Source organism: Dermacentor andersoni, chromosome 4 (assembly GCF_023375885.2).
Source record: "Dermacentor andersoni chromosome 4, qqDerAnde1_hic_scaffold, whole genome shotgun sequence".
NCBI lineage: Eukaryota > Metazoa > Arthropoda > Arachnida > Ixodida > Ixodidae > Dermacentor > Dermacentor andersoni.
The window spans coordinates 11183743-11472100 of record NC_092817.1 but is presented as its reverse complement, the minus strand read 5'-3'; the positions used below and the strand labels follow the sequence as shown (position 1 = coordinate 11472100).

The window sequence follows — 288358 nt, the reverse complement described above, 5'->3', positions numbered from 1 at the left end:
TAATAAGTGACACATCCATTGTACTATACGCTGACGATACGAGCCTGTTTGTCTCTGACAATGATCTTGATAATCTGTTACAAAGATCTCGCAGTATCCTTTCTAAACTGTCGAGTTGGTCTCGTGATAACGCTCTAACAACTAATAGCTCCAAATCAAAGGCCATATTGTTCAAGGCAAGAGGCAGGCGGTCTTATTTAAATGAAGAATTATTGTTGGATGGCGCGCCCATTGAGATTGTAACCAAATACAAAGTATTGGGCGTGACGCTGTCAGAAGATATGAACTGGACATATCACATTGAACAAATTATGAAATCATTGTCATCTGCCGCAGGTGCATTGTCCCGTTGCCGTCATTTTTTCCCAGAGAAAGTAAAGTTGTACATATATTATGCCTTGTTTCAATCGCATCTGAATTATTGTGCGCTTGTATGGGCTACCACCACGAAACGTAATCTTCATGCGCTTCTTCAACTTCAAAAACGAGCACTTCGACATGTAGCGAATGTACCTTATTGCCATTCTACTGCGCAACTTTTTGAAAGTTATAACATAATACAAGTAACAAACATTTACGAATACAGGCTACTGTATTCTTTCTGCTTTGGCTCCGAAAAGTTTCAAATATTTTTAAAAAATACGTCACGACTTGAATATGACAGAAGTGACGCGCGTACCCGCAGCAAAGACAGGTGGTTAGTACCGTACAGGCGTACAAATTACCTCATGCAGTCGCTAAGACACACGCTACCTTCTCTGTTCAATAAATTTGGGAAAGAAATTGTTATGACAAATACCTTGACTCGAAAACAGCTTAGAGCATATTTTTGTAAAGAAATTTTTGAAATGTGATCTTTGTAATTATTGTAAATGTAACCCATTGCATTGTATACTGTATTTGTATTTGTACTGCTGCCATGTGAGGGCCTTCAGGCACATTCAAGCTGTATGTCGCAGCTTTTCGCCTGGAGGACCCTCAACAGGTTTGTTGGAAATAAAACATTTTTGATTTTTGAGTTGCATTGGTGCCTTGCCTTCCACTTCAATTGCTGCCTGTGACGCCAGCTTAGGTCGCTATAACCTAAAACTATTCCAACTTTTCTAGTCCAGTTCTGCAATCAGCCCACCGCGATTGGTGAAAAGCTTTTTTGGACCACCCCCACTTCACCTGCCTGTCACGCGAGGTCACGAAAACCGCGATAGCTCCCCATCTGATATGACATGTACACACTGATTATGCATAATTTGACCGAACAAAACAAAAATTTATTTCTGATTCGACATCTTTTTGCCATTAGCCCTCGGCTATTGGTCAAAAGCTTTCGGGCTGCATCCTCTTGACCTGCCTCTCACTCGACGTCACAAAACCACAAAAACTTACCACGTCAAAGTGACGCGTGCGCGTTAGAGATTCATTAATATGCCGAAGAAAACTGAATTTTCTTCTGAATAGCCGCAGGCTGCCCTGTTCCGAAAGGAATAAAAGATGGCTGCCGCCGATCGCTCCGGCACTGGTTACTCGCACCTGCCGGAGAGCCCGGGTTTATTTGCGTGTAATAAAACTTTTTGCGTGGCCGTGTAACGTTTTCGAGAACTTTCGGCACGTTCACGACCTCGTTCTGCCAACTCTTCTTTGCTGAGGATCCGGTTTAGTGTCATTCTTAAGCTTCCGTTGCATGCCGCCGCGATTGTCGACGAGCCACTGCAAGCTAAGTAAGAGAAAGCGGACCAATCGCAGACGCCGGCACCACCCTCTTCATCCGGTTATCAATATTCAGTGCTCGGCCCCATCGAGTCCCTCTCCACTTCAGCATGCTCCTCGCCTCTTGTGAGCCAATTAGATAAGACAAGCCGCTCAGTGCAGGCAATGTTATTCGTTTTTCAAGCAAACGAAAGTGCACCTCCTATGAACGAGGGGAGCTTTTGATTGGTTTGTTCTGAAAACGCTGCGGGTGACCGCCCGATGTTTGTGTCGGCGGTTACGCAAATTTGACGGTAGGAGATTGGTATAAAAACATATATTGGAATAGTTTTACGTTATACGGCCCCTAATTATGGTTTCATTCATGACCTATATGTCATATTCATCTCTCTGTTCTTAAGCTGCATATTTGTTTGCAAGTACCAGGCTGAATTTGTCTGCTTTTACCATTACTGCATATAGGTTGACCTGTTTCTTCTTGACCAATTTTACTCTTTCTCTCTTCAAATTGAGGTGAATCCTAGCCCTCACTAACCTGATCACTGCACTTTACCCTACCTAACACTTCTACATTCTGCACTATACTGGTATCGGCAGAAAATATGAAATCAATTTCATTTCTTGTTTCACCATTAGGGCTTTTCCAGGTCCACTTTCTGTTGCTACGCTTACTGAAGAAGGTGTTCATTATTCGCAGCTTATTTGTTTTTGCGAATTCTGAGCTCTTCAGCAGGCGTTATTTTTGCGACCTTTCTGTGGCATTTTCTTGCTCCTAACATTGTTCGTTTAATTTCGAAAGCCTTCTCAAAAAAATAAAAAGATCGCCCTCTCTGCGATGTACAGTGCCTTTATATTCCCAGTTTTACCGTTACATAAGATCCGAGAATAATCTTCAAACATTTGCTAGTCAGCATCCTCCCGTCCTCGGTGTTTTCTTTTTCTTAATAAAATTATTCATTCTTATCTCCACCCGCCGCCGCGGCTTAGCGGCTATGGTGCTGCGTTGCTAAGAACGAAGTTGTGGGATGAAATCCCAGCTGCGGCGGCCGTATCCCGATGGGGGTGAAATGCAAGAACGCCCGTGTGCCGTGCATAGGGGGTGCATTGAAGATCCCCTTGTGGTCAAAATTAATCCAGAGTCCCCCTCTAAGGCGTGCCTCGTGTTTTGGCACGTAAAATCCCACATTTATATTTGACTCAATTCTTATTATCTCCCTAAAGTGCGAACTCGAGCGGTATACTTGGTCGATCACTTCCTGGGATATGATTGAGAGACCCCAACTGAGTTAAGTCGACCAGCCGGCCGAATGCCCGTCGCTTTAGTGAGGCGTCGCGCCAGAGGACACGTCAAGCCAAATTTAAGTACCGCTTAAGGTGATCGAGCGAGAATACGGCCTCTAAATTCCGAGTACTTGACCCGCCGTGGTGGCGTAATGGCTTTGGTGTTGCGCTTCTAAGCCACAGGAGGCTGTGGGATCGAATCCCAGCCGGGGCGTCCGCAGTCCCTGGCGTCCGTTCTAGCGCACCTTGACAATAGACCATTGTCAGTTGCTACTATTTTCGCATATCGCCGACAGAAGACATCGCAGCTGAAGGCGACGAAGGGACTCCTTCCGTTTATGAAGGAGACGGGCTTGGACAAGCGGCTATGACAGGGATGTCACGTACCGCGCAAGAGTGACTGACTGTAACTAACGATGTGTGTGCCGTGTTATGTGCTCTCTCTATCTCTTCTCCCCATCTTTCATCCCCCCATCCCGCTCCCATGTGTAATGTAGCAAACTGGTTAAGCTAAACTGGTTAACCTCCCTGCCTTTCCTTCTCCACTTTTTCCTTCGATCCTTCCTTCCTTCCTTTGGTGCTGCGCTTCTAAGCCACAGGAGGCGGCGGGATCGAATCCCAGCCGGGGCGCTGGCATTTAGAATGGGGGCTGTTACAGTTCACTTTTCGTGGTAATAAATGGAACGGATGCCAAACGTGCCTAATCGTCACGCTCGTCAACATGGAAAGACTTGTCCGTAGGGTGTGTGCAACTGGATTATGCACCAGTGCAAATCATACTCTGCCTTGTCCAACGTTCAACTTTTCTACGCCAAAGAGTCGTTTTCTACGCTAAAGAGTGGTTTCTCTTCGTGTTAGTTTGTGTGGGTTGACCCGACATGAGCTACGTTCAACATTTCTACGCCAAAGAGTGGTTTTCTACGCGAAAGAGTGGTTTCTCTCCTTTTCCCTATGTGTGGGTTGACCCGGCGTTACCTTCGTTCAACCTTTTTACGCCAAAGAGCTGGTTCTGTCCATGTTCATCTTTGTGGGTTGACGGGACATGTCCCGTACATGTACTCGTCCTCTCCCTGACAAGGCCCGCTACCAGGGAGCAAGAGAGAATGAGGTTGCCCGGATGGTGGAAGGTATAAGGCTAGCGAGACGCAACGTGGAGACTTCTTTGCCCTTGCGCGCAGGAACACCCACGCCGAACGTTTCTGTATTCTCTTGCTTTGGAGCGCAATGTTCACCTGCAATGATGTATTAAACTTCTGTTTTTGTTTTTACATCACCTCGTCTGCCCTGCCGAAGCCTTTACGGTGGTCAACCTGGTTCGAGCTCCAAGCAGACGCTGCTGAAGGTCACCGAAACCCCTTCCCCGCAACAACTGGTGGCAGGCTTAACAGGGCGAAATACAAGAACGCCCGTGTACCGTGCATGGGCTGCACATTAAAGAAACCCAGGTCGTCAAAATTAACCCGGAGTCCCCAAATATAGCGTGCTTGATAATGATATCGTGGTTTTGGCACATAACACCCCCATAGATAGATATACATCATTTCGAATACTTGAACTAGACGACGCGATATTTCACCTTCTGTTTCTCTGCTAACGCCAGAGAAACGAGAATAACTTTTGCCTGCGTCGTAGAGTACAGCGATCGCTTGTTCCACCTCCAATTTTCGAGCAAAAGTTGCCGCAATACTCGGGAAATTTCAAACCAGCGCTCCCACAGCGACCACTTACAATCTTACTTGCGCTGTAGACGCCTCCTGAGGCGTGCTGGAAACACATGTAACCTTCCCAGGTTGAAGTGCAATGTACCTTAGACTCATGCTTCATGTGTTCAAACGTACTATAGCACTGCCATGTAGTTCGCAAGAGGCACAGGCAGAGAAAGCCTGCTGCATTCCTGACGTTCAGTGTAAGATTGTTTTTCCTGGCTGCTGCGTCCCTCATATGGTTGCCTTCCGGGCGCCCACAAAAATATAATAACAGGCGTGCACATCTTACCTCCACCCTCGCAAATAAGTTCTGGTCGTTCTCCGTTTCCACGTAGAAAGGGGCGTCACACATTTCAAAGGCCTGCCTGTCCTTTCACGTCCTCTCCCTATGCCCATCAAAACAACTGCGCAGAAAGCTTACTTGTTATCCTACACTGCCATTGCAGTGCAGCGGTGGCGTACAGGTAGAACACCCGCCTCGCTTGCAAGAGGTCCGTGGTTCGAATCGCGGTGCCGCGCAATTTTCCACCGGATTAAAAAAAAAGAAACAAAATCCGCGTGTTGATAAAATTGCATAAACAGGCCTGGAGTGTGGGCTGATCCCGGTGACCAGAACCGGCAACGCATTCCCTCACCAGAGCAGGATTGGCCACCCTGGTGCAGTACTTGGCCACAACCTCCTATATGAACACAACAATCAAACCCCGCCCTCAGTCCCCAGCAGCTGCAAAGCAACTGACCACGGCGGCGGTGAGACCTGCGAGGCAGCAGAGGGTGCTAAGAATCCCTGGCTCCGGACAGGACGCCATTGGAATATGAACCTGGCAACGTTTAACGCTAGAACGTTATCTAGTGAGGCGAGTCTAGCAGTGCTATTGGAGGAATTAGAGGGCAGTAAATGGGATATAATAGGGTTCAGTGAAGTTAGGAGGCCAAAAGAAGCATATGCAGTGGTAAAAAGCGGGCACGTCCTGTGCTACCGGGGCTTAGCGGAGAGACGAGAACTAGGAGTCGGAATTCTGATGAAGACGTGGAATCGGCGATGGGTAGAGTGAACACAAAATACACTATACTGATGGCCGACTTCAATGCCAAGGTAGGCAAGAAGTAGGCTGGAGACAAGGCAGTGGGGGAATATGGCATAGGCACTAGGAATAACAGCGGAGAGTTATTAGTAGGGTTTGCGGAACAGAATAATATGCGGATAATGAATACCTTCTTCCGCAAGCGGGATAGCCTAAAGTGGACGTGGAGGAGCCCGAACGGCGAGACTAGAAATGAAATAGACTTCATACTCTGCGCTAACCCTGGCATCATACAAGATGTGGACGTGCTCAGCCAGGTGCGCTGCAGTGACCATAGGATGGTAAGAACTTGAATTAGCCTTGACCTGAGGAGGGAACGGAAGAAACTGGTACATAAGAAGCCAATCAATGAGAGGGAAAATAGAGGAATTCCAGATCAAGCTACAGAACAGGTATTCGGCTTTAACTCAGGAAGAGGACCTTAGTGTTGAAGCAATGAACGACAATCTTGTGGGCATCATTAAGGAGTGTGCAATAGAAGTTGGTAGTAACTCCGGGAGACAGGATACCAGTCAGCTATCGCAGGAGACGAAAGATCTGATCAAGAAATGCTAATGTATGAAAGCCTCTAACCCTGCAGCTAGAATAGAACTGGCAGAACTTACGAAGTTAATCAACAAGCGTAAGACAGCTGACATAAGGAAGTATAATATAGATAGAATTGAACATGCTCTCACGAACGAAGGAAGCCTAAAAGCAGTGAAGAAGAAGCTAGGAAATGGCAAGAATCAGATGTATGCGTTAAGAGACTAAGCCGGCAATATCATTACTAATATGGATGAGATAGTTCAAGTGGCTGAGTGGTTCTATAGAGATTTATACAGTACCAGTGGCACCTACGGCGATAATGGAAGAGAGAATAGTTTAGAGGAATTCGAAATCCCACAGGTAACGCCGGAAGAAGTAAAGAAAGCCTTGGGAGCTATGCAAAGGCGGAAGGCTGCTGGGGAGGATCAGGTAACAGCAGATTTGTTGAAGGATGGTGGGAAGATTGTTCTAGAGAAAGTGGCCACCCTGTATACGGAATGCCTCATGACCTCGAACGTACCGGAATCGTAGAAGAACACTTACATAATCCTAATCCATAAGAAAGGGGACACCAAAGACTTGAAAAATTATAGACCGATCAGCTTACTGTCAGTTGCCTACAAACTATTTACTAAGGTAATCGCAAATAGAATCAGGAACACCTTAGACACTGTCAAGCAAAGGACCACGCAGGATTCCGTAAGGGCTACTCAACAATAGACCATATTCACACTATCAATCAGGTGATAGAGAAATGTGTGGAATATAACCAACCCTTATATATAGCTTTCGTTGATTACGAGAAAGCGTTTGATTCTGTCTAAACCTCAGCAGTCATGGAGGCATTACGGAATCAGGGTGTAGACGAGCCGTATGCAAAATTACTGAACGATATCGATAGCGGCTCCACAGCCACCGTAGTCCTCCACAAAGCAAGCAACAAAATTCCAATAAAGCAAGGTGTCAGGCAGGGAGATACGATCTCTCCAATGCTATTCACAGCGTGTTTACAGGAGGTATTCAGAGACCTGGATTGGGGAGAAATGGGCATAAGAGTTAATGGAGAATACCTTAGTAACTTGCGATTCACTGATGATATTGCTTTGCCTAGTAACTCAGGGGACCAATTGCAATGCATCCTCACTGACCTGGAGAAGCAAAGCAGAAGAGTGGGTCTAAAAATTAATCTACAGAAAACTAAAGTAATATTTAACAGTCTCGGAAGAGAACAGCAATTTACAATAGGTAGCGAGGCACTGGAAGTGGTAAGGGGATACATCTACTTGGGGCAGGTAGTCACGGCGGATCCGGATCATGAGACGGAAGTAATCAGAAGAATGAGAATGGGCTGGGGTGCGCTTGGCAGGCATTCTCAGATCATGAACAGCAGGTTGCCATTATCCGTCAAGAGAAAAGTGTATAATAGCTGTGTCTTACCAGTACTCACCTACGGGGCAGAAACCTGGAGGCTTACGAAAAGGGTTCTGCTGAAATTGAGGACGATGCAACGAGCTATGGAAAGAAGAATGATGGGTGTAACGTTAAGGGATAAGAAAAGAGCAGATTGGGTGAGGGAACAAACGCGAGAGAATGACATCTTAGTTGAAATCAAGAAAAAGAAATGGGCATGGGCAGGACATGTAATGAGGAGGGAAGATAACCGATGGTCATTAAGGGTTACGGACTGGATTCCAAGGGAAGGGAAGCGTAGCAGGGGGTGGTAGAAAGTTAGGTGGGCGGGTGAGATTAAGAAGTTTGCAGGGACGACATGGCCACAATTAGTACATGACCGGGGTTTGGAGGAGTATGGGAGAGGCCTTTGCCTTGCAGTGGGCGTAACCAGGCTGATGATGATGCTGATGATGCTGACTGCCATTGCAACAATTGGCTTTGTGTAAAAGGGTGAAGATGCACTTTTCGCAAAAAAAAAACAACAGAAACAAGAAAATACTGCGCTAGCTAAGCTCGTGCAGGTAGTGTATAGGTAAAAAAAAACGTTTCGTCAGCGTATTTAAGATGCCTTAATAACTGTGATAAGTTCAACCCTGGTATAATTGATAGAAAACAATATCCTCTAAGAACGTAAACCAATCGCATCTAAGAAAAGTCCCGTTAACTGTAGCATAAGCATAGCCGCCCGGCCGTGAAGATTAAAATTCGTAAGAATTCCGCGGCGATGACAGGGGAGGGAGGCACCCATTTTCTAACAGTTTACCCTGACTGCATATATTTGGTGAGATACTTACACGCTTTATTTAGCGGCAAGCTAGGAACAGCAAAGACTGAAAAGCAACGCATTTTATATATATAACATACATTTTTTTCAGCGACATTGGTGTCGCCGATGTCAACACCTTTAGGAAATGCCTGAAGAACTTTGCAGGAAGCGTAAGGTCGGCACAGGTGTCATCGAAATTTGCATTTTGTATGCACATTTTGCAATTTTGCAATTTTGCCCGACCCCCTCCTTCAACATCTTTGTTATTTTTTTGTGCGAAGAAAATACATTTTTCGCAAAGATTGACGAAACCGTAAAATCGTAGAACGAGCCTAAACTCATACACTTCACGAGAAATTCGGGAGAGTTGGCAGCTATGCATAAGTGAGGCGTTTGCGTATCTTCCATGACATGCTTGCTGCTCTCTGCTCGACAACAACAGGCGCTGAGATTGTACCCTGAGGGTTGAGGAAGAGGAAGGGTGGAGAACGGGAGCACAGAGGAAACTGACGCTGCCCCCTGGTGACGGAAGGCGCCAAAGACTGCTTCTGAACTAGTGGACGCTGTTCATTCTAATAGGTTACATGCGATGCGAGAGAGCAGAGGGAGAAATGCAGAAAGAAGAAGAAGAAGAAGAAGCAAGGAGGGCGATAGAGACAGCATGACAGGTTACGGGGCCCAGCAGGGAAACGAATGCGGTCCGAGAACAGCAATCGTGTCAAAACGAAAACGCAGAGACGGGAGCAGACCGCTGCTCCTGCGTACGTGCCTCGCCTGCTTAACTCGCAATTAACGCAAAGCGGTGGCCCATTGCGCTCTGCACTCCGCGTGGCCGTGCCACTTGTCGGAGGAAAAAAGCCTACAAGACGAGCGGCAGCTTTTGCAATGGGTACACTTGCTCGTCCTTCATTGCGGGCTGGTTGTTTGGCGAGGCATTGTCATGCAAGATGCGAGTGGCTCGACACGCGAGGTCACTTAGAAGGCGTGGGTGAAACAAGCCATCAGTGCGGCTGGACGGGCGCACCGTGACGCGGTGCTGTTCGTCCCGCGGCATTTGTAGCAGAGGTCAGCTCGGACTGTCGGGAGCTGCTAAAGACAAAACCGGAAGGAGGGCTGGTGATCCGGGCCACTCTTTTAATGAGAAATCAGTATCTATTGCCTAATAACTTGTTATTTATTGACGTGTCTCTCAAACATGCGAGCTGTGCACTACGTATCCTCAACATGTTACACAAATATCAACCGTAATCTAAAATGAATTAAGTGTAATCAGCTATTCGAGTTCGGAGTTATCCAGCAGGCGAGTCACTGCAGCCGAGAAAGAACACAGTGGAAGTGAAGAATTGAATTGTTCTTTTTAGAGAACGAATTTTATTACTTCCGTCCTTTTTTTTTTTTGGGGGGGGGGATAAAACTAACAAACTACATATCATTTTGTAGTTCTCCTTGAAGTGTAGAGCAGTCTCAGTGAAAGCCAGAGTAATATGTATTTCACAGATGCATGGTTGAAGAGTAACATGTAAGAGGCGAAGGAGTTCGCGCGCTGTAGCAAATACAGTAAATATTTGCCTCAGCAAGGACAATTTTCGGCATAAACAGCACGATATCAAACAACTTGTATTGGTTAGCAACGGCCGTCATCCCCGTTAACTGCATCTATATATTGTATGCGAAAACTTGAGCACCCCAACTGCTATGATTAAGCCAATAGCTCTTTGAAGCGCCTGTTCTTCAGCGCGATTTCAGCGTGAGCACAACTGTGATTCCAGTCATGTAGGCCTATACGCGATAAACGCGCCCCACTGCTGTAGCCAGCACTTTACCACTCGCCTTTGCTGAAGAAAACTGTCATATTGAGCAACACTAGTCAGTTCGTAAGAAAGATATGTTGACCAGCATGTTGAAAAACAATTTGTGAACCGCGTGATCAGTTGGAAAACTATTTCGCTGTGTGGATTGGCCTTAATGTGCGGTATAAAAACCTATGCTCTACAGCGTCTGCCCATATTTTTCATTCACTAGCGAACCTTTCTTCGCCTCTTCCTGCAACATATCCGCGGCTGCTGCTTTGCACGCCGTATCAGGGGGAAAGGGGGAGAGGAGTCCCAAGAACATGTAGAACCTACATGGAAGGAGCATGTAAGAAGAGAAAGCCGACGTCAGAAGGCATTCCTCGCTTGGGGTCTCTTCAATAAAAGATCTCCTCCGGAGGCAGCATTCAAACCAGCGTCGTCCAACGCAGTAGCCAGATGGTCGATCTACCCGGTAGGCCATCGAGTTTTTATTTCTATCATGGTATTTATTTCAGTGAGTAAGATTATGTATGTACAGAAACTGTTTACACTATTGTGAGCACTAGATAGTCATAACCAATGACAAGACAGCGAGAAGTACATAAAAAAAATTAATCTTTCAAAGCAACATCTTGCGTCGCACAAAAAATAAAAAGAACAAATTAAGCACATTATCAAAACTGGATACCTATGTGGCTGGCAGTCATCTTGATCATAAATGTCCTACATGTGCATGCTCGTCTGATTCAAACATACTTTTGAGTAAAGTACCCTGCATTTCTGTCTTGAATACGTATTTTCCATACGCTATGCACCCCTAGCAGTAAAAACATATCAAATGGTGCGTCGTCACACGGTACAACAAGATATCAGATACTGCGAGAATTTAGATGAAACGCGTCTAAGCAAGACAACGTGACGCTTAGCAAAACGTTTTATAAGCCGTGTTTACTTGAATGCGACAGATGCGTAATGTACGAACTTTGGTTACTATACAGGACATGAAAAAAGTTACGGACAAACTGGGAACATGCTAATTCAAGGTGCGGTGCTTTCCCGCTATCTCTGCAAAATACAGCGTGCCAGTTTGTCCACGCTGACAACAGGCGCACGGCATGGAGACGGAAAGCCGCAATTATTAAAGAACATGGGTATCAGCTGGCAGTGCATTCGGTGCATCTCGCAAGCCGATGCCGTTAACACTGTCGCTGGAAAGCTATTGAGTGCTAGCTTTCTGATGTGACAGTGGGCCACGCTGTAGCTTGCGGGATACCCGGGTAGGTGCGCGTTCATACAAACGTCGCGCATTACTCGTTCATGGCTGCGCTCGCGTGGTGGCACCGTAATCGGCCGCGTTCGTGGGATCTCCACCACAGAGGCTGCCGAAGCGCGCACTGAGTGCAGCGCTGTAGTAGTGCTCCAAAAGCTGACCGTCGACATTCGACATCAATATCAACGCCATTTAACGTCCGTCAGCGCAAACATTAAAGAAGAAACACTTAACTCGATTCCCACAGTGCGTGGGATACGTATAAACGTTTTATTACGAGATACAGAAATCCAATGATTTTCCCAAGCAGGAGGTGCTACAACAGCAAGAAATAATAAATAAGGCTAATGAGCGAATAACAGGAATGCGCATAAAAACCAGAAGTAAACATATCGGTGCAGGAATCGCAAACAAAACCTTGTTTTGAAAGCAAACGTATTTGTGATTTTCTGCAGCATAAAATTCTCGACAGGACAACAGGGACCGGAAATAAATTCTCGTCTTCAGTGGTCCATAGAAAGAAACTAAATATAAAGCTGTTCGTCTTCGGAAATCTAGGAGAGGACGTTTGTTCGCAGGTTTGACGATATCGTCGTTCCGTAAAACACAATTACGCAGGTTGAAAATTTTTCCGGAGAAGCAGTTGTAAAGAAACAACAGTCGACTGATTCGCCTTCAACTTCCCAAATATTTTGTAGCGTTTCATTTCATCAGAAGTGAGGCTAAAGCTTCTTTTTTATGCTAGCCACGTAAGAATCTCACTCCTTTGAGGTTAACGTGATACAGTTGCATAACGCCGTGTTTAAGGGGGGGTACCTAACTATCACAGCACATTCCGTCCATTATGCATGAACCGGCCTCTTCTGAAGTTTTTGGCTTGGAAACCATAGTTTATGTAAAGCCGACACGCAGATATTTGAGATGTGCGGTGACAAACTCGGCTTACTGGTGACAGTGCTGCCACGATTCAGGTAGCTTTCAACTTCCATAACTCCAGCGTTGCGAAGTCAATTGGATAAAATGCTGGATATAGGTTTTCTTTTTTACACGCATAGGTACAGTTTCTTTCTTCATTTAATAGTATGCCTTGAAATTCACACTAAGACAAAATAACTAAAATTACGTCATGTATATCTTTATGCTCTTCCAGAGCCGAAATTTGCTCATACAGCACGCAATCCCCGCAAGGAACCTTATTGCGCCCTGATCGTGAACTAAACTTGTGAAATCGCGAACGTACAAAGGAAGCAGGATAGGCGACAGAACGCTCCCCTGTGGGAACCCGAAGGTTACTCGAATACATTTGTGTGTATACCTGTTAGTTAAATTGTAGTAGTTTGTGTTAATGAGATCTTTTAATTCATGGAATACCATCAATTAAAGTCTATAAAATAAGTTAACGTGAGGAAATTTGTCGAATGCATTACAAAAGTGTAAAAATAATACATCGATTTGTTCAGAGCAGTCTATAACACGCAGTGAAAAAGATGGACATGAGATGAGTAACGGCTGACATGCCTTTCTAAATTCATGTTAGCATTGTCACAGCATGTTCCGTTGGCACAAGTATTTGTGTAGGAAAGATGCAGAATTGACAGCCACTTTGGCATACGCTAAAGAGGATGAAGGCGAAAGCCTCTGCGTTAACGAGACATTCACTAAGTTACTCTGACATTTTCATTCGAATGCGTTGTTACTTCCTAATGATTGCTTTATCTTTACTTGCGCTCTTTTTTGGTCGCTTGGACATTGTCATTGGTTATGCGTGGTAAGTGGCACTTTAGAACGGTCGTGACAAGTCTATGATGACCATTAAGTCATATACGCAGGTTCACTGAATGATGCTTTTTAACACTGGAATCGACGAGGGTAGCTACACGTGGACTTGTATATATGGTGCCTTCTACTTTCTTGTAGCACCAGCAGAATGAGAGGGACGATGAAAGGCAAACTAGCAAACACGCAGCGCTAACATTAAATTACGGGGTTTTACGGGCCAAAACCACTTTCTGATTATGAGGCACGCCCTTGTGGAGGGCTCCGAAAATTTCGACCACCTGGTGTTCTTTAACGTGTACCTAAATCTAAGTACACGCGTGTTTTCGCATTTCGCCCACATTGAAATGCGGCCGCCGCGGCCGGGATTCGATCCCGCAACCTCGTGCTAAGCAGCCCAACACCACAGCCTCTGAGCAACCACGGCGGGTCCAGCGCCAACTTTCAACAACAGATTTATTTCCATTTTACGCAGGTATACTTATATTCCTCGAAACGTCGTAAGATACGTGTACATTACTCCGCAAATATTAACAAAACCGGGGAAGCACACGCAGACACTTTTGTGGCTACACTGATTATATAGAAGGGTGTCCGTTCAATACAAACTGAGATAATCGAGCTCTTTCATTGATAAGGAAACGGGTGGCTTACTGGTGCATCGCTTGAATCTTGGTGCCATAACGACGAGCAGTCGTCGGATTTTTCGACCCATGAACAATCTAAAGATTTCGCCTTAATAACGTCGGCTTCGAAAGTTGGGAACAACTACTCATGTCGAAGACAGTGCAATAACTAGATATCGACAAACGATCAGCTTGTTTACGCACCTGCACTGTACACGTATTTGAGCAGTTTTCCCTCTTGCTTTCTCCCTCTCTCTTCTCTCACTAGTCATCATGTAGCTAATGATAAGTTGCAGATTGCAGTCACAAAATCAGATCTGTTCCGCCTAACGCCACAAGAACACATTAAGAATATCGTCGGTCCTGCTTTTTTTTTAATTTCAAGACTTAATAGCATTGATACGACGCCTTCTCTAGTTACCCAATGCTTTCATTATGAGTTTACGTTACTGAGGTCCATATTGTACCGTTTGAGTAAAAATGCTCTCAAAATAATTGTTCAGCGCCCGTGTGATTATACTTTTATCTGTCACGTTTCCATTGTGCATTATATCGGTGATACCGCACTTTGCCTGATTTATTTAAAGTTTGGTCTGCTTGAGTTGGCGGCTGAATTTTCAGTTCTGTAAGGTACTACGTTTTCACTGTACGCTTTTTGAGCCTGTTTACTCTTTGTGAATATTATCTCTGACGATCGAAGTGTTCTCACGTCTTATTTAGGAATTTCAGCTATTCACAAAGTATTTAATTCATGGTATTTAGGAACATTTTGCCATGAAGCTGCTACGTTACAATTGCTACTTGTTGCTTAAAACGTTAGCACACCACATAGTGAAAAGGAAGCAGCCTGACGAACGCATGTTCCGTGAGAAGTTTTCGCGCAACGTCCAGTGACGCAAGTAAATGTACCTTCCGGAAGAAACGCACGACAGCCTCGATAAGGCTTCCTTGTGGTGAACCCCTGATAACAGTAGCTGTGCGGGTCAGCCATGTTCGCCGCAGTATTTATGCATAACTGTCTAGCATCCTCGCAAATTAGGATCCTAGGCATGGTCATCGAAAAGCACGGAAGAAACGGCGAAACCATCACCCGTCTCAAGGCAAAAGCAGCCAACGCGATTCGACTCCTCAAACGAGTCACTCTCCGGAAGGCTCGCATGAGAGAGGACAGCCGAATTAGGCTCGTCCTATCCTTCGTCATCGGCCACGTCGCGGACGTTGCAGCCTACCACAGATGGCTGCAACATGAACGTAACAAAATCAACGTGCTCATCAGAAGAGCATACAAGACGGCGCTGGGACTGTTCGAGTCCACGAGCACGACCCGCTTGTTACAACTCGGCATACACAATACGTTCGAAGAAATAGCCGAAGCGCAACGGACCTCTGAACTGCAGCGGCTGTTCATGATCAAAGCCGGGAGGAAGATACTGGACGATCTGGGAATTGGATGCTCGAACGAGGTGGAAATGAAGCTCCCCGTCCCCGAAGAGTTCCGACGCCAGACCAGAATCGACCTCATCCCGAAGAACATGAATCCAGAGTTCAATAAGGGAAGAAGAGCGGCAAGGGCCAAGGCTCTCATCGACGAGCATGCCAACGACGCATGCCAACGACGCATGCCAAGCGCCAGAGCGGAACAAGCGGAGGAGGTAGCCATCGCCCTGGCCATTGCCGACGCAGAATGCCACACGGTGCTGAGTGACTCGAGACAGGCGGTGCGAAACTTCGCCAAAGGCCAAATCTGCAGGGAGGCTCAGCGCGTAGTGCGAGCGGTCAAACTACAAGAACGAAAAGTGCGACTCAAGTGGTTCCTGGCGCACGCGGGCGACGCGTCGGAACGCAATGAGAACCACAATGAGACGGCACACGCAGCGGCGTGAGCGCTAACCAACCGCGCCCCGGCGACAGACCCTCCTACGTGGTTCGGAACCAAGGACAGCATGACGGATTACAATGAAATCACGAAGGCTTGCCGCCTGGCTCGCAGGACTCTCCCACCCCCGCACCCGAGGCTGAGTCGAGCGGAGGCGGTAGTACTCAGACAGCTCCAGACCGGATTGCTACCGAGCCCGAGATTGATGAATCGCATGTACCCCGAGACATATACGACCGATAAGTGCAGAGTCTGCCGGAGGGAGACAGCAGACTACACGCACATCTTGTGGGACTGCTTTAAATATCCAGAAGAAGCAAAATCAAGAACGCTCCCACCGCGGCTCGAGGCAGCCGCGAAGAGCTACGACCGAGACGATTCGCTCTGGGCCGTCCAGCAGGTCCTCGAGGCGCTCGAAAGGCACGGACCCAGTGAGCCGGCAACGGCGAGCGGAGACCCGCGCCGAGTAACGGCGACTTCGTAGATGACGTAGGTCCTCGTCGGAGCACGCGAGCGCCCAACTGCACGCATAAATAGAGTTGGCTCCAATCCAATCCAATCCAACATTTACAATGTGCAGGATTAATTTTAACAATATTTAACTCGGCCGTATGTATAATCAAACTTGTCAGTAGCGAGTTACGTGTACAGGAGGAACACTAATCTATGTAAATTCTGTGCCAGTCCATACATTGGACGTTCTAACTAAGGAGGAGAGGACGATGAAGTTGCATTCGCGAAATGGGAACATGGTGACACTGAATCGGCAGCTTGCCCGCGCACAAAAAGTGAATGGCCGATCGTCTTGTATGCATTCGTATTGTTCTGACACGGGCTTGAAACAATTCAACTTCACCACAGCATAGCGCAAGCCGCAGCTGTATCAGCACACTGAGGTGCAGGTATGATTCAGCTACCGCATCCAGAAGGGAATAATTTTCGATCGGCTGCCTTCGCCTAATCTTCTGGGACCAGGGCTTGCGTATAAAAAGAGGAACAACGGAATAAAAATAAACTCGTGCGCTACATCACCTCGGGCTAATTTCTTGTTCATCTGCATTTGAAATAGACGCGCGGACGGAAGCTTTCTTTTCGAGTCGCTGCGGGACGTTTCTTGCGAAGCTTAACGAGAAAGTGACAACAGATGAAAAGGCAAGAAGGAACAAAATTCAGAAATACACCACTGCAGTAGCAAAAAAAGATAGAGAAATCAACAACAAACGGCATGCCTAGAAGGCAGCTCTTCCAAAGGGATTTGCAGAATCTTGTGGAGGATCGATTCTTTCCGTCCCTTTGAGGAGGGACGTTTTCTCGCCTTTCACGGTTTAGTTATTCCAGGCCACCCTGCGCGGCACCCCGTTCCAGTGCGCCCGGGGCGTTGTAACAGAAGCGGCAGCTAAGCAGCGTAAGGTCGCCCGCCCAAGGCCCAGCTCGCTATTTCTCCTTCCTTTGCCCGCTCGAGCCGCTCGTTCTTCATCGCACCCACGTCGTCCTTCTCATCTGAGAGCTTCTCCGCAGCCTGGCATTTTCGTGTGCGCCCCAAGGGCGAAAAGGAATGATCGCGGAAACTTACAAAAAAACCGTCAAGGAAGCTACCTGGAAACGCGTTACATACGCTTAAAGTGTTCAAGACGTCGGCCGAAAGCCATAAAATGCTGAAAGCAGTTGTTCTCGCGACAGTGGACGACGCGCACCTGTAGTCGAAACAAACGCAAGGCACTTCCAAGCGTTGCGCGAGCCCCGTCGCTACGAGCGCCACACCTGTGCGCCAAACTAAAAAAAGAAAAAAAAAGTAAGGAAAAAAAATAAGAAAAAGAGAGCCTAGAACGCAAGCAGAAGCGCAAAAATGGACGCGGTCAAACGCTCAGCAAAACTCATTGACTCCATGTGGCCAAAGGACTTGCTGGACAAGAGACCACCCACCTGCATCGAGATTGAATTCGCTCCGCCTACACACCGACATGGTTATTTAGAACATGAGGATTGAATTCTTTGCTTTGTGCCTCATTGTGAGATGGGTGATGTAGACCACTTCGTCTGGTTAATTGAGTGCGCAGTTCGAAGAATAAGGAAAAGTCTATAGAAGAGAAACGTTCCATACACGGGCTTTAGAGATGTAGTTTTCCCCAAAGGGCCTGGGGCGTAATAAGGTAACGACATCTATGCCTGTTGATCGTTTCCTCCGAGACACTGAATTGATGAACGTTTGGTAAAACGCCCGTACTATTAACATAAAAAAGGCTTAGGTGGAACAATTGCCGGCCAACCACGCTAGGCGAACTCCGTCTGTTGCAACACTACCATTGTTGACAAACGGGCAACGTTTTGTCAGCTATAGAACTGTAAGCAAAAATGTGCGTACAAAAACATGTATCCAAGAATCGTAATTGTCTGGCAATCTCGCAATCTCTTAGCTGGATGCAACAATTGGTGAGTACCTATCACGAGCCATATTATAGTACAAACTTTTTATGTAGATAGGAATTCGCTCACGCTTTGTTTTAAAAGAGGACTTCAGGAGTAAAATAGTTTCATGGGGAATTTTTTCGCTCTCTGTACGTTCCAAAAACATCACAATAGAAATGCAAAATTACAGGGCTTGCCGAAGTGGCGTTGCCATAGCAGCTCTACACGACCGATCGATCAATCAATCAATCAATCAATCAATCAATCAATCAATCAATCAATCAATCAATCAATCGTCGGTCGGGTCCGGTCAGTCGGTCAGTCAGTCAGTCAGTCAGTCAGTCAGTCAGTCAGTCAGTCAGTCAGTCAGTCAGTCAGTCAGTCAGTCAGTCAGTCAGTCAGTCAATCAATCAATCAATCAATCAATCAATCAATCAATCAATCAATCAGTCAGTCTGTCTGTCTGTCTGTCTGTCTGTCTGTCTGTCTGTCTGTCTGTCTGTCTGTCTGTCTGTCTGTCTGTAACCGTTTTCGCACCTACCTGGGTGACTGGGTAGCCCCTGGTCGAATGGGCGGTGCATCGGGATTCTGTGCTTAGGTAACTGGGTTCGAAACCAACCTCAGCACCAAATTGGGTATGTGTACGGATCTGTTGCTCTTCAACGAACCTCTTTCACGCCGACATGGATCTCTGTAGACGCGGGAGGGGGTAGGCACCGCTGTTCCGAAGAGACTCTTTGACGTGGACTTGGAGTGCTGGGCGGGTGCCAGTAGGTGTATGCGCCGCCCTACAATGACGAGAAAGATACGTTTAATTTCGCCGACGCTCCGCGGAGTAATAATAATAATAATAATAATAATAATAATAATAATAATAATAATAATAATAATAATAATAATAGGAACGCAACAACACGTCTTTCAATTGCAGATAAGGGAAAGGTACAGTGGAAGAAGAGTTACGAAGACTAACAAGGGCTGCGCCTTGCGACATGCAACAAAGAAAGAGTGAGCACTTTCTTCTTATGGCGCACAAGATGCGTAATACATGAAGGTTGGATACATTTTAACTGCATACTATAAAAGAAAGTGAACAAAATGTGAACATGTTCATAAACTCGCGCTGAAACTGGAAATAATATTCCCATAACGGAAAAAGAAACATTATGGAACGATTATATCACACAGTGAACAAACTACGAAGTTTCCTATATGTCACAATTTCTATTTGTATATTTCAATAATCGAAGCTATTTCATAGCCTAAGCAATCTATTCTGCAGTATTTGTAAACCATAATTTGTTCTATACGTTGTAACTCTCTATGGTTCTGTGCTCCGTGTCTGATAATTTCTAACATTTATTTGTAACTTGTCTAAGCGTTGTAAGTAGGAGCATGTTTGCAAGTTCGTAGTTTCCGTCTAACCTGCTTTACAATGATTATAGTCAAATAAATGTGTCACAGCTAATACGTAATATTTCATAAATAGCCTGTTCATGTGATGATATATAGGCATATTTTCAACAGTCCTGAGGAATCTCTTTTTGTTGTTGCGATTTATGAATCCTATGTAAGCTTTATGGGTCGTGGTTGTCAAAACTAAACAGCACTTATTAATGAGGTAATAAACAAGGTGTTGTAGTTTAATATCATAATCAGATTAGTATGTGGCGATTACGGTGAATAACACTAATAATTTGTGCGAGCTTGGTCAGGGTGAGATAGATGTGGACATTCCTGACATGTTTTCTTGAAGTACATCGCCAGTGGTATTAAAGTAGGGCACAATTGCAACGTGCTTCGATGTAATGAAATAGATTTATTAGTGTATATGCTCTTGTTTTTGGATCAAAATACCTCCGCTTTGGTTGCACTAATTTTGATCTGAACGTTATTGCGGTGTATTCATTCATGCAAGTTTAGTAAGTGGAAAGGCTGCTGCATCAATTAAATCGTCAACTTATTTGCTCATTCAGAATATACCGGTATCGTCTGTGTTCATGATGAATTTGCTTGCATCGACTTTGACAATATCGTTAATGAACATAATCAATAAAAACAGGCCGAAAATACTCCTGAGGATGCAGGAGGGTAGTGAAAAAGCGAATAATTAATTGAGACTGTTTGCATGCAGTGTTTCAGGCAGTAACTTATCAGAGATGCAGGTTTACCACGTATGCCATATTAGTCAAGTTTTCTTACCAAATGGTCGCGATTACTGTTGTCAAAAGCTTTTGACACCATGTACAAATATTTCGAGTACAATATTTCCGTCGCCTAATTGGGAAAGTCTGTATTTTCTTAGGGAGCAATGCATGCTGATTACTGAGGTCTTTAGGGAATCTATATTCGGTTTGACAAAAGATTTTCCTTAGGCTCGTACTCAGTGAAACATTTTTAAATAACTTTTTAGAATATAAAAATGGGTTTTAGACGGATTGACCGATAGTTTGGCTTGTCCTTTTTATTGCATTTCTTGTACAAACCTGTTATACGTGCGCTCTGCGTACTTTAATAGGGGAAAATAGCTTTACCCAAACAAAGAATAATAATATGCGTATTGAACGATTCCATGAGATCAGTTGCATACCTTACGGGCTTTATTTGAAGGCCATAAATACCTCTGGCACTGCTATTCGTTATATTGTAAGTGACATTATTTACTTACCTCACTTTTATCTATTGATATGGATATTAGGTCATTCGTAGGTGCAGTTTTAGAAGCTGCATTAACAAAGTGTTTCTAAAAAGCATCTGCTAGTGCGTTTTCGTTCAGTTCAGTGCAATATGTTTTTAAACTACACATTTTCCCCACAGGTAATTTACTATTTAACAAGGAGGTTAACTAGTGCACTAAACATCCAGCAGCCGAAGTGAATAAATTACCGAAGTACATAGCTTTTTTTTCATATCTATATCTAGGCCTAATTGCGCAGTTTTTTATGTGACTCAAATATTACTTTGTCCTTGGTTGTTAGAATTCGTTGCACAATGCATCTTTATTGCGTATTTCTGCGGCTAGTCCAGCTGTAACCGAGCGATTACGAATCTTTCTCCGTTTTATTGAACGTCCAAATGAAAAAGCAGCATCATATATTGCCTCGAATACGCAAAAAAATTATCATAAGCTCCCTCCGTGTGATCACTCACGAGGACAGTGTCCCAAGAGGACTGCACAATTTGGTCACGAAGTTCAGTAAGATTTTCCTCTGTGGTCGATTGTGCAACATACCCTCTTTATGGCCCTTTGTTCTTGAAGTGCTCGTTAATGGGCATAGAAATATTGGTAAATGATCGCTTACGTCTGGTGTGAGGACACTTGATTTCGTGGCTTCTAAGCTTATGTTGGCAATGAATAAGTCAATAAGCGGGCATGCTGTGAATTGCGCTTGTAGGGCGATTAATTAAATTCAGACAGGCGTTTACATTTATTATAATGTCTAACTGTAGTTTAGGCGCATCATTGTTCATAATATTGATATGAATGTCACAACCACACACAATTTTAAAGCGAAGCTATTAGCCTCTGGTTGGTCGGAATTTTTCGTGGCGTGCTCACGCAATAACAACAGCTGAAAAGGGGGTTTGTGTTTGAGTTTCCGCGTAACAGAGTTATATTTTCTTGTATATTCAAATTACAATCCGGTTCTATCATGTCTATAGGTCGCGTGTAAGTCGTACTTTACAAATTTTCGGACACATATTATTTTGAGAAATTCAATTCGTTCAACAATGCACTTGCGCCAGGTGGAGTGCCTACAAGAATGAGGATGAGTGAGGCTGTACTTGAAATGGCAGCTGGGAAAGGGCTTCGTCTTTCAGATTCCGAGGATGTTTTCCTCGCATATTCACAGTACAATCCGAAGCTATCATGTCTGCGGCGTGTGTGTAAGTCGTACTTTACGCATTTTCTGTCGCAATTTACTTTCAATCATTTATTTAGTTCAATATGGCATATTCGCTCGGCGGACGACCTAGAGGAATGGGCACGTACGTGCTGCACTTCCGCACATCTGCGTGCGCGTGTGACGTACGTCGCTTGTGGTGCTTGCGCAACGTCGTCTACCGTTAGTTGAGGTGGTGGTACTTGTCTAACGTTCGCACCAGCCTCGCTGTACATTCACTTTTTTGAGGTGAAATGGCGGCGGATTTTTAATTTTTAAGCTAAAAAATATATCCAGGTATTGTAGAAAAACCGTTGGTTAGGTGGTCCGCAAACAACACACAGTACAGTGTTTTTTTAGTTGAATTGTTAAAATTATTGATTCTGCGTGATTGTAAATATTAGTCAAATATTACACAAGCGTAAGTTTCTCGTACTATAGTGCACATGCCACCGCCACGACCAGCTGAGCGATTGAGATCAAACGTTTTGTAGAATGGCAAGCGAAATACATTGTCGTCGGTGGACTATTCCTCCGTTAGCTTGACAGTATCAAATGAACGTTTAGTTTTCTTTGATGAGGAAAGTAAAGTCAATTTTTTTTATTCTTACTAGATAATATGGTATACGTGAATATACGTGGTAGACATGAATGATTGAACAAATGAACTTCCTAAAAGGTCGCGAAAAGTTTGTCCGGTAGCACATACTGTTCATCACTTGAGCAAGCCATCGCAAACGGTCACCAGCGGCGCGATCGGAGCGAAACGCGCGTTCAGTTCGCGCTCAGTTTCGCCTCACGTGCTCGGCCTCGCGCCGACGCCGCCAGCCGCGTCCGTAGGCGCGGCCTAGGCCAATCGCGTGAGGCGAAACTGAACGCCAACTGAACGCGCGCTACAAACAGCGATCTTCGATCGCGCCCCAGACCTCATTCACAAAGCCGTCGAATGTTCCGTCGCATCACCGTCACGTGAAAAAAACTGTTACAGCAGGCGCGACGGAGCGGTGTACGAATAGGCGACGGCGGTGGTGACGTTGGCAGGAGCAGCGCCGACTGGAGAAACGAAACGACGCGACACCGGCTGCCTCATGACGACGCCCCGCGCAATGCCTGGCTTGAGCGCATCGAAGCTGTTTAAACGAGTTAAACTAGAGTAACCTTGTAATGAATACATGTTTTCCTCACTCGTGTAACCCTCCATCTTTGCATGCCGACCTCCTGGAAAGCGTAGTACGCCGCCTCGAAGACACCCGGTTTCATACATATGCTGGGGAAATATGGGTGCCGTGCGATGCAGTCATCATTTCCTTTGGCAACGACTTTCCTAGAGCAAAAGTTCTCTTCGGCATCTGTACTCGCCACGCATAAACCGCACGCGCACATGCATTGATGATGTCATTAGCGCGGAACGGGCCCACAGCCAGTGGGCGAAGACAGCAAGTCGTACCAACCCATATCGTCACCACGATGTGGGGAAGGCGGCGACGGCGGCTGTTCATCTGCAGCGGAGGTGCTTCGGCACAGCGTGTCGACGTACGGATCCATTACAATGGCGAGCCTTTCTAGATGTGCGCGCCACACAGGGTTCATAGAGCGGCACGCTTCGCAGGAGCACAGCGGGTAGCCGAGAAGTGCGTGCTCGCGGTTACCGGAAACGGGCAGTGTTCTGAAAAGCGCGTTGGCGATGACGCGTGTCACGTGACATTTGGAGGAGCACTCGGCGAGGAGCAGACCAGCCGACGAACGGAGAGTAGCGAAGGAAACAGCGAAACGAGCGAGGGCAGCGCTTCGATCATCAAACGCGTATAACTCCACTATCACGGCACCATTTCGAAAAATTCCCGCGGCTACGTGTTCGTTCCAGACTCGTGCACAACTGCGACACCACAACTAAATTTCGATCTCTGGGTGATGTAGGGGCCCTTCAAAGATGGCTTTCGTCCGGCTAGTTCCACAATTTTGCCGAAAGCTTGCAACTACATCCTTTATACCCCACTTCTCTGGTGATATTTTCTCGCGGATGGCTGGATGTTATACTATGTATGATACCAGAAATTCTGCAGGCATCTTGTGAAGGAGCAATCGTTTTATAACTAAACCTGCTTTCAGGCAGCCAGACGTCTGCGGCGTAACTGCCGTGAAAATAAATTTGTGCTTGTGAAAGCGCGCGGCACTAGCACACGCAAAAGAGCAGACGAATGCGGTATGCCTGCCACTGCAGCAGCTGGAAATATCGCGATCGAACGAAAGCGACACTCGTAGGCAGTGACCATCGAAGCAAGCGAAACTGCCTTCGGAAACCGAGAATGCAAGGAGGCCTCGCAAGCAGGCAACTCGGGTCGAAAGGAGAGAAGGCGGAGAGAAAAGGAAATCGAAACGAACCAACGGACCGGCAACGAACAGGAAATAATGCGCGCTTCAAGGCGGTCGAGAGGCAGACTCGTATAGGGCCAAGAAGGCGAGATGGAGCTTCGTAACCGCCAAAAATTCGATGGCCCGCTACTCCAAGCTACCACGGCTGCCCTCTTCGCAGCGGCAACAGCGGGAGAGCGGCAGCCTGCAGCGTGGGCTCCCGGGCCGAACGCTCGTGCTGCGCTGAGAAGGCTACAGGAGGGCGGAGCATCCCGTCCCTCGGTTACAAAGTAGCCCCGTCCTGCGGCCAGCACGCACGCTGAGCGTCTTTCACTGTCGAACACTCGCGAGCTTCCGCCGAGGTATAAAATGGAAAAACCACTGCGCGCTCCACGGGAGGAGGCGAGCCGAGCATCTGGAGCCTATAAAACAGCGTGTCATCTGTGCTCAGACATTTCATGGCAAGGAAACGATCTACTGGCATTTGCGGGCAACCACCGCTGCAGTGTCTCGGCAAATCGGCGATGACAGAACAGCGAAACCGAGCAGTGAAAAATTCCGATGGTTGCTAAAATTACGAGTGATATTTTCGGCTAGGGAAGCACGCCTCCACTTCATTCTGCTCCGTTAATTAAATTACAAATTTAAATGCTATTCCAGTGCTTCCTTCAACCTAAACACTCCAGGCTGCAAGTGTTGACAGGTGTCGACTGATTTTGTTTTTACTTGGTTAGCTTCGCAAGACCTTCCTTTTTTATTGTACCTTGAAAATATAGATAGCTTTAAATGCTAAAGGCGACCATGAGCTTTTTCTAATATGAATAGTAAGTATCGAATATCGAGTCAAATAGTCAAACGCAGCGGCCCATATTTACAGCAGGAACATTTATTTAAATATCAATAGGTACGCAACATCTGCTGACTATATCGAAAAAAAAGAAAACTGCCAACTATCAGGGACAAAAGAATGGTTTTATACGTAGGAGATCAATAATTGTCTTTAAGGAAATGCACAAATAGTTTTTGAACACCATTAGAGCCTGGCTGCAAACAAGCTCTTCAAGAAAGAATGGCTGATCTATGACTAGCTGTCCAAAAATACTAAGTAAATGCTTGCCGAAAAAGAAAATTCGAACATTGTGCAAAAAAAAAAAAAGGAGGAAATCTTCCAAAGTACTTGCGCGCTTCGTAGACACATACAAATGAGCCCGTTACAAGGAAGACATCACACTCTGTAGCATAAAAAATAAAACTGCCACCACTTGCCTAGACTACGAAAAACACTGAATGACACATTAGAAGCCAATAGTTACAGGTTGCGACGTAGGCTTTCGCTGCCCCACCGAAAGCAAAGTTTGAAGAACACATTTTATTTTTGCATTGCTTCCAATAATGTAGTCGTTGTCACACTTCTAAGAATTTGCGATACTTTGCTTAGCAGACGGAGAACAGTAACCAGTCTTCTGACAGTCGGTTGTTGCGAAATACTTGGTTAGTTTCGAGTATTCGAAAATACCGAACAATTTATTTTGGAATGCGAGTACGACTCCGAATCAGTTACTGTAAACTATTAAATTCATATCGAAACTTCGAGTATTTGCCCAACCCTAGCTACAACCAATTTTTTTATTATTGCCTAATTACGGAACACGATCAGGACAAGCAGTAGAAAATTATTAAGAGATATCTATCTTTACACAAATGACAATTACATACAAAATAAAATGTTTAAATTTTTTTGCCATTAACGACGTTGCAGCAGCTGTAAAAAATTACTATCTACACGTATAAAATATGTACGTAACGCTAACACTTGGCATGAGACATCACTGCAAAATGAAAAATCCACAAGGGACGTCACCTGAAATTACCAGTAATAACTGCTGCTATATTGAAGCAGGTACACCCGAGGCATCTTTTGGCACTCTAGAACATTCATAAGTCTACGTTGTTATTGATACGCTTACTTCACTCTAGCTGCCTCAATTTAAATTAAATTTTAGGGTTTAGCGTCCCGGAAGTGGGCGCAGTGGTTTATAAGAAGCGTCGCTTAGTGGAACGCGTTGATTTAGCTTGACCACCTGGGTTCCTCTACCTAGCATCGAACATTTTTGCACTTCGTCCTGATGGGAATTCAGCAAGCTGAACCTGCGAGCTTGGGCCAGCAGCTGAATGGTGTAGCCACTGAGCCACTGAGAGAGAAACTTTTATTAAAAACGATTTACATGCAGTGGTCGGAGACCCTTTAGTCCGAGGCCCCGCTGGCCTCGGTCGCCAGCTGGACCTGTCTTATGAAGGACTGTTGTCCCGCCAGGTCTGAGCTGGTTAGCTGTGCCTCCCATTGCTGCATTGTGCGGTGTGTTTTATCAAACGGGTGTGATTCACAATCCCAAGTAATGTGTTGTAGTGTTGGTATGCCTCCGCACCACGGGCAGTCGGGCCTGTAGCGAGTGGGGAACATGGCATTCTGTAATTTAAGGTGGGGGAATACCCCAGTCTGAATTTTGCGCCAGCTGGCGGCTTCCTTTCCACTGAGTTCTGGGTGAGGGGGAGGGTACTTTTTTCTGGTTGCACGCTGATGAGCGAGAATCTCCCGGGCATTCGTTGGATTGGGGTCATTACAGTGGCTACCTGGAACCGTCCCAGTCGAGTCGGCTCGGTTAATAATACCTCGGGCTAGCGAATCGGCCAGTTCGTTACCCTGAAGGCCTGTATGCCCTGGACACCATAGGATCCGGTGATGATGGGCGAATTTCGTCAGTATTTTTGAGTGACATGTTTTGGTCACGCGGCTCCTGAGAAAAAGGCGACATGCTTCTTGTGAGTCTGTTATGATGGTGACGCTCTTTTGCGTGCGTTCCGCGTGAGCGAGGGCCATTGCCACGGCGAAAGTTTCGGCAGCCGCCGGAGTACCTGCCTTGACGGATGCCGTAATATGTTGCTGTGCTTTCGTGTCGACGATTGCCACTGCGTACCTCCTGATGTTCTTTTGGGCATCACTGCCGTTCGAGTGTACGTTCGAATACGCGGCTGCGTCCGCGTATATTGTGTTGTACGTGGGATTATTTTCATACATTGGTCTAATATGTTGTGCGCATGCTTTTCGCCTTGCTTTATTGTATTCAGGGTGCATGTTTTTGGGTATGGGGGCCACTGTTATTCGAGCTCGTGTTGAGGCTGGTAGTGGTAATACGTGTTCGCTGATAAATTGTGGGTGTGGGGAAATACGTGCCCTTGTCAGTAGGGCCCGTCCTGCGTGAGTGTAGCTCAAGCGTTCCCTCTGGGAGATTAGTGTGGCTTGTTTTAATTCTTCGAATGTGTTGTGTACTCCTAAAGCTAGCAGGCGATCTGTGGACGTCCCCTTGGGTAGTCCGAGGGCCGCTTTGTATGCTGATCTTATTATGATGTCGACCTGCCTTTCCTCCTCGCGACTAAGGAAGTGGTAGGGCAGGCCGTACATGACTCGGCTTATCACTAGTGCTTGGACGAGCCTCAGCGTGTCGTGTTCTTGCATGCCCACTTTCCTATAAGTTACACGACGGATCATTTGCGCAATCGTATTTGCGGTGGTTTTCAATGTTTTGATGGTGTGGGATTCGTTTCCGCTACTTTGGAGCCAGAAACCCATGATCCGCATCGCCTTAACTTCTTGGACCGTGTGTCCTTCCACAACGATGTTGACAAGTCCGTTGGATATGTAGCCCCTCGAGTGTACCCGAATGACCTGCGATTTTTCGGGGGCACATTTGAGGCCACTGCTCCTCGATAATTTGTCGACTTCCTCGGCTGCTTGTTGTAGTTTTTGTTCTTTGTGTCCCAGAGAGCCCCTTGCTGCCCATAGCGCTATGTCGTCCGCGTACAGTGTGAAACCCAAATCGGGGATTTGGTCCAGCTGTCGCGCCAGGCGACACATCGCTATATTGAACAGCAAAGGTGAGATTACTGCCCCTTGGGGTGTTCCTCTACTGGGCATATTGAACTTTTGGGAAGCGATCTGACCGACTCCTATTGTGGCGGTGCGGTTGACGAGAAAAGCCCGCACGTAGTTGTACGTTCGTTCTCCGCATCCCGTCAATTCGAGTTCCTCCAATATTGTTTTGTGCGAAACGTTATCAAATGCTCCCTTGAGGTCTAGTGCGAGCACTAGTCTTTCTTCTCCGCGGGCGATGTTAGCTATAACTTCTTCTCTGATCAGTAAGAATGCGTCTTGACAGGATAGCCGCGTACGGAACCCTATCATGGTCATCGAAGATTTCGGTGGTGCCGGTATAGAGGCAACTTTGTAAAGCGAAACATTCTGTGTCTCGCAGTTCTCGCTATCGACGTTATTGCAAGCCATCGACTGCAGACGATATCGAAGTAGTTGAGTCGAGCTTTTGCCTACTTGTATAGCTAACCAAACGTTACTTGTTGATGGGCTAGTTTGCTAGACTGAGCAATGAACGTCAACGAACGTGAATTTGAAGAGAAAGACCGAGGTATAAATGGGTAAGCGTGACAAACCCTTACTTCCAACTGCTTTATTACGAAATCCTGACATCTGGTTTATACGTGTGTTAACCAATTCAAGGACCATTGAGATGCATAAGGCGAATGAAACATTCTGCTTCATTGCTGTATCGCGAAGCCTGCCACGGTTCTTCACGGTGCATTCCTGCTTCGAGCTGATTTTCTGCGTCGTCTGCTCGGTTGGGGCGGATGGCGCGGATACTGCACCACTATGCGGCAACGAGAGCGTCCGGCACTCCGCAGTAGCGGCACAAGCAGCTGAAGTAGGCGGGATGCAACCTATGCATTACGATGCCGTGCATCTATGTATATGTGCTCGTCTGGAGGCGCTTCAAGGTGACCGTTTCGTCCTTGCTAATTTGCGGTGAAGTAGTGGGAATATGCTCTTCTTTCTAGCTGGTAATGTAAGATGCCACAATATTTTCTCGCGATGTCCTCGGGTCTTGTCGCTTTGCAAGTCCCCTCTGGCCCGAAGGCCCGGCTTGTGGAATCTCAGGGGGTGGCGTGCGGCGTTTCATTTCCCGCGAAGAGGGCCGCGACAGCCACATTTCGACGGGGGCAAAATGCAAATAACCGCCATGTACCGTGCGTTAGGTGGGCGTTAAAGAACCCCAGGTGGTCAAAAATAATCCTAAGCCCGCCTCTACGGGTTGCCTCATAATCAGATCGTGGTTTTGAACCGCAAAATACCCAGAGTTTAATTATTTTTCCGCGAATTGTTTGTCACCCGGGGTCCAGACGATGTACGTCTCGAGTAGTTATTTCTGGAATGAGATGCTTTCCAGGACTCTGAGCGCGACTGTGGATCTGAGACTCTTCTGGTAGTTGTGGCGTGCCAAATGACAATGGCTTAGTATGATGGCGCTGTTGGCACACGTTGGCATGGGGGTTGTCATATGTCACCGTATCTACAACCTAAGTTTATCCAGTTTTCCGAAACCACTGTCGTGTCTATAGTAGTAGCGTTTTCTTGCCTTCGGACGTCACTTTACCGTCCCCCCCCTCACCCCCTTACATGGAAACTGCGAGTGAAAAGTGGCACGGCTGTTACTCCCTCGTTTCGCGACTGCGTCGGTCCTACCCATTCTCTGCCTCTTCTCCCCCCTCCTGTCTACCATTCTACCTAGCGTCCTTCTGGACTTGGGTATAGTAGAAAGATCATCATCATCATCATCATCATCATCATCTCTTATGTCCACTGCAGGACCAAGGCCTCTCCCTGCGATCTCCAATTACCTCTGCCTTGTATCAGCCGATTCCAACTAGCGCCTGCGAATTTCTTAATTTCATCACTCCACCTAGTCTTCTGCCGTCCTCGACTGCGCTTCCCTTCTCTTGGCACCGATTCTGCAACCCCAATTACAGTCCACCAGTTATCTAACCTACGCATTATATGGCTCTGCCCAGCTCTATTTTTTTCTCTTAATGTCAGTTAGAATACCGGCTATCCCCGTTTGCTCTCCGATTCACACCGCTCTCTTCCTGTCGCTTAACGTTACGCCTAACATTTTGCGTTCCATCGCTCTTTGCGCGGTCCTTAACTTGCTTTCGAGCTTCTTTGTAAGTCTCCAAGTTTCTGCCCCATATGTTAGCGCCGGTAGAATGCATTGATTGTGCACCTTTCTTTTCAATGATATTTGTAAGGTTCCAGTCAGGGCCTGACAATGTCTACCTTATCTGCTCCAACCAATTGAATACTCTGAATTGAATTGAACCAACAACTTGAATACTCCTTCCAAGCAGGCAGTGACAGCATTGGAGAGATTGTGTCTCCTTCTGTGACCCCTTTCTTTATAGGTATCTTCCTATTTTTCTTTTGGAGAATTAATGTAGCTGTGGAATCTCTGTAGATATTTTCCAAGATATTTAGGTAAGCGTCCTGTACTCCTTGATTACGTAATGCCTCTATGACTGCTGGTATCTCTACTGAATCAAATGCCTTTTCGTAAGCTATGAAAGCCATATAGAGAGGTTGATTGCATTTTGTGGATTTCTGGATTACCTGATTGATGACATGGATGTGATGCATTGCAGAGTATCTCTTCCTGAAGCCAGTCTTCTCTTGGTTGATTGAAGTCCAGTGTTGCCCTTATTTCATTGGAGATTATCTTGGTTAATATTTTATTATTGCTGGAAGTAAGCTAATGGGCCTATAACATTTTCAATTTTTTTACATCTCTATTTTTGTAGATTAGTATAAAATCAGTATTCTTCCAGTCCTCTGGAGCCATTGAAGTCGATAGACAGTTCGTATTAAGGACCGCCAGTTTTTCAGGCATTATCGCTCCTTCTTCTTTGATTAAATCGATTGTTATTCCAACTTCTTCTGCCGATCTTCCCTGTTTTATATCTTGCAAGGCCCTTCTAACTTCATCGCTAGTTGTAGAAGGAGCCTCTGCAGTGGTCTGGCGGGGGGGTCACGGATATTTACAGCTGTCAAGAGGGTAACGTGGCGATCGACGCCCAGGGACCTTCAGAGAGCATTGTGCACATTCGACACGGTGCTGAGGTCCAAACAAATTTCTCGCGTTTTCTTTTCTTTCTGCCACGCTCCTTCCATGTATATACACGCTCTAAACCACCCCCGACGTGGGCAAACATTCGAAAAAGAAAGTAAAAAAAAAACACTGATTTGGGCACGCCAAAATATATCAAGGGCGGGGGTGCTGGGCCGGGGAAGCTAAGAAACCACCACAACGAACAGATGGGAGGGCACGTAAGTGAATGGCTTGGAAGTCAATGCAGAACCAGAAATATATGAATGTTAGCGACCCCCGCGCCGTTCAACAAACCGATGAATGCTGAAGATTGTGACAGTGACCAGACAGAAAACAATGTTAAGAAGTGGAGTGGAGTGATGGATACGAGGAAGGGGGAGGGAGAGTGCATAAGAGGCGTCAAGAACGAAGTTGGCGGAAAATTATGAACGTAGAGAAGGCATCTCGTTGCTGCCCAATCGCGCAACGGCGGACAGCTGTGGCGAGTCGCCTAGCTGAGGCTAACCTACCACGTCGTAACATGTGCTGCTTGCTGCAGGGAGCCCGTCCATACTAAACATCTCGGCAATTTTCAGAATAGACAGGTGTCAGGAGACACGACGCTTTCAAATGGCTCAGAGCTACTGGCCCTTATCTTACTGAGAACAACGGATGTTGTAATTTTCACAAAGGATTCGAAGCAGGAAGCAGCCTTGCTTCGGACTGTCTGCCTCATCAGTTTCCGAGTGTCCTCAAAAAACAATATGCGTCGCGAGATGACTACAATGCCATGATCGCAGTTTACTTTCAAACAACTCTTCAAACAACTCGGGCAGCAGGTCAACAAACCTGAGTGAACTTGCATAATGGGATACTATCGAAGTTCTAGCGCAAAGCTTTGTTTCTTTATTTTTAAATCTAGAATAATCTAGCATGCTCACAACGTCAAAAGCGCGATGGACTAATAGGAAACTTGCATAATAGTGGCCGCCCTCTCTCGTACGTAGCCGTGGCCATTCCCCTCACTGGAAGGTCTCGCTGGAAAGCAACGGTGATCTCCACTGTTACTTAGGCTGCAACAAGTCTGGCCTGCAAACGAGAAGTCACACAATAGTGGCCCCGTTTTTAGTGCTGTTCGTTCTTGCAAGTCATGTGCCTGTTAGGTCATCGACATAGATTATATGAAGCCATCAATTCGTAAACGAAATTTTAGTTTTTTTAATATCGTCGTTTTAAAAGTAGCACAACGATGATAGCATAATTCGATATGAAGTGATGCAGTTCTTGGAGGGCAGTGCTAGGAGCTATATATATATATATATATTGCCGCGTCTCTTCTATGTCGACGACAAAGACAACGATGAGAGCTTTAGTGAGCGTTGTCTCGTGCATCGGCCTAGCGGAGATCAGAAGACGAAGAAGTAACCTCTAGACTCGACTACTAAAGCAAGCTGTTCTTGTTATACGTATCCTCGCCTCCTATCTTCGTTACACCCCGACACTGGTGGAGGTGTGGGGTACAACAACCCAACGCTCCAGACCACTCCTGGGAGCTGTTCTTCCAGCCCGGACACTCTGTCGCACATTGGAACGCTTGTGCATCGTTTCAGTCGTCCGCTGCAAGACCTTGCTCCAGAGCTCAGTCCCCTGCCGGAACCTTCGTCCAGACGCTGCCCATCGCCGTCCATGGCCGACGCCAGCCCACCACAGGATCCCGAAAGCGTCCGTCCGTCCAGTCCGCCACAGGTAACCCTTCTTCAACCACGGATTCCGGATGGCTTTCACGGTGGTGTCTTTGATGACGTCGAAGTCTGGCTTGACCAATTTGAGCACGTCGCCAAAATCAATGAGTGGAGTTTTACACAAAAGCTCACCAATGTCTATTTGCTCTTGGCGATAGCGCTCGGACGCGGTATGAAAACCGAGAAGGCAATCTATCGACATTGAGTGACTTCTGCTAGCAGCTCCTTGACACTATGCGGGTGTCAACCAATGGGACCGTGCCCAGCAGCTAATTTAGTTACGGGTTCAGAAGCCCAACGAAACTGTCGCAACGCTCGTCGAGGACATGGCCCGTCTGTGTCGTAGAGCCGACCCAAACATGACAGATGATAAGAAGATACGCTACCTTATGCGCGGCGTGAAAGAGTAGTTGTTCGCCGGTCTGGTGCACAATCCACCAAGTACTGTGGCTGATTTTATCAAGGTAGCTGCTGCTATTGGGCGAGCACTTCATCAACGATGCAGGCAGTATGATCGCTTACCCAGCAGCAACGAGGCGAACGCCGCCGCCATAACTGTTGACACTCAAAGCTCTCTGCGCGATCTGATTAGGGAGATTGTTCGCGAATAAATTCAAAAGCTCGCACCTCTGACAGCGAAACCGCCAGTGGCGTCTGTCACCGAAGTCATACGTGATGAAATCAGGCAAGCGTTTTCGTCTCTGAACCTTAGTCCTAACCGCATTCCATGAACTACGCCGCCGCGGTACGACGTTCACCACCTGTTATGTTGATACCCCCGTACCGCCAGCCGTCAACTGCTGCACCTTGCTCATCCCAGGAAGAGCTCCCGAGACGTCCGAAGTTTCGGAAAACGGATGTATGTGGGACTGAAGGTCGGCGCCCACTCTATTTCAACTGTGGTGGTGTAGGCCACATTTCCCACTATTGCTGGCATCACGATGTACCGTTTCGCCCTCTCCGCCCATGATTTGATGGTCGACGTGCCAACGACGACTACTTGCTACACTGCCAATCTCCTTTTCAAGGGCCTCCAGTCAGCCGCTCTCACTTTGACGATCGCCGAGCCAACGACGAGGAGTCGCTGCCGAATCACCAGGCCGACATGGGCATCAGTCGCGATCTCCGCCTTTTACAGATTCGTCTGCAGCAATACGCCGCACTTTCACTGACCTCAGGGACAGAGGTCACCTAGCCCACGCCGGGGAAACCAAAGGAAGCGACCTCCGGGGGTAAGGTTGCAAGCTGTCACGACGATAAAAAGCCCCCGTTGCTTCCTCCGCAGGACGCTATGAAGCCGACGAGCCGTAACAGCAACGAAGTTGTAAGCGCAGACCTTATTGTTTTGTTGGCGGGCAGCAAGTGACAGATTTGGTCGACACTGGTGCTGGCTTCTCCATAAGTGAGCCTCCTAAGTGAGCCTCGCAGTTCGTCTGAAGAAAGTGAAGACGCCGTGGAGAGGGCCCCATATAAGGACTGCAGGAGGGCAGTTACTGATGCTTGCCGGACAATGTACGGCGAGAGTCTTCATAGGAGATGCATCTTGCGTCGCCACTTTCGTCATTCTCGTCGCGTGCTGTAAAGACTTGATTATCGGAATGGACTTTCTGAGGAAGTATGCCGCCGTCATCAACATCCCAGACCGTTCGGTAACATTTTATCATAACTTTGATCCAGTTGATTGATTAGAACCACCACGCAACTCTTTACGCCTCAGTGATGACGACGTTGTCATCCCACCTCGATCTTGCACGCTTGTTTCTGTGGCATGCGACCAGTCGTTCGACTAGGAAGGAGTTGCAGACCAAATAACCCCACTCTTATTTACTCAAGGTATTTCAGTGGCACGAGGTATTGTCAACGTCGTTAATGGCCACACAGATTTGCTGCGGACAAATTTCAGCACGCAGCGTCGGCACCTTGCAAGGGGAACGGCTGTGGCCTATTTCGACGGTGTTGCAGATGTTCAGGCCTGATTTTCAATGCTTGAAGAAGCATCTGCACAAGGTCCGGCTCCTGTTCTTGATGTCAGCACAACCTGGCCGCAAGTAGAACGACAAAAACTCCTCTCATTACTAGCCGAGTTCTAGGACTGCTTTGCGTCGACATCAGGAGTCGGTTGCACGCCCTTAACCAAGCACCAAATAAGCACTGAAGACACGGCCAGACCAATACGTCAGAACCCTTATCGTGTGGCTCTAAAAGAACGTGAAGCGGTACAGGAGCAAGTAACTAGAATGCTAGAAGACGACGTAATTCAACCGTCCAAGAGCCCCTGGGCTTCGCCTGTTGTTTTAGTCAAGAACGACGGTAGCCTGCGTTTATATATCGAATGATCATCATCAGCATCACAATCATCATCAGCAGCAGCCTATTTTATGTCCACTGCAGGACGAAGGCTACTCCCTGCGATCTCCAATTACCCCTGTCATGCGCCAACCGATTCCAACCAGCGCGCGCGAATTTCCTAACTACATCGCCCCACCTAGCCCTCTGCCGTCCTCGATTGCGCTTCCCTTCTCTTGGTACTCATTCTGTAACCCTAATAGTCCAACAGTAACCTAAGCTGCGCATTACGTGACCTGCCCTGATCCGTTCAATGTCAATTAGGATATTGGCAATACCCATTTGCTTTCTGATCCAAACTGCTCTCTTTCTGTCTCTTAACATTATGCCTAGCATTCTTCGTTCCATTGCTCTTTGCGTGGTCCTTGGCGTGTTCTCAATGTTCTTTGTCAGTCTCCAAGTCTCTGCCCTATATGTCATCACCGGTAAAATGCACTGATTGTACACCTTTTCAGTGATAATGGGAAGCTTCCAGTCAGCAGTTGACAATGTCTGCCGTATGAATCCAACCCATCTTTATTCTTCTATGAACTTCCTTCTCATGATCAGGGTTCCCTGTGATTAAGTGACCTAGGTAAACGTACTCCTTCACAGACTCTAGAGGTTGACTGGCAATCCTGAACTCTTGTTCCCTTGCCTGGCTATTCATCATTATCTTTGTCTTCTGCATATTAATCTTCAACCCCACTCTTACGCTCTCTCTGTTAAGGTCCTCAATCATTTGTTGTAACTCGTCTGCAGTATTACTGAATAGAACAATGTCATCTGCCAACCGAAGGTTGCTGAGATACTCGCCGTCGATGCTTACTCCTAAGCCTTCCCAATTTAATACTTTTTTTCAATAACGCAGTGAATAGCATTGGAGAAATTGTGCCTCCTTGATTGACCCCTCTCTTTATAGGTATCTTCCTACATTTCTTGTGCAGCATTAAGGTAGCTGTAGAATTTCCGTAGATATTTTCCAGGATATTTACGTAAGCCGTCTTTACTCCTTGATTACTTAATGCCTCTATGACTGCTGGCATGAAAGCCATATAGAGAGATTAATTGAACTGTCGGATTTCTCGATTACCTGATTAGTGAGATGGATGTGATCCATTGCAGAGTATCCGTTCCTGAAGCCTGCCTGTTCTCTTGGTTGGCCAAAGTCCAGTGTCACGCTTATTCTATTGCAAATTACCTTGGTCAATATTTTATATAATACTGGGAGTAAGCTAACAGGCCTATAATTTTTCAATTCTTTACCGTCTCCCTTTTTCTTGATTACTATAATGTTTGTAGTCTTCCAGTTTTCTGGCACCCTTGTAGTCAATAGTCACTTCATATAGAGAGCCGCCAGCTTTCCAAGCTTTATGTCTCCTCCATCTTTGATTAAATTGAGTGTTATTCCATCTTCTCCTGCCGCTCTTCCCCGTTTCATGTCTTGCAAGGCCCTTCTGACCTCATGGTTGCTTATAGGAGTTTCTGTATCTTTTTCGTTACTGTTTCGAATGGAGGTATCCTGACTCTACTGGGTACTGTACAGGTCCCTATGGAATTCTTCCGCTGCTTTACCATACCTTCGAGATTGCTGATGACATTACCCTGCTTATCTTTCAGTGTATACAGCTTGGTTTGTCCTATGTCAAGCTTCGTTTTCGCTGATTTCAGGCTGCGTCCATTTTTCACGGCTTCTTTAGTCTTTCTCACGTTATAGTTTTGAATATCACTTATTTTCGCCTTGTTGATCAGTTTTTACAGTTCCACAAATTCTATCTTATCTCTTGAGTTGGACAGTTTCATTCTCTGTCGTTTCTTTATTAGGTCCTTTGTTACTTGGGAGAGTTTGCCTACTGGTTGTCTTGGTGCCTTGCCTCCCACTTCAACTGCTGCCTCTGAAGTCAGCCTAGTTATGGTTTCATTCATTACCTCTATGTCATCTTCATCTCTCTGTTCTAAGACTGCATATTTGTTTGCAAGTACTGGCCTGAATATTTCTCCTTTTTCCCTTACTGCCTCTAGGTTGACCTGTTGCTTCTTCGCCAATTTTACTCTATCTCTTTTTGAATTGAGGTGAATCCTCTACCGCAGTTCAACTGCCATAAGCTATATCAGGTTACAAAGAAAAATGTCTACCCACTCCCCCGTATAGATGACTCCCTCGACCGACTTCGACACTCTGGTTACTTTTCCTCACTGGACTTGAAAAGTGGATATCAGCAAATCGAGGTGCACCCGAGAGACCTTGAGAAAACCTCTTTTGTGATGCCAGACGGGGTGTAAGAATTTAAAGTTTCGCCATTCGGTTTGTGCTCTGCGCCCGAAACTTTCCGAAGGCTCATGGATACTGTGCCATCGGGGATGAAGTGGACAACGTGCGTGATCTATCTCGACGATGTCATTATGTTTTCTGCTACATTTGACGAGCACCTGCAACGATCGAAAGTAGCTCTGCAAGCCATCCGGTCGGCGAGCCTCACGCTGAAGCCAGGGAAATGCCACTTTTGCTTTGCTTTTGCTTTTCGTGACCCAGAAACTGCAGTTTCTTGGTCCCGTTGTAAGTCATGCTGGTGTTCGTCCCGATCCTGAGAAAATTGCCGCCATCGAACAGTTCCCGATACTATCCTATGAGAAAGTTGTCAGACGCTTTCTGGGTCTCTGCACGTATTATCGTCGGTTTAGTGCAGATTTTGCACGCATTGCATCGCCATTAACTCACCTCATGAGAGACGACGTTGCATTTGTGTGGGGCCTTTAGGGTAAGAAAACGGCCACCACATCACATTTCAGTGGATTCCCAGTCACTGTGGTATACACGGCAACGAACTGGCCGATGCTGAAGCGAAGAAAGCACTCGAAGAACCAGAGTCACTGCTTGCAATTACTTTTTCAAGAGCGGACGCCAACTGCCTCCTCTCCAGTGTCATCCGAAAATCGACAGAAAAACACTAGAACAATCCGGATAATCGCCACAGACGACTCCAGAAATTGGACCCTACTATGAAATTTAGGCTTCCACCGAAAATTCAACGCAGCTGTGCCAGTCTTCTGCACAGACTAAGACTGGGGATAGCGTTTACGCGCGGATACGTGCACCTCATGCGACACATTGAGTCTCCAGGCTGTGAGTTGTGCAATTTTATTGAGACTATAGGTCATGTGCTTTGTGAGTGCCCTATGTACGTGGAAGAGCGTCAAAAGTTGAACAATGACCTTACAATGACCTTACGCGGCAAGGTATGCTTTGCCGTGGTATGGGCGGTTATGAAATTTAGCCCGTATTTGTACGGCCGCACTTTCAAAGTTATCAGTGACCAGCATTAACTATGAGGGTCAACTTCAAGCCGGGGAAAAGACACCGACGCTGATTGCCTGTTGCAGTCACCGGTAGAGGCGACTGCTTCATTCCATGAAGACGAAAGGCCGTTCCTCGCTGTTGTTGATACAGCCGCCGTTGCACACCAACAGCGTGATGACCCTGAGTTGCTTGCCCTTATTAATTTTTTAAACGGACGAACCCCAAGGCTCCTAGAATTTTTTCGAGAGGACTGTCGTCGTTCTATTTACGCAGCGATGTTCTCTATAAAGGGAACTTTTCACCCATAGGACGCAACTGTTTACTAGTTTCCCTACACCCCTTTGGGCTGAAGTACTCCAAGCATGTCACAACGACGTAACTTCTGGCTCCTTAGGCTACACGCGGGCACTGAACAGACTAAAGACAAAGGTACTACTGGCCAAGACTCGTCATGGCCGTGAAACATCATGTACGGACTTGCCTCGATTGCCAGAGGCGCAAGTCCCCCCAACAAAACCAGCCGGCCTGCTACAACCCGTTCAGGCTCCACGCACACCATTTGGCCAGATCGGAATGGACCTTTTGGGCCCACTTCCTGCGTCTTGTGCAGGAAACCGCTGGGCTATTGTCGCGACTGACTATCTGAATCGCTACGCCGAAACAAAGGCTCTCCCGCGAGGCACAGTAGCAGAGGTGGCGCGATTTTTCATAGTGAATGTTGTGTTGGGACATGGTGCACCAACAACAGTAATCACAGACAGGGGAACCACATTCACGGCAGCGATTTTAGATAATGTCCTGATGCTCAGTAGGACGACTCACCGCAAAACAACAGCCTACCAGTCACAAACCAACGGACTCACAGAGCGCCTAAACAAATCTTTTGAAGACATGCTTTCCATGTATGTGGATGTCGAAAACAAAAATTGGAATGAGATTTTGCCGTATATAAGTTTTGCGTACAACACTGCTAAGCAAGAAAGAACACGGATGACTCCGTTCAGCCTTGTTCACGGACGAGAAGTACAGACGATGTTGGATGCAATACTCCCACACGAATGCGATGGCGCTGACATGGATGCAGATGCGTTTACACAACGCGCCTAAGAAGCTAGACAGCTCGCACACGTATGCGCCTGTCAGCAGCTGGACTACGACGCAGGCCGCTACAATGCTCGCCATGACCAGTAACCTACAAAACCGGCGACAGAGTGTGGGTTTGGACACCCATACGAAGACGGGTACTATGCGAGAAGCTATTAAGGCGATACTTTGGACCGTATTCAGTACTACGACGCCTAAGCGACGTCACTTACGAGGTAGTCCCAGATAGCCCCTATTGCACGAGGCGCCGCCAACACCGGCCTGAAGTTGTGCACGTAGCACGCATGAAACCGTACGTCAGCGAGTGGCTGTTGCGAGGAACTTCACACCAGGGCCCTCCTCAAGCATCGGGGCGATGCTCCTTTTTAGAGGGAGGCAAATGCGCGTCACGAAGAGGTAACCTCTAGGCTCGACTACTCAAACAAGCTGCATTTTGTTATATGTGTCCTCGTAGATATATATATATATATATATATATATATATATATATATATATATATATATATATATATATATAGAGAGAGAGAGAGAGGGAGATAAGGAGAGAGAGAGAGGTGATGGAGTCGAAGTAGTGGTAGTTGTCGGCGGAACCTCCCCACCCCCCTACGAAATAACTTTCTAGCTAGGCCACTGTAATGTGGCTACCATGATCGAGTCTGTGTTATGTGACTTGGAATATCAGCGCAAGTTGGTGAACCAGGCATGGGAAGCAGTGATCGCCAACGGCTTTCTGTACTAAGGAAGGCGCCCACTGTGAGCGAAGAAAGAACTCTTTCGGGCTGATTCTCGAAATAAATGTTTACTCTCTCTCTGTCTAATTGATGTGCAAACACACTGTCGTCTGTTTCAAACGGTGCTGTCATTTTTCCTTTGCCGATACTGAAGGAGTTCATCCTTTCACGTGCTGTTTTCACTCTGTTTCTGCTTGTGCAGTTGCACTTGAGAGACATCCTGCTTACTCGTTTTACCTTTGTCTTCGTCGCCACGTTCACGCTAATTTGTCTTCATTCTATTTGTATAGCACTTTTTATTTATTCTCCATGAATTCAGTGCAGTATTTAAGATGATAATTATATGCATTTCACTAATTGTACCAACTTTCTTATCTCTTTGTTACGACCAGCGTTGAGTCTGGATGCTGCTGGGTTACGTTCAGAAGTCACGGTGTCGAGCTGCTCGGTATTGCTTCGGGCAGATAATAAGACTTAAGATCTGAACCATGACTCGAAGCATAACACGCAAGAAGCTTAGCGACTAAAGAAGCTTAGAAGCAAAGCGAATAAAAAGAAATGTGCTACGTCATACAGTGAATACAAAGAAATACTGCTAGACCTCGACCATCGTCAGTTAAAACCACTCCTACTCCATGCGGTAACGTGTCTGCGTCTTAAAGCTCAAGATGTCCCTGTCCATTTGCTCGGGCATTTTCATCCCCGCACACACAGTCAGCCCCCAGCTCTCTTCATACGCTGTCATTCATCACAGTTTCCACACACCGTGTCAACCTTTGAAGAGCTGCAGCTGTAGGGTTCGCGAGGCAGGTCAGACATGCGTGCTGCGAGGTAGGTGGCAATAACACTAAAAACGGAAGGGACCGAAGAAAAAACCTTCTTTTCAGCGAGCGTACTCGACGCTTCAGGGATAAGACAGGTATCCGTCTTCGTTTTACGACGGCGGACGCCCTCAGTAGACACCGTTGTGGGTTCAAGAAAGTGAACAGCAGGTGCAAATGAAACCAAAGCATACCTGAGCCAAAGTAACAACTAAGTTCAGAAGGTGACCGATCAGAAACTAGTTGCTTCTGCTTTTTTGATGTCCTAGGTGACACGGTTGTATTTATATTTATGGAAAGAAAAGTTAGAGCAAGGATGCAGTTCTTCGCGATCGCTATTTATCGCCCAGTGTCGCCGCTGTCGCGACGGACACAGTATTTATTTGCTTGACGACACACACTGATTCACGTATGGAGAACGGAGAGAACTCCTAGAGGTAAAGACAAGGTATGTACAGACTATGAGACTGCATTTTAACCACGGCGACAGCTATATGTCATAGTGGAAAGGGAAGTGCCACTTTCTTAATGCCATAGTTACATCGTAGAAAGAAGACAGACGATCGGCTCTGATAGCGGATGCCTTTCTACATCAGTGTACGTAATGTAGAGTTAGAATGTGGTACGAGACTCCGCGTACCTATTTGGTATCATGCAAGAGACACGAGGCTTGCACTCCTGCTCGCTATCTCATTCACTCACATCTATCTCATTACTTGCCCCTGTTATTTCGTATTTCGTAGCCTGTTGCACACCGATTAATTAAACCTGGTACCCATGTGCAACCGCTACAAGGCCCCTTGCAGATGAAGGGTTTGGCATCATTGCCACTGATTTATACAGCTAAATAATTCAGGAGAAATGCCTGTTCACTTACATTACGAAGGCGGCTCCTTTCATTCAACTTTAATTCTTACATCCTGCGACCCTTGCAGGCATGCTGCATGGCATACGGGCATTTCGAAGACTTTTCTGTTTACCGTGTTTAGCTCGACCCCTATATAGTGAGCTCGCCGAGGCATAACAGCATATATATATATATATATATATATATATATATTTTTTTTTCTCTTAATGTCAATTAGAATATCGGCTATACCCGTTTGCTCTCTGATCCAAACCGCTCCCTTTCTATCTCTCAACGCTATGCCTAGCATTCTTCGTTCCATCGCTCTTTGTACGGTGCTTAACTTGTTCTCAAGCTTCTTTGTCAGTCTCCAAGTCTCTGTCCGATATGTCAGCACCGGTAAAATGCACCGATTATATACCTTCCTTTTCAATGATAATGGTACGCTTCCAGTCAGGAGCTCACAATGTCTACCGTAAACGTACTCCTTCACAGACTCTAGAGACTGACTGGCGATCCTGAACTCTTGTTCCCTTGCCTGGATATTCATCATTATCTCTGTCTTCTGCATAATAATCTTCAACCCCACTCTTACACTCTCTCTGTTAAGGTCCTCAACCATTTGTTGTAACTCGTCCCTTGTGTTCCTGAATAGAACAATGTCGTCGGCAAAGTGAAGGTTGCCGAGGTATTCGCCGTCGATCCTTACTGCTAAGCCTTCCCAGTTTAATAGCTTCAATATTTCTTCGAAGCACGCAGTGAATAGCATTGGAGAGATTGTGTCTCCTTGTCTGACCTCTTTCTTTATGGGTATCTTCCTACTTTTCTCGTGGTAAATTAAGGTAGCTGTGGAATCTGTAGAAATTTTCCAGGATATTTACGTAAACGGTCTGTACTCTTTGATTACGTAAGGGCTCTATGACTGCCTCTCTCTCTCTCTCTCTACATATATATATATATATATAATTCGAATATGGGTCAACCCATATCTGCTTAAAATAATGACAAACTTATAACATGACTCACGTTTTTTTACCGTATAGTCGGCTTTATAGGTCCTTTGACGCCCGAAACCCAATCCTCGTCAGAACTGCCAGAGAAGCAGTCCACGTCAGTTGTTTCGCCGGCATTCTCTGAATCCCGAACGACGTCGTACCCGCTGCCGTCGTGTGCGTTGGATAAGCAGCATTTCCTAAAGACAGCCGGGATAATCTCCAGACTGGCCTTACGGAAGGTGCAATGGTGAAACTCCATTATGTCGCTACTTTTGCTAGCTTTTGTCAAGAATATAGGTCGATAGCTCATTTTCGGAAACATTTCCGAAAAAAGAAACAAAAAGAACGAGGTCGACCTATGTCGGAATATATACGGTAAGTGGGCTCCTATCTGCGACGCACAGACAGATGAAATTCACATTTGAATATCTCAGTCCCACCTCGTAGACGCCTCAAGACACGCCGTCCTTTAAGGCTGTCTGCGTACGAAGGCTCTAATAGCTGGGAATATTCCAAGGTTGTACGGTTCCAATTAGTACCTCGGCTTCTCCCTCACCTGGCGGACGAGCCAGCAACTCGCCGTGTGCGCAGGAGCAGGGGACTTATTTCCCTGTCTCCTGGCGCCTGGGCAATCAAAGCGTTGGCATTCATCCGGTAATGCCAATGTGGATGCACACCAGATGATCCGCCGTCCTTATTAAATGCGCGCTGTGCAGTAAGTCCGGCGGTATCAGAGCCAGGCCGGGTCAGTTAGTAAGCTCACGAAATCGCTTCTGTAGGGAACATGACGCAAGGTAAACAATTCGCATGAATAAAAAGAAATAAATGAAAGAACAAGAGACAAAGTAAACAAGTCAAAGATGACCAAAGTTCATTCAGTAAAACGCTTAAAGCCATAGTTATAGAACGGAGAAACGGGTTAATTGTGACAGTTGACGCGTAAAAATTTAGGTTTTTTTGCAGGTCTCTGAAAGGAAACAAACACAGAGACGGAGCCTGTTCGGCAACTTTGGATTGTATGTTTATTTTTCTTTAGTGTCTAACACGTGCCTTGAATTGTAACTGTCTCTTACAACTTGTGAAAGAAAAGGATAGCAAGGATTGTTACCAGAACAGCGTGGTTTTGACAATCCTGTGTTGTGAGCGTCGAATAGAGGAATGAAACCAACAGACAATAAAACCAATGCAATCGCAAAGGAAATCACCTTTACCTTCCTAATCAAATATGTAAGAATGGCAAGGAAAAGTGAGATAAACGTGGAGGAAAAGATCAACTTCCGCGGCTGGGAGCCGAGTCCACATGTTCAGCCGTCCGCATGGCATGAATCTACAGTGGCACCCACGCCCCGAGCGACTTTGCTTTGCTATTTGTACTATAGCTAGACCGTTGGAGTGTTAGCCAGAATCACTCACGGCATTGGCGGTGATGACCAGTTGGCCAGTTGACTGATCCCATAAGTTGAGGTGCACTAAGTGACGCCTGCGGTTCAAAGGATGGTTCACATACGGCGCCGGGGCCGTGAGCGGCAGTGTCTTGATCTACTACCCACGAAAATGGGTGGGGGCCACCGCCACTGTAGCCATTATGGAGCATCGCACGCGTAATGTGTAAGATGTGCATCGGCTCCCATCGACGGCAAGTGCGTCATTTCTTACATTTTCACTTCCCCGTTTTAACGCGACAGCGTCAAGGAGCCCGTGTCGCGGAAAATCCTGTAGGGATCGGCGTCCCGCGGCCGGCGTCGGACGTCATTTCGAGAAGAGGATTTTCGTATCACACATACAGTGGCGTAGCCAGGACGGGGGGGGGGGGGGGGGGGCGCTCACGTTGCAGCTCGGCCTCCTCCTCATATAATTTGTCGAGGGATGAAATACATGAATAATAAGTGCATTGCCATTGCCAAAGATGCTGCAAACGAATTTTTGAAATCTACGCACTGTCAAGACAAGTAAAATATGTATCGTTTCATAAAAGAATATACTCGTATGTCCTAAAAATTGTGCCTGAAATAACCGATATCAATGCTTCTTTATTTTGTCTATTTAATACGTAAAGAAAATATAACACGAACTTTAGAACTATATCAGTTCGAAACAGCAAAGCAATGCATACCGCTTATATCAAAACTGTAAAAGCCGTGAAATGGGGCAACAAGTTTGTCGTCATTCAAGAATCTTGTTTACATTTTCGTACATATGCAATGGCCAAGAAAAAATCTCAATGACGCTGTTCTTTGTTCCAGTTCTTGCGCAGGAGCAGCTGTCGCCGGTCGTGTATTGTGAGAAATTGCACCGAAATATAGTCACAACAAAGCGTACATATAAAAAGCACGAGTTCTGCAAGATATACGAGCGCGAGTCATGAAAGTGAGCCAATGCGAATATATGACAAACGGGGGACCTTATTTAAAAGTAGTCTCCATGAGCATTTCGACATTTGTCCCGCTGACTAAAGAGTCGCGTGATTCCCGTCTCATAAAGATCCTTGGTTTACTGCTTCGAAATGCCATTAACTAGCTAAACAGTTGGCTAAACAGTCCTGTCTTTGTTCCTTCCTAGTGTGCTGTTACTGTTGGCGCTTCATCTATTCAAAACTCTTTCACGTCATCGTCCGACACCAGTTTAGTACCTTTGAACTGTTTTTTCAATTGCCCCAAAATCTGGAAGTCGCAAGGCGACAGGTCTGGGATGTATGGCGGATGTTGCAGCGTTTCCCACTTGAACTTCGCCAGTTTTGTGTTAACCACATCAACGACGTGGGGATGGGCATTGTCGTTGAGCATGATGACCCCATTCCTGAATTTTCCACGTCGTTTGTTCTTGATTGCGACAGGCAGCCGATCCGGCGTTTGACGATATCAGAAACGATTGATAGTCTCTCCAAGTTTAGCGAATTCGATCAGTAATGGCCCCTGACGAGCGAAAAAAAACAGTGAACAACACCTTTCCTGCGGAAATGACGGCCTTTGCTTTCTTTGGAGGTGGTGAATTCGAATGTATCCACTGTAAGCATTGTGTCGTGTTTCAGGCTCGTAACAGTGGCATCATATTCGTCCACGGTGGCAACTGCAGACAAGAAGTCGTTACCCTGACTGTGATACCGTTTCAGACGAGTCAAGGCAGCGCCAAACCTCTCCGTCTTCTGGCGGTGGTTAAAAATTATGCGGAGCCATTGTGCGCACACAAGAGCCGATAACCGAGCTGTCCATGAATTAAAGTGTGAACCGAACCATGTCTGATGTTCTCATGCTCTGCCAGTTCATCGATGCGTATCCTCCGTTCTTGTCTAATCAGCTCATCAACCTTTGCAATTGTGTTGGGGGTGGTTGCACGGTATCTTTGACCCGGTCTTGGATCGTCTTTGCAACTTTCATGTCTTTCTTTAAACCGTTTCTCCAACGCTTCACAGTGGCCAATGAAATGCATTGTTCAACGTACACGGCAGCCGTACAGCGACTAATTTCTTTTTGGGACACACCTTCAACTGTAAAAAACTTCGCGACACCACGCTGATGAACTTTTGGAGCGTCCATTATGTCACGTAACCATGTTCAACCCAGTGTATAAGAGCAATAAACAACATTTATCCTCATACCTGCGTGTCACTTTTGTAAATGAGATGTATGTATGCTACGCGCATGCCTCGCAGATAATGAACCAAACCATTATTGCGCAGGGCGGATTGGCTCACTTTCATTTGACTCGCCCTCGTGCATTAGGAATGCGAAGATAGAGCTTTATAAAGGGCAAAAGAGTGTCACTGGAAACAAAGTTCTACCACTTACGCACAAAACCTCGCGACAAGATATTTAAATATACGTATAAGTCTCCAATAAATCTACATATCTAAGAAAAAGTCACTGTATATATAATGCGTCAAACAAGGCAAATAAACATGGTGGGCAATCACAGATCCACAGATCACAGAATCCTAAGGACAGCCCCCCCTCCCTCCACTCCCCCCGATGTATTGCGCGTGACGGAAGGCGCCGCGCTTCTTCCCCGCTTTTCTCCCTTGCGCTCACAAGACTGAGCCACCATCGTCGGCTCGCCCATGGAGCATGCGGCGGGTGGTCACCATGTTATCGTCCTTGGACTTCATACGGAACATGAGGGTGACGGCGACGGCAGGAATGCGCCTGGAGTGTCTATATAATTGGTATCGCAATAATATAATAAGAGTATCCGGCAACTGAAGCGTCCCGTGGCCCATTACATTCCGCAAAAAAAGTAGTAGCGAAATTGAACTTTCTCCATGCGGCAATTCGCTGCGCCGCAACAATGTCTATTTTTTTTCTTTTGTGGGGCTGGAGCACAGAAATAAAAAAAAAAACGCAAAGGAAAGCACTTTGGCCGCAATCAGGTGCCTACTTTATGCAGCTAATGTGGCTACCGAAGGAATATCGAAGAAAACGTGAGACGCTTGGTACATAGAGAACCATACGCATACTGCTAGGTATTCTACACCGGCGAGACAAGACTTTCCGGAGAGGTTGCGCTCGAGCGAGCGCGTTGTAATTTGTCGAGTCCCCACAGTGATGGCGGCGAATAACGATTGTTTCTTTTTCTCTCCTGATAGCCGGAAAGCGTCCAAAACTCAGCCAGGCGAAAATCCACTCGGCCAAACAAGACCGAACGCGCACCGAAGGGCGCCGCGTGGTGGTCGGGGCAACATGAGAAAAACGCATGTGCTCTGCTGTATCGTGCGATGCACGCAAGCGGGGTCGCTAGCGCATCCCGTGCTCTTGCACAAGATGTTCCCAGAGCATGACACTCCATGCTCGTTTTGCAGACGATCAAAAGGCACTCTAGCACACATCCTTGCAGAGTGCACTAAGCTCAAGAACCCCCAACCCTCCCCAGCCCCAACACCCCGGAGCGATGGGAGACCTTGTTGTCCAGCCCCGACCTACCGACCCAGCTCGCGCTGGCGGCTAGGGGCCAGGAACTGCTGGACGCATATGGGACCTGAAAAGAAGGTTCCACCCCACCTGATCCAGCGCGCACCAACGTTTACTAAGGGCTCAGTATAAAAGTTGATTCTCTCTTGCTGGTTCTGGCAGCGCACGAGTAGCGAGAACAAGAAAACTTAAGAGGCTCAATGCGCCCTCCCGAATAAAAGTCAAAGTATAAAAATAAATAAGAACGTAGTTACCTTTGCTGACTTTAGTGATTTCACATGGATACTTTGGTGCAGGTGAAAAAAGAAGTTAATAGTCTTTTCTGTGACATGACTGCACAAATTAGCCACCACAACGCTTCGTCTCATCGGACCTCACTGCGTGCTTTGTCAACTCGTCTGACAGTGGGTTGATTTAGCTTGTGCCGTTGTATGGTTCGATGTACGACGTTGGAAAAGTTGATGCACCTTTGGCGTCAAATGCTTATAATAGCATTAAACCCACAAAGTTGCGGAATTGAAAATCTAAAGCATCACTTTGGAAATGGCAAGGTACCTTTCGACTCAAAGGTTTATGAGAACTTTATACCCATAATGTTGTGAAATTGAAATCCATGCGCTCCGTAGATTCCGCGGTCTCCGCGAGATACCGCGACGAGCCCGCTTGTCATGAAAATGCCCTTGAAACTTTGTGCTCGGATGGGGCTGCTTTTGCTATGTCACCCCCGGTGCATGGGCGTTACCACGACATTCAGCACGAGTTTTCAATGTTTGCGCTGAAATGTCTTTTCGAGCGTGAAAAAGACATTCTAGACAAAACCCAGAATGATTTCCGGCGCCGGGGGTTGTTTTGGTAGGCGGTTCATGACAGCACGAAAAAATTTAGGGGGTGGCTGAAGCCCTATAAGCACGCCCCCCCCACACACACACACTCCGGCTACGCCCCTGCACACATACCCAGGTCTTCTATGACGGAAACAATTCACTGAACTAATTGAATTTCTCAAGCTAAAATACGTAGAAGAACCGTAAACTACGACTTGCACAGAACCTGCGGACATAACAGCTCTCGGATCGTAATTTGAATATACGCGAAAACATAATTCTGTTGCGCGAAAATTCAAACAAACGCGTTTTCTGGCGTTTCTACAATACATAGACCGGAAAGGGCCTCCGCCATTGGCGCACGCCGGCGCGTAGATATCTCCGAGTCCACGAAGAGGCGCGCCCGCTTCCTTGAAACGCTTCCAGATGGCGTTCGCCTCCGCCGCATCGGGGCCTATGCAAGAGGCCGCATTTCTACCAGAAAGCCCATCTTCATGCATAGTGTTCGCCGCGAGCGTTTGCCGGGTAAAGATTACGGTTACATACGCAGCAGTTGCCGGAAAGTGTGAGAAGCAGTCAGGGATCTTTGAATGCTCGCGCCTTCCACTCTTAAAGGCGAAGCTTAAGCATCCTCCAATTTTTTTATGATTTCTACGATATGAACTAGAAAACATTTTAGTTTCCCCATTTTTTCCTTCGCCTCATTGTCGGTTGACTTCAGGTGCTTGTAAATTAAAAAAAAAATCGCAGTTTCGCCATACGGGCGACGCAATGAATGCGACAGCGCCGTGTCACTTACACGAGGTGTAAGACTTGTAACTGTAATGGCGGTATGAATTAAAGTAAACGCAAGCTATAAGTAAAAATGAGCTGTTCTGCTAAGGGTCCTCTGTTTGAATCATGCCGCCGCACAACTTCATTTATGTTTGTTAATAAAAGCCAACGCCTTTCTTAGAGAATGTACCACCACTGTACGCTATTGTGTATGTCTCAAACTTTTTCGTGGGCCGATCCCGTAGGTAGTGCACAGTCGCACCAGTGGAATTACATCATTTTAAGGTTCGAGCTCAGTTATTGTTTCGCACTTTTAATAGTAAAGTCTGAGAAGATATGAGATGAAATGCATGCGCTCTCGGTTTTTTGTTTCATGACATTTGTTCGTGGGCTGCCATCCCCAAAATTCTAAGGAATTGTCAATGGTGTAAGACCTGGTATGGGCAACTTTCGTGATAGAATGGTGCGGCAGTATAAGCCGCATATACTGCATGTAATATACCAGGGTGTGGCATACAGCATACTTATGCAAAAGGATAGAAAGTCGGTGGCGGGTTGGTATACGGCGAATTGGCGAGTTACCGCTCGTCCTGTCTTCTTGTATTCTTTGTGTGTGTCTCACTACGCGCTACAAACTGTAGTGTTGGCCAGCAGTGCGATCAGCAGAAGAACGACACAGATGTTAAGCCATACCAGACAAGACGCAAGACCCTTTATTCCCGCGAGAACTGATATATATACGGCCAACAGTGGTGCCATCTCTTTATGGCTTTGTTAATTACGCAACTAAGGGCACCTAGTGTCGCCCTACCATACTACATCTACCCCTTCCCTAAATACAAACATATTCACAAAGCCAGTCAATGTTTATGTCCAAGCACATAGTGCTGAAACCTTGAGGGTGGTCTTCTGTCTCTTGTGGACCGACGAAACGCTGGCGGCCGACCAGCAGTTTCAATGGCAACGGAAGTACTGTCACCATCTTTTGAAGCAAGGCTTGCGTGTACTGGACCCCGTGGCTGTGAAAGATATGAAGATACTGACGGAGATAGCTCCAAATGCCCAGAGGTTCTGCCAGGTGTTCGTGGACTTGGCAGCGAAGAGGCTTGTGCTCCGTGTAGAGGCGCAGTTTGGTAGTCGTCATCCCACCGTACCGCATGTTGTGGTGATGCTCCCGTTGGGACTGCAGTCAGCTGTGAGGCATTCCAAGTTCGACCGTCTTTCAGGCAGAAGGACAAAACGTCCTATGCGCTTGAGGATCTCCATTGGAGGTCCAAAGCTGGGAGTGCCTTTCGGACCAAGAATTGGTTTCTTAACGCGCACATACTTCCCAACTTGGAACTGCGGTACTCAGGCTGCTCTTCGTAGGTCAGCATACACTTTGTTTTTGCGCTGGTACTCTTTCACCCCCTTCCGAAGTGATAACATCTCCGGAGCGGGGTCCGTGAAAACGTTGGAGGTGGGATGTCCGATGACGTCCAAGGATGTCCTGATGTGCCGGCCATGCAGAAGCACTGCAGGAGAAAGGTCAGTGCTACTGTGAGGAGTACCTCTGAAGATCCCCAAGTACTCTGTAACAGTGTTCTTCACTGGTCGCTGCTCTAGCAAGGCCAACTGAATATAAGATTTGAGCACACGGTTGAACCTTTCAACCTGTCCATTTGCCTGGGGGTGATACACAGCCGAGAAGCTGTGCTTGGTGCCCCTGTCTTGACGAAAGGACTCGAATTCTCGGGATGTAAATTGTGGTCCATGATCCGAGACCAGTTCGTCGGGGTAGCCTTCCCGTGCAAATATTGACAGGAGGAAGTCCACCACTTTAATCGAAGACACATCCCTGCAGAAAGCAACTTCTGGCCATTTGGAAAAATAATCAATAACCATTATAACGAAACGGCAGTCTGCTGGTGCACGCTCAAATGGGCCAACAATATCAACAGCTATCTTGCTCCAAGGTTTATCTGGAAGGGCAACTGGCTGTAGTGGAGTGGGATAGCTCTTAGCGCTTTTGTCTGCTGACTGACAGACCGTGCAGCTTCGGATGACAGTCTCTACTTGTTTGTCCAGACCTGGCCACCAGTACTTTTCACGAAGACGTTGCTTGGTCTTCACAATTCCCGTTTGCGATTCATGGGCAAGCTGAATAAACGTAGCAGTGAGCTTGGCTGGAACCACAATACGCTCCGAGCGCATAAGCAGACCGTCTGCTACTGACAATTGCTCCCGGCCCTCATAGTAAGGAGTCAGTTCAGCAGTCAAACATTTCTTCGCTGGCCATGATGTCTGAACAAAATGAGCAACCTGCTGGAGTTTGCAATCCTCGGCCGTAGCAAGTCGAAGGTCATTGACATGAACTAAAGATGTGACCAGAGACACAAGTTCCTCTTCAATCTGAAGGCCATCTTCTGTGCCTGTAACAGGTAGCCGCGACAAAACATCTGCTACCTTGTTGTATTCTCCACGTCTGTACTGAACTGTGAAATTGTAACGAAGCAAACGAGCGGTCCACCTTGTGATGCGAAGGGGTCGCTGTCCTGTGCTTTGTGTCGAAAGTAGAGATACTAGGGCTTGATGGTCCGTTACCAGCGTGAATGGTCGTCCCCAGAGATAAATGTGCCATTTCTCGCACGCCCACAGACACGCCAGGGCCTCCCGCTCTCCCGCTGAGTACTTGCGCTCCGTTTCTGTCAGAGTTCGGGATGCGAATGCAACAGTCCGAATGTGTGGGCCGTCAGCTTGTTGTAGTACTGCTCCCAGGCCATAAGCAGACGCATCTGTGGCCACAATAACAGGGAGCGTCGGGTCGAACATTTGCAGTATCTTGTGCGATACTAGGAGCTTCTTTACCCTTGCAAAGCTCTTTTCGGCAGCGTCATCCCATTCAAAATGTACATCCTTACGAAGCAACCTACGCATAGGTTCTACCTCTTCAGCCAGGTGCGGGTTAAACTTAGCATAGTACTCAACCAAGCCCAAAAATGAACGCAGCATGCTTGTGTCCGTGGTGGTGGCAGCGTGAACAATGGCATCAACCTTGGCTTGAAGGGGAGCTATTCCTTGCGATCAGCAGAAGAACGAGCAGCAGTGCGATCAGCAAAGAACGACACAGATGTTAACCCATACCACACAAGACGCAAGACCCTTTATTCCCGGGAGCACTACTATATATACGGGCAACAGTGGTGCCATCTCTTTATGGCTTTGTTAATTACGCAACTAAGGGCATCTAGTGTCGCCCTACGACAATACATAAAACCAAGAATATTGTAAGGTGGCGAAGAGGAGTAGATAGAAGAAAAGGAGGACGACGAGCTGAGTAGGAGACAAGGCAACATTTCGGTGGCGACATCGTGGCGACCTCTCATCCATCCCGGTCTTCATCTGTAAATAAACATCGATCATCCGTAACAGTTTTTGGTGGGAGGCGTTGGGTACCCCCGACCACTACGCAACACGGACGACACGGTTCTCCAACCACCTGATCTGCGTCGAAGCCGCCGGGTCGCTGAATTGCCCCCATTACTTCTTGGTGTTTGAGATGTCCCACACCGAAGGCAACACGCACCGAACCAGCGGCATCTTTGACCCAAACGATGGCTAGTCCGTGGCAGCGCAAACACCTGGTAGAGCCTCGCACATTTGGAGGGAAGCCCGGCGAGGACGTCGAAGAATGGCTTAGCCATTACGAGCGGTTGAGCAAGCACTATTGTTGGCATAAGGTAACGCGACTCTCAAGCGTAGTCTTTTTTGTGATGGACACGGCGCTCGTGTGGTTCGATAACCACGAGGAAACTCTGACAACATGGGATCGTTTCACGTCCGAAATCAAGGAGCGTTCCGGTGATTCTGTCGCAAAGAAGAAGCAGGCAGAGCAAACGGTCCTTCAAAGAGCTCAAGTTCCGGGCGAGACTTGCACGACTCACATCGAAAACGTACTCCAGCTATGCAGAATAGCCAATCCTCGTATGTCAGAGGAGGACTAAGTTGGTCATTTGTTGAAGGGAATCGCGGAGGACGTTTACAACTTCCTCATTGGTAAAAAGCCCCTTAGCTCAGTCGCCGACGTAATACGTCATTGCCGTACCTTTGAAGCTCTCAAACTGCGCCGCATAACCCCGAAGTTTGGCCGGCTAGCAAGCGTAACTGTTGCAAGCATTAAAGACAACATTCCATGAGTCGACCTCGCCACGACCATCAGACGGATTATTACAGCGGAGCTATGTCGTTGCACGTAACACTGAGTCCCGTCATGGTGAACATCCGTACAATCTTCCACCAGCTCCCCTTTCCATCGCTGCAACGACTGTGGAAGAGTACCGCTCGAGAAGACCAATGAGAAGGCAACAGAACTACCACCGGCAAACCGGCAACGAGCGTGCTGAGAGATATGCCCCTTGTTCAACAACGGCCTACTCAGAGCCACGGACATACCCATCCTACCCGAACGTTAGCCGTGAGCCTCCCATGTATTATAGCTGTGTCGTCACAGGACACATTTCTCGATTCTGTCGGCAACGTCGTTGGGCACTCATGTGGTACGAGTCACAGTCAATGTCCTATGGCACCGAACGTCATAACTTCGACCATTCCTGGCTTCCACGCTCCTTTCCTTCATCGACGACCTTCCCCATCAACAGTCCAAGACGGAATCACCGCAGTGACTCACCCGTTTCACTCATCGAATAGCGGAAAACCTCGAGTTTATGCCTGTCCGGATCCCTTAATATCAGAACTCGCGGATCAACGACTCGCTGGACAAAACGCATTTGCCGTGAATGAGGGAGTGACGCTGCCTCAGTGGTCGTTTGCTCCGGTATCCGTATCGCATCTTGTACAGACGCTTCATTTGACGCCATTGTGCAACCCTTTGGCGATTCTTGTAGGAAGAAAAACCTACAAGTCCCAAATAGTATCGTGTCTGTGAACTATGGCAGCATGTTATTGTGGGCGGTAAATTGTTCTGTCGTTCCGGTGCGTGTTCCCGAACACATAAAGATTGCTGTCTTTGACGGTGTCACGTGCAGTTTATCGATGGTCGTCAGAGACGAGGATTCCACTGAATGACGAGCCGCCTGCCCTTACGAGCAGAAAATTCAACGCATGATCAGCAAGCCTTTGTCTTCACGTGAACGGGACACCTTAGTGCAACTGCTATCCCAGTAGGCTTCTGTGTTCGATTTCTTTCAAGATGAGCACCGTACAACTATTCCATCCTCACGTGCTCGTCATCGCATTGACACAGGATCGGCCCATCCTCTTCGGCAGAAGCCTTACCGAGTGTCTTCATCAGAGCGCGACATTATTGCAGACCAGCTACAAGAGATGCTGATGAAAAATTTCATTTAAGAATCATCAAGCCCGCGGGTCTCACTTGTCATCCTGGTGAAGAAAAAAGATCGCTCGTGGAGATTTTGTGTTGATTATAGGCGACTAAACGCGATTACCAAGAAGGATGTGTACCCGATCCCGCGAATTGACGACGTAATGGACTGCCTACATTCTGCCTCCTACGTTTGGTCATTCGAACTACGTTCAGGCTATTAGCAGATGCCTGTGGATCCCTTCGATAAAGAGAAGACCGCCGTTGTTACACCACACGGTTTATTCGATTTGAACGTTATGCCGTTTGGACTCTGTAATGCGCCCGCCACGATCGAGATTCACGGACGCAATTCTCCGTGGACTAAAGTGGGAAATACGTCTTTGCTGCCTGAATGATGTTATTTTCGGCCGCACTTTTGAAGAGCATAACGAGCGCCTTAGCCTGGTTCTGAAATGCATGGAGAAAGCAAATTTGATTCTCAACTCTGGAATGTGTAGGTTTGGGGAGCGACAGACATTGGTGCTCGGTCATCTAGTCGACAGAGTTATTTATTTATTAATTAATTTATTTATTTATTTATTTATTTATTTATTTATTTATTGTCATACTCTTAAGGCCAGGGGGCATTACAGAGAGGAGTGGTGATTATTACAAATAAATTCGTTAACAATATTCTTGAAGTTTGTGGCGTCAGAAATGGCAGTGATGGAGGCAGGGAGGCGGTTCCAGTCATTCGTCGTTCTTGGTAAAAAGGAGTGAAAATAAACGTTGGTGCGACAAGTTAGAACTTCAACCTTAAAACGATGATCCGTGCGTGACGATATGTACGATGGCGGGGAGATTAGTTCAACCTTAAGTGTTTCGTTAGAGTAATAAATCTTGTGAAAAAGGCATAGGCGAAAGTATTTATGACGTAACTCTAGGTTAGGCAAGTCAAGGGTTAGTTTCATTGATGAGGCACTTGCGTGACGAGAATAATTCGAGAGAATAAAACGAGCAGCTCAGTTTTGAATGGATTCGATGGTGTTTTTTAGCTTTAGAGTAGAAGGGTCGAAAATGGAGCATGCATATTCAAGTTTAGGCCTCACTAAGGATTTGTACAGAAAGAACTTGACAACTGCAATTGCCGATGAAAAATTACGCCGTAAAAACCTAAGCATGCGATTAGCGTTACCGTAAATGTAATTTATATGAATGTTCCATGTAAGATTGTGTGTAATGTAGATACCAAGATATTTGTATGATGATACATTTTCTACAGGTATGTTGTTAATATTGTACGTAGGAAGGGTGGTATTTCTTACAACACGGGACACACGCATCGCCTTACATTTATTAGAATTGAGCTTCATTTGGGATCTAGTACACCATGATACTATGCCAATGTCTGATTGAAGAGTATCGCAGTCGCCAGAGTTAGAAATGACACGATAGAGAACACAGTCATCGGCGAATAACTTAATTGATGATTTAGTTTGGTCTGCGAGGTCATTAATATAAATTAAAAATAATAATGGTCCTAGAACCGAGCCTTGCGGTACGCCGGAGGTTACTCGACCAGTGGAAGAGAAGTATTCGTTAGCCTAAACAAATTGGAAACGGTTAGACAAAAAACACTTGATCCAAGCAAGCACGTTAGGATCAATGTTGAGGTTACTTAATTTAGTTAAAATTAATTCATGTGAAACAGTATCGAATGCTTTGGCGAAGTCTAAAAAAATGCAGTCAATAATAACGTTAGCATCCATAGCCTGCAATAAATCATTAGTGAATGACAAAAGCTGTGTTTCGCAGGAATAGTGTTTTCTAAATCCGTGTTGGTAGGGGGTGAAAAATAAGTTTGACTCGAGAAATGAAACCAGGTGTGAGTAAATTATGTGCTCCATTAATTTGCAGGGAACGCTGGTTAGGGATATAGGTCTGTAATTAAGTGGGGAGTACTGACTGCCAGACTTATGTACGGGAATCACCATCCCTGCCTTCCAATCATTCGGAAGGATGGTGGTTTGAAGTGACTGAGCAAAGATTTCGCTCAGAATTATAGATGAATAAGTAATTGTTCCTTTAAGAAATTTCGTGTTGATACCATCTATTCCACTGCATGCAGAAATTTTTGAGGTCTGTATCAACTTTACAACGCCATCAAGGTCAATGGTAATAGGAAGCATTGGAAAATAATGCACATCAGAAAAAACAGCGCTTGCGCACAGCACAGAATCCGAAAATACAGAGATGAACGCGTCATTGAATACTTCACAACAGACACTGCGATCGACAGGTTCGTTGTTAAGATCACACAGTTCAATGGCACTAGATTTTTTACCGTTGACCACACTCCAAAATTTCTGTGGGTTGTCTTTCAAGAAAGAAGGCAACGTGTGCTCATAAAATGTTGTTTTGGACTCTGCTACAGCATTCTTGTAGTCACTCAGTGCTATTGTGTAAGCATTCCAACGCTCATGATTGCCAGTTAATTTTGCTCGTCGGAAAAGCCTTTTCTTTTTGTTCAGTAAACGTTTAAGACGCGAGTTGAACCAGGGTGCGCGAGAATTAGAATAAATACGTTTTTGCGGGATGTACCGGTTAATTAAGGAGTTGGCTTTTTCTTTGAATATTGACCAGTTTTCTTCAACCGATCGAGTGCGGAAACTTGGAATGTAGTCAGTGATGAAAGTTTCTAGTTCGTTATTAATTGCGGCAAAATCAGCATTTCTGTAATCACGTATAACTTTCGACGAGGTAACAGATGGGATGGTTAACTGCAAATTACACTGGATTATACAATGGTCGCTAATACCCGGTAGGTAAGTTAGGGGCGAAACAAATTCCGGGGATGTAGTAAGGAATAAATCTAGGATATTAGCCGAGTGTGCAGAACATCGAGTAGGCTTCAGAACAAGCTGGTGCAGGTTAAAGTTGAGGCAAAGGCTGATGAATTCGGAATATTCAGAACAGCACTCTTGGGTTAAAGGGGGATCAGTATGCCAGTTAATGCTAGGAAAGTTAAAGTCCCCAAGGAGTATTAGTGGCGTGAAAGGGAACCGTAAAATTAGACTATTTAAGGCATCGTGAAGGTCTGAACAAAATGTGTTAGGTGAGGAAGGGGGCCTGTAAACGACGCAAATGATAAAACTTTTGCGTTCGAAGCCTACGCGCGTGCACACTAGCTCTAATGGTGACGCAAGCTCAATTGCAGCAGCGGTAATCGTATCACGAACACCGATAAGTACACCGCCACCACACCGCACATCACGGTCATGTCGATAGAAGCGGTAAACACCCTCGCATTCCAAAATTTCACGGTCTTCAATTTTGCTAGAAAGCCATGTCTCTGTCAGGATAACAATATCGGCACTGCACGTGTCGACGACAGAAGATAAAGCATCCCGCTTGTTGCATACGCTGCGAATATTTGAATACAAAAGAGAAATATTTTTTGCCACCGGACCATGACTCCGCTATGTTTGTGAATTGCTAGGGCCATCAGAAGGTGCATTTGGGACAGAATTTGTTGAACGAAGCTCGTTTGTGTGGATTTCGCAGACTCGATCAGTTACCGGACAGTAAACGTAAGTTTTTTTGTCGATTTGTAGACGGTTGATCCGTAGCACATATTTCTGTCCGCTAGCCTTTCCGCATTCAATGAATTTTTTCTGTGACGTATGGCGCGGCAGAAGTCTTCGCTAACAGAAATGCCAGAACCTTTGAATTTTTTTCGCTCAGTGAAAACCTTTTGCTTGAGTTTTGAGGACGAGAACTTTACGATTATGGGCCGGTGTTGATTTACTGCATAGGAACCCAGCCTGTGGGCGCGGGAAACGGCTTCGTCTATTAAAGTTATCTGTAGTAAACTGATAAGGCAGTTTCGAATTTTAGTTTCAGATTCGGACCAGTTCTCAGCTGGGATGTCAGGAATCCCGTAGAATATAAGGTTGTCACGGCGAGAGTGGTCTTCCAGCTCGTCCAACCGAGAAGTTATTGCTGCAGTTTGGTCTCGCACAGCTTCATCAACTACTCTCGGTAGATCAATACCATTCTGATTTGCTTCATATGATTCCACCAGGGATTCGACTGTTGCGAGCCTACTGGCTAAGCTGGAAACTGTTTCCTCAAGTTTTTGCTGATTAGCTCGGACTTCTGATAGCATCCCTATTACCTCGGTATAGCGTGCGTCACTTTTAGCCGACAAGGCGGCAATGGCATCTAGAATCTCCTTTTGAGGACCAGGGTTCTGTTCCACATCCCCAGCTAACATAAGCAATTTAACAACAGATATACACTAAAAAAAATCACAAAGAATCACCAGTGGGCCTGGGAAGAGCAGCAGACAGATATCACTGGATCGCTTAGCGTGCAACAGACGGAGTCAGACTTACCCCCGCAAGATTGAAGCGGTCAGTTCCTTTAAGCATCCGCAATCAGCGCGGCAACTGCGCAGTTTCCTGGGACCCTGTTCTTACTTCCGCCGTTTTGTCCCGAAATTCGCCCACGTTGTGCACCCGTTGACGCGTCTGTTGCAAAATGATGTATCGTTCGACTGGACACCAGAATGTGAGTCATGGTTCCATCAACCCATTCCATCCTGCGTCACTTTGATCCGTGTTCCCCTACCGGAATTCATACTGACGCCAGCATAGTAGGCATTGGAGCAGTGCTTCCTCAATGGCGAAACAATGCCAAACACGTTGTTGCCTATGCCAGTCGTTGCATAAGCAATGCTGAGTGAAACTACGCAGTCACGGAGCATGAATGCCTTGCAGCTATTTTTACTGTTCAGAAATTTCGCTATTACATCTATGGTCGTCCATTCAGCGTAGTAACTGATCACCGTTCATTATGCTGGCTGGTCAGCCTTCGGGATCCTTCTGTCGTCTAGCGCGGTGGGCCTTACGACTGCAAGAGTATAACTTTGTAATGAAATACAGAAGCGGCCACCGTCATGCTGACGCTGATTGCCTTTCCCGCTCACCTCTGTCAACGGAAAATTCTGAAGACACTTTCGATGGCTGTCTGGCCGCTACTGCACCTGGCTTTCCGGATGCGACCGTCTTCCAGGAGGATCAACGCAACGACGTGAGTCTGGAACGTCTTTTCGTAATGGCCCTGAATCCGAAAGTCAGTGATGGTTCTTCTATACGTGACAACTTGTTGCATAAAACCAACCACTCTGCCAGTGGCGCCCATTTTCTTGTCATTCCTAAGAGTCTCCTTAGCGCTGTGCTACATGCCATGCGTGATGATCCAACACCAGGTCATCTTGGATTCGCCCGTAAGCTACAACGTGTGCAAGATAGCTTTTACTGGCCTCACATGCGTCAAACAAAGCAATATGTGGCTAGTTGTGACAAATGCCAACGGCGGAAACGACCTGCAACTACCTAACCAGGTCTTTTGCAGCCGCTGATTCCTTCTCACGCACCTTTTGATCAAGTCGGCGTCGACCTCCTGGGCCCATTCTCACGGTCATCGAATAACAATCGATGGATCATCGTTTGTGTAGACAATCTTACTTGCTACACAGAGACCGCGGCAGTAAAGTCATCTACCGCTGTTTGCATCACAGCTTACTTGTTGCGTTATGTCGTCCTACGCCATGGCCCACCTCGCGTGACATAAGTGATCGTGGTCGTTAATTCAAGGCCGACGCTGTTGAAGAGCTACTTCAGCTATGTAGAACACAATTTCGTCACTCAACGCCGTACCGTCCGCAAACTAATGGTCTTGTTGAACGCACGAATCGAACGTTGACTAACATGCTATCCATGTATGTGTCCTCTAACCACAAGAGCTGGAATGATGTGTTGCCATTCATAACATACGCCTACAGCACTGCGAAGCATGAGACAAAGAATTATAGCCATTTCTGTCTTCTTTATGCTCGATCGCCGCGGAGTTTCGTCGACACAATTCTGCCGTTTTCTCTGGACGCTGAGGATTCCGTCGCCAAGACACTTTGTCTCGTCGAGGAAGCCAGCCGACTAGCACGCGTCCGCACATTGGCATCGCAAAACCGCTCGAAGGATCAGTACGATAGTTCCCATCAAGCCATTTATTTTCAAAAAGTTGACCTAGTGCTGCTATGGGCCTCACAACGCAAACGTGGCTTGTGCAGCAAGCTCTTGTCACATTATGTGGGCGCGTTTGTTGTTTTAGATTGCCTGAACGACCTAACTTACGTGATAGCACGGGTTTTGTCTACAGATAGGTGTTCCAAGAACACCCTGCTTGCTCATATTGCACGCTTTAAGCGATACTACCCCGCCACAACACAGTGACTCTCCCAGTGGAGTTCGTCTGCGAGAGGGGAATTGTAACGTGGCGAAGAGGAGTAGATAGAAGAAGAGGTCGACGACGAGCTGAGTAGGAGACAAGGCAACATTTCGGTGCCGACATCGTGGCAACCTCTCATCCATCCCGGTATTCATCTGTAAATAAACATCGATCATCTGTAACAATATGTTAGCATACATATACTTGAATGTATGCAGAACCATATGGCGTCGATGATGGCAAAAATTCGCCTGGAGTGTCCATATAATTACTATTTCAGTAAAGAGAAAGTAGGCTCTCTCGCCCTAAAGGCGAAGCATTGAAGATGATAACGATGACGCTCCTCAGACTGTGTTCCAACAGCGGCCACGCGTTGGCTCGAGGCAGACGACCGGTGCGGCTGCACAGCCGAAGCATAGTCACGGCTGTGGCTACTAATGAAGAGCGCCGTTGCAGGCGTCGTACCTCGATGGTGCATGAGATGAGCCCGAGCACGTTGCGTCCCTGGTGTAAATCGTTCCTCGGTTGTCTTGCGACAGCTATGAGCCTTGGCCGCACTCGATAACTGGCGCTCACCCCTCATCCTCCTCTATCATCTAGGGGAAATTCTTCATTGTTTTTGGCTTTAAGTATACTGTTTGAGCACTTCGCTGAGGAGTACTCCAGTCCGGGCCTGTTGGTGCGACATACTGCAAGTTTAACCAGTGCAAGTAAATGAGGACGAGGATTGAGATCAAGCGACGGCTTCTTGCAAGTGATAGGACATTGTGTGCTATGGTATACGTCCGCTCTGGACTGTGCCATGCAACGATTTCTTGTGCGCAGGAGCACAAGGAGTATCATGTCAGTTGTGACAGGACGACAATTTAAAACCGTCTTGGTTGCTGGTACAGCACTGGTCCTGTGCATATGTGTTCGTGTGTCCTCATTGAAGGTAGAAGCAAAACATGAGGCAGAATCCATTTCACGATGACTGTCGACGGCAATATGCTTATCATTGAAACAATATAGCGCCATAACTTAATGCCAGCGTCGAAACTCTTTATGCATGAGGTATGTGCTGCCCTTGGTACTCCGCTATCAGCGTTACATATGAACACCCTGCGCCACCTAGCGGCACTTCCGCGAAACTTGCGCCTGACCTCCGAAATCCATGGCGCTCCGGTGCTTGCACTGAGAGATGCCGCAGCTGGGCTTCTCTCTGGTGCTTATATCTGGACACACTTGGCCATCTAGTAGTGCTGCCGAGAAGTCTGCGCGTTGACTCCAAGATGAGACGTATGACGCGCTAGTGTGTGCGAACGCTGAGAATTATGCCCTCTCTGGCCGCACACCCAGCGGAACATACTCAGTGACTCAAGTTGGTGAGAGGTTCATTGAAGAGCGGCACATAACCAGTGCGTTTGTTGCGCAGCTTGCTAAAGCTGCTGTTCTTGAAGAAGCAGTGGGAAGTGGGTTCGATTCTACCCTGCACTGAAGGAATTTTCGTCTAGTGGTACATTCTTCTGATTGAAAGCGCGCATCGCAATATGGGCTGGTCAAAATACAGCAGGGCTCCTCTTTCGTTGCACCCGCTGGACCGTCCATCGGCGCCGCCGTAAAGTCTGCGCCCGGCACGGGTTCGATTTCGCGGAGCATCGGAGAAATTAAGGAAGACGAATAAGAAGAAAACACACTCTAATGAAAAGAATTATCCTGCAGTTCTGGTTGTGGAGGTCTCAGGTGGCTGCTCAAGGGCCTTGGTCTCGGGCGGCACCTCTGGCTTGCCGGACGACCCAGAGCTGCTTTTCCAGCTCCAAACTTTTAGCACCACCTCCCCGCGGCAGCCACGTCGACGGAGATGATCCCCGGCGGCCCCCGAAGTGGGGGCAGCATCGGGATGGAGCGAGCTCGAAGCTTCCTGTAATCTGGTAACGTCCGCCGTTATGGACGCGTCGCGAACAGCGGTGGTTTCGGTACCGTTGTTGACGGTATATTACCAGGGCAGGCGTGGCAACGTTGCTCTCTGTCCGCACGAGTTACACGCATCAGTCGAGTGTAAGCCTGGGTAACAGTGGTGTAAGACGGCCGGGCTGGGGTAAGTATGTGTTTGCAGTAAGCATAAGGTTATGGCCTCGTTCCTTAATTGCTCGTTCCTTAATTACGTTGTTTAGCTCAAAACAACAGACACACGAAAGACGACCCCCCCCCCCCCCACAGGACAAGGCGCTACTCTCAACTGACATTTTATTGCGTCTCTGCTTTATAGAGAGCAGAATTTAGAATAACTTGCGTAGTGAGCACCATGTGAAGGAACCACCAACATCCCATCACCAGAGCGCACTCATGTGACAGAATCCAAAAAAACTATGTTCAGCGCTGTACAAGGCTAAAGAAGGCACACTAATGCACTGCGAACCCAATGACTGTATGAAAAAAGCTTCCGCCAATTCTCGGGCGGTGGTATCACGGCTCTTTTTGAGAATTGTGGTATCATGAAATATAGCTTTGCACTTGCATATTTTACAATGTTGAGCTAAATGGGAACCTGGGTCTGTCGGTATGGATCGCTCATGTTATCTAAGGCGCTAGTTATACATAGCGGCCTGACTGCCATACATACACTTTGCCACATGACAATGGAATCTTATGTACCACACCGATGCTGCAATCTACAGCCTTCGCGTGGTCCATTTCACAATTTGGCTTTTTACTTGTTTTTTTAAATACGGCTGCACAACATTGACAGTTTCGGAGGAGCAGAAAACACTACTGGGGATTGGTATCTAGTGGCGACGAAGCTGCTGCTAGCCTGTGTGAGTAGCTCTGCCTACATTTATCGTTATTTTCTCGTAATATTACTGGTCAGAACGGTTCAAGACGTCTGTCGACTCGAAAAGGTACCTTCCGTATCGGAGACCGACGGGTGCTGCGCCACCCGCCGCCTCACAAGGTGCTAGAAGGAACCAAGCTGGCACCGACGAGCACCCCGCCATTACCTCCCAAGGGCTGACACCGGGTCAGAAACGCCAGCTGGTTTGTACAAGCCAGCCTGACTGCAAGCGACAAGACACTGGTGAGTCTGAAGACGAGTCAACTATCATCGCGGACGACAACGTGGCGAACCCTTCGGACCTAGACATGGACGAGGGTGGTTTCCGAATTGTGCGCCACCGTAAAGACAGGGCGGAGGGCATTCCAGTGTTAATCACTGCAGCATCCGAAAGAGATGATTTAAGGCAAGTAAACCCTATTGTCCTGTATTCTGAGCTTGAAACGATTCTCGGTGGAGCTCCAGTGAAGAGGCACTTCACAGCACAGGGAGCATTGCTCTTAGATGTAGAGACAGAAGGACAAGCCAACGTCCTTCTAGAGACCAAGAATATCGGCGGCATAGTCATATCTGCCCGTGTCCCACACAGTTAAATGAAAAACACGTCCATTGTTAGAGGAGTCCCTAAATGGTACTCGGATGAAGAGCTGCTCACCTACCTGAGACCTCAGGGAGTATGCCATGCAAGAAGAATCCTCCGTCGGGTCCAAACCTCGTTATCTGAATGGGAGTCAAGGCGCACTAACTCGGTGGATCTCACATTTGCTCCAAATTCTGAACGCCCGGAGAAGATCAACCTTGGTTTCACCAGACACGAGCTTGTCGACTACGTGGAGACACCACCACGCTGATTTAAGTGTCAGCGCTTCGGACATATCGCTAAGTACTGTCGTGGGGAACAGAGGTGCAAGCGCTGTGGGGGACCTCATGACTTTAAGACGTGTGCAAGTAAAGACAACTTTGTGTGTGCAAATTGCGGCGGTGACCATCCTGTCGGTTGGGTGACGGTCGATGTCCTGCGCGGACAGCTGCTCAGCGAAGAAATAAGTTGTTTGTTCTGGGTCCAAAGAGTGCAAGCGCACCATCGAACACGAAGAAGACGTCCAGGGCGCCACAACTAACTGGTTTGGAAACAGAGTACGCATCTCATTTCCCGCGTCTCACACCGGTAAACGAAGTTATTGAGCCAACGCAAACGGTCACAGCCGCTGAGAAACCTGTTCGAAAAGAGTCCGAAAAACGCACCTATGCGGCCGCAGTAAACCGACCTCAAGTACCATTTGGCAACAGTCAGCAGGAAAACTGCCAGCATGTGATATGCGCTTTGCTCACGGCACTACGTTCCCACGTCGCGAAGATGCCTGCTAGCTCAACGAAGGATATGCTGGAAGCAGTGCTGGCTCTTGAGTCAGTAATACTCTGCTCTGCTTCCCCATACTCTCAGTAGCACAGTGGCAATTTCTCGCCCACTTGGTCCCTTCCGTCGTCCGAAAGTGCCCTTAATAATGCAATGGAACTGCGCTGGTATTCCACAGCGTCTTTCTGAACTCAGCCTTTTCCTACGAGACATACCTATACCAATTCTAGCCCTCTCGGCGGCCGGTCTTCCAAATGGAAGGACGATCCCAGGGTACATCAGACATGGAAATCCGAGTATACCATCATTTGCAAATGGAAGTGCGATGATACACATCAGGCGAGAAATACCTCACGTCACCTTACCAGTGCAAGACCTTTGTTCGACCTTCTTGGAAGTCGCCGCTGTGCAAGTGTGCCTAGGAAAACGAAAAGTCAGTGTGGTGTCGGTGTATATAAGTCCGCGCAGGAAGGTCTCCATGGAGGCGTTCATAAAGGACCTTTGCATTCGTTGCCCCTCTCCTATAATAATCTGTACGCACATCATTCGCGTTGGGGAGATAAGACTGTAGATTCCCGAGGCAAGGAACTGGTCGCAGCCGCGGATGCTGCTGACTTATGTATCGCGAACGATGGCTGTTAAGAATGGCCAGCTGCAGTGCAGGATTGCCACCCACTTACCGACTATGAAGGCAACATCCCGGCGCTGTTAAGAATGGCCAGCTGCCGTGCAGGATTGCCACCCGCTTACGACTCTGAGGGCAACATACCGGGAGCTTCGCCGCCAACTTCTATCTACAGCGTGACTAAATCGACTTTGTGACGGAATGAGCTCGGCGGGCCAACTATTGTTCCCAAACTCCCCAACGCGCTACTCGGAACGGCTCCGAGTGCTACGGGGCCCCGCTGACGTCGGCTCCAGACTTCGCACCTGTGTGTTTGGGTGTGTGTGTGTGTAAACCGTGCCGCGGAGAGGCGGCTAGTTTGCGATGACTAAACGAACGTTCGCATCTCCTTGTATCGCCGGAGGACCGAGTGTTTAAAAAACTGCTGTTGTGCGGATGCTCGAGACACTTCTCTTGAGCAGTCATGTTGGACTGACACTCTCTCTCAAGCAGTCATGTTAGACTGATGTACTTTCTCCAACAGTCATGTTAGACTGATATAAATATTGTAAATAAACCCATATTCCTCGTTCTCGATGAGAAGCAGTCCTTCCCTTCATCAACGTCCTCAGCGTGGATAAGTTGGACGACGGCATGGGCCAGCTACCTTCTAATTCATGCCGGAATCCAATCTTGACAACGGATCACGAGCGACGAGATTGAGCCCCCAATCCTGACAACTGGCTGACAGCGGTGAGATGGACTTTGCGACGTGGTGCTGTGACTGCGGTGAGTGCTTGGTTCTTGCTTTGACTCTCTAGGCTTCATTTTGTGGTTGTTCTGTTTAGAACAGTAGGGAAGCTAGATTGTTGAGTGTTAGCTAGGTTGTGTTTTCCTAGCTAGATTTAGAGAGAAGGATCAAGGCAGTAAAGCAGCAATCATGGAGTTAAGGACACTGCTGAGAGACGAGTTGTTGATTGTTGGTGAGGAAATGGGCCTAGATGTACGCAAGGAAATGCTAAAATCGGAATTATTGCATATAATTTCCGAACAGGCCAGTGAGGAAGAAATTGAAATGGGGTTCGAACTTCTGAAAAAGAGAGAAGAACGAGAGAGAAAAGAAAGAGAGGAACGCGACTAAGATCGCGAGTTAAGAAAAATGCAACTTGAACTTGAAAGCAAACGCTTGGAGTTGTCTCAAGGAAGTGAAGGCGCTCTGGGACGATCAAGTGAGGCAGAATTGTACCGCATGGACAGGCTATTAAAGCCATTTGAGGTCGGGATCGACATAGGCTTGTTCCTATGCAATTTTGAAAGGACTTGCGAGAAGATGAACTTCGGTCGGAGTACGTGGCCACAGCGGTTGCTGTCTATGTTGCCGTGTGAGGCGGCGGAAGTAATCGCCAGACTGAGTGCTCAGGATGCATATAATTATGCAAAAGTTAAGGCTAGTCTCTTGAAGAAGTACCGCCTTTCAGCCGAAGCTTTTCGGCAAAGGTTTAGGAGCACAGGCAAGAAAGATAGCGAGGGATATCCGGAGTTTGCATATAGCTTAAAGGCCAACCTAGTCGAGTGGCTTAAAAGCGCGGAAGCGTACGACAGCAGAGACATGATCATTGAATGCATGTGTCTAGAGCAGTTTTACAAAACCATCCCCCAAGCTGTGAAACTGTGGGTGCAAGACAGAGGGAATGTAAACACTGTGGAAAGGGCGGCCGAATTAGCCGAAGATTACGCAACCCGTAGAAAGTTGAATGCCGAGGACGGAAACTTAGACGGTCGAAATGGACCGTGGAAACCATTTCCGTTCAAAAGGGGTGCGCAGACTAGACGATCGTAACCTGTAGACATGGCGGAAAAGCCCGCAGAAAAGAGCGAGGAGAAACTTAACGGAGAAACCGCACGAAAAGAACAGAAAAGAAAATTCGAATCTTTTAGACCAATTCGCTGTTACAAATGCCACAAACTGGGACATATAGCGGTAAACTGCGGGAAGCCTAGCGTAGTTTTCTCCTACGTGGAGGAAAAAGATGACAATATGGAACTTTTAAGTCCATATCTTCACGACCTGCAAGTTAATGGAAAACTATGCCGAGTGCTAAGAGACAGTGCCGCCACGATGGACATTGTCCATCCATCTTACGTTACGGTAGATGACTTCACCGGAGAAGTAGCATGAATAAAACAGGTTGTAGAAGAACACAGCGTGTGTCTGCCTATGGCCAAAGTCAAAATCAATGGACCATTCGGGGAGCTAGAGACTGAGGCTGCAGTTTCCAAATTTTTGTCACTACAGTATCCTTACATCTTTTCGAATCGTTCGAATCAGTTACTGCGTGACAAAGGGCTCAAACTGGGAGAGGGCATAGTACAAGGATTGACCCGAGGCCAAGCTCGTAAGAACGCGGCGCTTTCGGCTGAAAATGCTCAAGCTCCTCCAGCGGAAGCAGAAAAGGGGATAACTTCAATACCCGAATCCGAGCTAGGCCCGAGGGACAAAAGAACAGTTGAGGAGAGCCTGCCAGCTGACCAGCTCATTGAGAGCGTAGCACTAGAGTGTCAAAGTTCTAGCCTGCAGGAAGAGCAAGCTGACGCACTCACAAGCGAGACAGGGTCGTTATTATCACCGGCCTCAAAGAACTTTGATCAGCTCTTACGTGTGGATAGAGAGTCACTGGCAGCCGAGCAAAAGAATGATGAGAGCTTAGCTAAATTACATGACACAGCTAAAGAAGGCATTGCGAGGCGCAACGTGACGATACATGAGAGAGGAGGATTGTTGTATCGGAACTACAGAGATCGAAAGGGTAGGATTTTAGATCAGTTAGTCGTACCTACTAAGTACAGAGAGGACCTTTTGAGTCTCAGTCATGGAAATGGGTGGTCCGGCCACCTAGGCATAAACAAATCAAAGGAAAGATTGCTTATGGAATACTACTGGCCTGGCTGTTTCAAAGACGTAGAAAACTTTGTAAGATCATGCGACGCCTGCCAGCGTTCTGGTAAACCAGGAGAGACATGGAAAGCTCCACTGAAGGTAGTGCCCTTAATAACAGAGCCTTTCAGACGACTTGTTATAGACACGGTAGGGCCCCTTCCAAAAACAAAATCGGGCTACAGGTACTTGTTTACCATGCTGTGTCCGGCTACCAAGTTTCCAGAAGCAATCCCTTTGAAAGAGCTCAGTTGCACCGAAGCAGTAGACGCGCTTTTGACAGTGTTTGCACGAGTTGGGTTTCCAGCCGAAATTCAGGCAGATCAAGGGTCAGTATTCACGAGCGCACTGACTTCCACATTCTTGCAAAAGTGCGGGGTAAAGTTAATACACAGTTCTGTCTATCACCCTCAGTCAAACAGTGTAGAGAGGTGGCATTCGGTGCTTAAGCGAGTTTTGCGTGCACTCTGTTACGAGCACAAGGAGGACTGGGAGAACTGTCTGCCGGCAACTTTGTTCGCTTTGCGAACGGTTCCACATGAAGCGACAGGGTTCTCGCCAGCAGAACTAGTGTATGGGAGGACACTCCGTTCTCCACTAAGAATGTTAAGAGAGATGTGGGAGGAAAGAGGGGAGAGTCCAACAGTGGTTGAATACGTGCTAAAATTGCTGGAACGGCTAAGCGCAACCCAAGAACTAGTCGGAAAGAACATGGGAGTAGCTCAAAAGAACGCCAAATTCTATTACGACAAGAATGCGAGGCTTCGTACGTTTAACGCCGGAGACCAGGTAATGATCCTCAAACCTTCAAGAAAGAACAAACTTGAAGTTCACTGGGACGGGCCCGTTAAAGTGTTGCACAAACTTTCAGATACTAACTATGCTCTGAAAATGCCCGGTCGCAGGAAGGAGGTGAGGATATATCACTGCAATTTGATGAAGCCGTATATAGAGCGGAGCGGAGTCGCTAACTATACCATCAAAGAGCAGGATGGCACTAGTACTAAGTTTAAGGAGTATAGGGCGACCTCCAACTCTGAAATCGGCCTAGAAGAAGTAGTAGAACACTCGGTAAGCTCGCACGCTCTAAGACCCGAGCAGCTAGATGAGCTACAAGAGGTGTTAGGGGAATATCTCGACAGATTCAGCGATCGGCCGGGTAGAACCGAACTAATAACGCATGAAATTGAGCTGACATCAACCGAACCAGTAAGATCAAAGCCTTTCAGGGTGTCTCCAAGACAGAGAGAGATTATGGAGGCAGAGATACAGCGCATGCTAGAGTTGGGAGTTATTGAGCCCGCTGAGAGTGACTACACGTCACCGCTAATACTCGTAGAAACCCCTAACAAGGACCCTCGTTCGTGTGTTGACTACAGGAAGTTAAATGCCATCACTAGGGATCAGCTGTACCCGATACCCAACATTGAGGAACGAATTGAAAGAGTTAGCGCTGCTAAATACATTTCAACTATAGATCTCGTGCGGGGGTACTGGCAAGTTCCCCTTTCAGAAAGTGCCAGCCGCTATGCCGCCTTCATCTCACCTGTAGGCACTTTTCGCCCTCTCGCACTCAGCTTCGGGCTGAAGAACGCGCCGTTTAGCTTCTCTAAGTTAATGGATATTGTCCTAAAAGACTTGCAGGAGTTCGCCTTGCCCTATCTTGATGATGTAGCCATTTTTTCGGACAGCTGGGAACAACACGTATCGCACCTCAAACAGGTGTTCTCACGGTTGAGGGAAGCCGGCTTAACGATGAAAGCGGGAAAAAGTGTAGGTTTGGTTGTTCACAGGTTACTTATCTGGGCCGTGTTGTCGGCCAAGGCATGAGACGGCCGGCCGAGCTGAAAATAGCTACGATTGGAGAATTTTCTCAGCCGCACACGAAAACAGACCGTTCATTTTTGGGACTTGTGGGGTACGATCAACGGTACATTCCGAATTACTCGCAAATGGCAAGTCCATTAACGGACACCCTCTGAAAGGGAGCACCGAGTGACGTACACTGGGATAAGGACAAAGAGAACGCTTTCCAGAGTTTGAAAACGCTATTGGTTTCTCGTCCTGTGCTTCGCGCGCCAGACTACACAAAGGAATTCATAGTTCAATGCGACGCAAGCGACAGAGGTATGGGCGTGGTACTTAGTCAGGTCGGCGACGATAACGAGGAGCATCCTATCCTCTATGCCAGCCGTAAACTAAATGTAAGGGAGGAAGCCTACAGCGCTTCAGAGAAGGAATGCGCTTGTTTAGTTTGGGCCGCCCAGAAGTTGTCGTGTTACTTGTACGGAGCGAAGTTCATCTTCGAGAGCGACCACTGTCCTCTGACGTGGCTCAATCAAATGTCACACAAAAAAGGCCGCTTGCTCCGATGGAGCCTCACTCTCCAAGAGTACAACTTCTCCGTTAGATATAAGAAGGGAAAGTTGCATAGCAATGCGGATGGTTTGAGCAGGCTAATTTGAATTCTGCGTTTGAGGGTCCCGCCTAAATTTTAGGGTTACAAGTGTTAATTTCTTTTTAAGCCAAGCAGATCTCCTCTCATTTAGCAGGATTCCCTTTATGATTGCTGAATTTGTCAGCACGAAATTGCTTCAGAAATTGGCATAGCGAAATGCAGCATTTATTTTTGTTTCAGCACTTATGTTTTTTTTTTTTTATTTAGTTATTTATTTATTTATTAGTACCTCAAAGGCCCCATTGAAGGGGTATTACATGAGGGGGTGGAATTTCAGCAGTACATTTCTTCTATGGATGATCTGAATGACGATGAGTCGATCTGATCAACGATGGCGTTTGGCAGGTCATTCCAGTCCCTTGCTGTATGGACGAAAAATGATGACAGATGCGCAGAAGTGCGAGCAGGGGGCGGGTAGACGGCCTTCCCGTGGTTTGTGCGACTTGAAATGCGATGGGCGAGGCTGATAATGGAGTTCAGAGATGGATGATAAAAGAATTTATGAAACAGACACAATCTGGAAATTTTCCGGCGGTTAGCTAAACTTGTGAGATGAGCATTACGTTTTAGTTCAGTTACACTTACGTGGTAGGAATAGGCGGAGAAAATGAAACGAGCTGAGCGATTTTGTACAGATTCAAGAGTAATGGAAAGGTTATTTTGATGAGGGTCCCAGATCGCGCATGCATACTCTAATTTGGGGCGGATAAGTGTTAAGTAAGCAAGGGATTTCACTGATGGGGGTGCTAGTCGCAGGGTTCGTCGAAAGTAACCAAGGACGCGATTTGCCTTGTTAGTAATCTGTGAAATATGAAAAGACCAATTTAGATCAGATGTCAAATGGATGCCTAAATACTTATAAGTTGATACTGAAGCGATTTCTGCATTCCCAATTAGGTATTTTGAAGATGGTTGTGAGTGACGTCGGTGGAATGATAGCAGAGATGTTTTTTTCACATTTAAGGACATTAGCCATGAATTACACCAGGTTAGTACGTGCTGAATGTCAGACTGAAGAAACAAAATGTCATCGGTGTTAGTAATAGGCCGGTAGATAACGCAGTCATCAGCGAATATGCGGATGTTAGAACATATGTTAGCAGGCAAATCATTAATATATATGAGAAAGAGAAGGGGGCCCAAGACGGTGCCCTGAGGTACCCCAGATATAACAGAGGAATAAGAAGATGAACATTTATTAGCAAAGACAAACTGCTGCCGATTAGTGAGAAAGCTGCATATCCAATTAAAAACACGTTCGTTAAGATTGAGACGAGAAAGTTTTAGGAATAGTCGTTTGTGAGGAACTTTGTCAAAAGCTTTTTCAAAATCGAGGAAGAGGGCGTCAATAGGAATGTTAAGGTCAATGCTAGAGCTAAGGTCGTTAATAAAGAGGGCTAACTGTGTTTCGCAAGACAAACCTTTTAAAAATCCATGCTGGTTAGGGTGGAAGAAGTTGACGGATACTAGAAATTTTATAATTTGAGAGAAAATTATATGTTCCATTAGTTTAGAAGTGATACATGTGATAGATATCGGTCGATAATTATGGCGAGAAGATGAAGGCCCTTTTTTGGGGACTGGGATGACCTTGCCTATTTTCCAGTCATGAGGTATAATGGCTGATGAAAGCGATTGCTGAAATATATGAGACAGTATGGTGCTAGTTGCATGTTTTGTATTTTTCAACACTTTAGTATTAATTTTGTCGACACCAGCTGAGGCGGTTAATTTCAAAGAGTCGATTATTTTGACAATGCCATCAGGTTCGAAGCTGAAGCCCGGCATAGGTGGAAAGTTAAAGGAAGGGAAATCAGGTAATTCGTTATCCGGTTCGTGGGTGAAAACTGAGCTGAATGATAAATTCAAAACTTCCGCAACGTCATGATCTTCAATTGGATTATTATCATCGTCACACAGTGTTATGTTTCTGATGGGATTAGGATTGATGCATTTCCAGAATTGACGTGGGTTTAGCTGGTCTAGCTGGTCTAAAGTGAGAGCCAATGTACGTCATCTCGGCGCAGAGCCGTGTTATGAGGTTCATTTTGCAGTTGCCTGTCCTTGTTGGATGTTTTGGGGCGGTGACATCAATACACAAGTGGTCGCTGGAAGCCAAGGCATCAATCACCCCCTGACCACCAGCCATTCTCTTCCTGCCCAGACGAGATTTTTCGGGCCATGGAGGCGCTGTTAAGAATGGCCAGCTGCCGTGCAGGATTGCCACCCGCTTACGACTCTGAGGGCAACATACCGGGAGCTTCGCCGCCAACTTCTAGCCACAGCGTGACTAAATCGACTTTGTGACGGAATGAGCTCGGCGAGCCAACTATTGTTCCCAAACTCCCCAACGCGCTACTCGGAACGGCTCCGAGTGCTACGGGGCCCCTCTGACGTCGGCTCCGGACCTTCGCACCTGTGTGTTTGGGTGTGTGTGTGTAAACCGTGCCGCGGAGAAGCGGCTAATTTGCGATGACTAAACGAACGTTCGCATTTCCTTGTATCGCCGGAGGACCGAGTGTTTAAAAACTGCTGTTGTGCGGATGCTCGAGACACTTCTCTTGAGCAGTCATGTTGGACTGACACTCTCTCTCAAGGAGTCATGTTAGACTGATGTACTTTCTCAAACAGTCATGTTAGACTGATATAAATATTGTAAATAAACCCATATTCCTCGTTCTCGATGAGAAGCAGTCCTTCCCTTCATCAACGTCCTCAGCGTGGATAAGTTGAACGACGGCATGGGCCGGCTACCTTCTAATTCATGCCGGAATCCAATCTTGACAACGGATCACGAGCGACGGGATTGAGCCCCCAATCCTGACATGGCAAACCGACTTTCTTCAGACCACCAGATTCATGGAGTGCCATAGACCTCGTGATTCATTCTACAGACCTTGTCGTATCGTCAACAACGGCCCTAGACAGGATGGGCAGTGACCACTTTCCGATCTTCACCAACATCACCGGATTTCACACTGCTGGGCGACAATTCTGTGCTGTGACCCGCTGGGACACATACAGGGAAGCGTTGGATGAATCCCCTGGTGAGCTGTTCGCAGATATGTTGCGGAGCAAAAGAGTGGCTACCTCAATGTTGAAAGTGCCAGATCATTTCCCTACTCCTGATTTGGAACTAAAGAATCTCTGCGCAGCGCGCAGGAGAGCGGAGCGAAAACTGATGAGAAAAACGGGAAATCCATCTGCGAAAACTGAATACAACAGCATAAACGCTGTCATCCGTCGTCACACAAAAATGTTAAGACGAGTTCAATGGGCTGCTTTCTGTGAGAGTTTATCGGCGTTTACTCCCATGACAAGGATACGGGGAGTAATGAATAGCATATCCGGAAAGATTCGCCTACACAGGCCATTCGAAGCACTTGCTTTAAAGCAAGGAAAAGATTTGCAAACCCTTGCGGAAGATTTTGCAGACATATACACATCTGGCAGATCAGCAGGAGTATCGAACCCTCTGTTGTCTGAAGCATTCCATACCAAGGATACGCAGTTCACCTTTCGTGAGTTGGATTTGGCGCTTAGCAAATTAAGAAGACGCTGTGCTGTGGGTCTCGATTCGATCAGCAATCAGATGCTGACAAATCTGCCATATGAACGAAAACGAGCCCTTCTGGAGATATTTAATCACGTCTGGAGCACAGGAGAGATCCCAGAAGCGTGGAAGACAGCATGGGTGGTGCCAGTGCTCAAGTCCGGAAAGGATCCTGCAAACCTCACCTTATATCGGCCAGTATCGCTAACATCATGCGTATCAAAGTTGATGGAAAGACTAATATGTACGAGGTTAACATGGCATCTTGAGCAAGGAAATAGACTGCCATCATGTATGACCGGATTTCGTCCACGGTTGAGTGCCCAGGACAGTGTCTTGGATCTACTAAGCCATATCGAGCACCATCGCGTAGACGGCCTTTCCACACTCGCCATCTTTATGGACGTTGCCAAGGCATACGACTGTGTGCTTCATACAGACATTATCAACGGACTCCGAGCCATGGGCGTCTCAGGAAATGCTCTTCGATTCGTTCATGAATTTCTCAGTGATCGATGTGTCCAAGTTAACCGCGGAAGTATAATGAGTGACAAGCGACGAGTTTCCCTCGGCGTCCCACAAGGAAGTGTCCTATCTCCCTTGCTTTTTAACGTTGCCATGGCCAGCCTTCCAGATGCCCTGAAAGTAGGTCGGACGGCAGTTAAAATGTCCATCTACGCAGATGACATCTGCATTTGGATCTCGGGGTACCAACACAAACGTTTGGCCTGGATAGCCCAGGCCGCAATCTCGACTATCGATCGCCACTTATCGATGCTTGGCCTATCTTTATCAGCAGAAAAATCTGCCTTCATGCTTTTCCCGGGAGTGAGACGCAGGTCAACACGTCTGGCGCTGAATGTCAGAGGGCACTCAATTCTTCATGCAACTCATGTGCGACTCCTGGGCGTCACCATTGACAAGCTACTATGGCGTGGTGCGGTCGATAGCGTTGTGGCTGCATCAGTGCAAAGAGTCAACGCACTTCGTCGATTGGCAGGTGTATGTTGGTGAAACAATCCTATGCCCATGCTTAAACTGAACGCTGCACTGATAACAAGCCGCATTCTCTATCAGCTCCCTCTGATATCACCGTCATCGAGTCAATTCGAGAGCTTGGAAACACTGCACAGAAAGGGACTTCGCTTGGCGATGGGAGTTCCAACGGCGGCTTCAAACAAGAAAGTCACTAATGAGGCAGAGTCTCTTCCACTCCGCCTCTTGGCATCTCAGGCATTGCTGACGCAGCTATTAAGGCTGGGCGAGGCGCTTCTCCGGCGGCTAAGAGCAAGAACTCGCTCACATTTCCATGCGGCGCTGAACACCTTCCGATTTTTAGGATCGGAATGGCCTAAACGAAGTCGCCTTGACCCGCCATGGTCTTTTCCGGATGTTACCTGCAGCCTCAATGTACCCCACCTACCGACGAAACGCACCATTTCAATTGCCGAAGCAAAGTTTATTGTGCTGGACCACTTGAACACTGTGTTTCAAAGCCATCTACAAGTGTACACAGACGGTTCGGTGTGTGCACAAAGAGATAGCTGTGCAGCGGCATTCTGCATACCATCCCTTGATGTGTCATGGTCTGGCCGACTGGATTGCGTAGTTTCCTCTACAACAGTAGAAAGCGCCGCAATCACCGCGGCTTTGCGGAAACTACGGGCCTTTTCTGTACGAGATGTCGTGGTGCTGACGGATTCCAAGTCAGCATTACAGAGATTACATCGGGGCCTACCTCTAGAGAAATTTACAAGGCAGTCTCTGGCACTGATTGACGACCTAACGAGCAAAGGATTTAACATACGGTTTCAGTGGATTCCATCACACGTAGGAATTGATGGAAACGAGGAAGCTGACACCCTTGCACGCCTAGCGCTGACATGTGTCCCAAAAGTGAAAGCTCCAAAAGCTTTTCAAAACCCTAAGGGTGCAATCCGCTTTCACTTTAGAGAGATGCACAAGAATCCACACGAATCCTGTGTGACTCATGGATTTACACGCGAACAAGCGACGCTTTTATACCGCATCAGGACCGACTCCGCGTACACCCCAGCTTGGTTATTCAAGACTGGGCTTCGCGCTTCCCCACTCTGTGTTTTCTCTGGGGACATTGGCGACATCGAACATTTCATTTGGCTATGCCCGCAGTTTGACCCAGAAAGAAAAGCGATGGTCGACCAACCTACAAAAGAGCGGTCTTACGCACAGGACCTTTGAAGACGTTGTTTTCCCCGGAGGGCCCGCGGCATTCAGGAAGAGAGCGCAACGACTGCTGATAGCCTTCCTGCGACACACGGGGCTCATCGACACCTGATGACACACCCCTGATCTCAACTTGAAGGATGATCAGGCGGAACCATTGCCGGCTATGTATGCCAGGCTAACCCCGCCTGCTTCAACATCACCACCACCACCACCACCACCACCACCACCTTAAGATTGTTAGCCACTTTATGGCAATACGGCACAACTTCAGGCCTCTTCTTTTGTGTAACACAGTTACTTTTGTGACGTTTCCCTTTCAGTTTCTGAAGCAATACCTCAGAGACTGACGTCACCACCACACTTGGGTAACCCGCAGCCTGCAGCCTATTTAACTGTGCAATGAAAGTCTGGTTCGCAGTGTGATGACAGGATTTCATCAACGAAGATTCTAGACACATCAAAGCAATGGCGCGGAGCGTTTCACAGTCTTTGAGTGCACAGACGCATAAGGTAAAAGTTCCTTACGTGCACGTGGCGAGTACATCCAACAGGCGTGACCTGTTGGTAAGGATGGCTGCATATCTAAAAACTGGATCTTACCGTCCATAGATAGCTCATGTGTGAAAGTTAAACCTTTGCCATTGTCACTGAACAGAGTTAAAATATCAGCTACCGTAACGAAGCAATCGTTGTTAGTCTGTTTTATCACAACAAGAAAATCGTCAACATATTTAAAAGTTTGAACCAAGTCATTGTTTAAAGCACTCTGTCGAGCGCGGTCGATGAACAATAAAAAAATATTACAGAGAGCAGGCGCCACACATGAACCAATACAAACACCATTTTTCTGAATCAATAGCTTATACTCGAACCAGATAAAAGTTGCACTTAGATAAATTTCGAGAAGGGACATGAACTTTTCCGAGGACAACCCGGTTGCATTGTGAAAATCTACCTTGCCACTTTCTTCGATGCACGTCATCACACTACGAAATAGCTCATCGTGCGGTATTGAGTAATAAAAATCTTCGACGTTCACAGAAAAAATGTCGGCTAATGAATGGTTGTCTTCAAGAAAGGAAACAACATCGAAAGAATTCTTTATGCCATAAGGATCATCAATAGTTAAATGCTTCAACTGTTTTTGTAAAAAGCGGCTAACCAAAACTTGCCACTGACTATTGTGCAGAAAGGCACATCCGGTGTGTGTGTTTTTGCAGTGAAAAGAAAAAACCTATAGCGCAAGCACCTTACATTGTTTGACATCTTTTACAATCTTGGTGAGGCCTATAATTTCCAACGAAGAAATGGCTTTGCGTTTTACCTTCTGAGCTTTCTCGTTTGCCAGAATGAAGTTCTTGTCGACAGCCTGAATTGCTTTTTTTTGTTGAAGACCGCAGCCGGAGCTATCACGAAACCAACAATAAAATGACGCCAGTTGAGTGTAGCGCCTTGTCCTGGGGGTCGTCTCTATTGTGTCCGTTGTTTCGCGCTAAGCAAAGTAATTATGGATTCGCACCAACTAGCCCGCCAACGCATAGCGCCTCGTTCCTGCTTCATTTATCGTGCGGTGGCGGAAATGTGCGTTTTTCGAGTCTGTAGTGTTGGCTGAGGTCTCTTAACGTGGTCAGGCGATCGGCCCACGACCACAATGATTCTTGTTGCTGCTACGTTTCTATCGTAGAGTCCCGATCCGGCAGATCCGGCGCCCCGGTCTCGAGTGCGGCGGCCGCATATCTGCCGCGCCTCGTCAAGTGACACCTCATGCCGCGGCGTGGGCCGCCTCGTTGCCCGCGAGCGAGATATCGGTGCGTGCCGGGATCCAGAGGAGCAAGAGCGTAGAATTTCAGGGTCCCGAGGGCGATGTCCAGTCACCGTCGTCACAAGTTTGGAGTATGCAGGCCGCTTCCCGCGAGACGCGGCCCGCAGTCGGTGCCAAAGACGTTCATTTAAGAGCGGCATACACGTATACTGACACACATCCGGGGACTCAAGAAGGCATGAGAGAGGTTCGTCGAAGAAACCGAGTGGCACGTAACCAGTGCTCCTAGTCAGCGGGAAAGAGATCCACTGCAGAGTGGTGCGTACCCAAAGAGCAAATTGAGGACCTTGAGACTTCCATATATCTGCAGTTCCAGGTCGAGCATCAAACCTTGAATTTATCCGGCGATATGGATTCTAGCAAAATGTCTGTTCTCCGCAGCCAATCATACTGATTTCTCATTTCGCTTATTTCTTCTTTTCTCGTGCAGCACAGGGGAGGCAGAGACTACAAATACGGCGCCTTCCAGTGCACCCTGCCCTCCCGACTGGCACTTATCTTAGAGAAATGGGGAGCTCAGCCTGTGCAATCCGGTTACAAAATAGCTAACGGTTTGTTTCAAAGCAGAATCAGTTACGAAATCACTCTGGTCTTCTGCCGGCATCCACACTTTGCTTACAAACGTGAGAGCGGGTTTCTCTGCCGAGACGTCGCCGCAGGCAGCAGCAGCAGCGAAGCAACGAGGCGCATCCGACAGTACAACAGTGGCTCAAGGCGTCCCTTTCCGAGGGACGGCGACAAGCGAGGCGAGAGATGTGGAGAGGCCCAAATATTTCCGCCGAGCGAACGCGAAGACATCAAAGGACAAAGCCTCGCCGAAGAAGGACGAGACGAGCTTATTAGCTTAACAACAGTCGCTTCAAGAGACGCGGGCACCACCGGTGATCCAAACGCGAGCAGCTCGCTGAGAGAAGCGCAGGCACGCGAGACTAAGCACAAAAATTTCTGCCGCCTCTTCTCTCAGCCTCCCGGCCCCCATTTTCCCGTCCTGTTCTCAAGAGTCGACATGCTGAAATCGTACAAAGGCCTCCCTCTTACGGGTGCCAAGAGCAACGGCGAAGTGGTGTGCTTGGCGAACTCTTATGTCGTTTTTGCGATGCTTCTATTCGCCATTGATAGTGGACGATGAGGTACGATACAGTAAGAAAAGAAGGAGCGCCGAATAAGGACAAAGCTCGAGATGCGTTCCGAAAACAAAGGAGAACGCAAAGTTGAATTCGATGCAGTATGAGGGCGCGATGCCGTAAAATATGACAGTCTGAATACAATAAGGGATGATAGAAATGCGCAGCGTGGTGTTTAGGAAATTCTAGTTGCTGGCAAAGTTAGAATATACTGCGGATGAAGCACTCGTCTTCAAGCAGAAGGAGCGCGACCCGCGGAGGCTGTGCAGTTTTTCCCTCTTTGCTCGAGTAAACACGAGAAACCCCAGTAAAGAGTAACACGCGAATCAAATAATACTCCGCTGGCCGCGATCATCTGTGCGTGCAACTGATGTCGTGCTACGTCGGTTCTTTCAGCGAGTGCATCGAATCCCGAGCAGAGAAGCCCGCGCGCGCTCCTGTACGCTAGGGAGTCGCATGTGTTCTTCACGGCGGATCCACGAGAAACAAGAAGAAACGCCGAGGACATGTGTGGGCGCGTCAGTAAACAACAAGCACACGCCACGGCGGCCGCCTTCTCGGCAGCAGCACTTCACATTCGATGCACGCTTTGTGCGGGATGGCTGCCTTTGAAGGGCGGCCGGCCAGACGCAGACGCAGCAGAAGAGTCCGTGTGACGACACGAAATTCGTAGAAACGGACGATGAGGTGTTTCCCTGTTCTCCTCGCTCGTTTTACAGGCGTTGACGCACGAACTGAACAAGCTGGACGAGCATGAAGAGGGCTTGACGGCGACTGTATCCACCGCAGTCACCAGGCTAGCGTCGGAGATGAGGGACACATAAAAGAGGATGGCAGTCCTCTTCCAGGTCGGCGGTCGCACCACTGCACCAACAACACACACATGGCGAATCGGCTTGTATGCGTGCAGTCACCTTTACTACCGCTATAGACGGGCTGGTTAACAACTGCGTTCCCTACTGAATGAGGCGATGAAACAATAAACGCTACCTAAATATACTCACGGCAAACGACATGCGCCTTCAAGCGCACCATTCCTTCATTAACGTGAAAGTTTTCCGAAGTGTTCGCCTATTTGTTTACGATGATAATAATTATTGACGGTTTGGGCGCCATTTTACGACCCTTTCTTACGAAATTCGCCGGCACGCGTATGAAGGCCGCCTTCTGATTCGAACTGCCCACGTCTATTGTCGGGCACAATTTAAAAAAAGGGGCGATTACTCCTCCCAGGCGGATGCACATGAGCCTCCACCAATGAGGGCGCAGTCTAGACTGACGTCACGAGCCGGACGGCCGCTAACCCCGCCGATTGAGAAGATGGCCCCCCGCACTTCGAACTGGGCCGAATCGCGTCAGTCGCGTGCGTCTGCACCTCGTCAGAATGAATTCCCAAACTGTTTGTGGTGGTCTATCATGCCGGAAATATTATTGCGAGTTGTGCGGCGTGCGTTTATTTTGAGCTGTGATCCGCCGACAAAAGATTGCAGCGAGCATCTCTGACATTACGCTACGCGAGCTGGCGAGACTTAAGGCTTGCAAAAAAAAGTGAGAAGGAACGAAAAAAAATTGGAGGACGCTTAAGCTTCGTCTTTAAGAGTGGAACACGATAGCGTTCCCGTCGACCCGCCAAGGGGTGTAAGACAATGCGCTACAGCGCAGCGAACACTTATGAGGCGCCCCTCATCGGACTTTGCACCCACCAATCACGCGGTGAGCGCCGAGCAACGCAGCGTTTGGCGCGGCAACAAAACGTGCGCCTGAGCAAGCGGAACGAACCGAAGAACTCGGTGTCTCGGAGGGAGAAACGATCTACGCGAGCCAAACGTCGTGATCGGCACGGACAGCCGGGCCGCGACGCGCCATGAAGGCCGACGCGATCATGGGGCTGACGCCTCGATGGGATCGTCCTCTATCTCGCTTGGGAGCACCACGCAGACGCATGACTCCTCGGAAGCAGCTCCGCACACATCACAGGGAACGCTTTCCCATCAGACGCGCTACGGCGCAGCGATCACGCCAAAGGCGTCCCGCATCGGACGCTGAACCTAGGAATCGTGCTGTGAGTGGAAAGAGGAGCCGCGTCGCCTAAACACGAGGGTTCGAGTGACGCACGCTGGAAGTTGGAAGGAGAGAGGGCGAGAAAAACTATTAAACGCTACGGTAGTGGGGCATCCTCGCACCGGTCCCCGCACGGCCCGAAGGGGAGAAGCGGGCGAGTGGCACGCCACGTGTCGGGGCAGCGCCGCACATTGCGAGGAGGGGGTCTTCTGTGTTTGCCGCAAGATGGCTCTGCGTGTGCGCGGAGCGGAGAAGAAATGTAGCGGAAACGTACTTCGCTTCTCGTGTAACTGCGGCTTCTGTGAGCTACATGCTCATAATTACCGATATACACCGCAGAATAACTTTCTACGGCTCGTTTCTAAGCCAACACCGCATTCACTAGAGGCGCTTTTGTACCGATTTGAACCATCGAACTCGTGGCTGAGTGGTAGCGTCTCCGTCTCACAGTTCGGAAACCCTTGTTCGATTCCCACCAACTCTTGCAAGTTGTTTTTTGTTTATGAAAGGCCTCCCGGGAGTTATCGCTCACGGCCAACGCCGCCGACGCCGACACCATCGACACCGGCTTTGCTGCGACACGAGCTCCTTAACGCTGTCGCATTAAAAAAACCCATCAGATTCTCGAAAATAAGTTTGCGAAAACACAAAAATATATAATCTTATGCTCTTTAAAACAAAAAAATACCTATTTAAAACGAAGACTGAAGCATTTTTGTATCTTTCCTGCCTCTATCGTTTTCTCGCCTCAGGTTTGTAATGGTTTCGATAAATCCATTGTTTTTTAAAGTACTTGTTAAGTAGCAACTGACTCATTTTAAGCTAGGAAAATGAATAGTAAATGTTCCGTGTACATGTAAAACAGCGCAAAAGCCATGCAGAGCTGCTCTTTCTTCTTTTGTCCCTTGCAATGAAGCTAAAAAGCAGAAAACGCGCAGCGTTCTAGAAGGCACGGGGTTATTTATCTCTCGCGATCCGGCATGCGCTGTAGCATTCCAATCTCGAGCGCCAGTCATCAAACCAGTCATCAAAATACAAAAGTCTTTATTTACAGCGAGAATTACACGTTTTAAAGGGCCCCTCACCAGGTCTGGCCAATTTGATGAGCTGACAAGCGCAGTGCATACAATGCGCGTTAACGATCGTGTTTGCAAAGTATTACATCGCTACTCGCTGCGGAAAGGTCCGAAATTTCAATCTGAACTCCGTTTTCCCTTTCCGACGCATCGACTGCGCTCCAAGCCGGACGGTGACGTACGCGTGTACCTGCGCCTACGTACTCGTGTTCGCATTGTGACGCCAATCATCGCGACACGTGACTTCGAGAATTATTCAAGGCAACATCTGTTATTTGTGAGCTGTTGCTTGAATAGACGAATTTAAGTTTAGAGAAATAATAAAACACGCAAATGCAATGTCTGCGTGTTTCTTTTCTTTTTTTACTTCGCATCGAAGTATCGTCTGCATGGTTCCTACGTCGTGCAGTCGCGTGCGCTGGTACCGAAACTATGCCATTTTCTACCGTGTTCCAGCACGTGATCAAGCCGTGCGATCCGTTCATCCTGCCTCAGTATTCGTGTAGCACTGAATTATACCGATAGTCATGTGTCCTTGTGCACAGCGCGCAAACTCATGCGCTGCGCGAAACTAGACAATCACAACAACGCCGTCAGCGAAAGTGCGCAGCGCCGAAAAAAAGAGCGAGGAGAAAAAAAAATGAAGGCGGGGCCCGCGACGAAAGGTTGTGGTGGTCTTGAGGTCACGCGATCCTTGAGGTCCGGTATGGGAGAACGCAGGGAAAGAATTTCGCTTGCGGAGGCTAGACGGGGCGTGTGGAGAGAGTGTCTCGCTTGGCAGTGGAGCTCGTCTGCTGAAGTCATGGGTTTGCGGCACTCAATTATTTCTATCTCGGCTATTAACGAGCCGATTTGAACAATGTTTGCGGCAGAACGCCCTCTAGAGGACACGTAACAACTTCCAGCGTATAAACCAAATTTGCTATGGGGCCTGGTGGGGGGCCCTTTACAGCACGGTTTTTTGAGCGGGGCTATTTTAGTCGCGGAGGCAATCGGCTGTCGTGCTTCGGTCATCTGGGCGAGGTGTCCCCTTTTTTCTAAAGTTTTATTCCACTATAGTTCATGTAGAGAGACCTAAAGTGTTCTACACCAAGTCACACAGCCGGGGGCGTAGTGTCTTGGGATGCGACACCTTTAGCGCCGTCTACAGGCTGCATGTGGAAAACTTGGCGCCACACGTGACCGTACCACAATTTCCGATTTGTGCAGTGCTCTCAGGAAAAGTGGCACAGACAGTTGTGGGACAGTATAGGCTTCGACAGAAAGGATGTTGCGAAGGACGTATCTACAAACTCGTTATACGTGATCTTAGCCTGGATTTCATTCTTCGCCAAGAAGGTCACAACCACAAGAAAATTCTCGCATTGCTTCCGTCGATACATTATGATCCGTCGGCGAAAATTCACGAGGTTAGTTACACTGCCGAGCATTTCCGCCAACTACGCGAAGCAGGCTAACTGTTCCAGCGCCTTGGTTTTACAAATAACCCACTGCGACAGAGTATATATTGGAAATTACTAAGCTTATAGGATAGCGCCTACGCAGGCCCACGTGAAACTGCCGTCAGCTATTTCTAATCTCCACTCGTCCCATTTGTGAAAAGGAAAACAGCTGGGCCTGCAAGACGATAAAAAATGTTTTATAAGTGTTCCACTTTTCTCTGAAACTGTCACATGTACTTACGGTGCAGAGCTGATATGCTTTAAGCGCATTCAAAGCAACGAAGAATGAGATGGAGTGTGAAATAAACTCAAGTGGGGCTTCTAAAATTAAGACAAAAGTACGCAGCACTCCCTTCAGGCTTTACCGCGAGCTGACCCCGCAAATTTCTCTCCGGCCCACTCGACGGACATCCGGGGATGATTCAAAGGCAACTCGCTAGTGCTTCGCCCACAAGGAGTGTCAAAAGGAGGGAAGAAGAGCGCAAAAAGGAGAGTGGCGGTTTGCTCACCGACCCAGCTGCCGCGGCAAGAGCACGCTCAGCCAGTGGGCACAGTTTGCGGCCGTCGCCGCGTCATCAGCGCCAAGCGGCAGACTCGTTGCCCGCGCTCGCCGGTGCTCCGGGTCGCGCCTGCAAAGCGAGCGTTAAGTCTGACGAATCGCGCCGTTAGTCGCGCAATTAAGGCGGCGGCGAGCGAGTGCGCATCGTGGCAGCCCGAAAGCGAACGCAGCATTACGGCCGAGTGATTCTTCGGCATCTGTCTTCGATGCGCAGCCGACTCGCTGTGCGGCTGCTCGCCTTCCCACGAGCACACTCCGGCGAAGATCTGCGCTGCCCGACAAAAAAAAGCATCGTTGTTATGAGCGCGCACCCTGCAGAGCCTCATTTCCTGCTATCCCCGTCATCGGTTTTCCAAGATTGCAAGAAAGAGTCTGGATAGCGAAATAACGGAGGACTATCGTGGCACATACGCGCCGCCGCCGTCGTAACGCCTAAATAACGCAGCACACCGTTGCTATTTTATTTCTTTTTATTTATTTATTTATTTATTTTCACATACTGTCAATCCCTCATGGGATTATAACAGGAAGGGCAAGTACATATGGTAGTATTTGCGAACAAAGAATATAAATAGATTATATAATCATAAGTGTGTTATTGCAAAGGTTTTGGTTTCACTAAACAAGAGAATTAAGTAGTTCATCACAAATGCACTATTTGGGTACAATATACTATAACAAGGAAGAATCCGAGAAAACAAGAAACCAAACAAGAAAGAAGAAAAAAAAAACACCTGAAAGCACATTTGATATACAATACCTAATGAACATGACAAACAGGATGCAGTCATGCGTATGATGCATCATACAAAAGGAACACTCATAGATTAAAGTGTTAGGCTATGAAGATCGGTAACAAACCTGATTATGTAAGTCAGAGCTGTAAGGCAAGGGGGTGTTCTTCCACTGAATTAGCAAATGTATCTAATGAGGAGCTGTTACTAATGGATTCACTCAGTTTATTCCACTCTCTTATCGCTAAAGGAAAGAATGAATTCTTAAAGCAATCGGTATGAAAAGAATGCTCATTGAGTGTTTGTGTGTTTTTATGCCGCGTTGGCCGTGTCTCATTTCTGGAGATGTATCTAGAAGTATCAATATTAAGCTTGTTGTGTAAGAGCTGATACATAAGTTTAGAACGGGCTAGTACAGCTCGGTTATGTACTGTTAGGATTCCGGCTTTGTTAAGTAGTTCGGTGGGCGAGTCTGTTAATTTATGTTTGTTGTATATATACCGTAGAGCTTTCCTTTGTACACCTTCTAGTTTTTAATTAGTTGTTTAGTGTGTGGAAACCAGATAACATTTGCGTACTCAAGGACTGACCTGATGAAAGTTTTGTAAGCCAGAAGTTTTGTATCGGGTGGTGCTAGTCGGAGGTGTCTTCCAAGAAAGAAAAGGCGTTTCATTGCAGTTGCTGTAACATTATTTATATTGGGAGTTCCATCTGAAGTCATGTGTTAACGTTAATCCGAGGTACTTGTGTTCATGAACTCGTATTAGTGGCACGTCGTTAACGATATACATAAAGCTCGAGTTATTTTTTTTTTCTGGTGATTGAAAGAACAGCAGATTTCTTAGTATTGATGGTCATCTGCCAGTGGGCACACCAGTTAGACACAGCTTTCAAGTCGTCGTTTAATGTTATATGGTCATCATACGAGTTAATATTTCGATAAAGGATGCAGTCGTCTGCAAATAGCCTAATGTTTCCTGTGATTTTTGCGGGTAGGTCATTAATAAAAATTAGAAATAAAAGGGGAGGCAGAACGCTTCCTTGGGGGAATTCCGATGTTACCCGGGCTGTCTGGGAAATCTGTCCATTCACTTCCACAAACTGGGTACGGTTAGTAAAATAGTCGCAAATCCAGTCAATTATGGGGCCTGTACCTAACGTAGCCTCAAGTTTCCTTATGAGCTTTTTGTGTGATACCCGATCAAATGCCTTCGAGAAATCGAGTAGGATGAGGTCTGTTTGTCTGTGTTGGTCGATATTAAATCATATGTCATGGGTTATAGTTCCAGTAGTTGAGTGATTGTAGAAAGGCCTTTGCGAAAGCCATGTTGATATGGTGATATGATACTCTCCTTGTCTAAGAAAACGGTTATATGTTTTAGTATGGTGTGTTCTAGAAGTTTGCACACGGTACTCGTAAGCGAAATCGGCCGAAAGTTGGACGGGTCGTCTTTGCAGCCTGACTTATGTATTGGGACAACTTTTGCGGATTTCCAATCCTGTGGAAGTACAGATGATGATAATGATTTGTTAAATATTATACAAAGGTATTTCGTCATCCATTCTGCGTATCGTTTCAAGAAAGCGTTGGGTATTTTATCCGGGCCTGGCCCTTTTTTTGTGTCCAGGTTTAGGAGAAGGTTCAGTACTCCGGCCTCCGTGACGGTGAGGGGGCTTAGTGTGCTGTTAACGGTGATGTCAATTTGGGGTAGTTTCCCATCGTCAGATGTGAAGATAGAAGAAAAGTAGTTATTTAGTGAATTAGCGCTTTGTTTGCTAGTTTCGGGCGATACTTGGGGATCACTTGATGCCTTAGGATTAAGGTAGTTCCAGAATTTGCTCGGTGAATTTCTTAGAAATCCTTGAAGTGTGTTTGTGTAAAAGTTTGACTTCGCTGTCTTTATTTTAGATTTCATGTCTTGGATAGCCAGAGTAAGATTACTTCGAGATGAAGGTTTAGGTGCTATTTTCATTGATTTTTTCAGACGTTTGACTTTACGTTTGGCATGAATGATGTCACGTGAGATCCAGGGATTGTGCTTTCTCGTTTTTTTAACTTTAGAAGGTACATACTTAGAAATACAATGAAACATAATTTTTTTGAAACCATGCCACAATGTTTCGATGTTTGTAGTGGAACGTATTGAAAGTTCTTCAAAGGCGGTAAATTCGTTAGATAAGTAGTCAATAATACTCGTATCGTCTGCTCTACTGAAGTCCGGGTAAGTGATGCGTAGTTGGGAAGAAAATGTATTCTGAGCAGGTACAACACATAAAGTAATCTTATGATCAGACATGCCATTAACGAGTTCAAGGTGCGTTTGCTCTAACGGAAAATGATGGCTCAAAAAAACTAAATCAAGTGTGTTGGAAGTAGTTCCTTGAACACGGGTGGGCTCTGTTACGATTTGGCTAAGATTCAATGAAAGCATGAGTTCGAAAAGCATATCAGCACTTGGTGAGTGGTGTTCAAATGTTTGCCAGTTCACATCAGGCAAGTTAAAATCCCCTAGAAGTATTAGTCTGGCCCCCAAAACGTTATTTTGCGCATACAAACACAGTCTTTCCATCACTTCAACCTCACATGAGGGACTACGATAAATACAGCCGACGACAATATTGCACGTAGAAAATGTTAGTTTACAAAAAATTCCTTCCACTCCTGTGACATCAGGTAATACGATATAAAGGATGTCCTTTTTAATCAATAAGGCGACGCCGCCACCACGTGTTAATCGGTCTTTCCGTACGATTACGTAGTTTGGTGGTGTGATTTCAGCATCCCTGATATCGATTGTTAGCCAAGTCTCAGTTAGAGCAACAAAATCTGGTTCGATACCAAGAAGTAATGCCTCAAGGAAGTCAGTTTTCTTTAGTATGCTACGCGCATTAATATTGCAGAAAGTTATTTCTGACGTGGCGCGTCGCGCCGAGTGCGCGTTGTTTGCCTTTCTGCTTCCTGGTTTTTTTTGCTCGAGGTAGCTGAATGCGTTTGGATTAGGGCCACATCATTTGTTTCGTTATCCCATCGGTAGAGGTCATCATTGATACGCAGTTTGTCGTAGGACAGCGATACCTTGTCCCCAGATTCTCTTCTAGCTTTCGCGTAGTTTCACAGTTTCTTCCGAATGTTTCTTACACGCCATGAAAAATCTTCGCCGATTGAAAAACTGCTCCCCTTCAGCTTATAACAGTTGCTTAGGATTTGTGTTTTGTCGCGGTAGTCCAGGAGCTTCAAGATAACCGGTCTGGTTTTTTTAGCTGCTGGCCTGCCCAATCTGTGAATCCTTTCAATCGTTACATCTTCGACTTCGAGGACACTTAAAAGAATTTTTTCGTGCACTTTGTGTTCAAGTGAGCCTTCGTTTTCCTTAGCTTCCTCGGGAAGACCGTAAACAATTAGATTTGATCTTCTTGAGCAATTTTCAAGATCGTCCACTTTTAGTTCAAGCGATATTAGTGCTTTCTGGAGGCTATTAATTTGTTCCATGCATGTAGAAACCTTGGTATCGAGATTGCTTAGGCTGGCAAGTTTTAAGTCGATGGATGTTAGACGTTCTTCCTTAATAACATGAAGGTCGTCTGCAATTTGTTTTAGCTGCTTGGGAAATTGATCATAATCAGGCCCAGGGTTACTTTCCACATCCCCTGCTATAAGCAGCAATTTAGAAACATGCACGCAAATGTAACATAACAAACTAGAAAGCAGCCTTGGGCATGGCAGCACAATTAGGCACAATTCATTGGATTTTAGGCATTTCTCAAAACGTTTGCTCACCTGTATGGCAAAAACAAACGGGTTTGAGCCCATCGTGCCAGCAGAGCTACCATGCCCAGTGGTCCGTCGCAGTCTGTCGCCTCCATTTATGGCCGGTGGTGCCCATAGCCTCGCTGTGGTGGCGCTGAAGTCCGTGACGTCATCCAGCGTTGTTGTTGCACTGTAATGGTGCTGTAGATATATATATATATATATATATATATATATATATATATAGGCTGGTACGCTGGCACCACAACACCTGCATTCGCCAGTGCGAGCAATTGCAGCACGCATGCTGTTGCCTATGAAACACTGCGATTCCCGTTATGAGTTTTCGATACGGTCGCACGAGTTGCACTCTAAAACAAGGATAGCCAAACGAGAAAGTAAAATGTGATACAGAAGATATATTGCTTAGAAATCATACAGAAAGTTCAAAACTCGCACAATTCAGCTGCCATTGCAAGCGGGTCGCGTGCCGATATCGAATGAACATTTTACAAAAGGCTAAACTTTTCACTGCTCACTCTTCACATGCAAATGTTTCTCTGCATGGTCGAAAAGCGCACTTTTTCCCAACATATAGCTGGTTATATCTGCCGAGAATGCGCATTATTTCTGAATATTTCTCTGCACAGTCGAAAAGCGCACTATTTCCCAACATAGCTGGTTACATCTGCCGAGAATGCGCATTATTTCAGAACAGATTAAATTACGAGGAACACCGTTGGACCTCAATCTACCGCTTACCACCTGACCGACCCAATCGACCCAACTACAAAATTTTATTGCTGACCAGTCAGCATCCTGCCCTTTTATTTTACCTACAGTTTTAGTCATTTCCTGGATGAGGATTCGCGCCTGTCGACTAGATTAGTTCAGTATTTGAAGGTGGAGCAATCCGAATGCATTATGTTCCGATTTCGCTGTCAGTTGTCTACAAACTCTTCAAAGCTATCTTATTCCTGAATACTATAAGTAATTTCTTAATAGCAACATCCTGCTTACACACACACACACACACACACACACACACACACACACACACACACGCACACGCACACGCACACGCACACGCACACACACACACACACACACACACACACACACACACACACACACACAAATATATATATATATATATATATATATATATATATATATATATATATATATACAGGGTGTCCCAGCTAACTTTAGCCAGAGTTTAAAAATACGCGAATGCCACGTAGCTGGCCAGAAACAAGGTAAATGTTGTTTGCCGTCGCTTGGAGATACTCAAATTATGTTTTCTTCATTCCGCCCAATTAGATAATTAGTCAAATAATTTTTCACTGCTCAAATATTATAGTTAGATGAAAAGTGTCAGTGAGAAGATTGTAGAGCAATATGAAAAACTCCGGATACAGTTTTGTGTTGTTCAATACGTGCTACATAAAAGTGCTTTTCCGAGCTTGGAAAAAGCACGCAAATGCGCGCAAGATTGCCGCGCGACTGGCCGCTCCAGGCACTTATTTCAGCGATAAATTCAAGAAGGTCAGCGCGAGTGGACTCGATTCGAGAGATAATCTCTCTAACTGGAAAACGAGGCCCAAATTCATACATCTTTATCTGTCTGTCTGTCAGCCTGTCTTTATCATAAATTTTATAGTGCCTCAATTGATTACACAGCCGTTTCGACCACTCACCGCCACTATTCCAGCATCTGTCACCAAATTATGCATCGTCAGCTACGCCCTCAGACCTTTTCCTTCTTAAAGCGAGCATTATGTGGCTCATGAGGTGGAAAATCCGGTGTTGTCGGCGTTGGCGCGAACAAACGATGGTCCAAATGGGCTACGAGCTCTGGACCTTTGGTGGAAATCGAGTCCACGACCTTTGGTGTTAATTAAGGCGAGCTTAATTAAGGCACAGCCAACTGATATATAGTTAATTCAGGCACTCGCACCTTGGAACCTTGGTGGGAGTAGAGCCCACGACAGTTGGTGGGAGTCGAATTCATGACCTTTGGTGTTAAGGCTACGAACCTTCTACCTTTGGTGGGAGTAGAGCCCTCGACGATTGGTGAGAGTCGAACCCCTGACCTTTGGTTTTAAGCGTACGAACCCTCTACCTTTGGTGGGAGTAGAGCCCACGGCTACTGGTGTGAGTCGAACCCGTCACCTTTCGTGTTCAGGCTACGAGCCAGTGGCGTAGTAACGGGGGGGGGGGGGGGAGGCGGAGGGCCGTGGGCCGTGGGCCCCGGGTGCCAGTTCGGGAGGGGGCGCCATATATGTCTGAAGAACGCCCTCTTTTCGCCGGTTTGACAGGGCGTAAATCGTAAAGAATGCACCAGTAAACAGCAGCCCCAGCTCATGTACCCGATGTACCAGATGCGTAGTGCCGCAGAATTGGCGGCTGCAGCTTTATCAACATCCTACATAATAATGCACGATTCCGCTGGCTAAAAATTTATATCGCTAAATGGTTTACGTGTCGTCAGGTCTCTATGTATAGCGTTCCATTTATCATTTTATCACCTATTGCATCCCCTTGCCCCTCCTCCAGTACAGGGTAGCCAACCGGAGATAATCTCTCGTTAACCTCCCTGGCATTCCTTTGCCTCTCTCTCTCTCTTATCATTTTTGCACCATTTTTATTATTTTTTATCAGTTTTTATCAGTTTCGCGGGGTTGAATAGAAACAATGTCTCCTAGTCCTAGCTAACCGTCGCTTTATCATTTTGTTGTTGTGTGACTTCATGTCACACATAAAGTGTGTTGTTTCAGCTGCACGGAATGTTATAAAAATGTGAATTTTGTGAGGTTATTTTCCAATATTCTATCAGGTCATGTGCTTTTTGACCACTAGCAACTGAGTATCATGCGAAATATCGCAGATAATTAATGCCGATATCTTAAATAACTGCTTAATTAGGAATTATAAAGGAAACATGGGCCATAAAGGGCATCTTCATGCTGTCTATTACGAGTGCATATACCCAGAGTTTGAGCAAGGTTCCGCTAGCACGGGCTTCATCGCGGTCTTCTCATTTTTTTGGATCGTGACGCCAGTAACCGACGCGACGCGTACTCTATTCCGTTCCCAATCTTGTGGCGGTTCCGCAGCTCGGACTATCACGTTTGCCAAAAGCAGCAAATAAAAACAAGGCTTTATGGATCAGAATGAAGAGAACTCGTAATTGTCATAGCGTTGTCTCCCGCGCAGAGGGGAATCGGGTGGCGTTTTCTAATAGGGTATGCAGATCGGAGTCACTGACACGCTACTTAATTTTCGTTTGGGTTCAGGGCTGCTCACAGCAAAACACTGCATGCCGTAGTACCTACGACAATTTTTGTGAAGTTGTTGTTGGGCAACATATGACTGTTGGGCTTCCATTTCGCACATGCAATACTGCCTCTAAAATCACTAATAAAAACTTTATTAAAATATTTTTATTACTTGTGAACCATATTTTCCACAATGTTGCATCTGTATCGGCTGCCAAGCCTTACGGTCTGACAGCAGATGCGCAAATGCGTTTATCACAAGTTATCAGTGCAGCACCCTGTGTTATTTGGTGCAGAAAATGAAACAGCGTGTATACCTGCTACATTCGCAATATCTGGGAACGAAAGCGAAAAGGGGGCCCCGGGGGCATGCGCGGTATCCAAGGCGGCTGTGCTGTGCTGAAACATCACCCTCCCTCTCTGGAAACGTTCAATATCCTCGCCTTCATGACTACACACGGTGGGGAGGGGGGGGGGGGCTGACAAAAAACCCATAGGCCCCGGATGCCAGACCACCTAGCCACACCACTGCTACGAGACCTCTACATTTGGTGCGAGTCAGCCCACGACCATTGGTGGGAGTCGAACCCATGACCTTTGGTATTAAGGTTACGAAGCCTCTGGCGTTGGTGGGAGTCGAGCCCATGACCTTGGGTGTTAAGGCTACGAACCCTCTAACTCTAGTGGGAGCCCAGCCCAAGACCTTTGGTGTTAAGGCTACGAAGCTTCTACCTTTGGTGGGAGTCTAGCCCATGACCTTTGGTGTTGAGGCTACGAAGCCTCTACCTTTGATGAGAGTCGAGCCCATGGCCTTTGGTGTTAAGGCTACGAAGCATCTATTTTTGGTGGGAGTCGAACCCATCACCTTTGCTGTTAAGGCTACGAAGCCTATATTTTTGGTGGGAGTCGAGCCCACAACCACTGGTGGCAGTCGAACCCATGACCTTTGGTGTTAAGGCTACGAGCCCTCTAGCTTAGGTGGGAGTTGAGCCCATGACCTTTGGTGTTAAGGATATGAAGCCTCTAACTTTGGTGGGAGTCGAACCCACTACCACTGCTGGGAGTCCAGCCCATGACTTTTGGTGTTAAGACCTCACCAACGCTGCTTACTTCAAGTCTTCCCATGAGCAAATAATTTTCCATTGAAATCACCTGCTGAAAACATGATGCCCTTTCTCAGGGGCATTTAATGAATGAAAATATAACTAGCATTGATTAGAGGACACAGTAGTTAATATCTGCCACCTTGGATACCTTGACACGCACTACTACCATACCACAGAACTTACCCGTTAGATTGACATAGTTGCAGCCGTAGATGTCAAACTAAGGGCCTTTCGTGGATTATATATCCTAAATAGACATGGAAGGTCCTTGGTACTCCAGTTGTAACTTTTTAGAGATTAGGGGGATAAAAATTGTGTGTTGAAGATAACCGGAGCGCAATTATGTTTTTGATGTCTGGCAGCCCAAAGTTCGGGATTTTTCCGGTAGCTTTCACACACAATGAACACAATGACGTCCTTTTGGGCACAAACGCTTTATTTAATCAGCCAATATCACTGACGAACATATGATGACAAAGATAGCTGCTTGTAAGTATGGGAGAAATTCCCGCTGCAACGGATTACTTACAGTTCTTAAAGAAGTCGCATAAAAATATATATTAAAGATAGATGCGTTCTTTGCGTTCCTTTATTTACTTTGTTCAATGAATTTTTTTAACAAAGTAAAAATAAAAGCCACATATAGTAATGCACAGGTCATGCTTTTCAATATGCGGGATGCTTCTTTTTCCCATTTGACGAGCCGTTCTTCACGTTGGTGACCGTGCGCTTTTTCGACCATTTGAACCTCAGGCTTGGACTTATCTAATAAAACAGCTCTTAATTGCAAACTTGAAATTTTTATGCTTCGGGAGTTGTTTCTAAAGGGGGTCGATAGCGCTTGGATAAGTAAATCTACCGGCTGCGTAAAAAGCGACGAACAATCAAAAACGGCGACAATACTCATCTTACATCGACATACGACACACGCCGATGTGAATTCTGAAGCTGAGAATTGCAAAAGGCTTAGGTAATTGTGGACATGAAAGGTCCACCGACAATAAGCTCTTCACGGATAGCCTTGGCCAATTCCTTGTCCATTGTGACTGCACATGTGACGAAAAACTCTCCTTCGTTATTTCGTCAGCAGGACGCTCTCCGCAGCAAGGATGCCGTCATAGGAATGACTTAATGTAACACCAAGATTAAGCCATAAACCTTGTTTATGAAGCATTACCATCACTCACGCACCTTTCCGAAACGCGAGAGCTAAGGAAAACCGAATTTATTCGCCGGCCTGGGGGTGAAAAGTGGTGAGCAGTAGTCCTACGCACAAGGTGCAAACATTCCTGTCGAGGATTCACACTGGGGAGGTTCACTTCACTCGCGCTTACAGTGTTTCTTGCACTTCCATAACCGTCGCCATACATACAGCCTCACAAAATTGTCCCTGTCTGCCCAAATTCACATGCATGATCGGTGCTTTGCCATACCACGCGTTAAAAAAAGAAGAAAAAAAAGAATAGAATTTGCAGCACAAGTTGGAATTCTTGATCAAGTCTGGCTGGAATGTCGAGAAGCTCTAATCTTAAAATCAAGGAAGCGGGTGCATAGGCAAGGACGCAGAGATGCACAGGTGCATGCGCACGGATGCATAAGTACTGACGCTCGCAGAATCTTTAGCTTGAGGCCCACACAGGCAGCACGCAGCTCAGTGACAAAAAAGGGGAAAGGAGTGCTGTGCTCATTGCCACGGGAGCTGCTGGCGACGCCAAGGCCCGAGGCCTTCAGCCAAACGGAGGCGCTCACACGAACCGGCCGAGCGTGAATCCGATGTCGGCGCGGCCCCGTTTTTTACTCGGCGTTTGGACGCCGAAACAAAAGAGTCTGTATGAAAGGGCGAGGGTGACGCCTGCGCGGAGAAGGGAGGACGCGAGTGAAGCGAGACTGTCGGTGAGCGCGCGCGCGCGTCACAGGTGATCGGTTTGTGCGGCCGGCAGCGACGAACGGAAGCGCAGCTTCCGCCTCTGCGGCTGACACGCCGCCGCCGTTGCACCTCGGCCTGGTGTGTGCACACTTCCCGGATCGCGTGTGCTTTACGCACGCTGGAACGCGGAACGCTTCCCGTGGGCGTGGAAGAATGCCGCGAGCGCTGCGAAATATGGTTCATTCCGTTTGCGGTTCGGCGCCTGTCTTGCAGCTGGCTTGTCCGCAAGCCACCGCAGCAAGCAGGAGAAGGCGACGCTTCTGTCCCGAATCTTTTGTCTGGTACGTCTTGGTCTGCTCGCAGGAAGATATGGATGGCGACTGTGCAACACAGACCTAAGCGCTTATAAGACGTTGCTCTCGGTAGCACTCTTATTGTCTAGAAACCATCTTAATCAGAAGCGCTGAAGTGAAACAATACAGAGCGTCAGGTGCATAAATAAATAATATCCTCTGCCTCGTCAACCTGCCAGTTCCGTCTGTTGATGTGACAACGAAATATTCCACTCAGAGGCCAGCGGATAGTGGCCTAGCAAATACGAGAGTTCTCTGCGGCACGGTTTTAAGGTGGGTTTGCTTCCCCTAAATGAACTCCATCTAGGTGTTCTCGATCCTTCTCTGGCACCAGGAAGCGCCAGGCTCTGTTAATTTCTGTCTGCAGTTTTAGCACTGAGATCCGCACAAATCCCTAAAATAAGAGCGGACCATCTGCTTGTACAGCCATTGTACGATCGCTTGTAAACGTAACTGATCTACCTTGGACGTAAGTTTGGTGCGGTGGATGGATAACATTTGCAGAAATGCTTCTGTTTCGCGCGTCCGGTGTTGGCAGCGTCGCTTACTGCCAGAAAATGCGCCGCCGGCACAATGAAAGGCTGGGCACCTGTGTTTGGGTATTCCCGCGTACCACATCTTCTTTGACAGCTTGGACACGTCAAGACCAGAATCAAAACAGCAAGGGCATGCGTGCGTCCACATGTATCCCTTCTTTTTAGTTGGCGCTAAATGTCGCAGATGTACAGGTAAACGGAACTCGGAGTGGAATATTCATTGTTCGAAAAGATCAATTCGCATTTTTAAAAGAGAACTACTGCTTCTAGGTCCCCGTTGTATTTCATTCCTGTAAAAGGTGCTCACCTTCTCCTACTCCTTCGCTCGAGCCCAGCCAGTGATGCAAAAAGGGGGGGGGGGGGGGGGGGGAAAGCTCAGTTTTCATGAAGGCGCGAACAGTGACCCAAATAGCTAGTGCAACTAGCTGTGGAGTGCCATTGCCTATGCTTTTCTTTTCTGCTCTAGTTATTTAATTTCTTGCCCCGAGCGGCCATACGGAGCAATGTGCCCACGTGCCAGTGTTTCGTTGTGTTCTCATGTACGGGTTTTCCATCATTGTGCTGTCGTTTATTTTTCGTTCTCATTAAGCAATAATATTTGCGAATAAGTCTATGACAACTCAATTAGTTGTTTTTATTTATTTATTTATTTATTTACTTGCTTGCTTATTTATTATCTAATAAATCCTTAGAGAACGAAATCGTTAAGCTTGAAAAGACGCTGATACCATTTTCTTTATCATTGCATGTCTCAACGCACAGAGCTAGCGTTTCCGACGGAAGTCGCTTCGGCGCCACGGCCTAGTGTGTAGAAAACTTTGCTGTTTTCCCCTGAATGACTTGGGGATGAATACCGTGGTCGCAATTACAATTTCTGTTTTGTGATATAGTAAAGCAGATCGCATAACAAATTTCAGAATATGCGTTCGGCATGACTAACACCACAGCCCTGCAACCACTGTGTGCCGTAAAGCGCGCACGCACACACATACACTACGATGATAAAATAAAGAAAAAAACACAAATTAATAGGCGGCAGGGACAACATTCTGCAATTCATACTGGGTGTCATGCTAATATGTACGGTGAGTGGCATTTCGCATGATGCTCACAGTTCCTCTTTCCTGCTCAATATCTTACCTTCCCCAGAAAGAAGTTATCATTAAACACCCTCATATGATTTTATTAGGGCCATGTTTTAATCTCGCAACCGGTTATCAGTGCCTCCAAAGTCTACCAGTGCAGGCAAAATTGGTGGTTAAAAATAAAGGAAAGATGACAAGAATGACTATAACGATCGTAAATGACGAATTTTCTCCTTGCATCGAACATTTTTCGGGACTCGGCGAATCTCATGCATATTCATGCAACGATACGCCATGAGGGACGCCGTAGGCACACGACTGCTTAATATTTACGTGACAAAATGGGTGGTCTCTCTCGCGCGGTGTGCCCAGGCCGAACCTTATATCCCTTTCGCTCAGGTGTGCCCGCGTGTGCTTCCGACCGCGAAGGTGTTGCCAATGGGGGATACCTGCAACGGTGGCGTTGATCTCGGAACGACTTCTTCATCGCCTAGACCGTGCAGCGAAGCCGCAGGTCGCATCAGCCAATCTCAGAGGCGGCGGCACGCATGCACCGTTCTCGCGCTGATCCGGTCAGAGGCGGCCCGGCCGGACGCGGGAGAGGAGGAGGCGCAGACGGGGGCCACAGCAAGCACGCGAGAACCACGCCACGTCTCGTACGATGCAGTAGGCGCTTGCGCTTAAAGCGCGTGCAAAAAGATGACAACCTTGTTAAATTCTAAGAAATGGTCAATAACCTCGCTCAGTCATTGTATTTTTGCTACGCCAGTTGCTAAGCGGTTGATTTGATTTCGTCTCGTCTTGTCTGTGATTTGCTTTAGCTAAACGGCATCAGAGTATCGTTTTTTTTTTCGGAAACAGGATATGTTTAACGTACTCCACTATAACAATACACGTGCAGCACAAACCATGTCGAGATCAACCGACCGATTTTCTGCGCGTTCTTCGTCACGCAGGCCTCTTTGATTGCGCCGCACGGGCTCCAGAGAGACGGAGCACAATTGCAATCCGCCGCGCAGCAAAGGTGTCACCCACACAAGCCCCAAGAGGGCTCCCCTCCCCCCTTGTGTGGCGACGCAACCTGCGCAGCGCGCGCACCATCTGTCACGCGCAGCCGCGCCGCATTCGACGAACAAGAACCGCTCTCGGCGCATTTGCCTTCGGGGCTTGTTATGGGCGGCCTTCTTTCGAGGCGCATTGTTATAGATCGCTACTTTAGCTGCGACGCCGAATTGGAACCATCGCGATGCTGCCCCAGACAAAGCACGTTGGCTCTGCGCATTATGAACCGATGTCGACCCGCCCCCGGACTACATGCGTGCAAGTGGCGCTTCGGACGCTGCTTGCATAACGCGAGCGAAGTGCTGGAATGCGTGGCGGGGACGAAAGTTGCGAGCATTTATCTTCTGGTTATGGAAACATGACTATCTATTCTTAATACAGCGTTCGTTTTGTCGACGTTAAACGGCGGCATGTCGTGAAATAGCTCTGTTCGGCGTAGGGATGCTCGAACTTTGAAAAGTTCGCCCGCCGCGGCAGCCCAGTGGCCATGTGGTATTGCGCTACTGAGCTCCAGGTCGCGGGATTGATGCCGGCCCCGGTGGCAGCATTTCGGTGCAGCCAAATGCAAGCACGCTCGTGTACTTAGATTTAGGTGCACGTTAAAAAAACGCCAGGCGGGCAGAGTTGACCCGCAGTCCCCCACTACGGAGTGCGTCATAATCAGATCGTGGTTCAGGCACGTAAAACCTCAGAATTTCAGGATAGTGAAATTTGCCAATCGAATCGAATACAAATGTTCGAGAAAAGCCACTTCCGAATATTAAATACATTACTTCTAAACGCAGTGAAATATAAGTTTACGCGCAGTACTCTTGGTAGTAAAGAAAGAGGCTTCTTGTTGACATTACTTAAACGGCTTATATGAAGACAGTCAGAGTGTTTCACTTAACTTGAGCCAAACTTTAAAAAGATGCAAATTCTGCGTAGCTGGGCAGAACCAAGATAATTTTGTTGGCCGTCGCTTGGAGATACTGAAATTATTTCTTGCACTCTACCTAATTACATAATTAGTCTTAATTATTCAGCTTCTCAAATATTATAAGTGGGTGAAATGTGTCAAGGAGAAAATTGGAGAGCAACACAGAAACTCCCGATACAGCTTTTTGTTGCTCAATACGCGCTACATAAAAGTGTTTTTCCGAACGTGAAAGAAGCCCGCGAATACACGCAAAGTGTCTCGAGCAGTTGGTCGGGCGACAATTTTGCGCGTTATCGCGGGCGGCTTTCACGTTCGGAAAAACACCTTTACGGAGCACGTATTGAGCAACGTACAGAAAGCTGTATCGGGACTTTTTTCATATTGCTTTATAGTTTCCTCATTGACACTTTTATTCTAATTGTAATAATTGAGAAGTTGTTTAAATAAATCAAACTAATTATCTAATTAGGCGGATGAAAAAACAATTATCTTAGTATCTTCAATCGACTGCGAATAATATTACCTGGATTCTGCCCAGCTGCGTAGCATTTGCATATTTTTAAGGTTCGGCTCAAGTTCAGTAAAACACTCTGTATTTAATTGCGTGTAATGTTAGTAATATCACGCCCGGTCACCTGACAAGCTTGTAGACGAGGTACAACTACTTTCAGTCAGCCTGGTGCACCATGAGAATGGCACTAATAGAAAAAATAAATAAACGCACATCAGGTCACAAGATGCACGCAGCGTATTAACGCGATAGTGTTAAGGGCCCAATGTGGCATAAAATCCAGCGTCGGCGCCTTGCGTCAGACGACGCTTAGCGAAAGATCATCCCGGACCACAACCACGCAGGTACGCCGCGTGGCGCAGAGGCGGTACTGAACTAATTGAATTCCTCGAAGTAGGATGAGTCAGAAAAATCATAAAGTACAACCTAAACCTAAGCTACAGGCATGATAGCGCCGGATTGTAATTTAAGTATACCAGAAAATATAATTATGTTACGCGGAAACACAAACATAAACTTCTTTTCCAGCGTTTCTACCATTCGTAGAGCGGCGCGCTACCCTCGGTTCCTTGCAACAACGCGATCCAGATGGCGCTCGCCTCCGCGCGTCCGCGGCCCACGCAAGAGGCCGCGTTTCTACCAGAAAGCTCGCCTTGGTGCATAGCGTTCACCGCGAGGGTTTCCCGGTAAGCAATACGGTTACATAAGCTGCAGTTGCGGGGATGCGCGAGAAGCGGTCAGGGATCTTTGAATGCTATCGCGTTCCACTCTTAAAGGCGAAGCTTAAGCGTCCTCCAAATTTTCAGTTCGTTCGGAGGGAGAAGTGTTACAACATGTTACCGAATACTCTTTTAAAAGCGTGGAAACTCAGGGCAAATGGCCAAATAATAACTTAATTTGCCTTACTCAAGCCAAAAAGCTCGCATATAGCCTGCCTACGTAAGTGAGTCCTTCATGATGAATTAATGAAGATTATTGAGCAGAAGTTACCTGCTAACGCTGACGACCAGAAAAGTGGTGCCTCTACACGGCCATGCGCTGCAGCTCCCCTGCAGCAGGCTCGTGCATGCGGGCATCGCCTCAGCGGCGTCGGTCTGTGTCCCTGGATATTCGAAAAGAAACACTACCAGACAATTTATGATAGGGACTTCTGATTTTCGATACGAATTTATTACTACAAGATATTCGAAATTGCGAGTATTGGGACACTCATATTATTAATCCGCGAAGAATGCTTGCCAACACCGAAACAACGAGACTACACGATTACCTCCGTTTATAGGCGAGAGCGTCTTTTGTGGATCTCGAACAAATAGTTTTTCTGCTTAAGAGCATAGTTTGATTCAAGCTATGCGCAGAAAAAGGAATTTCGCCCCGTTAACGTTAACTAAATATCGCCAATAATTGCAGACGACGCAGGCACATACCTGTGTCACTGATAAACGGGAGTGAAATTTAAACGAATGTGTGCCTTCGGCCATTCTACCTCCATGACTGGAAACCGCATGGACATAAAGTGAGCATAAATTTGGCTTATTTAGTCATTACCGCGCAACACTCCTCCGACGTCCTAGAGTACTTTAGTAAAGAAATGACTTGCTAGTGGAGCGCTACAATATCCCTATGCACATCCGTAAAAGAAGAAAAATAACAACAACCCGCAAGAACAACTCAATGAAACGCCGCATGCACCCCTCTTCTGCGTCGAGTGTGACCATATCGCTGATGCGTCCGCTCACGGAATCCAGCCAGCACGGGGAGCAACGGCTCATTCGGCCGCCGTAGGCGTGATGCTGCGGCTATCGCTGTCGGTGGAATTGTCTTAATGCCTTGCCGCTGAGTCTTTCTTTAGAAAAAGATTTGTGCACTGTTTTTTTGCATCGCGGAGCCGTTTTCTACAACACTCTGCGCTGGCCCTTGTCCGTCGCCGTCGCGTCCCCAAAGACATAGTGGCGGCAGACTTTTCCCACTAGCACTCGCCCACCGAAGCCGCAACAGCGCAAATGAAACGGAAACGGGCGGAAAGAAACAAAGCTCGCTCGGCGGGGCGGGCCGCCGCCCCCTTCCACCCACCCACCCATACACCGCGCGCAGCTATAAGATGCGCGCGCGACCGCGGTGCGCGCAAGACAAACGAATCAGAAAAAAAAAAAAAAAGCGACACCACCGAAGCGCGCGCATTCCGCCCGTTCCTCCTTTTCTCTCCGTCGCGTCCCCATCTTCTTTTAGGGATGAAGATGGAAGAGGCGGCGGCCGAGCTAAAGACGGGAAAGGAGTTAGGAAGAAGGGAAGAGATGACGCGTCTCTCCTTTCTTTCTCTCCTCCCTCCCTTCCTGCGCCCCGCTCTTTCCTCCCGCCTTTATCTCGCCCTCCCCGGCGGCTTCGTCGCCGTCGCTCTCGCTGGATACCTGCGCTCAGGTACACGGTTCACCTGCGGGCCTTCCCTCCTCTTTCCTGGCTCGCCTCCTCTCTCCGGCGGTACGAGGCCGGCCAATGGGAAAGCTCGATACTGCAGCGCCTCTAACGCCGCCCGGCCGGGTTCTCGCACACTCTCCAACCAGGCGGTCCCTCGCAGGCGCTCAGGCTGTCTGCCCGGGTTCTGTAGCGCGTACGCCCGGCGCCGTAGCCGCCGCTGCGCCCACGATACTTCAGTGCGCGCGGCATACAACTTCTCCACCTGCCGCATTTTCATCAACGAAGACGTCTAGATGCAACCACGAACTGGCTTTTACCCTCCGGCACGCCTGTCAGGTCTCTCGACAAACGACCAGGGCAATTCTGGAAAGACGACCGGAACACCCGGTCAGCTGTTCGTTGTCGTAGAAACCTGATGGGAGTGCTCTGGATGTTTCGTCGTGGCGCGGGAAAGAGGGAGGACAGCGTCGAGTGCCCCGTTATGGTCGTTGCTGGCACGGTGACGTACCACTCCAACTAAAGATGCCTTCGACAGACGTTCGAAAGGTGATGGGGCACCCACGGCCCATCACCGGTCTCTGTTGGTGAGTTGCGTTGAACTATCTTGCTTCTTTCTCTTCCTGAATGCCTCGTTTGGTGTGTCGAGCCGAGAATACATGTGTCTTGGCCAAAAGAGGCATGTTTTAATCACGATTTTTTTCAATTTTCTTTATGGTTATGTTCGTTGAGCACTTGCACACACATGACAAATCCAAGAGTAGCAACAACCCCAGATTGATGAATCACCGTTGCTCCCCACACACTGTGATGGAAATTTGTAGAGCAAAGTTGTTACTTAGCAACAACTAGATACCTTCAGATAGTTATAACGGCAACTTTCAAACTTTGCTTAATTGTCACCACGTGACGTGGCGCAATATTGGACGTCATTCAGTGACCATAGCGTGCGGCAAGAAGCAGTTCGAGGCCACGGGCTTGTTAGCGAGGAATGTCCTTTAGAATTCTACGCACTCCGCCGGCCTTTGACTTGGGTACGTACAACGAGAGACCTTGCCACCTCCACTGTAGTTTATGTCATAAAACCACCACGCATAGAAGTGAATATAACGCAGTAGGATCTGGCGGGAGGTTGTTCGAACGGTTGCTTAAATTGTTTTATCTCCGCGGCCAAGATTTTTTCGAAGAGTTTCACCAAAAAGCTGTCATAAATGATACATAGTATCATGCTCTTGGAGCTTGCGTAACTTAACCTTTCGTCAGTGCTTCTAACAAATTACTGTAGGCTTTGCTTTAGTACAGCGGAAGTGTTGAAAGTAATGCGATATGTACGAACGAAAGTTAATTATTGATTTAGGTGTGCTGTTTGACAACGGCAGATGGAGCAGATGTTCTGTAAGAACTCCAGTTTTCATTTTACACGTCGGTGAAACGGCATCCATGTCCCTCATGTCCCTCTCACTCCACCTTTTCTTTAACGTGAAGACCGCGTGGTCGCCGCTTATAGGTTCGCTCCTTAGCATCAAAAAAAGCTAGGTTTCTTGTTACGTACGCTTGACATTTAATATGCAGTGACAGGCATCATGTTAACGTGGAACGTGAATGAGTTAAGTGGCCTACTATTAAAGTAAAGCAGTTCACTAAATTATAACGCCGTGTTCAAGTCTACGTAGTCCTTGCTTATCCAGACGACACATTTCACTGAGAGCAATGCAGTGTAACAGCAATCTAATGTCTTCTAAACACTGAGATATCGACACAATGTCCATCCACGTACAAGTTAGAGGTGAATTACGTTTGTAAAACATAATAAAAAGTGCAGATATTTTCGTAAAGTATGCCGACTGAACAAGAAATTTCAAACTAGCGTGAGCTCCCGAGACGCATACATCACTCCGCATATTCATCTTCATTGAAATCACGATACTTGTTACGGAGCAGAGGGGTTTATGCTAGGATGAAACAGGAAAAGCGCGCCGTCTCATACCACACTAGTTTTACTAGAACGCAAAAGAGATGGAACAAGGAAAGCGTAGAAGGAATATTACGGAAGGTATTAATAAAAGAAAAAGTGCCAGAAAATGGACGAGCAGAAACCAGATTACTGTTAAGAAGAGGTTAGATGAGACAGGAAACTAGAGGTGGTAGGGGGCAATGTGGAATAATAATAAAAATAATGATAACGTTTACTGCTATTAGATGCTGCAACGTGCCCTTAAGTTTTTTGAAGTGTGTAGAAAGGTGAAGGGGACAAAGGGGTCTGGGAGACCGCATGAGGAGTAAGAACACCGTCAGAGGACCATTTTTTTTAGGCCTCTGCTTCGAAGCAAGAAAACATCGGCTCACTGTGCAACCTGTCCGTGATGTTTCAGGAAACATTTCAAAACCTTTTAAACGTTAGAAATATGGGACAATAGTAGAACGGAGCTCAGTAGCCAGCAACGTGCACTGAAAAAATGAAAAGAAAAGCATAAGTTCAGAACGCCCACGAGAAATATGGTCGCCTATGGCTCACTTGATCTCAGCGAAGGTTAGGAGGATCACAGGGCAATTCTGAGAACGAGGTGACTCGCCGGCATCAGGACCCAAAGCGCGAGCCTCAGCAGCTACAAGCAAGCGGCCGACCTTTACGCAGCGTGAGGACTTCTTAGCGGAAACGCACTTCTATAAAGTCAACTTTGTGCGCGCAGCAAGACGAAGCTCCGCATGAACAGTGAGCGACAAATACGGACACCGTCTGTCGGCTCATCCGCTTCTCGGTCGCCGAAATGTTGCGGTCTTCCTCAGGTCGATTCACTTGCGAAATTCTCCCACGTTACGACGAGTTATAGAATCTTCTGCCCTCACACATAACGTCTGAACGCGAACCTAAGCAGCAACTGAGGACACATACAAGAAGCAGTACCCACTTACGTGTCATATGCCTTTCAGATAGTAGGGTGTTCAGTAGAATGCTGCACAAGTAAGAAAAGACAGTGTATAAAGTTCGGCTGTATATAGGCAACCCTGAACCACACATACAGACTTTAGACATTTTTTTTCAATTAAATTAAATAGAAAGAAACGTTTTACTTCAGAAGCAAAAACATTATTTGCTTATTTTAAAAATAATACATTTCCTAGACCTTTATGTCGTCGCTGCGAGGAAGGGAAAAGCTAAACAGTTTAGTCGATGATTCATATAAAAAGATTAACAGATCACTTTTCTGTGTGCGATGTGAATGCAGCTGACATATGCAGCAGTTTCTGTGGCACGTGAGCGAAACACAACATCCTGGCAATATCACGAGCATATCTTTACGAGCGGCGGCGCTGAAGGGAATGATTTGCTGATGGGCGTAGTGAGAAAGAAGTGGTGCGCTAATTACCTCGAACTCTTTGTGTCATCTCAACGAAAGAACATCCCTTGTCTGTGTCTTGCAAATACGCAATGTAAATACACCTAATATTGCTCCTGTGCAACATCTGAAGTGTTATTACAGATGAGGAAAGTATTGGCCTTCAACAACTTTCCTTTTTGCGTCGCACGATGCATTGCTTGAGAAACGCCCGTTCACCCCAGTGCATTTTAGTAGACGACGATAGCACCTGCATATAAGGAACCGCCGCATACTAAGTGCAGTGAGTCGTGGGGTGGCGTTGCACTGGTGGCGTGTCGAAGTGGTAGAATGTTCTACAACAATGAGGTTTAGTTTGTACTTCGTTTGGGGCCGCTATTTCCAGCGTGAATATTTTGCAATGGAGGTCACACGTTCGCTACCGGCCAAGGGGCCTTATCTTTTTCATCTTTCGTAAGCGGTCACTTTTGACGACGCAACGGCTGTCATTATCTGAAAGTTAACAGGTGGCTACTACAACAGCCTGTGAGGAGCATTCAGCTAAAATGAGCCTTATATCGTCTTTCACTGTCAAGCTGAAGTGATCATTTGTCGGGCTAAAAATGTCGAATACAAGCTGTCACCATTCCTATTTACTTATACCCGGTCAGCCACCTACAAAAAACAAGAGTAAACTTTTCTATACCACTATTTCAACAGCGCTCGGCAGACGTAAATTTGTCGGTTCCTACGTGGTTCTTAATGAACTGGCTCAAATAAACAAGCATGTACTCGTAAATGAAGCATGCGTTGCAAAAGTAAGCTTCATACACGCCACAAGAAGGAAGTGTGAGGACGCGAAGGATTTCTCACTCTATATGGAGAAACGAAAAGGCAAGAAGAAAAGGCAAGAAGACGAAGAATAATTAGAGTTATGGAGTTTAACGAAAACAACGCAGGAGCTGTATACAAAAAGTAGGGATATGCGGTAATGTTCGAGAAAAGATAGCAACAAAAGTGCATTGGATCGTAAGGAGAAGCTGTTTTTGTTGTGCCTCTGCACAAGTGGCACATACCTAACATGGGGGATTGGCAAGGAACTAGCGGTGCGCACAAAATGGGTGAATGAAGCTTAGAAGTAAAAAATACTGTGGAAAAGACGTAGTCTGCTCGGTGTTCAAAGTGGAACAGTCTTTAGGCTACAGTAAATCGAAAAAATACAAAAATTCGGGTGGCCGCAACATTGATACGGGGACGGATTATTAGCGAAGCTCTTTAAGCTGCATACATGGGCTGCATACATTATGAAATCATACATTTCTCATACAAAGTTCTCCGAGGTTGCAACACTTTGCACAAAGGAACCTCCAGCTACCACTCACAAACCATTGGCCTGACAGAGCGATGTCATCGCACACTCAGTGATATGCTGTCCACGTATATCCAACTTGACCATCGTAACTTTGATGCCATTCTCCCCTTTCTAACATTTGCCTACAACACCACTGTCCAGCGAACCACAGGCTACTCTCCGTTCTTCCCGGTCGGCGGCCGACATCCAACCTCTGCCCTCGACGTTTCGTCCTTTTCTGGCCCTGTACACACGCCATTCATTTGCGACCACTTGTGTCTCGTCTTGTCCAATCACCCCACCGTGCTCGCATAAACACCGAGGCGAGCGAAGAGTCGTTATGATGCCACTCGCCGTGTGATTTTCTACTGTCCTGGCGACAACGTGCAGCTTTCGACCACGGTTCGAATGCCTCGTTTAGTTGAAAACATTGAATCCCGGTACATTGATCTGTATAAAGTCATAGAACAGACCTCCCCAGTGAACTACCGCGTTTACACCGGTTGATACACTGACTGACCGACGCTGCCGGAGGACAGAAATCGTATGTATGTTTCCCGCCTAAAGACATTCCATCGGCACGCCACGCCAGCTTAATTTGCGGGAAGGCTGGCGGCTTCACACAATTGTGTGAGCACAAAATGGAGCTCACACAATTAGTGTGAGCATCTATATTATGGACGTAATATTCCTCATCTGTACATAACCGCCACAATCGCTTCGCTTCTTCACCTTCGGCGCGCTACCTCGCGCTTCAGGGAATAAAAGCATCGGTTAAATCGTTTCTTCTCGAGAAGAAACAGAAGAAACGTTATTAAAGAGAATGGTCCGGCACTTTTTCGACCACTGTTCGAATGCCTCGTTTAGTTGAAAACATTCAATCCCGGTACATTGGTCTGTACGCTGCCGGAGGACAGAAATCGTATGTATGTTTCCCGCCTAAAGACATTCCATCGGCACGCCACGCCAGCTTAATTTGCGGGATGGCTGGCCGCGGTGAGCGCCAGCAGTGGTTCGAGGCTGCAGGAGCCGCGGCTGAAAGCGTTTCGTGGTCTCGTGGGCTGCAGCGCTCCTGGTTCCCTGGTTCATGCTGGCCTCGACAGAACGACCGTTTCGTTGGCCTGCAGTGGTGTTTTGGCTGAGTATCGGGTGGTTTCAGGTGTCTTGATAACCTTATTTTAGTTCTTGGTTGATTGGCATTCCTTGCGCCAGCCGTCTTGAGCTGATGTCGACCAGTTCTCCTGGCCAGGCGCGATCCGCCTGGTCAGCATCGCTGCCACCTAATGAATTGCCCTTAGATTTATTTTTTCGCAGTGGCGTCAGCACCATTCCTGTGGCGCTTGTGCCTACCAATGGAGGTTCCATCAGGATCACGAATCCACAGGCTGTCCAGAAGGCACTTAAGGCCTCGTCCAACCACTTCCAGACCATCACTGATGTGGGAACGTTCGGACGGGGAGGTATAGTGTGTCGTTCACCCGACCAGACCTGTGTTGAAGACCTCTTGAAATGCACTTCATTCGCTTCCACCCTGGTGAGTGCTTTCATTCCACCTCACCTTGCGTGCACCAAGGGTCTTGTACGGGGCGTAGACTCTCGATTAAGTCCTACGGAAACCCTGGACAAGCTATCCGCAGCAGGCGTCATTGCTATCTACCGTTTCAATCGACTGGCAAATAACGAGAGGGTTCCAACAGAATCTGTAATTGCAACGTTTGTGGGCACATCATGTTCATCTGAAATAAAGGTGTGGCCTCTTGTATTCCGTGTAGAGCCGCTTGCGTCACGTCCAATCCAGTGTAAGAATTGTTGGAGATTCGGGCACAGCGCAGGAGGATGTAAGTCTAGCTTGCGTTGCCGCATCTGTGGGGATGGTCATTCTTCAAGTGAATACTCTACTCAATCTCAAAAGTGCTGCCTCTGTGGGGGAGAACACCCAGCAGACTATTCGAACTGCTCAGCTCGCGCTCAAGAAACACAAATTCTTGAAATAATCGACCGCGGTCGCTGCTCCCGAAGAGATGCGATTTCAGTTATCAAAGACAGGGCCTTCGGATACTTTGGTGTTACAGCGCGCAACACTCCAAGCATGGATCTTAATCTCTCAGAAGCAATTGACTCTGTTGCGGAAAAAGCAATGGCTAAAGCTATGGATAAATTGATATACAGTCTTTGATTGCTTAGCGCAAATCATTTCGAGTCACATGATGCAAATAATGCAGACCACTAAGACACCAGTGCAGTCCCCAGTATCTAACGCCACACCTCGAATGCCTAGCAACGAGGTAGAGACACCTTCCACAGTTGCAGAACATTCCACAGACACTACTTCGCTAGTCCAACCACGTGAGTGTCACTGATATAGAACTTGACACTCGAGCTCCCAAACGTATGGGGTCCCCAATTTCAAAAACTATGAAACCAAAATCAGAAAAGAGTCAACCATCTCCTGTGCTTACAGAAAGTATCCTAAAGGCGGCAGTTGCCGCTGCTGTGAGTTCAACACCGTTGGACAGTTGAAAGTGCTGCAGTAGAACTGTCATTCTATATTTCCAGCTTTAACAGATTTATCTTGCCTATCTATTCAATTCAATCCAGATATTTTACTTCTTCAAGAAACGTGGCTTTCACCAGAGAAAAACTTTCATTATAAGGTTTTCGGCCTTCCCGATCAGATCGAGACTCGCGAGGTGGAGGATTAATGATACTTGTTTTCAGTAAAATTTGTCACAAGGAAAAAATTTCTTTTGAAATCATGGACTACGACTGCGAAATTTTGGCCATAGGTTTATGGCTCCCAGGATACCATCCATTTTAAATTATAAATGCTTATTTCCCACCGGTGTGCGAAGTACACGTCAACTTGATAGGGCTGTAGCTGCCTGTAGAAAAGAAATTTTATTTTTAGGGGATTTTAATTCGCATCACGTGTCGTGGCGGCTAAAAACAGATTTGTGTGGTAAGCGACTTTGGGAGTGGACTATTGATAGTCACCTTTCATGTGAGAACACAGAACAAGTAACGTTTGCTAGAGGACCCTTTCGTTCAGTGTTAGATTTAACATATTGTAGCGCTGGCATCAATGTTTTGTCGGGGGTAGCGGTTGACTCAGCAACCAACAGTGATCATCTTCCTGTGTCATCTGAAATCAATTGTCCAATAACATCTTTAGAATACCAGGCATGCACATTTGTGGACCATACGAAATTTAAGACTCTCTTGCGTTCTGCCGTTTCGAAACTTGCCAATGCCAATGATAAGGAAATCGCTTCAACCATTTGCTCAATTCTAGAGGATTCCCGGAAGCAAGCTGGATTTCTCATCCCTTCGGCTAAAGGCACCGCTTGTCGTTGGTGGAATAATGAGTGTACGCGGGACTATAGAAAAAGAAAGGCCTCTTGGAAAATGCTTCTGCATAATCAGTGCCCGACAAATTGGAATAATTATCAGTTTCACGCTGGTGCATACATTAGACGTTACGATTATCTATCTAATTGAAAAAAACAAGCGTGCTTTATTTGCATTGCTTCGTGCTAGGAAGGTGCTACCAACACCCTTAACATTAGACTCAATAGTTTTGACCCCGCAGGAACTGAGCGCCTCCCTAGAAGAGACTGCCGAAGGCTTAGAAAATCGATTTACGGCCAGGCTTCCGGTTATTCATTGTACATTAGATCCTTGGGATGGCTTTACTCCAATTTCCTTAGCTAAACTAAATGAGACTGCACTATGTTTACCGAATTCAGCCCCTGGCCCTGATGGTGTCACAAATGCAATGTTAAAAATATTGTTACAGGAATCGCCTAACTTTCTCTTAGACCTGGTGAATTATTCAATTAAATATGCTTGGATTCTGTTGCACTGGAATCTCGCCAAAGTAATATTGATGCTTAAGAAAGAAGAAGGAAGGTATGTATTGGAGAACATTAAGCCCATTGCGCTTACATCAAACGTAGTAAAATTCATTGAGAGGCTTCTTCACCGTCGTATCATGAAATATATTAATGACAATTCCATTCTTAGCCCCTGTCAGATTGGTTTCAGGGCCGGCTGCTCCATCTGGCATGCCCACGTCGACTTAGAAAGCCGAATACAACTCGCTCGACGTCATAAGCAATACGCTGCCTTAGTGACGCTCGATATCGCTAAAGCATACGACACTGTGGAACACACTGTATTGATAAATCGGTTAACTTCCTGTGGTGTTCCTGGGTATATAGTAGCGTGGATTTAGTCATTCTTAGGTGAAAGAGTATTCTATTGCTACCAAAGCGGCGTTTCTTCTTCTAAACACAAACAAACGAGAGGCGTACCGCAAGGCTCACTCCTTTCCCCCGTGCTTTTTAATATTCTGATGAGCACACTACCTTGCCATCAAGAAATAACTACTTATGTTTATGCAGACGATTAGCCTCTATGACGATTAGCCTCTTTGGCGCTTCACTGTCTTCCTTTCTTCTGTCCCTTTTCAAGAAATGTATTTTGCGCCACAAAGTATACCTTGGAAATTATGCAGACGATATTGCGTTTTTTGCATCTGCAAACGACATCCACACGCTATGCCAACGACTGCAAACTTACCTTTATGCTCTGGAGAGGTGGTTAGATGTTAGTCACTTCACACTCAATGCCAGCAACTGTGCTGTTCTCGTTTTTCCGATACGTGACATAGTGCACATTTCATTGTCTTACCACCTTCAAGACATACGACAGGTGGAATCTGTTAAATACCTCGGAATTATTTATAACGCCTCGCTCAACTGGCGCTCACACATGATCATGTGACTGGAAAAGGTACCCGTGCAATTGGCATATAGCGTAGGCTGAGCAGTCGTCGAATAGGATTGAGAAGAGATACACTCTTAATGATATATCGTATGTACGTTCGCCCTGTGTTAGAATTTGGTTGCGTGCTTTTCTCTGGAGCTCCAGCCTATATGTCCCGCCCTCTAATCCTCTAAGATAGAGAAGCATTACGTCTGTGTTTAGGTCTTCCTAAATTTGTTGCAAATTCTATTATTTATCTAGAATCCCATGTTCCTCCACTTTCGTGCAGGTTCCGGCTTTTGACGGTGCAGACATTCTTAAGGATTTATGAATCACCGCTGCGTTATCCCCAAACAATCTTTATTTCACAACCTGCATTGTTCTTGGGTGTCATCTGGCCGCGACTACATACTCCGCAAATCACATTCGTGCAAAAATTGTTTGACTCCTTGGGCGTGCGCATATGCGATGTACTTCCTATTCCCGACAGAGCTGTTGCAACGGATATTCAATTCGATGACATTTTTCCTAATAATGCAAAATTACTTCCACACCGTAATCTAGACGGTATATTACAAGATCATCTGAAAAACCTTCAAACAAACGTTGTAATTGCTACAGATGCTTCACAATGTGAAGAAAAGTGAGGTGTAGGAATATATTCCCCGATTCTCGATTGGAAATTTTCTCTTCGGCTGCCAGATTTCATACCGATCTATTTAGCCAAATTCATGGCCGCGGTGCTGGTATTACGCAAATTAGGACCATCAATTTCGTCAGCCGTGATAATCACTGATTCGTTATCATTGTGCTCATCCCTTACTGCTTCTAGCGATTCTCGCGTGATGAGGACATTTCATTCATTGGTACCTGGTTACTTAGGAAGCGTGCGTTTGATTTGGGTGCCTGTCCATAAAGGACTAATCATAAATGAAATTGCAGACTCTCTAGCCAAGGCATCGATAAGTGGCCCGATTCTCCCTTGCTTACAAATATTTGTTCCAAGCTTCGCGAGCATATTGTCTCTAAACCTCTTTTGGCACATCAAGATGTTCGCAACATAATATACCCTCAGCAACATGGATTTCGAAAAGGCCTATCCACGATTACTCAGCTCGTTGAGCTCGTTCATGATCTCGCCTCTGAAATAACCTACCGGGGTCAGGTTGATATAATATTTTTGGATTTCGCGAAAGCGTTCAATAAGGTGTCCCATGCTAAACTGTTGTTAAAAATAAATGCTATCTTTAAAAACCCGAACATAACCCAATAGTATTCCTCCTATTTCTCGAATCGCAAGCAGTACGTTCAAGTCAACACCAAAACATCTACATTTACTAACCTTAGGTCTGGAGTTACCCAAGTTAGTGTCTTGGGCGCACTGCTGTTTTTAATTTTTATCAACGATTTACCTAAAGACATTAAGGTTCCTATAAGGATTTTTACAGATGATTTCGTAATTTATAATCCAGTTAAATCTCCTTCTCATCAATCAGAACAAAATCTAAACCTCCAGAAAATAAATAACTGGTGCATTATTTGGCAGATGCATCTAAAAGCGGCAAAATCCGGTGCAATGTACGTTTCCAGGGAAAAAGCATCCTAGAATGGACGCACTCCATAGGTCATCACGAGCTTGCCAGAGTCGAACAACACAAATACTTGGGTTTATGGATAACTTCAGATCTGCGACGGAATTTACATATCGACTCCGTTTGTGCTAAGGCCAACAAAGCGCTGTGGAGACTTCAGAGAAATCTGCACAATGCCAGCCTAGAAATCAAATGTTTGGCTTACAAGGCTCTCGTACGGCCAATCATGGAGTACGCAAAGGTGATGTGGCATCCGTATACAAAAAAGCAATCGCAGTCAGCTAGATAGAATACAAAGACTGGCTTCACGTTTCATATTTAACAAATACCAGCGTTTGCACTCACCAACTCAGCTTTGTAAACTAGCTCACCTTCACCCACTAGAACAAAGGACAGAGTATGAAAGTTTTAAATTACTCTTTCTAATAATGAAAGATCAAGTAAACATTGACAAATCAAAGTACATAGAAATAAAAACTGGGAAAACATCAAGGCACCGGAGTAACATGTACATACCTCCTCCGAGACACCACTACGATTGTTTTGAGTACAGTTTCTTTCCGCGTACGATCAATGGGTGGAACAGGCTGCCGAATTCCACTGTTTCATCTGAATGTGTACCTTCTTTTGTAAAAAAACGAAATGACTTAGTGTTTACGGCTGTATAGCATATTTTACGGATTGTTTGCTGTGCTTCAGAGTAAAAAGCTTTGGCTATCCTTTGTCAATCATTGTTATATGTTTATAGTTGTTTGTATTAGGAGTGCTTATTTTTAAGTATATATGTTCCTGCCCACCCCTATTATAGCCCAAATGAGGCTGACAGTATAATAAAATGAAATGAATTAAAATGAAATTGAAATAAGCAGGGAGGTTCGCGACGTCTGTTGCGGGGTTGACATGTGCGACGTGCTCAACAATCCGTGGCTTTTCAGCGCTGTCCTCGTCGACCTGGAAGTGCGTCGCGGCGGCCCCTGACGTTGCATAATTTCCGCGATAATTGCAATTGAAGACAGTTACCTGGGGCGGCTTGCACGAACATTTATTAATGGAAATAATAACTAATTTAAAAACACGTTCTTAAATATTCTATAGACAACGCCTAGTCCGCACAATAACGCGTTCCTAAATTCGTTATTATTTTCGTTATTAAATTTTCGTGCAAGCCGCCCCTGGTGCAGAAGAGTCAACGTGCCAAAGTTAGATACCCGCCGCGCTGGCGCAGCAGATATGGTGCTGCTTCACTTCACTTCACGTTATTACTTTAAAGACCCTTTGATAGGGCCATTACATAAGGGGTGGGAACACATCATGTCATAATTTCCGCAAAGCATAATTGATCACGGAAACAACAGAAAGAAAAGGAAAAGGATAAAGACTACATGAGCTAAAGAGGTAAATTCGTCAGTACAAATACATAGACCCAAATATTACAAAGTAATATTGCACGAGCAGCTAACTGCGTTAACCTGTCAGGTTCATTGTATGCAGTGACACAGTCGATAAACGTACAAGGGCAAATGATGGCGGTGATTTGGTGGGGCAGGTTGTTCCAATTTGTAGCGGCATGGCAAAAGAACGACGCGGAAAAGGTAACAGTGCGCATTCAAGGGCGGCCCACTTGAAAGGTGCTGCTGAGCAAGAGGTCGTAAGATCAAATCCCGGCCGCGGTGGCTGCGTAAGGGCGAAATGCAAAAGACGCCTGCAGCCGCAGTCCCCCACTGTATGGCCATAATCAAATAGGGATCTTGGCACTCAAAAGGCCAGAATTCAATTTAATTTCGAAGCATCTCCAACCACGTTCTATACTGCATAGACAAACGCAACCAAACACATAGAATGCGCGGAGACGCCCAGTTTCAGTGTGCGCTCGTGCGCGGATATTTCTTGGCGATTGCTCATAGTGCGACCTTCAAGGACAGAAAAAGAGCTGAAGGAAGGGCATTTTCTTTCATCTGCCCAGTTTGAACACGTTAGGATATCGGTACGCAAACAGCGTGAGTGATGCTACATTCAGTTAATTAAGACTGCGCTGTAATAGCTTGTTTCCGACATAACACAGCATCCAAAATCTGACGGTGTAGTCCACCTGCTATGGGTCTACTATATCATTTTACAGATGGTAAAGTTCAGCGTGCCCTGGAGGCTCACTATTTTCACATGTTACTATAGCGCTTCAGTACCAAGGCCGAGGAAAGCAAACGTCCGACTGGACGTGATTGCCTTTTGTACAGTGCTCTGTAAACGAATTCTTTCACCGCTAGTGAGAGAGTCTGCAGAAATAATACTTCCCCTGTAATGACGGCGTCGCGCCATAGAGAATCCATAAAGAACTCCACAGATCTTTGCTTATATTTTTTTTTTTTTTGGTGTGGCAACGCAAACCAGCGACCGTGCAATTTTGAGTGTCGTGGCCGAGAGCAGCTGCGTACGTGGGAATAATTGAGGCGGACACACAGCAGATGGAATTGGACCGGCATCAGTAATGCATGAGCACAAGCCCCCCTTTTGAGTCCGCTCACTCGGCGTGTGCATCGCGCGCTGCCGCCATTGCACAATTTAACGTCACGTCTTGCACCGAGATTCCCGCCACGACACTCAGCCTCGCACGCTGTGTGACTCCCACGTGTGAGGCTATAGCGGCGTCGAAGCTAAATACGAACTGTGCACGGCGTCTGCCAATCATCATTGCAGGCGGACTTAGTGTACGAGGACGCTCGCTCTAATGTGACATTCGATATGGCGAACTGACATGACTGCTGCTTACCTCGTCAAAGCTGCCCGACCCTCGTTGACCCTCATCTCGGAGCGGGTGAATAGGGAAGCAAGGGGGATTGGGAAAGAGTTGGCGTTGTTCACCTTGGTACGTCGTCAACTTAGGAATAACAAAAATGAAAGCATGGTAGGTCGTTTTCTTGCTGAGCTCATGCATGGCTTCCCAACTGCCCCTTCCTAAGATGAAGCTCCCCCAGCTGTTGGACCGTTTGGGGTGAAGAACGACAGGCACAGCATCTGCAGGGCGCGGGTAAGAGTGTGAGTAGCTTGAACCATTTGTGTTAGACGTGTGAACGTGGCATGGCACACCATATAAGCCGCGTGATATTCTTCCGCTAGCACCAATGTTTGAAGATAGTGACTCCTGTTACGAAGCCAGAACAAGACCTGCATTGTTTTCCAGGTTGGAATTCGCGCAGACAGCTTCCTGAATTACTTCAGGAAGCTGTCTGCGCGAAGCGACGAGAAAGAAACGAGGAGGAGAAATAGGAATAGACGGAAAAACAAGGAGGTTAGCAAGTTCTCAGACCGGCTAAAAGATAATAGAAAAGAGATATTAAAAAGAAAGGAATAAAGAGAAAAAGAAAACAGGCGGTTGGGGTAATTTGGCACTGCTTAAAGTCTGCCTCTAATACGAACTCTCCGCAAGAAGCCCAACAACGCTTTCAAAGCCTTCTGTGCTCAGGACGGCCTCGGCCGGCGTCCCAGGGCCATTTCCTCCGACAAAGAGTCTTTGTCAAGACCATCTCTTGAAAGTCCTTTCCTGGGTGCACTGAAGCGGGGACACTCACAGAGAAGGTGGGGGGCTGTATCGTCGCAGCTACAGTTATCGCATGTAGGGCTGTTGGCCATCCCGATCCGAAATGGGCAAGCATGCGTGAAGGCCACGCTAAGCCACAAGCGGCACAGAAGCGTATCTTCAGCTCTAGATAGTCCTGACAGAAGAAATAGCCATAGATTCGGATCCAAGCTGTGGAGACAGACGTTGTTAAATTCCGTCGAGTTTCAATGTGCAAGTGCAAGGGCAAGTTCACGTGTGAACGAACGAAGTCCTGTAGCTGCGTCTGTTCTGAATAATGATATAGCTACACATTGGAGGCCATCATGTGCAAATTGGGCGGCAACGAGAAAGAAAGGGGCACCAATGGACAAAGAGTAGTTTCTTTCAGTCCACCCCATAGAGGTTCCGCGGCGCCGACCATCTGGCCAGCATTGGTATTTAAGAATCCTTCCCGCGCACGAATGGTTATTACAATCCAGACAAATAGAACTTTGGTGTTTACGTAGTTAAAGAAACCTTTTATAACGGAAAGGAAAGAAAGTGCCGAATAGCCTCCATTTTGTTCTTGGCTCCGTCTGCTGGCACATATGCTAGAGAGAAAAGAGAAACGCTCTCGCTGGACAGGAAACTTCTCGCGTGCGCCAAAGGAGGCGCGACAGCCTTCAGTGGGATTGAGGCGGCGGCAGGCGTTCGATAGCGAAAGCTCGTGACATGATGGGTGATGCGGGAGAGCTGCTCACAGATCTGCCTTTTCTTTTGCCAGAGCCGTCGCGGGGAGTGGTTCGGCGAGTGAGCCGTGTACACGTCGCACGCCGACAGACAGATCGCTCGCGGGATTTCGAAAAGAGCCATCGGGACGGGCCGTGGCGCGCGCCCGCCGCGACATCCAATTAGGGAAGACGAGCGACGGGAAAATTGGGCCTCCAGAACGAGCCGCACACTCCTCCGCCGGCGACCGCACTAACGGGAACGCACTAACGTTTGTGTCCTCATCCTTGGGTGCGCATGACTTCAGAGGGTGCAAGTATTTGAAGACCATACATTCTTCGACACGTAGCAAAATAAGCAACAATGAGATTTGATAAGTGCAGTTTACTCGGAAATTTACAAAAGTGCCAAATCACTTTCCCCCAAAGGTATTCACGATCGTTCAATGGGCGGTCGCATAAAGTAAAAGTAGTCTAGAGGGAGCCGTAGCAGTTGTGGCGAACTTTGACGCCGTCGTTTCGTGCTCTTTTGCGCGAGGAGATAAGCCGCGCAAAAACTCCATGCAAGCCGCAAGTCTCATGGAAATTCGGATAGGTCGCACTCGAATAAGATTAGATGCACCAACCTGCACTGCTTCTAACCAGTCAAGAAAGAAGACAAGTTTCGTCCCAAAGTATAGTAAATTTTCATAGCTTAGCGGATCCAAATTTCATTGCTGTCTGCTAAATTTTACTGCATTGAAGAAGGGGATGCATATGAAAAAAAATGTGTGCACCGAAGCCCAAGAATGAATTAAGTCTTGCCTTTTATCGCAGCATGAGGATGAAGTGAAAACATCAGACATTAAAGCAAAAAGCGAGCAAGATACTTTTGAGTTAGGCTTTCTTAGTGCCACATCTTTTTCTGTAGGTGCTACAAGCAATAACATGTTGAGAAAATTGCACTAGCATCGGTGGAATGGCTGGTACACTGAGACTCTATAGAAGTTCTGTGACCGCAGGCGGTTTGTCAAACTGAATGTCGTTCGTGATTAGTCGGTGCTCTGTGGGTAAAGCTGCAGTCTCGGCTGCGGGAGGTGTGTAGTTCGATCTCTACCTCCGGACACCCACTGCTTTATAAAACGGACACAAGCAGACCCCGGGCTGGCGTCTAGCTTTACAAGTGTTCGCTGCTTGGGAGAGGGTCAAACAGACCAATACGCATGCTGTACAGGAACCAAAACACACAAAACACCATTCAACCCTCAAAAGGATACCGTCCTCGCTGGCTATTTCCCAATAAGTGGGTTTCCTGGCAAAGCGTTGAGGTCCCATATTGTTATAGCACGAAGCAGGGAGCATGCTTGTACCTTTTTTACGGGTAGGTATCCAGCGACATCTGTGTCTTAGAGTGCCTCCCACATCCGCATTGGCTGCTCAATCCAAGGCTGTACGTGGTTGGACAGGGAAGCCCACAGCCTAAGCGCACCGAGTAGTGTTTGACTTAGAGACAGAGCCATTAGAGGTCCCCATCCAGATGAAACTTCCTGTTTTATAGCCGAACACCAGACTGGAGGACATCGCATTACTCATTAGCGACGATTATTCGCTCGGCCGTAGCCTTACATACGCCACGCCAAGTTCTCAATTCCAAGCTTAATTGTGGGTACAGGCAGGTCGAGGACCACATGAGTCGTTGTTCCCGAGCGTTGAGGCAGTGGTGCTCTGCCTCCCACGGCCATGACGGATTGTCTGCAGTGAAGTCACCCACGGTTGGGAAAAAATGGGCTACTAGAAACCTGGGTGCCCATTCTCAACTTCCACCATACCATATGAGCACTGCCTCCACACAGCCGATCACGAGGCTGTGTCACACCTTTACCCATTAGAAGAAGCAGTGGATTTCCGGCGGAACCAGGATTCGAGGTGGATGCTACACCTCTAGGCCACCACTGTATCTCATAATGCCTCCCCCGCCAACAGCTAACGCTTTACCTTAAGCTTGCAGGTGGTTAGAGTACTTTCGAGTGATATACCCAACCCTTGCCCGTGGCCGCCACGACGTGAGGGACGAATAACTGGAGTACGTCCCCATAGCATTGCACCAAGCAAGATAAATGAGCGGCAGGGGGCGGCGTTCTTAAATTATATCGTGAAGGACTGTAGACCGCAGGAACCTTGGTAACGCGAATATGGCGTTCAGCGCGGATGTTCTTTGGGAGTTCTGTCCTAGAGCTTATAGTTCTGGTAGTGGACGATTGCCCAATTGGTTCAGCACTCTGCACATCAGTTATCTCTCGGCACAATAGAGTGGGCAGACAAAAACCATGTTTGCGAGCGTTTTATCACAGCTTCATGTATCACACGTGGGGCTGTTGGCCATCCCAATAAGAAAGGTATATGATTTTGTAAATGCTATGCCTAACCACTGACGGTACAGCATGGTCGTTCACGTCATGGTAACACAGGCGTTAGGTGTGTCCGTATCTCGGGAGACAACGAACGCAAACGACACAGGGTGAAAACGTACGAGTCCCACAGGGGCAAAGTACATTCACGGGACATCAATCTCAGCCCAGCTGCAGCGCCTGTTCGCGAAAGCGGAATCAAGACACATTGACTACTTTCATGTGAGGATCGGGCGGCTTCGTAGGCGGGGTCATTCACGCTGATGTTGCAATGTCCTGGAAGCCATTGAAAAATTATATTGTGTCCCTTGCCGTGGCAGCAATGATATATCTGTCGAATTTCTGAGGCCAGTTGTTCATTGGCTCCGTGGCGCATAGGGCTTTGTACGCACGGAAGGGTTTCCTTAGGATCCCTAAAAACTGTAACAAGTGTACCTGCACTCCCATATTTGAAAAAAAAAGGATTCATAGGGAAAGGAAAAGGTAAGGGGAAAGGGAAATAATAGAGGCTTATTACATTAAAAAGGAAGGAGATAAATGTGTAAGCGCTCCCTTTCTTGCCTTGTCGGAAAAAGAAATAGCTTTTTTGCATGAAAGATTATGATGTAGCTGATTTTGCGGATGTGTTTGCGACTGGTGTACGCATGCCTATGCTGGAAAAGGTATAAAATGGCTGGAGAACTTCAAGTAAACTTCCAGTTGGCAGTCAGCACTTGTCTGTGGTATTTGTGTCCTCGTGTCCTTGTTTTATTCGTGTTGTTCAACATCAGTTCTAAATCAAGTACATCACAGAGGGCAGCAAGTTCTACACCCGTCTTTGTAGTAACACATGAAGTTTTTAAGCATGAAATGCTTTTAGCTCCCATTCTCGGCGGCCTTCAAGTGACCTTGAGCCAAAAGCCAGAGCTATTATCTGGCCACTCAAAAGAGAACATCCAGGCAAGTGTCTACCGCATCATGTACTACTCAGGAAGCAGTCAGCACGCCAGCAACTAACCGCTCCGTGGAATGTCCGCCATCGCCAAAGTTGGGATTCATTCCGGCCTGCTGCTGGCAAATAGGAATATCAAGACGACATGCCGGCACTATCAGCACGGGATACGCAGCTTATAAGCAATCATTCGGCGCCACCCGGCTGGGGCACGACATCGTTTTAGACATGGAGCATTCACCGATGCTTCTGTTCCAGGTGCACCTACTTCTGCTGGCCCTGCCGTTGGCTACCGCATCATGGACTACTCAGGAAGCAGTCAGCACGCCAGCAACTAACCGCTCCGTGGAATGCCCGCCATCGCCAAAGTTGGGATTTATTCCGGCCTGCTGCTGGCAACCAGGACTATCAAGACGACATGCCGGCACTATCAGCACGGGATACGCAGCTTATAAGCAATCATTCGGCGCCGCCCGGCTGGGGCACGACATCGTTTTAGACATGGAGCATTCACCGATGCTTCTGTTCCAGGTTAGTTACCTGAATGGTTGTTCTTGCCTGAGGAGCAGCAATCGCTGTCTTTTTGTGGTGTCGTGCCCCAGCGAGCTGCCACTTGCTATCAAACGCTGTAAGAACTTGTTGTGCTTGTTCATATGTCGGGTACGCTTACTTCTTTCTGGAGACGTCGAATCAAATCCTGGTCCCGTTGACCTAGCTACCATTTTGGAATCGTTGCGACGTATCGAAACCGGTCAAGATGAAATTCGAGATGACCTGCGAGCCCTTAAAAGTTGGCAGGCATCTGTCGACGGCCAACTGAAACAGATATCCGTTAGGCTTCAGACTGTTGAGGGTGATCTCGAATCGATTAAAAGTTTTGGCAATAGGTCATCACCCGAGTCTCCTGAAGAATGCCATGCTATCTCGAGGCAGCTTAAAACAATAGAGATGCGTTGCGAGGATGCCGAAAACAGACTTCGGCGGTGTAATTTACTCTTCTTTGGCATCCCTGGTGATCGAAACGAATCATGGCCATCATCTGAATCTAAAGTTATCAACTTGTGCAGTGAACACCTTGGCATCACCATCGAACCCACCAAAATAGAACGCGCACACCGCCTTGGCCAGTTCAACAGAGAGAAGAACAGGCCAATAATTGCTAAATTTACGTTTTCTAAAGATAAACAAAACATAATAGAAAATGGCTATAAATTCAAAGGCACGGAATTCGCTGTTCGCGAAGATTTTTCCCTTCAAACGCGCATCGCTCGCCGCAAGCTCATTGTCTTCGCGAAAACCAAGGGCGTACCGTTGAAGTTAACCCTCGACAAACTGCGAGTCGATAACACTACTTACAGGTATGACTCGCTGTCCGATACCGTGGTACCAATTTCGCGATAGCTAGAAGTTAACCCGATAACATGCGCGTCTGACAACCCCTCTGCTGCGCAACATACACACATCGAGCCTTCGTACCTAGCTTTATCATTTACTAACATTCGTAGTATAATTTCTAAACGCACCGAAATCGTATCGTACTTGGAAAATAGTAACTGTGATATTATGGCACTAACGGAAACTTGGCTCTGTGACGGCGTGAAAGACAGCGAAGTTTTTCCTGATACGGAGGACTATGTCATTTATCGCCGAGACAGACATAATCGAAGGGGAGGTGGTGTCTTGCTGGCAATAAAGAAGCACATCACTTCGTTTATAGTACCGATACCCTCCGCTATTGAGATAGTGTGGGTTTGTATAACATCGACACTATCAAAGTCACTTTACGGAGTGTGTTACAGGCCTCCTGACAGCACTGATAACTTCGTTTCTAACTTGCGTGAGAACCTTACTGCTGTTCGTTCTAAATTCCCTAAAGCTGATATATTCATTCTTGGCGATTTTAATTTCCCGGACATAGATTGGCCTAACTTAAGAGGCAATTCGCGTGCATCTAATGACTTTGTCCAGCTCATCCTTGATTTTTCTTTTGAGCAACTAGTCCTCCAACCAACGCGCATTACTAACGTCTCAGACCTTGTTCTAACAACACCACCTAATAGAGTTAGCACCTTTTCAATCACTGATGGGTTCAGTGACCACTCGTTATTAGAATTTACAGTTCGCACACCTTCATGTACACGTAATCTAACAACAAAACGAATATTTGACTATAAAAGAGCAGACTATAATGCCATTAACCGAGATTTACAAAGCTTTTCATCTAGATTTATCGCAACATTTTCTCAACGATCAGTCAACAAAAATTGGTGCCTGTTTAAAGAACAACTACTAGGTTTAGCAAATAAATACATACATCAGATCTCATTTCGCACCAACTGCTCCAAACCATGGTTTAATAAAACTTTGAATGCGTTAAAAAACAAAAAGAAGCGTTTATACAGGGTAGCCAAAAGTGTCAACACGTTAGGTTCGTGGAATAAACATAAAGCCTGCGAAAAAGCCTACTGCAGTTCCCTTCGTCATGCAAAGCATAAATTCCTTTCCGATGACCTTCAGTCACTGATAAAAAATAATCCTAAGAAATTCTGGAAAACGATATCTCCTTCAAACAGCACTGACACTCCCACACTCGTGGATAGCACTGGTCTTCCCATACCACGAGAGCACTGCGCATCTGTATTTAACAACTACTTTCTTTCCACGTTCACAAAGGAAGACCATTCCAATATACCAAAGATGGCAGACTCTGATTACCAATATATGACTCCTATTACCGTAACAGCCGCTGCAATCGCTACTTTGATTAACAATCTCAAATTATCGAGTAGTTCCGGATTTGATAGCATCAACACGAAAATCCTAAAGAATACAGTAGTCCCTTCCAGTACAATCCTTAGTCATATATTTCAGCAGTCCCTGTCGACAGGGGAGCTGCCGAATGATTGGAAAGTTGGCAAACTCATACCCATTTTCAAGTCAGGTGACAAGAGCGATGTGAGTAATTACCGTCCTATATCACTAACCAGCGTTCCCTGCAAGTTACTCGAACACATCATTTTTACTAATGTCGTTCATCACTTAGAATGTAATAACTTCTTTTTTAAACATCAGCATGGATTCAGAAAAGGCCTTTCATGTGAGACACAACTAATTGAATTCACTACGGATCTTTTTCAAAATATGGACGACAATGCTCAGACTGACTCAATATTCATCGACTTCTCTAAAGCATTTGATCGCGTGGCTTACTGTCGCCTCATTTCTAAACTCTCATGCTTAAACCTTGACGAACTAACAATTTCTTGGATAAGAAACTTTTTGTCTTTTCGAAAGCAGTCCACTGTCATTGACCAGTACTCTTCCCCTTTCAGTAACGTAATATCAGGCGTACCTCAGGGAAGTGTCCTTGGACCCTTACTCTTCCTGATTTTCATCAATGACTTGCCATTTAACATTATATCCAGTGTTCGACTATTCGCAGATGACTGCGTTATGTACCGTCAAATCCGCTCCCCCGCTGATCATATTGCTCTTCAACGTGACCTTCAATTTGTCGCTAACTGGTGTTTGGATTGGCAAATGACCCTAAACACTAACAAATGCAAACTGATGACATTTACTCGCAAAAAGTCCTACTCCATTTTCAGTTACTCACTTGACAATAGTATCGTCGAAAGCACATCTTCATACAAGTACCTTGGAATTATTCTAACACCTAGCCTTTCATGGTCATCCCACATTGAGAAAATAACGGCTAAAGCATCGCGCACTCTCGGATATTTAAAACGTAACCTTCGCAGCGCTCCTTCCCTCACAAGAAAGATAGCCTACCAAACATTAGTGCAACCGCAGCTCGAATTCGCAGCTTCTATATGGTTACCTCATCAGGCATATCTAATCCATCTTTTCGAGTCGATCCAAAACCGTGCTACACGTTTCATTGCCAGAGATTATAGCCCATTTTCGAGCGTAACTAACATCAAGCTGTCGTTGTCGCTGTCATCTTTGGAATCGCGCAGGAATATAGCATTACTTTGTCTTCTGCACAAAATCATGCATAATGTACGCCCATCTACTTTACCACTCGCTCGTCCCTCCCGCACATCTAGACGCCTGCATAATCATCTCAGTTTCCAACGCATCTTCGGTCACACCAATGCATTCAACTGCTCAGCTTTGCCACGTGCGATTGCACTGTGGAATGGCCTTCCTGATAACCTCGCTGACATTAATGACCCATTAACCTTCAGACAAAAAATCACTGCATATTTGGCTAGTACATAGCTAAAAACAAGTATCTGTTCAGTTTTGTTACATTTAACTTCATTGTTATTTATTTATGTAAGCATTTGCTCTAAGGTTGTTTGCTTTACTGTATACTGAAAGCTAACACCTTTTCGTTTACCTTCCTTGCTTTTTATCTTTGTTTACTTCGCGTTTTTTGTTTATTATTTGATTCTCGTTTTGTTCATATTTATGTAACAAAAACTATGTTTTTGCTCCGCATTTGTTATCTGTACCGCCCCCCTCACGCAATACTCCTTCTGGAGCCTGTGAGGTATATGAAATAATAATAAAGTTGCTAGAACAAAACGAGATCCCTCCTTCCCCCCCCCCCCCCCCTTTCTTTTCGTACAAGACCACATTACATACTCTAGTTACTCCCAAACGAGTTACAAGAAATATTGCTTCTTAGTTTTTGCTAACGTTTGTTCACAATATCAATCAAGCTGTAGCTTGTAGTGTGCTGAAGTTTTATTTGTAATTTCCAACAGCGACTTTCAAAAGACAGATACAGGGCACCATACACGTTATTGTCATCGTTTGGCGCTGAGACAGGGTTACCTTTGCTCTTTTGAACGCCAGCAGTCCGTGAGTTCTGCGGGGCGGGTTTTTCGTACCAGTCGGGTTAAAAACTTACCTGCTGACCGCGTTCTAGCATGTAAAAACGGGAGTATTTTGTTAGTTTTTTCATCCGAGTGGAGGTTGTTGGGGAGGATAGCTGGACAGTTTTTTTACCCCCTTCACGAAGTTACCCCTTTCACGGCAGCAAAGCTCCAGTCCTACGCGGATGAATGTGTTTTGTACAATAATATAATTTACATAAATGACCAACTAATACTAAATATTGCGTTTTTGTTGTATGTCAAAGGAAGCAAGATGTAGCAAATGAAAACAACTTCGTTAAACAGTAACGAAGAGATTTACTAATAAAAAGCAACGGTTCACTTTCACTTATGGAAGCTCTGAACACAGCTTGCACCGTGTAAGTTAGATGAAATACCATGGCGTAATATTTTCCTGCCTGGAAGTGGCACAAACATGTGCACTGAAAATATTCAAAGCCATTTAGAATTTCACCTTATCTTAAAAGAACTTTAGAAAGCGCCACTAAGGAATGCATATTGGAAGTTTTAATGACATCTCGTGAGGCTTCTTGAATATGCGTCAGTTGTTTGGTCACCAGATTGTGCATCCGAGGTGTCTAAGCTTCAATCTGTTAAAATGAAAGCAGTGTGGTGTGTTAATTGCTATGATCATAACCTCTCACCTTCTTTTCATGCCGCCATTCTATGACTTGAAACATTGGCTCACAAACGCAGCTGTGAAAGGGTTATCGCGCTGCACAAAATTACACACTGTTCAATTTGCAATAATGTCTCTCTTACCTTTGTGAGCCCTTTACACGCCCGAATCGCAGAATAGACGCGCCTAAGTTTTTCCTTTTAGGTGGCGCCCAAATGGTCTCATTTTCCCCATTAACAACTGCAACGTTAAACTGCCATAAATACTGCTATAAAACTGCCATAAATATTTATTTGATAAATAAATAAATTAATTAATTAATTCATAAACATGGAACAACCTAGACGCTTTACCGCTGAATCTATCACCTCCTGATGATGATGATGATGATGAAGATGATGATGATGATGATGATGATGATGTGTGCGTGTGTGTGTGGTCTTTTATGGCGCAAGGACTATCACCTCCTGAATTCGCGAAGGAAGTGCCTCACCTCGTTATTGGATGATGTCAAATGTATTTTTCGTTTTCTGCACCCACTCCTACGATGTCTCAATTATGACACAGCAGCATTTGTAAATGAACATAAATAAAGATGATGTAGATACACATAGTGTGTACACATGCTACCTTTTGCAAGAATTATACTGACGATCGTCACTGTCTGCAAAAAAAGTCAATAGTATTCATACGTAGGGTATAGCGTTCTCAGTGTCTAATTGTTTCAAAGTTAGGGCATATTTTAATTATTATTCACACTCGAAAAGTTATATACTTTCGGTGAATATACTCTATGACATCGTATTGATCCTGCTTTCCAACGCTCTTGGTTGGCCGAAAAACTTTATTGAGGTCACGCAAGGCGCGCGACTCCCACGCCGGGACCGTCAGGCCAAGCCTGTCGGCTGCTCCCAACACTGTGGTCGCATCCGATACACGGAGTGAAGAGCTTTTCAAGAAACAATCTACAGTGGCACAGCACCATGCGGCGCCAGACTGTGCATGGTTTACGAGTGAGCACACTTTATATACGCACAGGTAACGTAAGTGAGACGTTGTGCGCAAATTTAAGCGTACTAGTGAAATTCGTAATGGCCAGTTAGCGTCCTAGAAAGGACAGCTTCCAGCGCAGTGAACAACTTCTTTCTAAGTATACGTATGTGCGCAAAATAGTAAGAATGATCTTACGTGGTGGCTCGCGTTATGTAGGGCAGCAGCTCACGTCATCTTATTCGCTACACTACCTTGAGCTTCCTATACCATATCCCTGTCGTTCCTCCAAACCCCTTCACCAGCAGCGTGGAGTAGCAGATTAGAGCCACATCACTCAGGACGATTTCTCTCTCTCTCTCTCTCTCTCTCTCTCTCTCTAGCGTTCGTTCTTGATGTTTCGTCTTCCACTACCCCCCCCCCTCCCACTCCTCTCTCGTATGTGTTAGCGTTTCCATCTGTTAAAGTACCTTTTTCATTATCATTGCTGTTTCTGTTTAATGTACTTCCACTTCCTACTAATTTATTTTTCTCACATAAGTGAAATAGAAAAGCCGGAGGCATACTTCATCCAATGTCTTTTTTTTCTTTCGTGTTATTATTTGAAATACAAACGAGTCTTGCCGTAAACAAACAGGCGGGATAGTTACGGTGGTAGTTTATTGACTACGTGCATGTTTTTCCTCATAGGAATGTATAGCCCTAAACCTATAATTGGCAGGCTCTTCTACCTTTCTATTTCATCTTGTTTAAATTATGGGGTTTTACATGCCAAAACCACGATCTGATTATGAGGCACGCGGTATTGGGGGTCTCCGGAAATTGCCACCATCTGGGGTTCTTTGACGTGCACCTAAATCTAAGCGCACGGGTGTCTTCGCATTTCGCCCCCATCGAAATGCGGCCGGTGTGGCCGGGATCCTCTTGTTTACCATCAGTGTAAAATTGCAAAGCTGATGATTCCCACTAGTCGAGGCTCTCACTTTTCCGTCTCCTTTCACCTACAAATAAATGGATAATGAGAACCCAAGTATCTCAACCAACGTGTGCACATATTGAAAGCGCCTGCCATACCCCAAGCGCACATGTATGGCGCGCACAGGAGCTTTCCTATAAATTGCCAGCTCTCACATAAATTATGTTTTTCTGTATATTCAAGAAACAGCTTTGATGAATAGTGAGTCGACCGAGGCAAGCGAATACAAAGTAAAACCGCAAGAAGCAACTTCTGGACGATCGGAGAGGTATAGATTTTTTTTTTTTTTTTTTTTTTTTGCGGTCATACAAGCGAGCAAGAGATATGCACTCTCGCCTCAAACAGTGCGCTGCTGAAGGGACACCGTAGAAGAAAGAAACGAGTAAAGCCCACGCGGTACGGAAGCGCGAGAGTGTCCATTGAGTGTTCGTTGAGAAAGCGCGTGTCTGGATTATCCGATCCGCTCGCGCGGGGCGTGCGCGATTGGACTATCGCGACGGGGTCCGTACGCGGCGCTTCCGCCTCACTAAACGCGTCAATCAATAGGCGACCGCCAGGCACGGCCTGTGGCGCGAGAGCGGCGCGAGAGCGGCACGCTAGCAGCAAACTGCTGGTGCCCTCCCTGCCTCGCTCGTGGCCTCTTGTTTTTTTTTTTTTTTCGGCACGGTATCGTTTGGGGCCTAGAACTACGTGCGCTGGCCCTTTTGAAATCTGTACAGTTTCGCCTGAATCGAAAACTTGGCGTCGTTTATCCCTACTTTCTTGCAGTGTAATGCTAACAAATCGAGTTGCCCGGTCGGTGGTTTCCCAGGTACACTTTTCAATGCCCAGATAGCCCACTCGCTCACTGATTTGCTCAACTATTGGTCAATTCATTAGAAACCAGTCAGCAGCCTTTTCCTTTGTTCGTTCAATGAGTCATGTATGTAGTCACCGTAATTAACCCAGTCGACCGCTCTATCTGCGGCAATCTTTGCAACAAGCTTGTGATACATGGATTTGTGTAAACTATATACCACGAATTAAGCACGTGCCAATCTTGCAAGGTATCTCCACGTTCTCTCACTGAAAAAAAAAAAAGACATTTATGAAAAGCCCGCGAAGTATGAAATAAAACCACGTGACAGCGCTCATGCGTTATCGTATTGTAGCGCGATTACACGAATGCCTTGAAATTGCAACATATTTATTTGCTGATATCAGACGTGCACACTGGTGTTTTACATTGTCTGTACAGGTGCGGCGAACAAAGATAAAGGAAAAAAAAGATCGGGTAGACTGGATAAGGGACGCAGCCGCAATGGAGTACGCGAAACGCATTGTGTGTGCTGCTGTGGGGGGCTACAGAAAGGATGTTAACGAACACTCAAGTGGAATTTCTTCACGCATTACAAAGCTGGCATGCTTAACTTGCGATACAGCTAGTGGGGGTCCTACGGTCTAACCTTGCAGTCGTGCTCGTTCCCTATTCGTAGTACGCCCGCAGGGGTGAAAGGCGGTGAGTGCGCATTGGCGTCCCTCCGTCTATAGGTTCCCGAGTATCTTCACGGCATTTTTGGACCCTACCAAAAAACCGCAGGTGGGCGAAACCAACGACATATGTCTTGCCGTCATGTGGCGCGCCTCAACGTATTTTTTTTTTATATTCAGCTTAATTATTTAATTATTTGCTACCAATTATTCACAATTCTTATATTCATTGTACGGTTGACTGCGTTTCGTTACGTTGTAGAAGGGGTTTAGAAACAACCAATCCAATTTTGTGCGGTAACGTTCATACTGCGTGGTGATTATTTTCGGTGTTTCGAAAAAGCCCGCGAAGTATGAAATAAAACCACGTGACTGCGCTCATGCGTTATCGTACTGTAGCGCGCTCAACCATGCTTTGAGCATCTCCCTCACCTGGGATGTCGGCGCTTCCTTGCGGTGTGCCGCCGTCAAAGCTGCAGGCGCGCTGTGACGCCGGCGCATAGAGCGGCGGCTGCTCCGTTCGGAACGGTCCGCGCGCGCGGTTCTTTCACTCGAAGCACGGTTTAGAGGGCTGCGATACGATAGCGTATGAGCGCAGTCACGTGGTTTTATTTAATACTTCGCGGGTTTTCTTTAAATGACAAAATGGCACCACGCATCATGTACGTTGCCACAAAAAATTCGATCGGTCGTTTTTGAACCCCTTCTGCAACCCAACGAAGCGCACTTGTCCCTAAACTGAGTATTGTTGTAAACGTACCGCTGGCACGAGTTGTTGGGGTCTCGGTGCTGACGCCCGTTATTGCCAATGGGTCGCAAGCCCCAAGGGTAGCGTTGGCCTGGCGGCCTGGGGCACTGGAAGCATCCGAAGGTCCCGGCAAAGCATGAGAAGACTGGTAACAGAACAACTTGTTTATTCTAACATAGCAAAAGAGCGGCCGGTCAGGTCGACCGAAGTGGAGAGACGGGAGAGCACGTAACTCAACAGTACAAATCGGAGCCTCTCTCCTGGCGTCCGGGGGCAGCTGCTCTTATACCCTCGGCGTCGCGGTCCAAAAGAGAAGGTCACGGGATGAAGGTCACGGGATGAAGGTCACGGGACGGCGCAGCAGGAGCCCACGACGGCGCGAGCGGTTGAGCCGAGAGACCTGCTGAACCGAGTGTAGTGACGCATCGCCAACCGCCCACACGACGGCGCGAACGGTTGAGCCGAGAGACCTCCAGGCTCCTCATTCGGGGAACTCCGCTCCCCGGCTGCCGCGCTTTGACAAGCGAGGGCACACACACACACACGCACACACGAAGACACGTGGCACTGAAACACGCCTGGACACGCTTGGCGGGTAGGCGTCGCGGCGGCGTCGGACGGGCCAAAATGTCCGCCGCTTTGAACAAAGCCCCGGCGTCCGTTGCATCCGCGCCGGCATTACCGCGCGTTGTAGGCGAAACGTAACAGTATCAAACATTTTGCATAATTGATCTTAGCTAATTCACTAATTAAGTGTAATATAACAATACTCTAAAGAGTGCCGCATGACGGCAAACTATATGTCGTGCTTTCATCCAGCTGCGCTTAACCACTTTTTTGAAATCCTTGGTTCAAGTTACGTGAAACATCCTGTGCAAGTGATGATAGTGTGGCATGCGTTCGCTGCATGCTGTTTTAGCAAGCGACTCCCTGTGCTAACCTAACTCGAAAACGTTTCACGTAAAACAATAAACACAAATATACACAAAGGAGATGTGTGCTATTTCGCTGTACCAGGCGTATCTTTCCACGTCTTTCTGGATAATGTTTGCACGTTGATGTCTTTTCTGTATAGATCGCCGGTCATTAAACCTTCTGGCCAGAGGGCCATATTGGTGACCAGTGGCGGCAAGAGTAGCCGGCGCTGCTCAAGAATCATACACGTCGCCTGCTGCGCATTAAAGCCAGGTCATTTGCTTTTATTGCGACAGCAACTATATGGACACTCAGGCGCATTTCTGCCGTCGTCGTCGCCGTGATGATCCCTATGAAGTCCATGAGCGAGTGAAAGCAGGCAGGAAGCGCACTGTCTTCCGTCCCGCCCAAGGCACCGGGGCGAGGGGCCTACGGCGTCAGCTGCGTGTGGTGCGGCTACGCGTGCCCTATCTTGAAAACGATCTGCGATGGCGACAGAGTGCACCTAGTGCTGATAGCTTCGTGTGCGCTGTGTTATCTGTGCTTAATTCCTGTTGAAGCGAGAGGCAGCACGAAGGTCAGTCTTCTCGCTGCTGCTGCAGCCGCGCTTCCTCACTCCAGCGTTTTGACAGCAAGATTCCGCGGTCATCGAGTGAGATGCGTTCCTGTTTTCTTGTCCGCGCGTGACACCATGCTTGTTAATTTAGTTAGTAAATGAATGTTTGCAAGATTATACGGTCGATAAAACTACTATTCTTACTTCGTATAGCTGTCTACTAATTTGCTATCGGAATTGATGCTTCGCCTTTCGGGCGAAACTGCAGTCGCCCTCGACAAAATCCCGTGATCACCTCAAGATGTATTTTTCCGGTGTAGAGCACTGTGGCTTTAAAAGCGCCATCAGTAGCTCCAATGAGAGAAAAACAAACAAAAGTCGTCAACGATTGCGTGCTCGTGACTTACTCGGTTACACCACTGGGAAATTGGGAGGACAGTTTAGCGCCAACAAGCACAACAAGCAGATAGACGGATGGTGCAGCACAAACAGAAGAGGATTAGAACAGCTGAAGGCGAAGGAGATTTCTAGCCATCTGACGTGCGAGATGCCGAAGAAGGAAAACGGCGTGCCCCATTTCTGCGTTCACGAAAAATGTAACGACAAAACAAGAAATAGAAAGCAACTTGAAAAAGAGGAAATACGTCGCGGTGAGTGGGGTGTGCCGGCGAGATCGAGACGTTCTGCGGCAGCCGCTCATAGCCGCTCGGTCTTTCTGAACGTTTATCCCGAAGCAAGCAGCTATCGCGCTCCACTTTGCTCGCCGAACAGCGTCCTTTATATGGCCCCTTTGCCTGCGAGCTTCCACCATTCCATACGAGTTCCATTTATGCTTTAAAAATAATCTTTTTTTTTTCTTTTTCCGTACCCCTTACGCAGCATCTCTCATAGCAAGGGTCCATCTCTTCCTCCTCCTCGTGCCAATCTTCATATTCGTTTCTCGTCGCGAAGTTGTTTCCTCATCCACCCTATGGTGGCAGGGCTCCCCTTCTTATTCCACATCTGTCTTGTTGTGAAGCCTTTGCTCCGAGGCTGCGCTCCGTTCTCGTTCTTGTTGGTGAGAGTGTAAGTACAACCAGACCCCATTGATATTTCTTTTCTTTTTGCGCTACTTTTTATTTCCGCAGCCGCCTCTCTCATTTTCTATCAGCCGTGCGTTCCGAACCGGCCTGTTCCGCCGCAGCTGCCCATTTCCCGGAAGCTTATTGCGTCCCATATTGGCTGCTGAGCGAAATCGTTCTCCCCCGGCTGCCCCATTCCAAGGAATCTGTGGCATGGCCTATCCCGACCAGATTTCCGATAATTGGTAAAGAATATTCCCCATCTTCAAGCTTCGTGCGTTTTTAGTTTGCTCTGTCCTCTCCACACTTGGAAGACGCCTCCAGTTCCGGGCCAATGCGATTATCTTCGTCACACTGCGGTCCAAGAGCTTTCTTCCTCACCATCTCCCACAGCTCGTTTCTTATTGAGCGCGGGGATTTTAGCATCCTCAGGTGGCAGACTAGTTCCAGAGGCCTTCGCTAAGTGAACTTCTTGCATTAGGTGGCATTGAGCTCCAATGCTCTACTATCTCCAGCTGAGGGACAGCAGAGTGCTCAGAGTAATGCGTATTCGTTATAATTGCCTCAGTACATGTTCATAATGCACGTATACAAGGCCTCGTTGACAACTTAACCGATGAACAAACAAATGTGTGACATTCCTAAACCGTTCTATGTTTAATTAGTGCCTTCATGCTATTGTCCAGAATTACTTTGGCTCACCATGCGTTTTAGATTACTCTGAAACATTCTTTTCATACAGCTTAACTGTTTTTTTTTTATTTCACTGAATATGTCCTGGCGGTATCGCTGCAATTGGTTGACTTGAGTGACCTCTGAAAGCTCCTTGGCACGCCAGCTAGCCCACTATTTACATATAACTCCTGTGCGTCTTTCCCTGCGCTTATGCTCCGTTACTCTGACGTTGTATTTTTTTATACGTAGGTATGAAACCACATATCCGTTACCGCTCTTCCTGCAACGTTAAACCCTCACGGCGCTCTTAGAAAAGAAAATATTAGGCCGCTTCACCCGCACCTCGATAACTCCGTCTTGTTCACACCTGCCCTGCGGCCTTGCCCACAGCGAGAAAGTTGCGCTAAGAAGGATCAGCATTGGTGCGGCCTTGACACCAGCTGTAGTCTATTTATGGGCTACGGGCCATCTGCCAATTCTCAGTGCGACTTATCCCTTCTTTGTCGTCCAGCTGTATTCGCAGACCTTGCGAACCTTTTACAGCGAAGCTGTTATATGGCTAGTCGATTCATCCATCCTTTTCCGTCCGTCCGTCTGTCGGTTGCTCGTACGCCGAAAACACCTGTGGCGCAAGCCCATGCGCATGCGCGAAAAAGAAAATAACGGGGAGAAAGAGAGGTGCGCGATTAGCCAACACCGCCTAAATAGAACAAGGCCTGTTTACTTGGATCTATGAAGGCCAACTACGTGACCCGAAATTTCCATTGATAAGGCTGGCATGATGAAAGCGGTGACGTCAAAATCACTGTTGCCTGCTCGGGAGCATCCCCATTAGATTCTATGGCAGTCGGGCCAGGTAACATGACGTCATGGATCGGAAAAAGGCTTGTGCTATATAGGTGGTATTAGATTAGCTGCGCCAGTAGTGACGTCGTTGCTCTCCGTCGCAGGCGATCGCACGCACCTCAGTTTCTTTCCGCCTCCGAAATGGGTAGGCCACGCGTCATATGCACTCCTTGGGAGCAGGCAGCTTTCAATCAGCAACGGCGCGACCAGAACCGGGAACGAGCTCGTCTACGTCGTGCCGATGCTGCAGCCCGGGTACAGAACAGGCTCGTGCAGCCACTGCGCAGGATATGGCAGCCTACCAAGCCGTCGTGTAGCCCAGTGATAAGCACCTGGGCCACGCGTTTCAGCTTCGCTGGTTAACTATCTGTACGGATTGCTTGGGCGGTGATTTTATTTTATCTGCAGGAATACGGATTTATCGATATTTAGACTGATACACCATTCGTCGTATCACCCAGCAATACGGCAGAGATTAGCCTGTAAACATATTTGATCATTACAATTCGTAATAGCCTTGGAAAGGATGCTGTCATCAGTAAATAATCTTATGTGAAAAGCATAAGTATCTAAAGCCGCGATAATATCATTAATGTCGATTTTGCGATGCTGTCCCGCTGCGCTCACCAAGCCTCCTCTATCTGTCGAAAGTGCGGCTACATGGAAACCGCCCAGCGAACTGAATTCGGTAAGTTTATGTTCGACACTACATAGATCGTGGCTGGACATTATTAAAGATAACTGCATCTACAAATGGTTCACATGCATTTAAGATACATCTTCTGTTTGTGTCACAGGGGAAAGCTGTAGAATAAAAACAACAACTTGTAAAGAAAGCATAGTTTACTCGTTGCCGTATGTGTAAGCATGCCATAAATAGCCAGTGAAGCTACAAGCTAGAGACAGGAACATTATTTGCCCAGTGATATTAGTAAATCGCGAAATAGTTATCTTCTTCTGACATGACCGTTGTGTGGAGGGCTGTGTCGTTACTCTTCATCAGCAATACTCTTTTCCAAGCGAACTATCCGCCGACATTGGAAACTTCTCACGAACACTACGTTTCCCCCTGTATTTCAGGAACGGGTTGAGTTGCTTTTGTTTGAGAAAGAGGGTTGTGGCAGAAACTCTATCTTTCTTTTTTGTTTTATCCTTCAGGAAATGCGACTGAAATGTGGACGAGAAGCGCTGGCAAGGGTGGGTGAGAAAGAGAGAGAGAGAGAAAAGAGGCGAGGTATCAAATTGCATGTATCTCTAAATTTCTTTATCTACAGGCATTGCACTGGTGTTGTTATAGCTCACTGTGTCGATGAGGGGTGAGATCAAGCTTCGATAATATTAGATATGGCAAAGAGAGGGCAATTTTTTGTTCATTTATTTGCATTTTTGCGCAATAGCAAAAGTGCAGGAGAGAAAGAGAGAGAGAGAGAGGGGAGGCATAGAAAGGCACGGATGTTAACCAGAGGCTGTTCCGGTTGGCTGCCCTAAATGGGGAGGGGGGGTGCGGGGGTGCGTAGGAGGAGTAGGAGGTAAAAAGAGCAAAACGTGGAATACAGAAATAAAGAGAGACGAGCACAAACAAAGTAACCACGTACACTATAGAGCGGTAGCAGGCACCGCGTTTGAAGTCTACCATGAAGGCTCGTAGACCGCAGGAACCAGAGTAGTGCGAATAAAGCGTTCTGCAGGGAGCTTCTTTGGAAACACGGGCCCACAACCTTTCATTTTGATAGTGGACGATTGTCTAATAGGATTGTCCGATCGGGCGAATGATTGTCCAGTTGGACGATTATCCAATCGTCCGATTGTCCAAGCTCTCTGCACGTCACTTGCCTCTCGGCATGATAGCGCGGGCAGGCACAGATTATGTGTTCGAGAGTCTCGTTCCAGCTGCATGTGTCACAGGTGGGGTGGTTGGTCATTCCATTAAGGAAGGCATAAGCGTTTGTAAATGCGTCACCTAAGCAAAATTGCAAAAGGAGAAAATGCTGATGATATGTCAACTTGACGGGATCCGTGATTTTCTTTAATTCGAAGCATTCTTTGACTAATTATTGACACTTCGCGTTACGTAGGTAGGTAGGTAAGATAAGCTGAACTCCTGTCTCGCCTCGCTTTAATAAAGAACTAGAAGAAAGAAACAATGTGTGACCCATGGTGGAATCAAATCTCTGCCGTTGAGCACAGCAGCCAGCAGCTCTAACCATTAGTGCACGAACGCTTTTTCTTATTGCTTTATGTGCCTTTTGGGCTAAGATCATAGTTTAGACCATGAGCGCACGCGTACTTTTCTCGTCAAAACGCACAGCGCGTGCACCTCGTGCCGCTTCCTCGTCTGCTTTCCTTGTGACAGCGCACGTGCTCTGAGGCGACGTGTTAGACTGGACTACCTCTGGGACCGGCCCACCTTGCCCAGTATTTTCCTCGTAGCAGGCTACGTAGAAATTATGCGACGCTGTACTTACTGCATGCGCGCACAGGTTAATCGTGCTTGATCATTTCTACGCCGGAGAACACATGTCATCGTCGTCTTCCATACACCACAGCGCCTTGTCCTGTCGTCTGTCTTGTGCCCGTCGTTTTGCGCTAAACAAATTATGGATACACCCCATGACATAGCCATAGATACGTACGATTGCATAAAACGTAGTTGCTGTTGTGGAGGCAACGTAGTCCATTTCGTTGCAGCGCCATAGCGCAGCCCGTTTTGGGCATAGGAGCCGCATCGCAGCGAGGTCGCTTTCGAACTTCGCGCGCGCGGTCCATTGCTTTCCCTCTCTCTCGTTCCTCCGAGGGCAACGAACAGCAGCGGGACCGTAAAACACTAGCTGCTGTCCGCCCCCGAACGGTCCAGGGGCTCAGCCGATTGGTCTGTTTGGGTGGGAACCCTCTCTCCTGGCGGCTCAAGCCGACCGAGGAGCGGCAACGCGGGGAGAAGCTCTCGGACAGCGAAACGGTGCGTACTGACTTCCGATTCTCCCGATCACCCCTTTGGTTGGCCGGTCTTGCCGAAGGTCCTCGACCCGAGGCGGTTGCGTACCCATTCAATGCTCCTGTTCTGAAGGCTACGCCAAAGAGACGCGGCTCACTTGACGTGCGCGGTCGTACTGCGCCGAGTCGGCCTCGGAGGCTACTCCGAGCTGAAGGAACGTTGCCCTGGTAGCATGGTCGTTGGGAGCCATCCTTCCGTATAGCGGCATGTTACCGCGTTTTCAGATACTGATTGTCACCCTTGACTTGCGGAAGCTTCAGCTCACGGGCCCCGCGTCGATACAGGTGTAACTGCTATCGTGAACGCTAAGGTGGTCGTTTAATAAACGCCTTCCTCGTACTCTGGGCGTTCCCCTTGCGGCGCTCTGTTTCACTCCCAGAGGAGACCGAACGAGCGTCCGCTTCGGGCACACGCGGCTGACCTGATCGTCCCCCTGAGGGGCTCGGATCCTCGGACCCGCGCGGTGGTCTAGGTGACTCCCGGCGGAGCACCGCTATAGACGGGAACCACACTGTTGACGTCAGAATCTGTGTTCCTCTCGTTTACGCTCGTGCACCACCTATGTAAAAAGTAAATATTTGCTATGTAAGGTTGCATCGAAAGGCCGGTGTAAAAAGCATACCATTGCCGTCATATCATCGTCTTCAACATGCTCGTCGTCGTGCTGCTGCCATCATTGGCACGTATGTTGACGACTCACAGGCATAACTTCACAAACACATCGGTTCACCTTGCTGTCGTGTAGCGGTACCCCAAACAATGCTCGATAGCCAGCTACCTCCAAAATGCTTCGCATAACTTATAGTTCCACAGTGCGTGGGATCTACACAATTACTTACGATTTGTCAGGATTGCTACAGTGTATTAAAAGTGTTGTAAAATGCGGTATCAAACCGCTGCGTCATGTACGTGCTGTCAATGCTCATGCGCCAAGTTCTTTTCTATGTTCATTCTCCAGATCCCCCTTTCCCGTTTACTTTATATATGCGTGCATTAAATTGGTCATATATGCGTGCATTAAACACTTGTGCGTTGTTCTCGGCTAACCACTGGGTCGTCAATGTCTCCCTTCTTGCATGACGGCAGCTAGGCTGCCGCTGCTATGTTACAAAAAGCAAATCAGGCGAACAAAGAAATAAAAAAATGCAGCAAATCCAACAAGTTGGAATCTATATACAGTGAAGCTTTGTGTGAGTGCATAAGGAGTCGAAACACGAATTTGTGTTTATTAAATGTCCGCACAAAGTGACATGGAAGGCTTCACTCAGGTAGTGTAGAGAGGATAATGTAATACCGCCGCCCAGGGCCCCGCATGCGCAAAAGCGAGCTTTCTGGTTCTTTTTTGTTCTTTATGCCGCACGACCGGCGCAGCCGCTGACTCCGGTGGATGCATGGGTGGATGCTATGAGCGTCCCCTTTGAAACGGACCGGTGGCTTGCGCCATCAAGCTTTTGTTATTACTTTACCCATAGTTCTACTTAGCTTATAAAAATAAAGCACTAAGACTTTACGGCATCAAACTTTCTGAACCACTATTGGGAACTTCGTTTTCGTACGCCTCCGTTGTTTGTGGTCTCCCGACTTGACTGCCACTAAACTTCCAATCGCCTCTTACTAATCTCAGTTGCGGACATCTTTTCATTCTCTCTGCTGTCACAGAACCCAAGGGCTTCAAAGAGGCCAGAGGAGCATAAACCAACAGCTGGGGAGATATAATCACATTCTTATAGATTGTAGTGTTTCCCTAGCTTTACCACAGCAAGCACATGCTTCTAACTTCATTGGTGCAACTCGCTTTATAAGTAGGCGTCTAAGGCATCGTGATCTCCCTTCGAAAATCAAAGAGCCTCCCTTTGAGTTATCATGAGTTTCTTTTCCTGATTTTGTTTTTTCCTTTTATATAGTTACTCACAGCAGGATTTTCTCTCCATTGCGGCCAGCCATGAGATTGTCTCAGCCTCTCTGACTTTGCGTTTGACGTTCTTTGTTGCCATGCGTTGACTACCTAGTATACAGATCGCATACTTGCTGGTAAGCTTCCTAGTTCTTTTCCTCCACTGTGAGTCAATGTTCTTCTTGTACAAATATCTGAACACTCGCGAAACCGATTTACTTTCTTTTATATTTCTCCATCGTTCTTGAAAATCAGTTTTACTTCGAGTTTCCCTCCCTTCAGAACTTCTCAAGCCCATATCACCCTGTTCAGCTTCACCTGTAGTCTCCCCGTGGGCGCCCAACGCGAGGCGTCCCACTGACCTTCGGCGGTCATCGAGTCCTGATTGTACCCCTGGGTTCAAGCAGATCACCGCATTTCCAGATATAAGTCCTCGAACAATTACACCTTTCCACATACCCTGGACCACCTCATACCTATTGTATCCCCATAACGCTCTGTGTTTCATTATGGCAGCATCGCTCTTCCCCGTTGCTGTTATTGTTTTTTCTGCGTTTCCATATATATGTTTCCTCCGTTTATTGATATACCAAGGTATTTGTATTCTTCTACCCGAGGTATTTCCAGGCCCTGTATTGACACTGTCTGTTAACCGTTTTCATTTAATACATAAGACCTTATTTTTAATGCTTAATGTTAGTCCTAAATTCTCACATTCCTGTCCACAGATATTAGCCAGACGATGCATATTAACTTGCTTGTTAGCAAGCAACCCAATATCGCCGCATAAAATAAACCTGGAAGCTGCTGCTCTAGGATTGTGCCCGCATGTATGTATAATGAGAGATTAAACCCGAAATTGATTCCTTCTTAGCGCCCTTTCCATCCTCACCATGTACGTACATCATAAACATCAACGGGGATAAAGGGTACCCATATCTCCGTCCCTTGTTGATATCAACTTTCTCCTCGCTCCTCATCCCTCCCCATTCAACGCAAACGGTATTTTCTAGGTAAATCTTTCTCAAAAGCTCTATAAAGCCACTGCCTAAGGCTTTCTCTTCCTGAATATCCCACAACGTGTGGAGGCCTACGTTGTCATACGCTCCAGCAATGTCTAGAAAAGCCACATATAACAGCCTCCTTTCTTCTCTGGATATTTCAAAACACTGAGTAAGAACAAGTAAGTTATCATCCACACGCCTACCGATTCTAAAGCCATTCTGAAGTTCTCCTAATATGCCATTACTCTCTGCCCATGTTTGCAGTTTTAATTCAATCGTCTGCATTGCTAAGGTGCATTGCATATTACGGATGTAATGGTTGATGGTCTGTATGAGTAAACTCTCTTTCCCTTTTACCTTTATAAATTGAATTCATTCTACTTTGTCGCCAGATGGTTGGTATTCGCCTATCTTGTAAGCTTTTTCCTACCGCATTCAACAGAGCCTTCTTACTTTTTGGACATAGTTCATTAATCAGTCTAATGAGAACCTCGTCTACCCCTGTGGCTGTGAGCTTTGGAATTTTCGCTTGAGCTTTCTTCTAGTTAAAATTTGTCAGCACCAGATCCTTTTCCGTCTGGTTCTCTTTCATGCTTTTTTTTTTACTAAAATACAACCTCGTCATTGCTTTGATGTGGTTCGGCTGTAAATTTTCGGATCTAATTTAATGCCACGTCCCTTTCCAGTTTCTTTACATCTTCATCTAGGATATGTTGGTGTATTGTTCCGGACTTCCTTGTAATATTATTATGTGGTTCTAAAATATCGTACGTGAGACCTTCTTTTCTCACGTATTTGTGACAACCAACATTCATTTTCACCTTTTATCTTTGCTTGAAACAGTATTTCAAACATGTATTTTTTCTCCTTCTATATTTCACATTTTCTGTCTACTTCAGCCTGCGGTAATTGCGTTTTTCTTGTCTGCCTCTGCTCTCATGATGCTTTCTGTTCATTTCTTCGATCGCTTCCTGTATATCTCTGTTCCACCAACTTTTTGGTTTCCTTTTTTCCTTTCCAACAAGTATGTTGCATCTATTTCCCTATTTCTCTCGCCATTATACTTAGAGACTCACTATATTCCCACTCTTTGCTTGGCCATTTGCCAAGTTCTTTTCCGACTCTTGTGACTTACGACATTTTCCGACTTTTCAATTGAACTTGAGCCCCGTATTCATTATAAAGAGCTTATGTTGCTCGCAGAGATCTAGCATTAACTACCCGTTGTTGTCGGTATAACCATCAATAGATCCTCTATGTGGGCAGTCATGTCACCCAACAGGATAATTTTGGCATCATTCCCGAAGCTCTTAATATCAGAACTTAGGCATTCCATTAAATCTTGATTCTTCACTTTGCAATTATTTCCTGTCCGAAAATACGTTATGCCCAGCTAAGTTTTCTTTCCACTCACTGCACCTGATAACGAAAGATGGTCTTGACGCTTTGAATTTACTCTTTCCCATTTGGCTACCTGATGTATTAGCATCCCGACTCCCCCTCCCTTTCTTTCCAATTTAGTTTTGTTGCACCATTCCCTGATTCTAAATCATTGGTGGCTCTTCTAAGTCTCTAAGGTGCCTTTCTGTAACCGCACACACACGTATTTGTTCTCTATTTAACTTCTCAAGTTCTAACCAGTGTTCCTTTCTTCTGCTGCCCTGCATGTTTGTGTAGCCCATTGCACGGCGAGCTCTCGTCTCTCTTCTTTTCCTCCTTGTTCTGTTATTGACGGTGATGCTAGTCTGAGTTTCCTCTAGAGGAGCTTCTTCATTACTACTTTCCGTGGCCTCCTGAGCGCCCGTGGGTACCCAAAAAGCAACTGCGTGACCAACCAGTAGCCAGCCCTTCTCGTCCCAGCCTGTGATTGAAGTGGATCCCGTCTCCTTGAAAACCACCATACTTTCTCACTTCCCTGTTTACATCCACAACATCGAAATATTTCTCTTGGTTCACTCTTCATATAGACTCATTAGCGGCCTAAACCGCTATTTGTACGTTACTGTCAAGCAAAACAAAAACAAAAAAAACATAAATTTTAGCATATAACCGCCAGACTTTTCAATAAATATCCCCGAACTGATTCACCAACCGAATTATGTAAATTAGCAAACCTTAAAAGTTTAGAATACTGCACTAAGGTAGATAGGCTGAAGTTTCTTTACCTTTTAATTCATGGCCACTTGAATATCAACACATCACCATATTTTACAATACACCCTAATGAGACAGCAAGACATCGCCATTCCATGTACATTCCTGTGCCGCGTTCTTATAACGATTGTTTTAAGTACAGTTCTTTTCCTCGTGTTATTAAAGAATGGAACGTGCTGCCTGATTCCATTGTAAATATTAACTCCCTCGATGCCTTTCTAGAATGCCTGAAATCTTACCTGGACCGTAGTACACCAATGTAATAGTTGTGCCTCAGCACTTGCATGCGTTTTCTTATCTACTGTTTGATTTTTCCTTTGTCTTTTGTGTCGATATCGTAGTTGTGAAATGTACCTTGTTTAGAATGTGAATTTATTAGATTTTCCACTCCTGTAATAGCCTGAGAAAGGCTGACAGTATCAATAAATGAATGAATGAATAACACTTTGGTGCGATCTAAACTTGAATATGCAGCGGTTGTATGGGATCCTCATACCAAAAAAGACATCATGAATTTGGAACGTTACAAAGGAAGACCGTTAGATTTATCTTTGGAAAATATAAAAGAGAGGATCCTCCGTCCTTACTGATGCTTAGAATTAAAATCACTTCACTAGAACTCAGGCGTAAAGTTAGTCGTCTCCAGTTTTTACGAAACATTATAAATGGAAAAATCCGGCTTCAAATGCCTCATTATGTAACGCCTCTTAATGCACGAAAAACAGGACATAGACACAACTTTTCCCTTACGCCATTATTTGCTAAAACAAAATCTCACATAAATAGTTTTTATCCGCGCACTATAAACGAATGGAATTCTCTCCCTGTTGATGTACTTGAATCGGCGAACTTCACAAATGCGTTGGAAAACTATTTGTCACATAAAATAACACAACAATAAACAGTATTTTTCACTATTTCTCTCGTTTTCTTATGTGAAATTTCCTGTATTTTGTTATGTTTAGTGCCCGGGTGTTGTTTGGCACAGCGTCTTTCTCCACATATAAATTAAAATGTGTGATTCTTTTTGTTGTAGTTACTGTGCTAAGGGAAGCATTGTGATTTTTGTAACGTCGCTATGGGCAGCATAATTTTCATGCACTGTTTATATATACATTTTTTATTATGTTTGTTGCATTGTTATTACCTTGTCAACTGTATTACCCTTCCTGCATCGGCGAGTATGTTGGCCTGCAGTATGAATAAATAAATAAAATAAATAAAAATATGTACCTCCGAGGCCGTGCACACCACAATCTGTACCCGAGGAGACACCTTGCATAAGGTGTCTCCCCTTCGCCAAACGCTGGGCTAGCTCTGCCCCTTTTCTTTTTAACACGTCATTCAGCCCACCGACTACAACTACAAGGTTGCGTCCCTGTGCACAATCCGCGAGCTTTTCTCTTTCAAAATGGGAACAGCGCGAACAAGACGACGATGGAGTGAAAGAACACAGGACTAGCGCTGCCTGTGTTCGACGACGGACTCCTTTCACTCCGTCGTCGTCCTGTTCGCGCTGTTCCCATTATGAATGTATACCAACTCGTCCAACTTTCCACTTTAATACAGTTTTTCTCTAGCTCGCTTCATGACAAAGCCCAATGTCTTCCCTGTAAACGTCCCTACTGCCACTCTTTTGTCGCTTTTCACCCTCTCCACAATCACCTCTGAGTACCTAATCAAACTTGAGTCAGCAGCGATTCTCCCCTTTTCATTCTCTCCTACTGCCGAGGCCTCTTACTGCCTCTCTATGTCATCCTTTTCCGCGTGACCCGGATTGGACACGGGGGACTGACCCCTTCGTTCGCCCATGCTCTATGTGGCCGCTGCAAAGTAGGTGAGCCTCTTCCCAGTTGCCCAAACCACACGTTCCACGCGCTCCACGCATTCCACTCACTCTGTTGGTAGTCCCGGCCCTGTCACAGCCGGGAGGCTGCGTTCCGTCGTCACTATCATTTTCATTCATGATGGCGGCCTTGTTCAGTTTGTCCTCGGCTGTTCGAAGTGTTTCTTCTACTGCCTTCTATGTATCTCGATGCGTATTTCGAGCTCATTTTCGAGCTCCTTGAACCGTTTCACAAGCCCCCCCTGGACATCCTCCATTTTCTTTCATCTAGCATCGATATCACAGTGTCTGCTGATCTACTCCATTCGCTCTCACTTCTCATCCTTCCCCTCGTCCACCTTGAGGGAACCCCCGCACGCTGCATGTTTTGCCACCTTTCTTGTCATATGTTGCACTTAGCTTTCTCTAATGTTAACACCGTACCTTTCAAAGCACGTATCTACAAGCAAAGACTGATACGCACAGAGCCTGAATCCTTAAAATGCCACAAATTGTTTATCTTTATCTTTTATTAAATGCAATCAATGCCGAAGTAACTTAAGGTATAACACACGGTCGCACATGTTCAAACACGTGGCCATTCTCTGACTGTCCTTCAGAAGCAATATACCCGATAGAAATACATACACAAAAAAGCACTAATAGCTAATGCCTTGGCCACTTCCAACCTAACACTTAAAGGCTAAACAGACTTAACGTCTTTAAAGTCTCAACATCACGATTGCACGTGTTGAAACACGTGGCATGAAAGGACAGTCTGACTATCCTACAAATTGAAATCTACCCGTTACACAGACGCACACACGAAAAAAGGATGAACTAATAGCGGATTGCCTTACCACTTCCAAATTTTTATTTATAGGCTCAAAAGCAGCGAATCTAAAAACTGAAGCATGCTGAAAGCATTAAAAAAAAGAAAACTTCTGTTTTCATCGCCGCCATGGAGCCCTGGAAACACACGTCCGTCCGCCACAAACATGACGTAAAAAATTACAAGGAGGCGCGGAGGCGAACGACATCTGGTTGTGGTTCAAGGAATCCGGCGGCGCACGTCCTCCGCTGCGATTGGTTGGCTTATTCGGCCAGAGAATAGCTCCGCCGCAGCACCCGCGGTCACGAAACCCGGCGAAGTTGGGAAAGAAAAGCATCGCTTTTAAACAACTATGGGGGGCATAATCAAAAGTGGTAAATGTATGTAAAGTTCATTGGCTTTAGAGGTCTACTCGGGAGGTTACGAACACTAGAGTGAGCCTGCATTTTTGCACCGAAGCGGAAACCGTGGTTGAGGAAGCGCACTGAAATCTGCACTGGCGCTACGCGGGCAGTAGCCCTGTCCAGTGAAGTAATCTGCTACAAAAGACAACTCCTAGCTACAGCAGACACAACAGTGTTGCAGCGGCATCATGCACGCATCTGAATGTGCCGAATGGCAACATATAAACCCCCCCAAAATAGGACGTTGCTTATGGTGCGACGCATTATTGCTTGCACCAACGCTCTCAATGGCATTTCTCGACCAACTGAGGGATTCTAGCTCCTGAAAATGACCGAACACTCCACGTGTGAAGGTATACAAGCGCAAATTATTATGTCAACACACGAGGAAATGCTATAGGGCCACTAAGCCTGTAGTCATCGCTGTGCGTGTACTGCGGACTGCGAAACTACTCGTCGTTTGGTTTTTCCTTTCCTGTTTTTAAGAAAGGGCGGTCTACCAGCGGGGATTTCTTTTTTTCATTCCAGAAATCAGTTACGCTTGCATGCTCCTTAAGCGAAGGCGCTATGGAGAGGAACTAGAATGGAGCCCTCTCTGAGACACCGTGTTCCGTGAAGCGTCAGCCTGCAGCAGCGGAGAACGTTACTGTCTAGCGCAAACTCGACTACGTGCTGACTAGGTGAGGAAAGATGACTCGGTCCCTTCCTTGTGGCGCAGCAAATGCGGAATTGAAAACGTAGTTTTGGGTAGGGATGATAGATCCACGAGAAGATGGCGGAGAGCTGTGAGGCGGGGGAGACTTCGAGAGTGGATAGCGAATGAGCGGCACGGGCGAGAACTAATCAAAGTGTCCACCGCTTCATTTAAGCCACGACGAGAGGCCTATGGACGACCAACGGCTTCTACCCGAGGGAGAACGCGCCGCCACCACGCCAGATGGATCAGTTTTTGTAATGAGATGCAAATTAAACGCGTCAATATTCTCCCTCCGCGTGTGGTCGAAGGTTCGTCTAGCCGCAGCGAAGTCCGAAGAGATTTCGCGCGGGGCCTCAAGCGCCAGCATGCATGCCGTTCTCACTGTATAGCTTGCAGTGCCCCTCGCCCTGTCCCTTTCTTTTTTTCAAGCTGAGGGCAGAATTAAAGTAAAAATAACGATGATATAGAAGGACGGGGAAAGAGAGTGAACCCACGCTGAATCAATAGCCAACCTCATTAGTTGCCGTAGTTGCAGCAGAAGCCGCATAGCTTTCTTCGCTGCCTTCTACATGCTTGCTCTGGGAGGAGAAAAAAAACGGGGCGAAGGAAGTGAGCTAATAGCGAATTCTAATAAGGCGAAAATGGGTTTTTACACTTGTAGCAGCCAGCCTGAACGGCCTAAGTAATAATTGATTGCAAATGACTCAGACATTACCATTGTGCTTTGTTTAACCTATACTCTCCCGAGTCCGTACCAGACTATTGACTGGTTAACATCCCTGCCTTCCTGTATTCTTATCTCTCTCTCTCTCCCGAGTCCGTTAACATGGCGATGAAACTTTCCTGCGCAGCCGTTATGATTGTAGCTGCGGGAGACGCGAAGAAATTTTGATGCGAAGAGCAGTGCCCTCTGACAGTACAGATATAATACCCCTGTCAAGCGGGCAAGTTAAGTGCACTTACGGGAAGTGCACTTCGGGACCTTGAGTCACACTTTAGGCAACGCGCTTCTTAACGGGAAAACAGAGTGCACTCGCAGTAAAAAAAATAAAAATGGCGACAGACTAAGAGCGCGTTTTTAAAGATGTAAATTAACAAGAGAAAGCTGCTAAAAAGCGGTTGTTTTAAGTAGAATTATTTATAAAGACAAACTTCATCTATTTGTCTCAACGAAAAGCGAAGATGTCTTTATTATAAGTGTGTTGCAAGTCAATGCTGGGCAAGACGAATGCCTAGCCAATCCAAAAAAACATGGCGGCGTGCGGCGAGGCGGCAGTTGATCCTGCTCATGATCCTGCTAGAACAGAATATGAGCGAGTATATATGAGCGAGTATATATGAGCAAAGACGGCGAGTTCGATATTTAGCTACAGTGCAAAATGCCACGCACACAGCTCAAAGCACGACCGGCGGGGTCAGCACGCTTTCCCACCAAAATAAACACGAACTGAATGAACATGGCGGCGCCGCAGTGCCGCATCATTCTGGCGCCGTTAGCTCCGTACATGATAAATTCGTTTCTTTACTGTGCCGTTTCGCTTCTCGCTAAACACATATTATATTGTTAAAAGCTGCTCAATAACTGAAATGAACTTTTGTGTCCTTTTTCTATGCATTACATTTTGCGTCGTTGAAAGCGTTGGTGGTGAGGCTAGGCACTCCTTCAAACCGTTGGCGGCGAGGCTACGCACTCGGCCAGCAAAGTGCGTTCCGTGAACGTACTCCGACTTGAGTGCACTCATCTGAGAGTACACTCCGCTGCGACGTTAAGATTTGGGAAAGTGCACTTAAAAACCGAGTGCACTCGCCGTAAGTGCACTTAACTTGCCCGCTTGACAGGGGTATAAGCCACTGAGAAGCACTGTGCTCTTTACCCATTACAGTATAGTGTGTAGCTTGCGTTGGTTTAAAGGCCCCAAAGCAACACAAAACTCATCAGGCGCTGTAGTGAAGGGCTCTAGATGTACATTGGCCATCTGACCTTTTTTTATTGGGACCCAAAGCATGGTACACGAGCATGCTTGCATTTAGCCCAATCAAAACACGGTCGCCATGGCAGCAGAACGCTATAGCCATTGGCCCGCCAAAGTGATTGTTGCGAAAACGTCAACTTCCTCGAAGTGTTTAAGTATACGTCGGACGTAGGCGCGAACATTTAATTAAGGTAAATCGAACCGATCCCTTGATATTTCTTTCCAGTAACATCAGGCTCACCCAAGTGATCTTAAGGACAGCACGGCTCGAGAAGTAGAAAGCTCTTCCGCAAAGCCGCATCCCGCTAAGCTTCACACTACCTTCACTGTGGTTAGAATACGTACAGAACCCTGCATCATACATGCATACTGAAAAGATCTTGCGCCAAAAAGCAACACACACAAGAAAGACGACGACACCACGGGCGCTTGTTTTTTGGCGCAAAACCTTTCAGTATGCAAGATCACCAACTAGCCCAGCAGTTAACTCTTTTAAAGCATACATGCATACCTTGCTCTTATCACATGTGGGTTCTGCGCAAACACGAGCGAGAATCTATGTGCAGCATCTCACTTTGATGGCAGTCAGTGTCAGCGCTCCTGCAGGGCGGCTCGTTTGTCTAGCGAAAGAGGCTCTTATAAGTGGCTGTAGGCGTTAAATATCTCATAGATGAACAATTGCAGTAAAATGTGCGCAAAGTGCGCAAGAATTGGCCTTACAAAACGCCGAAATCCAAAGTCATGCAGGAGAAACCTACCAAGTTTGCAGTCAATGGCTAATATTGCAAGTACGAAAGCACCTGCGTGTAGCTTGCAGTTGGGGTTGTGGTAGAATCTCATGGTTGCTACGCTGGGGTTGTACCACGTCATATTGTTCCTTCCTTTGTTAACTTGTTTTCTTGCTCTGCGGCAGCACGTCAATTTAAGTTCATGTACGTTTAGTGCGTTGTCCTTATAGTGAGCTTTATTGCGCAGTTTTTACATATGGTAGACACCACGTAAAGGTAGTGTAATCAGTGCTCTATCAGTGCAGCGCAGAAAACGTACTTAAATGTATGACCCGATGGTCCGATGGATGTGACTCTCACGCAGTGTTGAGGACGCACTGCTTGCCGTCATCTTATGCTTGTCAGATGCAAGAGGCGAAAATGGGTTTTGCTACGTCGGGCAAACTTCCTCAGAGAAAAAATAAACGAACTGAATGTAATATAACACAAATAAAATAGAATAATAAAATAATAATTAAATAAGAAATGAAATCTGCATATTTCTCTGGTATCGAATCTAAGTAGCAACCCTTCATTCTACCATAATAGTAACAACGAGCAACTTTTGATCACTTCTCTACTCTTAATATAACCCCTGGCTCCAAATTGCTGAGGAGCCACGTGATTTTTTGATACAAACCATTCTTCTCCGAGTCCAGCCACTTTTTGGCGCGCGAGCCTGTTTCGCCGTTTTCGTTTGTCGATTCCGGTTATAGTGCAGTCTAGGAGAATGTGCCACAGGGCCGACTGGGCATGTGCACTGTCATCGATTTTCAGCGGCAATGTGAACAAGGCCCCGACTGGGTATGCGCCACCGGGTTACAAACATGCTTTCTTGCTTATTTTAAATGTAAACAATGCGGCATATAATCTATACATAACCATTCACTATGCAAGAGTTACATTAGTCACACAAGCGTTCTCTACAAATCATCAACGCTTCGCATTACGTAGACGTCAGCTACAGTTGAGTTGGTGAATTTTCTTTTCTCTTTTTTCGAAGGCCAGTTCTTGTGCACTGTACGTGTATTCTATCCTTAAAATAAAAAATATACACTGACCAAATAAAATAAAATAATATAAAATGATGTCGATTATCGCGATGTTCCAAGGCAGGACATCGAGTCTACTGGGAGCCCGCAATTGTCATCAAAAATGCCTTTGGACGCGTCTGCTAATACGGTCACCTAAAATTTGATGAGCAAGTTTTATCGTTAATAAAGAAGGCAGCATATGGAAGTAGAATATTATTTAAAGCTAGCAGTTTATTTAATGTGAATACACTCATATCCCTCTACTATACGCCTTTATTCACACGCATATTAATTATTGCATATCATCATGGGGGAACACGTATCCCACACATTTATTCCAACTACAGCGTACCCAAAATCAAGCAATTAATATTAATGAGTGCTTTGTGTCATTAAATATTTTACAGCATTAGCTAGTGACTAACCTAATATGGTGTATTGTGTGTTTGCATATAGCTGCTTTGTACTTACATATCCTAGTCATTTGTAATGGGAGGTCCCCTGTACATTCTGTTGACTATGGGACCTCCCTCTGTGTGTATGTATAATCCCCATTTGTAACCTTATTATTATGCACAATAAAGAACTCTCAAACAAACAAACAAACAAACAAACAAACAAAAAACAGCGCTCACGCTGCAAACCGGATAGGAGGCAATCGGCCAGATTTTGCGCACGCTCACTGTGCCATCTACACTGCATGCATTTTGCTGCACCCTCTCATTTAAAGCGTCTTGAAAGCCGAACACACGCATGCGCACACACGCACGCACGCACGCACGTACACAGGGAGGAATCATATAGATTATATAGCGGAAATATGGAATTAAAAGAAGTAGTGAGAACGTATGCCCGTGTTCTTGTTCAGGAAGACTAGGATAGCAATGCTGTGCACGACAGATGCTATTGATGCGGCTGTTCCTTGTTAGTTAGCTCTATTCATGCTGCAGAAGAAAATGAAAGGGGACAGGCACCTCCAGTACCAGGTATAGCACAACGTAAACTGCGAGGAAGACGAAGAGCAATGCAGCCAGCGGGATCGCGCGTCTCAAAAGAGAAGCGCTCACATTCAGAGTGCCGGCATCTTTTAGGCATTAGACCTGTTAGCTGCAATAAACCAGTTTATAAAAGTAACGAGCTTTGCTTTCATTGACGCTCTTACCAGCTTCGCACGTAAAGTAATAGAAGAAATAAAACTCGACAGGACACCCATTGATTGGTATTGACGCTCACCACTGCAGCCACGCTGGCCGAAATTTGAGACTCGCGAGCGATGTTGTTCACCACGTACACGTTCCGCGCGACCACGCATTCAAAACAGATTCCTTCGCGAGCAGCAGCACGCTCTGTCGCTGACGGGTCACGGAGAGAGAAAAAAAGAGAGGCACAAATAAGAGCACATCACTGTTCCACCGGGATGTGCCCAGGAAAGCGAGGCACAGTCATGGGAGGTCGCGGCAGATGTTCACCAATGCGTGACGACCCAACGAAACCGTCAGCAAAAAGAAGAACATTCATGTCCTGCGCGGAGAGAAAGCAAACAGTGAGGACTGATTTCGCGTGTAGCAGGGCTGTTTTGAGGATCTATGTACCTTGCGACCCACTTCTAAAACGCATCGACAGCAGATGGCGGCAGACTTGTTTGCGAATCGAAATCCAGGAGAACGTGTTGCTAAAATGCAAAATCCCTAAAGAAAAAAAAAAGAGGGTCGGGGAGTCTTTGACCCTGATGAAAAGCAGGAGCTGCGTAAAGAATGAGGGCGAGAAGCAATCTAAGATGGAGAACTAATAAGACAAGTATGATAAAGACCTAATCCAGAGAAAAAGAAATGGCAAACGAATATATTAATGGCAAAAAGATAAAGATATTAAATATTCATTCCGAGACAAGTGGCGCTAATACGGTCCCGGAGTTGAAGTTATCTTAAACATTAAAAAAAATCAAGCCAGTAAAGCTAAAGTAATGCTGTACTGTCGATCGCGATGTAAAAAATAAGAAAAAAATAAAAGAAAAGAAAAAGAACTATGAAAGTTCGGAGAAGAGGAGAAAGAGTTAAAGCTGTTGTTTGAAATGCGCGCGTAAATATGTCGCAAGATAAAGCAGCGATGGATGATCTAGTGCAAATGGAAAAGAGGGAAGCGAGTTAAACAGGACAGCAAGAGCGAAAATACGGTTAAGAGATTGAGAGTGTTGGGCGTCAGCAGAGGCCGGTGCTGTCAGGTCACCGAGGCGTCAAATTCTACCTAATATCGTCCTCGGCCCCGGCGCGCGCGCGCGCTCGGTGACGGGCGCACGCGGCCGCTTGTCGTCTTTCCTCTATTTTGTCCGCCCGGGGTTGTTCTTATCTGTCCTTCTGCCGTCTCCGTCCTTTTGAGAGGAGCTTCCCCTCTTGGGCAGCGCCTTGCCCTCTGTCGGTGCGCAGGAGACGGCGACATCAGCCTCGCCACTTGCCACCACCCTTACTCGCATGGCCGCCCCCCCTTTCCGCTGAGGTCGCGCAAAGCGGCGCCACTTGCTCGGCTCTTCGCAGCGTGTCGCGGTCAACCGTTTACGGCCGTCACACACACACGACGTCGAGAGCCGTTCAGTGGCGCTCCCTCCTCGCGCTGCTGTATACTTGCCAGAGTTGGACCGAGTGCCCCTGCTTGCCGGCGGGGCTTCGGTTCTTCGCTCGTTCTCCCGTTCTCTTTTCCGAATTACAACGCGCGCAATATTCACGACGGGAGCGGTTGATGGACAACATTGCGCGGATTGGCACTGCGCCTGTTAGGTTTCGACAAACTATCGGGAGAGCAGAACTAAACAAGTTTAAAAATAGGGGACAGCACCGACGCTACTTGTCGGTGAAAATTTAAGATCGACGTCATCAGTCGCGTCACTCTACGTGCGATATTTCTAAACTTGCCACGTGTTGGTAATAGCCGTCTCGAGTTGCGCCGGCATGTTTCTATTTCTATTTATGGAATAACTACTCCAGTCATCGAACTCACACGAATAAGATACATTAGTGTCACAGTGTCAATTTCACCTGCATTCATTATTGCCTCCATCGAGTGGGGTTGCAAAGAGGCCTCGAAAATATGTAATATCTCTTGCTTTGACTTTACAGTCATCTGACGGTTATCAACAGCCCGTCTCCAACGCTACAGAGCCACGTCTGTCATTGAAGTATTTCGCGCACAAACGAAGCGGTGACTGAGTCTCTAGGCACGAGCGCACGGGGCTTAGATTCTCGGCCTTGGCGCCTGCATTCTGGTGGGGCCACGAATAGCGCACGAATAGCGCACGAAACACGAATAGCGCATTTAGCCTGCTGTGTTGATCGATCTACTTATCGCTATCATTAAGTACCGCGAAGACACAACCTCACTGGTGTAGATCGCGCAGTGGACGCCTGTACCGCTGCTCTGTCACTTCTTAAGCGGCAGCATGCGCTGTTCTTTCATACGTGACACGTTTGTAGAGCACTGCAATCGCGGTCGGGACGCGGGGATATCACAAGCTTTTTTTTTGTATTGAGCGGGCTTTATTTAATAACGCAGACGAAATTATTACGTGATAAGTAGAACGTAAGACGCTGCAGGATTTGATGTTTCTAGAACACTCTACAACTGTCTCATCGGAAATATTGCCTTAAACTTAATATTTGCTTAGTTGGTGTATAATCATGCGTATTTATGCAATTAAGCAATACAAGAAGTAGTCTGACCTGCTACGTGCAATAGTCAACAGTAGGCATTTGGTGACGTTGTTATAGAATGGTCCGGCATATTTTGAAACCTTGCCTAAATTTAGCTGGGACATCCTCTATAACCCTTGTATGCTGACTTACAAAATAGTACCAGTAAGCGCACCCTTGATTGGTGTAATAAAAATAAATTCATACATACAATGTTAACATACAATGTTTTCAGCAATGTCGACAGCTAGGCAAATTTGTGACTTATCATCTTAACGTGTGAAGCAGCGCATAAAAACGGACACCTTTTGCGACCATCTGTCGTGCTAAACGAGCGCGAATTCTCATTCTTGGAAGAGCAGCCAAAAACGTGATAAGAACGTTTTCAATTATGATTGTTTAGTTCCCGTTTCTTTTGATAAATAGTGCCATTCATTGTCGCACGGCGGCGCGCCGTTGTGTGCATATACTAACTTTTCTGAAATAAAACGCCCGTGCGTGTGCAGCGATTGTTTTGTGCACTTATTCTCCTTCCTGATGACGTGTTTCTATATGCGCTGGTTTGCACGTCAAGATGCAATGTCTGTTCAAGGCAGCTCTGAAGCACGCCAACCTTTAAAAAAATCGCGCCTTATATTCACCGAATTCCTCGTCTTACTTTGTTTTTATTGGGTTAGCCCTTTCACATTTGCCACTGGGTGTGCCCCCCATGCTTAGCCAGTCCTCTGTAGCGAGCACGTGCCGCAATGACATAAGATGTACAGAACCAGTAACTATGTCTAAATGTGCGTCGTAATTCTCTTTGTCATACACAGCAATCCTCTTTGCTGTGTATGTATCACAGTTCTACAATTCTTCGCAGTACGACACATACATATGCAAGGATTCTGTAGCTGGCTAGAGGAATGGGCCTCAGGCCAACCTCTCTGCATTTTGTATCATTAAACTTTCTCTCTCTCTCTTTCTCTCTAAGGATTCTCTAGATTTGGTGTCACTGTGGCACAAGAGGTGTAGGATCCTTAAATATATCTTGAAATGTGTCGCACTTATCTTTACACACATACCTGTCATTCTTTCCTCGACAGGCATCATACAGCACCTTCGTCACATCGCAGCGTAGACGTCCCCCTTATCTGGTGCTTGCATTTGGGCGTAGCTTGTGGGCCATGCTGTGCTGGTAAACATTATATGAGATTACACGCGGCACTGGATGAAAGTAAATAGAATTGTACGCATCGTCGCTAGTTGTATAGCACGTAAATAAGTCTCACATAGATTCCAACATCTGCGTTGGATCTTCATATCTTTAAGCATGAAATGATTTTAGCTCCAGTTGTCCGCGAGCTTCAAGTGACCTTGAACCAAAAGCCGCAGCCGTTATCCGGGCACTCAAACGAGAACATCCGGGCAACCAGTCAAACCTTTAAAACATTCGGCCTCTGGCCCCCAACCCTCTGTGCAGGACCGCATTAGATACGCTAGTTACTGCCCAAACAAGTTACAAAAAATATTGCTTCCGAGTTCTTCCTAATGTTTGTTCACAATATCACTCGAGTTGTGACTTCTAGTACGCTGAATTCTTATTTGCCATTTCCATAAGCGGCGTTCTAAAGGCAGATACAGGGCGCCATACACTTCATTGTCATCTCTTAGCGCTGAGACAGAGTTGCCTGTGCTCTTTTGAACGCCAGCGGTCTGTGAGTTCCGCGGCGCGGGTTCTGCGCCGCCTCGAGAGATGGCGCCACGCTGCGTGGCGCCCCCTGCAACCGGTTTTCTTCTAGCTGGGCAGCCTCCACAAGGGGCATTGCAGAGTATGGTGCGGTGTGATGTGGTGGGCACTGCACTGCAGCCATTTTAAGATTATTGCTAGTACCGTCTCCAACCAATCTGCTCTGTTAGTTGCCGTTTCATGCTTTCATCTAGTCTTGATTACGCGAGAGCCAGCAATTTTTTTGTCTGTTCGCGTCTCAGCTAAGCAACATACAATACAGCAGGCTCTAGCATATTTCAGTCAATTTTCTTTCTTGGGGCGTAGGCAGTCTTTTTCTGCTAGGTTATCTATATATTTTTCTAGGCTTAGGCAAAAGTTCATCATGTTTCTATTTCATTCTTACTAGACATGTTATCTGCTTTCGGCAATTCTTGGGCATTTCTTGGCCGCCCATTACGTAAAATAAGAATTTTAAACACATGCTCCATTTTCATGCAGTTTGCGCTGAATGGCATCAACCGTAAAGTATTTATTGCACTTTCTTTATATTTATGATAGTTTCAATAGTTACGGCCACACAATAAGGAGAAGTATGTGGTACAAGCATTTAACGAACTGTTATACAGGGTATTTCAGCGAACACTTTCAAAAATCTTTAAAAGTTGCCTGCGGCAGATATCACAATTCTAGTTCATGAGCTGGTCTACTCTAAACGGCGGATGATACTTTCACAAAAAATTTAAATGCGAAATAGACTAATCAATAATAAAATTCACTAATTAGGTTAAGTAATTACATTATAGTCCATATTGCAATTTACAAATTCTAGCCGTGGAGTTGGCAAGGCGGATCCACTTGGAACAAATTTTCAATATGACACCAGTTGCGAGACAAATTCCCGAACTTTGTGGGGAAACGCATTGGCGTTCCAGTTAACTTGTTAACAAAACGCCGTTTCATGCACTGAAGCACACAAGTAACTGGAACGCCAATGCATTTCTCCGCAAAGTTCCGGAATTTATGTCTCGAAACTGCTGGCGTCCTGAGAAATCTGTTCCAAGTGGATCTGCCTTGCGAAGTACACTGCTAGAATTTGTAAATTGCAATATGAGTCATAAGATCATTAGTTAAACAGTTAAGTAGTGCGTTCTTGTTAATTAGCCGATTTTGCATTTCAATTTTTTGTGCAAGTAGTGTCCGGCGCTTCGAGTAGACCGGCTCATCAACTAGAATTGAGCTATCTGTCATAGGCAACCTTTAAAAAATTTGAAAGTGCTCGCTGAAACACCCTGTATAGTATTACCAGCTAATAATCATCAAAGTACCACACTCAAATACTCACACTTCCGTGCAGTATAATTCAATGGACCAAGTAATTACGGTTATAGCTGCCATGGGAAAACATTAGCTAAGATTCGCCAAAAAGAAAGTGAAAAGGCAAATGGGCACTTCTGTTGTTGTTCTACTGCTTAACGAGAGAAAATTACAATCAGAGGAAGTGGAAAAGCAATTAGAGCCAAATTTTTCCCAGGTCATTAACCACGGAAACGACATATATTCGGGCGCCAAAGAAAGCAAAAATTAGTTTAGTTTAACAAAAGAAGAATGAAAACGACGCATTTATTTAGTGTGTTTGCCTTCATTATACGCATCGACGAGACCAAGTAGCGACACGTTTGACTAAAGTCCCCAGCGGCTCATTTTCCGCTTTGGTTTTAAGAATATAGTGCTGTTGTAGAAATATTAAAATTGGCATCAGTACTCGTGGAATTCTAGCCTGTTGCCTTGTAACGGCAAGCCATGTTCCTCAAGCAATGCTACTTTGAAAGCTGAAAAAAAAAAAAAAAAAACGTGCGTACACATTGATCTTTGTACATGAACGCTAGGACCCCAAATTAAATTTGCTGAAGAATCTGTAATTCCGAATCATGGGGTACTGTTCATAGAATAAGGCGCTCGTAAAATGAAACCAAACGGCAAGTGTAGGAAATCGTTACTTAGCTCCGGAAAGGAATAGTGCAATGTACTGCTTATGTTTCACGAACATTGTGAAAATAACGATCTGAAAATACGATCCGATCACTCACGGAGTCTACTGAGAGAAAACGAAAAAAGAAAAAAGGAAAAGCGATCCTTCTCACTTGCGGCATGAAATGTCTCCTCTTAATATATGAGGACATTTTTCAAGTTAAGCGAGCCGACACTGCTTGTCGCCCTGGCAGAGCACACTTGGCGCCGTCTGCAGCTGCTTCTCTGGCGATTCGCGAAGCGCGCTTGTTCATGGAGGAGGTTGCTTTTCCGCAGAAATGGTCACTAAGCCGTGAAGCACGCTTTCCGTGAACGTTGACGCAAGATCGGAGTTTTTCGCGGAGGGTACCGTGAGATTCCCGATAAAGAAATAATGCGAAGAGAGAAACAGGCTGCTGCGGTAAAATGTAATGCTCTTGATAAACTGTATATGTGCTGCCTCGTTCAAATTATATAAATGTAACCTGCATATTTGCAAACTTATCCCCACAAAGCCCACACCAAAGAAAGCTAAAGCAGCTTGTTTACTTTTTTTTATGCCCATCAATTGTAGACTCATGCAAAAAAGAAAAACATAAATGAAATATATTGAGTGAAATAATAATTAGTACAGTAAACAACTAATTAAAATTGATTTGCTGGGCTGCTCACGACTGGGAAACTTCGAGTCAGTACGTTCGGTTTTCTGTTGAGTTTCGCCCGAGCAAATAAGCATATTAAGGTATCAAATTCAGCGCATAAAACATTACACGCCAGGCATTGAATAATTTTGTTGATTTGCCTTACCTTTCGATCTTTTAAAGCTGTGCAAGTTGCCATGCACTGCCGCGCAGGCCGATGCTCCGCCCTCAGTCAGCGTTACTGTATGCGGTCAGTCAGAAAACTCGCTCGGAGACCTGGCCCCAACCTGTCACCCATACGAGGGCGTCGGTCGCGTCGACTTGCAACTAGGTCACGCGGGACCATCGCGCAGCAGACGACGCGGCTTGTATAGCGTACGCCTTCGGACGAGCTGTTTCCATTGCACAGAAAAAAAGGACGCCCGCTCTTCGCTGATGAACAGAGATGCGACTCAATGTTGCTGAATGCATTTAGCCTTTTTCACACTCGAAGGAGTCAGAGCAGACAACTGTGCTGCACGGTTGTCGGGCTCGTAAGCACGAGGTCGCGGGATCGAATCCCGGCCACGGCGGTCGCATTTAGATGGGGGCGAAATGCGAAAATAGCCGTGTACTTAGATTTAGATGAACGTTAAAGAAATTCAGGCGGTCCAAATTATTCCGGTGTCCCCCACTACGGCATGCCTCATAATCACATCATGGTTTTCGCACGTAAAACCCCGTACTTTTCTTTTGTTGCGTGGTTCTGATCTCTTTATACGACGCAGACCATAAGCAAATGCGAGTGGATATCGCTGCTTATGATTCACTTGAATGATGGGCTATCACGTCCAGGCGAACATGGCGAGGTTTTTGCATCATCAGAAAAAGTAATTTTCCTGGAACGGCACTTCGCACGCCGAACGTGGTACTATCCACATAATGCTACGCACATCTTGGACAGCTGCCGTTCAGGGATATTCCGCTTAATTTATTCTTGCACACGTGTTTTCGTTCTACCACATTTTTCTTGGTTTTATTATGTTAGAAAACAATAAGTATTTCCTTTTGTGGGCACGGAACGAATTACAATCCGCTTCGTAAGAAGAAGCCTTTCTTTCTTTTATTGGGGGGGATCTAGCACATAATTTAGCACGTATAAACCTCAACGCTCCAAGTGTAGTCGCGTTGTGAAGAGCACCCGAAATCGCTCTCTGCCCGTGCTGCCCGTGTCTCGCTTTCTTTTGCAGAGCTTCTACGGTAGCGCCGGGCCCATGTTGTGAGATTCGCACCGAGCAAAAGTTAAACCTCGGAGGCGTGGCATCGCACAATTTGCGGCCGTGGGTCCGAAATGGAGACGGTGCCTTCGGAGTTGAAGAAGAAAGAAAGCGAGCGAGACCGCATCAACTGTGGCTCGTTCACTTGTGCGTCACACGCACTTACGTAAAGCGGGACACACGCCGAAAACAAGCGAAGGAAATCTTCCGGCAAAGGCGTACTAATAATAAAAAGAGAACCCACATCGCTCGACTAGCCGAAACGACCAACGCCCAGCCGACCAGTAGCTGGAAGTGAGGGCCATACAACACCGCGTGCGACCGGCTGACGACGCGGCCGTGGCCAGCAGCGCCGAGCAAAAAGGAAGCTTTGTCGAGTGACGCGGCGGAGTTAACTAACCGGACGGGGGAGTCATCCGTCGGCTGGCTGCAAGCCGCGAGGAGCGCGCGCCGGCAGGGAATCTCTCTCTCTATCACGCGCGTAAATAAAACACCCCGAGCGCCAAGCGCTGCGCCGCGTGACTCGCAGCGAGCAACGCTTGCTCTCGCTGCGCCGCGCAAGCAGGCGCTGGAGCCGTGAATATTTCAGGGCCCAGTCAGACGAACGACCAACTGCGCAACGCTGGCCGCCGCTGCTACCGGCGCGCCCCCTTCTGGCTCGACAGCACTTGCTCCGCCCATTGCTCCCCGCACCTCCTTGGCCGCCCGAGCATTGAGCCTCGCGCCGGTGCGGCAGGCGTCCAGTTTTATAATTTACACCACCGCGGCCCCGTTTCTTCTTCTCTCGAGTGTTGTTCCGATTCCGCGTGAGGCGCCTTCTCAGAGGCCGCCTCTCTCTCTCTCCTTTTTTTTTCTCGCATCTCTCTTTCTCAAGGCGTATCGTGCAATTGTAGTTTGGGGGTTCATACTCCATTTGGCCAACTCCTCTTACACTTTCCCAATTCTTCATCCCATTCCCTGTCCGCGCGATTTTCGATCGTGCGCTTTTTACTGTTTATTGGCGTGAATCTTTCATCAATGCTATTTTGGTGCTTCATTAAATTCAACCATTATTTTCTTTTAATGAGACAACCGTTCAAAGCTAGAAGCTTTATTTGCCGCATCGGTCCGTCCTTTCCGCCACGCAATCGTCGTCGTCGTCTGCACATATCATAGTCGGGGCTATGATAAAGAAAGTGATAAATAGTCATAGTCAGTTTCACCGTGACCGTATGTCGCGACGGGAAACGATGCTTTGCCCGCCAACGGGAAACGGAGTCAGGACCTTGCGACTACTATTGCCGTTCATGTGCAACGCTTCTTCTGGTTAGTTTATTTCTAGTATACTTTACATTGGGGGGGGGGGGGGGGAGATTTTTTAAAATTATGTGGTACTTGGGAAATGTTGTCGCCTTTAGTTGGCGCCGGCTACTTCTTTTCACATAGAGATTAAAAAAAGATTAACTTAACGCATTAAAGCTAAAGGTCAATTTCAAATCATAATAACACAAAGTCCAGTCCCACAAGTACACTAATGTCACACTGAAACTGAAAGTCAACTCAGAAACACCGCAACACAAAGTCCAGTCACACAGGTGGACAAAAGTAAACACAAAGTCCGGTCACATAACTTGACTAAAGTCAGGGCACATGAGAAAGAACGGATTAGATTCAAATGAAGGTACTTTAGAAGTTGCCAGAGTCAGGTATAAAAAGAATATTCCATGGCATGGGCTTATCACATTAAAACACTCTATTCAATAGTTTCCGACAATACTTCTCGGTTCTAGAAATATGGGAAGGCCAGTAACGCTCGTCCTTGCAATGAGTATGTTGGTCATGAACGTAAGCTCTTCCCGATACTGAAGGGCCTGCGGTCTAAAGTCATTAAATCACGTGCCAAGCGCTGTCCGTGTGCGTCGTGTCGCGGACGTTCTACCAGAAGATGCTGTACATCCTCATTCGCGGGGCCACAATGTTGTTGTTTTTTTTTCCTGTACAGTTAGGATACCTATATGTTTGTTGCGTATGTGTTATATGAGGAAAGAGGTTGCCTAAGTTTGTTGACTGTATCATGGCATGGCCGGCTCTAATTAGCATAACCTCCCATCTGTGAATAAACAAAAAAACAAACAGACAAGCCCCTGCGGTAATGTGCAGCTAGAAGCGCCTACGACTGCGCGGTCCCCAAGCCACGGGAGCTCGGTGATCTGCGCGGGGCGTGGTGCGTGCCGCGCAGAGTGGCGGCCTCCGTGCGCGTGTGCTCCGCCGGAGGCCACGACACGTTGTGCTGTATAGCGGACGTAATTTAAAAACACAATAAGGTGAATTGCGGTGTTTTATGCGCCATATTTGTTTATGGGGTATTACGAGCCAAACGTTTTTGTCACGAAGGCGTGATGAGCACAGGAGACCAGTGCTTTTTGTCCCGATACGTGAATGACCTGCCAGAGGTACTATTTAGTCTCTCTGCCATAACGTACGCAGATGACACTGTTAGTCACAGTGCGCATGAGTCTGCAGCTAAAGCAGCGTGTATAGCCAATAATGAGCTTGCTGATATAAACCAGTGGCGCTTACCAAATAAGTGTCCTCTCAACGCAAGAAAAGACACAATGTACAGTTTTTATTTAATTAAATTATGGAGTTGTACGGGCCGAAACCAGGATCTAATTATGAGGCACTGCGTAGTGGAGAACTCCGGAAACTTGGACCACGTGGGGTTCTTTAACGTGCACCTAAATGTAAGTACACGGGTGTCTTCGCATTTGCCCCAATCGAAATGGGGCCGCCGTGGCCAGGATTTATCGTTCGCACATTGAGAGTCGTACATTGAGGTTCATACATTGAGATTTATCGTTCATTCATTGAGCCAGCTAATTAAACTTCAGAAGAGGGCTGTGCGCTTTATGCCTTCTTTACATTACAATGCTAACACAACGCCGCTCTTTTTAATAAATAAATATTTTACCGTTTCTCGGATTACTAAATTTTAGAACACTTACAATGGGTAATAATGGCATCCTTACCAAGTACCCACTGTGTGCGGCCAGCTTCGCCGAATAGGATGGTATGCACGCAGCGCGCGAAAGAGAATTTTGCTGCTTCCAAAGGTCCGCAAAGTGCACGGTGAACGGAAAATTTCAAGCGTTGGCGCAGTCGAGTGGAGCGTTCTCCTCACGGAGGTCAAGCATGCAGCTAGTTTCCTGATATCTTTAAAACTGCTTTCTTATAACCTTCTGTACTATGTGTAATATTGCCTTCACAGCTTTCTTTTATTTTCTGGTGCATTTTTCTTTACTTGTAAATGTTCAATTATATCATAGGCATTTCTGAATATTCTCCACTTTGTCCAGTGTAAATTGTTGCCTCTGCAGAGTTTTGCTGTGGCTCCCAACTAGCCTCGCGCTAGAAATTCAAATGCATTTGTTCACATACATTACTCTGCACTGTATGTAAAAAATAAACTTCAATTCAATCAGCGAAACAGGTGACAATTCACACAAGAAGTGTGAACACTTTATTCGATAATGATAGTGACAATACTGGCAACACGATCGTCGATCATCGAACCAAGTGACGCTGCCAGCGTGCGACAACAAAAAAAAAAAAAGTGAAACGTAAAAAATAAAGTGCATGCGGCGCTATATCTAACAGCCGCCGTGGTTGCTTTGTGGTGTTCACATTCCGCTGCCAAACCTGAGGTCACGGGATCGAATTCCGGTCGCACCGGCCGCATTTACATGGGGGCGAAATGCAAGAACGCTCTTATACCGTACCTTCGGTGCCCGTTAAAGAAGCCCAGGCGGTCAAAATTAATCTGAAGTGTCCCACCACGGCCAGCCTCATAATTATATCGTGGTTTTGCCATGTGAAACCTCATAATTTAATTTAGCTTTAACTATATCCAGCTGTAGACCTATATAAATAGAACCTGTTGTATCTTGCAAAGCAAATGGGCAACACGTTCCACTGTTGCCGAAGCCAGCAGTATAAGGCTTCAATGATGTTGCCACGGAAAATGAATGAAGTTGGAATGAGTATTGAACCATATAAAGCAATTCGCCCTAAAAAATGTTATGAGTTCTACGAACATTGGTCCTTCCTCTCATCGCGGGTAATGGGCGGAAACTAAGCCCCGCACTAAACGCGCCGCCTTCAAGCTCTCCGAACAGCCTCGACTGTGGTATGCGATGCGAAAATAAAAAGACGGTGGTCGTAAAATAGTGACTGTATGACGCGCATCTCGCCGCTGGCTTCTCCGAACCTCACGGCCGATTACCGAGTTGTGTAAATGCTTCTTGTTTCGCTTACCTTCCCCCGCGGCTACCTGCTGACGACGCCAGTGATGGTGCTTGTCCCTTTTGTCGTCGCCGGTAATTGGCGGTGCGGTTGGCGTTGAATGAAAGCAAAGAGCTTTGACGCTGTAATAAGACTACATCGAACAAGCGTCAGGTACGAACCAGCGCGACAGAAAAATACGCTTTCGGCGAAATTGCCCGGGAACGTACGAGATGGCGACGACGGCGACGTGGTAATCCCCGGCGCCGTTTTCTCCACGTATTTTTTCTTTCTTTCTTTCCCCAGACAATTTTCGGCTGGCTCATCGCAATCCTTTTTCAACGTGCGAATCGAAGGAACGGAAGCGATCACTAGAGGAGCGATACAGAGGCAGTGCTTAAAGCCACCGGGAACTGCGCCGGTGGTTGAAAAAAAAAAAATGGAGACGGGTAGGGAGGGAAGTCGTGCAGCTATAAATCGAAACGATCGAGAGAAAGAACACGAAAGCCTGATCTCTTCATCGTCGCTTCCGTTGTCATCAGAAACAAGAAGAGATTGCCTTTACCTGCGGAACGCGTAAGGGACGACGCGGAAGATCACTGCGCGAATTGTCCGAGTAGTCTTCTTTTTTTTCTGCACGCTGTTGGTGGGCACAAAGGTAGTAAAACGATGTGCCGCGAGCGCAAACAGAGCGAAATGGTGAGAGACGTGTGCGATTCAGATTGCATTTGGAAGGTAGCTGAAATAAACGAAAATATGATAAAGGTGCCAGTCATGCGACATTAGCTCCTCTGTTCGAGTCTCGAAACGAGGAGAGCATGAAAGGCGAGGAAGCGATGACAGAGAGCGTGTGCTTAACGCGGTATTAAAAAAAGAGGAAAACAGGGGCGCAACGTCAAGAGCCTGCGAGCTCTCGAGATGCATGATGAAATAAAGTGAAACGGAAAACCTTACCAAGGTAGCCCGAATTCAGACGACCGAACCTCAGTGGCCGTGGACGACGAGAAGAAACAAGGAAGAAAGGAAACGGAGAAAGCGACGAGGAGAAAGCCTGACGAAAAGGGGAAAAAAACATCGTCTGGCATCGCCGACCACGATATCGCCGACACAAATTGAGACAGACTCCGGGAGGGGAAAGTGAAATATTACAAACGATAAAAGTAGAAAAGATAACAGCAAATAGGGAAGCGCGAGCACTAGAAAGCGAACAAAATGCGATAGAGACAGCCGACGCGACGGCAGGACAGGAGGTTCCAGGGGAAATGAAAGATAAAGATCTGGGGGAGAGAAGGGAAGACGGAGGAATGAACAAAAAAGCCGGAGTGCACAAGAAAATCCCGAGCGTAAACAATCACCAAGTGTCGGGAGCTTTTGGAAGACGGGAGAGGTGCAGGCCCACAGATCCGACTCGTGATGCCAGTCTACGACCACTGGGATCCTCCCGGGAACACGGAGGTTGCGGCCGCTGCGCCGTCGGCACGGAACGAGCGGGGCTCGCGACAGCTCGCGGTGTCGAAAATAAAGGAGGCGCGGCTCGCGTTAATTGGCGCTGGCAGCCGGGGCACACATCGTCATCGAGGGCGGCTGACGCGCACTGCGCGCGGTCGGCCGAGGGGGAACAGCGGCGGAACGGTGAAAGCAAGCGGCAGCCGGCCGAGCAGCTGCGGCCCGTCGTAGATGCCGCGCCGAAGGACAGGTGCGCACGTCGGCTCACGGCGGCGGCGGCGGTAGCCTTGCGTGTCGCGGAATAGGTTTGCCGGGCCAGGTGAGCCAGGCATAAAGGCCTCGGCCGAGGATCCTCGGCGACGCTTGTCGCTTTCTTTTTTTCGCCGCAAACGTGCTCGACGCTACGAACATCAGTTAAGACTCGACGCGTCGCTGAACAACATTGAAGCCAAATAAAGAATATTTTGCCGTCTCGGCAATCACTCAAGTCTAAGTAAAGCTACGCGCTAGCATACGTCAAATATGGATTCCCACGACGTGATTTCAGCGTGGCACTCCGACACAACCGAAAACCGCTCCTTGAAGCCACTTCCGGTGAGGATGTGAATTCAAGAGCCTGTGTCGATAAGAGGTGCCAAATATTGTCTCTCGACAGTGCTGCAAACCATTTTCTCCTATTAGTTTCTTCCTTTCGCAAAAATTATGTCGTACGTCGCAAATGATTTCATACGAATGTTTACCAGATACGATCTGATGTGTACTTAGGTACATACAAGCTAATACGTGTCTTCCAAATTTCCTTGTCAGTTTTCTTAATCGTTACCGAAAAGTGCTACTGCGTAAAAAAATAAATTTCAAATGCACTTCGACGGCAAGCATGTTCAGATAAATATATGATTTAAGCTAGGCAAATAAAGAAAAAATGGGCAGAGACACTTAAGACTGCTTAAGTGTGGGAATGCGAAAGAATTGTACCGTTTTAGAGCTCGGAACGCCATGAACGCGGTCACGTTATGCATTCATGACGTGACGCCACCTCCTCCCCATTGGTTGCGCCGTCAGATGCCCAATGATGCACGCCCTAGGCCACCCCTCTACTCAGCCAGATTGCTGAATAAAGGGGTGTCGGCGGGACGTTCTTAACGCACTATGAAGCTGAGGCAAATATTTTACCCTTTTCTTTATTGGCAATCTAGATTAACGGTCGAATATGCTATGTCCGGGCGCATACACTTTACCATGACAGGCCACAAGTGGGCAAAAAAAGAAATTATAGGCGTTCCGACGTTGGACAAGTTCGTACTGACGTTCCAGCGGGATCACAAAAAGTCAATAGCCCCACCTTACAGGGTTCTTAAAACAAATTTCGGCAACTAATACTGCGACCTCCTTAATAACAACTTGAAAGCTGCTATGAGGTCGAAATACGGAGGTGTGCATAGTTCGCGTCTGTCTACAGCAGCGCTCCCAGAGGGCACTACAACGATGGAAAAGCGAAGGGCCTTCATTCTGAGTGTATTCCGTACTTTCCACACTCAGCGGACTGCAGCCCAGGGTATGTTCGCATCCTGGGGCTCCTTTAACCATATTTCGGTGGAATGAAATTTCGCGCCGATGATGGGTCCGAAAGAGAACTGCATCTCTGGCGTTCTAACAACCACAATATATACTTATCGCCTTCGACGTCTATGCGTTGCTGAAACCTTACCGTGCATGGGCTGAGTTCGCTCGAGGCTATTTGTAATGGTACGGAATGTCTGTAATTTTGTCTCTGTTATGAAAGACACAAAAAATAAGTTTAGTTTCTCGCAAAACTCTTTAGCCGTATGTGCCTACACAGTTCAAAAAGTTACGGACGACAATTTCAGTTTGTTTTCTTGATGTGACGGCTCCTTTTCCGCACGTCTGCCACGGTTTCGAGACCAGAAGGCGAGCGCGAGAGGCTTCGAGGCGGCAAACCGGGAGACCAAGCGCGAGAGCGGCCGATCGATGGCAGAAACGCGCGTCGCGTGACAGCGCTAATCGATGACACGGCCCGTCCACCGCCGGCAAGGGAGACGCGTCGCTCACCTCCGCCGACAGCTCCCGAGTCTGCCATTTATTCGCGCTCCCGTATTCACGCTTTACGGCCACTGCAACGGCAGCCGCCGCGCGACCATGCTCTTTTACACCACGCCGATTAGACCGTTGTTGCGATCCTATAGGGCTCAACCACGAAACAGTAGGTGAGAGTTTTCACCCCTTCATGTACTGACACTCCTTTCATGCAGTAAGTTCACTATGGTATAAAAAGCAATAAGATACATAGTAAACAGATTCCATACAATCTTGAAAAGTACTAAAAGCATTTAAAAAGCCAATTTGAAGCCTTATAAAATATTTCCCCGTTATTTAACTGGAATATTTTCTTGGACTGTGGATGTGGATGTGGACAGATCTGTGCGCTTTATTGCACTCAAGTGCAGTTGTTGTTTCTTCATTTTTTATATATGTCAGCTCGCGTATCCTTCAGCTATATTTAAGCATATTTTCCCCTTCCCACAGCACAAAGCAGACAGCCGATCCATGCACGGGCAAACCTGTCGTTCTATCTCCTTATCTTCCTGAAAAATAAAAAAATGGCATACTTCAGTTTCATTCTTTTCAGCAATCTCAACTGGACTAGAGCGTCGTTAGGTATTCCCCATCAATTTACCGCGCTTGTTAAATGCAAACAAGCGTGCGGTAGAGCAATAAGAGGTGCTGCAACTAGCGAAACATATGCTGTTTTTCAACTCCGAAAAATACGCAATGTATGTTTGGGGGCGGCTAGGAGATACGTCTGTCACAAGAATTTCTAACAAACAGTGAAATTTATGTCGCTAAAACATAACCACATTTCAATGAGACCGAAATATTTGAATCTGCCAAAGGTAGAACGCAAACAAAAGAAATGACCAACATTGGGGAGCACCTCAGCACATACCCAATGTCTGCTCGGCTGAGCCAGAAGAAAAATGGCTGAGCAGGAATCGGTGAAAGACCAGGTTGACACATGTTTGTCAGCACAAGCAGGACACCGATACGTCGTCTTTGAATTTACGCAATCACCATTCATTTCCAATTCTTTCTTTCTTTTTTAAAACTCTAGCTCCCTTTCCTTCACAAATTTCTGGGCGCAGGCCTCGATGGATTTCAAACCTGGCTGATCAAAATAGAGGGTCAGATTTCTCGTTTAATGGATTTTTTGCCTTCCGTTCTTCATTGTGTAACCTGATGCAAGATTGCTTTTTCAGAGAGCGGAAAACCACACATGAGTCAGAATGTAAAAAAATTGGTTCTGCGCCTTCGACCCCGACCTATTCATTGCAATGTTGACTCCTCAAGGTTTTTAATCGAAATGTAACTCAAGTTAAGCAGGTGACTTCGCTGTCCTCAAATTCTGGAACGCTTCATTGCGCTTAGGTAGTTATAACACCAATTTCAACTTCTTCTGAGTTAAAAATGTGAACTTTTACGTAATATTTCTTTTTCATCCCGGATAGGCACTCGTCATCAATAGCGAAATAATGTGGACTCTGTCATTGTAGCGGATGTGCGAGGAAAAGGCGCAAAAAGAAAGAACAAAAAAAAAGAGCATTTCGTAGATTGAAGAGGCAGCTTTACTTGTGAGCTGCTTCTAAGTGCATGGAAGGAAGGAAATGGTTTTGTTCGGTGTCCCGCAAAGCAATCCTTATGAGGCTCGTCGCGTTGAGACGCAAGTGTTAGAACCTACTGGCAGCCGGGGCCAGATTACTTATTTAGTTAGACAATCTTTTATTGCGATGGCGATTATGCGGACACTCGAGGCATCGCCGCCGCCGTCGTGCTGTCAGAGTAGTGACAATGCACGAGTGGTCCGTTCGGTTCGACGGTGTCCAGAGAAGCGACAGATGCGCATTTGCCTAGAAAAAAGACGAAGCCAGGTGGCCTCCGCAACACTTAATCCGCAGCGGAGCGCGGCCTTGAAGGGAACCAGGTAGCTATGCATTTCACAAACTCTAGGTCATCGCTAGCATGTCGCATACTTACATCATCGCTATAGCATTAAATGCAAAAAGCGAGCCATGGGCTGTTTTTCTGCCTGCTACTGGTTTCTAGGTGCCGGACAGCAGAGCCTAATTGTCCGCAGTAGTCTCTTTCTCACTGCTCAACTTTCGTCCAAGCAGACTAACCAACCAGAACTTTACGTATAGTTTAGAACAACACTTGCGACCTCTCAATAGGTCCTACTTAAATTTATGTAAACTGGGAAAGTGTATTACTAGTTATCTATATCAACGATTATCTTAACGGTTCATCTGAGTACTGAGCCCCGACCAATACTATATTGCGCCCAAAAGCTGCTGAATTTTCACTATAGCGGACTTGCGCATATAGCACGTTTTGCACGAGCAGTGCTTTAATAACTTGGGCCTTTCACTTAACCTTTATTTGGCATCTGAAGCGCTGATGAGAGGTTCGGATTAGCAACGTCCTTGTAAAGCAAATAGCTCTTTTCTAACAAACCACACATGATTACTTTACTTAAGGAAGAGATTAAGTGCCTTAACAGTTATCTCTCACGAAGACCAGCACATGTACCCGATTGACACGTGGACCATTCCAGAGGTTGCGGAGATGAGTTTTGTGTCTTTTTTCTTTTTTTCGCCTCAGTGCTCCCTTCAGTTGATAATCGGCGTTCGTGTTGTCCACTTCTATTCTCTTGTGTCCTGTCTGCACGCCTCACCTTTCCTTTCTTTTTATGGCGATAGCAATAATGTGGTCACCCCAAGTGAATTTTCGCCGCCATCGTCACCGTCGGCGGTGCCGTGAGGCTCTGCATATATTTAGGTTTATGTATGTTATATGCCATGACATGCCGTACATGCGGGTTAAATTCTTACGCTATTCTAGCACCAAAGTTGCTCATACCAAGTCTTACATACCCGACTAAAATTTTCATCAGAACTTTGAGAATCGCAGCTCACAAAGAAATGTCGTGGAACCTAACACTGACAGCGCGTGCCTTTTATTTTAAATGTTCTCAGACTATTAAATAATGAAATTGCAAAACCAATATTAGAGCTCTAACCTGGAAACGACCTAATTTTACTGGCGCGGCACTTTACGGGCACCGAGCGTAGCGGAGCTTTGTGCGATGTCATTACGGGCCCTGCACGACGCTGCAGAGCTCTTAAGGGTGCCAGCAATTTCGGTGCACCGGCGTACATGCCATCCATGTTAGTCGGATCCGCCTACAGCTAGAACAACGTCCGAGAAATTCGAGCGCAACGCTAAGCCTTCCTATCGCTGCCAGTGCTTCGGGCGAAACTGCTTTTTTCCCTTTCGTTTTTTTTCTCGTCTTTGTGGTGGTCGGCCTTTCACGGGTGCGAGGGGCACGTGCTCTCGCTGAATAAGCTGTAGCTGCGGGACGTCATCCAACGCCAACTATTGTAGCTCTCAGGTGCACGTGCTGCTCTCGCGCGAGAGGGCTTTGGGGTGTTGTAATCGCAGCGCTGACGCCCGTTGTTGCAATCGGACCGCTGGCACGAGTTGTTGCAACTGGGTCGCAAGCCCCAAGGGTAGCGTTGGCCTGGCGGCCTGGGGCACAACTGGAAGCATCCGAAGGTCCCGGCAAAGCATGAGTCGACTGGTAACAGAACAACTTGTTTATTCTAGCATCGCAAAAGAGCGGGCGGTCAGGTCGACCGAAGTGGAGAGACGGGAGAGCACGTAACTCAACGGATGAAATCGGAGCCTCTCTCTTGGCGTCCGGGGGCAGCTGCTCTTATACTCTCGGAGTCGAGGGCAAGAGGAAGGCTTCGTGACGAGACCACGCGACGGCGGGGCACGGACAGGCTGAGAGACACGTTGAGACGAGTGTAGTGACGCATCCGCCAAGCCGGCGCCGGTCAGACCTCCTCGCTTCACACTTGGGGAGCTCCTCTCCCCGGCTGCCGCGCTTTGACAAGCGTGGGCACACACACACACACACGCACACATGAAGACACGTGGCACTGAAACACGCCTGGACGCGCTTGGCGGGGAGGCTTTGCGGCAGCTCCGAACGGGCCAAAATGTCCGCCGCTTTGAACGAAGCCCCGGCGTCCGTTGCATCCGCGCCGGCTATACCGCGCGTCGTAGGCGAAACGTAACAGACCGCCCCGCCGGGGGAAGGAGATCCCGATGGTCAGGGGACTGCATCCGCTGTCCGGAGGGATGTCGCTCGATGATGCTCATAACCGAAGTCGGGCGTCCGTCGGCGTTTCTTGAGCGCAGCGCACAGAGAAGGCCTCGTTCTCTCGTTCAGGTTCACACAGGACACTGCAAAGTGACTTCGGGAGAGTTGCCATTTTTGTTCTCGTTCCCAGCAAGCGTTAGAACTGCGCCGAAACTCAGCCGCTCAGTCAGCAAGCACGGCACAACCCTCACTAAGCCATGCCAGGCTCTTTCCCCTTTTATACTACTGCCTAGTGCCTTACAGTAGTCTAGCAGCACTCAGAACGCGTCCACAAATTGGAAAATTGCACTAGAAAGCACGTCATCACTTTGAAACACTAAACAAAAGCAATATGTTAAAAATCCTGCCTCAGGAAGAAAAACATCAGTATCAAACAACTCTGAGGCTGATTCCTACGTTAGGGGCTTCGACTTAAGCCATCGGCGTTACCGTTGAGACTCCCCTTTTTGTAACGCACCTCAAAGGAATATTGTTGCAAAGCGAGGCTCCAGCGCAGGAGGCGGCCATTTTTGGGAGAGATGGTCTGCAGCCATTGGAGAGGGCAGTGATCCGTCTCAATGATAAACCTCGAGCCGGCTAGGTAGCATGACAATTTTTGAACAGCCCACATGAGACACGCACACTCTTTCTCGGTGGCGCTGTACGCCTGCTCACGACTGGTCAGCTTACGACTAGCATACAGGACGGGGTGTTCCACTTCATTTTCCCGTTGGCACAGTACAACGCCCATGCCTCGCTCACTAGCATCGCACTGAACAACGAACCCTTTTGTGTAGTCTGGCGATCGTAGCACAGGCTGGCTTGTTAGGGCGCTCTTTAGGGGGCTAAAAGCTCTTTCCTTTGTCTCGTCCCATACGACTGTTTGGGGCTCTGTTTTTCTTAGAGCATCCGTCAGGGGAGCCGCGATATCAGAGTACCTGGGGATGTACCTCTGATAGTAGCCGGCGACACCTAAGAACGACCGAATATCGGTCTTCGTGCGCGGTTGCAGGAAGTCTCGCACAGCGGCCACCTTTATTTCAGAGGGGCGGCGACGACCCCGTCCAATCACGTGACCGAGGTAGACAACCTCGGCTTGTGCTAACTGACCGCTGCCACCAGTTGTTGGAATCCCACCGCTGCCACCAGTTGTTGTAATCGCAGCGCTGACGCCCGTTGTTGCAATCGGACCGCTGGCACGAGTTGTTGCAACTGGGTCGCAAGCCCCAAGGGTAGCGTTGGCCTGGCGGCCTGGGGCACAACTGGAAGCATCCGAAGGTCCCGGCAAAGCATGAGTCGACTGGTAACAGAACAACTTGTTTATTCTAGCATCACAAAAGAGCGGGCGGTCAGGTCGACCGAAGTGGAGAGACGGGAGAGCACGTAACTCAACGGATGAAATCGGAGCCTCTCTCTTGGCGTCCGGGGGCAGCTGCTCTTATACTCTCGGAGTCGAGGGCAAGAGGAAGGCCTCGTGACGAGACCACGTGACGGCGGGGCACGGACAGGCTGAGAGACACGTTGAGACGAGTGTAGTGACGCATCCGCCAAGCCGGCGCCGGTCAGACCTCCTCGCTTCACACTTGGGGAGCTCCTCTCCCCGGCTGCCGCGCTTTGACAAGCGTGGGCACACACACACACACGCACACACGAAGACACGTGGCACTGAAACACGCCTGGACGCGCTTGGCGGGGAGGCTTTGCGGCAGCTCCGAACGGGCCAAAATGTCCGCCGCTTTGAACGAAGCCCCGGCGTCCGTTGCATCCGCGCCGGCTATACCGCGCGCCGTAGGCGAAACGTAACAGGGGCATCTGCAGGTCTATTATAGCTGCTGCGGTGGAGTGCTCAAAAAGGACAGCGCTCCTCCTTCCTCGCTGCCCTCTCCTCTTGTGGCGGATGCGAGAGAGGAAATTGGCGCTCACATTCCACACGGGTGCTTGCACCGCTGGAGACAACACACATACATGATGAATCGGCTTGAATGTGTTACCGCTATAGCTGTGCTGCTTAATCTCTTTTCTCTACAGAATTACGCAACGAAGCAGCAAACGTCACCTAAATATATTCAGTGCAATAAACATACGTCTCCAAGCACATCATTCCTTCAATCACACGAATAGCTTTCCAGAATAATTCGTTTATTAGCTTACGTCGTCAATCTTTGCCGATAGCTTCTGTGCAGTTACTTTTTATTACGATAGAAATTATACTGACACTCCAGGCGCATTTCCTCCGTCGTCGTCGTTGGTGGCGTCGGCGTCGCCGTGGTGTTCCGTATACAGCGCGATAACATCGTCGCTACGCGCCGTATGCTGTGGGTACGAGTGATAGCGGGGATGAAGCCCGCCGTCTTCTGTCTTCTATTCCACACAAGGCACTAAGGAAAGTGGGAGGATCGTTGCCTTTTACTGCGGCGGCGACTGCATATGGCGCGGCTGAGCCCGGCCGCGCGGACCCTGTCTTGAAAGCAATCTGCGTCGAGTACAGAGTGTAGGTGCGCCGAATGCTGATACCTTTGCATCCGCTGTGTCCTCACCACTTAGTTCGCGTTGAAGCGAGTGGCAGCACGAAGGTTATTCACTCACTGCTGCTGCCGCTCTTCCTCAGGCCAGCATTCGGGAGTGAATGTCCGTGGTCATCGAATGAGATGTGTTTAGGTTTGTCTCTGCGCGCGTGACACCATGCTTGTTAATTTATTTATTAAGCGAATGTTTACAAATTTACACGGCAATAAAGCGACTATCCTTACTTCGTATAGCTGTCGAATAATTTGCTATTGCATTCGGGCTAAACGGCGACTTTTTTTCCTTCTGTTCACTCGCGAGCCACGCTGTTCGCACATGAAATTTTGTTGTTTCTTTCAATGAATTTACCATCCAATAATTTTACAGAGAACGTTGCTTCACTCACACGCGTCCATACAGTTACTAATATGCGAACGGCATCACGCTGCCTACTAGGAATAGGAACCCATGTCAATACCTATGAATAACATGGAAAACGGCATGAAATCCGGTTTATGTGTCGCGAGAACATCTTTTTACTTGATTTTAAATATTACTTACTGGCTCAGTACCTGAGAACTTAGTTGTGCTCTTTAATTCGTCAGTACTACTACGTTTGTAGCTGCCTATGTACATTTCAATAATAATTTCATTCTCAGTGGCCGTCTGCTTTCTTCACACGCCAACATCTGAAGTAGAGAACTTGGGCTTGCAGTTCAGTGGAAGCACTGCGACTTCTAGCAAGAATCAAGAACGTCAAGAAAGGCGTCGTGACTCGCCTTCTCTCCCAGCACAATATTCGGGGGCCTCGAATCTCTTACGTACAATGTTGCGTCTCCTGCGCATGACATAAAAAAAGATCATTTTGCTATTCAAGTGCGCCATTGGATACGCAACTTTACTTACAAACACACATTAGAGTGTCGCAATCTTGTCATCGAGTAATCGAATAGTTCGGTTTCTTGAGCTAAAATGGATGCCTCTCTGTAACATTGTACAGCTACTAAGCATCTCGGTTCTTCTGATGTTAGCGCTGCTTCCGCCTGTGTTTGGACATTGCATTGATTTCGTAGTGAATGATTGCGAGCACGCTGGCATCTCGTGGCTGGCCTGAGAACTCAATTTCACTGCCGAAAATCCCTAACAAATATTTGGTTTCTCCTGCTTGGGGTAATGCCCGGGCACCAAAATAGCTTGCTTTGGCCAGGGTTTCATTATCTCCGTTTGAGCCACGATGCCATCAGCGTTGTCCTCTATCGTGGTTGTCCTTTCTAGATGGGTAGTGGTTTCTACAGACTTCATATCTCCTAAGAAATGAATCACTCAATTGCGCAGCTTTCATTGTCTCGCAGTAGCCTGTACCAGCTACTTTCTTCGCGAGAATACGACACTTATCAGCCAGTCTAAGCTGAACAAGTAATTTCAATAACGCCGGTTCAGCAACACGCATGACGAGGACTATAAATTGTCACAATACCTGACTATGATAGAGATAAGAGAGAATGCAGGGATTTTAACCAGTCTAGAGTCCGGTTGGCTACCCTACGCTGAGGGAATAGAAAGAAGGGAGAGAGAAAGGGATGCGGTGAGGCCGTGTACGTACGCAGTCAAATGCGCTCGCACTAGCCTGTCATTTCCAGAAAGCACACAACATACGAGTCACGAAAAGTCGATTGATTACGAATGTTCCCGCATAAGCGAAGAAAGTCCAGTGTTCTCTTACCAGCGCTCGAATGAGCTGCAGGTGGAACACAGGCCACGAGAAACAAAAGGTGAATCGGCCAGAAAAAGACAGCCCGGTTCGACAGCCGGTGCCTGGCGCGCACCTCTCGCTCGGCGAATTACGCGGGGCAGCCAGCGGCGCGAGCCGACCAGGTCGATGGTCGCAGGCAGTCACGCAACTTTCAACTCGGGTGTGCGTGGCACCGCGCACCGCTTCTGTCGTGGAGTTCTTTCCGTTTGCACTGAGAGCATTTTTATTATTCATTCTGTTTATGCTGTGAACCTTGTATACGCCGACGTGTACCTTTTGGTACCAACTTTGAACTGCTTTCATTGAAAACTTTTTGTACTTAGACATCGCTACTCTGTCAGCAACCAGAGACGATTTCGTGTATTGTCGGCCCATCACAGTCCTGTGTTGTTAACTCACCAACAGACCACTGATAAAGGACTGACACACCACCGTACGCTACGGACTCGGGCGTTAAGCCGGCAGCACCTATCAGGCGCGCTATTCAATACTGCGCGCAGCCATTTCTGCTTGGGGAATAGCTTACACTGACTATAGCTTTACAGAGAGAGAGAGAAAATTAAGAAACAAACTAGCAACGGGAGTTTGAAGACTTTACTTTAAATTAAGACTAAAGAAACAGCGCACAATTATTCACGGATGACATGCCTGCCCTGGCTCTTCGGGGCCACCGACGGGGCTGCGTTCGTCGATCGGAACAGCATGCCGAGCCAGGTGTGCGACGGGTTGTGTGAAACCTCAACACGGCTCAGCTACACCTTTTGGGAGCAGGTGCGCAGTGTTCACTTTCACCTTTGCGGACGAATCGTTGCAACAGCGCCCTGCAACCGAAATCTAAGTGCCCTAAGGGTCTCTGAAGTTTTCGTTTTTTCCCTCCGCAGCCGCCTCCGTTTGAGCTGTGGTTTTCATTTTTCGTAAACAACAATGTAGACCTCATTGTAAACTATATTGATGTAGACGATACTGTAACTCCACCATGTTGCTTTGCGAAGAACGTTTCTCAGTAAATGCATTTCTTGATTGTTTTTCAGTAAATTTTCATCGTCTATTTGATGGTGCATTGCCGTCCCGTCGCTGCACCGAGTACTTCCTTCTAGAAGCTTAGTATAGACAATAAGGTATCAACTGCCTCATCGCTCATTGTATATAAATGTTGCGTTAAAAGTCGGTCGCATTTTAGTTTTTTTTGCGAGCAGCATCTCTCAAAGCAAAGCGATGAAGAATTTGCATGGTCGGGTAGAACGCGCCCACATCAGTTGACATCAAACTCGGTAGTAGAAAGGGCGCAATATTGTCAGGATTGGCTTGAAACAACCACACGGGGTTCATCATGAGCACAAGAATGAAAAAAGTGTGCGTTCCAGCAGATTTTCAACAGTTTTCGGCCGTAAAGTGCGCATGGGCCTTTTTGGCCGAATGGTGAGAACAAAATATCTTGTCAATAAAGACAAAATGATGGCTTCGACAAGAACGCGAAGAAATAGGACGGCGAACAGGTGATCTTCTAAACTCCTACGAGACAGCAAATGACATAGGCCATGGTCGTCGCCACGAGGACCATCGTGGCCGCGTGGAGTGACCACCATCCCTCCACCTCGTTCAGTGCTGAGCATAGCATTTGCTGATTCCTTGTCGCTTTCTATTAAGTGCATTGCTGTGGAGAAAATGAGGCACCATATACTTCTGGTATTCTATTTCGCTATTGTATAACAAGAAAAGTAAATGAAATTAGTAACAAAGATAATTTCAGTATGGCTGAAACAATGGGCCATTCCAACAACACCTAACAGCTGACCTCACCACTGCCCAAGTGCCTGTTTGACGCTCCAGACAAGCTTTTGGTGAAGGAGCCTCCCATGCGTGTAATAATATGGTTGGAAGGTATACAACTCAGTTTGAGCTCAATCTGCAGTACAGAACATGAAGTCACTGCTGCGTGCATCGCCATATAATCGCGCTTATTACATACGCCGAGTTTACCATGTTTACCACTACGCACGTGACCCAACCCGGTAGTGGCTATGGCATTCTGCTGCTGAGCACAAAGGCATGGGTTCGACCACTGGCCGCGGTGACCGCATGTCGATGGAGGCCAAGTGCAGAAGCACTGGTGCACTTGCATTTAAGTCCACGGTAAAAAAACCTTGTGCGGTCAAAATTAATTCAGCATTTGGCTTTTGCATTCCTCATAACCCATAGTGCAGTTTTGGGGAGTAAAACAACGCGTTTTTTACACGCCACGTTGCATCCTTCGTCATGTTTTTACATTCTACAGAAGTTGGCACGTCCTGGGATACAGGCAGTGTGGACGTGAACACCTGGATTATTCTGAATTCTTCATCCCCCACAGAGAGTGGCATGCGTATAATATACTCACACGAGCCGCGCTTTGCTTAAATGATGCGTCAAAGTATTTGCGTCAAAGTTAAAGCGTTATTTTGGAAACTTTGTAGAGCATTCATTTTGTGACCAATCACGTAATATTTACGTGCCTCTCAGACTACGCACAGTTCATGGCTATGTGTCTTTCGTGGGCCTGGGCCAATTTGTTAATGGAGTACAATCTGTGCAGTCATCTAGGAGCTACGGTGTTCAATAACATTTACGGCTAGAGTACATGTCATTTACCCTTGCGATATGTGGCAAAAAGTGAGTGAGCGCAACATCAAGATGTCACGTCCAACAAGCGCCAACCTGCGATGAGCGATATATTCTAAAGGCTGGTTGGTAGCTCTGAAAAAAAAAGCGATCTCATTCATCTTTACTTAAGAGGTATTATGTCTTGCTTCATGACGTCAGCCGCGTAGAACACGCAGAAAAGAATAAATGGTAGCTGCCTGTGATTGATATGACATTTTGCCGACAAGACCCCTCTCAGGCTGTTCTCTAGACCGGTCGCTGGAGGAAGTAGACTTCAATTTAAACATGCCCCAATGCTGGCAATAAAAGACCGTTCTCCCGAAAAACTAAGGTTATGCGAAAAAAATAGTAATAATCAGCGACCTTACAGCGCGAACTTAAGGAAAATGCTAAACAAAAATGCAAAAACCGAAACATAAGTAGCAGCGCTAAAATGGAGGACACCGTGCTAACGGGTTCGATTTTTCCTCTTATTTTCATTTTCTCAACTTTGTTTCTCTTCCTTCGCCGTCTTCCCCCGCCCGCAGGGGCCGAGTTTAACAGAATGGCGTGACCCTTACTTTGGCGTGCCGCGGCTTCCGAGCCCCCACCGAGAAAGTTTCGGGCAGCAAAAGCTGCCAGCAGCCCTGATTGATTTCAGTCGCGCGAAAGGAGCCGAGCAAGAACAAGCAGAGAGTGCAGGAAACAATGCATCTCCGCTTCGGTCCTCCTCGCCCGCCACCATCGTGGCTCGAAGGTTTTGGCGCCCCGCTGTTATTAATGGTCTTCTTGAGGGCTCCAGAATGAATAACCACCGCTGCACGCCATCTCTCGGCAAGGCGCACAGCGAGCGGTGCGCGCAAGGTCGAGCAAGACGCGATTCGGAAAACTCGGGCGCATTGCCCTCCTCCTCGCCTCTTGTCCATCCCTCCATCTTGCCTCACGAGTTCGCGGAGCAACGAAACTGCAATTTACGGAGGCATTCTACAGAGGAGCCCCATTTGTCAGTCGAAAATAAAACAAGCGCCTCCTTGTTACGCAGTACGAAGCTGCCGCGTAATTCTCGCGCCTTTCTGCGCCACCATGCAGTTAATTTGTCAGTGAATTCGTCCCGCGCGTGCGGCAGTGATAAGAGGGATAGATTCTAATCTCGACGTTGTAAGAAAGTGAGTGAACAACAAGAACAAAAAGAAAAGCGGCAAAGTCTTCTTATAACAACTGCAAGATTGAGCACTGCTTAACGCTGCAACATTACTTAAAAATTGGAGGAGCTTAAGCTTGCCCTTCAAGAGTGGAACGCGATAACGTTCCACCCCGTCCGCACCGCCAACTCATTCGCTCGGCATGCTCTTAAGTCACACAAAGACATAGTTTTCATATACAACACTTCTAAATCCACAGCACAACTTTGGGGCATCCTCGCACCGGTCCCCGCACGGCCCCAATGCGCTCAAACGGCGCGCCAGCTGTCGGGGCAGCGCCGTACATTCGCCGTCTTCTGTGTTTGCCGCAAGATGGCTCTGCGTGTGCGCCAAGTGCAGAAGAAATGTAGCGGGAACGTACTTCGCTACTCGTTTAACGGCGACTTCTGTAATTTATATGCTCATAATTACAGATATACACCGCAGTATAACTTTCTACTGCACGTTTATAAGGCAACACCGCATTCACTAGAGGTGCTTTTGTCCCGCTTTGAAGCATCGAACTCACGGCTGAGTTCATGGCAGTATATATATAGGGAACTCGGACTGCTGTACACAATGCGCATATCGATGCTAGACCAGTTCCTGAATATTTTTGCGAATCGGTGCCCATTTTGTAGAAGTGCAGAAGGTGCAGTCATATGTACCAGAGTGGTTTCCAAGATTAGAAATGTTGTTGCAGATGCCGAAATACTGATGACTTGTAGTCAGCAAACAGTTGACAGTTCTCGGTACTATGATCTTGTTAATCTGTTCTTCTGATCTCGTAAACTCTGTGCCAAGCGAGGCAATAAAGAAAAAAAAATCATGGCTGAATGGTACCGTCTCCGTCTCACACTCCGGAGACCCTGGTTCGATTCCCACTCAGCCCATCTTGCAAGTTGTTTTTATTTATGAACTGCCTTCCGGGATTTCTTGCTCACGGCCAACGCCGTCGACGCCGACGACACCGGCTTTACTGCGACACGAGCTACTTAACGCTGTCGCGTTAATATACGGCAGTACGACCTGAAGTGGGAATAATTCATAGCGACGGCAAGGCTTCGCGTTACACTTTAACTCATCGGATGGTGGTTCGACAGGGTGAGCGACGCCGCACACGAGGCAACTGCTGCTGGACATAAGCGTCCCGGCAAGCGTCTCACAACGCTGGCCTTACGAGGAGTCAACTCGGCAGCGCGCGAGGTGAGGCCGACGGGTTATCGTGGGCGTTAGCCAGCGTCCAGTGCAATGTTAGATTACGTTAGCGTGACGTTCATTCTCCGTTCACACCGAAGCTCAGCGTGAACGCTACTGCTCGATTGCCTCCGACGCTCGTGCCTGCAGTGGAACAGACAACATTGGCCCGATTCCAACACCGAGCCGATTGAGCTGATCGCTCACTGAGCGTCCACCTGCCGTTGTCGTTCTTGTGGCCAGACGCACTCTGGAGACTCTTCCGAGCTCGGATCGCGCATGGCCAGTCGACAGCAGGACGGCGGTGACGCGACTGCGCCTCGGCCATCCGTGTAATTTTTAACACAACGAGATTTCCGTTCAAATAAACGCACAGATGTAATCTCTAAACAAAATCTATTAGTTTGCTTCATTCGACATAACAGGCGCGCCCACACAAGCGCAAGCGCGCATGCACGCAAAGATGTAGCCCGCCCGTTAGCCAGCAACTTGGCACTTCACGAACGAAATTTCCGTTCACGAACAAACGAACTAAATACTCCGCGTAATGATGCTTTAAATCGATGAACTGCAACTGTACGAAGCGGTCGTGCTAGTGGTAATCGTCACGCTACCACGCGAACTATTATGAACGACTGATATGCATGCAGCGTCTTCGGTTATGAGTCTTATTTTTATATGTAACAACGCACACATCTTTTCTTTCTTTTTTGGGAAGGGCGAAAAAGAGCTGCGGGGACGCTAACACGGCAAGTTCATAATAACAGAGCAAGTTCATAACAGAGCACGTTCTTCGCGAAGAAAACCAGCGCACTCAAGGAAGCTGAACGAAAGCAGCCAGAAGCTTCCGGAAGAGAATTGTATATCGGCGAGGACCACGACACCGCGCTCTCATCCAGTATTCCGAGCGGGGAGCGGAACGCACACTGAACCATCAAGGATAGCCACCCGTCAAACGTCGGCAACGTAGGTGTCTAGCCGCAACGCGCGCTTTGCTCGCGAAGACACCCTCGCCGAAAAGGAAACAGAGCCTCGCTTCGTATATCTCGACAGCGCAGCCTGCCTCCATCGTCTACGCACATCGAGCGCACGCCGTAGAATTCCTCTCGCGCGCGCGCAAATCGGAGAAGCGCTTGCGGCAGCGTCTTCGAGCAAAGCGAAAAGAAAACTGAGCTTCATTGCCCCTTGGCCAGTGTGGCCAGAGCGGATCGATGACGACCCGCCAAAGCCGACCACCGCTGCCCACGCGTGTTAAGGCTCCGCCGCCGCCGCCGAAGGTCGCTCCTTTGTGCATTCCTCTTCGAGCTCCTGTCGAGCTCGAGGAGGAAGCTCAGGCACTTGCCGGCTATTCAAATACATGTAAAACGCCGAGATAACCAATCATCATCATCATCATCATCATCATCATCCTGGTTACACCCACTGCAGGGCAAAGGCCTCTCCCATACTTCTCCAACAACTCCGGTCATGTACTAACTGTGGCCATGTCGTCCCTGCAAACTTCTTAATCTCATCCGCCCACCTAACTTTCTGCCGCCCCCTGCTACGCTTCCCTTCGCTTGGAATCCAGTCTGTAACCCCTAATGACCATGGGTTATCTTCCCTCCTCATTACATGTCCTGCCCATGCCCATTTCTTTTTCTTGATTTCAACTAAGATGTCATTAACTCGCGTTTGTTCCCTCACCCAATCTGCTTTTTTCTGATCCCTTAACGTTACACCCATCATTCTTCTTTCCATAGCTCGTTGCGTCGTCCTCAATTTAAGTAGAACCCTTTTCGTAAGCCTCCAGGTTTCTGCCCCGTAGGTGAGTACTGGTAAGACACAGCTATTATACACTTTTCTCTTGAGGTATAATCGCAAACTGCTGTTCATGATCTGAGAATGCCTGCCAAATGCACCCCAGCCCATTCTTATTCTTCTGATTATTTCCATTTCATGATCCGGATCCGCCGTCACTACCTGCCCTAAGTAGATGTATTCCCTTACCACTCCCAGTGCCTCGCTACCTATTGTAACTTGCTGCTCTGTTCCGAGACTGTTAAACATTACTTTAGTTTTCTGCAGGTTAATTTTTAGACTCACTCTTCTGCTTTGCCTCTCCAGGTCAGTGAGCATGCATTGAAATTGGTCCCCTGAGTAATTAAGCAAGGCAATATCATCAGCGAATCGCAAGTTACTAAGGTATTCTCCATTAACCTTTATCCCAAATTCTTCCCAATCCAGGTCTCTGAATACCTCCTGTAAACAAGCTGTGAATAGCATTGGAGAGATCGTATCTCCCTGCCTGACACCTTGCTTTATTGGAATTTTGTTGCTTGCTTTGTGGAGGACTACGGTGGCTGTGGAGCCGCTATAGATATCGTTCAGTAATTTTACATACGGCTCGTCTACACCCTGATTCCGTAATGCCTCCAGGACTGGTGAGGTTTCGACAGAATCAAACGCTTTCTCGTAATCAATGAAAGCTATATATAAGGGTGGGTTACATTCCGCACATTTCTCTATCACCTGATTGATAGTGTGAATATGGTCTATTGTTGAGTAGCCGTTACGGCATCCTGCCTGGTCCTTTGCTTGACAGAAGTCTAAGGTGTTCCTGATTCTATTTGCGATTACCTTAGTAAATAGTTTGTGGGCAACTTACAGTAAGGTGATCGGTCTATAATTTTTCAAGTCTTTGGCATCCCGTTTCTTATAGATTACGATTATGTTAGCGTTCTTCCAAGATTCCGGTACGCTCGAGGTCATGAGGCATTGCGTATACAGGGTGGCCAGTTTCTCTAGAACAAGCTTCCCACCATCCTTCAACAAATCTGCTGTTACCTGATCCTCCCCAGCTGCCTTCCCCCTTTGCATAGCTCCCAAGGCTTTCTTTACTTCTTCCGGCGTTACCTGTGGGATTTCGAATTCCTCTAGACTATTCTCTCTTCCATTATCGTCGTGGGTGCCACTGGCACTGTATAAATCTCTATAGAACTCCTCAGCCACTTGAACTATCTCATCCATATTAGTAATGATATTGCCGGCTTTGTCTTTTAACGCATACATATGATTCTTGCCGATTCCTAGTTTCTTCTTCACTGCTTTTAGGCTTCCTCCGTTCCTGAGAGCATGTTCAATTCTATCCATATTATACTTCCTTATGTCACCTGTCTTACGCTTGTTGATTAACTTCGAAAGTTCTGCCACTTCTATTCTAGCTGTAGGGTTAGAGGCTTTCATACATTGGCGTTTCTTGATCAGACTCATATCTGGTTCTCATATCTGGTTCCAGAGGCTCATATCTGGTTAACCTCCCTGCCTTGCCTCTTCATTCTCTCTCTCTCTCTTGATCAGATCTTTCGTCTCCTGAGATAGCTTACTGGTATCCTGTCTAATGGAGTTACCACCGACTTCTATTGCACACTCCTTAATGATGCCCACAAGATTGTGGTTCATTGCTTCAACACTAAGGTCCTCTTCCTGAGTTAAGGCCGAATACCTGTTCTGTAGCGTGATCTGGAATTCCTCTATTTTCCCTCTTACCGCTAAGTCATTGATCGGCTTCTTATGTACCAGTTTCTTCCGTTCCCTCCTCAGGTCTAGGCTAATTCGAGTTCTTACCATCGTATGGTCACTGCAGCGCACCTTGCTGAGCACGTCCACATCTTGTATGATGCCAGAGTTAGCGCAGAGTATGAAGTCTATTTCATTTCTAGTCTCGCCGTTCGGGCTCATCCACGTCCACTTTCGGCTATCCCGCTTGCGGAAGAAGGTATTCATTATCCGCATATTATTCTCTTCCGTAAACTCTACTAATAACTCCCCTGTTATTCCTAGTGCCTATGCCATATTCCCCCACTGCCTTGTCTCCAGCCTGCTTCTTTCCTACCTTGGCATTGAAGTCACCCATCAGTATAGTGCATTTTGTTTTCACTCTACCCATCGCCGATTCCACGTCTTCATAGAAGCTTTCGACTTCCTGGTCATCATGACTGGATGTAGGGGCGTAGACCTGTACAACCTTCATTTTGTACCTCTTATTAAACTTCACAACAAGACCTGCCACCCTCTCGTTAATGCTATAGAATTCCTGTATGTTGCCAGCTATATTCGTAATAATCAGGAATACGACCCCTAGTTCTCGTCTCTCCGCTAAGCCCCGGTAGCACAGGACGTGCCTGCTTTTTAGCACTCTATATGCTTCTTTTGGCCTCCTAACTTCACTGAGCCCTATTATATCACATTTACTGCCCTCTAATTCCTTCAATAGCACTGCTAGACTCCCCTCACTAGGTAACGTTCGAGCGTTAAACGTTGCCAGGTTCATATTCCAATTTTAATGAAATTCGTTGCATTTGAGGAATAAAGGTAAATGCTAGTGACGGTTGAAACTGAATTATGATTTAAGGCCTAAATATTCTAAAAGTACTTTTCAAAACTTTGTAAGCTAGAAAAAAAACGCAAGCAGGAAGTTTACAAATTTGTAACTCTGCATCAAAAACAGATATAGCAGTTCGCGAAACTGCGCATGTGAGAATAACCAAAGTGGGCGAAGTTGATATATCAATTTATGTCTTACGTGAATTTGTTAGTTGTTTACACACGTTTTCCAACGTCGTACTCATATATTAGTGGTATATTTGAGAGCCACGTATGAAAGGTCAGTTTTCTCCGCTTTAGATCTACTATAAGATGCAATTTACGTAATTGTGATATCACCTTTCATTGCTGAGTTAGAGTAGTAACCTTGACAGTTTGGTTTTCTGAAAGGTTGAAATTTTCAACAATCTTTATTAAAAATTTGATGGACTAAATCGAAAGTTCGCTACCAACAGGCACTTTGATTTAAAATATTTCCTTTAAATGCAACACAAGTAACGATATTTGGTGGAGTGGCAGCCGTCACAAACGACTTCTCCTTTCCCATGTATTCAAATAGGAGCGCCCAAGCTAAAGCTCTCGCTTAACCTGCGGCGCCCATGTTTCCTCCGCGTGTCGGCAGAACGACCCATGGCGAACGCGAGAGCCCAGCCACTATCACAGCGTTGTGCAGCTGTAACTTTAGTGTCTACGCAGTTTCGCTTTTTTTTCAGACCCACTAAAGTATATCGTAGGCATTTGGCTTCGATCCGCTCACAGAGTTTACACGAAAGAACTGTTCTAATTTTCGAGTTATGCAATACGCGGAATCGAATCTCGGTCGTAAAGTTCGCGCAAATAATTAGGCGCAGGGCGATGTAGTTAATTTGATATGCGAGGGATTCAAAGAGAACAATAAGAAAATGCGAAATAACAAAAGAAAGCAAACAAATAATTATCATAAGCCATTTCACTCTGTGAAGGTGGATGACTAGTGAAGCTGTTTAGCACAGGACACAGAGGTGACACACAGAGAGAGAGGGAGAGAGATAGCAAGGACAGGAAAGGCAGGGAGGTCAACCAGATGAAAATTCGATTTGCTACCCTGCACTGGGGGTGGGGGAAAGGGGAATAGAAAGAGGAAAAAAGGAATAGAGTGAGCACTGAGTACGTGTGGGAGGGACACCATACACAATGACACTATAAACGGTCTCTTAAGCCGGTGCACTTCAAGTAGTGTGCACGAATCGTTTTTTGTGCCAGCGTGGCTATGGTGCGAGTATCTTTGACTCGGAGAATGGTGCGAAGAAAGGTACGAACTCATTGTCTTGATCGGTGGTCAATATTTGTCTCGCAACTGCAAACACATTCTTTGATAATGTCAAATCGAAGCACGTATGCCGCTGGATGGTTGGTTGGGCCGGATCAGTGCGGCATCGCAAGCGATATGTCTGCAACACGAAACACGTGTTGGTCCCGACTCATCCACATTGAAATCACCGACAACGATCACAGGGGTAGTGTCACCGCAACTAAACCATGCAAAGTGAGTAGCCATGAACCCTACGGGGCTATGAGCCATTGCATTTTTTTGCTAAAACGGGGTATAAGCCATAGCTTACGGGGGCATGAGTCATTGATCATGACAGTTTTCCCCATGCTGTTCTATATTTTGTATGCGTGATTAGAATGAACGTAAGCGCTGTTCACTTCATTTGGCTGAGTGCTTGTAGCCTCTGCCTTACGGGGCCATGAGCCATTGCATTTGCTGCTGTTACGTTTCGCCTCCGACGTGCGGTATAGCCGGCGCGGATGCAACGGACGCCGGGGCTTCGTTCAAAGCGCCGGACATTTTGGCCAGTTCAGCGCTGCCCCAACGCCTCCTGCCAAGGCGTCCAGGCATGTTTCAATGCCACGTGTCTTCGCGTGTGCGTGCGTGTGCGTGTGTGTGTGTGTGTGTGTGTGTGTGTGTGTGTGCGTGTGCGTGTGCGTGTGTGCGTGTGCGTGTGCGTGCGCGTGCGCGTGTGCGTGTGCGTGCGTGTGTGTGTGTGTGTGTGTGTGTGTGTGTGTGTGTGTGTGTGTGTGTGTGTGTGTGTGTGTGTGTGTGTGTGTGTGTGCGCATGTTGGTGCCCACGCTTGTGAAAGCGTGGCAGCCGGGGAGAGGAGCTCCCCAGCTGTGAAGCGAGGAGGTCTGACCGGCGGCGGCCCGGTGGATACTTGTCTCGACGTGCTCATGAGCGCCTCTTCCGAGCCGTTCCCCTTTTCCTCTCGACTCCGAGAGGAGAAAGGCAGCTGCCCCCGGACGCCGGAGAGAGGCTTCGATTTCTTCCGTCGAGTAACGTGGTCTCCCGTCTCTCCACTTCTATCGACCTGACCAGCCGCTCTTTTGCGATGCGAGAATAAACAAGTTGTTCTGTTGGCAGTCGACTCATCCTTTGCCAGGACCATCGAATGCTTCCAGCTGTGCCCCAGGCCGCCAGGCCAACGCTACCCTTGGGGCTTGCGACCCAGTTGCAACACTGCTTGCTTAGTGGGCTATGAGCCATTGCTTACGGGGGTATGAACCATTGATGATGATAATTTTTTATTCACGGCGAACAACGATGCACGGAACCCTAGCCATATACAGCTGGGCTGTAAAATAAAATAGAGCGGACTTGTATGGCCTTGCAGAATCACCTCTGTGTATTTCGATTAGTTGCAAGAAGAGTTTGAGTTGCCAGTAATAAAATCCTATACTTGAAAACACTGCCTGTATGTGACTGTTTCGTTTGAAAGCGCGCCCGCATATAACACTTTCCAGTACATGTTGAGGAATTTTTATATTTTACAAAGGCCGTTTTTCATCCACACACTATTAACTTTGCCGGAACATTGCCCCCCTCCCCCCCTCTTCTTTGTAACGCTCCAGGTTGTTTGCAAGCGTATTTTATAGCCAGGCCCGGATTAACCCATCAACTGTTAGTTTTGCCTACACGTAACCCATTACCTGGCTCTCACTGTCCCAAAACGCAAAAAAACTGCCTCGTTTGTTTCACCGAGGACACCATGCGAACGTCATATCACGCATAGACCTAACAATCGGGGTTTAAGAAAAATTTCTAATGCTAGTAATTTTGCCAGGCACAATTAAATTTCCGAATACAATGTGGTTAGGTGATCCGCATTTCTACAAAATGTAATGTTAGTACGACGTAGACATCTTTCGGGACTTTGGGAAGCGCAGCTGAAAATGCAGCGTGACACTTTAATAATATTTGGGGTTTTACGTGCCAAAACCACTTTCTGATTATGAGGCACGCCGTAGTGGAGGACTCCGGAAATTTTGACCACCTGGGGTTCTTTAACGTGCACCTAAATCTAAGCACACGGGTGTTTTCGCATTTCGCCCCCATCGAAATGCGGCCGCCGTGGCCGGGATTCGATCCCGCGACCTCGTGCTCAGCAGCCCAACACCATAGCCACTGAGCAACCACGGCGGGTAGCGTGACACTTTCAAGCACTTGCTAAAGAAATGTTTTACAAAGCTGTATATGATATGCGTGCGCTTAACTTAGCACACAAATTGGCGCTAACGTTAACTTAAAGTAGCCTGTAACTTTTACGAACACTTGTCGCTATAACATCTTCGCTGTAATATAATTATGCTACCACGTAATAATTTGAGAATCGCCGTATAGTACGCAGCTAGTCAATTAGAATTCGTGACTCTGTGCAAGCGCTAAAATATAGGAGCCCCCCGTGTGCTCCTATAGTTATCGTATTACATCGGGACCTCAACGCTAAGTACGAACATTATGGAAACCAACAGCTAGAGACTAAAATTTGTAGCTACCGAAGCCGAACTATCTTCGTGAGCCTGCGACTACCCGACGAATAAGGGCTCTCTTGCGCGATAAGTATTTGCACCACAGACACCATCTTAAACAACTGTCCTACTATGTCGCACAGCGATTTAAGGCAAAGCACACACGTAAACGGACGGCTAAGCTTGCGCAACATTATTCTCGGCTTAGAAAATGCGCCTACGTCGGATGTGCGGGAAACCTGCGCCTATCGGAAGTACCGCTTACCGAGGGAACAGCTACGCGTTCGGCGGGCGTGCCTTTGACGCGCCAACTGTCGCATGCGCAGAGAACAGCGCTTATCTCTCCAACAAGTCTTCCCTATTTTCACGACAGAGCCTCGTCGAGCGAGCGTGGAACCCTGCGGGACGACGAGGAGCACCATGTTGGCGCGCTGCGAGCGGCGCTGACAGTTCCGACGTGTGCGGCGTCACCCTTTCAGCACCGCTGCGTATGAGGGCGGGATATTTTAAATACTCCGCGCACCACGAATGCTCGGGACAAAGAACACGCGTCTGCGAAGAAAGGCAGGGGAGAAGAACGCAGCCAGTGCTGGAGCCTCACTTCTCTATCAGCGAAACTACGCGAACAGGAACTGCGCGAACGGTGCGAGGTGTCATTTGTGCACGCGCGCAACAGTGACGGGACGCGGGTGACGGCGTTTCGTCTTCGCAGAGCGCATTGTTTCGAGAGGATGCTTCATTTGGCCCGCTGATACCCAGTTTTTTTTTCCAGGATAGAAAGCTCACATATGAAGAAAGCAGAGGCAGCATGTTTAGTCATTGTAAGTCATTAGAAGGAAGCTTTTAAATATTCTCGTGCTATTACCTGCAAAAATGCCGTACAGTTTTCAAGAGAACAAACGGGACGAGCACTCATTCTCGAAGGAAATGCGCGGTCTGGATGAGAAAAGAACCGCTGAAAGTTGTGCGCCGCCCGTTACGGCGGTCCTTTATATCATAGACTGATCGAGGTGCTTACGCTGTCACAGCAAACTTTCATATCCTTTCTTTTACTGTTCTTAAATATTCTGCTACCTCCGTTTCACTGCGCACGCGTATTATTTGCATCGCCTTGACTCCAAGCTGCAATAATTCTTGAAATATTGCACATTTCATTTCAGTGGTGGTGTATAGGTACTGCTTGTTTTTATCGTCGGTTATTCATGGTGCGTGAAGATTTCTTTTGGTTCTCAAGAGTACGAATTATGTGAAAAGCTCATTGGACTGATAAAAATCGTGCGCTAATCTTTAGGCAGTAACTAATTTCGCCTTGTTTATTTTTTTAAGCATAGAACTGTACCGTTTTGAGCAGTGCATGGGAAAACAGCGAGTGTTAAGTACTGCTTTTGAAGCGTTGCCGTCTTCAGCACTTTCAATAAATTCACGCCTAAGCAGCATACATTGTTTCTTTGGATGGAAGTCACGACGTTGTTTTCTCATCGGGCTGGTGTAGCCTATGTGAAATTCAAAATGTCGCCGTTTAGAGCGCTATACTATGTTGCCGTTTCGCATGATGCCCTCCTGAAACGTCTGCCACTTTTCATTTTCCAACAAGGGCCCGTATTCACAAAAAAAAAAAAAAAAAAAAACGTTCTTCGCAGGAACTGTGCGTTAGAGCCGATTCTGGCCTATCGTGGCCATGGACATATGATTAGCCGAGGCGGCCGGCCAATGACAAAAAACGTTGACGAACAAAAACGTTGTGCATTCGGCCCCACAGTTTTAATGAATGAAACATCGCAAATCATAATAGATGAGATGTACGTCGTAAAAAAGAGAGCAGCATAAATATCTCGTAACGTTGCCCACAGTCGAACACTACGCGCTACCTACCTGCAATGACAGCGGTAGAAGCATGATGATTCTCGCAGCCTTTGCCCAACGTTTGCTTACAACTGCCTGAAAAGGGAGCTTTTGTTGCAATATGTTGATCAAGCGGCAGAGCCCGCTTCACAGTTCTCACTTATAACAAAAGGAGAACCACGAGGACACGAAAAGACATACGGCGTCCTCGGTGATTTTTTGCGCTGTAACTCGCCCTTGATGAGTTCGGCTTCTACCAGCGGCAAGTTGTTTTTTCGTCCGCTTTCATTGCCCCTTACCTTATCATTCCTATGGTTCAATTACGATTTGAGATAATTTCCTCTGTGCATTCTCTGGCTTCATTGTCTGTTCACTTCACATGGTCGTAATAAATTACAATCGGTCCTCTCGTTTCTGCTCTTCCTTACTCTTGACATTACGAGTAACTTCTGTACAGCGCCAACCAATACTCTGATCAGAGTTGCACAATGTTTTAAATATTCGCTTTCCAGTATTGAAGTAAAGAATCTGTACGCCATACTTACTGAAATTTTAGCTTTTCCTATAAAATTTGCGCGTATCGTAGTTCTTCTCAGTAATACTGGAAGAATTCAGTACTAGCACAGAACAATTTTGATGACTTATCTTATTTTCTGAATTTGATGTAAACAGTCAGCATCACTGCGCTCAGTGCCACGGCTGTATTTTGTCTCTGCTTTAATATTCATTTCATATCTCCGTTTACCGTAAATTTAGTTTATTGTCATCTATTTTATTGCTTAATTAATCTTTCATGTGGTCAATATTAACTGGACTTTTAACTTTCTTTACAATGTAAAACCTAATAGTAGGTGGTGTAGCCGAAGCATAAATACAAGTTACGCGCAAACCGCTAGCGTCTTAGATGAAAGCACCAGCAAGAAAAAAAAACTGTGTCGTTATTCCCCATGCGTCAACTGAAAGAAAAACAAAACGCCGTGTTTGCTCACTGGCTGTGGTGTTGGGGTGCTGAGCACGAGGTCACGGGATCGAACCCCGTCCACGGCGGCCGCATTTCGATGGGGGCGAAATGCGAAAACACCCGTGTGCTTAGATTTAGGTGCACGTTATAGAACCCCAGGTGGTCGAAATTTCCGGAGACCTCCACTACGGCGTGCCTCATAATCAGAAAGTTGTTTTGGCACGCAAAACCCCATAAATCAATTCAACTAGAAAAACAATGCTTACACGCCAACTGCGCGTACACAGTGTCACTGCTGAAATGAATGGGTTGTTGCTCACGCGTAGGGGGCTCATCTTGCCACCTCTGGGCAATTAATCCTCTTCGAAAATAATCCTTGTTGGGCGTCGCTGTTCGTGAGACTCGCTGCTATCTGCAGCTATGGTGACAGCATTCCAAGCTCCAGCATTCATCTTTCAACTTCTCTTACTTTTACCTTTTAGACCCTTTCAATTTTCCCTTAGTGCATAAAGTAGCATAAGACAGTTACTCTAGTTAGCTTCCTTAGATTTAATTTCATCTGTTTTTTTTCTTTCTCTCCTGAATTTTACTGCAAGCAAACGATTTTAAAATTTACTCGCGTTACAATGTAGCAAAAAAAAAAAAAACATTTTTTTGGTTATGAATGCTGCACACTGACTAAGTCGCCCGCATGGGAACTTGAAAATGAAAGGCGGTTTCGTAGACATATGCGAATAGTTAGAAAATTACTCACATGACTAAGTAAATGCCACGTTTAACGACATTAACCATGTACACATGCCGAGATATGTTTGGCTTATGGCGTTATTTTTTGACACAGCAGTCTAACGCTTACTAATCGTTCACGTTAAATGAACTGCAGTACGAATTTGACTAGCTAAGGAGCCCTCGTACGCAAAGATATAAAGATCATGCTATATTCAATAATTCTGCCACGTGAGCAGCTATGGCAAATTTCTGCCCGCATCTGTCCTGTTCGCATCTGCGATTTTCGCGTCTGCGATGGGGATTTAAACAAAATACTGCAGAAATATGAAACTACATATCAAGAACAAAATAAAATAGAGTAACTGTGCGTAGTACACGACAATCAGAATGAATGGTCGAAATTATGTGTTCGTTCGTTCCACGGTTGTCCCATGCGCGATTTTATTCACCGACCGACCGACCGACCGACCGACCGACCGACCGACCGACCGACCGACCGACCGACCGACCGACCGACCGACCGACCGACCGACCGACCGACCGACCGACCGACCGACCGACCGACCGACCGACCGACCGACCGACCGACCGACCGACCGACCGACCGACCGACCGACCGACCGACCGACCGACCGACCGACCGACCGACCGACCGACCGACCGACCGACCGACCGACCGACCGACCGACCGACCGACCGACCGACCGACCGACCGACCGACCGACCGACCGACCGACCGACCGACCGACCGACCGACCGACCGACCGACCGACCGACCGACCGACCGACCGACCGACCGACCGACCGACCGACCGACCGACCGACCGACCGACCGACCGACCGACCGACCGACCGACCGACCGACCGACCGACCGACCGACCGACCGACCGACCGACCGACCGACCGACCGACCGACCGACCGACCGACCGACCGACCGACCGACCGACCGACCGACCGACCGACCGACCGACCGACCGACCGACCGACCGACCGACCGACCGACCGACCGACCGACCGACCGACCGACCGACCGACCGACCGACCGACCGACCGACCGACCGACCGACCGACCGACCGACCGACCGACCGACCGACCGACCGACCGACCGACCGACCGACCGACCGACCGACCGACCGACCGACCGACCGACCGACCGACCGACCGACCGACCGACCGACCGACCGACCGACCGACCGACCGACCGACCGACCGACCGACCGACCGACCGACCGACCGACCGACCGACCGACCGACCGACCGACCGACCGACCGACCGACCGACCGACCGACCGACCGACCGACCGACCGACCGACCGACCGACCGACCGACCGACCGACCGACCGACCGACCGACCGACCGACCGACCGACCGACCGACCGACCGACCGACCGACCGACCGACCGACCGACCGACCGACCGACCGACCGACCGACCGACCGACCGACCGACCGACCGACCGACCGACCGACCGACCGACCGACCGACCGACCGACCGACCGACCGACCGACCGACCGACCGACCGACCGACCGACCGACCGATTTATTTATTTGTTTATTTATTTATTCATTTATTTATTGTACCTCAAAGGCCCCTGAAATTAGGTGTTACATGAGGATTGAGCTAAGTTTAACAAAACAGTGATTCGAGAACAGCCTTTAATTGATGTGCGTTGGAGTGGTGCGTGGCGTTGACAGGCATACCGTTCCAATACCTTGCGGTTTTCACAAAAAAATGAGCGTATAGGTGGGAGGTAGTCTGCGCAGGGGGTGGATACACGGCTTTTCTGTGGTTACTGCGGCTGGACTGGCGATTAGCTGGTAAGACAGCTGAAATCTGAAGTGGCGAATGATAGAATTTGTGAAAAAGACACAGTCTGGAAATATGACGTCGAGATTCTAGATTAGCAAGACCGGCATGGGTTTTTAGTTCAGAAACGCTTGTATGATAATAATATTCAGAGTAAATAAACCGGGCTGCATGGTTTTGAACTGATTGAAGTGTATTAGACAGGTTATGTTGATGAGGTACCAGACAGAGCATCCAAATTCTAACTCAGGACGGGCATATGTGACGTAAGCTAGTAATTTTACTGATGGGGCAGCGAGTCTTAGGTACCGGCGTTGAAAACCGAGAGTTCGATTCGTGGCATTGGTTATGTTGAAGACATGATGTGACCAAGTTTGGATAGTTGAAAAGGTAATGCCGAGGTATTTATATGATTCAACTGATTATATTTCGGAACCGCATATCGTGTATTTTCCTGGTCGGCTATACTGTCTGCGATGGAAAGAAACTAGTGAAGTTTTTTTAGTGTTAAATGTCATCAGCCATTTGTTACACCATAAATCAATGCGTTTGTGTCATTTGAGGTCAATGCGTAGGGTTGAATTAGCTAGGATTTTGAAGCAAGTCCATATCTGAACTATTAGTTACTCGTCGATAAGTTACACAGTCGTCTGCGAACAATCGAATATTAGAAGGTATCTCAGCAGGAAGGTCATTCATGCAAATTAGTAAGAGTAGTGGCCCGAGAACTGTGCCTTGTGGTACGCCCGATAGTACAGGGGATCATTTTGATGAGTACGTGTTAGCAAATACAAACTGCTGCCGGTTATTGAGAGAGCTACGTATGCAGCTGCGTAATGGATTAATGTTGAGACGGGAAAGCTTTAACAGTAGCCGTTGTTGTGGAACCTTGTCGAATGCCTTTTCAAAGTCTAAGAAAAGGACGTCTACAGTTACGTTCAAATTGAGGTTAGAACTGAGATCATGAAAAAGTCAAGCTAATTGAGTGCCACATGAAATACCTTTACGAAAGCCATGTTGAGCAGGATGAAATAGGTTATTGGATAATAAAGGGAAAATTAGACATCCACCCAACTTGCGGGTTTCCGCAGAACTATTACGTCAGGTTGTTGGATACTAGAAAGTTTACGACCTGAGATTAAATTATAATCTTCCATTAATTTGCAACACACAATTGTGAGTGAAATGGGATGATAGCTACTGCACAACGATGGAGGACTTTTTTGGGGGACTGGAACAATCTTGCCTACTTTCCAGTTTTCCGGCACCACTCCTGATGACAATGATTGCTGAAAAATAGCAAATAAGATCGCGCTCATAGTTGTTTTGCTGTTTTTCAGCATTTTTGCTATTATTTCGTCGCCACTAGACCAACACGTAAGCTTTAATGAATCGATTAGTTTCTCAATGCCGTAAGGACAAAAGATAATATCAGCCATGACTGCATGATCGAAATGAGGGAAGGAAGGTAATATGTTATCAGGTTCGATTGTGAAGACGCAAGAAAAAGCACGGTTAAGTTGCTCGGCAGTTTTGTTACCGGGAATGCGGCGGTTTTGTTCGTCAAAAAGAGCTAATGGCTGGGAGTTGTTAGAGTTAATTACCTTCCAGAATTTTCGGAGGTTACTTTTAACAAAGTCGGCAGCGCTTGCAAAAAAAAAAATCGTTTTTCTTTGGTGGCTGGAGTTCCGAATTCCTTTTCTGCAATGTAATATTTATTCTATGTGCATACGTTATTAAACCGTTTAGCCGAGCGATAAAGCATTTTGTTTTTATTGTTAAGACGCTTTAACGTGACGTTAAACCACGGGCATGAATGTTTTTCTGTTAGGGTGATTACGGGTGCGTATTTTTGGGGCTCATCGAGCATATTGTTTTTGAAAAGGAGACAGTTAGTGTCGATAGAATGCATTGAGAAATTAGTATGAAATGAAGCAGCAAAATCTGCGATTGCTAAGTTCACTGCCGAGTAATTCCCTTTGTCATACAGTCTGATTACTTTGGTTATCTTTGTAGGTTGTGTAAGCTGACAGGAGTACGATGCATGGATTATGGAATGGTCACTAAGACCAGGTAAATGCGTCATTGCAGATACTTTGTCAGGATCTGAGGCGACAATGAGATCGAGTATTTTAGAAGAATTAAAGCTTTGGCGTGTGGGTTCAGTGACAAGTTGCGTTAATCAAAAGGTTAGGCACGAGTTGACAAACTCGGTTTCGATACTGTGTTGCGATGTTGCTGATGTCAAGTTAGTCCAGTTTAAAGCGGGAAAGTTAAAATCACCGAACAGCAATATCGGAGCGAGGTGACGCAATTCAGTTACCGAACACGCACTGTTTCGTGAAATTCTGCTACGAAGTTAGGATCGTTACCAAGGGGGTGATGGCAGGCTGCGATTATTGTGGGTGGGTAAGATGCGCAACACAGGACGAACCGAATTTCTAAATAGGAGGATGTCTTAATTTCAGTGCTCTGAAGGCGTTTATGTGCGCCAATGAATACACCGCCACCACGTTTCTTTGCTCCATCATGCCTGAAGATACTGAAGTTAGGAACAAATGGGACAATTTCAGAGTCTTTTATTGTAGAATTAAGCCACGCTTCCATAATTATGATAGATCTGACTCTGTTGTGCCGACAAGATTACTGAGAGTATCAAGTTTCGGTATCATGCTTCTAATGTTAGTGAAGTTAAACGAAAATAAATTCTTCAAGTAAGCATTGCTAGGGCCTAGGCATTCAAAGGGCGAGGGACAACCTTTTGGGAGCTACGATCAAACGTGTAAGTGTCGTTGCCAACAGTTAGTTTGCCGTGTCGGAGCTTGAGCGGCTTCTGTTGTGTCTTGGGAAATTCGACTAAACGTATTCTAGCTATACTGCACTATAGTTCTAGCTATTAACTATAACATGGGCTGACCAGCCTAACTTTGCACTATTTGGCGAGAAGAAACCTTTCAGGAACCGTGTAGACTTCGTATGTGAACGGTTGAACGGCTTCAATCCGTGGATAGTTAATTATTAAGATTGTGCTGGTAGCACAACTCTCCGCGGTGCGTATAGCTTAGCACCGTGTTCTCAATTTTAATGCAATCTCCCCACGTAAACAAATAAGGGCTGGCGAAATAAACTGAGTTAAGTTAGGCGGTATTTGCAGACACTGGTGCCTGTTTTCGCAATCGCCGAGGGAATTGGAATCGCCCCGATTATTAAAGCAAGCACCCGACGAGTGGGCTGTCGAACACGGTGTTCCTGTTCACGCCACTGGGCTCGAGGGAGAGGCGAACAGAGAGGAGCAAGCAGCCAGGAGAAGATCACGCAAGGTAGACCGGAAGCTGAATAAAACGACAGCGCAAAGTGGTTCAGCCGTAGTGGAACGTGCAAGTTGCATATTTCAGGCTGACGCTTATTTGTTGCATACTTGCTAACAGCAGGCGGCATTTACTATTGTTTTTGACTGGCGCTCAAGCCTTGTACTGGAAGCGATTTGCATGCTCAATACCCGGCATTAGTTCTCCCAGCGCCCCAAAGCGGCACCTATGCGGCGGCTGGCAATGCGGGGCGCAATGCTGTCCCCACTCGCACGCAGAACTTCAGGTAGAGGGCAGTGGAACACGCAGGACAACAGAAGGAGAGGAGGGCACACCGCGGAGCTGACTGCACGAAGGCGCAAGCATCGATATCCTCGCTATCGCTGAGCAATTAATCAGACCACTGTAGTATCTCTTTTTTTACTTTTTCTAATGAACTAATTGCCCGTGTTCTGTTCCAGCATTGCAATGCTGGAACGGAGCAGCCTAACATCTATTAAATTAATTATGTTGTAAAACTACATCTAGAAATATACGTGAATGACTCGGAATTATTTTATCGTATATTGTGGAATACGGTGCTTTAGAAAAGTTACACTCACGGCTGATACGGGTCGGAGTTCCAGCGCTCCTAGTTTCTTCAGCACTGCGCCTGTTTAAAAAAAAAAGAGTGCTTTAAAAAAATGATATATGATCTCGCGTTTATGCACGTAGCCATGTACTCTCAAGCCATGCATTTGCGCCTAACAAATTGTGACCTCTTCCACGCTGTTTACGTTGGCGCAGTGGTATCTATAGATTGTCCGCCATGAACCCATAGCTGTTGGGCTACAGGAAGTTTTTACGCCTGGTGTCAGTGGTACTGCCAAGCGGAGGCCTTAGAACATTACCTGACAGACTGCGTGTGTAAGGACACACACCGCTGCTTCAAAACACAAGTCCGAAGAGCCATGCGCGCACTCTTAGCGGGTGTATTTTGCTCCTGCGAACAATTAAACAACGTTTTAAGCCGCAAATATATTCGTTGGTAAGGAATCAAACAGCTATGTGGGTCTTACATGCTCACAAAAAATTAAGCGCCCGCTAATTTGAGCGGTAACCAATGGCTTGCGAGGCAAATTTTGTACTAGAGAGCTGCTATGTTCTGCAAGAAATATCTAGCAATTACTGCGAGTCATTCCGACATATGACGGCTACGATAAAAGGAACTTAACACCATATGTGCCCAAAAGATTCTCGGACGACATGGAGATGACCACTCACTAGATACGTTGAAGCAAGAGGCCAAAGCCTTCAAGAATAGAAGACAGAGGCCATTCACCTTCGTTGCCACATCCGTCGCTCGACACAACGTGACGGCCAAACTCTGTGGTGCACCGCGACCTCTCTTAGCGAGGCTGCGTCGCTTTCCGGGAAGCGAGCGTGACGCCCTCCGTCGGAACGCGACGCTCACAGAACGCCCGCCTTCCTCTCGCGGGAAGAGACGCCGGGTGCACACGCCATTGTGCGGGAGCGCAACCGGCATGCGACTCCGCAGTCGGTCGGCGCCCGTCCCGTGTCCTTCTTCTGGCTGCTTGCGTCCCTGCCGCGCTGCAGGCGCCTGCCAACTAACTCGACCAGCTATACACCAACAAAACCAAATCAATTAAAAAATAAACTCACCCCTTCCTGTCAGGTTTTAGACGGTTCCAATGCTAGAATGTCTTTGCCACATTGAATCCTGTACTGGTGCTCAGAATATGGCACAAAACTCTTCATACACGATGTCCTCTTCAGACATACTGCAATGTCCTCCCTTGATATGACTAGACCTAACGAAGTAAGTTCCTTGACAAATTCTATAGAAAGCTTCGCAGTTTAAGGAATGGCTAGCGAGCACGTACGAATGAACTGCGAAGCTTAAGAATCTGAACAGGTTTCCGTTACACCTCGATGCAACATTCCCGGCGTAGGGATGCCAACTTCTCTTTTCGTGACAAGCACACTTCGTAGGCAGCCTAAAATCTACGTCAGCGAAAATCTAGTTTTTTTTATTATTATATTATTTTTGAGTTTTTGTGAGCCCATAGGGAAAGACATTTGCGCACTCTTCCTGGTGCAGTGCAGCGAAGCAAGCACCACGAGTAAATTGCAGACAACACCATAGTAAAAGCTCCACTTGCAGGCCTATAAACAGCCCACGAAGCACTAAAATATAACTTTTTACACGAGATAGTTTCAGTGAATATTTAGTAATCACAAGTTTCTCTAGAGTATTTTTTATTGTTACATGACAATGTTTCTTCTTTTACGCCGTGTGGTCAGGAACACGCGACGCGTGCTCTTTCGTCACGAGTCGGGAGCAACGCTGCACCATGTGAGCGCAGCCTGTGCTTATGCAGCTAGGACCCGCAGGAGAGAAAAAAGAGAAGAAAGATGCGAGCTGGCTACGGGGAGCTTGCTCATCACAAACGCAGGGGAATATCGTATGTCCTTTAGGAAACGCAAAGCCGCATTACAAGGCAGGGAACCCGATGCGAACAGGTAATGATGGTTGGTCGACGTTCGGTCTTCACTCGTATGTTTTGCTATGCATGACCGACACCTCTCCTTTCTCCTTGATGCAGCCTAATGCGTCGCCGCCTTTAAATCCGGAAACTTTAGTTGCGCGGGCCGGTATAGCTCAAAATGGAAAAGGAAAAGGAGGTAGATGGTAAGAACTAAAACGTGGCGCAAGGGACGGTGCACAAAGAGGCGCTGGCGCATGCTTCCTTCCTACAGTTATAGCTCACAGGCCGGGAACCAACACAAAGCATATTTTAATATACTCTAGCCACCACAGAGTTCAATCTGGGGTTATGTTTTTCATACAGTTGGTTCAAAAGATCTGAACTTGCCAGCGTCGTATGCATTCCATTTCGTTGTTATCACGAAAACATTGTTGTGGTGGTTTACTTAATGTGTTGCCATGCACACTGAATTTGATTCCTTTCTTTCAGAGGGACACGTTTTTCTTAGACAAAATAATGAGACTGCATAGAACACTGTTGCCTAAGTTGTTAAAAATAAATTAAATTCTGGCGTTTTACGTGCTAGAACCCCGATCTCGTTATAGGGGACGCCGTATTAGTGGTGGGCTTCGGACTAATTTTCACCACCCGCATTTTTTTTAACCTGCACCCAATGCATGGCGCACGAGTGTTTTTGCATTCCACCCCCGTCGGAACGCGGCCGCCGCTGCACAGCTCGAACCCGGAACCTCGAGCTCAGAAGCGCAATGTCATATAGCCACTGAAATACCGCGGTAGGTGCTTATTGATCGTGGTGGCGCACCAAAAAGATCAATAAAAAGAAAAAAAAGATACAGGTATCGTCACCATATATAACAAGTTTATCGCCTCATTTTATACATATAAGCATTTACACATGGGGATTGATCGATTCATGTGATTTGAGTTCCCAGAGCAACACTAGAGCAGTGGGGGCTTTGAATTAACTTTAAGCCACTGCTGGCTCCTTGAACGTGGACCTACATACAAGTACACGAGCGTCTTTCGATCCTCCATCTGAGTACATGAGCGCGGTAAACTTGCGCTAAAATGCACATTTACTCCATTGACTTTCATTTTTGAAACACCATTTTATGCATTGAAGTACAACGATAACTGGAACGTCAATGTGTTTCGTCGTACACTTTGGAAATTAATATATCGAATCTGGCACCATTGCGAGAATTTGTTCCAAGTTGATACCCCATGCGGATTCACCGGCTGCAACGAGCAGAGTGCAGACGTTGACATATATATATATATATATATATATATATATATATATATATATATATATATATATATATATATATATATAGAGCGAGAGAGAGAGAGAGAGAGAGAGAGGTGTGACCTGTGTATGTAGATGCTTGGCGTAATGCTATAGTAGCCGAATTTTTTATCAGAAGCCTATTAGGCCAGCGAACTTGCTGTCTGCTCATATAAATGTATATATAAGCATTACGTTGCATCTCCTTGAGGTTCCCGATCCACGATTTAAACCGCGTTCACCACACATTGCACGATCTTGCCCAAGAACTCGCTAGACGCACGTCCTGAAGTGCAATTGCCGGCGGTCTCCTCCGGAGCACTGCCAGTTGCACTCCGCCGAGAAGGCCGAGAGAAGAAAACGCTAGAAAGACGCCACGATCACTAGGTTATCCTGTCATCACCAAAGTATCGTATTCGACTTCATCGGCCGCTGCCTGGCACGCTGGAAACGCTGGACTATATCAGCGTCCTTAAGGATTAGGTAGTCTGGTGTTTCCAGCGTGCAATGCAGCGTGCAATGCAGCAGCCGGCGTAGTCGGCTACGTTACGCCGGTGACGCGAGGATCGCTGAAAATTTGCGCTGTGTATATTTTGGCACAATGAGCACGGCCTTCAACAGCATGACGATCAGCTGTTACGGCAGCGCATGCGCAGAAGTGCGCGGCATAGAAGCACTTTAGAGCGCAGCTCTTAGGCGCCCGTTTCTGCTGTGAACGTAGGCGTCGGCGGTGGTGGCGTAACCGAGCGAACGAGCACAGCGAAAATGAAAGCGAACGCGGAAAGCAGCGGGGGATGAAAGACGCGAGAAGTGAAGCGGAGAGGAGGACGCAGCGGGACCATGAGGCTGAATGCGGAGGAGGATATGGCGAAAGCGTGAGAAGAAAAGCGTAGTGCGGTGACGATGGCTACGAGAGGGCGCCAGAGTAGCACGCGTCGTCCGGAAGGTCTGTCGGCCGCAGCGGCTGCTGCGAATCGCGCGCACGCGTCACCCACGAGTTGGCTCTCGCAATCTCCAGATTAGCGAAGTAGTCGCGCTGCACTTCGTTCCATTTGAAACGTACCGCACGAGACAGGTTGTCCACGGCAGCCAATATATCTCGCAATCAAAACACGTATAGAGCTGCGCTCAAATTTCGCATCAGCGAGTACCGTAACCGTCAGTGAATATTTTTGGGTTTGGCGAAAGCTCAGCGCAACTTCTTCATTGCTCCCGAACTGTGGGCCAGCATGCTGCCGGCCAGCCAAAAAAGCGCCACGTTCTCTGGTCTAGCGGCTCCGGCGTGTTCTATTCCCGCGCTCGGTCGGCCATAGCGCGCTGAACGCCGCCAGTCACGCTGGCTGCGCGGTGAAGCTAGACTCGAGCGTCCGTTTTGCGCCGGCGCAGCTCGACTGCGCTGCGCGGGACGCGCGCTCGCGTAGTTATGCGCCGGACTGCGCAGGAGACACGCTGCAGGTGATGCGCCGTTTCGAGGAGAATTCTATTGAGCCGATTGCGACATGCTTCAAAAGCTTGCAAGCCTTCCCTCTGTCTGTCTCTGCTACCTACAACGAGAACGTACATCTATCTTTGTACCAATATAGCCAAGGATACATATCTAATGTATCCTTATGTAAATAGGGAAATGAAACAAAAAAATGCAAGACGTAGTGTCCTAAAAATAAATTGCATAGATTTAGAATTATCGAAGGAGGTGTACCTAAATACGACAATACTTGCATTGGTCGAATGTTTCTCATTAAATAGCAATTCAGAGTGAGATAGACTGAAAATTTTACTTGAATGAACTCTTCGTTCTTGTCGTCCATGTAATACGACAGACGTAATATATACGCATCACTAATCAAAGATATAAATTGGTGCTGCCTCGATGATCGACTCCAGACAAGTGTGAGGAGATATTAGGTAGGAAGCGAAGAGCCGTTTTGTCAATATAGGGATTGATATGCCCGGCGCTGTCCTCAGCGAAGAGAAATTTTGATAGGCAGTTAATGTGAACAGCAAAAAAGTTATTTTTTTCTCCAGTCGCAACGAGCCGACACGGAAACTGCATTAGGCCCATTACAAGGCCTTGAATGTCTTGTCCCTTTCTTAGAGGCCTGCTTTGGCTAAAGCACCGAGATTGCCAAGAAAATTATTCTTTCAGAGCAGCGAAGTCATCCCCGTGCATAATGCAAACTTAAACTGCAGGCGCCTAGAATATAATACTGACATTCATGACTCAATGTCGAGAGAACATGTGCCGATACGAATCTTAAGGCTGACGAGTTAGGCTGAGATAGCGAATTCATCGTAAGGCATTAAGGACTGATAGCAGGGACAGTCCCCATTGAGGAGCGTGGCCCTGTGCACTTTTTTTATTTCACGTTGTCGCATTAGTGCAAAGTAGCGCCTTCGGTAACAGCAGTCGATGGCTCGAATACACACTTGGCCGTACTCAGCGCCAATCAACGCACTTGTACTGCAAGTAACCTGAATGGAAATGATGTCTTATCTACATAACAAAAATGTGCACATTTCTTTTTCCTGACATATAAAACTGCACGTTTCTTACACTGTAGTCGTTTCACAGATGCGTGAATGAACGAAGGACTCGTATGCAAACCTCGATTTTTTTTCGACATTTTACTTAGGTGCCCTATCACAACCGTTCGGTATTGTTTAGCGCTGCCGCCCAAATGCACAAGAAAAAGCACAAACGAACGAAATTGAACGAGAAGCAGGAAAAGTTAGCTATGGATATCCGGTTATGGCTGTGCCTTACTCGTGTTTTCCTTCTTGCGATTTTGAGCCCTCGACGAGCTAGCCGAAAACACTCACGGCGCAACTCGGCCCGCTCGACGCGTTTGCTGACTTCGAGGCTCCGTGTCAGTGAACGCCGGCCTTGTCACCTGTCCACGATGCCGGAGCCACAACACCCGCTGTTATTACAAATATATATATTCATAAATCTAGGCTGCCCAAAGCAACTCGTGCAGAGAGCGCTTGCACACTTTGTGCACCGTCGTGTCGACCGTGTGCGGGTCGCTAATTAAAAGTAAACTCGGGTCTCATCTCCGCTTGTGTTTTCCTTATTCTCGGCCTTCTCAATTACCCACAAGTTCCTAAAACAATCAACATACACAAAAGAACGATGCCTGCGACTCGAGGCAACGTAGCGGGGGAAACTACTTCCCACTTTACACCCTGGCGTCTCCCAAAGCGGCTGGCCCGCAAGAGCCTTCGCTCCTCGAGGCTTGCCGTTACCGTCTGCACCCTTGCTCATTGTAACCCCGCTGCCACGCAACGGCCACGGCTGCGTACTCCCACAGGGTTTGTGACCAGGCTCCGCGGACTTGTTTTTTTCCCCCTCTCTTCCTTGTTTTGATTTTTCTTTTCTTTCTCGTCCTTCAGGTTGAAATTTTTTCCTCCGTTGTTTGTTTTCCCTATTCTTGAGGAAAAACACTTCGCGGTGCTCAAGCGGCGCACTTTCGAAGAGAAAACGCACAAAGGCACGTTCGCTGCGCCGAGAGGCCACGCTTCTCGTTCTGGCTTCTTTGGCTGAACATAAAAGTGCCCGGCCGGGAATGGCTGCCGCTGAAAGAGAAAGTCGAATTAACACAGCACGTGTTGCGCTTTCGCTGCAGTCCGAATTAAAGTCAAAAAGGTCGGCTCACAGAGTAAATATGGGGGGGCACGGGTTGTTCATTTTGTTGAATTATCAGCCACATTCCGGCGATGATGTTGAGTTGATTATGACTTTCATATAAGTGAACAAAATGCATTTAGGGTTAAATTTGTGTTTACTTGTTCGCATTGAATCAAGGAGTAACATTTGTACTAAAGACGAAAAAACAAGAGAATGTGTGTACAATCACATCCGGAAATACTTTCTTTTTATCAACAACAAAGTCAGTTGAAGGCAGCAAAACTTAGAGGCGAAAAAAAAAGGACAATTTTAGACTTGACAGGTCCACAAGCATCAGACACTTTAGCTACGTCAGCGCGAAAATCATTAAGAAAGGAACTACGGTGGATTCGTGCCACCATGGTGCCACCAGCAAAGCAGTGTTCTCCACTCAAAATGCTTTCTTTAGGATATATTTTGTTTATTTGCGTAAAGCCACGCTTGTGGTTCACGTAGAAATGCTTCGCGACGATTGTGCACCGTCCTCGTCGCCTCCACGCAGTTTCGGAGTGTGTACGGGTTGTCCTTAGGTGACCAGCTTTGTCTTCATTCTGCAAGTGTCTCAGCGCTTCCATTTGTGATTCGTTCTTCTTGTTTCGTCTTTTTCGTATATACCGCCGTTCTGCTCAATTCTTCGTTATTTTGTGCATGTTCATGCATTTGCACAGATACTGAGTGTATAAGGCTCCCGAAGCATTTGTAATCGAGTCAAGCACTGCATGCTCATCATTATAGGTGTGTCTCTGGTTTAAATATAATTATTTTCTCGTGCCATTGCATCTGCTCATATGACAGTCATTTGTGAACAGGGGCAGTTGCCATCATATGAACATTCTTAAATAAATAAGTAGGTAAACAAACAAACAAATAAATAAGTAAATAAATAAATATTTATGCCACTCTGAGTCATAGATGTTGCACAGGCGCCGGAACGATTCTACACGCCGCATTTAGTGGAACTTGTGAGATTGACAACCCCGATGTTATAAATATATTTTAACTGGTTGAATTAAACGGATAATAAAGGCAAATATTAAGTCAAGGAATAGTGATAGATTAGTGCTTGAGAATTTCTAAAACCTCAATATTATCGCGAACAGGGTTTTAATAATCGAGAAACTGAGGTAAATGCAGTACATGATTCGAGACTCCACCGGGACATTCAAGCACTTGCCTGATGACGAAAGCACTCCTCAGTTCAATTCTGTCTTTAGTACTCAACCATCGTGGCAAGAAAAATAATTGTGGTGTAATACCAGACGAAATAAAATGCTACTTATGCAGTTCTATATTACTCTTAGAAAAAAAAAAAAGAACTCATTGAAATTACCCTTGGCAAGGCGCGGGCGGTCGAAAGGTTTCGTTTTCGCTCGACTCTGTGACGCCCATGCTTTCGCGTTTCAGCAGTTTCTTATTTCGGAGTGCTGCGCTGGTTTTGCTGGCTCGCGAAACTCGCTCAAACTGCCAATAGCAGAGAATTGAACTTCCATGTTATAACGCGGGATGCCCGAACAGTCTACGCCACTTCATCAAAAAGCAGCTGCAGCAGCGAATCCACTTCTCAGTCTTGGCTCGTTGCCGCCGTCTGTCCGGTGCCGTTTTACTCACCGACGGCAGCAAAGGGTGGTGATGGCGTATGCAACGTCACCACTCCCCCGACTGGGTGGCGGGAGATTTGAATTTTGAAATGGCATTCGAACCCTTCGGATGCAATTTTCTCGTAAAATAAGTTCTTTCTTGGCACGAAACAAGCTTTGCGAGGTTTCAGTAATGGTATCTAAACACACCACGTCAACTTATTGTTTGCCTTTAGTGTCCCTTTAACATAGGCACAATGGAGCTCCCGTACACCTGTGCAAAGTTTCAGGCACAATTGTGCAGCCGTCTGCTCATAGAAACAATTATAAAAATTATTTTACCACTCGAAGGAGCATTTCAAAGGCTCTGACGGAAACTTGGAAGACTCCTACGGCGTCTACAATGCAAACTGAAGATTGAAATTTGCTCAGCGTGCTTTTGTAAGAAGATTTTTTTCTTACGACGGGTGTTAGATTTTTATACGCCAAGAAGCTAGCAAACGATAAACCATCTATCCCAGCAAAAAAAAAAAAAAAATAAGCACGAAGAAGAACCAACATTAGTACAGACTCGATAATGTTCTACAGCGCCCCTAAAGTTCCCGAAATATGAACATTTATTTTTGCGTCTCCAGCGACACATTTCACTGCTACCAAGGTTAATCTGGACACATTCGATAGTTATGAAACGACGCACTGTATAATATTGCATAGTGCTACAAAACGCTGTCAACAAGAGCTTTCTGTGATACCCAGAATTAGACCAAACATAACTTTTCCCGCGCATTAATTTTGTCCCGCCCAACATTACGTACCAATTTCACTGTGCTCGCTGCAGTTGTTCACTCAAGACAAAGTGCTGTAAACATTTGAAGTGCACGCTTGCAGCCAACAGTTTAATGAAAACTTGGTCGTTCTTAATAACAGTCACAAACGCCCTGCTTCGTCGCGTAATACGCAAAACCGTACGTTGGTGCACTGGACCCAACCAGATTGACGACAAAAGCGAGTGCATAAATGGGATCTAGAAATGAAATTTCGTATGCCTCAAAAACTCAAGAGAAGCCAAACAAGCACGGTGAACCGGATTCACCTTGGTGCCGAATTCACCCAGCGATATAGACCATTTTGTCGGCGAGGGGGAATGCAGCCTCGAACTAGCGCCCTCCGCCGCTCTCCTCCTCGCACTGGTATGTGCGGATTCCGTTTTTTCCCAGTGCCAGCTTGGAGAGGCACCGGTTTAATTGCGAATTAGTGCGATTCTACCGTGTTCTGTGTGAGATTTCTGCGATGTCAGATGGCTCAAGGTCGACGGGCTACCACTCTGCTGCATTCGACTGCAAAAATAACTTTGGGAAGCAAGCGTGAAGTGCATCTTGAGCCGCGGCGACTTCGTGGCACTGCGATAGCAGAAAAACGTCCGCTTTGTATTGCCAGCATAAACAGAAAAGACTTGATGACATCGCACCGAATGGACGTCTGCCCGAACCCGGAAACCAGGACCTGCAGGCAGTGCGGCTGCCAAAACCCGGAGGAGGTGCACCAGTGCACGCCCAAGTGCCTGCTATGCGGCGGCGACCACGCGGTGGGTACGAGAGACTGCAAACAACGCCTCAAGTCAGCGAGCGAGCTGCGATGGGGCACCCAGCAGCAGCTACGGTGCAGCAGAAGCCGAAGCCGAGGAAGAAGACCACGATGGTTCCCGGACGAGAGCCAGGACCCGGGCCGGAGCGGATCGCGGAGCCGCAGCCGCGGCAGGAGCCGAAGCCGAAGCCGAGGGTCCGTCCGGGATGAGTCATACCCACCCCTGGGCAACACCGACAAGAAGCAGCTGCAGCAGAAACAGCAGCAAAAGAAGAGCGGCGAAGGAGTTAAGGTGAGCTGGGGAGACGGCCCTCCCAAATCGCTTTTTGCACCGCACTCGAACAACACACAAACAACACAAGACAGACAACTAATTGAAGAAATCAAAAGTCTCAGGCGCGAACTCGAGCAAAGTCGCGAGGAATCGAGACAATTAAAGAAACAGCTAAACGACTTAATCAGGGAAAAACAAAAAATGAGGGCAGGTTATACACCGACTAGCACACCTTCTCCGCCACCCCAGACCATGGAGCTGGCACAACAAAACAACGAAGAGGGGAACCCCATTGACGACATCAGAAGTCTCATAATGAATCTACAGAGCCAGATGCAAAGTCAAATGCAACAGATGCAAAGCGAAATACAGCAAACACAACAAAAGTTTGCCCTGTAAGAGCAGAGTTTCCGAAATTACGTAAAGAACCAGAATACGCAAAGAACCACCAACGACGCCAGAGACAGAGTATACAACGAACGTAGGTTCGGCGCAGAAACCCCCAACGCAACCAACAATAATCAGACATGGCAGAACGGAAACAACAACACTTAGAAATCTGGCAATGGAACTGCAGGGGGTACAAGCGCAAGCAGGGCCTCCTACAGCAATTCATATACACCAGAGGAACCCCACCAGATGTAATCATGTTGCAAGAAACAAACAGCACCCCAACGATCAGGGGCTACACATGTCAAGAGAGCGGCCGCACCGCGACCCTCATAAGCAAACAAATAGTAGCCATAGCACACAAAGAGATAGAGGATACCCAAATAGAGCACGTAATCACGGAGATAATTCCCAAAAAGAAAAGAAAAGCCAAGAGCACCTACATCGTAAATCTATATAGCCCACCCAGACAAACAAAGGGGAACTTTATTAGGCTCTTTGCGGAGGCGAAAAAGTTAGCGGGGCAGAATGCTCTAATCATTGCGGGCGACTTTAACGCCAAGAGTCCGAGATGGGGCTACACTAACGAGGACAAAAAGGGGCGCGGCATCTGCACGGCGGCAGAGAACGTGGGGTGCGAGCTGCTAACCGACGAGAACCAACCGACCAGGCAGGGGAATAGCGTCAGTCCAGACACGAGTCCCGATCTAACCTTTATCAGGGGCGCCAAACAAGCGGAGTGGGAAAACCTGCTCGAGAACCTTGGGAGCGACCATCACATAATAAGGATCAGCACGGTGGCGGACAACGTCCGGAGGAAGATTGGCACGGCTCGGCTGACGGACTGGGACGCCTTTAGAGCGCACTGCAAGCAGCTCGAAGGCAGCATCGTTTCGGTGGAAGAGTGGAGCCAACAACTCAGGCGAATCCAAGACCTATACACGAAGGAAGTAGACAGGACGGAACAGACGCCGGAGGTGGACAAGCGGCTCCTCAGGCTATGGGAGGCGAGACGCGGGCTCACCAAGAGGTGGCAGAGACAGAAACTCAACAGAAAGCTAAAAAAGAAAATTGCGGACATCACCAAGAAAACGGAGGAGTACGCGACGCAGCTGGCCAGACAGGGGTGGCAGCAATTTAGCAATTCGCTAAACGGCACCCTCAGTACGGCCAGAACGTGGCAGATCCTCAAGGCCCTCATGGACCCGAGCAAAAACAAATCCGAAGGCAGCAAGTCGATACAGAGGCTAGTCCACCAGTACGAAGGCACGGATGAACAACTCCTTGAGGAAGTCCGGGTCAAATGCTACGGCAAAGACCAGGTCGAGAGCTACAAGGAAGAATACCGCGGCGAAGAAAACCCTACCACGGACCGACCCATCATGAGAGAAGAGGTCGTCGAGGCGATAAGATCGGCCACCAAGGACACGGCGGCGGGGGCGGACAAAATCCGGAATTCGCTAATCAGAAATATCGGCGACGAGGCCATCGACCAACTTACGGCCTACCTCAACAAGCTCTGGCAAGAAGAAAGAGTTCCGGCGGAGTGGAAACACGCCGTCGTCGTAATGATCCAGAAGCCAGGGAAGAAACTCCAAATAGAAAATCTCCGGCCGATATCCCTAACGTCGTGCCTAGGCAAGCTGTACGAGAAAGTGATCACGAAGAGAATCCAGTCGCACTTGGAAAACGAGCGATGGTACCCGGATAGCATGTACGGTTTCAGAGCCAACCTCTCTACGCAAGACGTGCTACTCCAACTCAAGGAGGAAGTGCTCGAGACGATGCCGAAAACGGGCGAAAACGTCGTCATGGCCCTCGACATAAAGGGGGCCTTCGACAACGTGAGCCACGCGGCCATCATGGAGGGCATCAACAACACCAACTGTGGGAAGAGAGTGCACGATTACGTCAGGGACTTCCTGAGCAACAGAACGGCAACGGTGGGGCTGGGCGAGCTGAGAAGCAACGTCTTCCCCACGCCGTGCAAGGGCACACCCCAAGGATCCGTCATATCGCCCGTCCTCTTCAACGTGGCAATGATTGGCCTGGCAAGAAAACTTATGGAGATCCGAGGAATCCAGCACGCGATATACGCCGACGACGTCACGATCTGGGTCACCCAAGGATCCCTCGGAGAGAAGCAAGAAAAACTGCAGGAAGCGGCGACCTGCGTGGAGAACTACACCAGAGAAAGGGGACTGCGATGCTCCACGGAGAAGTCGGAGCTCCTCAGGGTCGGCAAGCACCCAACGCAAGCGACACTGGAGGTGACCCTTGAGGGACACAACATCCCGGAGAAGAACATGATTAGGATCCTGGGCATGTGGCTACAAGGCAGCCGGAAGTGCAGCCACACCATTAGCCTGCTGAGCAAGGCGGCGGAACAGGTGGGCCGCATGATCAATAGGGTATCCCAAAAGAGATACGGAATGAAAGAAGAAGACACTCTCAAGCTAGTCAACAGCCTAATTGTCAGCCGAGTCACGTACTCCCTGCCGTACCACGTGACGACCAAGGCAGAAAGAGAGCAAACAGACACCATCCTCAGAAAGGCGTACAAGACGGCTCTGCGTCTACCGAGAAACACGTCGAACGAGAAGTTGCTCCAGCTGGGCATCAGCAACACCTTCAGTGAGCTCGCCGAGGCTCTGCTGGGTACGCAAACCGCGAGACTGAGAGGCACCCCTACGGGACGAGCGCTCCTGAGGAGGTTGGGTCGGGATACGACCGGACTGACAGACAGATACGCGGACGTACCGGACCACCTCAGGAAAACCATTAATGTGGGACCACTGCCGAGAAATATGGATCCCAACCTACACGAAAACAGGCGAAAAGCTAGGGCCGAATACGTTGAGAGAACGCTAGCCCAGCTAGACAATACAGTATACACGGACGCCGCCGTATATCTACACGGAAAAGAACGCGTGGCCGCGACGGTAGTGGTTAACAAGGAAGGAAACCCGATCACGTATGCCACGGCAAAGGTCGCTGGCACAGCGGAGGCCGAGGAGATTGCCGTAGCGCTGGCGGCAGCGGAAGGTTATAGAACAGGCCGATCTCTCAACATACTGACGGACTCAAAAGAGGTGTGCAGGAACTATACGAGAGGCAGAATCAGCAAAACTGCCCTCAGAATACTCAGCGGAGCCACCTCCGCCGAGAAGGAAAAGCCCAGGCACAAACTGATCTGGATCCCGGGTCACGTAGGCATAGGGGGGAACGAAAGGGCAGACAGCCTAGCTCGAGGTGCAGCGTTCCGAGCTGGGCGGTCGGATGCCCCGGAGACCCACCTACAGGCTTGCGAGGGGGGATACGCAGAGACCCTGAACTTACATAGAGGAACTAGAATGAGATATCCGCCACCACACAGAGACCTCACAAAGGAGGAAGCGACCAGCTGGCGCAGACTACAAACAAACTCCTTCCCCAACTTACACGTGCTCAATAAGATGTTTCCGACACAATACAGGGCCACCTGCCCTTGGTGCGGTGCCAAACCTACACTCTACCACATCACCTGGGAGTGCGAACGCAACAAAGCATTCCACAAACACGAACACCCGAGTGCGGAGCAATGGGAGAGTCGGCTCACCAGCAGCGAGCTCACGGCCCAAAGGGCCCTAGTGCAGCACGCGAGCGATGCAGCACGACTCAGTGGAGCCTTGGAATAGGGGCCCACCCTTGCTGAAGAGGAGTCTCCAGTCGCCAGCGCCAAGAAGATGAAGACGACGGAGACCTCGTAACCGCGAAACTCTTGAAAGACTCAAAAGTTTTCACTCACTCACTCACTCCCAGTGAGCGCTCGGCGAAGAATACGAAACTGGACACCCATGATCAAACTGGCATATGAAGGAAAGGTGCGTATCCGAGTCGCTCAACTAATGGATGAAGCTAACTATTTCCTCGGGCATGCACATTAAACTTATTCTGTTCTAACAATTCTAAATTATCATGCGTGGCAACCGACGTTCTGTCGGAAGCTGACCGTGGACGTCTTATGAACGTCGGCAGTACGTGCCGACTAAGAAATGAAGGTGTGCTCTTTTTCATTCTGTAACCAAAGCAATGCCTACGCTGTGCCGGCCGGCCCTAGTTCACGTGGGCTCTCCCGTGGGCTTCCGAATCTCGCCGGCAAGCTGTCGACGCTGCTCATCGCGCGCTGTATTACTGCAGAAAATAAAGTTGTTGTTGCAAAGAGTAGTTGTTTGTTTTTCAGCTCTCAGGTGCCCTTGCACGCACAGGCACCATTCAAGACCTAAGAGTGCGCATAATCTTTCAACGCGTCTGGTTGATCGTGGCATATTCGCAGTCACTATCATCAGCTCATTATATCCATATTGAACAGCCCTTTCAAGCGAGTTCTTTATTTTGTAAAGCTTGACGCTCGGGTGCCAGATAAACAATGCTTAGAAAATCGTACCGCGAACATTTCAGGACCAGGAAAAGTAGCAAGACGTGCTTCCTCGGAGCTTCGCTGTTATCTGGATTGGGGTGTACGCTGGTGCGGCACATTGCATGACACCTCTGATTGTTATCGCCTGAGTGCGACCTTAATAGAGTTCAAGGCTAGACATACAATCATAACACGTTGCATGTATACGTTGCGTATTGACAATGGTCAGACTTGACTCGCCGCCTATTTCGGTCGTGGGCAGAGCTGCGGGAGCACCTCTAGGCCCGTCACCATTCGATATTGCGGCTATATTGAAGCTAAAGGCTTAGTGAGCATACTCTAATAAGTTTCCCAATCCAACCAACTTGGTGACACCTCTTGGGAAAGCGCGAAAACATGGCACTCGTCGTCAACAGCACGCTCTCAGTGCACCTTATAGCGCGATCCCACATACCAGCGTGGTGCCTCACGATATACGGCGCTGCGATCGCAAAACAATGGCACCCTCAATAAAACGGTCTATAGACATCTAATAGATTGCAGTGATACTAGCCCAAATTGTGAATACTGTCAGCTACCAGGAGCACTTGATCATATATTTTGCGTTTGTCCCACGTACGCGCAAGAACGATAGAAACTGGTCTCCACCATTGCCAACGTCGACAAGGGGCCACGAGTTTATTTTAAGTCCTTGGCCTAATGCAAACAGGGCAATCACGATAACAAGTGGCGTTATAGCCTTTCTCCAATTAAATGGGCTAGACGCATGGCTTTAGAGATGCCGCAACGTTGTGTACTTGTATATACGCACCTCCTCCTCATATCATCACGATCATCATTCATCGGACCTTTTCCTCCCCGTCCCTTTTTCCCAGTCTACAGTAGCAGGCGAGAGCATAGCTCAGGCCGACCTCTCTGCCGTCCTGTAAACAAATTTATTTTTCTATCAAGATGATTTTAATCGCATCTAGTCACTACTCTTCTTAATATGCATTAAGACTTACTGATAGATTGTTCATGGAAAATTCGTTTATATGCTGATTATCGCGTAATCCGTCGCCCTATACTAACAACGCTGATTCTCGTGCACTCCTGTCCGACCTAACCATCACTGAGACCTGGTGTAAAAATTGGCTAATGTCTTTCAACGTCAAGAAAACGTTGCTAGTTACTTTCCACCGCCGCCAATCATTCATTTCAGCTAAATATGCTATCGTCAGTTCCGAAATATGTGCCGTCACTTTTTATAAGTACATAGTTGTTAACTTGGCCAGTAACCTCCGTTGATCCTTGCAACTTTGCAGCATTAGCAACGATGCCAATTGTGTTCTATGCTACCAGCGTCGTAATCTAAGCCTTGTTCCGCCTTAAGTAAATCTACTAGCATATTTAGCACTTGTCCGACCCAAGCTGGACTATACATGATCAGTGTGGGACCCATACCACCGTAACCTGGCAACAGCACTGGAATCCATAGAAAATAGCCCAGTAAGGTTTATTCATTCCGGCTACTCTTACCACACTAGCGTCATTAAAATTAAGTCATCTCTAAACCTTCCACTCCTCGAGCACCGCCGCAGGACAGCATGGCTATGTCTCTTTTACAAATTTTATCATTCGCTGCTTCACCAGACCAGACATCACACCTGCGCATCGCACTTAATTCCGTCATAGCCATTCAAACGCTTTTATCCTCCCCCCCCTTCCCCCAGCTCGCACCGCCGGTCATCTAACTCATTCTTCCTTCCAGCAGCGAAAGACTGCAATCATCTACCTGCTGAACCGGTGCACCACTCCAGTCATACATCGTTCAAGGCCTTCATCGAACTTATAACCTACTAGACATGCCAACCCCCGATGCAAAGGGCCAAGTGGGTTATTTGAGGTATCAAAATATAAGCAACGGTTTCGCCAAATACTTGCAATTTCAAAATTAAGATGCAGCAAAATATGCAAACACGTTCTCGTGCACATTGCCTCGCGCGCGTCGAAACGAAATAACAGGCAGAACAGACCTTTCAAGTGTTCTAGAGCGTTCATAAACACATGCTAATACAACTTGTTCACGAAATTTTTAATATCCGCGTTTATGTGCGTAGCTACTTGCGGTGATCTTACGCTGGTCATTCGTAGTTCACACAGTACGGCAGGAGAGCCCGACTGTGAGCTGGAAGTGAATGCTTTCGTAATGTGTCACCCCAGAGCACGAGTGCCCACACACACGGCGTGAGGAGGAGGACAACGCGTATAGCAGCGACACTTGTTGTCCAGGACCCGCTCATGTGGCGTGTTACGCGCCGCAGCAAAGACGCGCCTGTTTTTGCCATCACGTCTGAGTCCGAAGCGAGTATTCTACGGGTGGTTGTAAAAAATTTTGTCGCCCGATTCATTATCATTTTTTTCTTTTTGTATTAGTCATCCCCTACCGAGTGACTGCTATAGGTGATAGCGGCTACGTGGCTTTTCTCAAAAATAGAAAAAATACAATCGGTACGAAATAGAGTCCCTTGTTCTCGAAATACTGACTGTGTGACACATGCGAACCGTCTGTTTTTCGAACTGCACATTTGCCGAGGAAGCCTGACAGCAGGCGAGTCGGCGCCATGCTTTCGACGGCCCATCATCGCCGAACATCGCACCGCTAACCTCGCACGCGGCACTGTGTTGCGCCGACATTCCCGCGCAGCCCAGCCCGCGCACCATTCGCGCGCGGGAGCGCGAATCCTGATCGAACATCGCCGCCGGTCACCGCGAGCGCCAGCCGCTGACGATACATATTCAATCAGACCGCGCCAGCTTGGGGCCGCTATATTTGATCGGCTGGCCATCAGATGGCGCGAAACGCAATATTGCCTCGACACCGTTCTCGGGTGTGGAGAAAAATCGAGAGCTACGCGCGCCCTCGAGGCGCGCTTTTTCTACAATCCGGCAGGCTCGATGTTATCTCGTTCGGCGGGGGCGCCACCTCGCGCCTTTCCTTCTCCATTTTCGATGCCTGTCCTATCGAGCGGGCTCCATGGCTGTCCGCGATGGTCGGCGGAATGGTTTTCTCGGAGGCCTTCCTGGTTTGGCCGAGCCAAAAAAAAAAAAAAAAAAAAAAGCAGGCGTGCGCGCGGACATGCGCCTTCGGTGTTTGTGCCCTGCCGTCTAGGCTTCACTTTGCGGGCCTCTTTTTCTAGTCGTTCCCACTGTTTGGCATAGATTGCACCACCCATCTGGTGTCTCGGATGTTGCGTTGATGGACAAAGCTGTACCATGCTGTAACAGAAAACGGTTCGTGAAACTTATCCATTGCTTTTCATTTCGTGAGCCCGCGGTGGTTTTAATCTCTTTATGCATGCTCCATATTTATAGATCCCTGCTACAAAGGACGTAACACAGCGCGTTGCTTCTCGTAATCATGAATCCAAAACTCCGACTAGCCCAATTAGCAGTCTTGCTTCACCACATTGCATCTGCTGCTAAAGGTGGCAACTGTGTGGGTGGGTGTTTTGTTCTTGTCTTCGTCTTTATTTTTTGCTTGTTTGTTTACGAGAACATAGATTTATAATATGTGCGCTCCCCGTCAACATTGCACAGGGACACAAAAATAACGCACACTAATGAATTAACAGCTTCGTCAGCCGCATTGGAAAAGATGCGCTTGTTAAACAAGTTTATTTTATAATATAAACCAAATAAAAGTGGTATTTTGAATATTTAATCTGCTATTTATGTGGATGTTTACCCATTGGTGTTACCACGCCGATATTATTATCTTTTGTGCCGTTAGAAGTGTCTGTCATTGCACTGGGCATCTAATGAAAAATGTTACTAGACATCACGTGAACTATCTCAATGACAGTACGTCATACATCACTGTACAGTTGCATTGTAAGGACATCTATCTCCAGCGTTATAGCAAGTGACAGATTGTTTGCTTACAATCAGAATGTGAAGTACATTTTAACCAAAATGTTAAATGCATAAGCATATCTATGCCTACCCAACCAGGAAACCGGTCCGTGCGTCTGTCACGTAAGATGAGTCGCTATAAAGAAATAATGCACAAAATAAAATAAATCATGGAGGAAAATGTTGGCGGCGGTGAGTTTTGAGCATCCGCTCACGCTCAGAAGCCGATCAAAACTCACCCACTGGGCTAAGCACCCACGCTTGGAGAAAGTGAATGCATCTGACCAGTATCAATCTGTTGTATGCCGGCGGTACACAACTGTGAAAGGACAGCAATTTTTTGAAGGCTTTGTTGAAAGATTTAGTGACCGTGGAATAAAAACCATCTCTAGGACCACATGTACGTACAGCCGACTTGGAGCATTGCTTCTTAAGGACGACGGGCTTGTGCGACCATCTGTGACTATCAATGCAATTTCTGTAAGACCACACGCGTCAGCGAACTCACCGCAATTATCTTCTTTCCTTCGCTCCTCTCTCTGTCATCCTTGTTTTCCCCTTTCCCATTCTCCCGGTGTAGGGTAGCCAACCGGACGTTATTGTTGTTGACCTCCCTGCCTTCTGCTTTTCTCTTTCCCTCCTCCTGTAGACATCAGGATAATACCGACTTTGCGAAAATGAGTTGATAATGATGATAAGGAGTGTTGATGTGGTTATATGGGTCTCATCACGGTTGATAATGGTTCGACGCGGATGGGTAAGGCTATGAAGAGCGATAAGGGTTTGTAATGGTGGGAGCAATTCTCATAAAGTTAATAAGAACCGATAAGGGTTGTTAAAAGTCGGATCGACTGCGATACGGTTGATACCGACCGATAAGGGTTTATAAGGCTCGGATCGCGTCCGATAAGGTTGATAACAACCGTTAAAAGTTGAAAATGGTAGGATATTGTCCGATGAGGGTTGATAAGGGTTTACACTGGTCGGGTCATGTTTCATAACATTGATAACCTAATGAAGAAGTACAGCACATGGACAAGGCCAGCCAGATCGTCTGTTCGAAGCCTGCACTGCAACCACTGAGCCAGCCGGATCGCCAGTGCTTGGCACGAATGAAAGCCATCCAGTTCTGCTCTGCGTCGCCTGACTTATCGGTTACGCTTGACGCTACCAGGCGAACTGTTGAATACAACCCTTCACACTAATGATACCGGGCTGTGTGGAGATGAGCAAGTGGCACAATGCTTACGCATACTTAGAGCACTCGCAGAGGAGTTTCCGCGTGAACGTTTCCGCGTTCTCGTCGCTCGTTGCGCCTTGGCACAAATAATTGAATTAAGTAAAAGAAAGGCAGTTTCGCCTGAAGGGTGAAGCACTGACCGCGAAAGCAAGGTTTAGCGTTGCGCTTGGACTTCTCGGACGTTGTTCTAACTGTATGCGGATCCGACTAACACGGACTCGATGTCTGCGGGTGCATCAATATCGCTGACACCCTTAAGAGCTTTGCCACGGCGCGCAGGGCCCGTAATGACAACGCACACGCTCCACTACGCTCGCTGCTCGTAAAAAACCGCGCCAGTAAAATAACGTCGCCTTCAGGTTAGAGCTCTGATATTGCTTTTGTAAATTTATTATTTCATAACCTGAGAAAATTTAAGATAAAAGGCATGCGCGGCGAGCGTTAGGTTTAATGTCATTTCTTTGTGGGCTGCCATTGTGAAAGCGCTGAGCAAAAATTCAGTCGAGAATGTAAGACATGGCATGACCAACTTCAGTAGTGGTAGAATAGTGTAACATTATAACCTGCATATGCACCAAGGACTTCTGGCGTGAAAAACTTCCTAATTTGTGTTGTCTTCCAAAGTACCATTTGTTGTTTTATATAGTAGTACAAAACAGACAATAAAGAAAAAAAAAGCATGTAGCATACATATACCTAAAAATGTGCGAAGCCTCGCGGCAACGCCGATGGCTAAAATTTGCGTGGAGTGTCTAAATGATTGCTATAGCAATAAAATAACAATAATGAACAATATAAACAAATAAAAAAGATGTTCTGAGGTTTCACCCGTCAAAACCACGATACAATTATGAGGCACGCCGTAGTGGGGGACTCCGGAATCTTTCAATCGCCTGCGGCCTTTCTTTATTTTTGTTATTTATAGCAATACTGCAGGCTATATGGCTCAAGCAGGAGGGGCAATATACAAAGCAGAATACAACAATCAACAATATTAAAAATAGTGATAATGATTACGGAAGTCAAAAAGGACTAATTAATTCAAGTGCCAAAAGCCAATGCAACAGAAAAATAGTGCACTTCATTGATACTACCTGTGAATTGAAATACATGAACAATGTACACAATATCAAGCGAAATAATACGCACATAAAAGTAATTAGACCACAAACTCAGTGCCCTTCCACTCTGTGAAGAAGGATAACCACCGAAGCTGTGTTTGTGGGCCCCTTAATGGTGAACCGCATCTCTTCCGGTTTACTCCCCTATTCCTTCACTTTCACCTTTCTCCTGGGAGACTGCGCTGAGCAGCTCAGACCCGCAAGAGCAGCGACGGCTGATCCGGCGGGCACGCGGAGTGGCGCGAGCCAATGGGGCCCTGAACTAAGGGCTCCACCCTGCGACGAAGTCGCCCCATCTTATGACAAATTAATATTCTCTCTCTCTCTCTCTCCGCCGCGGGTCGGCCCGGCATTGCTCTATCTTCGGGATTTTTTTCTGCACGAGGACACGATAGTGGGGAAGATAGCCCTTAACAGTTTCGCTGTAATAAAACAAGAAATGAAATAAGAGGGAGGGGGAGGAGTGCTAGAAAGCAAATTAAGCAGTAGTAGTCAACTGTACAATGGACAACAGGCACGAAGGCGACAAACCCTTCCAGTCGCTAATCGTTTGTGGAAAGAAAGAGAGTTTAAACAAATTTTTTAGGCAAAGTAAGGAGTCGGAGAAAGCAGGTGTGTGACCAGTGGGGTGGGACGTAAGTAAAGATAGGTACGGTGTAGGGTCGAGCCCTAAATTACGATTGACCAGCAAAAACAATTGTAGTGATGTAACCTGGTTATGCTACACAACTGACGAAACAGAAAATTGGCGACCATATCGAGAGAAAGTCAATCGCAGAGCAGTTTCAATTTTTTGCAGGCGCATTAATGTTCGCACTTGTGTACGGGTCCTACATGATGCAAACGCACTCAAGTTTAGGCCCTGTGAAACACCCATAAGCCAGACACTTGCACTAGTGCATCTTTATGTTTGTGGCGTAAGAAGCAGAGTTTGCGAAGAGCAGAAGAACATGTATTAGCAATAGAGTTGTTCCAGCTTAAGTTACTTGCCAAAGTCACACCTGGGTACTTATGCTCTGTCACATCAGTTAAGCATTTAGGGCCAACGAAATGTGAAACTCAATAGGGTTAAGTTTTCTTATTTGGGTTAAGAGTCAAGTTCAATACCAGACTCGTTAGACCAGGCGAGAATATATTAATGCCTACAGTAAGGGCTGTTTGATCGTATACATAAAAGATATCACTAAATAGAACGCAATCATCTGCAAATAGGCGAGTTTTCTTTAATAATCGTGACTAAATTGTTAACGCAAACGAGGAACAAAAGTGGTACAAGTACGCTACTCTGGTGAACTCCTGATGAAACCGTAAGAGTGCCTGATTTTTTTTACCATTAACTTCCACATATTGCTTGCGATAAGTTAAGTAAGCGGAAACCCAGGAAACGAGAAACATCAGGAAGACCAGTCACATGCCGTTTCTGGACTAACTTGTACAGAAACTATATACAAGAACGTGCAGGTTGCACTGTTGTACTGGTGTCGTGCCTTCGCGAGCGAGTGGGCCACAGCGGCGCAAGAGTGGCAAGGGGTAAATCATGGCATACGTTTCCCTGCTCGAAAGCTGCTCACCCCTTTTCTTTCTGAATTCGTCTAAACTTCAGAGCAGTTCGTGTACCTTATTAATGGATATAAAAACTTTAGTTCATTTACTGATGGAATTGCAATGTTGCAATGGGGAAATACGCGGTGTGAATCTAACAATGGCCGAAACATACGTCTCTTGATTGCCTGCCAATTCAGTCCTTGCGATGGGTGTAGATATATGGTCGAAGCTTAGAGTTTTGATCGGAGCACTTGGTGTGCATAACGTCCCTCGCGGTGTGACCCCGCGAGGACAACAGATGACTGGTGCCCTCAAGGCACTGGTGGTCATCGGAAGGCCGCAGCTCTACAAGCGTGTGCGTCGAATAGATGTTTGAAATTATTGTCCAAGTGAGGAGGAACGAAATTCGCGGTTTACTGCTTGCATCACCCTTGTCAACAAGCCGCGGACCAATTGCTACAGGCACCAGCGTTAAGGCAGAACTTGAAGACAGCGCGACCCGAGTTCAACCTCGAACTTCTACGGTGTGTTTTTCTGCTCTGAACCGGTTCATTCGTTCCGTTCGCAAAAAAGTGCTACCTGATTCGTTACAGCAAGGATGACACCATGGGAAAGCGCTTAATCAATAAAATAATTACTGCACGATCTTGCAGCCTAAATTACACCGTAAAACGAGTCCAGAATATGACGTCAATCTCTCTCGTATTCGCCTTGCGAAGCAACCGTAAAGCTATAAGATGCGAGGGAAGGGGCGCACTTCTATTGCTTATTACGTCTGCACTTCAACTGAGAAAATAAAAGCGACACATTTCGACACGTTTCACAAATTTATTAGGAAAGCGTCTGAATTATGTTTCCTAACGTTTTATTCAAGTTCTGTCAATGTATTTGGTGCAACAGATGTCCCTTAAAGAAAAGACGTCTTACTTGCAGACAATATATGTGCTGTCGACACGGAATTCCCGAGAAAGCTTGTTTCAGTGCCACTTCACCACTCAGCCTAGTATTTATGTGGGATACCAAACTGTGAATACTGTGAGGTGCCAGAAACACTTGATTATATATTTTGCGTGTGTCCCGCGTACGCGCAAGAACGACAGCAACTGGTCTCTTCTATTGCAAAGATTCATAAGAGGCTGCTGTCAGACAAGTTTCTTTTAGGTCCTTGGCCTAATGCAAGCAGCGCAGCCCTGATAACAAGTGCCGCTATAGCTTTTCGCCAAGCCACTGGGCTGGACGCACGGCTTTATAGATGCTACAACTCTGAATTTGTATATGCGCATCTCTTCTTTATACCACCATCATCATTCATCAACCCTTTCCTTCCCCATCCCTTTTCCTCAGTGTAGAGTAGCAGGCCAGACCAAGTTATTGCTCAGGCCGACCTCTCTGCCTTTCTCTAAATAAACTTCTCTCTCTCTCTCTCTCTCTGTTGGTCGTACAGGCAAGTATCCGCTGCACTGTAATACTATGGTGGACATACTGACTCAAACAAAATTTAGTTTTTTTTTTTTCATCAGGAAATGATGTATGAGCCGATGTGCTTCACGCAAGTTTCAAAAGTGTGTGTGCAAGTGATGCTGGTATTTTTCGAGTGCATTTAAGTTCGATTACAATGTTATTTCTCTCCTTCTTATATGTGAGCACTGCCTACGTATTGCCTTGGTTGTTTCGTATGTGCGAATTTCTTGCTTCGTTGTCTGTTCTACAAACTCACCACCTCCTACCCCCCTTCTGTAATTCACTGGGACAAGCGCAGCTATATGCATAAATGAGAAATAAGTTAGTCATCTGCTCCGCACCTTTTTTGTAGTCAGGAGTGCCCATCGCCAAACTGCAGTGTTTTATGTCCCTTAAAATAAATTTACGCATGAATGACGCAGTTATACAAGGCGGCATATGGAGAATTATTTTTAAGACAACATAACTAACTATGTGCATTCAAATTTCTTCCTGGTTTATTAACACAAAAGGGCACTGAAAAAAAAATCTGAAAAGAAAAGCTCTGAACGAGCAGAGCAAATAATACCCTATTTCTCGCAATAAAATAAAACAACATGGTAATATATAAATATACGTGTGGCAATATTAATATTACCTTCACAAGTTTCTTTTTAAATGAGGTGACTATAAAGATAATTTGCTGCCACAACTTTAAGAATTGAGGTTTCGGCTGAGTAAATGTCCCGCGATTCTGCATGCGATGCTTAATTTAAAGCTCCTACGAGGTAATGTTAAATCTGTCTATCTGTGTTCTTCGTTTGCGCAGGTTCACGAGTTGCACTCAAGGAGGAGAAGAAGTGCTACGACGAGTCCACCACCTGGCTGTAATGAATACTTCTAGATGAACACGCTGTTCTTCAAGATGACACGGTTATTTCCAATTGTGGTTCACTCGGATTATTATAACACATTACTTCTCACGGGAAAAAAATCAATAAACTTATCACCATGTGGCTTCGTTCAGTTTATCATCCGTCTATGTTTCTTATTTGTCTTAAGGAGCTAAATAAAGAACACAGAGCCATGAGCCATGCGCAAGCTCAGACTTACCCACACAATTATTACGGACATTTATTTTTTGCGAGATATACGAAACGCACCTCGTGAAACAAAGCTAGCGAGAAAAAGCGATGGACGATGCTGGCACCGTGTAAGTAAATTCTCAAGAGGCTTGTGCACGTGCATCCGGTGTGACTAAAGCCGTCAAGCTGATCCATCGATTCGGAAAGCTATTACCACAGAACAAAGCAAGATAATGAGGTGAAAAGAAAATATTCGAGAAAACGTTTTATTGAATATTATGCAAGTGATAAACGCCTTCCCCCTGAATTTGAAGTGGCGCTGAGAGTTGTCAAATTGCCGATCAAAGCGCAAAAGTACTGACCAGCGCTACTCAGAAAACTTTTGAGATTTGTGCATCATCGATGTGGAAAACTGCATATATAGAAGCACTAAATTTTACAGAGAGATAGTCTGGTCTTTCGCGATCCTTATAGCGGTTTTGGAAAATACATCCCTACACCCGTAGCAGGAAGCTGACGAAGATTTCACAGATCTGTGCTTGGCGTTCGGAACGTTGTGCGAGGCGGTGCGGGAGCAGCAATACATGCGGATACATCACGAGCACCTCAGCCCGCCGCGGTTGCTTAGCGGCTGTCGCGTTGCGCTGCTAAGCACGAGGTCGCGGGATGGAATTCCGGCCGCGGCGGCCGCATTTCAAAAGCGTCGGTGTCCCGTGCATTGGCGGCACATTAAAGATCCCTGATGGTCACAAGTAATCCGGTGTTCTCCGCTATGGCCTGCCCTCTAATGAAATCGCGGTCTCGGCACATTTATAGATCCAGTCGTGAGCACATTTATAGATTTATTCAATCCAGTCGTGAGCTTTTCATTCGCTAAGGAGCGCATCTGCGTGAAGAGTGCAGTGAGAAGCGACATGACGTCATGTGCTGATGTAAAACAGCTGGTCAGCTGCAAGCAGCCAATCTCTCATTTCAACTTTGATTTGTTTTTCGCGAAATGCTGTAACAGGCACATAAGAAAGACATGCAAGGTCGATCCATGTTTTAAAGCCGGAGACTACCAACCGACACCTTTTCTATTTGGAGTAAATGCGTTCCAACCAATAATCACATCACTGGGCATTAATAACTAAGACATAAAAAAGTTAGGGCAAATCAAAGAGGAGCATTAATGAAAGCATACTCGATAGTAGGAAAGCTTGTGAATGCCTTTCTGATACAGACGATGAGCAAGACGAGAACAAGGTGAAAGCAGGAGCCAACGTTTCGACAAATGGACATCTCTTTTTTCACGGCCTTGAAAAAGACAAGTCCACTTGTCGAAACGTTGGCTCCTGCTTTCGCCTTGTTCTCGTTTCGCTCATCGTCTTGAACTTCCATCTGCCACCTTCCCCGTGTTTTCCCTGGATTTATGATACAGAGGGATTCTTTTTTAATGAAAAATGTTTTGAAAGCCAACCGATCCGTATTGCTCTCGATCTTGCTCTGGAATTTCTTTCTCAGTCACCCGTACGTGCAGGTAATATCACATGCGAACAGTATACATATAGGCGGGTTACCTTTGGCTACTAAACTGTTGATACCAGCATTCGTTCTTGCCTGTTTTGTGTTTGTGCTTATTTCAGCGTTTCGCACTTGCATACCCTCGCTAGAATGCAAGGCCAACTATCTCAACAGCCAGTTCTGTTTATGATGCTGGCACCGCTGAAGGCCATTAGACCAGGAGGACGCAAGTCTACGACAGCCACGCCCGAGCGAACTCGACGTGAGGTCGCACACCTGATTAACGCCAACGTCTTAGTCGTGGACGATCAAAAAGGTGGCAGACAGCGTCGAGTTCGGCGTATTTGCTGGCTGTGCGGAGATAGCGTGGAAGCGTAAAACCGCTGCAACTCTTACTGCAGGAGATCGGGATCCAAATCGACAACTGACGCAGCCCTTTGTTATGTGTCCGCTTAATAAAGGTTGCATAATTGTGCGAAGTTTCTGTCATTGTTCGAACCGTGAATAATGGCTAGAACGGAAGTGTGAGTAATTCTTGATAAAATATCGGTGTCATCCCACTAATCTATACATCGAACAGTACCCAGAGCAGAAAGATTGTAAGTAATTTAATTACCATAGAGCTGAGGCAAACTGCAGAACGAGTGCCTCTCCCGTATTGTCGACAGTGTGGTACAGCGTGAAGCGGGACAGCAGGGTAGACGCCCCAAACTCTAACGCCACGATCGTCCTGAGTGACTGCGAAAGTGACTGCAAATCGCTAATATTATTATTTCTCAGTCTCCCCCTCTCTCCCCACATTATATATATATATATATAAATATATATACATACACACACACATTGTGCAAAGTAGTTTCCTTTTCTCGAAAAACTGTTAACTCGCACTTTTCTTATCATTTGGATTCTGACATAGTTGACCACACCACAGAATATAAGTGCTTAGGAGTGCTCCTTACGCACAACCTTTCATGGACTAACCACATCATCTCCATTTCCGCTAGCGCCTCCAGATCCTCAGGATTTCTGCGCCGCAACTGAATAACTGCGCCTTCACCACTAAGAAAACTAGCTTCCATATTGTGCGGCCACGAATTGAGTACGCGTCTTGTATATTATCTCCTCACCAAAAAACCTCATAGAACTCCCGGAAAGCGTCCACAATAGAGCGAGCCGTTTCTTTAAAAAAATTATAGTAACCAGTCAAGTGTAACCCAAATAAAAGTCGGTCTTTCGTTGCAACCACTAACTACTCGCCGTCCTCACGGGGAGGAAGGCTATGATAGGAATATCGCATGTCAAATCCGATCCGTTTCAAATGCCAAACAAAGGTACGCCTCAAGGAGCGATCATCTCTCCTCTACTTTTTAACATCATAATGTGTAGACTTGCGCGGACCCTAAACGGTGTCCCGCTACTGGGTTATACTATTTACGCGGACAAGATCACCCTTTGGGCCACGCGCGGGTCCTTAGCAGAGAAGGAGCAGACCTCCCAAGAGGCAGCCACTGCAGTTGAAAACTTTGCCAGGGCCAGTGGTCTCAGCTGTGCTCCCGAAAAATCGGAGATAATACGCATCCACGGAAAACGATATAAAAGTAATGGGAACATAGAAATTGCAATCGAAAATGAGCAAATCAAAGAGGTCACTGTTGCTCGGATCTTGAGATTCTGGGTTCAGAGCAATGGCAACGCCAGCCACACCATCAATTCACTAAAGTCGGCAACAAAACAAGTGGCAAGAATGATTCAAAGAATCACCTTCCACAAACAAGGCATGAAGGAAAGCGACACTGCCCGTTTAGTACAGGCGCTCGTTATCAGCAAACTAACATACAGCCTCCCTTTTCACACAGTCAACAAGAGTGAGGAACAGCTGGTTGACACTATTATCAGAGGCGCCTACAAGGTGGCCTTGCGCTTACCGGTAGGCACCCCGACAGACAGGCTCCTTGGTCTTGGTGTATACGACACATACGCCGAGCTCAAGGCGGCAACTTTAATTTCACAAAGAAGCCGACTTAGCCAGACGAGATCGGGCAGAGAGATCCTGGTGAGGGCGGGTATTCCACCACACAACAAAACTTGGATGAGGTACTGGTGGATATTCCCGGTCCCGTCCGAAGCAGGATCTCAGTCGCTCCTGTCCCGAGAAATATGCACAAAGACAGAAACCAAAAGCGAAGAGAAGAGAGGGTGAAATGGCTAGGCAAACTAGTCAGAAATAATGAGAATACCGTTTATGTTGACGCCTCTCAGTACATCTGGACGCGTGCGGTAGTCATTGTCATAGGCTTGACAAGACTAGTCTAATCTCAAGCGCCTCCCTGATCACGTCCTCTATTTCCAAGGCAGTATGCTTCGCCATTGCCTCGGCAATAAAGGACCGGGAACAGACGGGGCCGTCGTACAACACCATCATCTCGGACTCTCAGGAGGCATGTCGCTTCTTTATGAACGGCCCTCTAGCTCCCTTTCAAGGTTAACCACCTCCTGGGAAAGGAACTCAAGAATACATACAGACTGGTCTGGTGTGAGGGACACGCAGGCCTGGAGGGGAATGAGAGGGCTGACACTCTAGCTCGAGAGCTCACAAACCGAGCGGAGCAACCATCGCCCTCCCATTCACAACACGCCACTACACAGGAAAGCCGTCGTGAGGAGGAGGATAACGATCTGGCACGTATGGCACCACGCGATATTCTTTCCCACCCGCGCGGCATGCGGCAAAGATACCCCCCCCCCCCCCCCCGACACATATTTGCAAAGGGAAGACGCAATAGATCTCCGCAGGATTCAAACGGGGGTCTACCCAAATTTATTAAGATTGATCAAAATTTTCCCAACGATGTACGGGCGTGCCTGTCCGTGGTGTAGCGACTCGCCACCGTCTTTGTGCCACATCTCATGGGGATGCCAAAGTAGACCGCCGAATTTAAATGCCTACTTAGTTAGGTATAATCTAACTAACACACTAGAGCAATGGCAGGCACAACTCGCCAGCTCAGACCCGAAGGTGCAGAAGGCTCTTCTTGGTCACGTTCAGCTAGCGGCAGAAGCTAGTGGAGCCCAGGACTTGGGTCGCCACCCATAAAGCTCCTAATACCCTATCCCCCTTTCCGCAATTCAATCAAGTTATTCTCTCTCTCTTTTTCTCGCCGTAATATTTCCCTTCTGTTATTAATTCATAGATTCATTCACACAGTACGCCTAACGTTACCAAACCTGCTGTCTGAGGCTGTCTGCTGTCTGAGGCCAGCCTGTCTGAGGCACTTCATCCCTGTTTACAAACTTTATACCACAAACCTGCTAAAAGCATTCTCGACGTCACAAAGAGTGAACAATCAGTTCAGCTACACCCGAATTTATGGCAATACACACGCTTTTAATTTTTCAGCTTTGCTCCGTGCGGTCCGCTTATGGAACGCTCTACCAGATACCATCGCTTGCCAATCTAAACACAGTGCATTTCGCTATCTTCGAATCGATCAATATGCCGTTTCAAACGTCTAACACGTCTTACCGTCTTTAAATTTCCTTCCTGCATTTTTGTGCAAGTTATAAGGAAATTCAGTGATCCTAATTATTTATTAAGTACTGTAGATATGCAAAAATGTTTATAATGTTATTACGCCGTTATGTCATTGTCTTTACGGTTTATTGTTATTGCTCTATATATTTATATATTGTATTTACTAATGTAGTATTATATTTCCATGTTGCGTGAATATTCCTTTCATTGTACTGTTTTCTTTTTTGCCCGATTCCATATTAATATGGTACCGTATTTCTCCTTTACACAATGCATTCTCGAAGGCCTGCATGTAAGGTACATGCGTATTATATATATATATATATATATATATATATATATATATATATATATATATATATATATATATATATATATATAGAGAGAGAGAGAGAGAGAGAGAGAGAGAGAGAGAGAGAGATCTTTAAAAGCATGGCGCGTTGCACTATATGGTTGACGCTGTTCCAATAACCTTCTACAGCTAATGTGTGCACAATGCGGGAAGAAACATATCAAATGAATATTCAAGAGGACAGTCACGCGCGGTTATTATTGTAACTGCACTCGGGAAGGGAGTTTCTACAGCCGTCACCAAGCGGCCTCCTAAAGCTGAGGCTGCCCGGCGAATAACGACGGAAGAATGGTGCGATGCGAGCTATGCTTACGCAAGTGTCTGCGAAAAGGCTCAGGTGTCCCCTCACGTAGGGACAAATCAATCTCATTCTGCTGCAGCCTCGCCGAAGACGTTTCATAACTGGAAACAAAAAGGAATCGGCTTCCCGGCCGGAAATAAGGCCGGCCTGCGTTGCGGGTGGCCGCGGTTCTGTGCGCAGCTGAGCGCAGTCGCGCGTGTGTCGTTTCCGCGCGTGCTTGAGGAGAATTTCGCTCGTAAGGCCTAATTCCTTATTCGCTGAGTTTTGAACGTCTTTGGAGCAAGAGAAATTAACGTCACGGTGCCTCGGCGTGGCGTATTACGAGAGAGGTTTATCCTAAATGTTGAAGTTTTGCTTGTAAACACGGAATTCGTGCATTAGTTTGGAAGTCGTCTGGAAGAAGAACGTCATGGACGAAAGTAATTAAAGTCCGAGCATGTTGACGTGCGAAAAAAAAAAAAGGACACCCGATTCTTCAAAAGTAAGGGCTTGTAATTTAGCAAATTACGATGTTCGGCGAGTTATGCATAGGTGTGAATGACTGTGGCACAAAAGTGAAGCAGAAGAGACGAAAAGCAAGAGCGCCGCCAAGGGACGTTCTTGGGTAGCCGCGGCACAGGGACACTGTGCTGGATGGATGGATGCTATGAGCGTCCCTTTTGGAACGGGTCGGTGGGTTGCGCCACCAAGCTCTTGCTATTATGAGGCTTAATGACCTACCTAGGTTAAAAAAAAGGAAAAAAAAACACGATGAACTCCCACAACTGAATTTTCGGACCCCCTATTGTGAACTTTGCTTTTGTACGTCTCCGTTTTTTTGTCGTTTCCCTACTTTTTTCCCACCAATCTTCCAACCGCCTTTTACTCTATTGCGGACATGTTTACTTTTCCCCTGCTCTCGCTGAACCCAAGGGCTTCAAGGAGGCCAGTGGTGCCTAAATCGACCGCTGGACAGCTGTCTTCACATTCTAAGAAAACATGCTCCATCGTTTCCCTAGCTTTACCGCAGCAAGCACATGCTTCTTCTTCCTTCTTATATCTCGCTTTATAGGTGCGTGTTCTAAGGCATACTGATCTCGCTTCGAAAAGTAATGAGCTTCCCTTTGAGTTATCACAAATTGCTGCTTTCCTGATCTCGTGTTTTGCTCTTTAGTTACTCATGGCAAGTTTCTTTTCCATGGCCGCCACCCATGAGATTATTTCAGCAACTCTGACTTTCCGCTTGACGTTCTTTGTTGCTGTGTTGCCCATCCTACAGGCCGCATACTTGCTGATACGCTTCCCTGTTCTTTTCCTCCACTGTGAATCAATCTTTTTCCCCTAAAAATACCTCAACACTCTCCCAGCCCATTTGCTTTCTTTCATATTCCTCAGTCGTTTTTCATAATCAATTTTACTGTGAGCTTCTCTCACTTCAAAACTAGTCCAGCCCATATCACTCTGCACAGCTTCATTTGTAGTCGTCCTGTGAGTGTCCAGTGCGAGGCGTCCCACTGACCTTTGGTTCCCATCGATTCCTGATTGTATACCTGATTTCAAGCAAACAACCGCATTTCCAAAAGTAAGTCCTGGAACCATTGCACCTTTCCACATACCCTGGCGCACTTCGTACCTAGTGTATCCCCATAGCAATCTGTGCTTCATTATGGCTGCATTTCTCTTCCCCTTTACTGTTACTGTCCTTTCCTCTGTTTCCATATATCTATCGCCTTCCTTTATCCATATAGCAAGGTATTGATAGTCTTGTACCCGAAGTATTTTCTGGCCCTGTGTGCCACTGTCTGTTCACTGTTTTCATTGAATAACATGCCGGATTTTCTAACGCTATATTTCAAACCTAAATTCGCGCTTTCAGTTCCACAGATATTAGCCAGTCGTTGCAAATCACTTTTCTTAGCTAGCAACACTATGTCATCCGCATAAAATAAACACCACCTGCGCTGAGCGCTACTTGCTAGTGGATATAACCAATTAATGCGTTTTGATATTGTTATGGGGATGTTGGGAGTATAGAAGATTATATTTACAATATATATAGAAGATGAGTCTGAGTAGTTAAGACGGCTGACCACCAACAACCTGCAGCAGCTAGCGTCTCGCGATATTCTTCCTCTCTTCGTTCATCCTTCCGTAACAGGAGACCCCGGTGGTGAAGCACCGTCCCGGCGCATGGTAGGCGAACAACTGCGAGCGAAGTATGGCTTCAGCTGTGAAACGTGGACGACATCAACAGGCGGCGGACTTGAGGATGAATCAAACTGTAACGGCGCGATCTTGTAATTGATGTCATTAACTTGACGTAGGACTTCATAAGGCCCTGTGTAGCGAGAGAGACGTTTCTGGGAGAGGCCGACCCGACGACATGGTGACCAGAGCAGCACCCAAGCACCTCGGTCGTAACGTTCTTTTTGCAGATGCTGCGAGGCTAATAAGCGAGATCGGGCGATTTGACGCGTCATGTGAGCACAATCGATGACTTCACGAGCCTACTCAGTAGCAACACGGGGCACAGAAGGTAGGATGGTGCCAAAGGGCAATGTGGGGTCTCGACCATACACAAGATAAAAGGGCGAGTATCCTGCGGTGTCCCGTCGGGGCGAGTTGTACGGGAATGTCACGTAGGCCAGCGTGGCATCCCAGTCGCGGTGATCCTTGGAGACGTACATCGACAGCATCTCTGTGAGTGTTCGGTTGAGACGTTCCGTAAGACCGTTCGTATGTGGATGGTAGGCGGTGGACAGCTTGTGATCAGTGGCACAAGAGCGGAGTAGGTCGTCCACAACTTGAGACAAGAAGGAGCGGCCGCAGTCTGTAAGTAACTGCTGAGGTGCAGCGTGCTGGAGAATGGCGTCATGAAGGAGGAAATCGGCAACGTCTGTTGCGCAACTAGTCGTCAACGCCTTTGTTATCGCGTAGCGTGTCGCATAAACAGTAGCGACGGTGATCCACTTATTCCCTCAAGTCGTCGTCGGAAAAGGGCCAAGCAGGTCAAGGCCTACGCGAAAGAATGGTTCAGAGGGAACTTCAATTGGATGAAGTCGGCTGACACGTGACAGGGGAGGTTTCTTCCTGCGCTGACACAATTCGCAAGTTGCGACATAACGACCCACAGAGCGGTAGAGACCCGGTCAGAAGAACCGGCGTCGTACGCGCTCGTATGTACGCAAAACTTCAAGGCGTCCCGCCGTCGGTGCATCGTGAAGTTGTTCGAGAACGACGGATCGCAGATGACGAGGAAGGACAAAGAGCAACTCGGGGCAGTCAGGGTTGATATTGCGGTGGTAGAGGATGTCATCGTGCAGCACGAACATGCGGCACGTGCAGTCGGTGCTGCCAGATTCCACTCCAGCGATGATGGACTGTAAGGATGCGTCGCGTTGTTGTTTAGCGCGCATGTCAGTCATGTCAGTCAAAACCATCACGCAGGTCACCGGATCATGCGCATCAGGATCAGGGGGATCCACGGGGTGACGCGAAAGGCAGTCAGCGTGCTTCTGCAGACGTCCAGACTTATAGTTGGCAACAAAGGAAAATTCCTGGAGCCGCAAAGCCCAGCAACCAAGCCGTCCTGTGGGGTCCCGGAGGGAAGACAGCCAACGGAGGGCGTGGTGGTATGTAACGACCGAAACTGTGCGGCCGTACAAATATGGGCGGTACTTGGCGACAGCCTAAACTAAAGCCAAGCCCTCCCGTTCGGTGATGGAGTAATTTCTCTCGGCAGATGACAGAAGGCGGCTGGCGTATGCTATCACGCACTCGGTACCATTCTGCTGTTGGGCGAGAACAGCGCCGATGGCGTGGTCGCTTGCGTCAGTGTGGACTTAGGTCGGTGCAGAAGGATGCACCGGGTCGGTGTAGAGTGGGCAAGTATGGGAGGGGTGGTCAGAAACCCGATTGGAGCGGCGAACGCGTGAGCCTGCTGCGGGCCCCATGAGAATGGCGTGTTCTTCTTTAGAAGATCTGTCAAAGGCCGAGCAACGTCGGTGAAGTTTTTGACGAAGCTGCGAAAGAACACAGGCCCCCCTTTGCGGAGCATTTTGTCCACTTCTGATTGGATGACTCGACCTTCAGCATGCGATACCCGATACGGACGGTTACGAACAGGATTTGTGTCTCCAGTGCTTATACAGTGATTAACGACATATGTTTGGCCTAAAGGCCTGTCGCCGAAATCAAAGATGTCACTGTACAATTCAAGCAGGTGACGTATGTCCGTGGCCTGTGCAGAAGTGAGGTCAGGTGCAATCATTTTCGCGAAGTTATCCGTTAAGGAACCAGAGCTGTGAGCTGCAATTGGCGCTAATAAGCCACTCTCGGCATTCAGACTCTCAATGTCAAATTCGGAACCACTAGAAACGCTGGCCAAGAACATGCCGGGTGGAATCACTTGAGGGCACAGGCTGAAATTCAGAAGCGGTAGAACGACGTCGTTGTTAGTAACCATGACAAACGTATGCGGAACAGCAACGTTCCGGTTCAAAAGCACGTCGATGATGGGGCGAAGCACATATTCAGTGTCAGGAACCTGTGGCTGGGCGGTCAAAGTGACGTAAGTAAATACCTTGGGTGACAGACGCACAGCGTGAAGCGAGCACAAGTGCGGTGGGGCGGTGCTCGGAGCATCGGCGAGTTGAGGCAGTTCCAACTGAAGAACGCCGGTCGCGCAGTCGATGAGAGCAGAATGAGTGGATAAAAAGTCCAATCCAAAGATAACGTCGTGAGGGCAGTTGTCGATCACAGCAAAGAGACCAGAAGTAGGGCGGCCGGCTATAATTAAGCGCGTAGTACACATTCCAACAACAACCAGCACGCCGCCGTCGGCCACACGAAGCACTCGGGCAGCTGCTGGGGTGAGGACCTGTTTTAAACGTCTACGTAGGCGAGCACTCATCACAGAAATGTGGGCTCCAATGTCGATGAGTGCTTGGACAGGTACGCCATTCATTTTAACGTCTATTACACTTCTCCTTGTGGGCACAGACAGAGGATTTGCTGCGCTAGTAGGCGTTGCAGCACCACCTCCGAGGGCCGCATTAGTTTTCCAGGAGGGTGCGGCCAAAACCCACAGGGGACGAAAGGCGACGCGGCTGCGGCGAACGGGAAGATGGGCGACGTGTTTGCGGTGAACGAGACTGGTGTCCGCGCGGCGATGGTGAGCGTCTGTACCACGTGTTCCCAGCAGAATTGTCGGCGCTGTTAAACTCGGCGGTGCGCGAAAGATTGCGGGCATTTCCATCAAAACGGCTCAGGTTAGTCGGCGTGCGAGGTGTTGAGGGCCACGAGTTTCGACAGTATCGGGCGACATGACCAATGCGGCGACAGGTGAAACATATTGGCTGGTCGTCCGCAGTTCTCCACTCAGTCGGGTTGCGATAACGCGGAGAGAAGCGTCGAGGTGGAGTGAAAAAATTAGAAGGACCTTCGTTAGCTATGCGATGGGCGACAGCACACACAGAATGTAAACTAACGGTTTAATGTTCCTAGCGAACGGTGGCTTGTACGAGAGGAACTGCAAAATACGGTACCATCAGGGCTACGCGAGCAAAAAGCTGCGGGTGCCATAACATCAAGTTCACGTCTAACGATTCGAACCACGTCCTCTGATGGCGACGCATGCTGCTGTGTGGGTTGATCTTCACACGTCGACGTTGCGGCAGTATTGGGAAGTCTGACGAATGGTTGCAAGACGCGTGGGCTTTTGGCCTGCTCGAAATGTCGGCACTCTTTAATGATTGCATCAACTGTAGAGCAGCTTTTGCACATGTGCGGATTAAACGCGTCATCAGCAATCCCCTCAAGCACGTGCCCGACCTTCTTAGCTTCTGTCATGTCGCGAACGGCCTTACGACAAAGTGCAATCACGTCCTGGATGTACGAGACATAGGACTCCGTGAGGGATTAGGCACGGGAGGCCAGTTCCTGCTTTGCGACAATTTTACGACCGGCTGGTTTCCCGAACAACTCTGTCAATTTCTCTTTGCATTGGTCCCAGCTGGTTAGCTCCTCTTCGTGGCTTTCGTACGACACCTCTGCCGTGCCTGTTAGACAGAACAACAGGTTAGCTAGCATAAGCGTAGGGTCATATCTGTTGACTCTAACCACGCGTTCGTACATAGGCACCCATCTTCAACGTCGGCGTCATCGGTCCCGCAGAAAGTTGCAGGATCCTTGGGTTGCACAACGACAACCGAAGGTGACAGCGACGTAGCATGCGACGGTGACGTAGGAGGTGGCAACGACGTTGATCCCGAGTGCTCACCGTCATTCATGGTGCGGACGGTGATGCGACGTCCACTGCGGAGCTCCGTTTCCAGTCGTGGTACCCCGCACCTCTCACCAATATGTTACGGGGATATTGGGAGTATAGAAGATTGTATTTATAATATATATACAAAATGAGTCTGAGTTAAGATGGCTGACCATCAACAACCCGCAGCAGCCAGCGTCTTACGATCTTCTTCCTCTCTTCGTTCATCCTTCCGTAACAATATTTTCCTGCTTTTCTTGCGGCAGCGCAATATGCACAGAAATAAACGTGGAAGTGTTGTCAGGCAACGCACTTCGATAAACCACACATACTACATTAATTCGCTCCCTATCAGCTCGGCTGAAACTTATAAGTACCTAGGAGTGCCTTTAACGCCGTGGCCATCATGGTCATTACACATCGAAACCATCTATTCTGAGGCCTCACACACACTTGGATACCTACGTCAGGATCCTAAAACCACGTCCGCTGACATAAAGAAACTGGCATACTTGACATACGTGGGACTGAAGGTCAAGCACACGTAATTAATATGGCATCTATGACAATCATATCTTGCCAATGAAATATAAGCACTGCAAAACCATGTGGCACGCTTTATAACATCTCAATATTCTCCGCACATCAGTATAACTGCTATAAAAGAGACCCTCTCCCTTCAAGCATTAGAATCACTTCGCATAATCGCCTTCTTCGTTCCTTCTTTTGTCAGTCGCATACAAGGCACGCACTGCTAAGCCCGCCACTCAGATCGTCCTCAAGATTAGCCCACACACGGCCCAACGCACGCATCGGCAGCCGAACACCGGCAATAAATAGCTCCTTCTTTCCAAACCGACAGTACCATTGTGGAAAACGCTTACTAATAGCATAGCTTCCTGCTCCGATCAAGGAAAATTTCGCAAATGATTAACCCGGCCGTCACCTGCTCCAGGACGAAACAAACCCACCATAGCATGTTTTTGCGGCTCGAGGGGGCGTTTGTGTCAGGAGTCCGCCAAGCCCATGGTTGAGTAGGTCAGGTAGCAGGAATGAAGGGAAAATTGTTTATTTCACAGTATTTACTGGCTCCAGATACGGAAGCCCACTCCATACAGGAGCATATTAAACATCTAAGTTCACACCAGGTCCCGTCAACCCCACCTCACTCCACCAAAAGTTTCCGCATTTAATACGGTCGTCTTCCCTAACCAACTAGATTAGGGATTCTGGTGACTGTATCGCGGCCAATCACAATCGTCGAATAGGAGGTAATATCCCGCCCATGATATCGCACCATTCCGCCGAACTCCAAAAACAAAAACAATTATGGGGTTTTACGGGGCAAAACCACTTTCTGATTACGAAGCACGCCGTATTGGAGGACTCCGGAAATTTCGACTACCTGGGGTTCTTCAACGTGCACCTAAATCCAAGTACACGGGTGTTTTCGCATTTCGCCTCCATCGACATGCGGCCGCCGTGGCCGGGATTTGATCCCGCAACCTTGTGCACCGCCGAACTCCGCCTCCGATGTTGTACCTTGCCCCCGCATATTTATGAAGAATCTGGAAATGTGAGGTCGAAGCCATTCCCACGGTAGCATTCGACGTCGGCCTTTTTCATCAATAGTTGAGGTTGTCAGGCGCCGGCGTTTTTTGTTGATCCGTCGACAGTTCACGTCAACGCTACGTTGACTTCTGGATTGGCGCTGATGAATGGGTGAGGTTTTCTCGTGGTAAACGTCTAATTAATGCCCTCGGCCATGTTGAGACGTAACAGTGATGTTAAGTTGCTTTTGTACTACTGTAGCCTACTTATATTTGCTCTGTTTATTTTGTTTTTACCAGTTTTCTTTATCGTATCTCATTTGGAAACTAGATGTACGCCCCCCCCCCCCCTTACATTATGATTTAGGCTCTTAAGATGCAATAAATGAAATAAAAGGAAAGCCTTGAAAGGGCAACACGACGTAACGATTACGATTATTCCTTTTATCTGGAAGAAAGAATGGAAAGAGAAGATATTTGCACGTGACATAATTATTTATTGACACTTTTCTGCTAACATAAAGCCGGCCTGAGTAGACGAAAAACGATAATTTAAGTGTCCTCACAAACATACGCGACCCAATACTCTGTTTCTATTGCCTGTATAAGTAGCTGCGTGAAGCGTATTAAGGAAACAAACCTACTGAAGGCGTTAGGTGAAAGTTGCGCATTTTGCACGAAGGCAAAGGTTGCATACTTGCCTTTCTTGCTATTAAGCCATGAAAAGCGCCGTGTAAGCATCATCTTCCGGTGTGCTTCTCTCGCGAAAAACGAAAGCATGAACGGTGGGCTTCGTCACGTAGTTGTGTAACGGGCGGTGGAATTTCATGGCATCAGACCGCTGGATCAGTGAGACATATTTTTATTCTCTTTTTCTTGGGCCACTAGTCATAGGAGAAAAGAGAGAGAGAGGCAGAGGTTCGACGGCAACGTTAATCATTATCCAAGGAGCCTTTTTATGCCAGCACGCTTCTATACGCAATGTGTAAGCCAAGTCGTGAGTTCATTAAAGGTGCTTGCAAACCGCAAATGAAAAAAAAATATCTAAGGTCGCTGAAGGCTGGAAGTAGAAAGCAGTTGCCAGGCGTTGCGTGTGACAAGTTTCCGATACCATGACCTTAACTGGGAATTTCTCAGGGAGACGAGGTGCGGCGGGGTGGGCGGGGGGGGGGGGGGGGGGAGGGGCTTATACGGCGTACCAGGCGAAAGAGCCAGCCGCTTCTACTTTCAGCTCAAAGCCGATTAGGTGCATCTCGTCAAAAATTTAGGCTAATCACATATGACCGTGGTTCGAGCCATCAGGAGTTGTTGGTGCCTCCGATGGACTCTTCTCTTTCGATCCGAGTTTCACATTTCCCTCTTTTTTGTCGCTAATATATTTGTGCATTACGGTGCTTTAAGCTCGACTGAGGCTCCTTCCCGTCCGCAGCTGGGCTTATGCCTGCCCGAACAAGAGCAACGCACTTCTATAGCTTAGAAATACGAAGCGCAGAAAGAGCTAAGAGTTAGCGAGATCTACATCACGCGGTCAGAGCTCTCTCCTTCCATTCTAAGTGGGTATCCAGAGGCTCATTTAGAGAGGCGCTTCGCTTAGAAGAAAAGAAAACGATATGACGCCAGGCAGGACAGCTCGATATGGCCTGTTTCAATCATTCAGCACCACGTAAGAAGACCAGCGAACGGTAATATTCTTCAGCGCATTAGATTCCCCGACAGAAACAGAAGAGCCAGCGAGACGCGATCGGGCCTATGTTTGTGTTATGTGTGATTACCCCGCACTTCTGGAAGAGCAAGCCGGGAGGACATTTGTTAGTGCGCGTGTACGGTGACGACGCTAGCGCCCATTTAGGAAACATATCACACGGAGTCCTACGGATTTTATTTCAGGTGATTGTTCTTATTTTTCGTCGCACCCCTGACGGTATAAGAATGCATGTAAAAGGGAGAGAGAAGTCATAGGGGAAAGGCAGGGACATTAACCAGGCTGAGCCCAGTAGGCTACCCTGCACTGGGGAAGAGGGAAAGGGTATTTAAAGAGGAGAAGCAAGAAAGAAGTTCACAGTTTGCACTGTTACGCACACAAGCGTTCATCACTGAATCAGTCAAGTCACTCAGTCACAGGTGATCACACAGGCTGGTGCATTTCAAGAAACGCACCAGCGCCTTTGTGGCCTTTCACATAGCAGACGCACGAGGCCCCGGGCCCAAGATCTTCTCCTCTGTGAGAGGACGGTAGTCCAAGCGCTGCAAAGCTGTACTAAGGGCACTCCTCTCCTCTCGTCTTCGCATGTGAAGCAGTCACACAGGTGATGTTTGGTTCTTTCTTCGACACCACATCTGCTGCAATTGGGACTGCCTGCCATTCCAATCAATAAGGACCAATTAAAGGTGCGTCTGTAGATAACTCTGCATCCATTAGCACGCAGACATGGAACTATATAAATGCAGTGAGGCTGGTTAAATTCGTAGAATTATGCAGATAATATGAACCGTTGTATGTCAATAATTGTAATAGAATTGCAGCAAAAACGCGGCCGAGAACCGCTTAACTGCGAGTCAGCCTAGTTGGAACAGATTCATTTTTTTTTTTAACTTTTTGTGCGCAAACAAACAGGGACGAAGAAGAGGAGCAACACAAGGACCGTCTGTCCTTGTGTTGCTCCTCTTCTTCGTCCCTGTTTGCTTGCGCACAAGAAGTTCTTAAAAATCAGGAACCTCTGTTAATGACCTCGCGCTCGATCACTAGATAGGTCGAAGTTTCCGTTGTCGTGACGTTTTAGATAGGATTAGAAGATAATGACTTTCCGCAACCCTTGGAGCAAAAGCAAGCAAGAAACAAGACTGCGTAAAAAAACTGCCTGCGCTGTTACTACGCTTTCCAGTCCCGGTTTTGTTGATTACAGCTAGTGGTGGTGGTGCGTTGTTAAATTAAAAATAAATTATGAGGTTTTATTTGCCATAATCACTTGAAAAGAATGTCAGCTAAGCTCGAGCGCTATGGTTTTCGCGGAAGGTTCCTTCAAATAATTCAGTCTTAATTAAGTCCTAGAGTACAACCGGTAAAAATAAACAAGGATTCATCAGATTTCAGGCACATTCCTTCAGAAGTTTTGCCAGGTAGTATTTTGGGACCACTACTATTCCCGCTTTATGTTAATGAGATTCTCCGCATAAGCAAACTCCCAACTTTTGTCATTTATGCAGATGACACGTTTTTATTCTTCATAGCTGCACATTTGCTAGATCTTGAGCAACAAACCTCACATTGTTTACACTCTCTGCTAGAATGGCCTAGATACAATTCTTTAAATATAAACACTGAAAAACGAAAGCTGTGTGTTTCAGGCCTCGCCATAAGCTGCCTTACCTGCAACCACTTTGTTTGAGGATGGGTTCGCCCCTCACCCAAACAGTTCCAGCAGTCAAAAGTCTAGGTGCTATCTTCAATTAAAATTTATTATGGAATGAGCACGTGGAAATGGTGGTGAACAAACATTCAAAGGTTGTCGGTATCTTGTGTCGGCTGAAATACTTCATGCCGAAACATATTAAGCAAATGTTGTATCCCGCACTATTTTCTTCTGTTGGCAATTATTGCTTTCTGGTTTGGGGTACGAAATCTTTTACCACTATCAACCACTTCCATCTCCTTAAAAAAAAAGATTTTCGAAATATTGTGAATGCTCCACGACTAAAACACACCAAGCCTACCTTTAGGGCAATTGGTATAACCCCCCTTCCTCAGTTGTACGAAATTTTAGTTCTCAGACGGTATAAAGCAAGTGTTATGAAAAATAACTGCTTTAAGTTACAGCTGTCCGCATTAGAACGTACAGAGCCTAATTACTCAACAGGAACAAATTTGAAATGATTTGTACCTAAGACCCGTACAAATAATGATTGTCAAACGTTGTGCGACACTCTCCCGCATTTATTAAACAAGGAATCTCAATCGATGTACGTATAGCTAAACAATACCAACTTTGTTATGTTGTATTTGTTATCTCAAAGTTTTTTTCTCTCTCTAAAAATGCTTTCACGCTGTTTTTGTTCTGATTCTAGTGTACCACCGTCAAGCCTCTGCAAGGTGCGTATATAGGTCTCGTCAAGCCTACTCACTGGCTTTTTCCCGGCGCACCCAACATCCTTATAATGTTAAATAAACATATTGTTACGAAGAGGAAGCCCGACGCACAAACGTATGAATAACTGTTTACATAGGAAAAAAGTTAGTGGGAAACGCGCAGGCTGGTACAAAAGTCGCAGCTCCAGTAGACAGCCTACCACTTCGTCCCGCTCCTGCGCGCACGGTCCCGTCCAAATGCACCGTAACATAACCTCGAAGGCTGGAGCGTCGTCCCGACGCTTGTTAAATTGAGAGCGAACTAGACGAACAGTATGGCGTTAAGCGGAACACGTGACTGACATCAGTTCGTAGCTGGGAGGACGATGGCGTGCCTTGAACAGGGGCGATTTTGTAGTTTATGTCACTTTATCGTCGTAATACCCGGTACGGCCAGTATAGCGTGACAACAATTTTTCGGGTAAGCCGACGTGGCGAATTGGAGCCCACAGAAGAACGGGATTTCCTGGAGAGAAGTCAAGGTTCCGGTCGCGACTGTCGTAGCGAGTCTTTTGTGATGCCTGAGCTGCTGTAAGTCGATCATAGGCAATCTGGCGAGCCATACGAGTCCGACCGACGGCGTCATGAGCGTATTCCGTGGTGTATCGCGACACCGCGGAATCCCACTCTGTCAAAAGGTGAGAAACCGGTGATATCCTGACGTGACAAATTGTATACAAATATCACGTAGGGAAAAGTGCTGTCCCAATCACGATAGTCTGCTGAAACGTACATAGACAACATCTCTGTAAGGGTGCGATTTAGTTGTTCATTCAATCCGTTCGTTTGTTCCACAGTTTGTGTTCGGTGGAGCAGGAACGAAGTATGTCTTCGGCAATTTGGAACAGGAAGTAGCAGCCACGATCTGACAGCAGCTGCCATGGTGCGCCATGGTTAAGAACCACGTCCTGAAGTAAAAAGTGCTGTATACTGTAACACAGGTCGTAGGCAGGGAATGTGTAATAGTATAGCTGGTCGCATAGTTTCTTGCAACGGCTATCCATTTGTTCCCTTTTATCGATGTTGGGAAGGGCCCAAGAAAGTCCATACCGACACGGAAGAAAGACTCTGTGGGAACATCGATCGGATAAAGGCGGCGAGCAGGTGGCGCACATGGCCTCTTTTGACGCTGGCATGGGTCGCAAACCACAACGTAACGTCGCACAGAGCGGTAAAGGCCTGCTGAAGCGACGTCGAATTCTGTCGTAAGTGCTGGAGGTGCCAAGGTGTCTGGCAGTGGGTGCGTCGTGGAGCTCAGCAAGAAGAGCAGAATAAAAATGACGAGGGACAACTACCACTCAATCTGGTCCATCAGAGCTGATGTTGCGTACGTATGCCGTCATGGAGCACAAACATTCTCGTTCAGCGATCTGATTGTCCTGAATTCAAGCGCTCAATGATCGACCGGAGAGAGTCGTCCTTTTGCTGCCCAGTAACGACGCCGGGAAGGTCATAAATGACCAGAAGGCAAGCGTTGGCATCTGTTCGTCGTTGTCAGGAGGGTCGATGAGATGACGAGACAAGCAGTCGGCGCCCAGAGGTAAGCGGCCGGACTTGTGCATCCCAACGAAAGAATACTCCTCAAGTCTGAGTGTCCAGTGACCAAGGAGGCCGGTCGGGTCTTTCAGTGACGATAGCCAGCACAGGGCATGGTAGTCCGTGATGACATAAAAAGGCCGCCCGAACAAGTAAGGGCGAAATTTAGCCACTGCCCACACCAGAGCGAGGCACACACGCTCGGTGATAGAAAAATTGCGTCCTGTAGAGGACAACAGGCGACTGGCATAAGGCGATGACCCGCTCGACTCCATTTTGCTGTTGGGCGAGGACAGCACCTATGCCATGGCCATTGGCGTCTGCGCGAACTTGAGTTTGTGCACATGGATCAAAGTGGCCTAGTATCAGAGGCATTGTTAACAAGCGGATGAGGGTGTCGAAGGCGTCGGCTTGCTCGCGGGCCCGAAAGAACGCCGTGTTCGTCTTGAGAAGTTCAGTCAGTGGCCGGGCGATATCCGCAAAATATTGCTACTGGATAGTATTTCCAATGACGAAGAGCCGAGCAGTAAGAAGACGACGACGACGTTTGGAAGCTAGTGCGGGCTGTTGCCTCTTGACCAACTGCGGCGTATTGCCTTGTAAATATACTTGTAAATAGCTTTTCGTCGGTGTCTTCCTATGTAACATATCTGGTGGAGGTGGACGTTCCCTGTACCTCGTCACGGAGCTTCGCATAGGACGGTACGTCGAGCCTTCCTTCATGGCTCCCGGCGACGACAACTCGACTCCGCCGGCTCTGACACCTGCTGCCACTTCGACGACCTACATCACTCTCCCCTCTCCCCGTGATCCTGGCGTATTCGCGGGAAAAGATGGGGAAGACGTCGAGGACTGGATCAGTCTGTACGAACACGTCAGCCGCAATAACCGGTGGGACCCTACTATCATGCTCGCCAACGTAGACTTTTACCTCGGTGGCAACCTCGAGTTTGGCATCGGACGCACGAAGATGAGCTCACCAGTTGGGATTCACCTAAGCAAAAGCTCCGAGACTTGTTCGGCAACCCCTACGGTCACCAACTTGCCGCGCAGAAGGCGCTTTCCGGTCGGGTGCAGACGTCAACGGAGCCCTACGTCACATACATTCAGGACGTCTTGGCTCTGTGCCGCAAAGTTGACGCTCACATGACTGAGTCCGACAAGGTCTCCCACATCCTCAAAGGCATTGCCGATGACGCCTTCAACTTGCTCGTATTTAACAACGTGGCGACGGTGGATGCAGTTATAAAAGAGTGCCGCCGCCTGGAACTCGCTAAAAGCCGACGTATCGACCAACAGTTTGCCCGTCTGCACAACACCCCAGCGACATCTTCCTGTGCCGACGCTCCTCGTCCCAACAACACTGGCGATGTTACCAGGATTGGCCGGCGTGAGATCGAGGCCTCCTATCCGGCTGCCTACGACTCCAGCCCATCCAATGCACCTGCAGTCACTGTTTCCCTGATCCAGGTAGTTGTCCGCCAGCAGTTCGCCAACATGGGTATTCACACTATCTGTTCGGCCCATCGCCCTGATACCCACCCGGCGTCTTCGATTCGGCCCCGTCCGGCACCTTCTTACCCACCACGTTTCCGCAACCCCTCTGAATGGCGCACTGCAGACGACAAGCCAATTTGTTTTCACTGCCATCGAATTGCGCACATTTCTCGGCACTGTCGCAGTCGCTGGAGTTCCCCGAACCACTCTACATATACTGCCTACTCTCGCCCCCCAGGTGGCCTTTCTCGTCCCTATGCTACCCGCTCAGATAATACCGCCACCGGTTCTCCTGCGCCGAACCGCCCCTATTTTCGTTCGCCTTCGCCCCAACGACGACAATCTCGCTCCCCCCAGCCCCGTCGCTCTTATTCGCCGACTCCCTTCGGACGCCGCTCCCAGCCGGAAAACTAGACGATGCAGCGCCTCGAGGTGACGCTGCATTGCTCCCTACGCCGCCAAATCCTCGCCTGACGTTGCCCACTCATCTGAACCTTCTTGACGTGCAAGTCGACGGTGTTCCTGTATCTGCTCTCACAGCCACTGGGGCGCATTTGTCGGTAATGAGCGCTGACCTTCGTAACCGGCTGAGGAAAATAATCACGCCCGCCACGACGCCTGTTGTCCGTGTCGCCGATGGCGGAACAGCCCCTGTAATTGGTATGTGTGCCGCCCGCGTTTCCTTCGCCGATCGCTCCACTACCGTGCTATTCACAGTCATCGCTCACTGTCTCCACTACATCATCCTCGGCTTGCCTCAGTTCCGTCGACTTCGTTCGCTTGCCACCTTCGGCACTGACTTACGTTGACTTCGTGTCATCTCCACCAGTCCCCGACGGTCACTACATCACGGCTCCTATGCAAGACGTCCTCCTTACACACGGGATCACAGTACCTCATACAGTTTTATCTATTACGACGAATTGCGTCTGCCTGCCAGTGGTCAGTTTTGGCTTGACGACACAAGTGCTGCCACGCGGGATGTCTCTGGCCCAACTTTGGTCATTCGAGGATCACTCTGTAGCATCGGTTTCAGTAGACGACAATTCAGCCGATCCTCCTCTACCATCGCAGTCGGCAACTTGTACCATCGCCAACTTACAGAAAATGATTGCACCCGACATGCCGTCCGAGCACGCTCGTGCGCTCTACCGCGTTCTGATTTCCTACCAAGATATTTTTGACTCTAACGATCGTCCTTTTGCCCAAACAACAGCCGTGAAACATCGCATTAATACCGGCGATGCCCCTCCTATTCATCGCCGCCCGTATCGAGTATCACCGGCTGAGCGTCAAGTTATTCACACCGAAGTTCGCAAAATGCTTGCCAAGAACATTATTCAACCGTCATGTAGTCCGTGGGCGTCACCTGTTGTGCTGGTAAAAAAGAAGGATGGCTCATGGCGCTTTTGCGTGGACTATCGGCACCTTAACAGGGGGACCAAAAAGGACGTGTATCCGCTACCTCGGATTGATGACGCCCTTGACTGCCTCCAAGGTGCTCGCTATTTCTCCTCTATTGACCTTCGCTCCGGCTATTGGCAGATTGTCGTGGACGATCTCGACCGCGAGAAGACTGCCTTTGTAACACCCGACGGTCTTTATCAATTCAAAGTGATGCCGTTCGGTCAATGTAACGCTCCTGCCAATTTGGAACGCGTGATGAACTTCCTTCTTCACGGTTTCAAATGGTCCACGTGCCTGTGCTACTTGGACGACGTTATAGTATTCTCCCCAACGTTCGCTACGCACCTCGAGCGCCTCTCGGCAGTCCTGGACGTTTTTCGGCGAGCCGGTCTGCAACTCAACGCATCGAAGTGGCAATTCGGCCGTCGCCAGGTTACCGTGCTTCGGCATCTCGTTGACGCGAACGGAGTGCAACCGGACCCAGGCAAGATCCATGCTGTGACGCACTTCAATGTTACAAAGTGTGTCAAGGATGTGCGCAGCTTCATCGGCCTTTGCTCGTACTTCCGCCGTTTCGTGAAAAATTTCGCGGCCATAGCATGACCACTAACCGAGCTTTTGAAAAAAAGACACCCCTTTCCAGTGGGGCGATAACGACGCCTCTGCATTCTCGCTTCTAATCGACCTTCTCACAACGCCTCCCGTTCTGGCCCATTTCGATCCTTCTGCGCCTACCGAAGAGCGTACTGATGCCAGCGGTCACGGAATTGGCGCAGTACTGGCACAACGCCAGCGTGGCCACGACCGTGTTGTCACTTACGCCAGCAAGCTCCTCTCGCCCGCGGAGCGCAACTAATCCATCACTGAGCGTGAGTGTCTGGCCCTAGTTTGGGCGGTTGTGAAGTTCCGCCCATACTTATATGGCCGACCCTTTTCCGTTGTCACAGACCATCACGCGCTTTGCTGGTTATGCTCATTGAAAGACCCTACAGGAAGACTTGGTCGCTGGGCCTTACGCCTCCAAGAATATTCGTTCTCTGTCGCCTACATATTTGGCCGACTACACAAGGACGCTGACTGCCTGTCTCGCTACCCGGTAGACGAGCCTGACGACGCCGACAGTAGTACCGCCTACGGCATTTTCTCAGTGTCTGCCTTCGCTAACATCGCCGATGAGCAGTACCGAGACCTATCGCTGCGAGTACTCATCGAGTGTCTGCGCTCTGCACCTACCGACGCATCCGTTCGCCGATATGTCCTCCAGGGCGGCATTCTGTACCGAAGGAACTTCCTCTCTGATGGCCCTGATCTTCTTCTTGTCGTGCCAAAACATCTACGACAGACTGTGCTCTTTGAGATGCATGACGCACCCACTGCTGGACATCTTGGGGTAACCCGCACGTACGACCGCGTCCGCCGCCGCTTCTATTGGCCTGGACTCGCTCGCTCCGTCCGACGCTATGTTGCTGCCTGTGATCCCTGCCAGCGTCGGAAAACACCTCAGGTGCTACCTTCCGGTCATCTCCAGCCGATCACCGTCCCTGTGGAACCGTTCTTTCGTGTTGGATTAGACCTCCTCGGTCCCTTTCCCACGTCATCCTCTGGGAACAAATGGGTAGCCGTCGCAACTGATTACGCCACCCGATACGCTATCACGCGGGCTCTCCCTACCAGTTGCGCCACTGACGTCGCGGACTTTCTCTTGCGTGACATTATCTTAGTGCATGGCGCCCCGCGACAGCTGCTTACTGACCATGGTCGTAACTTCCTCTCGAAAGTTATCGCCGACATTGTGCGTTCCTGCTCTATTCAACACAAGCTGACTACCTCATACCACCCTCAAACCAATGGCCTGACAGAGCGGTTAAACCGTACTCTTACCGACATGCTGTCCAAGTACGTTTCGAAGGACCACCACGACTGGGACGTTGCCCTTCCTTACGTCACATTTGCTTATCATTCTTCCCGGCACGACACCGCCGGATTTTCTCCATTTTATCTACTCTACGGTCGCGAACCGACCTTGCCCCTTGACACGGTACTTCCTCCTGCTGCGATCTCAACAACCGAGTATGTGCGCGACGCCATCGCCCTCGCCGACCATGCACGCCAGCTTTCCCGTGCTCGACTGACGGACTCGCAAACCACGCAGCAGCGTCATTACAACGCCCGCCACCGTGACGTACAGTTTTCGCCTGGTGCACTCGTGCTCCTGTGGTCGCCCTCTCGTCACGTCGGACTTTCAGAAAAGCTCATTTCGCGATACACAGGGCCCTACCGCGTGCTGCGCCAGGTGACGCCTGTGACGTACGAAATTGCTCCTGTGAGCTCAACCTCGTCATCTACTCTGGCATCTAGTGATGTCGTGCACGTCAGTAGGCTCAAGACCTATTACACTGCTTCAGAGTCCGGCCTTTAGTCGCTCCTGGACGGCGCTTTTGCCGCCGGGGGTAGTGCTACGGGATAGTACTTCCAATGACGAAGAGCCGAGCAGTAAGAAGACGACGACGACGTTTGGAAGCTAGTGCGGGCTGTTGCATCTTGGCCAACTGCGGCGTATGCACGCAGTTGGCCAAGTAAATACACTTTTACAAGTAAATACTTGTAAATATTACAAGTAAATATTTACAAGTAAATATACTTGTAAATAGCTTTTCGTCGGTGTCTTCCTACGTACCAATATTTAACAAACCGACGAAAATAGGAGCATAAGCCCGCAAAGATGCGCACATCTTTTGCTGCGCAGGGAACAGGAAAGCTCTTGACTGAGGGAATGTTATAAGGATGAGGATGTATATCAGTAGCGCTGACAAAGTGGCCAGAACTTTGACTTCGCGGTGTCCAAAATGGCACCACTTAGAAGAGTCAAGTTGAAGGCCAGCCTTCCTAAAGACTCCAAGAATAATGGCCAACCGACTGAGGTGGCTGTCAAAAGTAGGGCAAACTACGATGACATCGTCCAGATAACATAGGTAGTTGGGCTACTTATTGCTCCGAAGGAGAGAATCCATCACTCTTTTAAAAGTTGCTGGGGCATTACGAAGTCCGAAAGGCATAACCTTAAAATGGTAAAGGCCGTCCGGTGTAGCGAAAGCAGTCTTCTCACGGTCAACTTCATCAATCGCAATCTGCCAATAACTGGATCGGAGGTCTATTGAGTATTTTTATCTGTTAAGGCAGTCAAGAGCGTCATGAATCAGCGAAAAAGGATACACATCCTTTTTCGTAATCTTGTTCTGTTGACGGTAGTCGACAGAAAATCGCCAGCTACCGTCCATAGGGCAGAGCCCTATGGATCCACATACAAGACCACAGACTCACATTACATAACGACATCGATGCACCAACCAGGCTAGGCAATAGCGTAGCTAAGGGACACCTCCCCCGATCTTACGCTTACACACAGAATCCAACACGTCACATGGCACAACTCACAAGTTAACCTCGGTAGCGATCATTACATCACTACCATCATACTACAATTCAAACACAAACCCTTTGCACCCAAACGCCTCAGCCTTACCACTTGGGACATTTTTCGAGAGGCCCGCCAGATATCAGCTTCCGCAAATATTCAAGACATTTCTGAATGGGTTCAGCAACTACACTCAGACGCCCAGACGCACACTACCACTCTGCCCCCCGAAAGCGCTCTCACTACGGTTGGTTCCAAGCTTCTACACTTGTGGGAAGCCAAACAGTCTCTTCTCAAACAGTAGAATAGGCAACGGTTCAACCGAAAACTAAGACTCAGAATTGCCAAATTAGACCTCCAGATCCAGGAGTACGCCACACAACTGGCCTGCCAGCAGTAGGGGCAGGTATGTGAAAGCATGCATGACAACCTCGATAACAAGCGCACATGGCAACTCTTGCGACACTTATTAGACCCTACCACATCGCGCACACACCACAACTATAGCATAAACAAACTGCTACATGCACACAAAAACAATCTCAACGGATTCTTCGACGACCTCCGCCATAAACATCTGCCTCCCGCTCAGAAGTATGACATGCCAAAATATACTGGCGAACCCAACGAGCTACTTAGCGCCGCTGTCACGGAAGCAGAGGTTCGCGATGCCCTCGCCACCCTGCGCACTATGTCAGCACCAGGCCCCGACCTTATTAACAATAAAATACTCCGCAATCTAGACGACAACTCTGTCACAGCCATCACGGCGTACTTCAATCACTGCTTTGACACTGGCACCCTCCCTAGTTCGTGGAAAGATGCCAGGGTAATTTTTATCCCAAAGCCAAACCAACCACTCAACACTTCTAATCTCAGGCCTATATCACTAACCTCTTGTCTAGGTAAAACACTCGAGCACGTCATCCTCAACCGACTCAATAAATACATGGAGGACAACAATCTTTATCCATCAGAAATGGTAGGTTTTCGAAAATCTCTCTCATGCCAAGATATCACGCTTCGAATGAAGCATGACGTCATTACACCCAATAGCAGTCTAGATACGCAAGCAATTCTCAGTCTGGACCTCCACGGAGCCTTCAATAACGTTTCACATTCCACCATCCTCCGAGAGCTTAATCTCATTGGGGTTGGCGGAAAGACGTATGACTACATATGTACCTTCAAGAGGAGTACGGTAGCGCGTTCAAAGACGGGACAAAAGACGACACAAAGGGACACACACAGCGCTGTGTGTGTCCCTTTGTGTCTTATTTTGTCCCGTCTTTGAATCGCGCTACCGTACTCTTCTTGAAGATGCATTACCAACAAGCCCACATTGCAACCCTCGTGTACATATGTACCTTCTTATCCAACCGTACCGCAACGATACACATAGGCACAGAGCAATCCCTTTCATACGCTTTAGGTAGCTACGGCACGCCCCTAGGCTCAGTGTTGTCCCCTTTTCTTTTTAATCTTTCTATGATGCCGATGGCGCAAGCATTGCGGTCTATTCCCGATCTCAAGTTTTCACTCTACGCCAATGACATCACTCTTTGGACGACTGGCGGCTCCGATGGAGAGATTCAAGACACTCTACAGGCCACAGCAGATGCCGTCGTGGCTCATGCCGGGGCTATGAATCTCACATGCTCCCCTCAAAAATCCGAGCTACTTCTTCTGCCATCCCACCGGGGGGCCGGAAAATATGTCTAGTATACAGGTCATCCTAAACCACATCCCCGTTACTAGAGTGGACAGGCTCCGGGTGCTCGGTTTACACATTCAAAGCAACCGGCTCAACACATATACCCTACATACACTCCACACCACAGTCGATCACACCCTGCGCCTTCTAGGGCGAGTCTCCAATAAACATGGCGGACTAAAGGAGGCCGAACTTCTCCGCTTGATTCAGGCCTTCGTTATCAGTAAGATTACATTCGCAACACCATATCTACATTTCCTTAAATCAGAATCAGATAAGATCGACACTCGTTTGCGCAAAATATATAAATTCGCTCAGGGGGTCCCCATACGTACCTTCACTGAAAGGCTAATGCTTACTGGAACTTTCAACACACTAACCGAACTCACAGAAGCCCACCTCATATCCCAATATAGCAGACTTTCTAACACCGCAACAGGTCGACACATTCTACAAACTCTTTCTATCACTCCGGCACCCATCATCAAGACTAAATACACCATTCCACATCACATACACGAGAACCTCTGGATCCCCCCACTTCCTAAAAACATGCACCCTGAGCATCACAAACAGCGCAGGAGGCAGCGAGCAAAGGCTCTCCGACAACAATTCTCCACCTCTAAAGACGTGCTCTATGTTGATGCTGCGGAATATGGGAACAGAAATCATTACGCAATATCAGTCATTAACTCTCACGGCCAGGTCGCTGCGGCCGCCTCCATTCCTGGCTCTTCCTCGGAGGAGGCGGAGGAAGCGGCCATAGCCCTGGCCCTCACAATCCCAAATTCATCAGTTATCGTTAGCGACTCCAAAGCAGCCATACATAACTTCGGAGCGGGTAGGGTCTCTAAGCCAGCCCTTTCTCTCCTCTTGGCCCATCCTTTCCATCAAACTGTGGCATTAATCTGGACTCCCGCGCATGCGGGCCTTGCCGGAAACGAGGCGGCTCATGCCAGTGCCCGAGGATTTACAGTCCGGGCTCAGGCATCAGATGTGTCGGACGTCGCCACGGAGGAGGCGCCGTGTACAGCGCGGGATCGACTTATTACTTACCACGACATCTGCACACACTACCGATTAGACCGCTTAGCCTTGCCGCCACTCATGTGTAAATGCCCGCGTAGGTGTGAAGTTCTGTGGCGACAGCTGCAGACTCGCACCTTTCCGTCCCCTTACCTCCTCCACCGCATTCATCCCGCCATTTACCTTTCTCCCTCTTGTAAATTCTGTGTCTCTCCCAAAGCAGACTTAAACCACATCATGTGGGGTGCCCTAAGCACCCCCTTCCCCCTTTCCTCAAGCAATTAATATCTAGTGAGGAGCAGTGAGAGGCTGCCTTGCGCAGCTCTAGGTCCGATCTTCAGGAGGCCATCCTGGAGTGGGCTGAGAGGATAACGGAGGCCTACTTCGAGTAGTTCCTCCCCCCACCCTCTATTCCATTGCCCCCTTCCCTTTAAAGAGGGATAAATAAAGTTTTTCATCATCATCATCACGACCAAGACAAACGACGATGCCCAAGGACTCGAAGAGGGCTCAATTACACTTTTCGTTAGAATCATGTCTACTTCAGCCTCGATAACGTCGCGTTCTGCGTGAGACACGCGATAGGGACGTTGGCAGATAGGACTAGCATCACCGGTGTTAATTTTATGGGTCAAAAGGGAGATCTAGCCCAGCGGGCTATCCTCAATGTCGTCGCGATAAGACGCGAGGACGCGACATAGATCCGCAGCCTCTTCGGGAAGCAGGTCATGAGCGATCATCTTTGAAGATATGCCGGGATCGGACGCTGCGGAACTGATCGGACAGCAGGTGGCTGCAGACGAAGACGGAACATCCAATACAGAGATGGCAGTACAGTCGATAGGATAAGCGTTGCCGAGCGACATGCCTTCCGGGATAATTTGCGTATATGAACCAAAGTTTAAAATAGGAAGGAATACGAGGTTGTCGGCAATAGTCATGCTGGTATGAGGCACGGCAACTGTGCGTAGCAGGAGTGACATAAGGAGTCGGCACATAGTCACCGTCATGAACAGATGGGAAGCATGTCAAAGTTATATACATGGCTGCTTGCGGCAACAAGCCTAAGAAGTCTGCAGAACATAAACGACGCTCAGCTGGTTTTGGAGGACAGCAGTGATTAGGCAGCTCGAGTTGGAGGAGGCAAGCACTGCAGTCAATCATTGCTCAATGGTCCGACAAAAAGTCGAGGCTGAAGGTCAAGTCATGGGAACACCGATCAAGAACAGCAAATAAGCGGAAGTGTTGAAACCAGCAACAGTTATTCGTGCAGCACAGATGCCAAGGATAATAGGCGTTGCTTTGTCGGCGGCCCTGATAACATGGGATGCGGCTGGTGTAAGGACTTCCTTCAGGCGGCAACAAAAATGGCTGCTCATTACCGATATATGGGCTCCAGTATCAAGAAGCGGGGGGACATGCACACCGTCAACTTCTACATAGACTATATTGCGTCTGGTAGGCAGGGTGAGAGGCTTTGGAGGAGACGTCGACAATGCAGCGTCACCTCCAGGAGCTGCATCTTTAGGTTTCCGGAGGTAGCGCCCAGAAAGACGGCGGCAAGCGACGGGAATGGGGGGACCTGGACGACGGGTGACGACTTCGCGGCGAACAGGAATCGTGATTGGTCGGCGACAGTGAACGACGGCGCCATGTGGTCGTACCATCTGTGGCGTGCAGGTTCGGCTCCGCTTGCGGTAGGAAATGACGAAAGCTCGTCTGGACGAAGCTTGCTCGATAACGGCATCGAGGATCAGCGGTTGCGACAGTATCGGGCGCCATGACCAGTGCGGTGACAACAGAACCAAATAGGTCAGTTATCCGCTGTTCGCCACTCTGCCATGTTGCGAGAACTTCGAGGGACCTTGATTTTGGGTATGTACAACAGAAGTGTTTTCGGTAGGCCGAGAACTGGCCACGGTGCAAACTGATTGTAAGCCAGCATTGGCGAGTCCTTGGCGCATAATAGCCTGAACAAGGGAGACCATAGGAGCGCATGTATCATTGACAGGTGGGTACAGAGCAGCAGGACACATGGCTTCCAGTTCACGGAGCACAATCTTCGTCAGCTGCTCTGAAAGCTGCTGCTGCTGCCGCGCAGGAGAGTCCTGTCGGTCTTCACAAGACGGTTTTGTAGCCGTATTGGGAAGCCGTGCGAATGACTGGTAGATACGACGGCTTTTCACTTGCTCAAAACACTTGCACTCCATGATAATATCATTCATCGAAATACAGTTCTCACAGATCCGTAGCTTGAAGGAGTCATCGGCGATGTCTTTTAACATATGAACGACTTTTTCAGACTCGGGCATTTCAGCATCGGCCTTGCGGCAGAGTGGCAGCACGTATAGGCGACGTAACCCTCGGTGTACGTTTGCACTCGTGATGCCAACTCTTTCATGGCGGTGACCTTCCGACCCAACGGTTTTCCGAAGAGATGTCGCAGCTTCTGCTTGCAGGTCTCCCAGTCCCTGAGTTCTGTTTCGTGATATTGAAACCACACTCGCGCTGTTCCCGCCACGTAAAAATTTATGTTCGTCAGCATGACTGTGGGATCCCATTTGTTGTGACTGCTCACTCGCTCGTATATCTCCTGCCAGTCGTCGACGTTGGCGCCATTGGTGCCGCAGAAGTTTCCCGGATCACGAGGATGCGTGAGCGCGAGAGTCGACGCAGTCGACGCGGGCGTTGCCAAACCAGGCACCGTCCCCTGCGACAGCGGTGAAGAAACGAAGCGGCGGCCTCTGCGAAGCTCCGTTCTGAGTCGTTACCCCGCACCTCCATCAAATTTAACGAAGAAGAAGCCCGACGCACAAACGCATGTATAGCTATTCACATAGGAAATAGTGGGAAACGTGCAGGCTGATAGAAAGGTCACAGCAGCTTCAGTAGTAGACAGTCTACCACTTTTTCTTCCTCTCCCTCCTGCGCGCACAGTCCTGCCCAAATGAATTGTAACAATGTTGTATTGTTGTGTATGTATTGTATTGTAATGTAAGACCGAGATATGATTATGAGACACGCAGTCGTGGGAGACTCCGGCTTGATTTCGACCACGTGGAGTTGTGTAATGTTCACACAGTGCAGTGTATACGGGCGCTTATGCATTTCGTCGCCATCCAAACGCGGCCACCATGGCCGAAATTTGGTCCCGCGACCTCGGGCTTAGATGCGCTACGCCAAATTCACTACGCCACCTCCGCGGGTGGCGGTGTGTTTGTGACTTTGTTTACAAACTCATTTTGGTGTAACTTGCATTTGCCTTTTATATTTATATGTTCTTGTGTATATAGGACAGTGTGCGGTGGATTTCTGACCCCATGATGGGGTTTCTTTTCCTTTTCTTACATATATTTTTTACATTGTTGTTTCCCCTATGCGAAAAGGAGCACACGTCCCAATTATAAGGTGATTACGTCTCTTTCTTTCATTTTCATTTCAATAAAAACAGACCACGGGCTATTGACTCGGGCCAACTAACTTATACGAAGAAAATTGTTAAACCGTGTGCAATAACCCCAAGTCACTAATTAGGAAGGAAATTGTCGCTTAGTAGATGTTCAGGAAACTTCTCAACAAAATTCAGCCAGCTACTTTTGACTGGCGATCTTCAATGGACAAGGTAGAATGAGAGTCATGCCGTGATCTACCTTGTTAGATAGGGGACCTTTTCCTGAGCCTCCTTCGAGTTCACAAGACCACATCGAATCGCGCCACAGCTAATTAAGGATCGCAGAAGCACATCTACCCCGTTCCCGAGGCGCGGAACGTGCAAACGAGTTGGCGTCCCCCACCTCGTGCGCCGCAGGTGGAGCTATTCACTGCTTGACTCTTCCCGAAAGTGTAGCGGGAGCCTGGCACGGTTCCAGGTAACGCAGGTCCCGAACAAAGCTGCTTTGCAGCACTGAAACGTCGCCCCCAAACGCCTAATGTGACGGCGCTTGCAAGCCGGGAAGGCATTACCGCAGAGAGAAGTAAGCCCTCGGACAATTGGGGCCCAAGGAGCGACCCTTAGCGCCCGGTGTGACACAATCGCACGGGCGCCTACCATTTGCCGAAAATGACATCTGAGCGGGCTCGCCGGTTGGCCGAAAATGGCGTCACCTGAGCGGGCTTGCCGATTGGCCGAACGTGCCGTGACTTCGAGACACCGAAGGGCTTAAAAGCCAGAGACCGGGAGCAGCAACACAGGATCCCTTCATTCATCTCTTTCGAGCTTCTGGCCATGGGCCGCAGCGTTCGAGTTGCTGCCGGCCCGTAATGACTCTATGACTGTTAATATCTTTGTGCGCTCACTGTAAATAATGTAAATAAACCTCCAGTTTTGATCTCAAAGTCCTCCTCAACCTCGGCCAACTCCCGCACCCAACGGCAAGGTCCAAAATTTGGGGGACAGCAATTGGGATTGTCCTTCAGATCCAACAACCTGTTGTCTACGTTTCGTGCAACCTTGCATGATGCCCTATGTGCCTTCCATGTCTGTGATGTTGTGCGTGCCTCACAATTTGTGGATTGTCATGAATACAAGGCAACCTGCGAAGATGAGAACACCCACAACAAAGATGTGTGAGTTCATCAACAATGACTGCAGCACGATTTGCCACTCTATCAGGCACCACAATGGCAGAGCTGGGAATGCGAATTCCTTTTTAGATCATCGTGACGCCTGGGTAATTCTATTTTTCTCCACAATCTATGAGCAGGTTAAGTACAAATAAAGGTGGGTAATAATAACGAGGAACGATATCAATTCAATTTATCTCGTATGCATAAAACTGCTTATCCTTTTGCTGGAATATACATGTAGCTGTTGTTTAGAAGAAAGTTCAAGAGCGACACCTGGGCAATGCCACAGGAGTCCTCTTCGACCAAAATTAAAGGCGGCGCTGATAGCTCTAGCCTCGTAGCTATGAGGGTACGTACTGTCTGAGCTGCTGGCTGCGGCTGGTGCTGAGGACGAACCGTTCTTTCACTAAACGGTCGACAAGAAAACATAGCAGGCTCCAGTGACTGCCATTCCCTTAACTTTAATTGCAGCGAGCAGCAGTTTTGAGCCGTATTGAAGCGTCTGATTTATTTTCCCTTCATGCTTCTTTTTGAGATGCTACACCATCTTCTTCCTAGCGCTTTAGAAGTGCGCGTATCTTCTCCCGAACTGCTTTTGTTCTTTTTTGAGCTTCTGTTTTTTGGCATCGATTAGTCTATGCAAGGGGCACCAGCTGCGGCCCTCCATTCCCGAGTGTGTTCTGTTTTTAATACGTTAGTATTACGAGTGTCAAAGTGAAAAAAAAATGACTCGCCATCCCGACCCTGCGAAATTGTATGTCCAGCGAAGACGTTGAAAACCACCGCTACAACTGCGCAGGGGGGTAGCAATGCTTTATTGCTTTAGAGTAATGGCGGTAATGGGAGTAACGGTAATTTTGACAGCACGCCGCCGCTAGTAGTATTACAGAGAAGCGTTCTTTGCCTGTTTCTTCAACGTTCCGTTCCTGCTGCTGCTGTGGTTTTGCACACCGCTAACGCCGGAAACGTCGGGACGGGGTTGCGACGTGGCCATGTCACAAAAACATAAAAGGCATGCGCTGTCGGTGTTTTCTTTCATACATTTGTTTGGGAGCTGTCATTCTAAAAATTCCGAGGAATAACTTTCTGAAGAATCTGTAACAAGATGCGCCACGTTGAGGGCCTTCGTGGTTGTGGTTAACAATTATAATTTGCCAAGCGCCGCCCGTGGCGTCGACACCGGACTCTCTGCGACACGGAGCCCTTAACGCTACGCGTTATTACATGACAGAAGCGTGGCACAAAGGAAAGACGACCCGAGAAGTTCGTGTCAACATTTACGCCGTATGCGCACAATGCCCTCTGGACGACGTAAATAGGCCTGATCCCCCACAAATGCAGTATAGGAGCTGACGCGCTTGTCTTTCTGCTCACTGGCAACAACAGCGACAGTAGAGGGAGGTGGTAAGGGGAATGTTAGCGATGGAATAGAGAGACAGAGAAGGCAGTTTTGTGAGCTACAACACTACGACCTAGAATGGCGCCGAAGCGTGCACTTAGTGCCGAGCTAGGAGACGAAAGCTCGCATAAAGGGTCGAGCGGAGCAAGAACAACAAACACAAGCGGCGCAGGCAAGGTAACATTTGACATTACGTCACGACTGTCGTATGACGTATATATATCACAGCCAAATAACGTCGATGAATGCAGACAGCAGAGAAAGCTTCGCTTACACCAATTCCTATAGTGCATAGGATCTGCATATTTTCTGCTGTTTCTTTTTCCCCTTGCCACTCGTATTCACGCTGCTTCTTGGGAGTCCTAACTATGCATTGCCTACCGACAGCGGTGCTGCAACAACAATGAAATTATTTGCTGGTCTGGTTCTTCTATTGAGATAGCAATTAAGTATTTGGACACTCCAGGCGCATTTCTGCCGTCGCCGTTGGGTTTCGTATGAGTGACAGCGTGTGAGGGCGAGCCGGCGAACGCGGTTCAACCGCGCGTGCGCGAGCGAGGACCACGGCCCGGATGCGCGCCCTCTCCTGTGACGTGCGAGGCAGGGGGATGAGGTGAGGGAGGAGGGTCGTTCTTCTCCGGCAGCTGCTACGGTGCCTTGTTGCCCTCCTCACCCGTCGCTCCGTACAGAGTGGAGAAAACCGCGGCGTCTTCTACGGCGTTGGCCACGCGAATCGCGGACGCCGTAGTAGAAGCTTTGGCGGCCGCCGTAGGGACGCGTTGCCGGAGCTCGTGTGTCTTGAAAGTGATCTGCGACGTGGCTAAAGTGCGCGCCCGCGCGGGCCTCATCTACAAGGCGATCTTCGATGCTTGCAGAGTGTGCGTAGTGTTACATACACTGCGATAACGCATGCGCTCATAGCAGCGCAAGTCTTCGGCGAGCATTGCGCCCCGCGTTCTCTTCGGTACATGATTGCCAAGTGCGAGGTCACCCTTCAACGCCAGGAGCAGGCACGACGGTTTTGCACGACCGCGAAATGGCCAAACGTTCACGAGGATCACCCGCTGCCGACACGAGTACCTGGGTGATGCCGCGGGCTCCTCCGGCAACGTCGATGGCTGACGAGACGGGGTCACAAGGGACGCCAGCCGCGACCGAGTGCCTGCCTGCCCCAGTTGGTGCTGGCTCTCGCGACGCGGCCGCGTACGCCAGGGCAGATGCTGCCTCGTTGTTCCCACCTGCTGCCGCGTGGGTCCTCACATTGCGTGAGACGCCAAGCACTTCCGTACTTCTGCCAAACTCCATAGCTTCCACCGCCATCGTGAGCGCCACCGTTAGGGCCTCCCCAGCTGCGGAAGCCAGCGAGCTAACGAGTACTCCACTCCCCGATTCGGACGGCGAATACACGCAAGTGTCTCGAGCAGCCAGTCGCGCGGCAATCTTGCGTGTATTCGTGTGGTCCTTTCACGCTCGGAAAAACACGTTTATGTAGCACGTATTGAGCAACATAATTAAGGCTAATTTTTTAATTAGGCAGAATGGAAAAATATACTGCGAGTATTTTCAACCACGGCAGACAGCATTGGCTTTTGGTTCTGTGCAGTTACGTTACATTTGCGTATTTTTAATGATACATGACAGTTGGGACACCCTGTATGATTTCGCCATTTGATAAAGTTCTCGTGCGACGTGCTTGGAAGAGTTCGCATGAAAAATGGTCACCACAGTGTGATCAGTTAGAACGTAAAAATGAGTGGCCGTCGATGAAGTGCTGGATGGTGGAGTAGCTCACGAGCAAAAACGCTGCAGTGAGTCTCGACAGATTGCAGCTTCCGAGAGAAGAAACCCAGTGGGTGACAGTCGGGGTCAATTTTCTATTGTAGAACGGCGCCGATGGCCTCGCTGGAAGCACCCACCATGATGCGAGTGGGCACGTTATGTTAGTCCTCGGGTGGCTAAGATCTACTGAATAGGCTTCGGCCTGTTTAGCAGCCCGGAAAGCAGCTTGCGCTTCGGCAGAAGAGGAAATCGAGGATGAGGTGCTCTTAGTTGTGCGAAGAACTTTATTCTGTGGGTGCAGAAGCCTGGAGCAGTGCGGAATGAAGTGGCGTGAGAAATTCACAGGCCCAGGAATTCCCACAGCTGCCGTAGGGTAGTGAGTGCTCGGAAATCTTCCACGTGGTGGACGTGAGAGGGCAGCGGAGGAATTGCCAACGCCGAGATGTGGTGGTCCAGTAACTCGAGCTCGGAGTAATCGGAGACGTATTTATGGAGATCGACAACCAGGCTAAATTGTTGAAGGCGTTGAAGGAGTTCCCCGATGTGACGCTCACGATCTTGTGGAGTGGAACTCGTGACGATGATGTCGTCTATGTAGGCAAATATAGCCGGGAGGTCGCGCGTAACCTAGGCAATGAATGTTTGGAACGTCTGAGCTGCGTTGCTGAGCCCAAAGGGCATGCGCACGTACTAAAACAGACAGAAAGGTGTATTAATGGCTGTCTCAGGAATATCGGCAGGCTCAACAGGGTTCTGGAGATACGCCTTGACAAGGTCCACTTTGCTAAAGATCTTGCGTCTTTCCAAATGGCCTGTGAAACCTTGGATGTATGGAAGGGGTTACCTATCGTGGACCGTGTGAGTGTTGAGCAACCGGTAGTCTCCACACGGACGCCACTCAACCGGTTGTTCTTTCGGCACCAGATGGAATGGGGAGGCCCAAGTGCTCATCGGACAACGAATAATGTGCAGCTGGAGCATGTTATTGAATTCCCCTTTGTCAATAGCCCGACACAATACGAAGAGGCGGCGCGGACAAGCTGCGGCGGGTGGACCACGCGTGGCAATGTTATGAGCTATACGGTGCTTGGGTGGCTGATTTAAATTGCAGGGCCTCATGACCTCAGGATTTATGATTTGCGAGCTCAGTCTTCGCGGATTCTAGCGTATAGGCATGGTGGGATGAGTATGCGGATGGCAGTGGGAGCTACAACTGACAGAACGCCAGGATTGGAGAGGCGAGTCTAGCGGACAACCAGGCGATGGCGGCGCATGCTGACGTCGAGGTTGGAATGGGTCAGCATGTCGGAGTGGAGAATGAACTGGTTGAGCTGGTTGACGATGAAGAAACGCCGGAGCGCGCGCCGCAAGCCAAGGTCGAGTGTATAGGGACCGCACACCATATGGGGCGATGTAGGTAGAGCTCGCCGCACGGAACGTAGATTCAGGTCACTTAGAAGTACTATCACCCTTTGAGGACAGCAATAAGCTGGCCTCGGCACCTGTATTTACGAGGGAGCGCAGGTTGGAAGTGCGATGCATGACTAAGCAACAGCGGCCGGGTTGTATGGTCAGGTCACATGCCGCCGTCAGTGACCTCGCGGTGGCCTTCCCGGCCAGTTGCGTGGGGACTTGAACTGGCGGGCGAGGTGCTGGAAAGCGCGATGATACCAAGTAAATAGGTGAGCTTCGAGCACTACGCGAGTGGTGACGGCTCGGGGAAGACGAATGGCTGCTAGAACGTGAGGAGGAGTCACGCTGATTATGAGAGGCCGTCTATGGGAAGTCGATAGAAAGGGCTAGCTGGTCGACCGTGGACTCTAAGCGAGACATGACTGAGGAATCTGGTGTTGAAGAGGGGGTGGCGACTGATGGCGAAGTCGCGTTGGGGCGAGCCGGTCGAGCAAGCTGGGCGAGCCGGTCGAGCTTCAAGTCCCCTGCAGCAGCCAAGACAAGGCGGGGGCAAGCGCTGCAGGAATATCTCTCTCAACAGCGTACCATTCGAGTCGACGTTGCTTGTGCCCAGAAGCTGTCGCATGCTGTTGAGCAGGGAGAGGGGCGATCTCCAAGCCCTTTGAAGGGGAGCAGGTACTGGAGGCGCGCGCGCTCTCCGACTCCGTGGTGCGAATTAGAATGCTCTGCTTGAGTTGCTAGTACAGGGGGGATATTCTGTAAGAGTCCACCTAGTGGACTGTCCATTTTGACCGTCGCTGATTGGATGCAGCTGTACGAGAGGAGGAGACGAGCGGCCATAGCCAATCAGCAGCGGCCGAAATGGACAGTCCACTAGGTGGACTCTTACAGAATACCCCCCCCCCCCCCCCCCCCTGAGCATCACCCGAAGGCGCAGCGACGATGCCCACCACCTCTTGAGCCACTTCAGGAGACAGGTTGCAACATAAGCGGCGAAGCCGAGTAGTCTCCGAGGTTATGTGGCGCAGATCGAAGATGACTTAGACCTGGGCTAACCAAACCTGCGCGTTCTTGCACCAGAACGTGGGCAGGTGGAACAGGAGAGCTGCAACGTCCAGTGGGGGTGACGTAGCGTCAGGCGGAAAGTAGCTGTGGTCAGTCATCGCATAGGACGCAGTTACCACTGTCGGGAACAGAAGAGTCGGAATGCCAGAACAGGAAGACCAGCGTAGCAGGCTTCTAGAATAGAATTGCATTTGCCCTGCTTGTATCGCCTACCGATGTTGCAACGCGTCGGTAGTGCTACAAAGGGTACAGCGCTGACTCACATGCCTCACCGGGAGGCTCGACTAAGGTATGTGTGCCTCCGTCAAGGCACAAGCTTCTTCCATTGCTTCCGAAGTCCATGCAGTGCAGACGGTGGCGCGCCTCAGCTGTGCAGCAGTGGCCATCAGCTCCGTCAAAAGCGCCTCATTGAAAGGGACACCACGCGGTCAGGAGAAGCTGGGGTGCAAAATGTCATCAAAAAAGGCGACAGGCGAACCCCCAGCGCCAACTGTCATAGTGGCACCCGGCCCCAGTTTTGTTCGGCACTTGGAGACCACCAGTCTAAGGTTTCATTGGCAGACTGTTGCTACCAGCCGACAACAAGTGGCGCTCCATCTGCCTACAGGCAAGTGGGCTCAGCAGAGCCACGATGGCTAACGCCCCAGGTGGGAACCACCGCCACCCGATCGTGCTTCAGTGGAACGCGCACTCATAGCCGCGGCGGCAAGCAGACCTCTCCTTGCACCTCCTGCAGAGCAACTAAGATTTACATGCTTTGCGCGAGACGTACGCGGCAGCAGATAGTTTATATCTACCTGGATACGTGGGCTACAGCAGCGGCACCTCGTGCATGCTGCAACCTTGCACGGCTACCTCATGCCTCAACAAAGACCATCCGCAGAAAACTCCCCGCTGCGCGATGTACGTGCAGGCGGACGTGCTGCATGTGGAGGTTGACGTGGCGGATCTGTCTAGAAGAGCTTCCATCGTATTAAATAATTCAAGGGGACGGAGCTGGCGAATTCTGCTCATTCTTCCGCAACGACGCATCCACAACGACGTGCTTTTCCTACAGTACAAGAGCTCGTTGCATTGCTATTGCTTGCGGCATGAAAGTCCCTTTTCCTAGTGGGCGCTGATAATGACGTATATTTTACAAATTATAAAGTGAAAGACACTCGTTGTCTCTTTTCGTGCCACGCGTTAATAAACCTGACCATGAATCTCACTTTGTGGCAATAAAAACACTATTTTTAATTATGACGGCTTTTCCTAAATAGCATTTGTTCTCCTCATCTCTAAAGGGGAAACTCGTGTTGATGTCGTTGTCCATTGATTCTGGACCGCTGTTCGGCCGGAGCTTTGCGACTCATGTGAATGGACATGGGATCTCACTAAATCCCTGGCAGCGATGACCCTTTCTGCCTTCTATGAAAGCATATATAACAGCCATTCACCTAGGATGTGAAATTTTGAATGCCACCACCGAAGGTGTCGGTTCCTTTTCAGCTTGACGGCTTCAAGCTTAGGATGCTCGTACGATAGATTAGGCGATGCTGTTACTTGGCAATACACGTATATTCTTTGACATCTCTGATACTTTGTTCGTTCAATTTCACCCTTGGCTTTTTCTAAAACCTACCAAAACGTCGCGTTCTGGTGTACGAGAAAGGAAACTTGGTTTTCCGCAACTGCGAGCGCTCTGCGATGGTGGGCGCATTGCAAAGACCACCGCGTACTTTGAAATATTAGATTGCCCACTTTGACGTCGCGAAACTGCGGGATATGTGGGAAGTCGTAGCGCGGGGGGGCTCTGAATTATTTTGACCACCTGGGGTAGCACCTGAACCTATGCGCACTAGTGTTTCTGCAATTTGCCCCGATCGAAAATCGAAATCAAAGCCGCGACCTCGTGCTCAGCAGCGCATTGCCCACAGCCAACCCTGATGCTTGCGTGAGCGAAATGACCCAAGTGGTAACAACTAATGTAGAGTCCTCTAGAGCAGGCTGCTTCTCAAGGTGCATGTGTAGCTCAGTGACGTATCTATAGAACATCTTGAAGGGGCGGCGCAAGACGACGAAGACAGAAGGCGAGAACACACAGGACAGCGCGTGTATTCTTGCCTTCTGTCTTCGTCGTTTTGCGCCGCCCCTTCAAGATGTTCAACCAGTATCAACTCGCCCAAATGTCGATCCTTCTACGCATCTATAGAACCGCATCAACTATTTCGCTGAACAAATTGCCAGCGTAAACTACTTAACAGGACCGCACTTCTGTATGTTCGTGAAGACGACATAATAGGGATTGTACACGCAGGCAGCAGGCCAGTGCGGGCGTACGGCGACTCCACAAAGGGAACCGGCGTGCCACGGGCAATGGCGAGCCGGTGGCGCTTGTTGCGTCGCTAATCGTGACTAACGGCGGCCTCAGGCCTCGTCGACTCGAGGCAGGGCGGCCGAGTCTCGTACAGGCTCCGCGGACCACCGCTCTGCTAAGAACGCCCCTACACAAAAATGGCAAGAAACAATTGGCAGAGGCCAAATTGCAACGATGCCCGTTACGGCTGCCGGACGTAAGAAAATTAAGGTGGGCACCGGAGCAGTCCTTGCGGCGTAAAGGAGCGCGCGACGAATGACCGAAAGTGTCTGCAATTTTCTTCAGGGTGAGAAGCAATGGCTTAAATCTGCACACCTTACGCTTACAGAGAACCACGAGACGGGGGAAAATGATAAAAGAGTTCAGGTTGGAATGTTCTGGGTATCCAGCAGTAAATATCAACTTAAGTCGCCACGAAAATGGACATGATGCGAAGTGAAACACATTTTTGATGGGCACAAATGAATAAGCAAATGTTGCCATCAAGAGGCGGCGCTAGCTACTCTGTTTCACTTGAAAAAGGACATCATGTGGTTATGTAGTATGTTGTGTAATTATGAGTCGCTTGTTTGCAAAATTGCGAACGGTGAGTTTTCACGGACAACTTCGAGTAGATTTATTTATATATGGAACTATGCGTGTTTATACATATTTGTACATGTTCTTGTACTATCAATGCATGAGCTTTTTTTTTTACCAGACGTTGGCTAAATTGCCAGGTGAGATAAAATCTGTGATTGTAGGTTGACTAAGCCCAGATGACAATTACAGTATTTCAGAACAGCAACGATCAAGAAAACAGAATATAAATAATAGCCGTACATTATTACAGAGATAGAGCAAAGCAATTAACAACGCATACACACACGCGTACATACCCACATCGAAAGTGATTATTACATGGAAATTGAAGAGCTTAACTTGTTCAATTAGGGTTTCCTAAAATTGCAGAATTAGGAAAGTACTCCAATTTGGTGGGCTTTAAGCCACAGGCAGTGTGCCATTCTTGCTTTATTCTTGCTTAGTGTGCCATTCTTGCTTGGTTAATATTTCTTGACGTCATTTACCATGCCGAAGTCAGACAAAGTATTGCACTTTGTTTCTGTAATCAAGCATGATTATGCTACGACCTCGTCTGTTAGGACGGTTGAGGAGATATGTGTCGTAACTACTCATTTTAAACAAGTGTCAATAACTTAAGCCCCACTCTTCCCTTAGCCTAGTAATGCTAAAGTTTGAAGAAAATTGGCCACAAAAGTGCATATCATCTTTGTGCTTCATAGGGCGTACATTAAAGTGTAGGATAGAGTCACATGTATTGTTTGGAAGTGAACAAAATAAGGGCAGCAGAGCTCTTGATAATTCATGTTTACAAAAAAAAAAACTGATACAAAATATACTTGCTGTAAGTTATCTCCCAGGCAGACGCTCTGTGAAACTGAGTTGTACAAAATTTATCAGCATGGCATTCACTTGTCACGTGAACAGCGAACGTTCCATGAGACCGTTTAACAAAAATCTTGCCGTTGACTGACCATATGGACTTCCATTTCCTCTCGTACTTCTATTTTATGTGGCTTCCTGGACTCCTGAGCAGAAATTCTATGTTTTCGGGCTCTTTGGCCATATGCAGTGTTTTCCTTTTATGTTTTTTGGGGTTTCGCTTAGCTTACCCGGCGAAGAGGAGTAGCAGGTACCTCTGAAAGGCACCAACCGCTGCTATACCGTCATGTTTTATTGAAAAAATAACTATAAAAACATGGAAACATATGGCACGACATCCCAAACCCCCCCCAAGAAAAAGAAACGTTCAAGTTTACTCAAGTGTTACTCCGTTTCTTTGTTACAAAATGTATAAAATGCAGAATAACGTCCCAAAGTAAAAATTGCCACGAGGACCTCCTGTTAAAAGATGTATGAAACCAAAAGTTTACGGATAGCAACACAGGTTTAAAACAACGAAAAAATACATGTCAACATACTGCAAGTAACAAACTAAAGTAGAGGCAGTTAGAGATTACACATAAATTAGTACAAAATGATGTCTGTCTATCGTGGATTACGCACATAGAAACGTAATCAACAGTAAAAATTTAGCCATATAATATTTATGTAAGTCCACAGTGCGCAAGCAATCCAACACAGCAACAGCACTTTTTATATGTGAAAACTAACTGCGAATAAGATCAAGGAAAGCTACACATTTGTGCTAAAAAAAAAACAGCCAGAAAAGTTGCTAATAAACTCTCTTAGAATTCGACGGCAAAGGTATCGCGATGTGGATGATTTAATATTTGATGGCGAAGAATTCCGTCGGGTAAAGCTGAAGAGATGGCTGTCATCGTACTGTGGTTAATGTTCACTCATGATTGTTCTGTTCCGGAAAACGTGATATTTGCATTATAAAGTTACGTTGAGGCATGTATCACAGTGGGAATGTAACCACTACGACTTCGAAACAATAACAGGCTAAACTAAGTTGGAATGTGCAAGTTCACTATAAAATCTCATGATTACGGTAAATGGGTGGTGCAGATGCTGTGCGTGAACTAGTACTGATTACTTGAACTTCCCGCGCTTGAAGGTGAGTGAGGGATGACAGGTGTTGCACCACGATGAGAAACAGTTCCTGAGGTGACTGGTAATCAAAACGTAGTACTGCGATAACTATCACAACATGCTGTTAGAAACAATACCTTGATCGAAAAAGTACACGGTTGCCAAAACAATCTTTCTAGTAATAATTTCGCGTCAGTATTGTTTCTTTTTGTTTAGCATTGACACCACCCAGAGAAGTAAGAGAATTTGATATGGAAATGACGTAGTTCTCTATGTAACGCTCATGGCTTATTGCAGGTGTTTCCGGAACTATTTGACTAACAAAGCTTCTTGGGAGAGGACATTTAGCAAATTAAGTTTCACCAGGAAACAATATTCGCTATATCCGAGTTTTTCATTGCTAGTAGGTTGATATTATTTTTGTTAATATGAAATGTGGCTATGTAGTTGGCACAAGGCTTGCAGTTAGAATATTTAAAATATCATGCCCAATAGGTGAGCTTCCGGCACTGCGTGAGCGGTGACCGCTCGGGGAAGACGAACAGCAGCTAGAACGTGAGGAGGAGTCACGCTGATTATGAGAGGATGTCCGTAGGGCGTCGATAGACAGGGCTAGCTGGTCGACCGTAGACTCTAGGCGAGACACGACTGAGGAATCGGGTGTTGAAGAGAGGGTGGCGATTGATGGCGAAGTCACGTTGGGGACCCAATCAGCAAGCTGGGCGAGCCGGTCGAGCTTCAAGTCCCCAGCAGCAGTCAAGACAAGGCGGGGGGACTGCGGCAAGCGCTGCAGGAAGATCTCCCTGAACAGCGTACCATTCGAGTCGACGTTGCTTGTGCCCAGAAGCTGCCGCATGCTGTTGAGCAGGGAAAGGGGCGATCTCCAAGCCCTTTGAAGGGGAGCAGGTGCTGGAGGCGCGCGCGCTCTCCGACTCCGTGGTGCGAATTAGAATGTTCTGCTTGAGTTGCTAGTACGGAGCATCACCCAAAGGCGCAGCGATGACGCCCACCACCTCTTGAGCCACTTCAGGAGACAGGTTGCAACATAAGCGGCGAAGCCGAGAAGTCTCCGAGGTTATGTGGTGCAGATCGAAGATGTCTTCGACCTGGGCGAACCAAACCTGCGGGTTCTTGCACCAGAACACGGCATTATGGTATGTCGTTGATGTAAGTGAGAAGCAAGAGAGGGCCCAAAATTAATATTTGAGAAGCGCGCTGGTTAGTGAATATCGGAGAACATCAAACATCTTTATACTAACAACTTGGGTTTAGTCAGTAAGGTAGCTTCACAAAACCCTAAAGTAGGCCTGCCAATTCCCAGCGATACGAGTTTTACATACAGAAGCCCCTGCCCATCGCCCATTAAAAGAAAGTGTCCTTTATTTTATGAGTGCTAAGAAGGTTGATAAGTTGAACACAATATATTGCGTTGTACAGAATATGAGAGAAGAAGAAGAAGAAGTATTTTAATGAGTGGAAAGTGTAGAGAGGTCGGCCGGGTAATGGAGCATCTGACCTGCTACTCTACGTAAGGGAAGGGGACGAGGGGAAGAAAAAGGGTGACAATGGGGCAGCTTTTTCGCAGTACTCGCTAGCTCGTGTCACGTGAAATGGCTGGTACGCACTCAGTTTCCTCTTCCAGTACCAGCAAATCTCCTTGTGGGTCATCGCCCGTCGCATTCACAGCTATCACCACCAACCCTATTGCGATAAGCATCTTCACCTATATGTTGCACAGTGCATGTGGCATAGTGCCATTAGTAGCATACTACACGTTTTTAATAGTCAATAAGATAACCCAAACCCGTTGCTGTTCTCTGCTGCACGAAGTGAGCGCCATGTTTCACTCTAGCGGCGTTATATTCCAGTGTCATCCGCCAGCTCAATTTCGTTTTGCTTTGCCATCACCGTCTTAAAACAGTATGCAATAGGAAAATGACAAAGCATGTTTCAGGCCTTTCACACCCCACCACCACTACATACGTATGCGTCTTGTGCCCCCACGATTCTCGCCGAGGGGGCCATGTCAGAACTTCCCCACAAAATTCCCTGCTCAAAGAAGCTGCTGACCTAGGCCAAATTTGAGGAGTGTAAATGTAAACATGCCAAAGCCACAAAAACGACAACACAAGTCTCTGGCTGCTTGGGCTCCACCAGTTCGGTGCACATGGACCTCTCATGCTGCAACAATTTGTGCAATGCTTTGCATTACGTAGATGTGAACTGCAGTTGAGTCTGCCAAATTTTTAGTGACTTCAGGTGGTGCAATTTCCCGGCTATTTTTTCTTTTCATTTTTTCCCTAAACATTTGAATAAGGTTTTAGGTATTTCAATACGTCTGATTTCGTTATATTGAAGTTCGTTATATAGAGGCTTAACTGTATTACAAAGGAATCTGTGAGAATGCACGTCAAGATACTGATGATGCTTCAGGGCTGCATAGCAGCCTGAAGCAGCCACATGATCAGGCCATCAGAACACGCATCCAGATACTAGTGTCGGTTGAGCCAGTGCAGCATAATGGTCCGTTGGAGCACAACTTTCCTCCAGGCTGTATTTTTTATGCCCTGTGGAACTAACAGGAGAGAACATGGCGACAAATTCACTAGGGCGCTAAGTTTTGTAGACTTGAATCGTGTCAGCCAAATGGATAGACAAGGCCATCCTGGTAGGCACGTTATATATACCAAGTGACTGGTCGCTTCAGATAGGTGTCGGGAGTTTGTCGAACACAAGTTGAAGGGACAAAATTGAGCTTGTGTAACGAAGTACAACGGCCTCAATTGATTTTGTTCTGATGTAACTTACAATAACACGCGCATGGAGCTACCGAGTAAATTATGTTACTCTGTAAGCAATAATCACTGCACGTGAACACTCCACGTAAGAACAGAAACGAACATAGGGGCACGCTTTCACTGACACAAACGGACTTTATTGCAAAGCGTATTTCCTCTTTAACCAGTCTGCTGCTAACAGGAAGAGATACGGCACGCATATCCTGGTGCGCTATCCCTATCTGTCTAACAGGGATCTAATAAACCGGACCGGTAGGAGTGGTGTCTTACGCTCAAATATTCTTTTGGTATGTACTAGATTTTGCGTGTTCTTGACAGGCTTCAAGGAAGAACCGTAAGAAGGCAATGACTTTTTCCGGCAGTTTATATCCTTCCGACTTTGGGAATTGGCGTACCCACCCCGATGCCGCAATCTGATGCTTCTCTCCACATATCTGAAGAAAGAAAAAAATAATATAATCGAAGGGGGACAAAGGATAGCCGCAATAAAATAATTTGGCGCCGGTTTCAGCAGATATTGAGGAGAGAAAGAAAAAACCGCATATACCAGCTAGATTACAGATTCTAAATGACCCATGTTAGTATACCTATACTGAGAAAGAAAGGGTCTTCAGGGATTGGTCGAAACTTGCACGCTAGCCAACCACAAAATTCGAGGCAAGGCAACCGATGAGACATTGGCCAACGGCGAGCCTTTACTATGTAGTATAGGAACCAGACATACGGTGAAGCGTCATGGCGAAAGTGCAAGAAATCAATAGAGAAGCTGAAATAGTCGCTATTGGTAAATAAAGTGTACATAGTTTATTTCGTCTGCTTTAACCTCTCTCTTCATTTTGTCCTTTTCGACCCTCTGCTGGCCACCGTTCGGGTGTCAGCAGCCAAACCTAATCAGTGCAGGCACAGTCAACTTCCTCTCTTCCTCTTTCCTTCGTAAATTAAATGAAAAACATGGCGCTACTACTCACGAACACATTTGGCCATTGACCGGGCTATAGTTTTGATGGTGCTGCGCTCTTACATAGAGAAGGTACGGAATGGAAACGCGACAGGGGATGCATGGCGGACAGAGTTCGGTGTTCCGGGCAGTTCTCGCGGTCACCGCGAAACCGCGAGATCATTTTTTCTGGCCTTTAGAACGCACTCAGCCGCTGGGGATCGCCCTCGAGACTTCCCTCGGGCACCCTCCCGAAAACCATTCATTTTCTTGACGAATATATGCAACAAGAAGAGAGGCGGGAAGGGAAGCGAGGCAATGGCGTTGACCGATCGTGCGTTTTAGTGAAAGCGCGCATTGGGCAGGCTGAATGCCGTCGTGTTTTGGCTGGTTATGACAGGCCGCTGTATCCGTCGTGGAAACGCGCACAGGGAGGACCACTTGCGCGGACACCGCGCTTGTTGTAATGCCCGGTGAAATTGAGGCGTCGAAGTCACCCAGCTGTGGAAAGCTACACCTATGGGAGAAAAAGGCGGTTCTGAGCATGAAGCTGGAAATTAAACTGAAAAATGAACCGAGCGGGACGAAGCGTTGAAGCTTATAAATCTTAAGCGAGGCGTAATCTGCATTTTTCTATCCGCAGTGCATACACAACCTACGGCATGAAAGGAAATAGTGGAAAATTTAGCATCAGTATCAGGTATGCAAATGGACACACTTCAGAAAGGCACGAAAGCTGGTAAATATGCAATGTTTGCTATGCGGTTTGTAATGGGTTGCGTGGTCAGTCCGACATATCAACTGCGGGAGAACATGTTGCTGGTTGGTGCTTACTAAAGGACATAATGCAATGCATGGTCGCAACTATATATTAAAAAAAGAAATATAGACACATGCGCGTGTCACACATACACGCAGGCGCTAGCAACTTCTTTAATCGAAAAGCAGCGATACATATACTTGCATATAGTTTTTGCAGCGCAACAGCCACAACATAGAGCATGCACGGACGTTCATCGAAAACCAGCAAGCAAAGAGAGAACGAACCGGGAACCTTTGGAAGCGTTTTTGTAAAAGAGGAATGTAATGCACGTGTAAGTCAAGCTTTCTTTGTGCGCTATAACATTGAGGAGAGTGTTTTACTATCTTTCCAATAATTTTACTGGTTTTTGATAAACACCTTGCGCATGCTCTGTGTTGTGGCTGTCACGTGTGCTTACTGAAAAAGCTGTACATAGGTACCTCACTGCCTTCAGAATAGAATAGACGTTAGGGCCTGTGGCCTGTGTCTGTGTTTCTTTCATTGTGCGTGTTGCCTCCTTGCCTTGCATTATGTCAACTGTGGTTCTCCTCGTCATCCCGTACCTTTCATTTTCTATAAGCTACAAACACTGATAAGGAACGCTTCCCTAACAACTTATATTATTCTTTTTTAAATGAACCTAATGAAAAATGTTAGGTTAAACTAGAAAGTGATATAATACTTATGGAACTACAAATAGGTCATTCTTACTTTAACATAAGGCCTGGAATGTGAAAACGGATGGATTGGTGTGCCTTCTTTAAATTCGCACATCGGCTTCTCTGGATGTCACAGACTTAGGCAATGCATGTTAGTCTATTGTCTGTAGATGACGAGGAGGAGTGATAGAAGGAAAGAAGGAAGGTCGACCGTATGCTTATCCGCCTTTTTTTTTTACCTTGCCCGCACCGAATGAGCATTTGCACTACTTGCCTGCAGTTCAGGTTTAATTGTTCTTTTTTTTATTATTCCTCTTACGTACAAGACGAATGTCTGTCGAGCTAGTGTATACGTCATGGCTCTAGCTTTCATGCAATGCGTGGTATGCGATTAGCGGTGGGCCTCGGAGTGCCGAACGAAGCTCGAGCGGTGAAAGACTGCTGTGCCAATACGTCTCAACAACCGGTAAACGCGACCGGCACGGTTACGAGTTGGAGCGCCATCCGTACCAACCCGCAGTTGCCCGGCTAGCGAAGCCGACACTGGAGGCTGTTTGACAGCTTCGTACCCGTGCGCGTATAATGCCTGGCGGGGACCCGATACGTTGTCCGAGCTCATTAGAGAATAAAGCGGCAGTCTTTTGGGAAGTGACCACAACACGGGGATCAAGCTCGTTATCCGGCCCGATGGCCGTGCGCTGCGCCAAGTGAATTCACCAGCGCGCCCTCGCATCATCCTTGTTCGCTGTTCCGACGGAGCCTGCTCAACGACACGTACACGGCTCTGGCGAGGCGAGCTCGCACACGACGGGCAAAAGCCGCTGACAGACCCGCAGAAACCGGCCTCCACCGGCGCAACATTTAAATCGATCTTCTCGGCTGAAAATCTGTGCCTTACCATCGAAACAGCTTGCTCGAAGTGAGTGCGCCGAGCGCAGTTGGAGCACAGGATTATAAAAAAAGTAAGGACAACACCATTATAGTGCGAGTAACGCATTTAAAGTTGGAAAGAACACATTGCGAATACCCTCACACTTCGATACTTCTTCGCAAGACTGAGGTCGTAATACTTTACAAGGGTGCGCTTGTGCATCTTGACTGTGTGATTTTGTAAATACAAGGACATGCTTGTCGCTGCACGACACCGAAACAGACAAGTCTTTTTCCACAACTTTGCACAAAACGACGCTAAGCTTATTAGGTGGACCGATTTTACTTATTCCCGTAACTTTGTACGAACGCAAAAAACTTGACCACGGATAGAGATGGGCACCTCGCGAAGGTTGTATGTAAATGCCGACGGAATTGTCCCGTCTGGCGTTATCGGTGGCTCATTGTTCTATTATGTACATTTGGTCGCGTACTTCGTAGTATGAAGTGACTGATGCAACGGTGAACATCGTCAATCAACGACAATTACTTGCGAGCATTCTACCTTGCAAACGCTTGTATGGAATGAGGGCATATGGAACATTTTAGTCAAGCTACAATCTGTGGAGACTTGATAATAACAGCAAAATGTTTCCTAGAAGTCCTACACATTTTGCAATAAATTCTGTAGCAAGTCAGTTTCCCTTTCTCTTTCGTTTATTGACGGTAACACGCATTTAAACGTTCTGAAGGCTGAGCATTCTACGTATGGAGCAAAAAAAATGTTCTCCAGCGTGAAGGTTGGTGTTTTTGCTGGACCGCGAAGGAACAGTGCTGAGGCGAATGCTGCCGGCACAGCAAGTGAGCCTGATGCCAGCGAAGGCGTGCATTCTATCTCCGTCTGCCACCCCAGATGAAAAATAGCAATGTAAAATCCGAGCTAAAAGAAAATGTACTTCGTCGTTTTGCAATCTACACGGAGGAAGAAGAAAACGCAAGGACATTTTCTGGGTTCTCTCCACAAAGACAAACTTGGCTCCCTCAAAAATACCTCATGCGAGCCGTACTAGGCAGAGCCAGTCAGAGATTTTCCTCGAGCAAGCTATGCTCATAAAAATGACGCTTCCTGATGTAGACAGAGCCAACTTGTTCGTCAACACGTTCGACAATACGCGACATATTAAAATGTAAATACTGCTTTGTTCGGCCTGTGTTTATTGAATAGCTAAATTCATCATGTAAGATGCAGTAATATCTCTAAATCAATGATCTGTCCACATACACTAATATTTTAACGACACAACAAGGGAGAACAAACAGCACGGTATCATCAGAGTACAGCGTTACTATCAAAGAAGCAAAAATCTATACTTTACCTAGGTGCACAAACGATACCATTCGTTTGATCTTAAATCTGCAGTCGTTATACTCTACACTATGGCGCCTAGGAAGCACGCAATCATTCAGTCTAATGATCGTCATGCAGGCGAAAAATATGCGCTAGCTGAAACACATGCAAGTCTCTCAAAAGCTATGTCCTGCGGCTCAGCTTTCATATCTTCTTTACCGCAAGCCCACACACGTAACGTACCAACGTACAATAGCCTGCATTTACCCTGGAAACGACGTTGGGCATATCCGAATGACAGAAAGAGATAATTTTATTATGAATATTTGTTGGCGAAGGTGGTAGTTCTTGTGACGTAGTCCTGTGGCAGTGAAAGACGCTCAGGCGGAGAAATTGCCGGCTTCAATGGGCAGGTTAGAACTGCCCTCCACCGCCACTCCTTTGGCTCTTGAAAGGTATTTTAAGGCGTAAAACGCGAATTGAGATTGCAGTTTGAGTGATGGGATGCAAAATACGCAGCAAGCATGCTGCCCTGGATACAAGTGAATGGCTAAGCCAGGCCGTTGGTCTGGCTTAGTGAAAGTGCCAAGAAGTACTTGAACTAACTACGACACAAAGACACGTCCGCGGTGCCTCGTGAGCTCCCGCATAAGGTTATGTCGAAGAACAGAACGAAGAAAAAGCAGCGAGGATGCTTCCCGTGTTGGAAGCGGTGGGCGGGAAGTCTGTAGCATACAGTGTACACTGGCGGCCTGTACAAGTTCATAAATGGTGCTCAAATAAATCAGTAACAACACAATTTCTCTATGTTCATAATCTAACGCTGAAGTTATACTGTCATTTTCCGTTCCAATAAAAGTACATAAGTTTTAAGTCGCTAGACGTCATTTTAAATTTTATGTGTGTATTGTTGCGATCGTTTAGCGGGAGCAGTGACTTCGAACCTTTCTTCGATTTCCTGAGATGAATCGCTTAAGCTTTGTGAAGTTAACAGTAGGTTCCATCAGTCAGACAAGTGGTAACACCATGGTGGAACGCGTTTGACGGAAGACAGTGTGGCTGATGGATGACATCGGGCCGCCGACCACGACGTTGGGACAAAGAGACTCCCTGGGAAGTGCGTTCTGCAGTTTCGTTACGGCCGCTGCTGGCCGCCCAAACAAATCGGGCCAAGAACCAGCTAATTGCTCGGCCATTCCACGAGCTGAGACGCGTCAACTGAGACAAGCGTGAGCCTTCCTGTTAACGCGTGCCCTTCCTTTCTCTGGGGCAGTGAGACGTGTGTGCCCGGGGGTACTTCTGCGATTGTGCTCAGGGAACAAAGGTGGCGGATTGCTTTTGCGCACCCTCGCCTCGCCTTATGCACACCCTGGTTAGAGGAAAGTGTAGCGCAGATTTCACTGACCTAGGGATCTAGGGAGGACAAAGCGTTTTAAACAGGCTGCTGAAGTGTGTGCTGGTGTGCTCTGATGTGTGCTCCCCAGAAAGATTTAGCCTCTGACCTGTAACTCATGCTACGCGAACGATGTACTGCGCTCCGTACTCCGGCCAGTACGAGTACCCCTTGTTCTATGTAAATAAGTTTGTCTTTCCAATGTAAATAAACCCCTGTTCCGTTCCTCATCCTCTCGACCTCGTAATCTTCGCGAAAGAAGCAACCCTCGTCAATAACCCCCCCCCCCCCCCCCCAACCATATCAAGAAAAGAAATCATCCACCCAGACTATATATGGGCGAAATTATTTGTGTTTAACTATCACTGTTCCGTGTTGTATCGCTTATATGCCTTATCGCTGCTTTCTTTTTCTGCTTTCTTATTGTAACCGATACATTCCCTCCCACCGCTCAGGGTAAACCAGCTGAAATTAAGTTTATAATCATCCTCCATGTCCTACCTCTTTCCTTTACTTACACACACACTCTCTCTCTCTTGATTTACTCATTTTTTTCCTGCATTTGGCTTGTGACGGGGCAAGATGGCTGAAGAATTGGCAATAGGCCTTATTTTACGTTATCCGGCATCGTATAATATTACAATTAGCACCACAGAGCGCGATCTTATTCCCGTAAGTTTTGGGGGAAATCATGTAATATCATTCCCCGCGCTTCGTCAGCCTACCTGTCACTTCAGGACGACTGTAGAAAGAACTTACAACAATTAGACGTGCGCAGAAATCCCACGATCCGAAATCATATCATACTACCCGGGTAAGCCCACGTTGGAGACATACATAGCAACGACTCAACAACGAAAAAGTCGGATAAGTGTAGGAGGACTCAAACGTCATCACGCTGGTATACGTTCACCCCAGAACTAAGTGCTAATAGACGGAGGCAGAGAAGAAAGCAGACGCACAGAAGCGTTGCCCGAACACACAGGCATTTAAGAACGTCTATTAAAGCTACTGACCAGACGTCGACACCACAGACTTTCCGTGAACAAAAATCACATCGTGGCTATGCATAAGTATTCGTACCCGCAAATGTTCTCACACCTAAATACTCCCGGTTTTGCGAGCTCAAAAAATTGAACCAGCGGTATTTATGAGTGCACGGGACAGAACGAGCAAGCGAGCGATCACCGCGCCGTCACACGTTGTTCAGAATACTTTTAACCGGCGGATATTTTATTGCTACGACTCCTTTCTTTTCTCCCTGTCACCCGCCCTGCACAAAGAAGGAGGTTTGCAGAGCGATCCGTCAGACAGCCACGCAGTGAACGCTGCCTACCGAAGCGGCTGTTAGCTCTTAAACGCACCTAGCCCTTTCGCAAACAAGACATAGATGGCAGCAAGGAGCAGAGAAAGACCAATGAAGCACGGCCCCTGATAAAATTTCCCCCAAAAGACATAAAAAAAAGAAACTAAGGAAGAGGGATACGCGCAAAGGCAGCACATGCAAAATGTATAAAGCAATAGCGTGATAAGAAACATCATTCAACGACAGTCCTTTGAGAGCCACCATGCGGTTTTGGGCTTATTGCCCAGACCGTTGACGTAATGCGAAAAAGCGGTTTCTTGCTAAATATCTGTTCTGTTAATAAAACCTGCTTGAAGCACGAAAAAAAAAAGAAATACGATAAGCTGACAAAAAACAAAGTCGTAAATGCGTTCTTCAGCAGTCTACTAACATTCTCATGGAAGAGTAAAGAAAAAAAACAATAAGAAATGCGGCGATCCAGGATAATGCTCTTGAAAGCAATTGGCCATGGAGAAGAAAATAAACTGGATGAAATTTCCGTATTTCGGCATGTCAAAAAAAAAAAACCTTCCTTAGTCGATACAGAAAAATAAAAATAATTTGGAACGCTTCAAACAGAAAAGTAAAAATACTAGCAAAAGGGAAAAGTCGTGAAAAAAGTCCAAACTGTGGAAATATCATGCATGAAAATTGTCCCGGCTAAAGATTAAGGTAAGAGCGATAGCGAAAAAGCCACCTATATAGAGAAAAATAAAATACAACAACAATATAGTGCATAATCGTGTCGTGTGTATCCAAAGTAAGCTTGATACGAAATCCCCGCAATTGCACATAAGCAAACAAATGCGCACCGAATGACAATGCAACAGGAACGGAAAGCCTGCGAGTAAAGAACTGGCAAAGGCCGGCAATATTGGATGCTGTTTGTTTGCGCTCTTCCTCGGGGGCCCTCTTGTCCGCTGTACTGGCGTCCCCTAAAGTGGATCTTCGCGGATCAAGTCGAGCGAACCCGAAGCGCGGGCAACTAGGCTTGTAAAAAAGGTTCGTGTCACACCCAAGCTGCTGTCCGGCACAGCGCGCCGGTTCCGCAGAGAAGCCAGCGCCTTCTGGAGGAGGACGCTGCTCGCTCGTCGTCCCCTCCTGCTTTTGGCGACAGCCCAGGAAGAGCTGCTTTTTCCACTCCTAATGCAAACCTCAAAGCAGGAACAATAAAAGCAACGCCCCGGAATAAAGCGCCGGGTCGAAGCACACAAGTGTCTCTGCGTTAGCTCGGTTGATTTGAAGACGACGTTTCTGTTACGGGACGTCGTGTTTGTGCAGATGTATATAAGTACAAACGGCCGCGTTGAGCGGCGGTTGCTTTTCTCCGAACGCAAGCTGCAATTCATCGTTTTTTTCTTCGTGCGTGTATTCTTTTACACGTGCCCTGCACTTCCTGCGATTTGATGGCTGTCGCGGACGGGGTTTACGACGTCACTCGCCTCCAGACTGCGGGTCGCCCTCTGTGCTCTCCCCTGGGGCCGCCCACTCGTCTGTCGGGCACGGTGCTTGCCGCCGCCCCGCCAGAGCCAGTCCCATCAGCAGGATCCTATTGTGTCTGACCTCTCCCGCGCTCTTAATCCCTCGGCACTCGGCTGGGTGCGTGTGTGCCCCGCTCTCCGGCCAGTGTACGTCAAATTAAGCAAAGAAAAAAGAGATTGTGATTGCCAACGTACGCAACCTTAATTTGATATTGTTATTATTATTATTATTATTATTATTATTATTATTATTATTATTATTATTATTATTATTATTATTATTATTATTATTATTAGGCTGAGCCCAGTTTCCGGTGTTCAGATTTCTATATTGAACGGAATCTCAGCTAGTTATTCATTGTTGTCTTATTTAATTGTACAATCTTTTTTTTTGTTGTTGTTCCTCGTTAGTACCAGCCGATTTGAAGATCGGCAATTAAGATTTACTCTCAGGAACGCTGAGCAGTAGGCCCTGCATTTCCTCAATCATACAGTGCCACGGCTTCACCATTGAAGTAATCAACGAAGTCCGCATAACAGTATCCTCACTGCAGCATTTCTTCAGTCCAGCAACTCCTTTTAACGAAGTAGCGAAACATCCCCCCCCCCCCCCCCTTTAAAGGAAATCCTTCTTCCAACAAAAAGCGCTTCAATGAAATGCGCACTGGCGGAGCTATAGGCAGTCGAAGGTTACCCACAATGGGTCTTCGGCGCTCCCGCTTCTTACACACTCTGCACGATGTACGTAGGGAGGAGCGGACTGGAGGAGCGATGTACGTAGGGAGGAGCGCCTTCAATGCTACGCCCATTACACATCCGCATACTCACGTAATCGCGTGTTTTTCGCTTTCAGTGTTAACGTGATGGTCAGTACTCCTAGTTATTACGGTAACGATTTGCTAAACTCTGAGGTTCTAGCTTAGCTTATTGACCCTTTTCGCGGCGATTCCGTGGGCGCTGCTATGTTTGATGACGCGGTGATGCGTCCATAGCTTGCCTCAACTGCCTCCGTTGTCGCCGTGTTTACAATGAATGTGTAAGACACCGGTGCGGCTTAGCAAACCTCTGTTTCGGGAGATATCGTAGACAGTGACTGGGTGGGCAACACGAAGCTCTGGCTACAGTTTCAGAGAACATGCAAACGCGCTTTCGGAGCTGATTAACCTATGTCCGAACGGCGCGAGCAGCGTATATGGTGCTTGTTCTAAAAGTGGGGCTGGATATGTATGCCTAGTTATCCAAATTTTCCGCTCATCAATTGAATTAGGATTAGTGTGTTTTGCTCTTCGTACTTCATGTGACAAATATTTTGAAGCAGCGGCTTGTCCCATTTCTGACTTAGCAAGGTTTTTCTGTGCGGTCACTACCTGATTATATTATTTTTTGCCTAATCGCTCGCGGGTGTCCTCAGTTCCGACAGATTTGTTCTTGCTGTGCACAAGCATTGAAACGTAGCTATTTTGTACATTTTAAGACCTTGTGGCAAAGATGTATTATCGCTAGAAACTCACTTACTCTTGTGGACCGTCATGAAACATTCAGCACCGACATTCCGTGTGCTATTGGTGCAGACCGTGATTTATTGTGCGTATATAGTTCGCATATATTCAAGTGTGCTTCCCTTCCCTTATTCTTAAGAAGTTGGCGATAGAGTGAGCGTAAGCTTCCGTGCTACTTGTGGTAGATGTGTGTAGGTACTGTGCGTGAATCTTGCTATGACAGGAAGCGGCGCTACTCGTTTTGTCATTGTTTAACGAGTGGTACTCACTCTTGCCGATGTTCCAGAGCTGAAGCACTTTCTGTGATGGTTAGCGACACAACTCTGCCGGATGAGCAATTTTTTGTATCCTCGAGGAAAGCCATACATCCCAAAGGGCCGGTAACACGTAAGAACCGGCACTTGACTATGCAGATTCGTTCCATTCCTTAATATGCCAGTCACTATTTTTGCAACCAACTACTGAACACGTCTTCAATCCACATGATTCAATCCAGCATGACTGGAGCACAATGCGTTTGCGAAAACTCAGTTGCATTTCCAAAAGCTGATCGCACTGAAGCAAGGTAGAAGCGGTAACGATTTCATATTCGTGCACTGTCGCTGAGGCGACGTGCGGCACGCCGCCGAAAGCGCCAGCTCGTTGCTATAGAACAAACTGCTCTGCGAAAAGGATTAATAGTTGAGGTACTGCAGGCATAGTGTATAGAATTAAATTTTGTGGTTTTACGTGCCAGAACCACGATGTGATCACGAGGCGCACCGTGGCGGGAAATACCGTATTAATTTTGACCACTTTGGTTTCTTTAACGTGCACGCAATGCAAGGTATGCGGGCATTCTTTAATATTTCGCCCACATGGAAGTGTGGCCGCCGCGAAGGGGATTTGATTTCTTGCCCACGGGCTTAGCAGTGCAACGCCAAAGCCATTACGCCACGACGGCGGGTCATAGTGTATAAGGCTCTAACATGTAGCACCAACTCAGAATCCTGCAGCGCACCGTTTCTCAAGCTGACAGCAGCTCCGCAACGCCAAGCGTCGCAAGTTAACCGTTTCATGGTTCTGATGGTCACCTTCTGGGCTGATCGAGCTGCAAATTTAGCCGCACAGAGAGCTACCCTAAGCTACTTCAAGACAGAAAGCTAGTCCTTCACATGGCCGGGCAGCGACGCGGACGAACGTGGCCCGAGTTGCCTGAACAATCAAGGAACCGCGAAATATGGGTGTATTCACTATCTGGCATTTCAAGCATTGTGGTGCGTATATTCATTACTCGTGGCAGGTGCCGCCTTCAATGTGTACCGGATTTCCGCGGGCATCGAGTTGCGGAGCTTTCTCGACGAGTTTGGGATTGATGCTCTACAGACAGTGGTGTCACTAGTGCGGAATTTTTGTTTCCTAAAAAACGGGGTTCTGCGTCGGCACCACACCAATTTGAATGCCACTGTTTTTCGACTTCACCACAAGGTTACCATCCTCTTCAAACTCGATGTGCAGTGACGCTCAGCCATTGCATCAAATGGCCGCCGAGAAAAGCACTGCTAGCCCAGCCCCCGAAACAAACACGGCACGCATAAAACATGTGAGCAGACAAATTGTTGATTGGGCTTTCTACAGATTATTGAAATGGTTGCTGAAAGATAAAACAAATTCTCAGTCACCAGTGCTTTCAAAATAGGCTCACTGACTACTTCTGAAAGCCAGAAATTTTTGAGCTGAAATCACGAAGCTTTCCCTTCATAAGTGCTTTTTGCCATTGGCCATTCTCCTTTGCTAACAATTTGCCCAGTATAAGGATGGGCTGAAATTTTTACTTACGAACGATTGTAGCGCGAGAGGGTTTGGGAATACAAAGCCTTTTCCTCTGCTGTAATTTGCATTATTGCCTTTAGGGCTCCTTTTGGCATCGAATCTAATTCTATGACAATCCACAGGTAACAAAACCATACACAGAAAGAAAGCTCAGGAGCCTGTAGCATTGTTTAAAGAGCTCAGGAAGACCATGAACACTGCCACGGAAAACGAGTATAGATAAGTAGCCCCGGAAATCAAGCACTTAAACCTTGAAAAATGAAAGAACCTGAAACGAAACATTGGCTACGTAGGCCAGAGAAACTTCGTGGCTTTAGAAATTTTAAACAGAAAAATAAAACATCGCCCCCAGCGAAGTAGAATGAAAGACGCGGAAAAAAAGAAACGTAGCGTAGCAGCAGGTGGTAGTGAAATTATTTCTGTCGGTTTTCTCTGTATAGGCACTGTCGCAAAATGGAGAGGAGGACAGGAAAAGAAAAAAAGACACGCGTCGCGGAAAGGCAGGCGGGAAAAGCGAAGAGAGAATTGACCAGGTAAACGGGATCCATGTTTGCGCGAGTAATTACTTTTGCTGCTCGCATGGTCGTCTCTGGAGCGGTACGGTGCACCGCGCCAGGAACAGCGATGCCGTCGCAATCTAATTATTTTCGAGGAAAGAACGCCGCGCGCTGGAGAAAACAAACAGTGGCCACAGTTGCGCTCAGCTGGCAACACGAAAAATCCGCGAAACATATCGCCGAAGCAAAACTGGCTAACGCGCTGGCTCGCACACGCGCATAGAGAACATGGGCGTACTGCTGGGAAGACCGTTGCCTTCTCCGGCCTGCTAGTGGTTGCATGCGCGAAATAGTGGGAAGGTGGGCAAAAGATAAAGAAGGGGCAAAAAATAAAAAATAAATATAGGGAAGGGTGTGGAGAGGGCGAATTTGCTACCGAAGGAAGAGCAACCTATCCCACGGCCAATCACAAGCAACGCATGCCCGCTCATGCTTTTCGCGTACCCTCCCACTAACGCCATGGCCCAACCTAAACCTGAGTATTAATCGTGGTAAAATATGTGCTTCAGCTGTCCGTATTGCAGCGACATTTCGGAAGTGTTTGCATCGCAACGAAGACATCTCTACAGAGAGGACCTACTCAGAGTCTTACGTTGTCAGATGAACTAAATTTCAAAATACAGACGTGAAAATGGGACGGGCTTAAATTACATTAAACTGAGATTTAATAACCCGGACCTGCGGGGTGATCTATGAGGGACGCCGTGGTGCAGGGCTCTAGATTAATTTGGCCCTCTGGGATTTTGTAACGTTCCTTTCTTTCTTTCTTTCTTTCTTTCTTTCTTTCTTTCTTTCTTTCTTTCTTTCTTTCTTTCTTTCTTTCTTTCTTTCTTTCTTTCTTTCTTTCTTTCTTTCGTCCCGAACACGTGGGAACATGGCTGCTGCAGCCGGGATACTACACCTCAGCCTTGTGCTCAGCATCACAACGCCATACCACACCTGGTGGAAAGTACTTTTTTTTTCAAGAAACTTCTAAGCAAGTTAGCGATAGGAAAAAGTTCGGAAGCCCGTTTACATTACACCATAACGATGGCATGAAGGTGTAACAGACAACGTGGAGTAATGACGCTTCTTTCGCTGAACGAACATGAAAATGAGGTGCGCATACTTTCCCAAGAATTGAGAGCAACTTACACTGCAACAATTAACAAAACAAGCACTATAATTCTGCAAAGAAGGAAAACTTTCAAAAAAGAAAGACTGCACATTTCAACAATTCATTCAGCTCTGAATTTGTTTACTGCAACAGAAGCATATTCCCACAGTGAAGACCACCATCACTGCTTGCTTGCTTCTTCCTCAAATAATTGCGTCCACCCACAACGGGGAACTCGACAAGAGCTCAGCGATTATGGTAAAGTGTGTTAGGGAGGAAATCGTGCGGTAGTATAAAAACAATTTCAAGAATAAAAATAGCAATTTAATATTCAAAAGGTATCTATATATGCGTAAATGCGCAGAAATAATAGTGTGGATTAGATAAGTTTAGATATTTTTCTTAAGCGGGGACGCGGCTTCCTCATCGAGAAACACGGCAAAAAGATAGATTTTAGAAAATCACATTTCATTTTGAACAACACTTTCTATACTTGATTTCGAAAACCACATAGAAGTGCCCTAAAAATTCATTGTGTTAGCCAAGATGGTCAAAAATTTCGTGCAAATCACGAAAGAACACGGCTATTCAAGCCACATGTCTAGAACGGCGCCACCGAGCGACCCCATCTTCTCCTCGTCGGAAAGCGCAGTTCTCCGTCTTCAAGCTTGCCGCTTCAGCTATCTGCTCCATACACAAACAAGCGAGCAGGTGGGTTAAAGGTTCTTCGAGAGTCTCCGATTGGCCGCACCCACCACGTGACTCTAGCACGGTTAGCATTACTTCGCCGCTCACTCGGCAGGGTCTGTCGGCTCTTCGCAACTCTCGATCTCTCGACACTCTTCGTAAGCCGGACGAGTGTCGAAAGGGGTGCTAAGCGTACATTGCAGTGGCGTGGGATGTCCCTTCCTTTGTGCTCACCTCAGACACGCGCGTAGGCATTTCGGGCATCGGCGACGCCGACTTCGCGCGTATAATCCTCGGACATGCGGCTAAGCCTTTCAGCTTCGGTGGTGACGAGTTCGCGACCAAGTACATCGAACACGCAATCCTTGGACCCGTGGCCAAGCATTTCGCGCAGCCGGCGCCTCCAATTGCGTGACTAAGCACATCGAGTGCCGACTCCTCGAGCCCACATGTAGGTGTTTCGCGCATCGGCACCTCGGACTACGCGACTAAGCACATCAAGCGTCGAATCCTCGGACCCCCGCCGGGTGTTCCACACGTCGACAGCTCGAACTGCGCGACTAAGCACATCGAGCGTCGACTCCTTGAGCCCGCAGCTGAGCATTTTGCGCATCGGCACCTAGGACTATGCGACTAAGCACATCGAGCGTCGATTCCTCAGACCCGCGGCTGGGTGCTCCATGCGTCGACACCTCGGACTGCGCGGACAAGCACATAAAGTGTCGGCTCTTTGAGCCCTCAGATGGGAATTTTGCGCATCGACACCTCGGACTATGCGACTAAGCTCATCGAGCGTCGATTCCTCAGACCCGCGGCTGGGTGTTCCATGCGTCGACACCTCGGACTGCGCGGACAAGCACATAAAGTGTCGGTTCTTTGAGCCCTCAGCTGGGAATTTTGCGCATCGACACCTCGGACTATGCGACTAAGCTCATCGAGCGTCGATTCCTCAGACCCGCGGCTGGGTGTTCCATGCGTCGACACCTCGGACTGCGCGGACAAGCACATAAAGTGTCGGCTCTTTGAGCCCTCAGCTGGGAATTTTGCGCATCGGCACCTCGGACTATGCGACTAAGCACATCGAGCGTCGATTTCTCAGACCCGCGGCTGGGTGCTCCATGCGTCGACACCTCGGACTGCGCGGACAAGCACATAAAGTGTCGGCTCTTTGAGCCCTCAGCTGGGAATTTTGCGCATCGGCACCTCGGACTATGCGACTAAGCACATCGACCATCGATTCCTCAGACCCACGGCTGGATGTTTCATGGGTCAGCACCTCCGACTATGCGACTAAGCACATCGAGCGTCGATTCCTCGGATCTGCGGCTGGGTTTTTCACGCGTCAGCAGCTCGGATAGGGCGAATAAGCACATCCAGCATCGACTCCTTGAGCCCTCAGTTAGGCATATTTCGTGTCGGCACCTCGGACTACGCGATTAAGCACATAGAGTGTCGATTCCTCGGACCTGCAGCCGGTTGTTTCATACGTCGGCACCTCGGACTGCGTGGCCAAGCACATCAAGTGTTGACTCTTTGAGCCCTCAGCTGGGCATGTTGCGCATCGGCACTTAGGACTACGTGACTAAGCACATGGTGCGTCGATTCCTCGGACCTGTGGCCGGATGTTTAATGTGTTGGCACCTCGGACTGCGTGGCTAAGCACATCGAACGTCGAATCCTTGAGGCCACAGCTAGGCAATTTGTGCAACGGCAGCTCACACTATACGACTAAACACATCGAGTGTCCATTCCTCTAACACACGGCTGGGCGTTTCACGCATCGGCACCTCAGACTACGTGACTAAGCACATGGAGCGTCGATTCCTCGGACCCACAGCCGGTTGTTTCATGCATCGGCACCTCGGACTGCGTGGCTAGGCACATCGAGCATCGATTCCTTGAGCCCGTGGCTAAGCAATTTGGACATCGGAACCTCGGAAGGCGCGGCTATGCACATCGAGCATCGACTCCTTGACCCGCTGCGGGTGTTTCACGTGTCGGCACCTCGGAATGCGCGGCCCAGCACATTGAGCGTCGACTCCTTGAGCTCGCAACTAGGCGATTTGCGCATCGGCCCCTCGGACTATGCGACTAAGCACATCGAGCGTCTATTCCTCGGACGCGTGGCCGGGTGGTCCACGCGTCGGCACCTCGTACTGCGCGGCTAAGTACATCGAGCAGGGTGATTCCACGAGAGATCAACACGGGTCACAAAATTCATATTTTAGATTTCTTTGAATATTTTATATTTTATGCGCATATCACTCGGTAGCACTAAAGTAAATGTGGCTCCTTTTTTAAATGAATATTTTAGGAGGAAGAAAATAAGCAGATCCTTCAGTGTGGAGGTGCCTATTTTATGCCCAAGGCATTTTCACAAATTCTCAACCATGTGAAATACAATATGTTACAGCTACGAAGAATACATTCTTGTGTGTAAAATGTAGACGTAAAGAAGGGTCAGCTAGCACTGTTTGAGGCTTTCGTGCATAACGGAAGTGTTTTAGAAAAATTCCTTAATTTGGTACAATCTTCACAAATTGCTATATTTACGATTTTTTATCAACTAAACCGATCCATGTAGCCGTTTGAAATTCGCTGGACTGTGAGACCTTAACTTACTCAATAATTGTGCTGAATGTTCTTGCTGTATCACGAATTGCCATTTCTAGAATTCGCCTCAAATTTGAAGTTTTGACAAAAATGAGCGCTATTTAAAAATCAAAATAAAAAAAACCCCATCGTAAATTTTTCTCAAAATCTCGTAAACAAGTGTTCACAGGCACGTGGAAAAGAATATTGAAAAACATGTTGCATTATTTTGTTTGTAATCACAATACAGCTGGTAGAAATGAGAGCTTTGCCAGAATGCAGCAAGGTGCTAAGAAAAAGGGACATCGGGGTAAGAAGAGCGTGCCTAAGGCTCTGACTTGCCTAAACTTGACCGTGATTGCCACGTAAAGGCAGTTTTGGTAAACTAGAGTTATTTCAACCACGCCGCTCTAAAATGTCTAAATTTCCGACATAAATTCGTGGAGTTATGCTTCTCCTCGGCCATCATTGGCGCCTATACTTAGTTCATGCTTTCAGATGCGGCGGCTGTAAAAATCGTCTCTTTTGATCGTGTTGGTAGAGTGTAGCAGAATAGGTAGTGAATCCACGGGAGGCGGTGGCAGAAGGATCAAGTCAAGTAAATACGTTGAAATTTTTTGGCAGTACGGCCGCCGCCTTAACCAGAATAAGCTATGAACACTCCCGTTGTTTCGGATGCGCTGTCGTCTACCGTCTACTGAAGAGCTGCCTTCTGCTCGACAACTCCGATATTAGACACCGTGTTCCCTGTTTCGGAAGCAATGATTTAGTTTATGGTTTTTCAGGTATAGTTGGCGTCCAAATTATTGCCCCAGCGATGGCGCTCTTTGGGTAACACAAGCTAATCTCGAACGTCATGCTCTTGC

The 288358-nt window shown here is 47.4% G+C and overlaps 1 protein-coding gene across 2 annotated transcripts; it reads left to right on the top strand.

Annotated features, from left to right (window-relative positions):
- The first annotated feature begins 102115 nt into the window (after positions 1-102115).
- On the top strand, positions 102116-224219 carry LOC129386072 (uncharacterized). Of its 2 annotated transcripts, XM_072287502.1 has the most exons (3): positions 103251-103658; positions 109054-109273; positions 224018-224219. In XM_072287502.1, exons 1-3 carry the CDS (start codon positions 103597-103599, stop codon positions 224090-224092), a joined length of 357 nt encoding a protein of 118 aa, XP_072143603.1. In that variant the 5' UTR covers positions 103251-103596; the 3' UTR covers positions 224093-224219. The 2 variants fall into 2 exon arrangements, 1 of the variants encoding a protein (XP_072143603.1); XR_011893588.1 differs by lacking the exon at positions 109054-109273 and having other exon boundaries at positions 102116-103658.
- The last annotated feature ends 64139 nt before the right edge of the window (positions 224220-288358 follow it).

What these genes read in the sequence shown, in the direction of transcription:
- LOC129386072 (XM_072287502.1), top strand. Translation starts at nt 103,597, where the DNA reads ATGCCTTCGACAGACGTTCGAAAGGTGATGGGGCACCCACGGCCCATC. An exon ending in CCCATCACCGGTCTCTGTTG is followed by an intron (nt 103,659 to 109,053) that starts GTGAGTTGCGTT and finishes ATTTTTTCGCAG; the next exon opens with TGGCGTCAGCACCATTCCTG. An exon ending in CTTCATTCGCTTCCACCCTG is followed by an intron (nt 109,274 to 224,017) that starts GTGAGTGCTTTC and finishes TCGTTTGCGCAG; the next exon opens with GTTCACGAGTTGCACTCAAG.